Genomic DNA, 235,226 nt, shown 5'->3' with positions numbered 1-235,226 from the left:
CTGAAATTTGTGTTGAAAAGAGTTAAAAAAGTTGAACTGTAATACTGAAATATTTTTTTTGTCATAAGTGGGATTTGCCAAAAAATGGCATAAAAAGCTTAATATCTCAAAAAGTATGAAAGGTATGAGCACCAAAAGATATAGCTGGCATTAGCATAGGGAGCAGAACAGATTAAAGTTTAAATGGTGGAAATCGGCTGAAAACTGAGCGAGTAGTTAACCAGCAAAGGTCAGAGCAACTAGAATAAGGTAGAATAAAGTTTAAAGAGAAACTGGATCTCTTGAGGCATTCACACAATAAACAGAGGAGACAGTTTTTTGGTTGTATGAGTCTCAAACATACTGGTGCTAGTCCGAGTACATATACTGGGTAAGTGACCTAGAAACTTACTGGAAGGTGACTCTAACGCATGATAGTCGGAGCAACATGTGAAACCACAGCCCCTAAATCAGGGGTAGGCAACTCCAGGCCTCGAGTGCCGGTGTCCTGCAGGTTTTAGATCGCACCCTGGGTTAACACACCTGAATCAAATGATTAGTTCATTACCAGGCCTCTGGAGAACTTCAAGAAATGCTGAGGAGTCATTTAGCCCATTAAATCAGCTGTGATGGATCATGGACACATCTAAAACCTCCAGGACACCGGCACTCGAGGCCTGGAGTTGCCTACCCCTGCCCTAAATGTTTGTTTACACTGTCTTCTTGAAATATCTACTTGTGTAATTGTGTCTTAAATTATCTGTATCTTTAAAACAGATAAACCTATGCTTTTATATGAACTTTTCAGACGACTACAAAGGACGATAACTAAAAGGTGTTTCTCGTAGTTCTGTCAGTCTGTAGTCTGTGATAAATGTCTTATAAAAATAATTTATGTGCCACAGCTGTGGCTGTCAAAAATTATCTTAAATAAATACAATGAACTTTGCAAATTCTTCTTTAAGCTGACTGTCCAGAGATAAGCTATCAAACCTGTGATAGATCAATATGCCAGATCTGCAAGTTTTTTTTAACTGAAGGAAAAAAGTGTGTGACTGAGGAGTTTTGCAAAACACCCCAAAAACACATTTTCAAGAAAATGATAAAAGGAATCTTGAGTCTATGTAAACCTGTTTAGAGCAGATGGTTTACTTTATTTTTACAAACATATAAACTTCATAGAAAAAGTAAGGAAACTTATATTTGGGCAATCAGTTCTTTGCTGTCGCACTTCTTCTTGGCAATAAAACTTGTGCTATTGGAAAGTGTTAGGTCCACAGGCCCCGTTGGTTTAGAGACTTATTCCCGTTAACGAAGCAAGATGAACAGCTCAACCGGTTTTTCACATGCTAGCAAAGGAAGGATCTCAGAGCAGCCCTTCTGTCCTCGGTGTCAGACCACTTCGAAGAACAATCACCCCACAGCAGCCTTTTATTTCTGTGACGCACAGTTTACACAAACACCCATTATAAAAAAAAACCCCTATGGTTATAAAAGATTAGGCACTGTGTGTGTGTGTGTGTGTGTGTTTGTGTGACCTCCTGTTCACTAAAAGGGTCATGAAAGCAGGAAATTTACTAAACAAGAAAACAGAACCTTCACCTGGGATGTGCCTTTAATAAAACACTACAGCCTCCCCCACCTTTCAACAGGCTGGGGAGGGGGTCAGAAACAAAGGAATGTCTTTGATCATACAGTTTGAACTAAGACTTACAGATTTAAGTACAAGAATGGCAACATTTAACAATTTGACTCTAACAGAAAGTCTGTTTATTTTCCCTTAAATGGGGCCATGTTTGTAAGGAAAATGTATTCATGCGTTGAGCAGCAGAGGTGAGTATGTGGATTATGCCCATAAAAAATTACCAGATCTTCTTTGCCAGTGCTAAACAGCTTATTCTGCTATTGACTCTTGTTTTTAGCTCCAGGTACCCCAGGTGCTTACAATCCAGTGCCTGATTGGTGCTTACTTAGTATCTCCTGTGAGCATGGACCCTGGTGCAGCGATCATATGCTCCAAGCATGCTACATTTAACTGATGTGGATAGAGCCCGTGCCATAGGGCAACTTCAAACTTGGCATCACAAGAAGACAGTTTCTGCTCACTGACTGCATTTAGAAACCATAAGTGGTCTGCTACAGATTTGCAGTCAAAGTTTGCAGGATGATTTTGCCAATGGTGCTCTGTCCAGACAGTCCATCAGGCCCATAAGCACCGACGTCAGCGACAGGTGCACTAAGCATGAGCGTGAGGAGAAATTTTAGCAATGAATACAGATTCTGCCTTTAGCAGCTGGATTGTAGTGTCAAAGTGTGGATAAGACACAGAAAAGCTCTGAGCACAGATCCATCGAGGCTGGGGTCTATCACACCAGGCAAGACCCCAGGTGCAGGCTGTGTAAAGATTAGGGTTGCCAACTCCCTGAAAAATAAATAAGGGACACCTCGTGGCCAGGGCCGGGCAACCCAGTTGTCTTCACCCTTCCCAGTGTGGTAGCTCTTTTTTTTTGTGTGTGAAGTTATTTTTTAACCATTTGATTTAAGCAGATGCATATTCTTTGTGATATGACCATATGGGAAACAAATGATCATTTAGCCATTTATTTTTAGCTCAAAATGACAACATTAACACAGTAAAACAGGTCTCTTTCTTAAACAGAAGCCTGTCATGCTTAACTTTTGAGAATATAAGTAAATCTTTCTTTAAAAGAACTCTGTCCTGCTTAACTTAAAATTATATAAATTAATAGAAAACAATAGAACGAAAAATATTCTTGTAACAGTGCACATATAGTGCATTTAGTACAATTGGCTTCAGTTGAGGTATTATTTCAGCTTTTCTAATGCTAATCAGCTGCTCCTGTTTGTAAACCCACTTGTTCCCATGATTACGCATCATAACTCATCATCATTATTAATCTATGTATTACTTTTATGTATTAGTGATCTATTTGTTGTAATCATCTATCCTTGCAGTTGTTTATTACACAAAATAAATTATATTATCACACTTCTGGCCACATAGCGCTGATATTCACTGCACATGCCCATATTAACCTTAACCAGAGGGTTTAAAAAAAACAAACCAATGTTTACATACCATATCTGCTTCTGCCGTGGCCTGGTGGACAAAAAATTGGTTAAGGGTTCCCCGAGCTTTCACGCCCCTCATGTTCTTCATGTGCCCACCATTAGAAGCATGCCTATGGAAAAAGTGCGCCGGCACACAGTGCAGTGCGCTTTATAGGTGTTATCGTGCATTTTCCCAGCCAGGTGTTTTCCTTTTCCCATTCCTCCCTGTACTTTTGCAGCCTTTTTTTTCTTTCTCTGAGCGAACAAACATTGCTGGTCTAATGCTTACACTGTGCGATTTTTGGCCCATTTTGAGCCGATTTTTGAGTCGTGCGACCGATTTGGTGATCGGCCCGATTTTGGCCTTCATCGTGCATCGTGTAGTATACGTGGGGTAACGAGAAGCGATTAACACCTCACGACCAGCTCCCGATCATCAATCGCTCGTGACGTGTCACCGCAGCCGCTCACACTGCTCACGTGCAAACACGTAAACGTCGGTGAAAAAGACGGAGCAGCACGGCAGTGCAGCGTGTGATCTGGACACAAGCGATGGAGGCACAACTTGTAGAACTTTGGAAAGCTCATCCGAGCCTTTTCGATGTGGCGTCACAAAATTATCACGACCACAACAACCGTGAAAATAGTTGGATTTACATTGCTGCTTAATCACAGCTGCCTGATCAATGTTTTTCATTAGCAATTTAGCAAAGTTGATGGTGGTGGCGTGTCTGTGTGAGTGAAAGACAGAGAGGGAGAGCGAGCGACAGATTTTCTGTTATAACCTTTGTAATGAACCGCTGATCTGTACCAGAAGTCATCCTTGCGGGGGTTGTCGGAACTGTATGCGCAGTCGCACTAAGGACAGATGTGCTCAGAGGCATGCCCCGTAACGTGTATGGAGCAGTCTGTCGCAGCAGGAATAAGTTGTACAAAGTCCATGTAAGTTACGATAATACTTTGATAAGTATGATAAGTGTGTTTCTAATGTAAGGTATGTTGCTGCGTTTGTATTGTGAGCTATCCGAAAACCTTTTTGTTCTGTACTTACGTTACTTACATCCATGTAATATTTTTTAGCTAGACATGTGTGTCATGCAAGCTAGCAGCACCCCATGAGAAACGGGCCGAAGTGTTTAAGTGTTTACCGGAGTTTTGCACCCTTGGCAAGCGGACTGAGGTATGTGATGAGAGGTGATCTGTTGTTATATTTTATTTAACCGAACTGTGTAACCCCTTGATGCTGTTTGAAGTAACCCCTTTTGTTTTATTTAATATGTGACTGCATATCTCAGAATTATTGGTTTGAACTTGCCTGAATTAACTTAAGCTCATTGTTGTTATTGCTCATTGTTATAGTTCAAAAGTACTGTACGGGTATCAATTTTTTCTTATTTTATAGTTTTCACGGTGCTCAATGTCCAGAGAATGAGCCGTGTGTGGTGAGGAAATAAATGGCTGCACCTGTTAGAGACTCTTCTGTCGTTCTTGATGCCAAGGGCTGCTACAACCTTCATTTTATGGAGGCACAGTGTGAGCACTCAGGTCGCATCAGAGTATAGTGTGAGACCCTGCATCGTGACCTACCAACTTCTAACCCCTGTGAGTCAATCGTGCAGTTTGAGCAGGAGCTGAATAACGTGACTGAAAAAAATCGCACAGTGTTTGCCCAGCTTTAGGTGTACTGTCGTCCGAGACTTGCACCGCAGTGTCAGCGTTTGTTTCCCTGTTGGCCATGCTTGTTGTTGTGGTCATCTGTTGTCTTCCGGTATTTTCTCCGTAAGCGACCTTTCCTCAACCAATGAGATGAGCGGTAATCTGAATTGTCATACTCGAATTGTCATAAGTGTGCTGTCAGCTCATTGGTCACAAAGCAGGAGAGGGGCTGGGAATTATGTTTTCAAACAAAGCGTTAATTCCATAAACATTTATAGACTACTTTTGATTCTCACTGTATTACGGGACAAAGTGCGTCCCTTATTAGCTCAATACGGGACGTGTACTTTTGTTTCTAAATACGGGACGATTCCGTTTTTTAAGGGACGGTTGGCAACCCTAGTAAAGATGCCCCTGAGAAAATCCAGCACGTAAAGGTTGGGTGAAAGATGCTAGCAGGCAGGAAACTCCACAACCAAGTGGCCGGCATAATATACAAGAACATCTGTGCTGAGTATGGCCTGGAAGTCGTAGGGTGGTCGATAATGACCGAGCAAAGGTCCTGTGAGACTTCCAGATACAGATGGACAAAACAGTGGTGGCTAGCCAACCGGACATAGAGAAGCAGAAAAAGACTTCCGTAGTGATAGACGTAGCGATACCGAATGACAGCAACATCAGGAAGAAGGAACACCAGAAGCTTGAGAAGTACCAAGGGCTCAGAGAAGAGCTCAAGAAGATATGGAGGGTGAAGGTAACAGTGGTAATCGGAGCACTAGGTGCAGTGACTCCCAAGCTAGGAGAGTGGCTCCAGGAAATCCTGGGACAACATCCGATTTTATTAGAGATTTTATTAGAGAGAGTTTGTATAATTTATATGTTTATTTATATAATCTACACACATACACGCACACACACACACACACACACACGAAAATATTCCGTTTTTTTCATTTGAGATTCTTGAGTTTCGACCTTTTAAAATGCATAAATCGATCGTGGCTCAAGAGTTGGGAGTTCGCCTTGTAATCGGAAGGTTGCCGGTTCGAGCCCCGGCTCGGACAGTCTCGGTCATTTTGTCCTTGGGCAAGGCACTTCACCTACCCCCTACTGGTGGTGGTCAGAAGGGCCGATGGCGCGATATGGCAGCCTCGCTTCTGTCAGTCTGCCCCAGGGCAGCTGTGGCTACAACTGTAGCTGCCTCCACCAGTGTGTGAATGGGTGGATGGGTGTGTAAAGCGCTTTGGGGTCCCTAGGGGGGACTAGTAAAAGCGCTATACAAATACAGGCCATTTACCATGATTCTACCTTCCAGTGATTTAAAGAATTTGAGCTGTTAATATTCACTCAGATGTGTTCTAGTTCTAAATTTTCTTTTACCATTAGACAGTTTTTCTTATGTACGTTTTCAAGCTGTTCAGCTGGTTTCAAAGTTCTTCTGTGTGAATTTCAGTTCTGTGCTTTGGCTGTCAGGTGAATGTTTCGCTGTATTTCAGCCCATTTACAGTTTTTGCCCGTTGCTTGAACACTATAAACCCATGCTTAGACTAAAGTACCACGACTTGAAGCTTTTGTTACCATACCTCAAACACATGTACCCATACCTTAAACAAAAGCGCTGCTTTGCACCCTAGTTGCAATTATGCAACACACATGGTCCTGCATACTACACTCTATTTCATACATAAGACACTTCGTTCATAAAATGAAATTTCAGGGTGCCATTTGGAAAACACATGTATCCAAAATACAAAACACATCGGGTAATTGCGACCACTCAATACACACCTGAAGGCACTTACTTGCAAAACTGAACACCAATTAGCCAACTACAAAAAGCCCTCAGTTTAGCCAATTCAAGAACTTTGCAAGCATGGATGGAGGGAGAGCAAGAGGAAGAGGAGGAGGCAGCGGTGGCGGCGGTGGAGGTCGAAGAGGCCATGCACGGACCCATATTTCTGATGATATAAGAGCAACTTTGGTGGACCATGTCATCAACCATGGCCTGACTATGAGGGAAGCTGGGCAGAGAGTCCACCCACATCTAAGCCGCTTCACAGTGGCATCTGTAATAAGAACATTCAGACTAGAAAGCAGGTCTGTCTTCACCTCTCTACCTTCTACTCTACTCAGATGGTTTTCATAGCACTGTTCTACAGTATATCACATCACCATATCAAGTGTACAGGGTATTGCAGGGTGCTAATGCTCCTTTTGCAGCCAAAGTGGTAGTTTCTGTGAAACATACCATGATTACTTATATTGAAGTACAGTGTTGTACAGTGGATGATACAGTATATACAGTAAAGTACTGTAAGAAAAATAAGCAAAGCGATTGTGGACCTAGTGAGGGCAGACAATGCCATCCGTCTCCACCAGCTACAAAAGCAAATACTTGCAGACAGGCAAGTGTTCAACAACCTAAACCATGTGAGCATCACCACCATCAGACGCATCTTGGGACAACACAGCATCACCATGAAGCAGCTCTACAGAGTCCCATTTGAGAGGAACAGTGACACGGTCAAAGGACTTCGAGCTGAATATGTACGGGTACGTGTAACTGTCCTTTGCATGGACAATACAGTATTGGTGAAATCCAGTAGCAGCTGAATATGTACCATATCAGTACCACATGGATCCATCCTGAGAGCTACACAGGTACCTGTGTGATGGGTGAGGGTCCTGTATGTGTAGCACTGTAGTGCAGTAATATGTGCTCTTTGTTTTACAGAGAATCTTGGCCATGGATGGAGCTGCACAGCCTCATGAATTCATTTCCATTGATGAAGCTGGATTCGACCTGTGCGAAACAAGACGACGGGGTCGTAATGTAATTGGCCAAAGGGCAATTGTGCACGTCCCAGGGCAGCGCGGGGGAAATATCACATTGTGTGCCGCCATAAGCCTTCGAGGGCTTCTGCATCATCATGCAAAACTAGGTCCATACAATAGCCAACATATACTCACATTTCTAGATGCTCTCCATGATATAGTTGTACAGAACAGAGCAGATCAGCCCAGGTTTGTGGTGATATGGGATCATGTCAGTTTCCATCGGCTGCTCTGCTCTAGGCCTGGTTCTCCAACCACAACCAACTTGAAGTGGTATACTTGCCCCCTTACTCACCATTTTTAAACCCTATAGAGGATTTTTTTTAGGCTTGGCGATGGCGTGTATATGACCGCCAACCACATGCCCGCATGCCTCTTCTGCAGGCAATGGAACAGGCCTGCGGCGACATTCAGGTGACAGCAATCCATGGATGGTTTCGACATGCAAGAGGATATTTTCCCCGGTGCCCAGCGGGAGAAGACACTGCTTGCGATGTCGATGAGGTCCTGTGGCCAGACCCCAACAGACGGCGGGATCCATGAGCCCACGTATGCACAATTGTCATGATTTTTTGTGTGTACAGTATAGTGTTTTTTCTATTACTGTGTTATGTTTTTTTTGCTTGATCTGAATTCATGGTGCTGCAATGTACAATATTGAGTAGGCCTATTTGCTTTTTTGGTTGTTTGTGTCTCCTGAAAATATGCCTTCTGAATAAACAATGACAATCAAAGACTGCAGTGTTTTATATAAAGTAGACTAGTGTGTTCCCCCTGATCTGATCTGCATATGATGCAAGTATGTGTCATTTTGTCAACAGAGTTACATTTTGACTGAGGAATGTTAGGTTTTGACAGCAGAGTTTCAGTTTGGCACAGATGTGAATGGTATATTTTGTTGTGTCATGTTTACTTGTGTTTAGAGTTTTGGCACAATGAGCGAACTTTTGCAAAATGTGTTCAAGCAACGGGCAAAAACTGTAACATGTTTTTCACCAAAGATTTCAGCAATTATAAAAATTCAACTCAAACTATTCAGCTATTAGCATTCACACTGCATTTTCTACAGGAAATACATTTTATATACCAGTTTCAGTTCAAATTGCATTAAAAATAATAAATAATTGTATTAAATAATTATGAAAAATAATACCATCAATATGTTACTGCACTACACTTAGTGGACTTGTGGAAGTATTTTGAGAACCATAAGAGATTCTTACAAATGTTTGAAAGAAAAAAATCTTTAACATAGCTGGAGACTCGTGTAGAAATATGAATGAGTTTATGAAGTTTCTGTCATGGTGTGCTGTGACAGGCAGGTAGCAGGACCCAAACACAGGACTCTTATGTGGAATGAAACTTGAATCAGCAGCTTTTATTGCTGGAAACTCAGGTGGACTCAAGAAACTAAAAACTAAGAAACAAGAACTAGGAAAACGAATCAGGAACTATGAACAAGAATTAAGTAAAGAACACGAAGGAGAAAAAACACCCAGCCCACTGAAAACTAAAGAAACCCCCAAAAACATGAACAACAATCATCAAGGAACATATTTACATATTTGCAGTTACTGCAACACCAATACTGGGCCACAGCTTCAGTGTCAGTCGGTGTCTTTTTGTCTGCAACAGCAGCAGAACAGACTTCTCAGTCTTTTGAAGAAGCCCTTTTTCTTCTTCTTGATGTGACGGTCTTTGGACTTCATGCTGGCTTCAGGTTCAGGAAAAGGTTCCTCTTGGGGAACATCAGGAACTGGCCCAATTTCTGAACAAGATCCTTTGATCTTATGATCTTCGCCTTCAACGCAGGATTTGGCCTCGGCATAGGGTTCCTCACAGGGAACGTCGGGCTCTGGAACACTTTCTGACAGAGCTCCTTCGATCGTAAGGTCTTGAGTACTCAGACTGGATGCCCTTTCAGAAAGAAGTTCCTCACAGGGAACGTCAGGCTCTGGAACACTTTCTGACAGAGCTCCGTCGATCGTAAGGTCTTGAGTACTCAGACTGGATGCCCTTTCAGAAAGAAGTTCCTCACAGGGAACGTCGGGCTCTGGCACACTTTCTGACAGAGCTCCTTCGGCTGGTGGAACATTTGCCATTGAAAGGCCGTCAGAGGAGCGCTCTCCATTTGTGCTCTTCACATCAGGACTTGAAGGGGGCTCAAAGATTTCACATATCCGGATCCTTGCTACGTCAGCAATGGTCTTCAGCAACACTGGCGCAAAGTTTGCAACTTTGATAGACAGAATTTCTTCAGGAAATTTCTGTCTAATCTCCGTCAGGATGCTGTCGACCATATCGTCTCGGATGGAGCGGGTGAAGGTGGCCTGTGCTTCCATCACCGTGAGACTCTTGGAGACACGATCTAAAGTGGCCTTGGTGACACTTGTGGAGAGGATACTTAGACTCTGGGAGGCCATGTTTAGGAGGGGACGAGGAGGAAGCTCCCAGAAGCCCTGGAGAACGCGGGGAACTACCTCGATCACGACCTCCTGCGCGGTGAGCAGTTTGCTGTTATGCTGTTCCTGCTGCTTCTCTTTCAGGATTTCAACGTAATCCTTCACCACGCTGAGGAGTTTAGGTGCTCTGTAGAAAAACATGATAAGAGTTATCTGTTAAACATATTCAAAGCATCATTTAAATATTGAAACACTGTAGCTGGACTGTTAACCCTGTAACCGCCTTTGTATCATACATGAGTTTCTGAGACCTCGATCTCATCAACATGATCAATACTTGCTATAATTTCTAAATGTTGTGGACAAAACTCTTTTTTTAGTCTAAAATTAACATTGTCGTTAACAAAAAGTTGCCAAAAACACCCAGTGTATCAAATGTGATACAAAAAATAAATACATAATAAAAGTAAATCATACACAACATGACATAGCAAAGAACTAATTTGTGGCTTTTGTTTAAAGGGTTAATAAACATCTCAGCTCCAAAGAATCTGAATTTTCTGGCTGTTTTTTGATGGGTTGGGTCTTACAGGGTTAATAACTGTATATTACATGTGACTCACTGAAATTTAGGAGGTACGGCCTCTGGGAACTGAAGAAGCATCCTGGCTTCAAATTCAACATCCCTCATTTTATTGCTGACGTTCACCGCCCACACCTGAAACAGAAAACACATTTACAGTGTGCTTATGTTTAAAGGTTATGTGCACATAATGAAAAAAAAAGTCTTGTGGGTTTTCTCGTCTTACCAGCCTTAGAAGAGGTTTGGCTTCCTCTTCATCAAAATCCTCTAATTCAAACTCCCACAGCCTTCAAAAGAAAGCAAAGCAGAGGTTTTCTCTCAGCATTTACACGTCATCACAAACAGACTTTCAGGTGTGACAGTAACTCACTGCTCTCTGAGTGTCTCCCTGCTCTTCTCCACCAAAAGATCTCTCAGATCTTCAGCAGTGAGGTTCGGTGGAATTAGATCTTCCTGCTGAAGTCTGAGAAACTCCGTCATAATCGCAATCTAAAAGTAAAGGAGACATTTAATCACCACCACTCTCAGGTCCTCAGAAATGACCTGATATTTTCTGTCAGCTTTGGTTTGCATGAATCTGGGTCTAACCTGAGTCCTGTAGCCCGGAAGATGCCAGCAGATCTTTACAGCAGTTTCATAAATCGGTGTGTTGAACAACACCTGTCAAAGAAATAGCAATTTAGTCATTGTTACTTAAAATGATTCTCAGTTTGTCAACTTTTAAAACGACATCAAATTCTTCAAATTATTGAAATGCAGTAAAAGCAAAAACTTCACATACCCTGATAGGTTTATAGATTCCTTGACTTGATTCCATTTCGACGTTTTCAAATCACAGTCGGGAAGAAAAACTTTAACTGCTCTCCAACGATGGCGTACGGGGGGATCTGGACCTGAAAATGCTCTCAGCTCGGTGGTCTCGCACAGATGAGCTCTTTTGACAGTCTGATGTTTATTTATGAATGCAGAATTTCTTGAGCAGTCACCATGGAAACCTGATGCAGCTTCATGTTGTTAAATTAAAAGTAAACACTGTGTATTTTCACTACATTCCACTAAACTTATCATATAAGTAAATAAAGTGTGGGTTAGGTCCCTCCTGTGAAAAGAGCCACACAAACCGATGGATCAGAAAAGACAAAGTCAGCCTACAGCATGCCTTTTCATATTATGTGCCTGCTTATCTCCATTTCTTTACAGTAGATGGGAACTTTTGCAGTAAAGCAATGGCTTACAAAACAGTGGACTGTGGACTAATGCAGACATCTGAAGCCTGACAGCAGCTGGTATATACACAGCTTTGGATAAACTGGCCCTTTAAACAGCCCAGAGGAAGAAGAGACCTCTGCGTTATCAGTGGAGCCTAAAGCACAATAATAATAATACTATTAATATTATTTTTATAGCAATAATACCCCAAATAATTAAGTCATTAATTACACATTCGTCATGCTTCACAGGAGGTCAGGAGTGACCGATGAACGTGATGCTACATTAGAGTCTGTCCTATGAGTTCAGCAGGAGGAGGTGAACCCACAGCTGGGACCAGTTCTCTAGTGGGTTCAGTATCATACTTGTGTTCATCCTGGTCTGAACCTGGTCAGAAGAACTGACTTCACTTTTGAAAATTCAATACTTATAAAAGGTAACCCCAAACAGTCTACAACGGCTGTTTTCTGTCCACCAAAGCAAATTTGATTGAAGAGGTTTTTGTACCTTCACTTCTCCAAAAAGCAAATAAAGAGAATAAACAAAGATTTACTGAACGACTGTCAGAATTACCAGAGCTAACGTAGATCGCTTTATGCTCTTGAATCAGGAGGGATAAGAAAAGTGACTGCACTGACTGCAATCTGCCGTCTACTGACATCTAATGGAGAGATTTATACACGTGATAACTTTAATGGTACTTGAAAATAGGCCAGGATCTGCACTGCTTCAGCCTGAGCCTGTTCAGTCAGCACAGTCTGTGTAATATGAGAATAATAATAAATATGACTTTTCCTTCCTCTTCCATAAAAAAGGATGCTGCTCCATACTTACCTTTTTAGAGACTTTTATGTTGTTTGGCAGGATAATGGCATCACACTGAAGTTTAGGTGTTCAAAATACACAATGACTGATTTTCATGTCAACAACTAAGTAAATATTCTGATGAAGAGCCACTAAAGGAAGTTTTTGGAGTAACTCTCAGCAGCAATGTGGACATGAAATAGTTGGTAGACGTGTCATTAACCCTATGAGAAAAGGGTTCACTCAAAACTACTTGTTGTTCAACTGTGAAAAATTGGCAGAAATTTTAAAAACGCACGAAAGAACAGCCAGCAGATACACACAATTAGAAATATGGGCACATATGGAAACACAAATGCACAGAGACACACAGGATGTCAGTCAACCACTCTGAATATTCAATTTGAATCTTCCTGGTTTTATGGATTCCCCTCGAACGAATGGCCATAATTTCCTAACCGTAGGGGCTAGAGCGGTCATTCTTAGACCGTTCTGTTCAGAGGAGATGGGGGAATCTTCAAATGTTGATAGTTCATAATTAAAATATGAATTATTAAAGATATATGGCTTATAATGCACCATAACTGAGTAGAGGTGAACTGCCTTGACTTGCCCTCAAACAACGGTTTGTAAGTCTAAATCTATTTGGAGCATCGATATCATTCTTTCACTGTCAGATACAGCAGGCTTTGGTGAACAGTTAAGGAAATATTTTCAGGTCTCAGGCACATTTCATACATTGTGCTCTGCAGACAGGCACACGGACCTTTCAGGTCTACAAAAAGTTTCAAATGAAAAGCTCACAGGTGTGTTTTTATCAACTCATTATTGCACAATCACAGTGATTCATTAAAAACGTCTGCAGAAGTTGCAAACTTGTGATTCATGTCCTAAGTTATGATACACTGCTCTCCCCTACATAAGCTGCTTTTATAGATTAAAAGTATCAGCAATACTGGCCATACATTTACTTGGTATCACATCTACACCACAATCTGCAGTACTGCACATCACTAAGATCACAGTGGACAGATTCTGTCTCTCAGCTATGCTGGGAACGTCTGTGTTTCCCGGGATCAGCTGTTGCAGATTGTTGGTGCATGGAGGGCTGGGGCCTCTTCTGTCCCCCCCTAACGGAGACCACGTAGGTAGTCGGAGGCTGTAAGACAGCGGCTCTCTGGAGAAATCTGATATCTCAGGAGGATGACAGGATTCAACCAGAGAAGCTGCTTCATTATAAAGTCTGTGGTTTATAACTGAAATCTATGATACACATAAACACCCATCCATGCACTTAAGTAGTGAGTGAGTATTCACTCCAGTGATGACCTGTGAGAAAGAAACTGCACACACAGCGATCGGGCGTTATCAGTGACCATAAGATTATTATTGCCAAGCAAGGACCTGCAGCTCGAGCAGGCTGAAGAAATCCTTTAATGCTGATCCAGGCTTCACAGCTCGTGGATTTGGATTTTATTTTTGCAAGTGTAGAAATGAGAAATCTAAGAAACAAAACAGCAGAAGTCATGTATGAAACACAACACAGTTAACATGTGAAGCACTTAAAAGAAAACACAAATAAAACACTTCCAGTGAGGTGTGGCGATTTAAACATTGCCTGTACTGCTCAGCAGTTGTAATGGCATCAAGAATATCTGCACATAGTTCATAATTACAATTAGAATTAACATTTCTTTCACTAAACTCAATGATCATCCTCAAAGTCACTCATTATAGAGCGACATCACTATTTTAACACAGATGCTCTGATGTAGTAGGTCCAAATACAGGATGGTGGGTCACCAACCCTCCTGCTCCAACATGGTAGGAAAATTATACGGTAGAAAATGTTTATATTTATAACAATGTGAAATTTCTGCTTTAAATACTTTTATATATGTTTTTAAAATGGTCCCTCCACCCACTTTGTCCTTTTTCAGACACTGAAATCGGAGGAAATGTTCCAAAAATGTGCTGACTTCAAAGTGAATGATGCCGATCTTTGTTTCCATAGCACAGATTTGTCTGAGACATCATCGAGTTTCAGCCTGTGCCTCTAAGGAGCATCCAGTGTCCTGTTCATTGTCCATTTCTATCATAATGCACACACTGTGGTTAAATACTGAATAACAATGTTCTTCCAACTTACGTTTTTCCCACAGAGTTCAGAGGTGGACTCAATACTATTAATAACAGACAATCATAGGGTCCTGCTGCTGTCCACACTGTTATAGTTCTTACAAAAATACAGGCTGAAATATATCGATAGGAGCAGCTAAGAGAAGAAGAAATGTGCTGAAATTGTCAGAAAGGAGATTTATTTGTTTCCACTTTACATGTGTGTGAGCAGCACAGCAAACACAGTGAAGCCAGTTAACCTCAAAGTCCACCAGTCACAGTGGACACAGAACAAAGCATCGACTTTCATTACATTCTGTTTGGGTGACCATCAAACTTTGTTGTGATTTAACATTTACTTCAGCCTCCTTTAAATTCGATTCATGTGACATCAGGACAACATTCCAGGGAAAAGCGATCGAGCGGCGTTCCCCCAGTGTTTTATCCCACATCTCGTACTCAATGTTTCTTTCAGCCCAGAAAAGTTCATGTGATCATCGAAGATTTAAGCGTGAGCATCAAAATAAAAAAGCGCCAGATTTCAACCAGCTCCTAAGAATTTCAGGGACCTGTACAACCGTAACAATTTTCAGTAAGAATCTTTCATGGTTTCATCAAATATGCTAAAGTCAGTCCAACATAAACTGGCCAGTTCTGAGGAACCTCTGTGATTTCATATGGAATGGCTCGGGCTCGAGTATCACATCCAAGGTTGTGTCAGATAAGGAAGAGAAGTGGAATACAGCAGGACACTTGCAGCCTGGTGATACAGGAGCAATAAAAACTGGACACAGTGCTATTAATGATCACCAGCAGTTATCAAACTGAAACTAGACACCTGGATGTTTCTTTCACAACACATAACAACATTTTAAACTGCTACAGTTTCAGTTATGCACGGTGAGGTTTGTCGCACACCTAGATCACACACCCTTATACAAACAGGAAGAGTCGTGCTCAGCTCCACCTTCTCTGAGGCTACCCTGTAAATGTCACACGTGCCTCACAAGGAAAGATCTCAGCTGCCACACTGAGAGTCGTGAAGGCAAACGTCCAGTCTGGCCTCCAGTGGCTAGTGCAGGTTGGGATACTTCACGCAGAATCTGTCAAAGGCATCATATATGGCCTGTCTGGAAATGAAACAGGTAACGTTAACATAGCAAAGCTGTCCATGACAAACAAATCATATACATAAAAATGATGAAATGTGTGAAATACTGTGAGGGTGGCCCAACTCTAACATCAGATTAACCAGACAACAGCCACAGTTTAACGAATATTCTCAGAGACGATAAACCGTCCACAGCCAGAGTTATCTGTCTATATGTACCACGCCTGAACCAGGAAGTGCAGCTGTGACACTTCCACAAACAACTTTGGCTCCTCTGAACAATTTCTAGATTTTTCTTTGAATTTGACGTCATATTTGGTACAGTGGAGATATCATTCAGGTATTGACATCTAGTCTGAATTCATATTCATAATGAAGGACACTCTGGTCCATAACGCTCATTGTATTGTTACTAATTTCAACTTTCTGCTATAAAACAGCAACGTTTCAAAACTAGAGCTTGTAGAATAGAGCAGATAAATATGGATTGTGTGTTGCCAGCGAAGTATTCTCAGATTTAGCATGTTTTTGTGTAAGTATAGTTTAATTAGGCATAAATGAGAAACTTAAAAAACACCTTTTTGATCATTTTCAACACTATAACTTTACCTGAATATATTCTGTTTAAATAGGTATGCACTGATGTGTCCTCCTCTCAGATATCTGACTTCACAGCCTGGCCAGATCTCCTGCAGACTCAGGACTCCTGTTCGGGGCACATATGCATCCTCTTTGGCCTGGACGACAACGATGAGACTGGTATCTACAGGAACTGCAGCAGAGAGGGAAACACAGGGACATCTACAGTCACAACATTCTTTCACTTTTGTGCAAAACACATGCAAATCTTATCTGCCAGAAGAGGGTGGTAGACACAGCAGGAACAGTGAGCTGTTAAACATTACTGAAGATCAGCTGGGTCCTCTGCAGTCTGATTAAAGGCCAGGTGGAGGATGACCTGTGCCTCCTCTCACCTCACACCTTCTTGTATAAGCCAGGACGAAGGTCATCCTATTTCCCTCATAGTGTTCTAGCTTCACAATGATAATCCTGGAGAATGATTACAATCCCTGTGTTGTTCATTAGCAGCAGAATTGATCTTCTATGCCTTTTGATGGTGGTCCTCTTCAGTATCAAACATTCAATAAATCCTTTGAACACAATATTAAAAGTAAAAATAATCACGCTGGAGATTGTGTACTGTTCAAGTAACAGAGACAAAAGAGCTCGTAAGGAACTGTCTACATATGGCCCAAGGAACGAGGACACAGGTGGGACAAGTCTCTATTTTAGCAATGAGCAGAAAACTGACACTTCATGTGTAAAATCAGATTAAACAAAGGCTCTACAGGTCCGAAAAAGACGGTGCTGAGTTTCTCTAATCTGAGGTGAACATCGTTTTTCATGAGCTTGTTGCGAGTCTCTTAATTCTTTCCACACTTGGCTGATATTCCTTCTATACGGTTTCAATTTTACAAGCCAACGGCTTCGTGGTGTCATTGTCCATCTTTCTGTTTTGGCGTCAGTAGTCTCACTCATTGTGCCATGCTCCAGTATCCACACTTTAATGGCAACCAACAAACCAGTATGACCATCACGACTTTGTCAGCAGCGCGACCTTCAATTCATCAAACGTCAGCAGCCAACGCTTTTATCACAGCATCAGCTCTTTAGTATCACCGCCAACAACCAAGCATCACACGCCAACTCTAACGACACCACCTGCAACCTTATTGGTCAAAACCATTTCTGACGGCTGTGATGTGCTGCTGACAACAACCACATACATTTGTGTTATATACTGGCATGTGTAGAATTGAGCTACTTGTGTATATATTTTGTAACTTTGTAATATGTTGTATTATCCAGTTACTGTTCTTCATGTCTGGGAGCAACTCTGACCACAGGGATTAATTAAGTGTTGTGATTCTTTGCTTGTTCTTCTTTAAGCAGAGGTGTAATCATTCACTGCAGCACTCACCAGAGAAGTTGGCCATGTGTGTGCACTCATCCATCACTCCCTTCATGAAACTTATAGATTCTTTGTGTAAAGATGGACGACAACATTCGGCAGGATCCGTCCTTCTCCCGTGTGTGTTATATCCACCAAGAGCTCTAAGGAGACAGAAAAAATGACCATGTAAAAACGGTTTTATGTCCCTTAATAATGAAACATTCTCACTGGGGATAAGACTTGCTTATTCTTATTCCATTATCGATATCACTTTCACAACTTCATTGCATCCTTCGGTCAAATGTTTGTGGCTGTGGAACCTGCCTGCAGAAGCTTGGCACATAGTGCACTGTATACTATAATGCACTGTATATGTAGCCAAGTGAACTAATACTATGCATGGAAAGGGACTGAAGAGCGGGTTGGCGTGAGTAGTTACAGTGTCCTAACAGATTTCAAAGTTGTTAAGTTTATACTGTTATTCACTTTGCATAACTCTGTATGTTTCTGTTTGATTCAGAGGGGAGATCACTTGCTGTGTGATTCCTGCGTGTGTACTTGTCCTAGCACAGTAGCTGTGTGGAGAAACCGAAGTGAGTTCATGATGTTCTCCCATAGAAATGTATGTTTAAAAGAGAGTTTACAGTGCACTTTATTGCCAGTTGACCTGCGAAGTTGTGGGATGTAAACAATGTGTTTATTTGTTTTGTTTTCTCTTTTTTGTTGTATTTGTTTCTTGACAGGTCACTACTGTTGTCTATACTGTTTGAATTTAACATGTACATATGATAGTTACTGTTGTCTCAGACCCTGAAAGGCAGTTTGAGGCTGAGCCAGTGGAATAGTTAAATTTTGCCGTTTCACTCAAAACTACAGAATTAAAACTGTGCTCCTCCGAGTACAGTCGGAGAATAAAAAAGCCCACAAAAGAGTATTTCCTGTGTCCTGTCTCATGCCCCATGACCAGGCCACATAGTTTGGTGTCAGAAGTGGGATTCTCAGGTTAGTTTTGAGTTTCAGTATAGAGAGACACAGTGAGTGGGGCTTTATAGACAACATTAGTGGCTGAGAAGATCCCAGTCCTTCCCAGAGGGTGGCAATCGCAGTGTGGACGTCCTGAGGTGGTTCTGTGCAGTGGCAGTTGGTACAACAGGAGCCTGCTTCAGCCATTGGACGAGGAGGGCACCTGACACAGATTTTGGACTGTTGAATCCCATCTACAAGTGACTGTGGGAATCTGCTGCACTAAAGACTCAGAGACATTGCAGTATGTCGCAAGAGGACGAGGGGGAAGGTCCTTCAGGGGCCGGAGCTATCCCCACTGAAGACAGTCAAGCTGCCTCGTTGTTTGACAGTGCAGGTAACCCGTTGGTGCAGCTACAAACAAAGATTAACGAACTGAGTAGGAAACATGATGCTGTTATGTCTAGTATTGCTAACATGGGTAATGTTCCAACCAGATCTGTTGTCTGCATTCCAAGAGAAAAGGTGATTGTACCTTTTAGTGGGGAACCAGCAAAAGATGCTTACACTGTTGATGAATTCATAGAAGAGGTGGAAAGAGCAATAAGAACTAGGGGTCTGCGTGGAGAGGATCAAACCGACTTTATCCTCTCACAGCTGAAAGGGTCTGCCCTAGAGGAAGTTAAGTTACGTATGGCAGGCCAGGTGAAGCAACCGAGTGATCTCTTTTCATATTTGAGGGAGGCATTTAGAGAGAAGCGCACCACACCACAGCTCTTGCATGCTTTCTATGCACGCCGCCAACTAGATGGGGAAGACCTGCGAGATTATTCACATGCACTCTCTCAGTTGCTCAATGCTGCAATACAGCAGTCCCCTAATGTAGTACCCAACACACAGCTGGCACTTCGGGATCAATTCATTGAAGGTGTGCATGCCCCAAATCTTCGGCGTGAACTACGTAGGCTCACTAGGGACAAGCCTGAGTGTAGTCTCTTTGATGTTAGAGAGGAGGCAATCATGTGGACTATGGAAGATCGTCCACGCAGCACTAATGTAGCAAGACATAGAAATATAGTGAGTGACAGGCCAGATGAAAGCTGTGAAAAGACAACCTCCACCAGTAATGTACAGACAGACTTTACCATGGCTCTGCAAGAGATGGTTAAAATAATCACACAACAGGGTAAAGCCATAGGGGAGTTAACTAATGCAGTGAGGGAGCTCACAACACAGACTGCCAGTTCTGAAGACAGTAGAGGTGTTAAAGCTAAGCCCAAGCCTAAGTACACTAGAGAGGGTCAGCCTATTTGTCTCCAGTGTGAAGGGGTGGGACATATGGCCAGACACTGTAATGCACCCCGACAACCTACGAGCCAGTCTGCAACCATGCCCAGTTCACCGCTAACGGGAAACGGGAACCCTCCATTGCTATGAGCCGGGCAATGCGAGGCAAGTCAGAAGGCTCAAAGGAAGCTCTAACCAAGGAACATTTTCAAGAACATGCTGTTGGTCAGTACCCTGAAGTAGATATCCAGATAGGTGGTGTATCCCTTAGATGTCTGCTTGACACAGGAAGTAATGTAAGCACTTTGACAGAAAGCTTTTTCAGAAATCATCTCCAGGGAGAAGATGAAGATATGCACTGTACTGCCAAGTGGCTTAAAATCACAGCAGCCAACCAGTTGCCGCTGCCCTATTTAGGCTATGTAGAGTTAGATGTACAGGTCATGGGGCTCACTATACCTGAATGTGGTTTTCTTATAATCAAAGATGATAAAGCAGAAAGAGACAATCCCAAATGGTTGGATTCGTCACCCCATGGCATTATAGGGATGAACATTGTAAAACGATGTAGACAGTTAGTACTCTCAGAGTTTGACACCACTCTAGGGGGAGAGCTGGAGTCCAGCTGGAGGAAGGCCTGCCACTGCATACAAGCTGCTGAGCTTGTGGAAAAGGTGTCTACTGCCCGTGTGGCAAGCAAACACAAAGTGCGGGTGCCTGCCTCATCCCTGACCACTGTCTATGCAAGGGGCCATGGCAAGCAGTTTGGTAGCGCATTGGTTGAACCAGGGAATGTTCAGCTCCCAGGTGGCTTATTGGTGATCCCAACTCTAGTGTCAACTAACAGCCTGGTATTCCCAGTACAGGTGATGAACATCTCACAAGAGGATGTCTGGCTTCCACCTAAGGCTAGACTAGGCATTATTAGTCCTGGCCGCTGCATTGAGGGTGACCCATGCGAGGTGAAATTTGAGCGCATATCTGCCAACCATGAGGAGGTGACTCTTAACCAAAAGGACTGTCAGGGGGCCAACAGCTGCGTGCAGGACTTATTGGGAAGATTACACATAGGTGGCACACCAGGACAACAGGTCGAGGTCAGAACTCTTTTGAAAAGGTATGCGGATGTTTTTGCACTTCATGATGAGGATTTGGGGTACACTGATCGTGTGAAGCATGAAATTCCTGTTGTAGATGAAGCCCCTGTTTCTCAGCCATACAGGCGCATTCCACCAAATCAGTACAAAGAGGTCAGGGAGCACATTTCTGAACTGTTGAGAAAGGGGGTGATTCAGGAGAGTTCGAGTTCCTATGCTTCACCAGTTGTTCTGGTACGCAAGTCAGATGGGAGTCTTAGACTGTGTGTAGACTACCGCAGACTAAATGCAAAGACCAGGCGTGATGCGTTTCCACTCCCTCGCATTGAGGAGAGCCTGGATGCCTTGAGTGGTGCAGAGTTCTTCTCAACCATAGATCTTGCCAGTGGCTACCATCAGGTAGCGGTACATGAGAAAGGCAGAGACAAAACCGCATTTACCACACCATTTGGCCTGTATGAATACTTAAGGATGCCTTTTGGGTTATGTAATGCCCCCGCGACGTTTCAATGTCTTATGCAGGCCACAATGAGTGATTTGGTCTTTCAGATTGTGTTGATCTACTTGGATGATCTGCTTGTGTTTTCATCAACATTCCAGGATCACATTGTGAGACTGGAGACTGTTTTGAAAAGACGGAGGGATACGGGGCTGAAGGTTAAGGTTGAAAAGTGCCATTTCCTCCAGCCCCAGGTCAAGTTTCTCGGTCATGAAGTGTCGGCTCAGGGAATAAGCACAGATCCTGACAAGATAAGCGCTGTGGCAAAATGGCCCATCCCTAGTACTGTGAAAGAGCTATGGTCCTTTTTAGGATTTTGCAGCTACTATAGGAGATTCATTGAGGGCTTTTCCCAAACTGCGGGGCCACTCCATGATGTAGTGAACGTCTGTGTTAAGGAGATAAGCCCTGTCAGGGCTAAACAGCTTTTTGCTTCAGCCTGGACACCGCAATGCTTACAAGCTTTTGAGTTGCTTAAGGAAAAGTTGACTAGTGCCCCTGTTCTAGGCTATGCTGACTTCAGTCTCCCTTTCACACTGGAAACGGATGCTAGCAGTCTTGGATTAGGCGCTGTTCTGTCCCAGAAGCAGGGGGGAAGGAATAAAGTCATAGCTTATGCTAGTAGGAGGCTCAGAGGGGCTGAGAAGAATGATCAAAACTTTAGCAGAATGAAGCTCGAACTCCTAGCATTAAAGTGGGCAGTCACAGAAAAATTTAGGAGTTATCTGCTGGGGTCCAAGTTCACAATCATAACGGATAACAATCCCCTGTGTCACCTGCCCACTGCTAATTTAGGAGCCATTCAACAGAGGTGGGTAGCTCAGCTGTCTGTGTTTGACTTCGATGTTAAGTATCGCCCTGGCCGCTGCAACACTGCCGCTGATGCCCTCTCTCGGCAACCAACAGTTGACACGGAAGAACCTGACAGTGAGGATGCAGAATATGATGGCTCTATAGCCATATGTAATGTGCTGAGGGCAGGTACAAGCCTAGGCTCAGATCTTGTCATGGCTGGAGTTGAGGCTTGTAGGATCAGACTGCTGCAGGCCTCCGAACAAGATGAGGAAGCAGTCAGTGAGGCTGTGCTGGGCAACACCCCAACGATGCCTGGTTATTCCAATGCAGAACTCTATCGCTTCCAAGTGTCAGACCCAACAATTGGTGTCTTGAGAGAGTTTTGGAGCAGACAGAAGAGACCTACCTACAGAGAGAGAGGGGGTCTGTCTAAACCGGTACGTTCTCTACTGAAGCAGTGGCCTCGGATCAGAGAAAAGGATGGACTGCTATACCGTGTGATTGAGGATGCTCACCTTGGACAGTGCCATCAGCTGCTACTACCTGCCTGCCTTAAAGAAAAAGTGCTCAGGAGTGTGCATGATCACATGGGACACCAGGGAATCGAACGCACACTGGGATTGTTGAAACAAAGATGTTTCTGGGGGGGCATGTTTGAAGATGTTGAGCACTGGGTGAAGAAATGTCAGAGGTGTGTGTTAACAAAGATGCCTCAACCCAAAGTTCAGGCACCCCACGCTCCATTTTTGGCTACCCGCCCACTTGAAGTTGTTGCTGTTGATTATACCACCCTTGAGCGGGCTACAGATGGTCGTGAAAACGTTCTTGTAATGACTGACGTGTTCACCAAGTTCAGTCAGGCATTTGCCACACGAGATCAAAAAGCAGATACCACAGCTAAGATTATCCTGAAAGAGTGGTTCATGAAATATGGGGTACCAGAGCGCATGCACTCAGACCAGGGCAGGAATTTTGAAAGCGCAGTGATTGCTGAGCTATGCAAACTGTATGGAGTGAAGAAAACTTGTACAACACTCCACCACCCTCAGGGTAACCCACATTGTGAGAGGTTCAACAGGACTTTGCACAACCTCTTGCGTACGCTTCCCCCTGAGAAGAAGCGGCGCTGGCCTGAGCATCTGTCAGAGCTGGTGTATGCTTACAATGTCACGCCGCACTCGACGACAGGGTATTCTCCCCATTACCTGCTGTTTGGGGTCCACCCACATCTACCCGTTGATGCATTGTTGGGCCGGGAGGAAGTGAAGGATGACAAACTGGACTGGTTAGCAGTGCACCAGCAGCGTCTCCAGGATGCACATGCCAGAGCCAGAGAATTTGCTGAACGGAAGGCTGCAGAGAGAGTGGTTCAGCAGCAAGGAAAGGTGTTCTGTCCACCTGTTGACATCGGACAGTTTGTGTATCTCCGTTACCGACCACCAGGAAGGAATAAAATTCAAGATGCCTGGGCAGCCCCTGTGTATTAAGTGGTTGATATCCAAGGGACAACATACACAGTAGTGCCACTGGAAGGAGGGCTGGTGAAAAGAGTCCACAGATCTAACTTGAGGCCATGCGTGGGGTCTATACCTGCACCCAAGCCAAGGCTACGTGACCAGGAAGTCAGTTCTGCAGATGAGGACCAAGTGTCTGATACGGAGGTTGAGCATCCAGAGTTTGCCTTGATGGAGGAGGTCCAGTACCCCATGGAGCTGCCAGTGGCTCAGGGACCTGGGAACTTGGTTCCGACGGTCGACGAGCCTGGAGACCAATTGGAGAATGGAACTGAAAATGTGGGTGAGGATCTACTAGGGCAGGAGAGCAGTGACAACCCTGATGACCTCGAGGTGGAGCCAGCAGCTTACCTTCCACCTGGACCAGGAAGCATTGGATTCTCCAGCGAAGAACCGGTGGCGAAACCTGTTCCAGCTCCTAGGAAAGGAAAAAGAGAGAAAGCGGAGGCAGGTCCACCCACACCTGCTACACGCAGGAGTAGGAGAGAAACTGCAGGGGTCCACACAAACCCATTTAATCTACCTAGGTCAGCATGCAATGCAGTGTCCTTCAGTCCAGATGTACTCTCCCAGGTGTTAGCCGGTATGGTTCTCTACACCACCAAACTCAGGGGAATGGTGAATGAGCAGGGGGTCACCGAGGACGTTGACTCATAGCAGGGGAGAATGTAGCCAAGTGAACTAATGCTACGCATGGAAAGGGACTGAAGAGTGGGTTGGCGTGAGTAGTTACAGTGTCCTAACAGATTTCAAAGTTGTTAAGTTTATACTGTTATTCACTTTGCATAACTCTGTATGTTTCTGTTTGATTCAGAGGGGAGATCACTTGCTGTGTGATTCCTGCGTGTGTACTTGTCCTAGCACAGTAGCTGTGTGGAGAAACCGAAGTGAGTTCATGATGTTCTCCCATAGAAATGTATGTTTAAAAGAGAGTTTACAGTGCACTTTATTGCCAGTTGACCTGCGAAGTTGTGGGATGTAAACAATGTGTTTATTTGTTTTGTTTTCTCTTTTTTGTTGTATTTGTTTCTTGACAGGTCACTACTGTTGTCTATACTGTTTGAATTTAACATGTACATATGATAGTTACTGTTGTCTCAGACCCTGAAAGGCAGTTTGAGGCTGAGCCAGTGGAATAGTTAAATTTTGCCGTTTCACTCAAAACTACAGAATTAAAACTGTGCTCCTCCGAGTACAGTCGGAGAATAAAAAAGCCCACAAAAGAGTATTTCCTGTGTCCTGTCTCATTCCCCATGACCGGGCCACATATACTATAATGCACTGTATACTATAGTGCACTGTATACTATAATGCACTGTATACTATAGTGCACTGTATACTATAGTGCACTGTATACTATAATGCACTGTATACTATAGTGCACTGCATACTATAGTGTACTGTATACTATAGTGCACTGTATACTATAGTGCACTGCATACTATAGTGCACTGTATACTATAGTGCACTGCATACTATAGTGTACTGTATACTATAGTGCACTGCATACTATTAAGTTAATGCATTTCACATTTCTGCCCCTTTTTCACATTTTCCTAGCAAAACAGGAAAATGGAAATGGCTCAAGACTTTTGCACAATACTGGACGTCCATGTTTGTTGATACTGTAACCATAAAGGTTTATACTGATGGAAAATTGCATATTACTGTGCACTGTTTGAAACATGCAACAGATGCTCAACCAGATGTTCGACAGCATCGTTCTTTCAAATCAGTAGCAAGTCTTAAAACACCTGTACTCTTACAATGCAGCATTAATGTGTGATTACACACGAGTTTCCTGGTCCCACAAACACACACCTGTCATTGTTTACCAATCTCTGTGTAGAAATGTGAGTAAAAGCCTGAAAAAAGTACAAATTGTTCGGCTGCAGTTCAGTTCATATAAACATTACTGAGGAAAACAATATGCAAAGCCACGCCCACCTGTGCGGGACAGAGGCAATGCTAAGGTACCACACTCAGTTTGGAGTCAAAGACAGCTTCTTCTCCTGTTTAACAAATCAATTCAAAGTCCTTGCAAAGCAGTGAAAAATATGTCATCTTTTTTTTGTGATTCACGGTCCGTCTCACTTTCTTAGCCAAGAATCAGGCCAGCGAGCTGCCCAGCATATATGCTGGCTGCCCCCTCTGTCAGCGTGGAGCCTCCTGTGACTGAACTGGATCATTAAAGTCATTTAAAAAAGAAAAAGAAGCAACGTCGACTAATAACTGGACAAAATGCAAATGTTATAAAAATTCCAACATATCAGCAGGTTTAGTGATCGAACACTCACGTTGGCAGAGTTTCGAAGCTTGCTCCAACACTGTTCCCCAGCGACAACAGATGCTCTGCTCCGTCTGTGGCCCCACCACAGTCACTTCCTCCGTCCACTCTGGTGCACTGGCTCACTGACAGTTTGTGGTCTTTAGACAGCTCGTGGAAATGCTCATCCACATTCGTTACAAGTTTGGGACCCATCTTAAAGGAATCAGCCTACCAGAAGTGGACGCGCAGCAAAAGATGTAGTGTAGTCATGTATGTGTTACACGTATGACACAAGACCAAACACCAAAAACACAACAAGCACACAGCTTCACACTTAACTTCTTATTTTAGTAAACAAAGAAAAATTCAATCTTTGCAAAAAACATTTTACCAGCGTATTAGTGTGTGCAGAGGGAGTGATGAAAGGAAGACACGGATACTTTTTCCAGTCAGTTGTACTCGTACAGTTGTGAAAGTAATCTGAGTAATATTCTGTACTCCTGTGAAACTGCAGGAACACTTACCCCACAGTACTCCAGCAGCTTGATGATCTCCTCTTCATACCTTGAATTAATTGCATATTGCTTCTCCAGCTGTGTCCAGTTCACTGCTTTACTCAGCACACCCTACACACACACGCACACACACGCACACACGCACACACGCACACACACACACGCACACACGCACACACACACGCACACACACACACACACACACACACACACGCACACACACACACACACACACACAGTTACTTTAGCCTTCCCCACTGCTCTGCCACCAACTTACCGTAAGGTTGACAGCTGCAACTATTCTGGTGCACGCAGCACATGCTGTACATGTCACAATGCTTTCACATTTATAAGATAACCGCAAAACACTGATTAAATAAATACAAGATGCAGTTGCGTTCATAGAAAAATAATCAACATCACCAGAACTCTTACCATCAATAACACACACTGCAGTAATTAATATACTTACAGGTATCCGCCTCTCGCCCTATGACAGCTGGGATAGGATCCAGCGCCCCCCGCGACCCTGAAAAGGATAAGCGGAAGCGAATGGATGGATGGATGGGTATCCGTACACACACTGGCAGTCCTGGACTTTCCTCACCACGATCGCAGCCTATATCTGCCATTTCCCACTTCAGTGTGCAGCGCTCTTATTCCAGCCATGGGGTGCCCAGCCCCAGCATTCCCAGGCTTGCACTCTTAATGACTGAAGGAGTGGAGCCGTCACGGCGCACGCACTCAGAGCACGACTCATGACCAAAACATATAATATCCAGTAAGTAAGATCAGCAGAGTCTATATATTTACTGGATATATCATCAAGGGCAATAAAAAGTACTGTGTGATATTTTGGTGGGTATTTATTTATTTCTGGGGTTTTTATGTAATTAAAACATAAATACCACCCTCATGGGTATACAGTAAGCTTGAAGATCAGATGACAGCAAGTTACTCTTTTAGTCTGACACAGTACTTCTTTCTTATCTTTTGCTTAGTTTGTCATTCAAATGATAAAGCGTTTCTGATCTAGATGGTAAGCATAATAAACATCAAATAAAAGTCATATATTTAAAGTCTATCATCAACTGTTTACGTGCTACAGTTCATCCTGGCTATTGTATAATATTATTTATTCAATTTTTAAAACATGTATGAGCCTGAAGGTTTTCCTTTAGCTCTAGCTCATGTGAGAAAGAAACTTTTCACAGAACTCTGTGTTGTCCTATGAAAAACTAAGTACAAAACCTGACTCGATACTTTGTCGAACAAAACAAACCACAAAATTCACATTGATGTAATTAACAAAGACAAGCGTCAGTAACAAGATAAAAGAAACACTGACTAATGATCAAATTTGCTAATAAAACAATGCTGACAACCTACTGACCACCTTTCATGTGTACTTTCAGTTATCTCCTAAAAGTAGGAAAAGTTGATTTCAATCAATAAGAGACCCTCTGACTGAACTGTGCTTTATTTTAGGTCCCCTTCAGATATGCGTTCACAAAGGATAACATGCTAAATGAAATATAATTCTCCAAATGATGCTATAATTGACTCTTGCACACAGGATGTGGGGAAGAAAAGTATTTAAACTTCAGTTTCACATGGTTATTGCTACAAGATTGTAAAATATGATTTTGTGAGTTTGAAAACACATAACATTGTGTGCTAAAATCCTTCAATTCAGAGCCTGGAGACATGCTTACAGCTGAGTTTTACTAAAGACATTGCCCATATTAGGAAAGAGACATGTGTTTGGCTTCACTGATTATGTAATTTTCTGGCCCTCTTTCAATGTGACAAATCAAATACAGTCCACTCCCGGAGCTGCAGACATTTCACAACTCAGAAACCACAACTGAAAATTTTTTTGCTTCATTCATTTAATTAAGCACTTTGTATAAAATATGATCCACTTTCTTTGACTTCCATTACCTGCAGTATGTTATTATATGTAAACAAGGAAAGCTTTCCCCTCATAGACATAGAAGTACTCCTGATCATTTTATCACAGCTGTGGTAATGTAAGCCACAGCTGTGGGCCAAACAACATGCTAACATGTGAAAAGGAGAATCCACGTCTTCATATATAGAGTACACGATGGTTCTAGTGTTCACAAACACAACATTTGTTGAGCTCTGTTCATGGCTGAGACAGTTTATCAAGTAAATATCTGCTTATGCTTCTTTATTTAACCCCTTAGGGGTGTTGTGTATTACAAGCCAACATCTGCAAGTACTGGAACTGCTCGTTTTGTGCGTTAACACCAGGAGTGTGACGCGCACATGCATTTTCAGTTGTGGATTTTCCCCAAAATGTAAATACATTTAAGCAAAATTTGTGTGCAAAGAATGATTGAAAGCATCAGCAGTGATGCTAGAAAGCCTAAAACAGTTTAGGTTTTGTATGAACCTCCATATAAATGACCACATAAACGCAGAGTGTAGAAGTAGTAACTATAAATGACACTGTTCTTTATGAGATTGTGAGAAAATATTTAATGGCATTTTTATTTTATTTTTCTTTCTGGGGATAAAGCCAAACTATTGCACTGGTTCAGCAGTTTGAATCCAGTGTCCACATGAGAAGCTACTGGATAATCAAGGATTGCCTGTCCCTCATGGTTGAGCAGCATCCCGACTCTCTCATATCTTTTGCAGCTCTCTTTTTTTAGCCTATTATTTTCTGCACCCTCTCAGATGTGACTACAGGGAAGCTCTCTGTCCATATCTCTTCCTGCCGTACTGCCCTCTGATGACTTCTTTGCCCTTCTCTCAATCTTTTCTATCCTTTCTTCACATCTTTCAAACCTATATCACTTTTTCACACCTCCTGATATAAAACTCCAGTGTTGTTCTCGTTCTACATAAATCTCAGCTTTTTTCACCTCCTCTGCTATAGTCCATCCTTTCTCCCTTTTACCAGGATAAGAATCTGATTCTTAATACTTTGATTTAATTTGGGATGAATTGTTCTCCCAAGCGCTGCCAAAAGCCAGGTTTTACTGATAAATCTTTGTTTGATGGGGGGGACTTTAAATGTTTTCTTCTCTCTGCTCCTTTTCATTTTATAATGACTTTATTTATTTTATCCTGCAGTCAAGTCAGGCGTACATGCCGTTTGTGAGGCAAAGCAGAGGGAAAGTCGGGATTATAAATGCACAAGGGGCTGATTAGACAATGAGACACAGGAGAGCGCAAAAGTAAACACGAAAGCCAAACTAAACCAAACCAAACAAACCAAACTTTTTCCACCACTTGGTGAGTAGTTGGCATCCTACATGCAAACTGCAGGTGACCATGGCAATCTGATTGCAGCCAAAGCAATCACAATCAGTGTTGGTCAAGTTACTTGAAAAAGGTAATCAGTAACTAATTACTGATTATTTCCCCCCAAAGTAATCCAGTTACTTTACTGATTACTTATTTTCAAAAGTAATTAGTTACTTAGTTACTTTAAAAAAAACGTGATTTACAACCTGAATAGGTAATAAAGCAATAGATCTTTCAGCCCAATTCTACTTTTTCTGCATAATCCAGCATATAAAATGTAATCAAATGAAAAAGTCTCTTTTTAAAACTAGTTTTATTAGTTTTAATCTTTTAACTTTATGCATCAAGCAAAAATTAAATTATATGCAACATTCTCTGACTGGAAGAAATTTGTTTAAACCTATTTTCTGCACATTCCGGCACATAAAATAAAAATTGTTTTTTGTGTTTACACTCAGTCTTTCAAATAAATGCATGTAAAACACAGCAGAAAATAAATAAAATCAAACACTCAGCGGTCCTGTTGCTCTATTTTCCCCTGCTTAACAGGAGTGGGGCAGGCGGAGGTTTGCCCTGGTGCAGGTGTGCCGCATGTCAGTGGAAGAATCTTGGAGTTTCTCTGTGAATTTCGCATTCCCGTGGCAGCGTACTCGGTGCTTGCTTGGGAGTTTAGGCGTTTTTCCGCTGTAAAAAGAAGTTTTCTTCCCACGCAGTGTACAGCAGATGCTAATGTTTTTGTCACTTTTTACGGAATCAAACTCAAAGTAAGGTCAGTACTTCCACGCTCTAAACGCTGCACGGTCATACTCTCTCCCGCACTCGTTATATTATCCATTTTTGATCTGCTCACAGCTGTTGCCACAAACGCCGCACTCGCTTACGTCATTGTAATGAGACACTCGCGCAAACGAAATCACGGCGGATTAGTACCACAGTACTGAAGCGTGCTTACGGGACAGTAACAGTAATCTAATTACCTTTTTTGCAATAGTAATCCCTTACTTTACTCGTTACTTGAAAAAAGTAATCAGCCTATGCGGTGTTGCCCATCTCTGGTCCACATACAGAAAGTATCATAGAAAGATTTAAGGTATCGTGCCACATTTGACCTCTGACCTCTTGTTCATGGTTAATAAATTAAGAGTCAAACTGAAAGACAAATTTGAAACTTTGTTACTTACTACTGTTGTTTGGAATAGATAGGAATATAGGGAATTATATATTTTTATTTAAAGACAGCGTTGTCAAGAGAAAGAGAATGACCTGCCTAGTTAATAGGAAATTTACTTTACTATAATATATAATAAGCTCAAGTTATTCATGTACTTTATTATTAAACATTTAAACAATGAAATGAATGTTACACATGTAGTATATCTGCATATCTGTATAAATGAAAAAGAATGTCAAGTATAGTAAAGTGGATTTCATCAGGACAAAATAAAAGCCCTTGCTCTTGTTTTTATTTCAATACAAATTTCTTTAAGGAAAAACAAAGGAAATAAATAAATACAAAACATCACACTGTTGCCCTTTAATTATTTTTAAAAACCTGACATCTGTGCAGACCACAACTAGACAGATAAGCACATTGGATTCAGATTTGATTTAAACTAACATCAGTCAGTCTCTAGAAGTCTAAAAAGTCTGTTTCTACCATTAAACATCCAATATACTCAACTTCCTAGAAAGTTTTGACTTCACGTGTGAAAATAGGAACGATTTTTGTGGTGTTTTGTACCACGACAGGAGCTCAGATATTACCCTGCATAGCATTCAGCCCATGTTTAAACAAAATGTGGGATTTTCTGCTATTTGTAGCTCTGCTCTAAAAGTAGTACGTACCTGGGCCCGCCTACTATCCTTGAAAACGTAAAATGAAGGGCTAGAATCCAAAGTGTATGACATCTCAGGAAAAAAAAAGCACCGAAATAAAGCACCGAAATGTGCGCTGCTTTTCGGTCTCATTACTACCGTTTATGCCATAATGGCACCGGATACCGGTACCCATCCCTATTGGCGTGTTGAATGAGTTATTGCCTTCCTTGTGTAATGTTTACAAGTTTAAATTTTTTTTGGACTTTGTGAAACTCCCTCCCCTCTGTGGTGAGAAATAACTTTGCTATTACAGAGCTAAATTATTCAACAGGTTAATACCTTCGCAGCAAGGTCACCTGCGGCATGAGAAATCCATTTTCATGTTATTTAATGTACCTCGGTACAATGACAGTCCTGTAATGAAGTGCCTAATTTAAAATGTAACATCACCTATTGGTGAAACGAGCTTAGATTATAAGACTCACATGTTTTCATTTCTAGTCTTTAAAACCTGTCTCTACCCATCTAGTATTAATTCCTTCTGGGATACAAGTTAAGTATGTATATTTTGCACACACACAAACACACATTACCCATTTCTTGTTTTTATACCTAAGATGAATTATTGTTGAATGAAGACATTTTTCAAACACATGTAAAATGTGGCCAATTGTGTTTATTGGGTAAACGAAAAGGTAGAAGGGGGAAAAAGAGGGAAAAAGAGGGATAGAAAGAAGGAAAGAGAGCGAGGAGAGAAAACCCCAACAATCCCCTCTGAGCAAGCACCAGGCGACAGTGGATAGGAAAAACTCCTTTTAAAGTGAAAGAAACCTAAAGGAGAAACCTATGGCAGAACCAGGTTCAGGAGGGGGCAGTCAACTGCCGGGACTGGTCGGGGGGTGAGCGTGAAAAAAGAAAAAGGAGGGAGGGGAAGGGGGAAAATTAAGATGGAATAGAGGTGGAGGAAGACGAGGTTAGATCAGGTGGAAGTGTTTTTTCTTCTTTTCTTCTTCTGTTGTTCTTGCTTTTGTGCCTGGATTTCAGTGTTTTTGTACCTCGTTTCATTATACAATTCTTGGAGTTCTTGATTTTTCCTCTGAAGAATAAGTTTTTCTTCTTCCTGTTGTATTTTCTGTTGGTCTTTTTCTTGAAGCAGCTCTTTATTTCCGTGCACTTTTTTATCAAGCCTGATTTGGAGCAATCTGTGTTTTTCCTCCATCTCGTCAAGCTTGGAGTCCATTTCTTTCTGTTTCATTTCCATTTGCTTCTTGTTGTGAAGCAACTGTTGATTTTTGTGGAGAGTTTTGTCATGCTTCACCTGTAGCGCTTTGTATTTTTCCTCCATGGCTTGGAGTTTGCTCTGCAGGTCTCTCTGCTCGGCCTGTTGTTTCTTGTCTTGGAGGAACTCTTTATTTCTTTCCAGAGCTTCATCAAGTATTACTTGCAAGCCTTCGTTGTGTTTCTCGATGTTCCTTAGCTTGCAATCCATTTCTTCCTGATGTATTTTCTGTTGGTCTTTCTCGTGAAGCAGCTCTTTATTTTTGAGCATTGTTTCCTCAAGAGTTATTTGGAGCATTTTGTATTTTTCCTCCAAGACTTCAAACTTGCAGTCCGTTTCTTTCTCGAGCTTTTCTTGTTGCTCTCACTCTTGAATGAACTCTTTATTTCTCTGTACTTTTTTATCAAGCCTGATTTGGAGCAATCTGTGTTTTTCCTCCATCTCTTCAAGCTTGGAGTCCATTTCTTTCTGTTTCATTTCCATTTGCTTCTTGTCGTGAAGCAACTGTTGATTTTTGTGGAAAGTTTTGTCATGCTTCACCTGCAGAACTTTGTTTTTTTCCTCCATGGCTTGGAGTTTGCTCTGCAGGTCTCTCTGCTCGGCCTGTTGTTTCTTGTCTTGGAGGAACTCTTCATTTCTTTCCAGAGCTTCATCAAGCATTGCTTGCAAGCCTTCCTTTTGTTTCTCGATGTTCCTCAGCTTGCAATCCATTTCTTCCTGATGTATTTTCTGTTCGTCTTTCTCGTAAAGCATCTCTTTATTTTTGAGCAGTGTTTCCTCAAGAGTTATTTGGAGTATTTTCAGTTTTTCCTCCAAGACTTCAAGCTTGGAGTCCATTTCTTTCTCAAGCATTTCTTGTTGCTCTCTCTCTTGAATGAACTCTTTATTTCTCTGCACTGTTTTATCAAGCCTGATTTGGAGCAATCTGTGTTTTTCCTCCATCTCTTCAAGCTCGGAGTCCATTTCTTTTTGTTTCATTTCCATTTGCTTCTTGTCTTGAAGCAACTGTTGATTTTTGTGCAGAGTTTTATTATACTTTACCTGCAGTGCTTTGTTTTTTTCCTCCATGCCTTGGAGTTTGCTCTGCAAGTCTCTCTGCTCGGCCTGTTGTTTCTCTTCTTGGTGGATTTCTTTAAGTTTTTCCAGAGCTTCGTCAAGCTTTTCTTGGAGCTCCTGATTCTTCTTGACCATGTTTTCCTGTTTTATGCTCTCTTTTTTCTCCTTTTGGAGCAGATCTTTAATTTTTTCCAGAGCTTCATCAAGCTTTTCTTGGAGCTCCTGATTCTTCTTATCTTGGAGAGCCCATTGTTTCTCCTCAATAATACCTTCTTTTTCTTGAAGTTGGTAGGATAATTTTTCTAATTCAGCTCTCTTTCTCTCATTTTCTTCCGTCAGGATCTTAATCTTCTCTCTGTTCATGAGATTTTCATTCTCCATTTCTTCCAATCGCTTTTCCTCTAATTCTACTTGTTCGTCCCAAGGAAGAGAGCTGACATAAGGGTCTAGGGACTCATACCATGGAATAGAGCTGGGGTCAACTTCTTGTCTTTCTTGATTTTTCTGAGACATGTTGGAGTCTGTATACCGTGAGTACGAAAAGGATCCAAATGTTTCAAAATGCTTTACTGGTGAACGTTCGAATGCTGCTAACATAAGTGCTGCAAATAACGGACTAAAAGTTGTACATCCTCACCCCTACTTAAGGATTCATGAGGATCAAAGTGAGTAATGAAAGTAAGTAAAAGTACAATTTTATTTATATAGCACCTTTCACGACAAATTAATTTTGTTTGAGTTGTTTTGCTAACTCGTTGAAGTGTTACTGGGTATCATAACCAGACAGTTTGCGCATACAGTGAATGAAAGCCTTGGGTGGACTGAATCAGGCTAAAACCAGAAAACCAGAAAGAGAAATGTTGATCACTTAAACACTTAGCTTAATTAAAAAAAAACCTTAACGATGTCATTAAATTGAAAGACATTAAAGAAATGTAAAAAAACTAACAAACTCTACAGCTTTTATAACAGTGGGAAAGTAGCAGCTTCCTGTCCCGTCACCTCATGCATAAATCTGCCTTGCTAATTCAAACTAATGAGGATCACAAGGACTCGAGTAAACATGTAAAAAAGGTCATCTGACCTTCACGCCTGGCTGACTGCAATGTGTGGAAGCTTTGTGGCCACTGTGGTGCTTGGTGAAGTTGTGTAGCCCTTTGGGGTTAAACTTTTTCATCACAATGAGACTTTTCTATTTTCTCAATTGTTGAGAAAGTTCTCAGTGAAAAGTAGGAAGTTGCTGGCAGAATGTAGTTTTGGTTACACATATGTGTATCGCTCATAGGTTGTTTCATCATCTTATTATTGTTCTTTGTCTTCAGGTTGCTCAGACTTTCTACATCACTGTCAAGCCTGTGGACGACTCCCTGCCTCTTCTTCAGGTCCCTGGCATGAGGGTGCAGGAGGGTGGGGGAAAGACCATCACTGAGTTTGAGCTGAAAGCCACCGATGCAGACACAGAGGTAACACACTGGCTACATACGTTTTCTGCAAATCTTTCACAGCTTTAATTACAGTATATGCGTGACATTATGACAAGAATCAGGTGTCACCTTCTTTGGCGGGAACTACAACAGAGATGCTTTGAGCACTTCAGAAGGTCTTAAAACAAAACTTTTCAAATGTTTAACTGAGGTCAAAATACAGCATTCAAGGGCTGATTTCTTCAACATGCACGCTCATACTTCTCCTTTAATTAAGGCTAAACTAAAGCAAATGTTGCTCTCCATCCTCTGCTGCATATATTGTAGAGTTAATAATATGTATGAAGTACTTTAAATTAGCTTATTTGCCTTTTTCCTTCTTTAAGCATCTGATTCTCTTTATGAGCTGCACAATACAAACAGATCATATCTTTGAAGCTTGGTATGATTTGTGAACTAATTGGCATCATGTTTGGAATCATCCCAAAGCACTACAGTTACCAGTTTAGAAAAGAGCTGGAGCTCTGAATGTTTATTTTGAGATCATTACCTAAGCTGGCTAAACTAAGCAGCCGGTTTAAAGGATAATCCAACACTGTTAATCCCATAAATCTGTATTATTCTGTATTCTCAGTAAAAACTTGAAGATTTATTTTCTACTGCCTTATTGTAGAATTTTACAGAATAACACCCAAAAGTGATGTTAAGGTTCGCCACTATAGATATTTTGAAGCTGATTCCTGAATTTGAGTTCTCACTATTTTGCTGGTTTGTTGGTTGTGGAGAACAAACACTGCTTCTTTATGTAGCTTCATCCTAGGGAGACATTGCAGGCAATATCACTGCAATGTGATACGATGGCACCTGCTGTGCAGTTTTATTACAGTGGGATGATTGAAATGGCAGAGTGAGGCCGTGTCTGCGAGAGTGTGCGTGCTCTTTTGTGAATTTGTGGGTGTATTCATGTGCTTCTGTCTTTGTGAGGACATGTTTGGAAGGACAGGATATTTCTGTAGCATGGAAGGAGCAGCTTTATGTTTGCAGCTCACCACAGGTTGAGCAAAAGAGTGGGTGAAGTTTTGCCTTTTCTCATCCTCCTGTAAGCTTTGATATTTTTTGCTTTTCCTGCTTCAAATATTCATAAAAAAATTTGGATAATTTTCCTTTTTGTGTCATAGTGAATACTAAAAAAACATATACTACATGTTCATTTTAAAAACACATCAATTGGCTGATGGTGTATGATATTAAAAGGAAATGAAGGCTACTTTTTGATAAGATCAGCATTTGCTGCATACCTTATCAGGTTAGTGTGGGATCACTGCAGTTATAGTTGGGATACACTGTGTACAACTGCAATTAGTGCCAATTTATGTTTCCAAATCAAACCCTTATGACTCCTTAAAATGAAGTCATGGCTTTCTGACTCCCTTCAAGTTCAATCTTTTTTCTATTCTGAAATAGTTTCATTTGAAGGACTTTTTAATACCTGAAGATCAGCTATGCCTCAGAGCTGTTGGGACTCACAAATTGGAAACTGCTGCTCCTGGGCTTTCCTTCTAAACTCCCTCAGTGGATGACATAAACCACAAAGACTTCTCTATCAGTGTATAGAGAGCCACCCGTTTCCTTCACTGCATCCAGTTTAGTGTTGCATCGGTGCCCTCTTCTGTTCATCCTGCATCCTTCGTGCTGCTGCAGATAAAACTCTGTGCCTGTTGGAAGGTAGAGGAGGGGAAAACAAAAGACTCCTTTACATTTTGCCTTCACAGTGAGAACGAGGGCCAAAAGCTTGACCTCACATTCTTCGCCCTGATCATTTCTCCTGAATGACTCCATGTATCTGCTGTATTTTCTGTTGCGCATGTTTACTCAGCTAATTTTCAGTTTAAATCAGCAGTTCTCTCATTATGAGCCTGCTTATGTTCATCTCAAGGTTGCAGATGAGGATCAGTGTCTGCCTGCTGTTGTAAAATGTTGGTCCTCCAGGCTGCAGAGAGCAAGTGTAAACAGCCACTTTGATGTGTCGCATGCTTAATTTGAAGCTTGTAAACATCATTTTCTTAATGATAATACATTTCCAATAACTGAAATAAACCTTAGCCTGAGCGCGAGAGATGGAGTCAATATGAATAAATAAAACAGATGAGATTTCTAGTTCAAACTGTAAACATCATCCCGACTGTGAGCATTTGCTCCCATATTCTGCCAAATGCTTGTACTCAAACTAAAAATATGTTTGAGATATTACTATTCTGGATATTAATGCATAATCTCTGTGGTGTTTATGCTGAGCTTCCTGAAGGTCATTTGGCCAATTTTGAAGCAGTGGGGCTCTCATCTAAGTGTTTCCTTTTCTACAACCTTCTGTGGAAGGTGTAAATGAGCGGAAACCCAGAGCCAATAATAACTTTCATATTTGATATTTTCCAAGAAATTCATTATTCGCAAAAGATTTTTACTATTAAGATTCAGTCTTTTTTGGGTGTCTCCCTCCTCACAGTAAAATTGTGTGCAAGCATAAAAATCAGCACTAATTGTCTTTAAAGACCATCGTGTGAATTAGGTTCTCCTGCTGATTTAAAAACCTGCTGCAGTGCTTTGTAACATTTTTTGGCATATTTAAAACATTATTTTTAACCCATTTTGAACCTGTGTGGTTATTTTTGACTGACTCCTATCAGACCTGGAAACCATGGACAACTTCAAGTTCAGTAAACCAAATGTGGTCAGTGACAATGTCTTCCACATCCAGTGGTCCCTCATAAGCTTTGAGCACAAAAGGTCTGCACCATTTCCAAAGCACCACGACTGCAGTTTCCATGGTGGACGTAAAAAGCGCACGTGACGCTGTGACGTAGGCTAGAATCTTAGACCACTGAAGCACTTAATCTACCATCATATTTTATTGATCTACATGGCCTGACTGGAGGAAATATTATTTTGGTTAAATATTGACTATTTATGAGGCTGAAAATACTTTTAAGTTTGCCCATCATTACTGAACATGAGGTCTCCAGTTGGTGCAGTTCAGCTGTTTTCAGTTAAGTTTACAAAGAATGAACAAACCTCACTGTGTTTATGTTGAACAATTTTTGTACAACATTTTTTGATACCTACAGCTCCTAAATGGTCTGAGCCACAGTTTAATGTTGGCACTGCTAAAAGTAAACTTTCTACCCATTTCAATGGCAAAAATAAATATACTTTTCAAAAGTCTTAACACACTGTATGTGGTGTTTTGTGATCCACTGCTTCTTCCTAGTGATACTACGTACAATGATTAGTGATTTATAACACTGCTGCATCAACCCCAAAATGATGTGTTTGCATTTATAGAGGTTTGAAACAATATAAATAGATTAAAACAGACAGATAAAAAGTGACACATAAAACAAACATTGTTAATTTCTAATTTAGTTTCATTCATTTCATCATTAACTTGCACTCGCACTACTACACTGCCATTTTACGTTCAGCCCATTAGGTGGCACAGTGCACTTGTGGCAGGATAGTGCTAACATGTAAGCAAGATAAAAGACTGGCATCCTTGCTGGTATCCAGTAAGGGAAGCAACACATTCATAAGAGAATTCTGAGTAAAACCAAAGTTAGTTATAGTAACTAGTTACTACAAGTAACGAGAAAGGAACGAGTAACCTTTGATAGAAATAACTACTAATGTAACTAAGTTACTAATTTAAAGTAACTTACCCAACACTGTGCACATGTATTTTTATTTTCTTTTGTGCACTTGTCTCAAAATTTCAACAAATGTAAGCAAACTTTGTGTGGAAACAGTGATTGAAAGCCTCAGCTGTGATGCAAGAAACTCAATAACAGTTAAAGGTTTGCACACACCTTCTTTTAAAATCACTACATTAGTGAAGAGATAAAGAGAGAAGCACCCCCAAAATGAATCAAAGCACCCCCAAAGATTTCTTACTTTTTTTGACAATAATTGCTGTTTGTGTGACACACTACTAAAAATATAAAAAGCATACAGTACTTGGTTGAGACGTAACATTTTAATGACAAAAGTTTGGTCCCCCCCCCCCCCAAAAAAAAAAAACAAAAAAAAAAACTTTCCAGCTCTCTAGCACCCTTGCTGCCAGACCGATGGTGGCTGAGACGCAGCGGAGCGGAGGTGTAAGTGTCTGGCTTAAAACAAGACATATTAGCTGCATTTAACCTTCAGTTACTCTTTATATAGTTAGGTAGGCGTCAGGCCATGTTTCTTTTTAGCTGAAAAACATTACACCCAGATAATCTGCAGTCTCGAAAACCTTTCCGTCGATGTTTGCTACCCTACAATCCGTCCTGCTCTGTAGTAAAATCAGCGACATTTGACCGTAATTTTTCATCTAATTGAATCTATTTGTGTATGATTGTCAGTCCAAAGAGGGTAATATGAGGAGAAAGTACAAGGTCAGGAAGAACCAGGTAAGAAAACAGACAAGGAATAGTGACAGGCAAAACAGAAACTGTTAAACTGACAAAGAGAAAAAACCTGATTTTACTCATACAGTCTGGAAATTGTGTCCTCCCTATATTAAAGCTGCTACACAGAATCTGCAAAACAAACTGGGTTGAAACATTTTTGACCCTCTTTAACAACATTCCAACATAACATTATCATTGATTGCGGAGATTAAAATTAATGATATATTATGTGGTTCAGCCACAACTTTACTAAAACCTCAGCCAGTAATAGGTAGGCCAACTTTTGGACCGTCCAGTTGTCTGTATGACTGCCGCAGTACGTACATCACATTTGCACACTATCAGAAAGTGCCAAACAGCCCTGGTGGAGTGAGGAGCTGTAAAGAGAAGCAGAGTGCTCTGTTTATATTCTAAAAATGTTTTAAGCTAGCTTGTTTCAAAGATTCTGTACTGCAGCTTTAAATGTTTTCCAAAAGCACACATACACTTAACTTGTCAGTGTTTCTCAAACTTTTTACAGTGTGTACCACCTGAGAAAAATGTCAAGCTCTCCCAAGGACCACTATGAATGTATGAAACTCATAAATCTTACAACACAAAATTAGTATTATTAAATTAGTAAAATTAGTATCTGCAGTAAAGATTTTTTTTTTCATACATTATATACATTCTACCACAGGCAAAGTTGCCTCCATCTTTATAGTTTTTTATTAATATTTTGTAATAATTTATTCTGTTTTGGGAGTGTTTTTTTATGTATCTGTATTATACTGTTTACTTTTTACTCACTATTGGTGTCATTCATTGTCATGTTTTGTGACGAGGACCCAGGCACAGAGAGACTTGATGAATTTAAGAATCTTATGATTTAATAAAGAAATTTGCAGACTTGCAGAGAGATGGTAAAATTTTGATGACCGATAACAGAGACGAAGACAACAGATGACAAGGACAGGAAGGAACAGGTGTTTAAATGCACCAAGGAGACAGTCATAGAGAACTTGGGACAACTGGAGACATTTAAGGATGCAGGGACTGAAAGAGACAGGGAAGAAGTCTCATCGTGACGTGTAAAGTTTATCTTGCTTGGCTGGGCAGCTCTCTGGGTGCTCAGCACCCCCAAAGCTCTGATCCTAGAATTGCCGCTGTTCTCAGGTCATCTTATTATGGCAACAGACTCTGTGAATGGTTATTTAACAAAGTTAAAATAATAATAATAAAAAAACACACACACTCTGACTGAACTCTTACCTGTGTATTTCAGTGGCATAAATTGCAAGCCAGCATTTTAATTCTGATATCACCAAGCAGTTCACAAAAATGTGAAGTTAACTGCTTAACACCGGCTGCTGATTTAGAAATCAGCAGCAGGTACACACATTAACTGGAAATAGTGACAGAGGCAATGTGCCTAGTATAGTATGAAAGAGGGGGTTGATGGATGTGCTGACACCGATTTGAAGAGTAGGTGCACTTTCTAAATATGTCTATATTAACATTCTTACTGTTACTTTTTATGACTTCATTTAAATGCCCGAATAAGCGCTGTTAAAAATGTGTTCCATTCATATGTTCCTTATCAAGGCTGTGGGGGGGCTGGAGCCTATCCCAGCTGTCATAGGGCAAGAGGCAGGATCGCCAGTCTATCGCAGGGCTAACACAGAGACAGACAACCATTTGCACTTACATTCACACCGATGGGCAATTTAGAATCATTAGTTAACGTAACCCCACTAATTGCATGTCTCAGGTTTGTGGGAGGAAGCCGGAGTACCCAGAGAGAACCCACAGAAACACGGGGATAACATGCAAACGCAGATGGTGGAATCGAACTCAGGACTGTGAGGCGACAGTGCAGTGCGTGCCATATCAGGATGATGAGATCATAGTGGCTTTACTGTTACATAAAGGTTGAAGGTTCTGTGACACTAATCTGCTCCAGAGCAGGTTAGGGACATAGCTCAAATTATCATGATTTACCCCAGTCAGAAGTGAACGAACTTTGTTGTACAGAAAATCCAGGGTTTCTGAATTTGAGAGGTTCTCTGGTCTGCAGATGCTTACATCTTTTGGAACATTAAAATCTTTAAAGATACCAGTTGACTTTGAAAAAAAAAAAAAAAATCCAAAACCATCTTTAAGACTGTCCTCTCCTGGGTTCCTGTGTACAGTGAGTGTATACTATAAGGAAAGATGCAAAGCAATACATGCTTGCTCTTTGTGGTAAAATCCAGGAATATCATGTTTTTCTATACCACCAAATCGCAATAACTGTTGCGTCATTGTAAGGTAAAGACCCTACAGTAAGACAAAACCCCACATCGCTCCGAGTGTCCCCGTAAGGACACGTTGTCATGTTGCAGTATTACTGTCTGCTGTATCACTACGGTTGCTGTTACTCTATTTGATACCAGAAAAAATGCATTAAAAAAAGATCAAGGTGTTTGTCATTTCATACATTATTCTTTATTTAACACATGTACAGTATAAACAGTGCCAATATACACACGTGGCAGATGGGTTCAATCAGACTCTCAGGTGGTCTCGATTCCCACATTCCCACACCAAATATTATTCCTCACTAAAAACCAGTCAAATAGAGTACAAAACAGGAACTCCAGCAGCTTGCAGTCATTAACTGTGGGCCAACGCCAGAGACTTCTGCAGCTCCTCCAGGTGATTGGAAGCTTGTGTGATCATCATACGGATTGCATCCTGAATTGACCAGACAGACACATTAAATAACACAGTTTGAACATTTAGTCCAAGAGGGGAAAAACTCAGATGCTGCTCACTGTTTATTTTCTTTTACCTATATCTAACTTTTGATCTGATGACACAATGACTTTTAGTGGACCTGGTAAAACAAAAGTGAAAAAAACAACAACTGTGTACCTCATGTGTGACATTCTTGTTCCTATGGAATTCCTCTCTGGCCCAGTCTCTCAAGAACTTCCTATCTGCCTCATCTGGCACCCGTCGTATGGTCCTCAGCATGTTTCTGTAGATCCCCAACACATTCTGCCTGTGTAAAAACTTAGCCAAACGTATGCTATTAGGGCACACAGTTTAATATATGCGGTTGTGCTAGGACCAAATCTGGTTTAATGCTTTTAGTGCCACTGTTAATAATGTTAGAAACTTATTTAAAAACACGCAGTATTGCTCTGATAATATGCACAGATTCCTTAGAGACTCTTCTAACCTAAGTATGAAACAACATACTTAAAAACAACATCCCTGCACTAAGTAACCACAGAATTTTTAAATTGTTGTTCTGCGACACATAGAAAGAAGAGGACATTTGTAATTTTCTATTGAGTAAATATTTTCATTTCTACATTGTTTTTACAGAACTCCTAAATACTATTTAAACTAAGAAGACTATATAATCTCAACATTTGGTATAATTTAGATAGATGACTTTGTGCTCTTATTTTATTGGTCAGCTCTTTCTCACAAAAATATCTTACCATCTACTCGTTTCATTTGTTTTGACAATGTCTGTATTCCTTAATGGTCTGTCCAGTGTCTGATACTGTGTGTGTTTATTCCAAAGTTCGATAACTTTTTCTTCAAGAAGGAAAAACTAAACAAAACACTAAGAACTGGGGTTATTTTTGTACGACTCTTCAGAAAAGGCCACTGATGCCACAGTATGCTATCCCAGCAAAGATTTGGACCTTTAATGACTGTCGTTTTTTCACGATGTCTTGCAGCGCATGAAAAACAGTTTCAAAATAAAAGGTGAAAAGGTTTCTAAACAGAAGGCATAAATGTCGACTTTCGTTTTTGCCGGGGTACCTGAACACTTTGGGCCAGAACATGACGTTCTTTTTCACCATGTTTGCTAGGAGGTGACGGGCGTACATTGGGACTAGCTAGTAGTAGGGTACAGAGAACTAATAAAGCTAGCCTGTTAGCTACTCAACTTTTTTAGATTTTACACCGAACACTGCTGTAGATGTTTCATATCATATATATATATATATATATATATATATATTTACCTGCTTTAAAGAAAGCGCAGCAGACGGCAACCGTGAAACGGTCATATTTACTCGGCACTTTCACAGGCGGATGTTGAGATGACGCTAATAGCGCCTCACTGTTTCTCGCCCCCTGGTGGAGCGGAGGACATAACAAGAACCAGTACCGACAGAAAGTGCTAAGTTTTATTTTTGTGGCATTTGATGGTGACCCTTTATTTCGGAGTTGCAAACAAATTAATACACACACACACAATCGATTTACTATGTTTATCATTACCCCCACTTGCCCCACAGAGAGAGGAAAAAAACTGAAAAATATGTTGAAATATATAATAATTACACATACTACTAGTCATCAATTTCATGTTCTTCCAAAAGCACATTCCAGTTTGTTTGTTTTTAACTGAATAATGGTTGAACAGGTCCATCCACAGTTTTAATAAATGGAAATACAAAATGTCATCAGATTATCGCCCCCTTCTGTGTCGATACACTTCCTGGCAACATATTACTTTACTATCATTATACATAATTTGTGTGCTTTATATTTTAAGATTAATTTTAAGATTAACTGTTTAACACATTAACTGTTCTTGAATTTAAGATTTCACGATTTTTGACTACAAAAATAGTGTTAGTGTGTGGGCTGTAAATCCTGCTTAATTATTTCAATTGTTCTTTTCTGAAGTTTACATAAAGTTTACATAAAGGTTGAAGTATGCATTTCCCCAGACTTCTAAACAGTACTTAAGAAAGGCAAAAAGTAATGCAAAATATGGTGTGCAGCTTGTTTGTACTCTCTGCTCATATTGCCTTCATATTAAATAATTTTTTCTTTTTAAAGAACTTATTTTAATATTGCACTCAACAACAAGCAAAGCTCCCTAAAAGAAAAATGTAACTTCAAGGGCCAAATTGCATTGTACTTCTTCACATTAATATAGTAGGGGTGACGTGGGCCGTGATAGCAATCTTAACCTCCTAAGACCCGAACTCTTCCACGGAATGCATTTTTAATTTCTCTTTGATATTTGGGCATATTGGGAATGTAAAAACAAAGAATTACCAGATTTATAAATCTGGGTACTCCGGCTTCCAGATTAATTTTTTTTTACCTGATTTTTGTTTCTAAGAAAAATGAGAGCCACATATGAGGATATTCGTTTAAAATTTCGATAGAAATGTAGCAGTATAATGTCCTCGTAAGTGGATATCAGGCCCTTGTAGAGCAAAATTGAGTATTTTGGTCTAAATAACCCAAAATGTGATGTCCACATATTTGGACACCAGGTCCTAGGAGGTTAGAACAACATATTTGGGGATTTTTCTTTTTTGAAGAACTGCTCCACATATAAAATCAACAGTCTTCCATCATCTTTGATTTGTGGAATTCTCCCATAGCTCAGGATTCTTCGACTGCTGCATCTCTGTTAAAACGAGGTTCAAGGTTTGGGTGGCTCTCTTCTCTGTGGCTTTTAAAACAAGTGAGTCACAGACAGTGGGATTTTGTTCATCTCATGATTTAATAGACAGATGCAATTAACTCGTTAAATATGTATACATGTATGTCCACATTAAAGAACACACATTTCAGTACACATCATGAACATGTTTCCACAGACAGTCAGCTGTGTCACACTACAAAGGGAAGATGAACACAGCTGAAGTGTTTCTAAAGCACAAAGATGGGTTCTCCCAGAGGCCTTTATAAAAAGCGGACTCTGCAGCTGCTGTGCTTCACAGTACATGACTGAAACAAACTAGTAAAAATCCTGATCTGTCACCTGCTACTTGAGGTGTGACATGAGATGCAGTGCTGTTCTTTCCAAGGCACGTGTTTGAGTTCCTTCAATATCAGCTACAGCATGCTACTGTTCAGTTTAGACTTGAAAAAGGCTTCTATTATACAAAGCCCAGTCCTGCTGTTGTGCTCAGGGTGAAGATAATTCTTTGATCTTCATAACACTGACTAAACATTCAAACAAATGTAAAACAGGGCTATCATACAGGGGCAGAGGTATTTACTGATGCTTAACTACGGTATTTCACGCACATGGAAATCACATTTGTTTCTGTTATTTAATTTCAGACGTGCAAGTTAAAGCAATCCTTTGTTACATTACAAAAGACACCAAATTCCCCTGATGCAGACAAAACAGCAACACTTGCTATCCAACTCGACTAGAACCTACAGTAATAATAAGAAAATAAAGGCACATTTACAGCTCAGTCTCTGATCTCTGACAGGCTAGCAGCAGACTGGCATTTTGCGGTGGCTGCTGCCCATTTCCCTCTTTCCTGTAAAAAGATGGCTCCTCATCAGCCTACTGCTCAGCCACAGTAACAAGTTCAAACCACTGCCTGAGTGCGTCGCTGAGCGTTGCTGGCAAGGCGTTGATGTCTCGCAGGATCACGTAGAAGGGAAAGGGAAACTCATCCATGTAGGAGTGGATCTCTGGCAGCTCTCCTGGCCCTTTGAAGATGGGCACCTTGATGTCTAGAATGGAATCCTGCAGCACAGTATCGAGGTTTAGTTACGATTTGAGACTTAAACTTTGGAAAATACCCAACAATCACATTCTGGTCTCGTACCCGGGAGTTCGGATTGTCCAGCACCATGAAGATGATGAAGATACCAGCGCTGCGTGCTGCACGCACAGCGGCCATTACCCGCTCCTTTCCCTCCAGGAAGAGCCCCCGACCATCAGACACGATCACAAGCAGCTGGGCTGTCTCTATGGAGGGATATCACAGATCAGTTTAAGACTGGACATCTGGTGAGTATGAATGAGCCGCAGGCTCCTCTTTTGTTCATGACTATGACAAATTCCACCTCTTTGTCTAAAGAGAACAAACAGCATCTGTCTATCAGACGTTCTTCTTCATTGACACAAATTCCACCTGAGACTCATTCAGAGAAGCTGAACCATCCTATGTAGAAGTTACAGTTTTCTCTGGGTACCACTGGTTAATATAATATAATGATGATCAAAATTTCAGCTTTAAAAGGGGGGGGGGGAAAGGGTAATTGTTGGTCACGTGTAATCAGAGGCTCCACATGAAAACCTCAAGAATGTTTATTTAAAAAAAATGCTGCTCATGTAGGACTACAGTGAGTATTTTATGACAGCTGCACACTCATGGCCTCCACAGAGGCCACAGTCCTGCACGTAATAGTCCTTTAAGCCCACAACAGAGCATCTCAATACTGAACTAAGTGGCTAAACTACTTCCTATTGCTTTTCTAATTGGTTGAATCTCAGAGAACCTAAATGTGAACTGGATCACACCTACTCAGCAGGACAGTAGAACTTTTGTTTTCAAGCACTCGTACACAGTAACTGCAGCTGGCTGTTAGGTGCATTAGGCATGGATATTGATAATAAAAAATGAACAAAACTATAAAACATTTGGTTGTATACATACTTGTACAATATAAACACTTCACGTGTCACATTCATGTGACAATCCCATGACTGTTAGGGTTCATTATATATTCTAATCTGCATACTGCCTGCAACCTTTTTGTTTTCTCAGGTGTTTGATCTAGTGTGAGGTCCAGTAAGCTGAGGAGCAGAATGAGGAGTCACCTGAGTTCATAGATCCTGGAATCTGCTGCCGTGCTGCCAGAAACATTTTAACTGAGGTCTCCAAAAACTGTAAATGACAGACAGAGAGAATGAATGCAGCAGCACAGCAACATGTTCACCACATGTCATCATGTTTAAGCAGAAGCTACAGTATGAGCACATTCAGAGCTGCGCTCAGGGGCGTGCCAATGATCACGCACACATTATAATAGCTCACTGAAGGCAAGTCGCTGACTTTGTACCAGTCAACAGTAATGTAATGCAAACATAATATTTATATGCCTGTAAATAAATATTACATTTCTATCATCCCAGCTGTATATGACTGTAATTCAGAGCCATGTTACTTTGTGATTCTTGTTCTAGAGCAGCACCACACCCATGGGAAGAGCTGCTGCTCTGAGATTATGTCGCTCCGAATGAAATCGTTAGCCTTTGCTAAAGAAGTTTCCTCTGACATTTACACCAAAATGCAGGCAAGCAGAAAAAAAACCCTCAAATACTTCTACTCACTCTAATATACAGAGAAGTTTCCACAGTACAATCAGTTCTGTCCTATCTATTTTATATTCTTGCTCTTAAAGAAACTCCTTTTGAGTTTGCCTCATAAACCGCTGGACTGGACTGACATTTAGATTTGAGTGCTTTAGAGGTACAAGGGCAGACTGACTACTTAAAGTGTGTTAGGCTACAAGACTTCACAACCATTTCCAATTTAGAATAACAAATTAACCTAACATGCATGTCTTTGGACTTAGGAGAAAACACACTTTTCCTGGTGACCCTGAACCTTTCCTCAGTTATGCTGCTGGGGTCTTCTTCACTCTCCATGTGTTTATACAGCACTTTGCATTTGTTCATTCGTTATTATTCATCTCTGGCTCTCCTCCACAGCGTGTCGGTCACAGCAGACTTCTCTCTGAGCCTGGTTGTGCCAGAGATTTCTTCCTGTTAAAAGGGAGATTTTCCTTCCCACTGTTGCCAAAGTGCTTGTTCATACGGGTCATATGATTGTTCGGTTTTTTTCTGTATGTATGAGTGTAGGGTCCACCTTACAATATAAAGTGACTTGAGGTGACTGTTGTTGTGATTTGGTGTTATATAAATAAAACAGAATTTAACTGAACTGAACTCTGTACCATTCTATTTATTGTTAGATGAACTGGCTCTCTGTAGCTTACTGTTATCATATTGCATTACTGTGTCTTACTTTCCTCATAAGCATTGAAAAGATTTTTAAAGTATAATTATTTGTTCTTTTGTGTGATGATTCAGATAGCTGGAGGAGGATTCCCACCTGTGCTATTCTGGTCTTCTTCTGCTGGAACTGACAGAGCCTGAGAATCCGAGCCCCAGACTCATCATTAAACTGATGCTGGAAGGGATGCAGCAGCTGCACCTGCTCCCCAAAGCTGCATACAAGAGCAAAAGTTCATTTATTTTAATGATGACATCACAACTGTACAGTACATGAAGCCATATTCACGCTGGTTCGTTTTTTTGGTTTTAGATCATATCACACAGCTATTAAAATTAAATCACAACATACAGAAAGATGAAGCTCTTACCTACAGACAGACACCTGGCCTACCTCCAGCAGAGTGAGGGCATTGATAATCACTGCCAGGGATTCAAATGCCAGCTGTGCATGGACGCAGACACACAAACACACATGCAATTTTTAATTAATGCAAACTTTAGATAAGATATGGGAAGCAAAAGTTGGGCATTATAGGGAAACGACACATGAAAAACCATCAGTTAATAATAAGCACCAAATACACCGTTACTATTACTGATCGTTTCTGATCGGCATCTGATTGTAACTGGAGCCTCGAACCTGTTTAGAGTGGTTGTCCACCATGCTGGAGGAGTCGTCCACAGCCAGGCAGATCTGGTACTCTCTCTTGCTGGGCTTCGTCCGCCTTAGCCAGATCTTGTCTTTGCGAAACTGACTGGCGATATAAGGGATCACCTTCCTCATGTTCAGACGCTTTCCTGTTCGGTAATCACCCCTGAGGACAAGCACATATAAAGACACAAAGATACAGTTGATACACACACAGCATCAGCTCACATTAACAGTGGGCCAGTTTCACCACAGCAGAGAGAATCAAGATTTCCTGTGTGCTTTACTGACTTTAGTTTGGCGGCCTGTGTGGGCTCCAAGATGAGACGGAGCTGCTCGCACAGCTGCTGAGAGAGAGCCGAGGTCAGAGTTTGGTACTGATGCCACATGGAAGCCGCTACAGTCTCCTGAAACACAGTGACAGTTGCAGTTAATCACAGGAAAGAACCACATGTTTTTCCTGTAAGCCATCACTCTGAGCTGCTTTTCTTATATAAACACAAATGGGACACATTTAACTATTCCACCGTCTCCTGAGTGAAGCTTTGTGTTTTAGAAAATACATCAAATATATTCCCAACTTTCACATGAGCCGATAATCCTCGATATGTTCACAAGGACAGCATTTTTATTCAGATTTCCTTTATTTAAACATATTTGAATCTGCAGTGTGTTTGTGTCAGCATTCTTCAACAAATGCAACAAAAACGTATAAAAGACAAAACTTCTCAAGTCTCTTCTTCAGTTAACTGAAGAATAGCAGTGCAAATCACACTTTCCTACGTGACAGCCACAGTTGAACATGTTTGGTTGAGTCTCCCGGGTCACCCTCACCTCCTCCTGGGTCCCCGGGGCCAGTTTGTGCCAGGCCTCCAGCTGCAGCTCCATCTCCCTCCTTGTTTCTTCTGGGTCTCTCTTCTGTGCTTTCTCCTGGCACATAAGCGCACACACAGACATACAGAGTTATCTTCACGTGTGTAACATTAAACTGATATGAACTGATGTGGAACTGGAGGCTTTGTGACTTTTTTAAATGTAATTAACTCTTTATGGCAGTCAGTGTACGAAAATCACAAGTGTAATGTGGCCTACACTTATTTACATCACTGTAAATAATCTCTTTGTCCACATTACTCAGTTATATGTAACAATAATCAATAATTAACAGTAATTTCAAATATGTTCACTTCTACAACACTTGACAGCAACTCCTTAGACAGAGCGTACTGTCTACCTGCGCAGAGTCCAGAAGCAGCTCAGGAACAACATGAATTGTAGAGTCTGTGCTTCTGCTTGCTCGCTCTTCTTCTTCGGCTTGTTTTTCTTTCCACCTCTCGTCCTCCTGCTCCTCTCCCTGCCTCTGCACCTCCATCTCTCCAGGGTCTACACCTGCACACCAGCAACACTAGTCAAGAGATGCTTCACATCTGAGAAGTTTAAAAGTTGTTGAAATGAAAAAAACGAGCAGCAGAAGAAGAGAATTTGACACCTGTCTGGGAAGCCTTTGAGGAGTCCAGCTGTTCAGGCTTCAGCTCCTGGACCTCAGCCGCTTGCAGATCAACCTCCTGGTCCTCTGTCTCCATGGACAAATCCTCTTCTTTGTCATCTTCATCCTGCCCCCGAGGCCCTGCTGTGCTCTCCTGCTCTGCACTGGCCACATCTAGGTGCAGTCACACCAACAAACAACAGTTATGTACTTGCTTTGAAAAGCTTAGTTTAAACTCCAGCCAAACCATCACAGACTCAGCTTCCAGGTGATCACCTACCATATGTCTGAGTGTCATAGTTTGGGTCTCCGTGCTTAATGTGCTCGTAGAGGTCTGACACCTGCTGGGTGTCGCTCTGCCTGTTGTTCTCGAGGCTCTCTTTGCTTCTTTCGACTGTGCGCAGGCGCTTGTTGACTGGCTTGTTGTAGTCGCCTATAGAGCGTTCAGTATCTGCTTGACCAGGTTTCCTCTTCAAGCTCTGGAAAGGAAAAAAAAAAAAAACTTAATTAAGAGGAATAAAGGGACACCGAACAGCAGCGGTGAGGCAGAGAATTTTGCCACACCTGAGTCTGACTCTGAGTTTGTCTGTGTGAAGCCATTGTTGCTGTCAGCTTTGACTGGTGGCCCTCAGACTGGCTGGCGTCAGCTGCTCCACTGCCATGCTCCTGTAAAACCATAATAGCATAAATATAGATACAAAAATCATGGCAGACATATTTTATACATGTGTACAAAAACCAAACCCAGCTAAAGTTTGGTGTGGAGGGCTTCACCGCTCTGTGAAAGTAACCAAGCAATTTTTTTGGATGCCATCATCTACTGTAAATCGCTGTACAAAACAGTGACACTTTTTCATCTATACACCTTCAGGACAATTTCTGAAACCATTAGCAGTTAATAATGTTTTTCACAAGTGCAAGTAAAACTCTACATCTAGGATCTATATTCTATATCTAGAAAGAGAAATTTGGATCTCTTCAGCGCAGCCATGGAGAGGGAGAAGCTTTCAAAATGCCCTTACCCACAACCCCACCAGGTGCCAGGAACGGGCTTTGCAGCGGCAGCAGCTACTGTGAGGTCAGGCAGTGTGTGTGAGCCCAAAATACAGACAAGGACCAGGTCCACAGTCTGCCAGGCAAGTTGAGGTAGAAAACCCAAGGCCTTTGCAGGGACTGTTGCAAAGAACGAGCCATCACACACCAGGGAAGGAAAAAAGAAGTGTTCAACCTAGCACGCCTCCAGTATTCCCTGTCAGCTCTCTCTCCTACCTCATAGTTCAGAGGCTCCTGAGGTTCCCAGGTCATCAGGCCTCTCTCAGTCCCCTCTCCTCTAGACTGGAGAGACGAGACTCTCCAAGTACTATCAAGAATCCCCAGACACTGCATTGTGTTTTGGGGTAACAAAAGAAAAACTTGTGCTCCACACAGAACGTATTATAAAATACAATACGTCAGCATTTGTGTGGCTCTCAAGCTGCACTGTGGCACACAAGAAGGCCCTTCAAGGGTGGACAACTTCTTTGTGTAACAGCTTCTCTGTCACACAAACAACCAATCAGAAAGAGGGGAGTCTCACCAGTGCTTTCACCCCTCCCACTTTCTCATTCAGAACAAAGACAGATCGTCACACTCTGTCCTATTCTGTACTCTTTGTGTATTGAAGGAAAAAAGTACACATTCAGAACTGTCACACACAAAGCGCTCTGTCATTTAACTCACAATTCACATAGGCTAGGCATCAGGATATTCAGTCACATATGCGGCCATCAAATATGCTCCTGATCACGGGAGACTCCGCTGTGAATCACTTCATAATCAGTCAGAGTCACTTCGAGCCCACACAATGTACAGAGTATCTGGAGCACAGTATAGATTTGAATGTTACCTCTTTGGCCTCGTCTCTCTCCGAGGCTTCTCCTGCCAGCTCCACAGCGGTGTCGCTCTGAATGTTGTCCTCTCCTGTCTGACCGTCGGTGTCGTGCCATTTCCTCTCAGCGCACTCGGGCAGCTCCTCATCTTCACCACCACCTTCCTCCTCCTCCTATATACGCATTAAAAAAAAAAAAGTCACATCAGTCAATACCGTTGCTCACGCCATGCATTGGTGTACTTATTTTTGAACATGCACACCTTTGGTTCATGCCCTTTTTCATTTGATGAAGTCTTAGTGTCCTCGTCTCTTCCTGACTCCCGCTCCCTTTCTTCATCCTTCTCTTCTTCATCTTTATCAGCCGAATCATCCTTTTCTGCTTCCTCTCCTCCCTCATTCTCCTCTGCAGTTTCAGGCTCCCCATTGTTTTCTTCTCCGTTTTGGTCCTTGTCCAGCTCCTCTGCTCCTTGCTCGTTTTCTCCTCCATCTTTCTCACCATCCTCCTCCTCATCCTGATCTGCTTCCATCCCTCTGTCATCGATGTTAAATGGATTTTCCTCTGAAAAAGGAAAAAAATTGAATCATTCATTTTCAGCAATTTGTGACTTTTATATCTGTGAAAAGCTCTTTACAAATACACTTACTACACTTACTTGCTTACAATGACCCAGTCTAAAGCCAAAATTGAGTATCACATAAGACATCACTGATAATAATGCATGCGTGTTTCTCGACTGTGTTAGTAAAGCTATAATTTAAGCAGCAGGCTTCACCTTCACCCTCATCTCCATCATCATTATCATCTCCATCCTTGTCACCCTGGTCCAGATCGAGTTCCTCAGGCAGATCCATGGCCTCGGGCTCAGGTCTCTTGTCTTGTTGACCGTGGTAGGGGTCTACTTCATTTTCATCAAACTCTCTCTGGGACAAATAACAGAAACAGAGCATGACACACTTGTCCATCCATGCAAATACTGTTCTTCGCTCACACCGACATTTGCAGTTCAAAGCTCTAACGACTGTTTGTTGTCTATTACCGATTTTACTTTTGACACGTATTAAAATGGAAATCATGGGAGTTAGGTGAGAAGAAAAACCTCATCTCCTTGTTCATTGATCATGTCTTTCTCCTCTTCGTCCATCTGTTGGTCTTTATCCTGGTTCTTGTGATCTTTTTTGGGGTCTGCTGCATCCAGGTTGTCATCTTTGGCAACCAACTCAGACTCACCCTGAAAAAAAAAACATATGACCATTCATGATGTTACACAGAGAAAACTTTAGTTAAATCTTTCTGGTGGCTGCTTTATATAAATGAAGGTTTAAGATTGTATGCAAACTGCTCTGTCATATGTACTTTTTAAATTGTGTTAATGTTGTGGAGATACCTGATCCATGCCCTGACCAGACTCCTCCTCCTTGTCACTTCCTTCCTCCTCCTCCTCCTCCTCCTCATCATCTCCCCACATTTTTTCATCCAGTGTATCTGTCTGGCCTTCACCCAGGTCACCCATTTTTTTGTCCAGTTCTTCGTCGTCCTCTTTATCTGATTCCTCGTCGTCACCTTCAAATCAAGCAAAGAAATGCAGAGAAAAAATTCAATCATGGTTACCAATTATCTTGTATAGAACCAGCTTGGGATTCCTCTGCTATCCAGCTTAACTGACCTGGTTCTTTCTCATCAGCGTCGCACATCTGGCCATCAAAGTCCTCTGACATCTCAACGGCATTGTCTTCTGACTTAATATCCTCTTTCTCATGCTGTTCAGTCTTTTCTTCCCCGTCCTTGAAGGTGTCCTCCAGCTAAAGGAAGCAAAGGGCAGGAAGACTTGAGTCAAAGTAAACAGTCATACAGTTCACACTACTTAGATGCCAGTATTTTCATCACCTGATCTTCATTCTCGATCTTGTCGCTGACATCTTTCGTGCCCTTTCCCTCTCCTATACCACCACCTTCATAATCGTGAAACTGTTCTGCTCCTTCTCCATCTCCAGCCATAAGCTCCTGAGGCAGGCAGAAACCCTGAAGGGGACACCACATCAACTGCTTAGTTAAAATTACACTGATGGCATTATTATTTCTTAAATAGGACCATGTGAGTACCTTCTGAGCGAGTTCAGTGAAGATGCTGGCCAGTACAGACAGAAGTTTGCCTGTGCTTCTATGTGCTCCCAGTGACACAGCCAGGTAGTAGCATACAAGGTCAGAGTAAATTCCTAGTAGAGGCTCCAGACGAACCAGCATCCTGCACGCCCTGTTTACCTCCTAAAAGTCAGCAGAAACATGTTAAGGTGAAGAGATTCTGAAGATAAAAAAGCCCTTTCATTGCACCTAAACAGATTTGAGTGCACTCAGACTTCCATTCACAGGTTAATATTTAATTCATTTAACCTATAATGAACTTGTACTTTGAAAGCACATCTCTGAACAGTTCCAGATGTTCTTGGTACCTGGAAGTGTGGCGGCTGAGAGGAGTCCCTTTGTGTCTTTAGGTGGCACAGAAGCCTCTCCAGCCCAGTACTAACATCTCCCACACGCAGAGCCTCCACCTCAGCCTCCAGTTCCTCCTCCAGCAGGCGAGTCAGGTGACCAGGCTTTAGCAGGTCCTCCAGAGGCTCCTCCTTGTCCTCTTTGGCACCCTCTGAGATAATACATAAACGGAAGAGGTAACCATCATTGCATTATGAACACTGTATATACACTTGAACTGGCTGGAAACAGCCATATGCCAATGGCATGGTTGTAAGACCTACTAAGGATTTTATTCTCAGGATAAATTAAAAACACTTAGAATAACTGCCCCATCCACCACTGCTCTCTCCTCCCTTATCTCCACCTCACTCTCTTGAACACAAGTCGGGGCTCTAATATTGAAAAATGTGCATAAACATGTTTATATTATTCCAGCAAGTGTCCATTAAAATACATTTAAAAACAAATATAAACAAATTTGAATTCATTCTCACATTGCTCGACTATTATATCACACGAGGCCAAGATTAATGACATCTACAGTAAGTATCCAGTTAGGTACCCCATTACTTTTACCATTACTCAAGCATTAAACTAATATAATGCTTTCTGACTACCAATCCAACATTTTAACAGGTCCTAGGTTACCACTGCTGGTTTGAATGCAACCTTCTGACCTCTCTTGGTGTCTCCATGCTGCTCCCTTTGTTGTACTCTCTCCCGTTTCTTCACGAGTGTCTGGACAGAACACAACAATGTGTTGATGTTTGCTTCAAGCTCAGCAGAGAACTCCGTACAGAAGGTTTGCTGGTGATCTGTAAGGGAAATAAAATAAAACATGAACTGCTGACCTATCTGAAACACTGTTAGTTATTCGTGCAGCTGCTCAGTGCTTTGACCTGTGTCATCGTGTCCCAGGGAGAGCACATGAATCCTCCACGTGGTGAATTCTGTGACGGTGGCCTCCACCTGTCCTCTCACATACTGGAGACTCTGGATTACAGCTGGTTGGTTGTCTGGAGTGCCGACACACACATCTGAGGTGAAGACCTGCTCCACAATGGGCATCTGAGCCCCTATAGCTCCCAGACGGTTGAAGGCCGAACAGCATTCGGTAAAGTAGTTCCTGTGGGAAACAGCAGTGCTGTTGCAACTGTTTTGTATTTGTTGCTGTAATGTTAGACTTGAAAAACGCCAGACAATAATGTCTTACCATGTATGAAGAACACCATCAGAGATTGGCTGTGCTGCACAGTCCAGCTCCACCTTCAGGCTCTGCGTCTGCTCCAGCATTGTAGTGACACGCTGATGTAGTTGGCACCATGCAGCGTCACCCCTCCTCATCAAGCAGCCAGGGGGTTGTCGCTGCGCTGCCAGTGGGGATGGACACCTCAGGGTGTGCTGCTTGCAGCTGCTCACCTCCTCCTTCTGAAGGTCTTCGGGGCAGCAGTGCAGCAACCAGGCCAGCTGCTGCAAAAGGGTATTACACTGGGCTGCGAGCGCTTGGCCCCTCTTCATCCAGTCCCGGAGAGAGGCTTGGGGTGGGAGGGTGCAGCCTGGCTCCTCAATCTGGCTTTGTAGGTGGGCCTTGACGCCCTGGACATTGTCAGTTAGCCTCCTGGGTGAAGTGATAACAATTAGGTTAGATGCTGCAAAGTTTCCATGGCAACATCTTATTTTTTTTAGTTTGATATAAAACATAAATCTAAAAAGAAATAGTAATGATATTCTGACTGAATAGCCTGTGATGCACCTGTGCCACAGCAGCCTTTACTTCAAAAAGCAAACCTACACTTTGACATATAATGTTATACTAGCGTACTGACCTGAGATGGACCCATTGTTCAATGAGTTTGGCCAGCCGTCGCCTCTGTTTGAGGAGCAGCTTGAAGAGGTGAGAGGAGAAACCTCTGCATCGCTCTACATTCCCCAGACCCAGCTCCTACAGCAAACATTGACACACATGCATCACAATGAAGATAACACATGCTAAACTTTAAGTTCCTCATTGTGATGCTTGATTTTCATCTAGTTCATAGGTACAAGTGTAAGTTGTGCATGTCGCACCTTAGCAGCGTGCTGCAAGGCAGTCTGCAGGGCAGTGTTCCTGGCCCAAGACTGATAGAAGTACTTCTGACAGCCATCCCATGCTGTCAGCAACTCAGCAAACAACCTACAATAGGAAAAAAGAGAAAACAGTGTCTCACTGCAAAACCAGAACATGTCCACACAATTACAGGCGACGCCGTAGTTGGCCTTTGAAGCTCTTTCAATCTCTTCATTGTGCAGTATGTCACTGGCCATCTGTTCTGTAAAGCAATAGCTAGCTACATGTGTTGCTTGTTTGATAGAATCCATCCACACACTTCACGATTACATCTGTTCTTGAGTGTAATTCGTTTAATGTTGAGGTAACTACTGAAATATTAAAATCTACATTAATATTGTGGCTTACTCAATGTGGCTTACTTCTGTGTTTGTTTTAAGAACTTCAAAATAAAAGCACTGTTGCATGACAGAAAGATTAACCCTCATGCAGCGCACGAGGCACTGATTCAGAACAAGGCCTCTGTAAATAAGTTCTAATTACATGCTCTCTGCATTCTCCTGAGTCTTGACAGCTGAGAGAGCGGTCGTCATCTCCAGCGGCTGCATGTACAGAGCCTTCTCTGCATATGCTGTCCTGTTCCATATTAGGCCTTTGCGGTACGACAGACCTTAAAAGCCAATCATACAGAAAAAAAATTAATTCTATTTATAAAAAAAAAAAAAAGTATAGAAGTTAATTGAAAATGTAAGTCAGTGTGGGGAACCGACCTATTTCTGTGAGCATCTTGAACAGGTCAGACAATGCCCTCTGTTTCTGCTGTAGGATGTGCTTTATCTCAGCTTTCTGCTTGTCTTTATCTGCTGATGTGTTTATTGTGAGGCTCTGCAGGTCCCGCAAGTTGCTGATGACCTCGCCTGAAAGAAAAAATATTTATAAAGATTTTTTTTTTTTTTTTTTACATTTACAGTATATATAAATAAAGGTTCACACACACAGTGCATTTGGCTGGATTTGAGCAGACAGTATTGTCTGAACACCTCAGCATTTGTTTGGCTTCTTCTGTCACATCATCAATAAACACTAGTGTTCCAGTGCCACTGGCAGCCATGCACGTCCAAGCCATCACACTGTCTCTGCCGTGTTTTACAGATGATGTGGTGTGCTTTGGATCATGAGCTGCTCCATGCCTTCTCCATACAGTTTTCTTGCCATCATTCTAGTAGAGGTTAATCTTGGTTTCATCTGTCCAATCAATGTTTTTTAGACGTTTTTAAAAAAAATTTTTTTAACAAAGTTCATTCTAGCCTTTCTGTTCTAATGGTGGTGCGTGCGGTGCAGAAGCCTGACCTTCCATGATGGTTCCTGACTGCTCCTCTTCTGCTACCTGAGGTATCTTTTATCCTCACTAATTTCAAGCTAATTTTTTCCCCACTTTGTCATTATGAGGTATTGTGTACAGAATTTTTGAGATCAATAATGAATTTAATCCATTTTGGAATAAGTGTGTAACAAAACAAAAATATGGAGCATGTGAAGCACTCAGGCATTTACAAGAATATTCAGGTGTATGTTAACACAATGTCATATTTTTCCCAGAAAACAACATCCTAAGATCCCGAGGTCAATGTGGTGACTGTAACTCAGAACGCAGAGCTAATGTACTAATCGGAAGGTTGGGGGTTGCCAGACAAGGGAAGGACAATGAAATGAAGACACTATTAGAGTATAAACGTGCCTACAAAAACCCCCAAAACAAAACAAACAATAATAATAAAAAAAACAAAAAAAAAACACAACAAGAAGGGAATCGTATAAGTTGCTTGGAAGAAATAATATGTAAGCACGGCTCATCTCTGCAAAGTTGCCAAACCATGTTTGGTGAAAACTAAACGTATCCGAGCCATGCAACATAACAGTGACTCCAAGCACAGCACCAATCTACAGAATAATGATTGAAGGTTAGTGGTTGTTGGTTTAGTTAAAATCCAGACTTCAATCCTTAAGACAGCTGTGCATAAATAAACCCACCAACCTTGATGAACTGCACCAAAATTCCTCCACAACATTTTGAGAGAATAGTAGTCCTACTGAAAACGGCTACTCGTCAAGGTTCTTGCTGCACACTTATTCCAAAATGGATTAAATTCATTATTGATCTCAAAAATTCTGTACACAATACCTCACAATTTATCCAATTAGATGTACTTTTTTGTAGTTTTTCAAAGGACTTCATAGAGTGCTTACATGACTGCAGTTGTAGCCTGCAGTAGTAGGCTTCAGTAATCTATACTCCAATGTCAGGACAGTCACAGGACGGTGTCGAGTCCAACAACATAACTGAATTATTTCAACTGTGATTTTAACTGTCCAGCAGTAGCTTTCTCACCAGTGAAGCAGTCCAAGTCTTCAGCCAGCTCAGGGACAGGGTTTTTCTTCAGCAGCTGGATGCACATCTTCTTCATCTTCCTGGACAGTACAGGCAGAGATATTTGTAGAGAAGAAGCTTTGAACCCTTCTTCTTCTTCTCCATCAGTCTAAAATATAAAAACATAGTTCAGTGATTAAAAAAATGTTGAAAGAGAAAATTAAAGACACTGTGTGTTCTGTGAGATCTGTACCTGTAGAATCCTGCACTTTAAAGGCAGGGTGCTCTTTAGCAACTGGTGAACTCGGTGGATGGGCATTTCCTGTGGGTTAGCGTCCACACTGTCCAAGCTCGCGCCGCTTCCCTGCTCCACCAGAGCAGGAATACTCGGACCATTCAAAGCCTCTTCAAACTGCTTGATAAACTTGAAGAGTGTACTGAAAATCATAAGGTGATTACCATTAAAGCAGTCATTTATATATTGTTACACTTGGCTGAGGCTCAACTATCTTGACTTGCTACAGGTCAAGATCATTGTGGTCAACTAAAACTAAAAGTAAAATCTGGTGCAACAAACATTTTAGTCAACCAAATAAAAAAGGCCCCACTAACATTTGCACTTAAAAAAAAAAACTTAATAAACTGTAATAAAAATATGTATCAAATGTGTTTAGTTTTATTAATCTAGATAACACTGCTTAACAGCCAGATGAGGCGACTCTTGTTCATACTGATTTAGGATGTCCACACGAATCAATTCACATTGTTGTGTCTACTGGAATACTGAACCTTCCAACTTCTTGGAAGCTATTATTTAAACAGTAAAAATGAAACTGAAACTAGACACGTGAACCTGGAAGCTAACTGTGAAACAAATGCCGGCCACATACCGATGGGTCTTCTCCACTGACTGTTTGATGGACCAAAAATTGACATCATTCCATTTGCAGATCTTGACAAAGTCCTAAGAATACAAATTCATATGTAAGACAATGACAGAAAACTTTGCAGTGAAGTTCAGAGATTCAGAGGCAAGTTTGAATAAGTGTTAAGAGTTTGATAAGATTTATAAGGATATACCTTGAGGTCCTTTTCAATGGTCTGCCTGTGTTGAGTAATTTTGGTTTGAATGCCTTGAGAAAACTGATTGTAGTATTTGTACAGGTTCCAGAGAAGACTGGACAAAGGCTCTGTAAAAGCAAGCAGTTCTGTGTCAGAATAAACTCAAGTACATGTTAAATGACACCTGAGATAAAAACAAAGTCCACGGTGATGTGAAATGTGTGATTTCAAAATTTCAGCAAAAGGCCGTTTCAGTGCTGGTCCAGTAAGCAGGTCTGAATGTGTAGTGTACAGGAAACAGCAGTGATAGCTGACCTTGCCCGGACTGCGGGGGGACCAGCAGGAGGTGGCAGTGGAATGTGAGCAACATGTTCAGACGAGTGTGGAACTCCCCCAGGGTGGAGCCCTCCAGAAAGGCCTGAAGGGTGGAGGACACTGAAGACAGGGAAAGGTGTTCTACCCCTTCAGCTGGAGAGGAAGACAATAATAAATATCTCTTGACATCCTTTATTTCCTTGTGCTTTAAATTTGAAAGTTTGAAGTTAAATGCACCAGTATTTTCTGCAGTTTGCATCTCACAGAAATACAGACAGAGAAGCAGAGATAGATCCTCGCTTCCCTTCAGCTGATAAAATTTACACCTTTAATCTGATATTCACCCCCCCCCCCCAGAAGATTTATTTTATTTTATTATATTAATTTTTAATTAATTAACACCTTTAATAAGACCACCACACTGAGTCAGCACACACGGATTTGTTAGCTCGTACCTGTACAAGTCTCCGTCCTCTGTTCCTCTAGGTATCGCTCCAGCAGCTGGTAGACAGAGAACCAGTGTTTGGTGGACTTCTCTGTGTGACGCTTCATTGCATTGTCAAGACTGCGCGACCAACAACTACAACACAAAAACTAGAGTTAAAAAGCTCCTTATCGCAGTGCTTAATTTATGAGCTAGTTAGTGATTGGTTTATATCCAAAAAGTAACAAGTGAATGGATTTATTCATCTTTGTCTTACCTGAGCTCCAGCTTGCGCCACTGAATAATGAGCTGTGTGACGGGTTCCAGTTCCTTCCGCAGAGACACTGAACGGCTGGCGTTATTCTCCCAGTCCTAATGAGGGGAGCAAGGAAAATCAAAGAAAACAGAAATAGATGAGCCCTGTACAATAAGCTCATTTGGATGACCCAATGTCTGCTATTGATGGGCCTCGTTTACTAAAGTACGTAGCAAAATTATTGCTATATGTTTACAAAAAAAAAAAAGAAAAGAAAAAAAGGAGTGACTGTGTAAAGTTACAAATGAAATGTGCCGACAGACAGAGGGGTAAAAATGAAAGGTCATCAGACCATAAGAAAAATAATTTTAAAAAAATGGTGGGTGACAAAGAGCAGTTATAATAAGAAATTCACTGCAATATCAAAAATACTGGTGGCTGCCAGCGCTACCTCTCAGCCTCCTATATATATATATATATACACGTGTGGTATCAATTTCAAACTCCTACGTTGCCTCATTCTCGAGTTGTTGTCCACACTGCCTGCCCACCCGGCTGAGTGACAACAATAACCCGTCAAAGTCTCATCTTTTAATGACTCATGAAATGTGATGCACAAACATATTTCGACAAACAGACTCAGTAACAGACTCATGCATGAGTTTACGCAGAGATTTGTGCATGAGGCACACTGTCACTCATTTCTTTTACAGAAAATCAACACTTCTTGCTACTGAGGGTGCGTGATTCAGGAGATCTCTTCCTGACAGAAGTCACCTGTGCTTTGCTGAGCAGGATCTCGAGGCCGTTCAGAAACTTAGCCACCGGGCTGGCCAGATTGAAAGCCTTGATTCTCTCCATCACCACATTCAGCTGAAAACACCACATACACATACAGGAATATATGTCAGAAAAACAGAACAAAGTGTAACTGTTGGGATTCTTTACACTGTCCCTGTGAAAGCTGAATTAATGAATATGTATTTATTTGAATCACAATTATGCAAAAATGCTGTATCGAAACCACTTATGGCAAACTTACCTGTTCGAGGGCAGGGTGTCCAGGCCAGTCCTCTAGTCTCTGCTTCACTGCCACACTCAACTGTTCCAACACAGGGAGACAGAGAGAGGCCTCGCTCATGTTAGGGTGCTGGTAGAAGTCATAGGGTCCGTCAGGGGTGATGGCCAGACCCTCGCCACCACCAGAGCCCTGCACAGTGTTCTGGAGGATGGCAGAGAGCAGCAGTTCACTGCCTGTCAGCTGCTGGTCCAGGTCAGAGTCTGAAGGGGGAAACAGAGGTTTATACAAGTACACTGGAACTTTGTTACAAGAAAAGGATGCATACAGGCAAAGTTACTAACCAATGAGGTGATAGAAGTGTGACATCACTGGAGAAGCAATCTGATAAGACGAAAGCAGGGCTTTGATGTGTTCTTTACTGTGATTGGCTGGTGCTGTGCTCTTGTACCAAAGCGATTGAGCATATCCCAGACACAGGCGCTGATGAACCTGGATCACTGTATTCAGGGTAGCGGGAGAGAACGCCTTCATCTCAAAAGACTCTTCGTGGGTTTTGTCTTCGAGCCCTTCTAGACTTGTGCCAGCTGCTCCTTCTAAACTTGGCTCAGACACAATGTCTGCAAAGTCCTGGATTCAATATCGACAGAAATTGAGCTTCAAGTGGATATTTATGCTTTCCACATGCAAACAGCTTTTATTTCATTTGGCCTTAAAATATAAAAATGATCGTACTAGATCGTCGCCATATGATCCAATATGAGATATGATGGTTAACGTTAGGATCGGATAATCAGAGAATTGATGGGTCATTATTTGCTGTACAACAGCTGTACTGCAGTACCTTGTTGAACTGAGGAAACTGTCGTCTGAAGTCTCGCTCCTCCTGTTCATCCTCAGTCAGTCCTGAGCCGTGCAGTCGGCTACGGCTGCGGTAAAGACTGGCCTCCATTTCTTCATGCTCTTTCCTTCGCCTCTCTCGCTCATCCCACTCATTCACCAAAGCCTGTAAAGAATAACAATAGAAGGAGCAAAGGAAGAGCAGATTTTGCAGGATTTAACAGTTTGGAACAGAAAACTATTTATATTTATTTAAAGTCATTAGGATGACATCTCTCCCAGTGAAAAGTCTTAAAATCCTGACCTGACAGATGTGTCTGAAGATGCTGCGTGCCTCGTGGCTGAACTCTCCCGTTGACAAGGTGTGACACTGGACATAAAGCAGAGCACTGAGTAGCAGAGTGCAGGACTGAGGCATCACACATGCAGTGTCCTGCTGGGGCTGAAGTTTCACCAGGCTGCGCAGAGTGTCCATACAAATCCTGGAACACAGAAAGTCTGCCCGGACCAGGTACGATGGCAGGCTCGGGGACAGGAATGGGAAAGCCAGAAGGCAAGACACCAGCCTTGGCAAACCAGGTACAGGATTTAGCAAGGCGGCCACCTGGGAGGCTACCAGCCTCATACCGTACCGGAGCTGAAGGATACCCGTCCTCACTGGCCCAACAACATCAGGATAAAGGGGATAGTCCTCCAGCAACCTCTGGCAGAAACGCTGCTGGGAGTTCTGCCAAACAGCCTCCTCCTTCAGGACGGCCTGGACTGCTGACTTGGATTTTGAAGACGAGGAGCCCTCCAGGGTATTGAGCAGCTGGGACAGCAGGTCCTGTATGGCTGATGTCTGGCCAATGCTGCACAGGTAGTGCTGGAGCTCCTGGTACAACTGACCATACTGAGGCTCATGAGGACGACAAGCCTGCTTCCTGGAAAGCTCAGCTATCTGCTCCTTCACCTGCTGCATGCGGATCCATAGATACCTAGTAAAGCAAACATCAGGCAGTATAACCTAAAGCTCATTGCATTGCTTCTCAAAGACCTTTTATGATGGTATTAATGACTCTTTCAAAATGACAGCCTTTGTTTGCTTTTAAAAGTTAATCTTCTTAACAGCGGCTGGTTGTCGTTTCATCCAAACGCACAGTAAACATTTGGCTCAAGTGTCCTTAAATTTGCTTAACTACAACTTAAAATTTGAGAACCCCACAGAATTACGAGTATTTCTAAATGCGTCACTGCCGCTAAAAAAAACTGAATCAAATTAATGCACAATGACAAATTATATCAACTCCATTCCCACAGTAAAATCTTCAGAGAGGAATGGGAGTAGTTCTGATTTTCCCTGTGACTTTGATGCAACCGTGACATGCTGAGAGATCAGCATCCAACTCTTACCTGATTCGAGGATGCTGGAAGCCATCGGTTGTGCTGCTCTCCTCCAGTTCTGCTCCAGTCATCAGCTGAGACCACAGGCTCCGCCCTTTCCATTCTTCCTGAAGCAGAGCCAACTGCGACAGACAAAAACAGAGTACTTTTGAGTGTTTTATTGTAGTACTCTTCATCCACCACATTCCATCCTCTAAAAAAAACCCTCATCAGAAAATAACATGTTTGAACATGATCTTATAGTGAACTTGGTGTTTATTGTTCAAACCAGAAGACCTCATGTTTTCTTCTAAAGCAGTCTGAAAAGAAAAGGTTACCTTTTTAAAGAAAAGTACTTACAATGAACACTACTGTTACATTCACATGAATGCAATGGTTGTGTGCATTTATACTGACTCAGTTACAAACACTTTACACCTTTGTCAGGAGAGTACTACAGCTACAGACCTCCTGCTGAGTATAGTTGAGTTTGTAGGCTCTCTTTACAGCTGGGTCAAAGATGGTCTGTGGTGTCCACACTTTGATCTGCAGCAAGCCCATGTTGACCCAGAACACTCCAGAGCGAGCCAGTGAATTGGAGTCTTGGACTTTGCTCTGGACATATTGCTGCAAGCAGGTAAGGCAGGCTTCCACCAGGCCATCAGGGAGTAGTTTAGGAGGCAGGAAGTCTCTAAAGACCGTCTGGATCTCCTGGGCAGCAATAAGAGGGTCAGGGTCTTCCACCAGGCTCTCACAGCTCTCCATGTAGCCTTCCTGCAAGGTGGGAGGCAGCACGTCAGCCATGCTTTGAAGTTGCCGACGCAGGACTGCACCTTGGAGCCTAAAGTCAGTACCCCTGAGGAGAGATAATGCAACTGTCATCAGCAAAGCCCAAAATAAAAATTGCTGGTTAAGGACATTTAATGTTCCATTATACCTGAAATCAGCCAGCGCACGGATGCTCATGTTGTCCCAGAGCACAGCAGAAAGATCCTGCAGCTGCTGAATCCTCCCTTTCCAATCCCCAAGTCTGACATTGGAGAGGGAGAGGAAAGCCTCTCCTGAAGGTTCCCATGAACCACCCGTCTTACTACAGCTGAGCACTTCCAGTACGCAATGGGACCGCACTGCTTTGCTCAGCAGAGCTGGACCCTGGAAACCATATTGCATAAATGTATTAAACAAGCAGAAAACCAGCAGTGTTTGTGGAACAGTGAGTTTGGAGATATTAATAGCCGTTACCATGTTATCTGTTCCTTGGTGCTGCTTTGGATCCGTCTGGGTCTCAGGATTTAGAGGGTCCCATTTAAGCCAGTGTTCTGGGTTTGAGGTTATGCTGCAGGTCCACAGGGAGGATAGAGCCTCCGACAGAAGCTCACACCATACAAACGGCAGCTCCTCAGCTGGCTGGAAGATAACACATATTTCAGCTTTCACATATTTCAGCTTTAAATGGGGATTTTTGTTTGAAAGGCTAACTTCTGGACATGAAATGTCCCGTGTGAGAAATGTGAGTAAAACTGTTCTCAGCAATTGGTTCTTAATGTTTCAACCAGATATAAGTTGAACAGTTGTGATGTAACAAACTCTTTTAGCTGAATATCAACATTTTATATGTGGTCAAACAATAACTACTGACCCGGTCACTACTGAGCAGGAACCACAGTGGCTGCAGCTGTCTGACATTCATCGGGGTGGACTGGAGGCAGTAACGAAGATGTCTGGAGAGGTCGCGACGTATGCAGTCCTCGGCCTCCTGGTCACTGCAGGTCAACATGAGGAGTTCAGTATACAGTCCATCAACAACATCCAGAACAGGTGCTTTTCTATTTTTGATTACACGACAAAGATGAGCCTTACCTAGGAGAAAGAGCTAGATGCAGCAAGTCTGTGCTAAGTCGTAGCTGATTTAGGACGGCAAGTTCCTCCATCAGGGGCCAGAGCTGGGCCCTGCGGCTGAGCTGCTGCAACTCCTCTACGGACAAAGGGACTCCGTCTGTGGACTCGTCATGCTCCGACATGGAACAGACTTCCAAGAGCCCTCTGGAGGTCATGCAACACTCCTGCTGCTCCACACTCGACACCAACCTCTCCATCACCCCTTATGGGATGACATATGGGAAGCATGCCATCATGTAATATTTCACATTCATGCTCCTGAATGTTTTAATACCAAATGGTATTTCTAAAAGATTTATATTGTATTTAGTTGAGAATCTTGAAGCAACTCTCTAGATTCCAGAAAACATGTTCAACAAAATCTGACTCTAAAAATAAAGTTCAAGATCAACTCCGAGATGGCAACTGAACTTTCCTGTTTCAGCACAGATGATCAAAGTAAATTCAGTAAGCCGAGCACGTGAGTTAAGCACACAGAAACAAAGCCATCATCAACGGAGCTCCAGAAACATGGAGGCTGTACAGATTGTATTCTGATTCTGATGATATATCTGTGATGTAATCACAGTCACTGTTTTTATATATTGAAAGTATATAAGAATCTTATTCTGAGTCCCATAAATATCCAACAATCACATTTTATGGCAAAAGCTTTTCTGCAACTCAAGCTCACCTGACTTTTGAGGGTCCAATTGGTTGTTTGCTAAGAGAACGAGGCCCCAGGCTTCCAGGAGACTTTCTTTGATATCCAGTCCGAGTCCAGCACCCTGAAGTCGAACCAGCTCTTGCTTCGAATGAGTCATGTTGTTGTCCAGTTTTAGATCACTCACATCCAGGGCTTTACTCAGGAGCCTGAGCTGAGATGCACACTTAACTACTGACTCCAGCTGAAAAGACAGATGGATATAGTTTCATCTCATAAATATAAGAATATAAAAGAGTGAGTGACAGATGGTACTTAAACTGGCTTTTATATTACTTTATTATTAGACCTAGCTGATGAATTATATCCAGACCTTAAAAGGAAGAGTTTTCCCCAGGGTTTTCTGAATGCCCTTCAGAGCTGTAGCTACAGACACTGGGGTGGACAGAACAGTCTGGATGGCTGTTGAGGTGGCCTGCAGCTCCTGGTGACCTCTATTTTTAGAACAGCAATTTCAGAAGAAAGTACTTCAGACTAAATAAAAATACATATACAAATACAAAATACTTGTATAAATGATACAAGTATTTGCAAGAAAGGGATTTACTCAAACGTGACATCAGCGTCTCCCAGGAGAAGCTGTGGCAGTCGGAGGATGAGGTGTTTCTGGACCCACTGCCAGTGCAGAGACAGCACAGAGATGCCCTGAGAGTCGGGCGTCAGTGTGCTGCACACATCCCAGAATCGATCAAGCCACTGTAGCAGCTGCAGAATCTAAACGCACAATGAAAGTGTTGCAGTTGGAGACCATTCTTGTCAAATTTTAAGGTTGTATTCAAATAAAAGAAGAAAGACAAAAGAGTAGATTAAAGAGTCAGATAGCGTTCTAACCTCAAACATAATGTGGTCTGAGATGTAAGGTTGTCCGGTCTGAACAGCCTGCAGGATGAAGTAGCCCCACAACTCAAAGAAGGTTTGCAGGTGCATCAGCACAGGGTGTGGCAGGTGACCAATATCCACAGTCCCTGTGAGAAGGATTTGGGTATTTGTTAACTTTTAGAAGCACTAAATTATATTCTAATATAAAAACCCAAGTGCATACCTTTACTGAAGGCCGTGGCTATTTGCAGTACAGAATTTGGACCAGACAGGTTGACAGCGCAAGTGCATACAACAGACCTCTCTTCTCTGTCCATCATCAGAACGATCCTAACACACAAACCACTCATTAGCAGTCCATTTGTTAACACAGCAGATCTGCATAACTTTATATAAGACTTGGAATTAAGAGAATGGCTCCTTATTATTTCAAGAGTGGAAAGGCTAGATAACAATTAGTCCCACCTGTTGGCAACTGCGTTTAGTGCCTCTAGGAACTCCGTGTATCTTTCTTCATCCTCAAAGTTGCACTTGTTGGCCAAAATGTCCAAGTATTGCTTATTCCACCGCATATCCACCAAAATCCTGTATTCATCTGGCAACACAACATTTGTTTAGATGTTATCATTTACTGACAGATACATTCAGTTTTCTTGAAGTTTTCCTAAAGTCATCTAGTAGCAGAAACAGGCAGTAAATTAAAAAACAAAAAACAAACAAACAAAAAAAAAACTTTTATTAAGACTTCAATATTCTAGTGTGCGAATAGATTTCACTTTTCTTTCAGAACAAGAAAACTGTTTACCTGTGCTGTGGGGCTGGAGTAATTCTGCTAGTGACTTGCCCTTAGCAGCAAGCTTGCTACCAAACACAGCCTTTAAAGCCCTGTTTCCTGCTTCCACCTGGACCAGTGCGGCATCTGCAAGAGTAAACCATCACATTATCAGGGGATCTGGAGTACTGAATAGCCCTGCCATCGATTTGCAAAACAATTTAATTTGACTTTTTGACATTAACTTTGTTTCGAAGAATAAAGCACCTTTGCTGTAGTCTAAATGTTTGGGTTATTGTGTGTAGTGTAGTTTGTTTGCACTGTAACAAACCAGGAGCATATTTGTGGCTCTTTCCCAAGTGTGACAGCCAGCTGCTGCGCATGATCCAGTCTCCGTGAGAGGCTCTCTCTGTGAGCAGTCTCACTGCCGTGGGGATCAGCCTCAGAGCATTTCCATCCTCCAGACCCCCCACTGCTTCAGAGAACACCAGGCCTTCATGGACACCGCTGTTCTGCAATACCCTCTGTAGGTCGCTCAGACTCAGAGGCTGGCTCCTGCAGAAATAAAACTTATGTAATCACTTCTTTAATGAGAAAATGTATGATTTAGCTGGCGTGACTAACTGATTTACCGTTTGCCTTGGAGGCTGAGTGTGTTCAGACAAAATAAGAGGACCTGACCATCTCTGATAACAGTAGAGAAGCAGGAATCCTCTGTAGAGAGGAGGGCAGAGGGGAAGCTGTCAGGCCAGACTCCAGCACACAGCAACCCACAGCCCCATTCTTCTGTGTCCAGGATGCTCAAGTGCTGCTCAATCACCTGCTGGGCTTTCTAGGAAGAAAATGTACTCATGTTTATTCATCCTTTATGAAGGCTGACCATTTCAAATATTTCAGGTTATCCAGAGTTTCCCCTGATTTTCAGTGGCCTATCAGAGGCTATCAGGGTTGTTGAAGGGTGGTGGTGTCCACCCTTGACTGCATTTAGCTGGATCTGAGCAGACAGTATGTCTCTGAACACCTCAGAATTCATCAGGCTACTTTTGTTCTGTGCCACATCACCAATAAACACTAATCTCCCAGTGTTGCTGGCAGCCATGCATGCCCAAGTCATCAAACTGGCTCTGCCGTGTTTTACAGATGATGTGATATGGGCTGTTCTACCTTCTCCATACTTTTTTCTTTCCATCATTCTGGTAGAGGTTAATCTTGGTTTCATCTGTCCAATGAATGTTTTTCCAGAACTATGCCACCTTTTTTTTTTTTAAAGCAAAAGTCCAATCTAGTGGCCAATCAAGTGGCTTGTACCTTGCAGTGAGCCCTCTGTATTTACTTTCATGCATGTCATTTCATGTCTTCTTTTATGGTAGACTTGGATATTGATACGTCTACCTCCTGGAGAGTGTTTGTTCACTTGCTTGGTTGTTGTTACCTGTTGAGAAGGGGTTTCTCTTCACCATGGAAATGATTCTGCGATCATCCACCACTGTTGTCTCCCATGGAGTTCACCAGTGCTTTCTTTCTCAGGATGTACCAAACCGCAGATTTTGCCACTCCTAATATTGTAGCAATTTTGCATTTTTCTTTTCTCAGCTTAAGGATGGTTTGTTTCACCTGCATGGAGAGCTTCTTTGACCTTATCTATCTATCTATCTATCTATAGAAAAGGTAGATAGATATTGATTCCTATACAATATGGAGAGATCGATAGAGAGATATATCTTGAAAAAAAAACATAAAAAAAAATACCTTCTGGTTGGCAGAATTGTGCTGACAGAAAGAGTAGGCCTCCCCACAGGCATGCTGCAGGGCGCTGGGCAAATCCACACCTCTCTGTAGCTGGCAGCTCAGCAGAGTGGCAGCATGAAGAAGAGAAGCCACTGATGAGGCTGGGGAGTCTAACAGGCAGAGGCCAAATGCTTTGATAACTGCTACAGACAAACCGAGGGCTTATTTATTTATTCTTATGCTGTTAGCACTTACCCCAGATAGCAGATTTAACGGCCTTATGTATTTCAATCAGCAGATCACACACACAGTCCCCAGTCACCCCAGCAGTGTGAAGCAAAGTCTTTAGGTCTAGTGTGTCCCAGCACACAGCTTCGTGTTCCCCTGGAATGTAAATCTCCACCCCTCTGTTCCTCATAGCTCTGGAGAGCTCCCCGTGCACAGGATCCATGGTCAGGAACAACCTGGGAAGAAAAACAAACAAACAAAAAAACAAAACACACATATAAGAACTGTTGATGAATGGTAAATGGCCTGTATTTGTATAGCGCTTTTACTAGTCCCCCCTAAGGACCCCAAAGCGCTTTACACACACAGTCATCCACCCATTCACACACTGGTGGAGGCAAGCTACAGTTGTAGCCACAGCTGCCCTGGAGCAGACTGACATTAGTGAATGCAACAAACCAGTGAAAGTTGTACTTTTTTATACTACCTGAAGTTAGGGTGTGGGGTGATTTTGGGAGTGCTCCCATCTATGACACCACGTTCGTTGATGACGAGTGATCCACCAGGCTCCAGCAGAGCATTGAGGCGATCCAGCACTGAGGCACTAATTACATAAATGCACAATCAGTGCAGTTGGTTATAGTGTTCGTGTCACGGCTGACTTTTATACAACTACAGTTCTTGCTTCACATTTCACAAGTAAAAAATGTTTAAGATGAGGGAGAACACAGTTACACATAAGCTAACATTTCTCACTTGCAGAAGTTGACGTTGTCCATAAGCAACCAGTCGCCAGACTGAAGGGCCTGGACGAGCATACCATCCAACCACTCAAAACCTCCGTTTGTCCAGCCGTCCTCCAGCTGAGCCAGACGCTCCTTCAGCAGCGTAAAGTCCATCTGAAGCTTGGACATGTCTGAGGACAATACATGTAATGTTACAATATTTTACATACTTGACCAGCAAAAAAACAACAACCAAAAAACAAAACAAAACAAGACACTTGAAACTGTTCCCTTTATATTTTGTCTGTACTCAATAATTGGTTGTTACCAGTGAACACTTTGAGCTTGGTGTTGAGTTTCTGCAGCAGGAGGATGATAACCTCCAGCTTGTTCAGTGCCTCAGAGTTGATTGTTCCTCCAGTTCTTTGCAGTCCTTCCTGCTTCAGCCAATGGCAGAACAGGCCCCATGTCTGCAGCAAGAACTCTGTGTCCTGGATGCCACCATCAAGTGACATCAATCCACGCCTTATTACCATGGCAACTATGTAATCTACACTCTCCAGAACTTGCTGCCACGGGCGCATGATATCCACCTGCAATGAGGAAAAAAGGGAAAGACCGCAGGTTGACGTGGTCTGCTATTTTCAGGTTATAAACAAAGACCTGAGTTCTCAGTGTCACCTGCTCAAAGCCTCCCAGTAGCTCTGTGGTGTCCATGGCACTGTTCATGGCCATGATTCTGAGGCGATGTCCAGTCAGTAGAGAGAGCAGTCTCACCAGGCTGGTCTTTCCACTTGCTGTGGGGCCGACCAGTATGGTCATCCAGCCCATCTCCACACACTTCATCAGGGACTCCAGAGGCCTTAAGCACTGATGTGTGATGGACAGCGGTGTGTCTGGAGCCACATTGGCTCCACCACTGCGATGCAGCACAGAGTAGCCCACCTGCAACAGCAAATGATTGGAGGGTAATTTGCAAACTATGATTTGAAATGAAATAAAACAATAAAACAAGTTTTATGGTTTTGACAAATCAACAAACCTGTAGGTTGAATGGAGTGATGTGGAACTCTCTGGGGCCGCAGTAAGGCTCAAAGTCCTCCACAAACACCTTCCTGAACACAGACAGCACCTATACGGCACAGGAGGAGGTTCAGTATTGCCACTGGTCATGAACTAAAGTATAACTGACTCCCAGTACCCAATAACTGAGGTGTGCACAACTCAGTTCAGCCACCAGCAGCACAGTTTCCAACATGCTTCTGATAAGAGGTTTTTGCAGTGAAAGTCCTGCCATATTGGAGAACAGTCCTAGCCCCTCCTGACATGAATATCACCAAGCCAGCCAACTTGGTTTTAAGCTTCTGATAAAATCACAGTGGAGGTATTCCAATAGCGATTTAATGTTCTTTTCTCTCCTTATAGGAAGTCAAACTGTTGTAGTCCGTAGGATATCGAGATATTTCAATAAGAGGAAATTCAAACTTGTAGTGGGCTAAACACAAACCCTTGTAGAACACCACATTTAACAGATTGAAAAGTCCAAAGTTACAGTTTCAGTACACTTGGCTTATGACAATGGAGTTTGCATGTCTTCAGACGAGGAAGCAATGTTTTGCGATTCTAAATTGACTACAGATCTGATAAGGAAAGTGCACTTAAACTGTATGTCAAACTGTCATTCACATACTTAGCCGGCTATGAAAAAGCTGGTAAAACAGTTTACCTGAGCTTTATCAGACTCTGTTCTCATTCTGTCAGCATACACCAATGCCACATGCTGGCCTGGGTTAAAAAATCCAGGTGCTTGGTCAGCCTGCATAAGTTGACACCAACGGAACAAGTCACGCAGGTTGAACTCCCAGGGACTTCCTTTCTGACCCCAATGTCTGTCTTTACACACTTCCTGGACAAGCTGTGGAGAGAACACATTAAAAAAATGCATTAAAATAAAAAAGTACCCTTCATGCTTTTCTTTATATTTTGTTACATACAGTGCACATACATTAATGCTTTTGTGCATTAAAAATAGCCAAAGTTTAAATAATGAGGTTAAATGATGAATGGTAAATGAACTGGAATCACCCAATGTGAATTGGGTGCACTATCCATGGACTGTCAGTGTGTAAATGTTGATGACAAGACCCAGCAACAGCACACTCTTTAAAGAGTTTACTTGGTTGTTAAAAGGGATCAACTCATGTAGGAGTGAGCAGTTTAGCCACTGCCAAGTTGACGTAAGCATCTGGTGAAGACCCATACTTTGGACAATGCCTCTATCTGGCAATAGAGCTCACTGCTGGCAGACGGGCACCCCCTGAAGTGGAGCGGACAGTGAACACGTTACCTTTGTGGGACCATAAAACCAGCTTTACATGCTTTCCAACCTGGCGCTATGATGCAGAGTAAGCAACTGAAAAACGCGACCCACACTAGCACCTGGTGACCAAGGTGTAAAATAGGATTTTCAGTCCATCACGGATGGCGTTTTCTCTGGTCTGGTGATGCATTATACCTAACACTCTGTCATGTCAGAGATCCATGTCATATAACTCTAACATAACAGGAGGCTTGTTTATGTTACTTGATATTTCACAGAGACAAAAATGGTTTTGGAGTTTGAAATTCTCAAAACTGGACGACAACATCCAATTCAGAAAAGAATTCAGCAGATCAGTTTGTCTAGGTTTTCATGGCGGTATGCTTTAGATAATTCTGTTGAAATGTAAACCTCCACACAAGCCTGGAACCCTGAGCACTCAGTAAAGCGGACTGGATGGAGGGAACGTATTGATGTGGTGACACTTACTGCAGGGTGTCCTCTAAAAAGAAAGCGTGCAGGAAATTACTGCCAGACAGTGCAATCCTGGTTTCAGCAGAACAGGTCAGGTTCATTTGAGCAAACTTTCATTAGGTCATCATGTCTTTTAGCAAGCAATTAGCCCACTTTTCCCTTAAAGCCTGAAGAAATGCACTGATGGATTTTGGCATAGACAAAATATAAGCATGGATCCATGCTAGCTTATCAATGGCACCCTGCTGGTGGCAGGGTAACAGCATGGAGATGTTTTTTGACCTACGCTTTGGGTGCTTTAGTACCAACTGACCATTGTTCACATGCCAAGCCTACCTGACTGTTGTTGATGAACGAGACAATGGTCTCTGTCCACAGTGGACACATATTCTAAGGGTTGCTTCTAGCCAAGTAACACATCAAGTTGCAAAGCTCAAATCACTACAAACTAATTGTTTGACCATGAGAACGAGTTTGCTGTGCTCAAATAGGCTACACTGTCAATCCAATACAGCGTCTTTGGGATGTGGTGGAACGGCAGATTCGCTTCATGGATGTGCAACCGACAAATAACAACCAACTGTGTGATGCTATTATACCAATATGGACCGGAAACTCTAAGGAATGTTTCCAGCGCCTTTTTAAATCTATGCCACACAAAAATGAATCTAGTTTTGAGGCAAAGTGAGTCCAACCATGTTCTAGCATCAATGAAGTAAGTAGATATAATAAATGTGCGGAAAACCTAACAGAAACCAACAAAATAAAGGAAAAGAGAAAAGCATACCCTGTTACTGAATTCGACCATTTTGATAACAATTTCCTTGTCGATACTGGGAAAAATCAAGTCTCCTATGAACTCCATGTCCTTGCTGGTGAGCTGGTCCACAAAAACCTGGGAAGACAGGGCCAGATAAGAGTTCATGAAAAACAGCAACCAGAATATGAATGATGGAGTAGCTCATCTGGCTGATCCATCATAGTTCAGAGGTCATTTTAAGGTTACTTTGTAGAATTGGAGTGTTTTACAAAAACTGCCTACATTATTTTTGCACAACTACACAACTTTTCTGAACAGGCACAGATGTCACCACTGTAGTTTTCACATGTTTATGGTGTGATAAGCAATCACAGTGACTGAAATTATTCACAAATAAAAAATAGCTGAAACCTGACACACCAAGTCTTCTTTTATCCCCTGCAACAAGCACATTATAAAAATCTTACTCTTAATTTTTAAGTGGATCTGGTCAACTAAATAACTGTCTATTAAGACTATTCTACCGCCTATAAAAGCTTTTCTATGAAAATAAAAAAATAAATAAAAAAACAAAAACCCTTAATCAGGTCTTACCTGAGTGAATCTGTTGAGGAAGGATTTGGGCAGCCCCTTACGCCCGCCACCTTGAGTGAAAGGGTTCTGGCATCCAAAGATCTTCGTCTTGTCATGCTGTACCTGAAAGCTCATGGCCAGTTCTGGAATGTAGATCTCTGCTCGGTGATCAAAGCAGGCATTCAGGCCTTCCAGCACTGACTGAGAGGCCAAGTTCAACTATGATGGAAAAACACCAATAATACAGCTGATCAGTCTAATCAGATTGTTTGGAGTTTGAAAAACGTTAGAGCAAAACTATAAAATCAGTGTACAAAACTGCAAGAGTGTCAGAAGAGTGATCCCTACCTCGTCCAGTACCACCCAGTGCCCTGCCTTCAAAGCAGCCAAAAGGGGGCCATCGCGCCATGCAAACTCTCCTCCCTTCCCACCCTCCACTGGGAGATCTGTCCCAAATAAATCGGTGACATCCTGCAGAGAGTGTATGTCATCATTACCAGAGGCTTTAGAGTCGAGTTCAGAGCACAGTGCTGAGCATGTCAATTTACCGTTTGCTCCGACAGGTTGATTCTGACCAGATGGTTTCCAGAAGCTTTTGCTAGTGCAGCCACCAGGCTGGTTTTTCCCACGCCAGGTGAGCCCTCGAGTAGCACAGGCCTCTGCAGCTTCAGTGCCCGCAGAATCCTCTGAGCATTCACTGCAGTGGTGCCTGCTGCAATGGCGTAGTTTGACAGGTTACGGCTCTCGGTGTGAGCCCCTGGAAACAAAGGCATTATAAGACATTACGCAAACATCAGTGAACTCATCACAAGCACTTAAACAGTTGTATGTGTGTTATCATGGAAGACAGGTCCACTGTACACTATCGGTCAAAAAGTTATTCTAGTTATTTATTACAATTCAAGTCATTCAAGTCAAATGAATAGCTTGAAATGGTACAAAGGTAAGTGGTGAACTAACTGCCAGAGGTTAAATAAAGAGGTAAGGATACCCAAAAGTGTAAAATGATGTACATTTCAGAATGATACAAAAATGGAAGACAGTCAGTCCATCATAACACTTATAAATGTAGGTGTTTCCTACAGAGAAACTGCAAACAAAGTCAAGGTGTCAGTGAGTACAGTTTCCTTCACCATTAAAAGGCACTCAAAAACAAACTCTGACAGGAAGAGGTTTGACAGACCCAAAGACATAACTGAATCAGAGGACAAGTTTCTGGGAGTTAACAGCTTGCATTGTCCAAGCTATGCCAGAACTGCCTCAGGAAAAAGAACAAGATGGTAAGCTTGAAAACATGGAGTGACCAGCACAGTCTCCAGACTTAAACCCCATGGAGATGGTTTGAGATGAACTGGACAGAAGAGTGAAAGCAAAGAAACCTACAAGTGCTACACATTTATGGGAACTTCTGCAACAGATATGGGAAGAACTTCTACTGGTTTTTATTGTAGAAAGAATGCTTTCAGCTGTTATATCTGCCAAAAGTGGTTACTTTGATGAGTCAAAAGTTTAGAATACATTTTGGTCTATAAATTGATTCCTCCAATCGCTTATTTGTACTATTCTTTCATTTCAGAGTGCAGTGAGACATCAAAGCGGCATCATTTTCAATAAAAAAAACTGGAAAAATGGGGTGTTCTAAAACTTTTGACCGGTAGTATACATGAGCATGTGTAGTTTCATGTAAAGAAAGTCTTTGTAGAAGTGGTGCAGAACAGGATCCACATCTCGGAATAAAGCAGCTGTTCTAGAGCGGGCAACTAGCCCTCTATGGGTGGACATAGAGCTACTGCATCACGCTGTACTGAACTTTATTGCACTACAAACTCAGCTTGAATTAGATGACACACTTTTCCCAACACTGTTAATGATTAATAAAATTAAAAAATGGTGTGGATATGTCCAGGCTATTCTAGCCCGGTGATTCCTTAATAGTACATTAAGGATTCACTAAATGTATACCTAATGCGATGTAGAAGGGATCAATGCCAAAGAAATCTTCTCCCCACTGAGGCTCCCGTGGCAAATTGCTGTCATACACTCTCAGGGCATCCATTACATCCTGGTCCAGCTTGGTCATCTTGCTTAGTCTCTGCTGCAGGAAGCTCAAGCACAGACGACGAGCAAGGAGGACACCGTCTGCACAGGAGGCTGTGGTCCCTGCAAAGAAGCCAGAATAGATCTACCAACAATTTCTTTCAGTGCCAAACTTTCAGTGGAATTTAAACATAAGCCGTCAGCTCACCTGAGCCAATGCCATCGATATAAACGAGGCAAGCAGCGTGGATGAAGGCAGTAACAGTGTCCAGACGCAGGTCCCACTCGGCTTCATCTTCGTCTTCAATAGCTCCCATGGTCATGAAGCTATCTTCATCCCGCTCGCACATAGCATTGAGGAAGTTGACCCATGAAAGAATGTCTCTAACACTCAGGATGCAGCGGCGGCCAAAGTCTTGCTGTGTGAGCCACTCGATGAAGTCCAGCATTAGCTCTGCAACATCCCCACCTGTGTTCAATTAAAAAGTTATATTCACATTGAAATCAATCATTTTAATTATCACCTTGTTTAACATAACCTCTAATGAGAACTCAGTGGCAACAGCACACTATGGAAATTCCACATCTGCTACACAACTCGATATTCACTCTGGTTTTTAGCTCTTCTTTAGTCTCAAACTTCTGAGAAACGGGTATCTCTTTAAATGCTAAATAGTCTCCCATGTTCTAGACTCGAGGCTCTAACTACACCTGTTATACTGCTCAACAAAGTGTGTATTACAGCTGTCTTTTTTTAAATGGTGCTACTGCTGGTAACAATGTGGAATTGTGGGAACAAACCAGAAGAATAAAACTGAAGTTATTAAAAAATAAATAAAAGGAAACTAAAAAACATCATACATGGTTCATAACATAAAAGTCAAACGCTTTTTAAACTATGCACTTGGTCATTTTAAACCCGGCGAACTGTAAATGGGTTACCATCAAGAGAGAGGCCTGAGCGCAAGTTGTGTTGGATGATCTTAACCAGGTCACTGCGATTGTTGGTCTGAGGGCACCAGATCTCTGTGAAACGATTTCGTAAGGCTGGAGAGAGCTGTGAAGAAACATACATGCACAAGTATAATCAGATAACACCAATGTAAAGTTCCATCTCACACCTTCAGCACATAAATAAGTCCATTATCATGACTTTGTGTTTCACCAGCCACTCTAGGTATAATATGTGCAATGTACAATAAAAGGCAAAGTTTAATGTGTGTGACAGATCTGTACAACAGGTCTAATTTCTGCAATATTCAGATATTTTGTGCAGTGTAATGCTGCATAAAATATGTGTGGTAGGTTTAAAATGTTAAATGCGTGTTTTCTGGGGCTGTGACTTGCAACAGTTCACGTGGTTTGTTTGTGTCTTCTTTGTTTTTGTTCTATTATAAATGTGGAAGCAGCTATTTTGTGCAGCATCAAAGTCTAACAAAAACTTCCCTATAGGAAAAACAGTAGCTTGTACCATTTTGCATCATTTCATCACCTCTTTCTTGCCAAAGTCTCCTCCAGGGTTCATGGTGGCGACCAGACGGAAATTTGCAGCTGCTTTTATCAGCTCCACGTCACCACGATCTCCGCTGCCCTTCTCTGCCAATACAAGGGACTTCTCCGTCTCCAGAACACTGGTAGCAAACAAACACACTATCAAAGGTCAAAGCTTGTGCAGTGTTTTTAAAATTAAATGTTGGCAAGTTTACGCTCAGAGGAACTTTTCACATTCCAAAAAGTCAATTCTGTTCATTTCCTTACCTGGATGACTGAGCGTGCATCAAGACATAACTTTTCTTATGTACCAAACAAGTGAACGCTACAACTACAAGCAATCGAGTGCAAATACAACTTAAGGTTGTATGTTAACAATGTTAACTTAAGACTCTTTGACCAACAGGACTCAGAAAGCTTGGGTCAACAACTCTCTTTCGGTTTCTGTTCCACCTCCACTGGCTCCCCCCAGGGCTGTGTGCTCTCCCCCTGCTCTTCATCCTCTACAGCGATGACTGCAGATCCACACAGCCCAACTGTCACCTGGTGAAATATGCTGACGACACAGTTCTCCTGTCACTGCTGTCAGGCCCCTCACAACACCACGGGCCCACTCTTCAGGAGTTTGTAGAGTGGTGTGACAGCTCCAAACTTAAACTGAACGTGAGCAAAACCAAAGAGATGGTGGTGACCTTCTCCAGTAGGCAGAGGGATCTGGCTGCTTCAGTCACCACCACCATCCACGGGAAACCAGTGGAGGTAGTTGAGGAGTACAAATACCTGGGAACCATCTTTGACAACCTCCTGAAATTCTCTGCTAACACAGAGGAGATTCTCAGGAGGTGCCACCAACGGCTATACCTCCTTAGGAAACTCAACTCCTTTGGAGTCAGCACACCCATCATGATGACTTTTTACTATGCCTTCCTGGAAAGCATCATGGCCTTCTCCATCACCTGCTGGTTCCCCTCCCTCAGCCTTCAGAACAGGAACAGACTGCAGCACACTGCATCAGTGTGCTCTAAAATCATTGGCCTGCCTGTCAGAACGCTGGCACAGGTTTTCAGCCAACAGGCCCTTAGACAGGCAGCCAAAATCATCAACGACCCCTCTCATATTCTTCACCCCGCATTTCAATGGCTCCCCTCTGGGCGACGCCTCCACTGCATTTCCTGCAGGACTGAGAGGAGGAGAGCCACCTTTGTCCCCAAAGCCACTCTGCTTTCTAACTCCAGCCGATAAGATCATTTCCCACACCAGAAACATAAACTACACTCTTCTTATACTACCAACACTTTATTCACCTTTCAGTCACTTTAATTTCAAAACTGTGTAATTTTAAAACTGTGTATATACTGTATATTCTGTGTGTATTTATCTCACTCTTATTGCCTGCTTATGCCCTGTCCTTATCTTCAACGTCATGCTGCTCTGTTGTATCTTAATTGCCTCTTGGGGATAATTAAAGTCTTTCTGATTCTGATTAAGGTATAATATTAATGCTATTTGTGAAAATACCCAAGATCCCAACATATCACTATTCTATCAGTATAATAAAGACATATTTATTCTGTTATGATCTTGCTAACTCTAATTTTCACAAAGCATTTTGGGCCACTTGATAAGGTTTTTTGTTTAATTGTTTAAGTTAATGTGTTAAGTACAAACAGCCTCCTATATAGCAACTTTTCAGTGGCAGAAAAAAAAAATACTGATAACTAGGTAAACTTCAATTTGCAGCATGTATAACATTCAGAACAAAATACTGCAAAATACTACTGTACAGTTTTTCTGTTTTCTAAAGCATCTAAACAGTTTTCTTCTTTTATTTTACTTTCTTAAGCTGCAGGGTTGTTGACCCTCAAGATAAGCGTAGATATGGAACATGTATATTTTGTGTGGGTACCTGTTGAGTCTCTCTAGGACAGAGTCGTCTGCCAATGAGATTTCATCCATGAGGAAGACACTTCCCTCCTTCATGGCTTGTACCAAGGGCCCATCATGCCACTCAAACAGTCTGCCGTCCTCCCCGTCATTCTACAGACATGCACAAATATTTAGTTTAGTTTAGAAGTTTGTGCTTCTACACTACTAACCAGGATTTTCTTTATAATGTATCAACATCAACACAAGTCCAATTTAATAATAAGAATTTACAGAAATGCATCACAGATGTATAATAATATATATAGAAATATGTAGTTAACTTTCTAAGTTAACTAACTAACCCGCCCACCCCACCCCAGTTGACATGATGGGGGCAAGAATCTTTCCACTTTTTGAATGAGATGAACAACTTTCAGTACTGTGGAGAACATATTTTCCTCCACATTTTGAATATCACTAGCGGCCCCAGTGAGGACTTATCACTACCTGATGTGTATGTCTGACAGGCCGGAGTCCTCCCAGGAAATCAGATGTCTCCATGTGGAGGTGACAGTTGACTGAAAAGAACTTCTGTCCAGCCAAAGCAGCAAACAGCTGACAGATGGTGGTCTTTCCACATCTGGTGAAGGAGCAGGAGCACATACAAAACACATGACATTAGACATTTATGTATAAAAAAAAACGTATATGCACAGTAAACATGAAGACATGACTCTCACAAATCTGTACATTATGGGGTTGCTATAGCTCAGGAGTTAGAGCTGATCAATCAAGATCCTGAACCCCCAAGATGCTCCCCAATGTGTTCAGTGGATGAATGTGTGTGAATGTAAGATAGAAAGCACTGAAGTGTAGGAACAGAGACTGACTGGAGTTGCACTTTCAGACTGACTCAATTTACTTGGAGTTCAAAAACTACCTGGTATGTCGGTATATCATCTAATGGAAAGCATACGTGAGAACCCTAAAACCGGTTCTAGTGGCTCAGCATGGGGAAAAGAATCACAAGTTATTTCCATCCTCTACACTATGAGTACACTGTTTATCTTTCTTTATATTATAGACTATAAAGTTTGTATGAAGGTTGAATTCAGTGAATTAATCAAAGCATCGTCATCTCTGCTACACCTGATGTATATCAAATTATGACCATGGGCCCCACAGCCACACACTAGTCTGTACTTTGAATCCATCACAGTAGAGTCTTTTAAATAACACGATTAGTCTACCTTTGGTTGTTATACACCACACTTCGCAATATGAAAATAGGATCATCTTTCGTGTATTAGGCCCATAGGGATGTGAAATAACAAGTCCCCTCAAATTTGTTCAAGCGAATATAACAAGTCTGTTTTGAAAATTTGAGTAGAAAGTTCAGATATTTATTTAACCTCCTGAGAGTTTAGTATTTTGGTCTAGATAACCCAAAATGTGATGTCCACATATGTGGACGCCAGGTCCTAGGAAGTTAAAAATATAGAGTGTAAAAGTAAAAGGTTGTCAGAAAAAAAAAAATACTCTAGTACAGATACCTAAAAATTATACTCAATTAGAGTTAAAGTATTTCATTACTTCCCAGATATTAAGAATAATATCTTAATATTACCCTGTGTTTCCTACAAGCAGGACAGACTCGCCAAATCGCAGCGCTCGCCCGAGGAGCACAGCCAGTCTCCTCATGTCCTGTGTCCACACCACATGTCGGAACTCCTCTGGGACTCCAGCAATGCTGTCGATGAAGGGACCTGTTGAGATCATCAAACAACACAACACTGTGTTGATCACGAGCTTAGTTAAAACGACTTTTTTGTATTCTAATATAATAAGCACAGTACAACAGTAGTCGCCTCAAGGCAGCGGTTGCTGTGATTTGGCGCTACCCATGTACTCCACCCATGTACAGAATACTGGTTACAGGCTTTCAACATCATACTTAACTCTGTTCACTGTATCTGAATTCTAAATGTCAGTGCATGAAGCAGATGCTGCAGATTTTAAGCAAGTGTATATTACAGTGACACCTGCCATTGTTTTTACAAACAGATAAAATCAGCAATGTTAAGTATTCCATGTCAACTAAAATGTTAACAGTTAACATTGAAACCTGAGAGAAAGTGCATGCAACTTGAGTGCTGCTATCATTAAAGTAATGTAAGCAGACTAAACACTCATTAAATACTAGTGCAAAGTAAGGAAAGTATCATCATTGTGGATGAAAATGTCATGAAATACGTTTGACTCACTGAACTGGCTGGCAACCTGTTTCTGAGAGAACAGATATTCCGGGTTCACCGTTCGTTTGAAGTGCTTCTCCAGGATGGACAGGATGATGACCTCTTCTTCAGGTTTTCTCACACGTCCTGCCAGAAGCATATACCCTGTCGGGGAGGGAAAATTTCAATTTAGGGTCTCTGTGTGGAAGTGATTTAACGGGTTGTTTAATGAGCCTCACCATCATCTGCTAAATGCTGCAGCCAGTCCCGAGAGGCCTCTGCCTGTTCCTCCAGCCTGTAGCGGTCCGCCCAACGGAAAAGATCTCTAAGGGTGATGAAGCCCTGTTTGCCTGCAAACACTGAGGATCCTTTGCGCAAGGACTGTAGAACAATTAGTCAGGATCAACGAGAACAGGCAAGTAATAGAAAGATACGAGTAGATGCGAGAGACAGTGCAACACTTACCTGAAGGTCTTGCATGACTTTCACTAGCTTGGTGCAGTAAGATGGGGGAAGGCTGCACCTCTGATGAAGGATGATCTCCAGCTCTGCACTGGGAAGCTCATCAAAGTGTAGCTCCACAAAGCGATTCCTAAAAGCCCTGGAGAGCACCTAGATAGTGTTGCATAGAATTAATATATATATATATATATATAATGAATACACACGTTCTGCCAACTTTTTTGTGTGTGTGTGTGTGTGTTTTTTTTCCATAAAAAGGCCTGTCCGTACCTTTATGATCATGTAAAATCTTCATGATTTCTATCCAAATAATATTTCACTTCACAGCTACTTTATCCATCTTCCTAAGCTAAAGGAATGCTATACCTTTCTACCACCGTAGAGACCAGGGGGATTCTGGGTAGCAAACAGCATGAACCTGGGGTGAGCACTGATGACTTCCTGAGTTTCAGCCACAAAGAGTTCTCTGTTGTCGTCCAACAATCTGTTGAGGGCCTCCAGAACATCAGTGGGGGCCAGGTTCAGCTCATCTAGGATGATCCAGTAGCCTTTCCTCATAGCATCAATAAGAACGCCTTAATCAAAGACAAATAAAATTAGCCATGTGGACTGGGGCTGAGCTACTTCACATTAGCAGTTAAGGTAATTAACTGTGATTCTCATTTATTAGCAATTTTTATTCTCTGACAGTTTCCCAAATGGTTTGGATGCTTTGTGAAATAGAAAGTCTTGATTTTTATTTACATTATTCAGCTTTTTCAGAGGAGGTCTTGAGGGAAGATCTATAGTAAGCCTCTGGATACAGTCCAACCTCACACGTGTTGCACAAATTTACAGTCTTTTGTTACCTCGTTTCAGTTTTTTCCCTTTTACATGTTGCTTCCATCAGATTCAAAATGACAAAGTATATAAATGTCTCAATTTCAACATCTGTTACCTTTCTTCCATTTTACAATAAATATAGTTTTAAATTATGAAACTATAAGTGTTGTTTGTTTTTCGTTCACACTTCATTTTATTAAGCCTTACTTAAAAAACTGGGTATTTACATACAGAGAAAATCTTTCAAGTTTTCAATGCATTGATTTGTTTCTCTTTTGCAAGTCACATGGCTGCTTCACTCTTCATTGCTGTGGGTTACTCTTTACAGGACAACATAATGCAGCTTCTTTTTTTTTTTTTGCACAAAACACTGCCATTGGGACAGGAAACAGAATCGATAGGCGTTTATCTTTCCTAGTCTTACTGACCATTACAAGTCGCATTTATCTATACAGTGCTTTATTCTGCTCACTTTAAGCTCCTTCTGTCCCATAGTCTCAGCCAATTAAGAATCCCCATTTAAACCTACATGCATGTGTTTGGACTGCACGAGGAAGCTTGAGTAACTAGACAAAAACCATGCAGGCACGGGGAGAATGAAAAAGCTGATTCCCTAGAGAAAAGCCCCAGGAGTCATGTAACACTATTTTAAATGCTCATACCCTCTTTAAACACCAGCTTGCCCCGGTCATCTGATGAGTAACAGCCAATGTACTCCTGGACATCGGTGTGCTCATGGTTGTTGATTCTCACACACTGGTTCCCGGTGGCAGCAGCGAGCCACCTGATCAAACTGGTCTTCCCCACAGATGTCTCTCCCTGGATCAGCACTGGGTGAGTCCTGTAAAGCCAAAGCAACATTCGTGACGTTATTTCCTGACTGTATGAAATTAACCTTAAGAGCAGCTAAGTGGTGAAGGATATCTGAGTTATAAACAAAACCAAACAAAATGCTTTGAACCTTTTCTGTTTGTGACAACAGAATACATTGAAGAAGATGGAGTCAGACTCAGGAACTTTGTGCTGTGAGGCAACACTACCAACTACTGGCCGCCTCCTGTTGCACACATATTGTTCACATTTAAAGCCTGTAACAAACTGGTATGATTTTCAACTCAAAAATCTTTATAGTTGTGATATGCACTGGCCCCAAAATTCTAAAAGTAAGAAGTGATGTCCTCACCATTCACATTTAAGTCTGGCATGTTAATGTTGCGTAGGAGCAGAAAGGAATAGACAAATGTATCCCTTTGGAGAAACACAGGAAAGCTGATGGCTGAATCACAGCTCTTTCTTTCCACTGTTATAAAAAACATCAAAGCCTCCTGTTTGGTAGGCCACTGACTGCAGGGCAATTCAGTCCAACCACAGATTTGTCCTGATGCACTCTGGTGCATCCTTTACTGAAGGGCCTGAATTAGCTCTGTCAACATGAATATCTAGAGATTTATAGATGAAACCATTGATTCAGGGGGGAACAGTGTACAAGGGGTCAGATTGGGTGATAGCTCACCCTGCAGACACCACTCTGGCAAGGTCGCGAAGGTTCAGCTTGACTGAGGGAGTGAGAATGTAGCTGGGGTCGAGACCTGGTTCCATCTCCCCCTGGGAAACCCAATAGCCTTCCATTTCAACACAGGGTCGGCCTGAGGGTGCCGGGATGGACTGTAGGAAACACAGCACACAAAGAAAGGTTGCATATAATAATATATTATACCTCCGTATCACTTTGCCCTAAACTGGTAAATGGTAGCACTTTTCTACTCTGAGCACTCAAAGTGTTTTATACAACTTGCCTCATTCAGCCATTCACACAAGCACTTTTTGCTATGAGCCTAATCTATCTAACATTCACACGTTCATATCTTGCCCAAAGATATTTGGCATGCATGTCTTGTATCAGGGATCAAACCACAAAGCTTCTACTTAGTAGATGGCCTGCTCTACCTCATGAGCTACAACAAGTCACTGTTCAGAACTTTAAAATCCATTTTAGCTCATGCTGAAAAATGAAACATTTTTCACATTGAAAGCTTATTAGAAAAGAGAAAGAGCACATATGAAGTGTGTTGAAAGTGATAACGTCTTTGGTTTGTGGTATCTTCATCTAAGATTGTGTGTGTATGCATAAAACACTTTTTGGGGTTTTCTCATTATTTTTTTAAAGCACCTCTGATGAGATCTTACTTGTTTCAGACACTTTATGTTTCCCATCAGGATGTGCTGACACACCAGTTTCTGGACCACAGGGTGGGAGTTTCTGTCCAGCTGAGTGAGGAAGCTCAGGCAGAACCCCTGCACACAAGACGTAGTTGAAGAACAGGTATAACAAGTACAAAAACATCAAACCTTCAAATACTAAAATAATAATAATGATGATTAGAAACACAGGGCATTAAACAAAACCGACCATTCTCAATATGACTACTTATAAATAAGAGATCTGGTTCCCACCTCATAAAGTGAGCGCTGCACGTTGTTACAGGGGTTTAGCGCCACATACTTCAGGGCCCTGCACAGAGTCCGCAGACTGTAGTGGGGTCTGTGGCCCCTCCCATCCACCAGACGTGAGCTTGCTTCCTTTCGTACTGTCAGGTAAAAGCTGCAAAGAAATACATTTGACAAATAAGCCATTCAGAAGGTAGTGTAAACCTACAGCTCACACACACTTACATATATATCCTATCCTAAAGCTAAAAGTGTCAGAAGGACCGAGGGTGAAAAAACAACAATAAAATGTAACAGCAAGCTTGTAACGCAAGCATCTATGGCACAATTTGATTATGATGAAAGTAACTAACCCAAAATGAGTAAGGATGTTTGTTTGATGACTGCACCAAAAACACAAAAGGCAAACACGCTCTTGAAACTACACTCTACCTATTCGAGTCTACAAAGCATCAACAAAGAAGGTATATTGTTGGATGGTGTACAAAAGAAATACACTCGTTCAGCAACGTCTTTAAAAAACGATCTTTTAAAAGTTCAAGCATTTATAAAAGCAAACCTTATAATGCCACTGATGACACTTCGATGTGGATTTAAGCACTTGAGGTAATCTGAAATCAGGATCCTCAGGTCAGCTTCATTCTCCAGCTCCTCCACATACAGCTCAGTAAACCTAAGCGATACATACATACAGAGCTTTAGAAGTGAAGCATTGTTCCCATTTTGGAATTAATTCTCGTATAATAAAGGAAGGAATATAGAACATTTGATCAAAAACATACACATGCTTACTTAGATTTAAAAATATTTGTATAGAAATATACATATAATATATAAAAACAAATACTTTTCGATCAGTCGAGCATTATGCCTGTGGCATAAAGCTTCTTGCGTAGTCTGCAGCGCTGCATAGTCTCACCTGTTTCTGAGGCCCAGAGGCAGGTTCCTCTTCCCAACATCAGTAGCTGGGTTCATACAGGCAAAAAGCCGGAAGTCTGGGTGGCGTACTAGGGGCTCTACTCAAAAAAAACAAACAAAAAATTACAGAGTTCTAGCTTTGGAAGTATTTAATGAAGGCTTTCAAAAGGGGGCAAGGTAATGGCAGTCCTCACCGGTGTCTCCACGATCCAGCAGTACTAGAGATCTGGTGTTGCCCTCAAGAAGTCCACTCAGACACTCGAGGGTCTCTGCTGCTGCCAAGTTGATCTCATCCAGCAGGATCCAGTGGCCCTTCTTCACTGCCTGAGCTAATGTTCCCTATAAAGCAAAACACACAGGTAAGGGTTACCACGCTCGGATCCAGGAACATATGTGGGGTTATTTTTTTAAGTCTTTACCTCCACAAAGGCAAAGACCATGGCTGTCTCACAGGCCCTAATCTGCTGCTGGGTCTGATTAAGTTTTGAAGCCAGTGCCTCCCACTGCTCCTGCAACAAAGCAGCTGCACGGACACAAACACGCACACACAGGAAAACGTCAGTGTTTTACTCTAACACAGCCGGTGTAACCATGTAGTAATTCTGAAGCACTACCATCTGATTTCTCTTGCAGCTCCTTAGTGAGAGCAGACTTGCAGACGTGGTCCATGAGTTTAAGCAGATCCTGCCAACGCTTGCCTCTGAAGCAGGTTTGCACGTGTCCGAGGAAGGTCAGGTTCTGCTTTCTCGAGTATGTCTGGGAGAACAGGTCCTCAAAGGCCTCACGCAGAGGGAGCAGGATCTGCTTTATGTCCACTGGCTTGTACCTGTTATTTAAAAGAAAAAAAAAGAAAAAAGTTTAAGCTAAGAAGAAATCATCAAAAGAAATTACTGGGACGTTTTGGGGTTTTTTACTACTTAATAGAGTTTGGCACCAAAGTGTTACCAAAAGAATGACTTAAAACCAGTGGAAAAGATTTATTTTTTTATTTTCACAATTTGGGTTTTGTTCTTTGCTACAACTAAAAGATTGATATATCCATTCGTATTGAGAATATGACACTGATTTAAGCTCTAGTCCATCCAGTTTTTTCCTTGATAACCTGCAATAACCCATAGTGACATTCCACTTCAAGAAGCCAAACCTGAGAGAGGTCAAGCAGGTTGTCAAGGCAAGTAGAAGTACCTCAGCACCAGGTCCAAGTGGAGTCTCCTACATTGTCTACATCAAGTGCCCCAGACTCCATCAAGGTTAGCTGGAGGATAGGAAAAGTTGCACAGCAGTGGAAATATGAAGAAGATGTCACTGAACAATTTGGAATCGCCTCACTCCTCGACTTTGAGGGGAAGACATTCTTTAGCTTTGTTGCCAGATACATAGAATCCCTTTTAAGCAATCCATATATCGACACTGCTTCAGCGCTCCATGGGTATTAGATCATCGATCAGACAGGAAATGTCATTTAGCTTATCCAGGAGGGAAATGCTGACCTTGCAGTTCTGCGATTTGACCTTGCCAATGCTCATGGGACAGTCTCACACAAACTGGTGGAAAGCACACTCATTCAACACATATTCAAGACAAGATCAGAAACCAAATTTTGGACTATTACAGCTGCTTCAGTTACAGTAAAGACAGCTGGACCAGTAACATCTGCTTTCTATGTGCTAGATTAGGGAATAATCATTGGGTGTACCCTCTCAGAGATTTTGTTTATTTTGACCATGAATATGCTTGGCCCCACTTTGGGCCCCCAATGAGGGCTTTCATGGACAATCTGACAGTGATCACAATATTGACTCCTGGGATAAAATAGATCCATCAAGGTCTCAAACACCTGATCAACTGGGTATAGATGGACTTTATGACAACCAGGTTCTGATCTCTAGTTGTGCAGAAGGGCAACATATGTACTAGGAGAAGTCCAAATTCAATCAATACCTGGGAAGCCAATTAAGAGGCAAGGCCTGGATGTATAAGCATGGCATCCCGCCGTAACTCCACTTTCCACTGGTGGTTTACCATGTCCCACCATTGTGGTGGGGGCCTTTGAGAAGATTATCAAGATCCTGCACAGGTGGGTTGGGTTTTTTCCTGCAGTCTAACACTGCAAGTAGCCTTTCGAAGGAATTCATGGATATTCAGGCAAGTGCTGTTGCTGTAGAGAGAGTGTCTTTGGCTAGCATAGAGGTGAGGAAAAGCTGGATGTGGAGGGCTCAGGAGGGTGCTGATCAGGTGGAAAAGTGGCTGTGACACAGCCAGCTGGTGGGGACAGTTGCAGTAGGATGGGCAGGACCTGGCAGCACCCCAAGAACTCAACATGTCAGTTAGCCCAGAAAGAAATCCAAGCATGGGGGGAGAAGGATGCAGGATGGTTGGGATGAAAAGCAAGGAATATGGAATAGATGGGCGCAGACAATAGACCAGAACATCTTGTGTTCAGGACTATTGGAAGGTCAATTCAAATCAAGGTTGAGTGAGTGAACGATGCCCTCCCAAACCTAACCAACCTTTCCTCCTGGGGCCCGGCAGAGAACTGAAAATTATTAGCACATGTGTTAAGCTGTTAGCTCTGGGAGAAGGGTGTTATTAGTGGCACCCTGACTAGGTGCTGAGAGTTATTACAGAAGATATCAGCAGATCTCTCAACAGGTTACACTAGGCAACAAAGCACTATTGTTTTTGTCAAGGCTAGAGAAAAAAGAAACAGGATACAAGAGGACTTCTGACAACAGCTCAGGCCTGGCAGTTGGAAGGCTAACCTAGGGAGACAGCTCAAACTCCCTGACACAGTAGTTGTGACAACCAGGCCTGACATATCATCGAGGCAGGTGGTCCTGCTGGAACTGACTGTACCCTTAGAAGAATGCATTGGAGAGGTATTTGAGAGGAAGAGGGCCAAGTATGAGGAGCTACTCCATTGATGTCAGCTGTCAAGGTTTTGCTAGCCAGTCTATTTACTAGGTCGTCAAGTTACTTGAGATCAGAGGACTGCACAGCAAGAGAGCCATCTTACCTGAGAGGCTATCAAGATATGTGTGAAAAGGCAGGACCCATGGACAACACAATTTATTTAGACACAAGCTGGGGACTAACCACGCTAGCTAGGTCATCAGGGTGAGGATGTACAAACAGTCCTGAAAGACCCAGTGACAACCCATTATATCATTGATGATGTATCTAGGACACACTGTAGGGTGTGCATTAATAGACTTTGAGATGCCTCTACAACTCCAGTCAAGAGCCGGTTACTCTTCATCATACATAATGCAAAGACACTATCAGTAGTCTTCATGGATCAGTAGAAGAACTACTGGAGGGACTTAATCAGATGACTGTTGTTGTGAATTGCAGCTATTTACAGTGCTATGATAAAACATTTGTCCACTTCGTGACTTTTTTTAGCATATTTGTAATACTTGGATGTTTCATAGCTTCAAAAAAATGTAATATTAGAGAACGATAACCTGAGTAAATACAAATATTGCATTCTTAAATTACGATTTCATTTACGAAAGGGAAATGAGCTATCCAAGCAATAACAATAATAATAATAATAACAATAATAATAATAATAATAATAATAATAATAATGGATTGCATTTATATAGCGCGTTTCTAGGCACCCAAAGCGCTTTACAATTCCATTATTCATTCACTCACTGGTGGAGGCAGCTACAGTTGTAGCCACAGCTGCCCTGGGGCAGACTGACAGAAGCGAGGCTGCCATATCGCGCCATCGGCCCCTCTGGCCAACAACAGTAGGCGGTAGGGTAAAGTGTCTTGCCCAAGGACACAATGACCAGGACAGAGAGAGCAGGGGGATCGAACCGGCAACCTTCCAGCCATAGATGAGCTTCCCAACCCCCTGAGCCACGGTCGCTCCCACAATGTGAATGACTCATTGCCAGTTGTCACGAACACTTGACTGCTGTTCTTATCTATATAGTTTTAGTGACAGAGTATTATTTTTATGCAATTAATGCACATTTGCTGTGTGACTCACCCTCCAAGCAGATCTGCGGTATCACTCTGCTGGTTCATGTTCACAACCCGCAGCCTGTGTCCTGGATTGAACAAACAGGAAATATTTCAAATAGGATGAACCATTCACAGAGCTTTATGGAGATAATTGGAGTTTAAAGACATAGTGACAGGGGGAGGGAGGGTTCAAACCACCAGTGAGCCACAGCCAAGTTTTATCTTTGCGCAAACCTGAGCTCACCTGTGATTCTAGCTAGTTGTTGTACAGTAGAGGTCTTTCCAGTTCCAGTCTCCCCCACCAGAAGAACCGGCTCTCCCTTGGCCACACACACTGCCAGTTGTTCAAGTAGCACGGCAGATGGTCGTGTAGCAGCAAATGTGTGGTTCTCCCTGTTTAAAACAACACATTAACAGTTAATATTTGCACATTGCAGAAAAACAACAAAAACACTTTTTGTGTCAACACTGAATTTAATGTTCACCCACATAAACACGTGGATGCAAAAATATTACACTTTTGCATTCGGCCCTTATATAACTGTTGCAAGAGCCTGGTTTGCATTGCCGTCTTGGGTGTCTACTTTTCGCAGAGGATGTGGTTGTGCTGGTTTCAAGGTGGTGGCCTCCAGCTTGAGTGTGAAGTGGCAGAAATGTGAATTAGCACTTCCAAGTCTGAGGCCGTGATCCTCAGCCAGAAAAGGGTGCAGCACCCACTCTGGATGAGGGATGAATTAAACTCCCCTCCACTTGATGCAGAGGAGTTTAAGTATCTCTGGGTCTTATTTACGAGTGAGGGGAGCGGGAGATTGACAGATGGATTGATGCAGCGGTTGCAGTGATGTGGACCCTGTACCGGTCCATCATGGTGAAAAGAGAGGTGAGTTTAAAAAAAAAAAAAAAAAAAAAAAATCAAAATCAAAAATCAAAGCTCTCAATTTACCGGTCGATCTATGTTCCTGCCTTCACCTATGATCTTAAGCTCTGGGTAGCAACCAAAACACCGTGGTACAAGCGGTGGAAATTTTGAGTTTTGAGGGTGAGAAGCTCAGCCATCTGGGAGGGGCTCAGAGTAGAGCTACTACTCCTCCACATCGAAAGGAGCCAGGTGAGGTGGTTCAGGCATCTGACAAGGATGGCTCCTGGGTGCCTTCTAGGTGAGGTGTTCTAGACATGTCCCCCCGGACCAGTCTCAAGATACCCTGGAGAGATTACAGTCACTTTTCCATTTGTACCTACTCTGGTCGCTCACCACGGTTTTCCCTTAGGTGGTAGCTTTTTTAGTACGTATCCCACTGGGGCCCCGAGCAATCTCGGATGATCACATCAGTGGATTAGCTAGTCACTTGATGAATCATGAAAGCATCTCCTTCATGAAAATCAAAACCTTTTGAAACCTGGCAACAGGGAAATCGCCGTGGTCCCCAAGTTTCACAGAAAGCCACAGACCGAGCAGGTATAACATCACCTGGAAGTCCACCTATGTCATGGCGTTCAAGTCGCAGACTAATTACATCACGGGACACTTGACCATGTTGCTATAACCACCCCACACACATTAGGTGGTATTTGATCGTAATGGAAAACGAGTCAAAGTCGCATCCAGCCAATCTGAGTAGGAACTAATGAATAACAAGCATTTTTTTCCTTTGATAAATAAAATCATCATTTACATACAGCATCTTGCTGTTTTTAGAAGTCATCTACATCTAATATTAAAGTCAGTTTAATGACCTGAAACATGACAAAAATAAATCAGAAAAGGTAAATACTTTGTCACAGCACTTTATATCGTGGAAACATAGAAAGGAGTTGCCAGAGTAGGATATCCCACTTACACACTCAGCTGAACTGCTTCAGTCTGTTTCCGAATCAGAGTCACTCTGCCCACTGAGGCCTCCAGCTCAGTTAGCAAGATGCCAGGCTGATACATCTGACAGAAGTGCTGGGCCTGGAAAAAAGCAGATGCCACAAATTAAAAACCAAGATTACAGTTAAATTGGATTTCAGTGGCATCAGAATGGTCCTCTATCCAAATCCGAAACATATGCTTCAAACTGCTTTTATTTACCATAAAACTGTTCACTCAAATACCTTCTCTCTGGAGATGTTCAGTTTGCTTCCAATGATCTCAGCCATTCGCAGCCTACTTTCGGGATGAGACAGCATAGCTGTGAAGCAGTCGAGAGCCTGAGGGAGACAAAGACCAGAAAATGACTCAATTCACAGAGTAGCGCTTTATAAAAAATGTGGTTAATCACAGCCAATTCATTATTAAACAAGGTGGTGCAATCCTTTTCCACACAGGGCCACACGGGTTTCTTTCTTTTCTTTTTTTTCCCTTAATGATAAAACACCCTCATTTAGAAATGTACTTGCCTTATCTTTTTCTAATATCAAAATTTGTTTCGTGATCTAAAACATCTCAGTGTGACAAACATATAAAAAAAGAAAAAAAAAAGAAAGAGGAAATTAGGAAGGGGGCAAATACGTTTTCACACCACTGTATGTCGCATGTAGTTAGCGATCTAGTTAACTGTGTTCCTATGATTTTAGCCAAGTAGTTAGAGAAACAACTAACTACATAGCTATGGAACAGGGACAATTTTGTCCTGCCAAAGTAGGAAGATCACCAGTACTCTTGTTCATCTCATCTGTCCCTTTCATGCCGAAACTATCCAAAATGTCTATTGCGAACAACATCCTACGATTCAGTTACTACACAGTAAATGATATATTCTCATTTTCATAGTCACTGCATAAAAAAAAAAAAAAAAAGTGTTTCAAGGCTGGCTCTGGAATACGTGGATCATCAGTCTTGGAGGTTACAACCGTGTATTGGTTTCTATGGTAATATCGTCTGGCATGTGTATGAATGAAACATCCATATGTGATCATTTTCATAAATCGAATTCACTGACCTCTAGGAAGACATGTTGTGCTGTAGCTGATGAGGTGCAGTCAAAGTTGACGCTGATTCGCTCACACCATTTCAGCAGGTCCCTGTAGAGTGATAATGGAGAAGTATCCAGAACATATTTTTTAGACTTCTTATCTTTCTAGCCTGATTTCGGTTGTCACTACAGACACAGGATCACAAATTTTCACCCATCTACCAAACTAAAAGAACGTGGAAAGAACACAGAAATTTCAATCAGCACTTTAGTGAGTCTGCTTTTACTTAAATGCACTGATGTGACCTGATGAATCTGTGATTCCAGTTTCCTGCTCTAAGGACATTTTAATCAGTAAACTATGGATCGCAGCAAAGAGTTTATTGAAAACCAGTTCATCACATGAAGACTGAACTGCAGATTGGATGGAGGGGATAATGTGATAGATTTAAGACCATAAATTCCATGGTCATGGTTCTGCGTATGCCCCAAATGACTGCGATGACAATACAGCTTTTGTGCATTATAGGCCAGATGTTCAAGAAACAACGTATATTAAAACCCAATGATCCTATATGCAGTGATTGATCTTTAATGATTTAAAACAACAACTGGGTGGCACAGGTTTTCATTTATTTTGGATTTTCTCTGATCTACACACGGTCAAAAGTATAACATACTGGGTCAGAAGTATAACCCACTAACATTTAGTTAAATGTCACCTTCAACAGACACTGGGGGGCTTTGGTAAGTCCACTGCAGAACCTTAATGTTAGCCTGCTTTGTCTGTTCCAGAATCAGTTTTGATGCGCTGCAATCATTGAAACATCTAGTTTTTTGTTTCAGCTGTCGGGTTGGGGTGAGTTGGCTTGTGTACCTTTAAGTATGTTAAACAACCGGTGTACTTTAATTAATAATAGATGGTATTAAAACTGGCAGCCTTAGTCACCAGTGGATAAAATTCAGTGGAATTTGATGTTTTCAGTGCCACAGGTCAATTTGCTGTGTTGATTAGAATTTAAATGTTAGACAAAGGAAAAAGGAGAAGAGAGAGCAGCGAGCTGGGGCTCACCTCAGTGAAAGCGCCCTCAGCTGTGTGCTTTTGTCGTCAGAGTTGTGCTGCTGGCTGTTGTCAGGCATTGGAGGGCTGTTTGTGTCCAGCTCAGAGTGTCTCTCCCCAGTCAGCTGGCAGAAGATTTCCAGGAGATGGTCTGACACCACAGACAGCCTCGGATATCTACTAATGAGCACCTACATACACGAGGGATAGGATCAGCTTGAAAAAGATACTACAGAACTTACAGCAGGAATGCACGATGGAGAAAAAAAAAAGATTTAGGATTTTTATACTGCAAAAAAACAGATTAAAACCCTGTAGCAAAAACATCATTTTTGACTTGCTGACCAGAAATCTTAAGTTTGTCCCTAACTGCAGCAGAAAAGATCATCTCAAAGTTTCTAAATATCCAAATCGATGAAAATATACAGGCTTTGACTCCTATGACTTCCATGTGTCCGAATATCATGCAACTTCATAAGTAAAAGGAAAAAAACGATGCTTGCTGCTGCCCGATTTAACTTGCTTGAATTCCTCCTTGGTAAGGTGCTAAATGTGTTTTTAATTAAACATTTTTAAAGACATCCCTCTATCCAATCAAAAAAAGTTGTGTGCGTCTTCTAGACACAGCAAGTCCTTTTAAGAACAAGTACGGTTTCATGAGCGTGAAGGAGATACCAAGGGATGGACCATTATACAAGGAGAGGAGGAGTTCCGTTACTGGTTAAATAAAACACTAATTGTAACACTAAAGCTAATGTCTTGTTTTAGAATACAGGCACATATTTTTGCAAAAAAAGGGAATCTACTGTTGAAACCACAGTGAAGATAAACATGAAAACCCTCCCAATCACCTTCTTCAGCTCTTCTCGTGTCATGTTGCCCATTTGCAGCTTCGTCCAGTACTTGTCCAACAGCACTGCATGGGAGTTCTGGGGTCTGTGCCAGCTTCCACCACTACAATACATCCTACAGTCCACAAAACACAAGTTACTTGCTACTAAAATCTGACAGGCCAGTGTTCATTGAAACATGCATTACTCTTTAGTACATCTCAATTGTACATACAGTTTGAAATGATTAACCGTACATAGGATTACACATCCCAGCGTCACAAAGCACATGTGACAGGTTCAGTAGTCATATCAGAATTTCATATCCTTTAACAAATCGCTGTAGTCTGACCTTCTGGTTGCAAAAAATTGGAATCCAGGCGCAACATCAATGCAGTCCTCTCGTCCCGGAATCATCAGCTTTTTATTCTCCATCAAAGGGAGGAGCGCAGATATCTGAGAGAGAGGGGAAAAAAAGAACTTTTTAGGGCTCGTTTTTTTCCTTGCCAGTGACAACTCAGTGGTGTAACGGTTAGCAGTGTCATCTTGACAGCAACAACTTGATGGCTCAAACCCCCGACTGGAGAATTTCTATGTAGAGTTTGCATGTTTTCCTGCGTGGCTTTTCTCTGAGTACTCTAGCTTCCTCCCATAATCCAAAGACATGCACGTTAGGTTAATAGGTGATCCTCAACTGCCCATGGATGCTGGGCCAGAATGAAACACACTACCAATGTAAAATGGGACTTGTAATCTTGAGAACTTTGTTTGGATGCTTTATAAATACCAGTCCATGGTTTTCAATTTATTCACATTTAAAAAGGTAGGGTATTTACTCACCACATCCAGAGGAGCATGGTCAATGTCCTCCAAGAGGATCCACTGGCCTGAAGACACAGCTTGTGTTAGTGTTCCAGGCTGCCATATAAACTTCCCTGGTATATCAGTGCAACGGTACATTCCCAGGAGCACCTGTGATATAAAACAAGGACATTTTGAAATGTTCAGCCTTCAGACTAAATGAGTTATTAGAAAACTCAAAAAGTTTGTGAAACTAGAAGAAACACCTTCAATTCAATTTTATTTATACAGTGCCAAATCACAACAACAAGGTGCTTCAACAAAATATCATCAAAAAAAACAAAACAAAACACAACATCAACAAAATATTGTGAATATTACATCAACAGTGGCCAGGACGTTCTGATTTGAGTACATATGGGTGCAAACCTGCAAATCCTACAATTCTGACAGTTTGTAAAATGTTTGTTTTATATATGAAATGTCAAATATAATGCTTCATCACTTCCTATAGAACCATAAGAAACAACATGTTTTTTCCTTTTATGTCTCTCACCTTGCTGTCAGTTTGATCCCCAAGCTGCACCTTGAGGATCTCCGTAGTTTTGGCATGTCCGGTGACAGCAGCCATAAACTCTACCAAAGCAGTTTTACCGCATCCAATAGGACCCTCGAGCAGTACAGGTTTCTGAGAGGCCACGGCCAATGCCAGTCGTCTCAGATTGCGGCAGGTTGAGTCAACCAACACCAGATCCTTTTGATTAATCTACAAGTAGAAACCAATATTAGGGAAAAAAAAAAAAAAAAAGCAGAGACAGATATATCGCAAAGATTACCTACCTGTTCAGGCTGCCTAGGAACTATCCTGGGTAGCACAACACCACAGACTGCCACTACATTCTGCGACAAGTCCTCTGATACCACCTGGCCTCTAGTAAACTTGTTGGCCTTCTCTTGGCACCACGTCACATAGCCCTGATTGGCTAAAACCAGGGCCTTCTCAAACTCCAGCTGCTGAGTTTCTTCCAAACCCCTAAAGAAGCATCAATGGTAAAGGCATGTAGCGCCACAATATCAGATTTACAATTCATGACTGTTGTTGATAAAATAAGTTCAGACATGTGCATAAATATGTGGAAAAAATAAATAAATAACAGCAGTAACACTATAAGGCTGTGTCCTATATTTTTGTTTATTGTGAAATGTATTTATATAATACAAGTATATGTGTTTGTGTGTATGTAACAGTAGCATCCCATTACAATAACACATTTAGATTGCGAATGCGAATGGCTGGGTCAAGTTTCAACACCAAACACACGGTACATACTTCATTTTCATGTGTAGGATCTCATCACTCGTCAGCACCTTCCTCAGGAAGATGGTTTTCTGGTTATCAGTCATATGAGAGACCAATGCTAAACAGTGGGCGGTGTACCTGTTAGAGTGACAAGTGACATTAACTGTAATTTGCAGGTCAAGTACAAAACAAAGAATAAATGTTGAATGTTAAATATAATAGCATTGGCTATAAATTACTGGTTAATATTTTGAGCAGTTAAACCAGAAAGTGATTCGAATATCAACACTAATGTGCTGATAGCATACTTTTGGCTTTGTCTAACAGCATTTTGTGATTAAATCTTCAAGTAAATATAATCCTACGTTAATTGCTATGACAAAATATGCAATTAAATTATAGATACTAACCAATTTGTGATGATTACAAAGGGCTTCTATCCAAATATAATATCTTTGGTAAACGCTAACATGTAGAAGGTAACATTCTTTCTCTCGTTTTGCATCTTTTGTCCGTCCAGTAATGCTTTCATTTGGAATATTGGCTCAGGATTTTGGATTGAGAGTGGAATGACTTATATCTTATATCAAGACAGGCTCCATGCTTTAGCATTATGCACTCAAATCAATTTAATACATCTGAAGTCAACTTTTTGAACTTAACACTAGCTGTGACTAAATATGTGCAAGTATTGCAACTAGTTGATTTTGTTTATTATGATTTATTAATGACTTTACGTTGTAGCAAAAGCTTTTGAAACAACTAAGCCAGATGGAGTAGCCAGCTAAAGAGTGCTCTTCTCCACCAACCTGAGCGTGCAGCCGAGTCAGTCCTGACAGGAGAAGGCTCCACCTTTATTTCCTTAAAAAAAGCTTCTCGTTTTTGTTTTTTTCCAGGACGCTTTTCCCCATATTGAAAATCCAATATCTATATCTAGTGATGTCTAGGTCTAAACATGACGCAGGCACATACCATCGCACCATGACATCACTGGTGAGCAGAAGGGACATGCAGGGGCTCCAGTCCCAGAGCATTCGGAACTTGGCACAATCACTCTGGAGGAAACGCAAAGTGGCACCCATTAGGTCACGCAGCTTCATCCTTCTGGGGCCATACTGCACAGCTGATGACTCTTCACTGGTGAAGAAGAGCCTTTGAAACACCGGAGGGGCATTGTCGAAGTACCTTGCACCAAACCTTGAGGAGAGGTGCTGAGAATTAGTCAGGATACACTGTTTACTTTACTGTGTAAGAGTGTCACAACACAAATGAAGATCAAGAGTCTCTAGGTCTGCACTGGGTTAATGAGCACAGGATTTAATAAGACAAACGTCAGCACCAGTAGTTTTCTCAGAACACTTACGTTTGTGCGTCAGGACTGATGCTGAGAAGCTTGCTGAGGGCCACACACAGGCGCTCATGGAGGTCGTGGTTGATGCTGCCTCCAGCTTTCACCCTCTCAGCATTGCGCTCCAACAGGTCCAGTGTCAGAGGACGCAAGTGCCGTGCAATCAGTAGAGTATAATCCTTTTCTAGCAGCAGCTGAGCCAAACAATCCAGAATACACTGCCTGTCCTGCTGACTCCATATCTGAGGAGACATCACGTGGGCCACACGTTTTACTATCAACCCAAAATAATTAAATCCTGTGGGTTACCGAGCCTGAACGTAATCTACAGGGTCGTGATCGCTAACACGTAAAGGAAAGGTTAACGATGCAGAGTCTCAATGTGAACATAAACACATTATTTCCATCATAATATGCTCAGGAAATAACAAATCTTACCTGCTTTGCTAGGTACTGGCTCAGCTGGCTGTGACTTTTGTCAACATGTCTCGCTATGGTGCCTAGTGATGACAGACTCAGTACTAAATTCTCCATCTTCTCAAATGTCTTTTCGTGGAGGGCTACAGCAAACACCAGCCTCTGGGATGTGTTGGCGATAATGTTTCCCTGCTACTGAAGAAAACTGAGAGGTTCATCACTCGCGTGTATATCTCAATACACAAACACGTTCTCTGGCGTTAAAATGCCATCCACATGTGAGTGAAGCCAGACTCCTTCCGGGTCAACTTCGTTACCTCCCCCTCCCACACTGCTTCCGTTTTCTGTCCTTACGTCGCGTGGTGATGACACGACCCTGGCCTGGCTGTCCATTTTTCCGGGAGTGAAGCAACAATTTGGGCTTAAGTGGAGCGTTAATTCTGTCTTTAACGCATTTCATTTTCTTTCTGACTCGGCGGCAGGAGAATGTTAGTTGCTCGCGAAGGCAGTGAGCGACAGTGTCGCAAATCTACCTAAGTGTTGAAGAATATTTTTGCAAGCGGAGAGGAGGAGTGCGCAGGCTGCAGTGACAGACCGCGGGAAAATGGTACTTCCTGTGCAAAGAAGTCTTGGCGCGGCATTACAGCTGTAAACAACAGGAGGGCACAACAATACGCAAGTAAGTTAGTAAGACGACTAAATCACAGCCACGTTACTCTAATGTTCTGCAGGCTAATTTTAAGTCACTTCTTTTGCTGACCAACTTTCTTGTTTCCTCCGGGTTAGTTAAGCAGACAGTCCTGAGTCGCTTTATTTGTTTGAAGTAATGTCCAGAAATGTAAAAAACAAAATAAATAAGCAGTCCATCAGTTAGCTTTAAGAGGTAAAATGTGTCGTGAAATGTCTGACAAGATAAAAACGTTGTGAAAGGAGATGTTTGTTTGCCATCCTTGTCTTTTGTGTTTGTGTTAGTTTAATTCGGGTCAAAGGTAACAAGGCTAGGAACAAAAGAGTCAAAAAGACAGTGTTATATTTATTCAACGAAATTAACTCGGACCCACAGTTTGATCGTTTGTTTTAACCTGGAAGGTTATGAGATTATCATTCTGCTTTGCTTTGTTCTTTGGTGTCTTTGAGCAGTAGGACGGACTCTAGCTAGCGCAACATGTTACCGCCATTAGTCCACATTTGTCCAATACATCAACCGTCTGTCAACCGACATTATCTTTGGAATTGTGTATACCATTAGGTGTATGTCACAGTCGATCTCTGGCAAAATTCAACTGTGTATCTATTTATTTATCTAGTTGTCTATCGATCTTTAATTGGCGACTTGTTTTTTGCCCAGCACTTCACCCATTTCTGATGTGGATCTGCATATATGTTATTATTCATAAAAGTAGTTTTATAAGAAATATTTGAACAATGAAAAAGTGTTGTTAAAAATAATCATCTTACCAAAATAAACAGTATTGCTCTCCTGCAAATGTTGATTGAGTAAAAGGGCCTATTACTATTACTGGACCTTTTTGCCCAAAGTAACAGTAATTTATGGAAACTTGTGGAGCAGACTTTTAAGATTTTCTTAAAGCAACTTTTGCATCAATCTTTTGTTTTGGCTTGGACAATAACAACCATCAATTTCCCTTTGGCTTTGACATCAGGTAGTCCTTAAGAAACTGTGCCACAGGGATCTTTGACAGGATGGAGAACGTTGACACCAGCCATGCATCTGGTCGTAAGTATACATTGCTACTTAAGAACTTGGAATTACTCATCAAAAATTGAATGAAAACGAATTAAATCCCACATTTGTAGATACTCTATTAAAATTGATTAAGACTGATTTTTGTTGGTCATTAACAGACCTTAGAAGCTGAATGTCCTATCTTCCATAACCTTAAATTATTGTTTGGGCCTCCATACACTGTCAGTGCTCGGCATTAAAAACATTAGTTGAAAGTTCAGGTTGTAAACATGCATGCTTTTAGTTATTAATTTCATGCTTTTATTCTTCTTTGGACTGGTGTTTGGTTGGCTGCAGTCAATAGACTTACATTAGTTTATGTTAGCTAACTAATACCAGACCCAATAACTCAGAAGAAAACAACACTAAGACTAAAACTCAGTTTAAGGCGGTCACTTTTGTGCTGCTTCTGGCTGCAACAGTGTGTTTATGTCAAAACAAAGGATATACTGTCATGTTTCACTGTCTATCTCTTAAGCATTCAGTGGTTCTTTGTTGTTTTTTTTTAGCTGCACTGAAACGGGAAAATCCACCCGTTAGCTGTAATTTTAGGGTTTGTTAAGCACTTTATACATGAGGAACTATGTGGAGGAGAGCCTACTTGAGTCACCAGACCAACAAGGAGTCTGACATGTCAGTTTTTTTCTCAACAGGTTGGCTGTAAAGAGCCACCCAACCATGTGAGTCTATTGACCACAACCAACCAACCCGGTGATGTCAAATTCTGTACTGGCACAAGCTGGCGCTAAACATCTTCTAAAAACGTAGAACTCTTAGCACTTATTTCTTAAATCCAGCTTCACAGACAGAGCTACATCTATGCCAGTTTTTAAGAGGAGGCCTCCGTGATGTAAATTAGCCTTTATACATGAAGTGTTTCATGTTCACTTTAATATGACTTCCATTGCATGCTTGCAATACTGCAGCTTGCCTTTTAAGTGGAAGCACCAAATGTGACAACAATACTCAGACTTTAGAGTGTTTCAAAGTTTGTGGAAGTCTTAAATGGACAAGCTTCATCATTACTTGCCAGACTGCTACAATTTTACATACCAGCCAGTCACACAAAAACCAGATGCTCTTGGTGGTTTTAAAATGTAAAGTAAAACAAAATGATTATTTGAGTTAAGTTCTTGTACTTCATTTGTCTCATTAGTTGGACACGTAATTCTACTACTTTCTCACGGCTCTTAATCTGTTTCAGTTTGAAAGTTTATAATTTAAATAAAACCAGTCTGCTTATTATCCACTGTTTTATTTATGTATGTACATAAAAACATTCCTTAGAAAACATAATTTACATGAATGTAAGATTTTCGGACGCTACCATAATCATGACTTAAGACTTATGTGTAGAAGCTCTCTAACTACTGATGTATACTGATATATATGTATAATATCTACAGTCTTGGTATCTGAAGTAAGCGAGGAGTCTGTGGATATATACGATGGTCTGGACATCGGTTTTAACAGAAGTGCAGGTAAAAGCCCTTTCTGAAATGGTTTCACTTTGATCGGATGCATATTACCACTACTCTTGCTGTCGTAGTCTGAGCACTTTTTTTCTTTTTTACAGAGGAGCCACCTTTTGTTGGTTCTCAGTTGAAAGAGTCAATGGATTTGTATGAAGAAATTGTGACAGAGGAACAGCAGAACAGAGAGTCATCATACGCTGAGGTAAGCAATTGCTCATTTGGGAATTATTTATTTTTTAACATGGGAATTTTTTGTACTGATAATTAGCTGTGAGGCACTGATAAGCTGTTTTTGTTTTTTGGGGAGTGAGCTTGACTCTGCTGCTGTGTTTCAGTCTTTATTAGAGATGGCACAATACCACTTTTTAATGTCCAATACGGATATAAATTTGGATATTTGCCAATACCGATATGAATCTGATACAGTTTTTTATAATCAATAAAACTGTTTTTTAAATGTCTTGCTGCATTTTGTATAAGTTTATGCTCAAGTTTTAAAAAAACAAAACACTAAAGCTATTCTATTATACTTGTATGCAAAAAATACACTTCACCCAAAATATTTAGCAGTTCAGCAATACTGATCTTTTTATTTAAACTTTTAGCCGAACTTTAAATCTAAATATTCAAGTAATATTCAAAAAGTATTTTAAAATGCAGGTTTATGCAGAAAAGAAGTGCAATATCAGCACAAAATAATGTTTATATTCAACAACTTAAAAAAAACCCTCCAATTTTATACTTAAAGCTTAACATAAATGGACATCCAGAGTGGAAAGCAGTGCAAATAAATGCAAACACGATTTCATGATACTCATCTTTTATTAAGATCAGGGCTGGACTGGGACTAGAGACCGGCCCACCAGGTATTATAGAAAAAGCCATAAAGCCTTTGAATGAAAACAAACACTGTTGTGAGAGTGATGTACACTGTCTTGTTGGTATATATGTATTATTTCTATACATTGCACATAAGATAACCACTTTGGTTGTAAGATTCAGATAATTATTTATTGAAAGCTAGACATTTTAAACGAGAATAAGAAAGAAAAGTATTACTTTGTGTCCCCCTTTCCCTGTTAATGCCCTACCTGGCCCCCTGGCAAAACTTTGCTAGACCCGCCCCTGCACAGTTACCAGCTGTCAGCTCAATAGAAAAGGATCCTGGTGTTATTTGTCTCTCAGAAACAGTTCATAACTTCCCTTCAACTCATTCATGTCACCTAAAAGGTAAACCTGTTTCTCCATCACCTGTTCAGCTCTGATGATTCAGTAATGACATCTCCTGGTTTCATCTTCGTGTTTCACTCTCATGCTAAGGTCATGAGCTGGATTATGCCATGTCGCAAGTTTTTTGAGGTGCTTTTGTGATATTTAATAGATTGAATTACATTTTTTATTTCTCCCCGATATCTGAACCAGTAATTTAGGTCAGGATCGGACCAATACTGGTACTGTATATCGGATCGGTCCATCTCTAGTCTTTATATTATCATGATGTTCTACAAAGTGTAGAAACCTTGTTATTGGTAGGTGAATATGGGTTAGTCTATGAAATTAGAACCACACTGCTAAAAATAAGTCCTTTGTCAGTTACAATAAATATTAAATTAGTACTCTAGATCTGATTATTTCTGTATAAATCAAGCAAATTCCAAAAAGAATCAGTGAAGTGAACTGATGGACTGCTTAATGATTGAGTCGATTACAAGCAGATAAGCTGAGACGCTTCATATTTCAGCAAAGGTGACCCTTGCTCAATATTTGGGATCATGATTGCCATTTTTGTGTAAGCAGAGAATAACACTTGGATATCACAGGACGTTGAAAGTTTGCCAGAAATCATCATGCCAGCTGTTTCATAGGCCTTTTGTTTTTGTGTCTCTGCAGCTGAAGTCTGGGTTCAGGACAGCCCAAAACCATATTAAAGAGTTGCGCAGGAGACTGGAGCAGTTGGAATTACAGGTGTGGGTTTTTGGTTTTTTTTTGTTTTTTTTTTTGGGGGGGGGGGGTTAAATAGCGAGTAGGTTGTTTCATGAGAATATATTTTACTTGGCCAGCTTTCATTTATCATTTTGGAAAAAATCTTCTGAAGAATTGGATTAGCCTCAATCACCTTTGTAGAAAACAAAGCAAATGTGTGTGTTGTATGTATGTTTTCACCCAAACCAAAAAAAACATCTGTTCCATGATGTTTTTTTTTTATTGGAGGAGCCAGTAGTGTCTGTGTAGGTTCTCAGTCCTACAGGTCCTCCAGGTCATGGTAATCTAAGGAGCTTGGAAAGAAAGGGACTGAATTTCTTTACCTTTCATCTGAGAACTTTCTGCAGATGAGAGATGAAATGTCTGTCTTCAAGAAACTTAGGACAAAGTTACCATAAACACTACTATCTTCACTAAGACAGTTTTGTTTTAAGAAAGACTGTGTTTTCTGTAGGTGGAATGGGTCTACATTATTGAACTGCATGGTTTGGTTATACGAATTCATTTTACCACTAACATTTTGTGTGCCTTCTGTTTGAATATAGAATACAGGTTTGAGAAAGGAGAACTACTCTCTCAAAAAAAACATCTCTACACTTTTACAAACGGCTAGAAAGGAGGTGATACGAAAAGACGCAGAGATTCAGAGGCTGAGTCAGAGGTACGTTGGTTCTTTTTCGTTCTTCTCCGTTAGGTTACACTGAATACTGGTTAATGTTATGCATAAGGGCAATATCATAAGACACCTAGCAAGGTGTGACATCAATTATTGGCTATACTGAAACAGCAATGTTTTAATTGTTGGGTTTTGCAGGTCTGAGAGAGGGCAGTATCATCATTATCCATCTTCCATACAAAATGTGCGGGATCCAAATCTCTCTAGTCACAGCTCCACCAGTAGGCTGGTTTCTCCACCATCCCGTCCGCCTCCTTCTCCACCACTACCGCCATCCAGTAAATTCCCACCTCCCAGCGTAGACCAGCCTCCAAGAGATGCACGTCAGTCCATGAGGAAAGAAAGTCATAGTTTGCCCAGAGCATCAAAAGCATCTTGTCATAGCCATTCAAAACGAGACAGTGAAATAACTGACAAACAGACGGAGTCAGATAAACACAAATCCAGTCACAGAGAGCACAGACATCCCAGTCAACAGTCTGAATCAATACATAGGAGACATAGAAGTGTTTCAGATGCTAACAATGACAGATTTCACAGAGCAGACAAAGACTTGGTACAAAGGTGTGATTCAAAGTCATATCAAAGAAAAAGCTACTCGCACGATGGGCACCGCAGATCAGATGAGGTTAAATCCTCACCCACGATTTTGGAAACTACAGCTTCGGATGACAAAAAAGATGGCATGAGACACGATAAAGCTAAAACGGCTGCATCGGGCCCTAAACACAGTGCATCTCACAGCTCAAAAGAGAGCTACAGCCGAGAGCTTGAAAAAATCAAGACTACTTGCAGCTCTTCCAGAAGTTACAACTCAAAGGACTGGAAAAAGTCTTCTGTAGATCAACATGTTATACGATACAGAGATTCCTCCAAAGAGAGGGAAGGGGCTAGACTGAGAGATCATCAATGGAAAGGGGAAAGGCAATATAAAGATGAAGTAAGAAAAAATCATATCAATGACAGTCAGTCCCACACAAGCAGAAAATGTGAGAAGCTGAGAACCAAAGAATCAAGTAAAAGTGACAAGGACAGATGCGCAAAGACTAACACGGTCTTTAAAACATCACCTGAAGAAACCAATATAAGCAAGAAAAACTCTGAGGAAACTAGTCCAAACAGGAAACTGTGCTTTATGGAAACATTGAATTTAACCCTTTCACCAATTAAGAAGCCAGTATTACCTTTTGGTGGGAGCCTGAAAGATCCTGTACCAGTGGGCAAGGATGTTGAAAATGGATCAGAGGAAGAGAATTTGCAGCCTAACATGGAAGACATGTGTGTCATTGATGACATAGAAAACATTGAATTAGAAGGAGAGTTGAGAGATATTACAGAGCAGTCTCTGAAGAACCACAAAGTTTTGAGTTGTGAGAGGACACTTGAGGCATCAGATGTGGAAGGTATTCAGGAAAAAGACACAGTCTGTAATAAAACTGCCGTAGCTGACAATTCAGTCCAAACTACCTCAACTAACAGCCAACCCTTGGATATTACAGCAAAGCAAGTGAGTGCACACCTTGCAGCAAAATCACCAGAGAATAGTTATGCAAAAGCACCAGACATGTCAAAAAATAATGAAGAAAATATGAAGCTAGTCTCAGACAGTAAGGCAGCTGAATGTGGAATGGCGGGGGCCAGAGACCCCATAAATCCAGTTGACAAGCCAGGAAGGATTTCTAAACAGATTCCAAGCTATGACCTACAAAAGGCTTACTGCGAAAATACTGCTGATTCATGTGCTGAGATTACTGTGGAGTCCACTGTGGAGCATCTTGAAGCTGCAGTACAGCAGAATGCCTCTTTGGAATCACGTGCAGAAGATGCCGATTCATCACAGCCAAAGAAAACAGATATGACTGACGAAACTAATCCTGTGTGTCAGACTGCCCCGGCTATCAAGTCTCAGGTCTGTCAGCAAGGTTCTCCTGCTTCTTCTACTCCAATTCATCTGAAAGGGAATTGTGAAAAGCAAGACTGTCGTAAAGATGCAGATACAGTGTCCAGCACAATCAGCCTGGAGTCCCTTCCACAAGAAGGATTGAGTTTGAAAGAGGCTATTTACGTTTTAACACAGACAAATGAAGACACCGGAGACAGTAGCGCTAGCGCAATTGAGCCGAGCTCTTCGACTAACTGTATCGGAGTGTCCAAAGTTAGCAGCACAACAGAGGAGAAGACCCTACTAAAAATTTACAGTGACATGACCACCACACCCAGCAAGAGCTTCAGCCCTAGAAATGGACAGGAAAACCATTTGAAGCCTTCAAGCTCCGTGCTATTACTACATGATGAGGACTCTATGATGCGCACACTGAATAATCTGAAGAGAATCCCAGATGCCATCAGTCCTTTGAGGAGTCCAGTACGGGTAATCAAGAGATGTCTTCTCCATGTGCATAGCAAGCCTGGTCATGTAAAGAGCCTTCAAAAAGGTAGTTATCCTCCTTTCAAGTCTAGTAATCTATATTTCAAAACTGGCAAGTTTTCCATTGAATGCTTTCCATCTTGCCAAGGATACTGCTTACAAGCTTTACTATAAGCCTTCTCTTTACTAACTGCTAATTTCATCTCATTTCTCATCTCACTGTGTCTTTTATGTGCCTGTCCTCTGTCACAGCTGCATCAGCACCATGTATTTTAAGAAATTGAACACCTCATTTCACCTTTATAAAATACATGTCTGGACTTTACCTTAATTAGCATTACCTGTTACGTTACAGTAGTGCTTTTGGCATCCACAGTGGATCTTTGTTACTGTTCTGAGTTGGGTTTAAAATTAGCTCTGGAAAAAAATACAAAAATGTACCATCTTATACATTTGTTTGACTCTTCTATCTGACTGTTATCTATTTCTTTCCTGTGCAGATTTTTCCAGTACAGCTGTTGATGCCAACTCGGAGAAGTTGGATGTAAATAAGGAGAACAAATATCCAGGTTCTCCTGCAAAGCGAGACGTGGTAAATTCGGTGGATAAAGTGTCTGACTTGAATTCAAGTCGTTCAGACACAGATCTGGAGGAAGGAGAAATTTTAAGTGAAAGTGATGAGACGGCGGCAAGTTCACCCACTACTGCAACAAAGAGGGCAAAACTAGCACAGCCAGTCAGAAATAAGTCAAGTCCTAACTCTGTTTTAAAGAAGAAGCTTGCAGAGAGACGGGCTGCTTCTGAAGAAAGTCGTGAAATTTCAGGCGTAACGACACAAAGTCCAAAAAGTCGTTTTAAAACAGTTTGTCCCGCAGCAAGTAAAGCTTCTTTTTGTACCATCGAAGAAATAATGGAGACATTTAAGTTAGTTCGTGCCGAGATCCGGAAAAAGTACATGAAGCTTCACAAAACTTTTCCCAGGAAGAGTTTCTATGGAATGATGGATAATTTCCAAAGGTCTTTTTTAGAGTTTGTGGATGGTGCTCATTTTGGTAAGATATGTGATCAACCAGGGGAGCTCAAGTCCAGACTGAAGAAACTCATTGAATCTGTGTTTGGCAAAGTGTCAAATAATGGCATTGTGAAACGAATATTTGAACAACAAGCAGTGGATCTGAAGCAAAAGCTGTGGGACTTTGTAAATGTCCAAGTTGACTACTTGTTTGTGGACATTCACACAACGCTGAAGAGCTTTTGCAAAGCCTCAAGACCTCTGCCAGAGGACAGTCACGGTGAAAATGTATCTCAACAGCCTCCCATGAGAAAGGCATCATATGAGTCGAACCAAGCACAGCCGGCTTCCACCAGCCTGAATCAGGCCAAATCCTGTGCTGTGGTGCCTTACAAAAAGGGCCTTGGAAGCAGAGGCAAGGACATCAGAATCACACACGGGTCTGAGTCGCATCCACTGAACTCCCCAAATACACAAGCAGAGTTCCTTCTTCCTAAAAATCCACCTGCAACTCCTGAAAAAAATAATATACCTTCTTTGGTGGTCACTCAGAATGGCTCTTTGCTTGACAGAACTGACTTTGAGCTACTCACTGAGCAACAAGCTTCCAGTTTAACATTCAATCTGGTCAGAGACTCTCAAATGGGTGAAATTTTCAAGTGTCTTCTGCAAGGTTCTGACTTGTTAGAAAGCAGTGGTATCGCTGGAGAAAACACTGCCTGGTCCCTCAGTACTCCAAGGAAAGATGGAGAAAGAAACATAAGCATCATCACACCATCAAAATTTGATTATCCATCTAAGCTGATTTCCCCAGCTAAATTTGATACCCCTTCTAAACTTTTTGCCACCTGGTCTAGTATTTCACCTCGCAAAATATCCTCCCCTTGCTCAAAAGATCAGACCACACTGAACCCGGCTTTACTTGATGAAAATTGTCTGTTAGAAGTTCCATCGCAAAATCGAGCACTGTTGCAGGCCAACTTGGCCTCACAGAAGTCTTATTCACTTCTAGCTGAAGATTTGGCCGTGTCTCTCACCATTCCATCACCTCTGAAATCTGACAGTCACCTCAGCTTCCTACAGCCATCCACCTCAAGTATGCATGTCACGTCCACGCCAGAGAACGTCATCAGCGCCCACATATGCGAGGATGCTCTGCTGGACGAGGAGGACGCCACAGAGCACGACATACACCTGGCTCTTGACACTGATAATTCCAGCTGTGGCTCTAGCAGCAGTTTGGCCTCAGAAACACCTGCCACATCTTTTGTGTTTAAGCCCGACATGGCGATGCAGGCGCTAGTGATGGAAAAGTCCAACGATCATTTCATTGTGAAGATTCGGCAGGCGAATCCAGAAGCAGATAGAACTCTAACTGCTAATGAGAGCTTAAGTGAAACACTAACAGAGGAGCAGCACATAGAAGATAACACTGCAGCTCAGGATAGTGAAGCTGGTGTTGCAGAAAAGTTTGAGAAAGCTGTCTCTTTGGCGGGCAGTTTCTCTAACGTTGCTGAAAGCTCTGTTTTGTGTCCAGCTGGTACTGAATCCAGTGTCTGTCTCACTGAAGGTAAAGACTTAACACTATTAAACAATCAGCCAGATGATATGCTAACTCAACACACTTTTTCCAAAGAGACCCTGAAAAATCCGTCTGACGGTTCTCCTTCAGATAAGAGTTTGAACAACGTTTCTGAAAACACAGTTGTTAATGGGAGTGGTAGCAAGACACATTTCAGGGAAGAAAACATAAGCCCTTCAAAAACTGTCTCAAACAAGTCTCAGAATAAACTCATTCCCTCTAAATGTGCTGTGTCAAATAACTGTCAAACTACTGAAAGCTCTTATACAAATCAGAGGAGCCAAAAATTGTCTTCACACGTGTCAGACTCGAAGAACAATGATGTGGACATATCTGAGTCAGAGAGAAGCCTCGTGATAGCAGAGGACACGAGCAGTTCACCCGACAAAGGCAGAAAACGAAAGAAGCACCAGGACAAATCAAAAGCGAAGAGGTTGAGGAAGGAAAAAAAGAGTCCAGAAGTCGTGCTTCCTTCCAAGGAAGCAGATGAAGATTCCAAATCATCTATGGGCTGTCTGTCTCCCAGCAGTCTGTCTGCCAAGAATGTCATCAGGAAGAAGGGCGAGGTGGTGATGGCCTGGACTAGGTCAGTAGTGAAGTGCATCGTGTTCTCTCTTTCCAAGGAGTGTCTGAATAGAAGAATGAATACTAGTTACATATACTCAGTATTGGTTTCACAATATTTCAGCAGAAAATGTCAAATAGAAGTTGACCTGTAATGGACCTGTTGGCCTCCTCGCAGATTAACACTCAACATTGCAACTCATAGACACTGCATATCTGTAATCCCTGGCCATACTGGTCTAACGTCATCTTTCTAACAAAGCTGATATAGATTAATATGGCTCGCTGGTTGTTAAGCTGTGGAAGCCAAACTAAATGTTAGACAAAATAAAGCCACACTGAAATGGTGTCAGCTGGTTTGAAGTCAACTCCATCTAAACATTAAATAAGTTAGCTCTAACACTTGCAGCCTATTGATGAAACATTTTTTCTCTCTCCTTGAATGAGCACGTCAACGAACCAGCTGAGGTTACAGCTCTAGTATATGTGCTGTTCAAGTGGCTGTCAGTTTGGCTTTTACTGCTGTACACTGTATAAACATAGGAAGCCCTTTGAGTGCTAAGATTCAAAGGGCTCTGTATGAGTGCTGGTCCATTCACTACAAGAGCTTTGTTAAATATGTCTGTATTTTGGGGGGAGTTGAAACTAATTTTGCACACTGTCCCCCATGTTTAGAAGTTCAAAATTAATTGATGAAACTAACAATATAATAATCAAAGTAATTTTAATACACAGATAAGGCTCCTTGGGATCAATAACTATCTGAGGGCTAGAACCTGTGGACATTAATAAATATTACATTTTTGGGTTGTTTAACTCATTGTGGTGGCAAATTTGCAGAAATCTGAATGTATTGTGTCTGTGTACCTTGTATAAGTGTTTAGATTTACTAGTTGCCAAAATTCAGCCTTGTTATCAAAGAAGAGATTTTGATCTGGTAGTTTTTGCTCATCAAATCAGAACAGTCTCACTGAATGTATTTGTAATGTTTCATTCTACATTATAGGGCTGCCACTAATGATTATTTGTATTGTTACTGTGTAAGAAGTTTAGCTAATTAAATAGACTACTCAGTATCTTTCATCTCCTTCATCAGAGATGAAGATCGAGCTATTCTCATGGACATGAAGACAAAAGGCGCTTCACGCGAGACTTTCTCTGCTTTGTCAGAGAAACTTAACAAGCCTTCAGGCCAGGTAGATAAATCTTGTTTCTTTCTTTCTTTTTCTTTACTTTTTTTTTTTTTTTAGTGTAAGCATCCAGTAACTGTTAACTGTTTGTTTCCCCCAGATTGCTCACAGATTTTATCAGCTCATGAAGCTTTTTAAGAAGATGGACACCTGATGCCTCTGAATATTTGTGTGTATGGTTCTTATTTTGGAGCATATTCATACATGTGCCAGTAATTAAGGTGATATGGTGACTTGATCACCACACAGAGTGCTGTATCTGTCAAAATCTGGAGCTTGGTTTGAGTCAAAGTCTGGGAATTCATAACTGTCTCTAAGGATATTGTGTTACAGATGCAGAACTGTACCTGCTCATGCTGTTGAGAAAGGAATTCAAAACGTTTGAGGTTTTTAGCAAGCCACACAGGATCATCACAGAAGGACGTGATGTGGGCCACAGGATTCCACCTTTTTTACCTTCCTATCTCGACTTTTGCAGACATTGCAGATCTCAAAAAAGTTAACGAGTCATGATATTAGTTCCCACGTCCGTAAATTAGTTTTTCTCCAAGCATTTGGGGGAAACTACCCTCGTAATGGGAAGATTTCAGGTTCCAAAACAAGTATGCTCACTATATTTTACATATTGAGTCAAATTCTTAGTTTAGAGGTTAACACATGACCTGCCATTAAACCTTGATCTACAGGGCTCATAGTTTTAGTCTTTTGACTTGGAGTCAGTGTTAAATTTTGTGTTAAATGTTGGATCCTGTTTTAATAGATGTGTTTGTGTGTGGGAAGGGAGTGCTTCATACATTTGTTTACATGTTCACTCCAAGTAAAGGACATTACATCAGTACATTCATTTCTTAATTTGTGAGTGCGTGTGTGTGTGTGAGAGAATGACTGAATGAACCCTCGTATCTGTGAGCTGCAGTGACAAGTTTGCTTGTTACTAACGAAAACTATGTAATGACATATTGTAAATAATTCTTTACTGAAAATAAAAGTTTTATTTATTTAATGGACTGGTGCCACACTTTTCTACATACAAGCTGGATTCATCCAATCAAATACAGTCGTTCAAGTGCTTTTTTTCCTATTACTATGTGCTTTTTAAATCTGATGGGTGCAATGATCCAACTGTGGGTTCAGCATCTTGGTTACAGACTGAAATGAAGGAGGGTTCATTCCTCATTTCATTAAAACTCCTGAACCACATGCCCCTCTAAATGAATCTATAAAATCAGATATACAAAGATGGAACACTATTCCATTTCTGGACCTACACTCCAGGATTGAATCAATCAGATTAAATATTCTTCCACGACTGCTGTATTTGTTTCAGTCTCTACCGATTGCCATACCACAAAAACAGTTTGCGGCATGGGATAGAACATTGTCAAAATATATCTGGAATGGGAAAAAAGCTAGAGTTAAATATAAAACGCTCCAATTAAAGAAAGAAAAGGGAGGTCGTGGGCTTCCCTGTCTACGAGAATATTATTGTGCAGCTCAGTTAAGACCACTGATTTGTCTCTGTTGTCCAGACTACACCGCCGGATGGAAAGATGTTGAAGGAACAATAGTAAAAGAAATACCAGTTTCAGCTTTAATATCGGACATAAAATTGCAGAATAAAATACATATGGCAGATAAACCTATACTACAAATAATGATATCTGCTTGGAAAGAAGTAATAAAAATTGGTGGTTTGGAAAATGCCTCTAAGGTTTTAAGATGGTGTGCATATGATTCAGATTTTACCCCAAATCAATATGATAATAGATTCAAAAACTGGATTTCAAAAGGTATAACTAATTATTATTCATTTGTCTATAAGGGTGCATTTCAAAGCTTTGAATTTTTAAGGAGTAAATATGACTTGGGATCAGATGATTTTTTTAGATATCTACAGATCAGAAATTATTTTAATCAAAACTTAAAAGTGAACCTAAACGAATTACAATTTGTAGAAACATTCTTATTATTAACCAAATCTGAAGTGCAAAGTAAAATTATTTCTAAATTATATAACAGCATCCGGCGGTGTAAAAACGACAGCACTCTGTATATTAAAGCGAAGTGGGAAAAGGAGGGTAATTTGACAATTACAGAGAAGTGTTGGGATCACGCATGCAAGATACAGTGGGCTACCACTGGGTCTAATGTTTGGCGTGAATTTTGCTGGAAAAGCATTATGAGATTTTTCATTACCCCTGCTCAACAAAGATATCGAGGAATTGGTGATAAATGTTGGAGATGTGGGGGAGACAACTTTTGAGACCATATTTTTGTGCAATGCACCAACGGATAAACTGAATTTCAATGACAGAAGACTCCTGTATATCCTTCTGGCCGCAAGTAAAAAGCCTCTTACGAGAAGATGGCTTAAGCCTGAACCACCAACGATAGAAGACTGGATACATTCTGTACAAGAGATCTATACGATGGAAAAAGTGTCATTTTCTCTTAAACTTCAGAGGGATACCTTCTACGGAATATGGTCTAAATGGACAGACTATGTTAAGCATATGAGGTGTGATTTTGTATATGATGTTACAACCCTGAGTACTACGTAAACCTTCCTGCCCTGCTGCCTCCTAACCCTAGTTTTTTTTTGTTTTGTTTTGTTTTGTTTTGTTTGTTTTGTTTTTTTTTGTTTTTTGTTTTTTGTTTTTTTTCTCTTCTTTTTTTTTGTTTTCTTTATTTTTCAATTATAAGTTAAAATGTGACAGCAAAGAAAGTGTAAAAAGGTAAACTACTGTTATGTTCAACAGCTGTCCCAATAAAAGAGATAATAATAAAAAAAAAACAACTCCTGAACCACAACAAGCCACATTTAACTTGCTAATTTTTGAAGGCATATAAAATCAACAATATGGAGTTTGTCATTACGTGCAGGGGTTACGATGGGTCAAAACTATGCAGTAATCATCTCATTTGTTTTCTTGAATGATTAATATGTTTTTCAGTGATGTCACCAAAGGTTTATCCAAATGATACTCTGTTCTGCTTCCAGGTGATACTGCAGAGAAAACAATGTCACCCCATGTTTTGCCATCACGCTGCACATTTTCAATTGTTTTATAAAAGAGAAAATGGTGATACATGTATTTCAAAACATCATGTGTGGACAAACCATAAAGAACTAGCTGGATATTTTGTGTAGAAGTCACAGTACAGCATCTTTCTTACTGAGTCATTTACTTTGCTTCTCTGCTACACCAGCATTTATTGTTCACCAACCTGCCAAATCTCATTTTAAGCTCTGGTTCTCTTTCAGACCTCACTATGGGGGTGCCTTCTGGTGCACTCAATCATTGAAGCTCCACTTCCACCACATTGGTCTAAGACCGATCAATCATTTCAAGGACACAGGGTCCCCTGACCCCCTTTATAATAGAGTGTTCACATGTTTAGCTGATTTGATTGCATGTGCTTGTAGCAGAAAGAAAGTGGAGAAAAATATCCAGGTTCTGATATGCAGCCTATTTAGTTTAGATTTCATCATCAACTGTAACAAGAGTGCGCTGTCTCTCACTCACAGAATAGAATATTTGGGTAATAAACTTTTGGTTTTTCTGTCACAAAATTGGAGAAATTTCACTAGTACTTTGCTCTGTTTCCCAAGGTAAACAGTCACATTTAGAGCTTGTTTGCACTTGAGTGGGCTGTTGGCCTCAGTAATCACTATCATCCTAGAGACTGTTGAGGATGCTGCATTTTGAGCACTGGGTGTCCTCTCTGCTTTTGGACGTGGGATACCCCGTTTGGTGAGAAATGTGTGTTTTTCCCCAAATGTGTGATGGCTCCCCATCGCTGCAGACACAAAAAAATGTTCATCACCATTGTACCCTTATGTTAGGTGACTTTGGGGAAAACTGAATGCAGATGTCATGGTGCATGCTTAATCAACCAGGTTGATTCTGTTCATCTGGGGGTAGCGTTTTCAGTGGAAGAAACGTTTGAGTCGTGAGAGTAAAATAGACCTGTAATAGCTAACTGATCCTGAGACTGTCTCATCTGTTAGCAGCTGGTTCATTTGTGCTGCCAGACAAACTTTTTTTTGCATTTCCCCAGTAAAATATGATGTTTCTAAAGGAATTTGACAGGCTCAACTCAAGACATCAATTTTGTTCTATTGGGGAGAATTTATGAGAAAAACAAAAAGCAAAGTTTTAAAATGTAATCATAAAATATTTAATAATTCATTGATTTTGACACACTGAACTCCAAAATATTTAATTACCATTTCTGTATCAGGTAAGACTCAAATGAAACTACATTTACACATTCAACGTTTTAATGTCACTGGTTGCACAGGCCTATGGAATAATATGAACTCTCAACAACAGCAACCTCTCAGTATTGATGAGCTCCACTTCAGTAGTGTACGGGTAAAGTAATGCAATACATTACTTAATTACTCGCAAGAGAAAGTAATTTGTGTTACTGCTACTTACTTTCTCGTTACTCCTAAAATGGCGCACTCTCCCATAATTACCAGTTAACAATATAAACGTTGGGCACATACCAACACAAATCCCTATCCTTCTGAATACAAACAAAGACTCTTCTGGATTCTAGTCTAGATTTGCGTTAACATGTTATCTATGCAGATGATAGTTCTGTTAGCACTATGTTATTTCTGTTCTGTCCACTTTACCACTGCAATCTTGTCCTTTTGAGTAATAAAAATAAAATTCCACATCGCATCACAGTGGTGTGAAAAAGTGTTTTCGCCTTTCCTCATTTCCTATTTTTTTGTATGTTTGCCACGCGTAAATGTTTCAGATCATCAAACAAATCTAAATGTTAGACAAAGATAATACAACACAAAAATGCAGCTTCTAAATGAGAGTGTTTATTATGAAACCCGCAGAGCCCTGTGTGAAAAGGTGTGATAGTGTAACTGATAGTGTGCTAGCTAAGGAGCTAGCACACTATACAAACAGTATACAAACAGTAAGAACAAAGATGAAAGATTATTGAAGACATGCATGCTGGCACATTTCATTCACTGCATAAAACCCGAAACAATCAAAAACCTAGAGTTCAAGATTTAGAAAAAGGTTGCATGAAGATTAGAAGTAATGAGTCTGAAAACATTGTCCAGAGCTGTGTATTGGCATCTGAGTTGATGCTATTTCTAGTTTAGTGTCCTGACAAAAGTGGCAGGATGAACCTAACCTCAGGGCATTACAAGGTCATGTTACTGATGGATCAATAGCTTCAAACCGACCTACTTTCCAGCTTTAAAATAGTATCAGTCAGACTGCACAGTAGGGTGTTGTCTGTCTCCAAGGGATTAAAATATCACACTTACACCACACTCGAATCTACAATTTGATTAATGGCCTTATGCCAAAACACACAGGGACGAGGACTCTAGAAAATATGTAAGTAAAGTACATTTTGCTGCATGATTTAAATTTGTAGAAAGACCTGCAAACTACAAAGTTTTCTTTTGTTCACAGCTAATATTAATATGACAGAAGATGGGGGACTGGAATCTATTAGGGAGTATTTTAGAAGAGGTCCACATTCATTCCACCATCGTTGGGAAGATATGGCTCACAATCCTCTTCATTTTCCGGATGCTTGTGCTCGGCGTCGCAGCTGAGGATGTCTGGGATGATGAACAGAGCGAGTTTGTTTGTAACACAGAGCAACCTGGCTGCAAGACTGTCTGTTACGACCAAGCTTTTCCCATCTCTCTCATCCGCTACTGGGTCCTGCAAATTATCTTTGTATCCTCACCCTCTCTGGTCTACATGGGTCACGCCTTGTATCGTTTGAGGACCCTTGAGAAGGAGAGACACAGGAAGAAAGTGTGTCTGAAAGCTGAGCTGGAAGGTACAGATCCCGTCCTGGAGGACCATAAAAGAATTGAGAAAGAGCTCAGGAAATTAGATGAACAGAAGAAAGTAAGGAAAGCTCCTCTCAGGGGCTCTTTGCTGCGTACATATGTTTTCCATATTTTGACCAGATCTGTAGTGGAGGTGGGTTTCATTATAGGACAGTTTGCTCTGTATGGGATTGGACTGTCTGCACTCTACAAATGTGAAAGGATGCCTTGCCCTAACAGCGTTGATTGTTTTGTGTCACGACCGACAGAGAAGAACATTTTCATGGTTTTCATGCTGGTTATTGCCGGAGTTTCTTTATTCCTCAATCTCCTAGAGATTTCCCATTTGGGGGTGAAGAAGATTAAACAAATCTTGTATGGATATAAATATGGGGATGATGAGAGTATGTGCAGGTCAAAGAAGAACTCCATGGTGCAGCAGATCTGTGTGCTCTCAAATTCCTCACCACAGAGATTAATCCAGCTCACGCAGATGACCTGCTCTGCTGTGCCTGAAACTCATGGGGAGAGTCAGCCTTTGAATTTGGCCTTAGTGGCCCCTCAGAATATCGAAGGTCACAACATCTCCTGCCGCCCCAGCCAAGCTGAAATCCAAGGTCTGCACCAGCTGGGTGTCATGGAACGACGTTACACTCTGGAAAATCGCAAACCGTCATGCAGCAGCGATGATTCAAATGGACCCCATGGTTCTGGTTCACACTATGTGGGGCCTCGACCTACGCTGACGGCCGGCCACATGGAAATCCCAGCAGCCCTGAGAAACCCACAGAGGAAGCAGAGCAGAGTGAGTGTATGTAAGGAGCTCAGCGATATGAGTGATTCTCCGGAGAGTGAACACTATCCCACAGCCAGAAAATGCAGTTTTATGTCCAGAGGACTGTCGGAGGGCAAGCTGGCCAGTCCGTCTGACAGTGGAGACTGTCAGAGTGGAACGGACAATGCATCCCAGCATCTTAGCGAGGGGGAGAGTCCAGTGGTGTCTCCACCACCTCCAGCTGGAGGGAGGAGGATGTCCATGGTAAGCTAATGTCTCTTTTTGGCTATTAATAAAGGCGTATAGTCTCATATGTGTGATTTAACGTGTACTTGTTTGTTGAAAGATTTGGTTATAGCTACACTGTTTGTTTGTTGTCTGATCAAGTCAAGCTACCTTAAATTCCCTCCAACTCCACTTTTTTTGTCAATTCAAGTGTAATTAGTCCGAATGATGTTGTAAGATGGAGTTATGACCAGAGAAAAAATTTACTATAGATTGTAATGAGAAGTTCCCGAAGTACACAGCGTTGCAAGTCAAGCGGCGTTTTCCATTGCTTTTATTAGAGCAGCCTTCCAGCTACCTTTGTTGCTTCACACCACACACACCCGTCAGGTCACGGCAACCCAGGAAGGCTGTGTGGGTCAGCCTGACACCACACCCCGAACCCATCGCTCCACCCCTCTCCTGCAGCTGAGCCACAAACCACACCCAGTCGCATAGATATATTTTAATTTCATTCTGTCAAAAAGTGAACATAAATATTGAAAATCAAATGTAGCTACATCTACAGTGTAAAGCTCAGCTGATCAAATGATCTCAGTGCCAGTCCAGTTCATACCCTTCTACATATCCAGTTGGAAAATCTCATTAGCTGGCCCACAACTACTTTACATTTCCTGCTGCTTAATAATCAACATCATTCTCAGTTCCTCCCTTCCTTGGTGATATCTGTTGTCAGTGATAGCAATCAACTTTACGTGAATAAACTCAGTTGAAAACCCTTTTTATTTCATCAATTCCAGTGATCATTATGAATTGAGTAACATAAAATAAAATAAATAAGTAACCTGTCAGTTTCAACCACAACAAAGGTCAAGCTTGTTTACAGACATTTTCTCACTATCATATATTTTTCTAATACTGTTCAAGACAAGATAGTCTTGAGATATTAGCAGAAAGTCAAACATTACTATTTACTATATACTACTTGAGGTTAGAAAACAAAACATAAACGTGTCATCATGACTATGACAAGAATAATAACTATACATTGTACCTATTTTTTTTCCCTTTTCAGAGCATGATTCTGGAGCTGTCTTCAATCATGAAAAAGTAAACTATAAAGTACAGTTCTGGGACCAAACGAGTGCCAATGGGAGTTCTAAATTAGCCAAAGGAGCCTGATTTCAAACCAAGTCTCATCCTGTTTCTCTGCAGCAACATTATATGTTCACAGTGTGCTTATACAGTATGTTTTCTGCATGAATAATTTAGTTATTTTCCATTTAGTTATTTTCCACATCCAAGAGACACTTAATTTGCTTTATGTAATGTGTGATTGCTATTCCTATCAACTGTTTGATTATAAGTTTACACCAGATAAAAGAAGTATTGAAAACGTCACAGTTTTCTAAGTAAATCTATTTCAAAAGGTTTGTTGACATCACCAGATGTCGGTAATTACCCATCCAATCCACTCATGTGAGAAATCAAATCATAGATGTCCAGAAATTAAGCTATGTGTGAAAATGAAAAATGGCATTGGGAGAAAGTACTGAATGCATGAAGAAAGCAAAAAGGCATGGAGAGTCATGGCACCAGCTGAAAGCAATCCTGCCACTTCAGTTCCAACTAATGGCCTAAAAAAAGGTGTCTCATTACCAAGATGTCACAAGCATCTCATGATGGGTAACTGATGATACTGATGACAATGGTTACAGAAGAAATTACTAAAGAAACTACTAAACTACTGAAGGTTCCAGTGAGCACTGTTGGGGGCATAGTTTGAAAGAGGAAAGAACAAATGTCACCACAAACCGGCCGCTACCAAGTGCTTCCCTCAAGATTTCAGACAGAAGGTGAATGTAGCTCAGGTGGGGCTGTAGCTCAGGCGGTAAACCAAGTCATCTGAACTTAATTAAATTCAGTTTTATTTATACAGCGCCAAATCACAACAGTTGCCTCAAGGCGCTTTATATTGTAAGGTAGATCCTACAATAGTACATACAGAGAAAAACCCATCAATCATGTGACCTCCTATGAGCAAGCACTTTGGCGACAGTGGGAAGGAAAAACTCCTTTTTAACAGGAAGAAACCCTCGGCAGAACCAGGCTCAGGGAGGGGCGTCCATCTGCTGTGTAATCTGCTAATCGGATGGTTAGTGGTTTGATCCCTCCAGTTTGCATGCCAAATATCCTTGGGAAAAATGCAAGATACTAACCCCAAGTTGTTCTCTGATGCATCGGAGCATGAATGCGTGTGCATGTTAGACAAAAAGAGCATAGATAAAAGTGCTGGTGTGAATGCGTGAATTAAGCAAGTTGTGTAAAGCCCTTTGAGTTCTCAGATAGTATAGAAAAAGCGCTATATAAGAACCAATCCATTTACCAGAAGAATGAAAAGAATGATCAAAAAAGTTGTCCAAGGACTACTTGAAACAGCAGGTATCATTATTTCAAACGGTCTGGTTTAGGATTTGAAGACTGTGTGGACAAATGGACCAGAATCACACCTGAGCAATACATGCAACTAGTTGCTCCATACAGGAGGCATTTTGAAGCTGTCATCACCACCAACAGCTTTTGTAAGAGGTATTAAATTCATTTCAGTCGCGTGTTCAATACATTTTCACAGCATCATTTCTCATTATTACCACTAATTTATCAACATGTGGTCTGAGTTCTTTGCATGTGTGGAATTGATGGGTTGTTACTGCCATCTAGTAGGAATTTCATATCAATAGTACCTTTAGAGATACAATTACTTAGAAAATTAATGACATATTCAGTACTTATTTTATCTGCTCTGTCTATAAATTGGGAGCTACTTTGTGGGTAGTTTTGGAGAATTTGGAGAATTCAGGCATGAATTCAAATGCTATTTGTGTCAAAGCACGTATTTATCAAATCAGTTTAAAAGTCTTCGAAGATATTTGTTAGAATAAACAGGAAATACTAGGGAAATCTGAAACTGCAAAAAAGAGAAAGAATTCTTGAAATTGGTATTTATGGCTTATTATTAGTATTATATAAATGTGTACAAAGCAAAAGTGAAGCTAAAATATTGCCTGTCACTGTTGAAGATATAGTATCATGTGGTACCACTACCATCTGCGAGGCAAAAATATATTCTTTGAACTTTGTGTTGTTTAGGTTCCCATATCTCCTTGTGAATGCATACCACACATTTTAAAAAATGTTATAATAAACTACTAGTTGTCTAGTTAGCTAGCTGGCTACATATCATTTTTTGAATCCATGGAATGTGTATTTTGATTATTGTTTTTACATACTCTTCTATACACCTCCCATAGTGGAGGGGCCTAATAATTGAATCTGATTAATAATAATCAGATACCCTGCTGGGATGGCAAAAGGAGGAGATAGAAACAACTGACATCAAGAGAAGGAAGCTCCTTACTATGGAGGGTTTCACTCCTATACTAGTATCCTGAGACTGTACTGTAAGAGGAAGGAAGGAGGCTTACAGTACAGTAGTGAGTGTCAGAACGACTATCCAGGATGAAACAAGAAAGATCCTTGTGACACTAATCATGGCAGTACTGGATGTATAAAGATGCTTCTGCGACAATCAAGCATATTACAGCTGAGTGCAAGTGCAATGCTAGCAGGCAGGGCATACATGGAGCACCATAAAAAGCTGTCTATCATAGTATACAGGAACATCTGTGCCTGGAAGTCCCAAGGTCAAAATAAGATACGCTCTCTAGGGTGGTTGAGAATGATGAAGCTAAGATCCTGTGGGACCTCCAGATACAGACAGACAAACTGGTGATGGCTAACCAACTGGACATAGTAGTGGTGGACAAGCAGAGGGATATGGGCACAGTGACAGATGTAGCTATAACAAGTGATAGCAACATTAGAACAAAGTAACACAAGACATTAGCGAAATACAAAGGCCCGAGAAAAGTGCTAAATAAGGTGTGGAAGTCGAAAGCAACAATAGTCCCCATGGTAGTAATTGCAGTCAGGGCTTTAAGCCCCAAACTGGGTGAGCAGCTACAGCAGATCCCACAAATGATATCTGAGATCTCTGTCCAGAAGAATGCAGTCCTGGGAACAGAAAGGATACTGCACAATAGAGGACCTGAGCTTGAAGGATGAAGACTGCCTACAGGACGAGTGGGGAATTTACACACACACACACACACACACACAGACACACACACACTCAGGCACTGTTTAGCTAAAACTGAATTTAAAGTTCAGTTACAGTCGCCACAGCATGCAGATTTACCTTTTTATTTTTTTCGATCAGTGCTCAAATCTGCTGGTGTTAAAGTAGCATATGAAAATGTTAGCAGTAGATGTATGCATACTATCAGCTAAAGTAATTTAAATGTGTTTTTTAAGTGAAAAGGTTTAAACACAAAGATTGTTGAGTGGAATAATTAAAGGTAAGGAGACATTTACCTCAAATGTTGACCAAAAACAGACAAAAACAACGCACAACACATGATATGCATGTTTCTTTATTTCTTAAAGAGAAATGGTGTCTAGACAAAAAAAAAAAAATCATTTATATAACACTAGCAATAGAAATGAATGAAAATGGGGTTCTCACAATACCGTATTTACAATGGTTATTAAGTCATTTAATTAATTAGGGTCATGTAGCATTTAAAATTAGGTAAGAACTCTTAGTAGAGAATAAGCAAATGACAGTAATTTCAAATTGACAATATTAACACAAAACAGTCATTTAGAAAAATGAGAGAAAAAACAACACCTACAAGCTTAAGAGCTATTACATTAAAAATGATGCACCTACTAATACAATAATCCATATAATCTGTGTAAAAAGCATGTAGAAAAAACACCTGATGCAGTTTGCTGATACAGTCATTGACCAGTTATGAGAGGTATGAAGGATTTCACAGGTAGATAAGTGTGAGAAAGTCCGCACTGGTGACTAAGGGATGGGGGCTCAGGCCCTTGCATACACTCGCTTCACTTAAATGTGAACTATGGCCTCTGCAAGTTCTAAGGCAAATATTGGAGGTGCACTTGTATCCATGTAATGCTGACCCATCCCAATAGTTGGATTAAAGACAAGGTGAGGAAACTCATTCTGTCTCTTCCACAACACCAAGAATCGGTTCAACTGAACCGAGCAAGTTTTACATGGCAAAAATTGATCAAATGTGACATGACACCTATTTGTAAACATATTCTATATTTATACTCTACTCAGTGATCTCAACCTGTGCACTTGACCAGGAAACCAGAATTTTTTTTCATTTTTTTTTCAAGAAAGTTGAACAATCTGTGAGAAAGGCATGTTTTTGTTCGTATTCTTCAATAGAACAACCTTTGGAGTTAAAAAGCCAGTGTTTGTTTCAGAGAAGCAATGACAACAAACCCCCAAAACAAAACAAATCCAAAATTAAAAAACAACCAAAAAGAGCTACAACAACAGCAAAATTGTGCACATAATTAAAAACTGATGTAATGGCCATAAACACATTGTTTGACTGTAAAAAATATACAGGAAAAGTTCATTTAGCAAAATATCAGATTCATAATTCATTTTACTTGTGTTCAATCACTTTAAAGCTGCACTAATTCATATTTTTTGTGAACACGCAGAGAATGATCGACTGTGCATCTGCCTTTGTTCTGCATAGTTTAATTCATTGTGTGCTATTAGCCACGGAGGGCTGAAATAGACCGTTGGCCACTAGCTGGACAATGGAGCATCAAAGAGAGTGGCTATGTGTGTGTGTAAGTGTGTGTGAGTTTTTAAATTGTGGAGGTGGCGGGTCAGAGTGGTGTGGGTTTCAATTAGCACTGAAGGTTAAATGATATCAAAACCGCTTGAAGGAAATTTTAGTTTGATGCACAAACAGCGCGGGTAAAAACAAACAAAGAAAAAAAAAGTCTGCTTCAGTACAATGCAGAGAGCAGGTGTAAATGCTTGGCACCCTGAGATATTAAAGGGATGGTTCACCCAAATAACAATAAAACATTTCCCAATTCTACAGATAGCTTTGGTTTGACATGTCAGTGTTTGAGAGTTTACCATCGCATTATTATCATGCAATGAATGACTGAAATTTTGTTTCCATTATAGTTGAGTGCAGGGAAAAGCACATGCACTAAAATCTGGACAAAATTAAACCAAAACCATCTGTGTGGGTTGATACCACTAGAGGCAAGACAGCATTTTTTTTGTTGTTGTGGCATTTTAAACAGCAGTGTTAGCGATAGCAATGGTACAAACTGTGCTGCGATAACGTTAAATAAAGATGTTTAAATTATCTCACCATTTTTGCTGAGGATGCCCATAATTTGGACCATGCACAGGGAGTGTTGTGTCATCGTTCATTTTCCCTCTATGGGAATGTCAAGTTAAATTAATAACACAGAGAAATTCTGTGATAATATTGGAATTAATCGTCTCCTATGAGACAGCTGTTTGAATTCATTGTGTGCAAACAGCAATATAAAGAGGTTTCCTCAGTTTCTAAACAAATCAAAAGAATTAGAAAAAGAGTTGCATAATGTTTGTAGAAAATGTCAAAATGTCGATTATTTCGCTTTAGTTCTCTTGTTTGAATGTGACAGAATGCTAACATGGGAAAATACTGCTCTGCTTTAGTAAATATGTGCATGCAAATAAAAGAACAAATTAGAAATAAACAGTTCAACAAACAAGAAACAAGCTCAGTTGTAGAGGAGTCACTATTGCTCCACACTCATTCTGTGCCAATACGTGTACGTGTATGTGATCATATGTGTGCATGTGTGGGTCTTTGTACAAAACAGGGACGATTGAACAATTTTAAAACAGGTTTTTAAACTACAGTTACACTTTCTCTGTCTGGCTGTGAAACAGAAATTATCTTACAAACAAGGTCATCATTCAAACTACATCTAGGATTTACATCAGTAAAGGTCATGGGGAGAAAATGTCATGCAAACTTTAAAGCCCCAATCCTCGAAACATTTGGATAGAAAACAATAAAAAAAACTCAAAATCAGCAAAAAGGCTAATGTGGCTATTTGCTATTCTTGGTATATTAACATCCCCCAAATGTCATGCTAAAATTCTGTTCACTAAAGTAAATTAAAGTGACATTAGAAATTATTTTTGCGATTAAATTAATTGTGATTAAAACTTGATTGTACAACCAAAACAGGGCGAAGACAGCATTGAAATTATTAGCAGGTAGCTAACGTAGACAGTGTTTACAATTTTGCAACTACTGAAAACAAACTTTTTGCTTTTGAAAAATTACATATTTAGAGCGATAAACATTTCATACTACTCAGGGTCTGTTTGTTTGTAACGGAGGGTCAACATTACCTTAAAAGATGTTGAGAATGGCCCGAACTTTAACAACCAATATTTTGTTTTAAACCTCTATTTGTCCTGCATGTGTAATTAGATGACTATTTCCGTCACCTCTAAAATTAAAAAAAAAAAAAAGGTTATGAAAATGAATAAATCACTTTAGTTGTACAAATCTAAATGACATGTTTTAGTCAATTCAATTATTAATATTATTTACTTTTCTTGATGTCAAATTATATATTATTACAGTTTACTCTTCCCCTTTCTGTGTTTTTATTTTATGTTGATAACTGGAATATCTATCCATTCTCTCAACTGGTTAGCCCATTCATTGTTGCAGCAGGGCTGGAGTCCATTTTAGCTGTCAGAGGGTGAGGGGTGATGTACACCCTGAAAAGGTCACCAGTCTTTAAGGGCTTTCACAGTTCATGCCCACAGTTTAACTGAGGAGGAATCTAGAATACCTCAAGAAAACATACGGAGCCACGGGGAGAACAATTGAAACAAATCGTTAGAAACATGTCGAAGGCTTCCTGATTTTCTAGTGTTTTACATATTTGTCACACTTGTTTCAGATCATCAAAAAAATTTAATATTAGATAAAGATAACCTGAGTAAGCTCAGATAACCTGAGTAAGCTAAATGATGATTTCATTGATAGAGATAGAAAGTTATCCAAAATAATTGCCCCTCTTTTTAAATCATGAATTAAAAGTGATTAACCACATTTTTTGAAAAGCTGAATTCAGTTTCATTAAACACACTCAGGCCTGATTACTGACAGACCTGTCTGACAGTCTTTTAGCTGGCTAAAAGACTGTCAAGAACTAAAGAAAATGCTGAAAAACAAAGTAACTGACGTCTGTCAGTTGTAACTACGGTGAAAGCCATCATACACAAATAGAGAAAACATGGAACAGTAATTAACTGGAGTGACCGGCCTACCAGTATGACTCCAAGAGCAGATCTGTGACCTCCCAGCACTCATCCAGGAGGTAACAGAAGAACCCAGAACAACATTAAACATGTCCATCACATGTTCATGATTCAATAAGAAGAAAGAGACTGCACAAAAAATCTCATCTTGTGTTATCTTTGTCTAATATTTAAATTTGTTTGATGATCTGAAACGTGTAATTGTGACAAACATATAAAAAAAGGAAATCAGGAAGAGGGCACCACTGTATAACCTGATAAAATACATTTCATATACCTTTTACAGCACTATCAAAAGCTACTGGCCCACTTAAATAGGTTCAAATGATCATATAAAATGGACACTAATATTTATTTAATTTTTGATAACCTAATGAGGAAATGTTTATGGATGGCAAATTAGCTATAGATTCTTAAAACCTGGAACATATTTTTATTAAGTAAAATTATAATCTATTTCTTTAGCATCTTGTATTACATGTTATTTGAAAACAAACAAACAACAGAAACACGTTTTATTAATAAAAATGTAAAGCTTTAAAGTAAAGTTTTAAAATGACTTAATTTACTTCTTACATAACTATTTCATTTTCACACATGCATGGAGGAAATTAGGTTTCTAGTATGACAAAGCCAGCTGAGTGGCTTTCAGCTAGCCTGGAAGCAGTAAAATAGGGAAATACTGTTTAGACAACAGAGAATTCTAACTAACTAAGCTTGTGTGTCTCTATAATGTTACTGATTGTACATTTGCGTGAAAGGTCGCTGGCCGGAGACACGGATCCTCTTTGAGGTTGTGTGCGGCGCTACCTGCTATGGTGACCCCTTGTGACAACAGAGCAGCTTTTCAACTATGCTAATAAATGAGTTTAACATTAAATTTAGCTTTTAAGGGATTTCATTTTCAAAGTACCGTATTAGATACTCATCTGTTTTAACATAAGCATAGCTTTTTTATAGGAAACATTTGAAAGAAACTACAGTAAAAACAAGAACTTCAGCCCTGTTAGGCTAATAGGGAGTGCCAATTTGGATTGGAGCTTTAAAGTGCAATGAACATTTTCATTCAACCTTTGCACTGGAGTGTGGAGCTCTGCTACTTCTGCCTCTAGCAAGGGTTGACATATTTCAGATTCTTTTTATATAGAAATGTGAAAATGCATTTTTATAGCAGAATGTTCCAGAGAGAATGCACAAAGCAAAAAAAAAAAAAAAAGCTAAACCAACTAACTAGGTTTATAGCTATTAGGTAGCATGCATGCACATTACAAAGTAGGGTGTTTAAAACAAATGCACAAGTAGGTTAAACACTTTACTATCTTATATGATTGCTACTCAATCATCTGAACAACACACACACTGCTTTCACGTCAAAGGAACTGAATTAGCTTATTCAATTTCTAAAGAAATAAAAATGTAAGATGAAATATTAGCTTCCTTCGGCATATTTTCATATTCTTCATAGATATTTTTTGCCAATTTAAGTGCTCCAGTCTCTGACTTTTAAGCAGTCTGAAGTAAAGACCCTCACTTGGGGCGTAAGGGGGCCAGGAAAAAAGTGCGTGATTTATGTTTGTATGCTTTTTCATTTTTTCATTAGTCAATTATTATCGTAATCAACATAAATTAAAAAAAAAAAAAATCGGAGAGGCTTTTTGCTGTCTCCTATCATCAAATGACAACATTGTGTATAAACAAATAGGATATATTAAAGTTCTTGGAACAAATATGTTTCCTTAAAAAACGAAAAGAAAACACAAGGATTTTTTTTTCACATTTAAAGAGGTGTCGAAGATTTAGAAGAGCCAGCCTGAGCCACGCTCTCGAAAACACATCTTCAATTATACATGCAAGGGGCTCAAAATGTGTGTGTCGATGTGTGCGTGCCTGTGTGTACTGTGTCTAAATGTGTATCGAGCTGATCTCCTGAGTATAAGAACGCTCCCCTCGTTCGTTAGGCAGGACAGGAAACAGCAAAGCAACAATTTTTCCCTTGTTATAACCCCGGTGAAAAAGAAACATCTAGGCGTCTAGCTGTACAAAATCACTGTTACAGTCATCATGCTATATACACTTCTGCCAAACAAGCACTTGAAAGTCACCAGTACAACATCCAAATACAATGGTATTGCTGATGAGTGGGAAATAAAAATAGCCATTTAACTGCCTGCAAAAGCCTTTTTTTTCTCCTTTCAATTCCACGTGGAAGGCATAGGAGGAATGTTTTCGGTTACAATCTGTACAAATTTCTTCTGTACAGCAATACAAATGAGAGACGTTTGAAGACATTTTTGCATATGAACATTTTACAGTTTGCAACTTCCGTGTGTACAGAAGCCGTTTTCTCATTTTTCATGAATTAGGTTGAACATTCAGAGGATTTTTTTTCTTCCTGAGTTTGAATTGCTGTGACCAAAAGTGTCACTCAGATATAGTGAAAGAAGAAACAGACAGAGAGAGAGATGCAGAGTGAGACAGAAAGAGGTAGAAGAGATTGAGAGAGACAGAGTGGCAAGGAGAGAAGAGGAAAAGACAAAGGCAGGAACTGACATACTGCTGGTATGCAGAGAGACAAAGCGAGCTGCAGTTTAGGTCCAATGAGGTTTGACTTTGAGTTGTGATGTGTGACACATGAATAACAAAGTCTCCACTGTAGAGGTTGCTGCCGGGGCAAGTATAGCACCATCGTAAGGGTTTGGTGAGAAGTTCCACTCTGTCACGGTAATAGGAGAATTCCTGGAGAACAGTATTGCTGCTGTTAAGACAACTTTAGTGTCGACCGTCAAAAAAGATATAAATACAAACAAAGCTTGTTTTTCACTGAACACTGGCAGATGCTGACTGTCTCAACAACCCTGAGAGAGGGTTTGTCAGAAGAGCAAAATTAAATAATGAAAAAGAAAACAAAACAGAGAACGACCACTACTGAGTACAGTCCTTCCTCGGCTGCTCGTCAGTTGTACATTTGTCAGTCATTTCCTGGCAAAAATCCACCGTTACCGTCTGGTTGGATTTTTCCACCGGTGGCCCTGACTTTGTATACAAGCTGGTGGCGTCTTGGCCGTTTGTATCTTTGTCTGCCCTGTTTCTGACAGCCACGTCAGGGTCGCTCTCCGAGGGCCCGGGTGAACCGTGAAAGGTTGGTTCTGGTGTGGCTGAGCCCGAGTGGGTGGTAAGGTCAATGCTGGTGGTGGTGTTGGTGCTGAGGGAGGCCTTGGGCTCGTGGGCAGTGTTGTTGCTGGCAGTGGAGATGGCGGGGCGCAGCATGGGACAGTAGTGGTGTAACGACTGGACCTGCTCGGGGCTGAGCTGAACATCCCTGCACACCTCCTGTGACAGGCAGGAGAAGTTCTCCCACAACTCACCCATACATGCCTTTAGCTGGTTCCTCTCAGTCAGCAACTTCTCCTTCTCACACACCTACACAGAGACACACATACATAGGTTATGACTCATTTCAAGATGCAATCGATAAGTCTGTGCACAAGAGTACAGCACTACAAAAAAGCTTTCCACTCATTGCCTGTTGAACTTTCAATTCATTCTCATGCTTTTTACAAACTACTTTTTTCTCTTCTGTGCATTTTTGCCCAGCACTCCTCTTAGGATTTCTGTTTCAGTAAGGCAAATAGATGACAATCTCAGTCAAAGTCAGTCACTTAAACCTACAACTACAGCAATGAAAGACTGTGTCTTAAGTCAACCCCAACTCACCATGGCTTTTGGGCTGCTCCAGTCAGGCTTGGGAATGTTAACACTGATTTAACGCAGATTAGTGTACTAACACAGAATGAGTGAAGAACAAATACACACTCTGAGACAGGATGTTTCTAATTTTAGAGATATTGCCAAAATAGAAGAAAGCAGTCCTACATATTTGTTTAATATGCACACTGACGGACATATCCATATGGTCCCCTCAAAGTCTTCTTTTTGTGTTTCTTTATTTTGATCCTCAAACAAATCCAAGATTCCTCACGGTGTTCCTGGAGGCCAAGGTACTGCCATCCAGAGTAAGCCTGGTTAGATATTTAGGCACAATAACCTCAGTTTTATCTGAATTTAGATGCAGGAAATTAAAGGTCATTATGTGTGTTATCTGGCTTTGTTGATAGATACTCTGCACAGCAGAGAAAATGTATGCTATGCCTTCTAATGATAGAGTTTAAGAGAAGCATTAACGGAAGTCTATCATTAATTTTAGTGTGTAAAGATAACACTCTATTTCTATGAAAAAAATATAAGTCTGTTAGATAAGTATGATTTAAAACATTGCAGTCTGGTACCTTTAATACCAGCATGCTCTAATCACTCTAATAGGATATTATGGTCAATAGTATTGAAGGCTGCACTGAGGTGTAGCAGGACAAGCACAGAGATGAGTCCAATGTCAGGAGATAGATATCCTATCTGTTTGTGTGCGGCTACATTACATGATTTTGAACACAAGAAATGGTATTATGTGTTGTAATAGATGAACACAGAACCATAATTCATCTGTGATTTTGCTGATAGTTAATTATACTTCATTCCGTAATACTGATCTGGGGAGTCTGTAGGATGGCAGTGAGCGACACCAAAGAGCCACTGATCCAAAAGAATGTCTGACCTAAATGTATGATTTAATAAAAGAAATTGTACTGAGTACATTGTGAACAGCAAACACGGAGTTTTGAAGAGAACCATGTATTTGAATCAAAAGAGAATATGTAAAAATCAATGTAAGAATTAGCTAATGAAATCTAAGTAAGATTGCATAAACTGCATGAAACATGAACTATATTGATATGTGACTGAATGCTCATATGTAATGGAATCTTTAAATTTGAGAATAACATAGAAAAGATAAAAATATGATAAAGTGGTTTTCATGAAGTAACCTTTGCCCTAGTTAAAAGTGGGTGAAAGGTTGGAGATGGAGAAGATGATAAGGTGTGGCTGGACATCAGGTCCATATGTAAACAGCGTGATTGGATGTCCAGAGAGGAGGAAAGAGAAAGGGAGACAAATGGACAAAAAAGTATAGAAGAGGGTGCCTAGGAACATCTTTTTTCGGGGAGTGGGGTGGTGGGGGGGTTGTCTAGTTAGTAAGTCAACACAACAAACATTGTCGTTGGAAGTGACACCCAGAAGGATGGCTTCTGTAGAAGAGGGATCCCTTGCAGAAGAACAGGATCAGCTCAGTTTAAGCATCAGAATAAATAAACAGAAAGAAGACGGGGGACCACCGCAATCTGACTGCACAGAGAGAGTGCAGCAGGGTTAGGGCTCCAGTGAACAGTCATTGGAGAGCAATGGTTTGAAAGTGCTGAGGAGAATAAAATGTTACTGATTATAATGAAATGGTTATGACTAAGGTGAGTCCGTGTCCAAAGAAGAGAGCAGCTTCTCACTGGGTGACAGTTAATGACAGTGTGTTAGAACAATCAATCCACTCACCAGCTTTCTGATCTCGCACTCCAAGTTGAGGATGCAGTCGAGCTTCCTCTTGCGACAACGCTGTGCTGCGATGCGGTTCTTACTCCGCCGCCTGATGTCATGAATAAACTCAAGTTGCTCTGAAGTCAGTTTGTGCATTTTCACCAGCATTTGGAAGTCATTCCTTGGAAGATTTGTGATTTGATCTACAGGAAAAGGAAGCTTGACCTGGCAAAATAAGGAAAATAAAAACACTGCGTAAAGGATAAGCATTTTTTCAGCTTTAAGACCAAAGACTTTCCTACTGTTGTATGGAGTCTGATATGTACCAAATTAATTATTTAACATTAGTTCTACATTCAGTTTTATTTTAAACTAGTATAAACTGACTGAATACTTTATGACTTTAATTAACTCATTTTAAACAAATAACCAAAATAGAAGAAAAGGCACAAAAAAGCTACTTTCAGCTGCTTCATTGCGACAGATGTTTGATTTGAGAGTTTTTACACCGGATGCCATTACTGATAAAACTCCAAAGGGGATTTATCTCGCTGGCTGGAATCAAATCAGCAACCTTTGCTTGCTAAGCAAACATGTTAATGACTACACAATTAAACAAATAACTAAGATTAAAGACTAAAATGAATGGATATGGGCAATGTTAATTTGAAACAAATGAATTGTGAAAGAATATTATGCAGCCAACCTAATGAGTGCCATCTACTACAGAGACATTATATATAAACAACATAAAAAGTGTTACAGAAACATGCAACACTGTGGTAAAAAGGAGAAGAAATGAATGCTCTAGCAAATCGCTGGCTGTCTGAGTGGTGTCCAAAAAGCGATGTGGGCTTTATATATAATTGTGAAACTTTCTGGAGGAAACCTGGTCTTGTTAGGAGAGACGGCATTCGTCTATCACTTTGGATGGAGCAGCTCTTATTTCTAGAAATCTGGCCAAATTTATTAAACCCCCAAAACGTGACTATCCAGAGTTGGGACCAGGAAGCAGAGTTGCAGTCTTACACGCCTCTCTGCAGCTTCTCTCCTCCTGTTATCCCCCCAAACCCCATCCCCTTAAAGACTGTGTCAGCTCCCAAACAGACAAAAAACAAACAAACAAAACAACAACAACAAATGGTTTAAAGATTAAAAAAAATCACAAAGAAAGAACAATACAGTATCCACATCTGCACCACAGAGTAAAACAGTGAAATGTTGCTTATTAAACATTAGGTCTCTCTCTTCCAAGTCTCTGTTAGTACATGACTTAACAATTGATCAACAAATCAATTTATTCTGCCTTACAGAAACCTGGTCACAGCAGGGTGATTATTAGAATTAGAATCAACACCCCCGAGTCATACCAACTATCAGAAACCTCGAAGCACAGGTCGAGGGGTGGCAGCAATTTTCCACACCAGCTAATTAATAAACCAAAGACCAAAACAGACTTTTAATTCACTGGAAAGCCTGATGCTTAGCTTTGTCCACCCCAGCTGGAAAACTCAAAAACCAGTCCTATTTGTGATCATCTATCGTCCACCTGAGCATTATTATTAGGATATACTAAAAACTCCTTGAAAAGCCTTCAGTTAATCCAAAAGGCCGCAGTAAGAGTACTGACAGGGACTAGAAAGAGAGAGGATATTTCTCCTGTATCGGCTTCCCTTCACTGGCTCCCTGTTAAATCCAGAATTGACTTCAAAACCCTGCTCCTCACATACAAGGTCTTAAATAATCAGGCCCCATCTTATCTTAATGACCTGATAGTACCACATCACCCCATTAGAGCACTTCGCTCTCGCACTGCAGGCTTACATGTTGTTCATAGAGTATTTAAAAGTAGAATGGGAGGGAGAGTCTTCAGTTTTCAGGCCGCTCTTCTATGAATCCAGCTTCCAGTTTGGATTCGGGAGACAGACACTATCTCTACTTTTAAGATTAGGTTTAAAACTTTTTGCTTCCTTTTTGCTAAAGAATATAGTTCTCACTCACTATGTGTTAACAGACCTCTGAATCACTGAGTCATACTTGTTATTAATCTCTGGCTCTCTTCCACAGTCTTTAATCCTGTCTTCCTTCTCTCACCCCAACTGTTCGCAGCAGATGGCCGCCCCTCCCTGAGCCTGGTTCTGCTGGAGGTTTCTTCCTGTTAAAAGGGAGTTTTTCCTTCCTGCTGTTGCCAAAGTGCTCACTCATAGGGGGTCATATGATTGTTGGATTTTTCTCTGTATGTATTATTGTAGGGTCTTACAATAACATTTTATTTCTAGTTAATTATATCAAACTGCTGTTTGTTTCTAAGGTGATGGCTTAGAAATATGACTTAAAGCTCTGAAACTTTAAAATGGATCCATTGAAACATTTAACGTTGATGTGTCCTGGCCTATTAATGTAGCTGTGGAAATTGCTTGCTTGCTTGTCCCAGATCAAAGTGTTCTTGCTGTCTTCTGGGTTTGAGGAACCGCAGCTTCGGCAGTGTAAAAGGGACTTTCCAACAGATTTTCTGTTTCCTTAATCACCTAATTAGTACATCCACATTTCCCTGACAATGTTAAAGAGATCTCAGATGGGATCCAACTAGAGCAACTTGATGTTTCTATCACTTGGTATAGTTAGATCTGTCACTGGTCCTCTGCTTGTCTACTATCACTATGTCCAGTTAGTTAGCCATCAGCAGTGTTTCCTTCTCTTAGCTTGGTCATTCAAGACCAGACCAATGCTTCAGTTAAAAAGACAGTTTAAACTACAAATTGGATCTGCACAAAACCCAGAGAGGACAACCAGTGACCAGTGAAATACCTACAATCCCAGAGTGACCCCTAGAACAAATTGCAAGCAAAGAAAGCGGCATGCCAATGATGCCAGAGGTTTCAGTACAACAAAGTCAACCAAATCTTTGACAAAACTACATGCTGGAGCGCATATCTGGGTACAGGAGCTCCCGCAATGCTCGTCTACCTGGACCCGGTCACATCAAGCCCTAACAAGATATGTAATACAAGTAAATAAGTCCTTGATCTATAAATCACTGAAAGCAACACATACACATATACATGTTCAAAAAAGGGGGCAAAAAAAATGAAATCAGTTGTATTTGCATGTTATGTTTTCTTGTGATATACTAAGATCAGTATATGTGCTATGGTGGATCTTACTGTAGCTTGATGTGATAATATAAGGCTGGGTAAACAAAAATGTGTAGGAATAATAAAAGCTGGACCTGGATTTACTGGATAGACTAGAAGTCATGATACAGTTCTGACGCCAGTCACTGGGACCCAAACCACCCTAAGGCTCCAAACCAGTGTCTGTCTGTGCCTATTTCCTGGAATATAAAACCAAAGAATAGCAAAAAAAGCCAAGACTCTACAAAATGGGAGAAGAAAGTTTGTGGATCAAGAGTACCTGACCAAATCTCATGAAAAGAAAGACTCATACCAGCATAAAAATAAAAAAAACACTTAAAGAAAACGGACTCCGTTCCCAGATGCTAGGGCTCAGAGTGTTTTTTCATTTACATTGGCACACCGGAGCCAATGGAGGAAAAAATGAAAAAGAGGGGAGTACCTTCAGATTGTCTAGGCGTTAAGAGCAACGTGTAAACTACAACTACAGGGAAACTGAGATATCACTCCTGGGAAACAGCAGATTTGACATCACGCCAGTGCTGATAGAGCCACATCAAGTAGAAGTTACGGGGATTTCAAAGAAACAAAGACACTAAGTGAGTGTTCCCTGTGTCTAACTGACACACCAATCAAGAAGGTTCGAAGATTGTAATGTAATGTCAAAGAACATGATCACAAAGAAAGAACGAGAATAGCCAACATTTTCTGCTGTACTTCCCATGGTTTCATAGACCACATGGATGGAACCAACAGTTGTTTTTAATATACACTGTTCTGATTGTTATTGTGAGAGACAAAAGTCAGTGGTTGTTAGACTAGATGATGAGAATGATTAACCTTTCTCATCATCTAGTCTTTTAAACCTTTTTATGTGGTGATGACATTTTTTCCCACTATTACTAAACTTAATAAAACTACCAAATGTATTAGTTCTAATGTACTATTTGGATAGAAGTCTACTCAGATCTATGTGGATCCTACATGGAAGTAAATATACATAATACTCAAAATTGTCACCATCAAAAAAAGGGAGCTGTAAATATAAAGGCAACAATAACAAATCCTTAAATTCAAATACTTGAAGAATTTGTCATCATTTATGAATACAGTTATACTGACCTAACAGTTGACATTAAAGGGACTGAACAATAATGCTACCAACAAACATGCATAACCACTGTAAAAAAATACTAGACACTGTCAGTGCTACTCCTCAGCCTCCTATTAGCCATATCTATGGTATTAATTTCAGAATTCTATGTCACCTTGTTCTCAAGTTATCACACTCACAAGGTTTTCGGAAAACTTACCCTGACCTTGAGGTGAAGATCACTGAGATTTGAACGTGTCCAGGAGTTTTAGTAAATGCAACTATGGTATCAATTTGAAGTTGAGTTATTACAATCATAAGATTTTCAAAAAACTTGACCTCTGACCTTTGACTCTTATTTATTTAGTTTTGAACTTGTGTAAGATTTTTTTGTAGATGCACCTATAATAGATGATGTTACGTTGTTCTCAGGTCATTGCATTCACAGAATTAGGTGCCCACGCTGTCCGCCCAGCAGGGTGACAACAATAACTCATTAGCCTTTTATGGCTGTGAGGTAAAAATGAATACATTGCCTACACTAATATTTCTTTTTTTAATCATGATTAGCTAATAAACCGTTTATCAGCAATAATTAAAGGAGAAATGACAATTGCGTCCTTTCTGTTATTGTAGGGTCTTTACCTTGAATATTAAGCATCTTGAGGCGACTGCTGTTTTCAACATTCATTTGGGGAGCGCAAGAATCAAGGATTAAATTTCAGGCATTACGACTACATACGGATAAAGGGGGGATGTCTGTGCTTTGCATGGAGGATTAGCACAGAGAAGCACAGCTGTGCATTTTGACTCACTGGTGTAACCCTAATTGTGAAGCATTTAGATCAAAGATAAATAAATATACCTTTCCAGTCTTTATTGGGACTGGAAATAAAAGCTTCCAAGAACTTATCTATCTCCACTGCAACATCTTCAGGCATCTAGTAGAAAGAATCCAATAACTTAAAAGCTGAAAGAAAAGCATGATAATTCCACTGGGTGGCATTTGACACAGTTTACCAGTAAAAATGGATAGATGAGTATTTCTTCACCTAAATGTATAGTATTACATAGTTTACGGTTAACATGGAACACCTGACTGTTTCCTCAGGAGACTTAAGACTGCAAGTAAGTGAAAGTACTTGGATATCATACCAGTCTGGGACAGAATACTTAAAAAACTAACTTCCGCTTGTTTGTTCATTATGAATACTATCACCATCTTGTTCTACTTAGGGGCTGGCAATGAGTTTCTGGATAAGAATATTGCCTTTCCCTCTTGAGAGACTTGTCTTTTGATATGACTTATGAGAACCCTCTGAATATCAAAAACAAACAAACAAAAAACGAATGAACAATAAATAAATAAACCAAAGGTGGACACAAATGAACCGTAAACCTTCTGTATAGTTATTTGACTGATGTGATTGACGTTTACTTTCTCTTTGAAAAAGTTTATAAAAATAAAGTAAAAAAACAATACAAAAATGCGGAAGAATGCCTTTAATGTTTACTTATGTTAGAACTACAAAATAATATATATCGTGTAGTTCCTAAATTTGCACTGTTTATTTTCTTTAATGATTAAAAAAAAAACAGTTTCAAAATTTTAAAATTGAACGTAATTTAAACCCCACAACAGTTAACAATAAAATCTTTATTAACATCTTAAAACTTGGTTTTTGTTACACATCGCGAGATTAATGAAGGATTACATTTTAATTTACTAGTAATTTTGAAATTAATCTACCAGGTAAACGATTCTCTCTCTGGGTTTGCTTGCTGTCGGCCAGTTTCTAAATCTGACCACAAGATGGCAAAAAAGCCCCACTCCACACGCCTGAGAATAAGCGACTTGGTGAGATTTCAGCTCTCTGTGCCTCATATTTAACACACAGCACATCCTCAGCAGATGGGGCAAAGGTGATCCAAGAAAAGAGTCCCCCTCCATCTGTCCCCTAGTACCTGGAAGTGTGCCAGTTTGACAGATTGAGAGGGGCAGTGACTTGTCAACCTGATCTAAATCAGTATCAGGTGAACTGTGGGTGCATGAGTATCTGCACTACTTAGCAGCAGTCCTCTTATGCTGCTGAACAAAAGAATTAATGTGCTAAATAGATCTTTAAATAGGCCAGGAGAATCAAATCCAGAAAGCCACCAGAAGCTTGGTCCCTGATATGACAAGAAATCAAGGTTGTATCTGTTTATTCTCTTTCTCTCAGTCTGGAGAGCAACAATAAGGCAGCCTCTCTCTCTTAGGTGATGGCAGACCTTACAATAAGCATATCACAGGCAGATCCACCCCAGTGGTATCTGTCTGCACCAGAGAGCTGTAGCTTTAGGCAGTGAGGGAAAGAGAAGAGGCATAACAAAGAGCCAGAGGAAGACAGCCAGAGAGCTTGGCAGGGATGAGAGGAGTTGCAGCTCTCCCTTTCTCCTCTCCCCTTCCCTTTCTCTCTCTGTGGCTTCCTCAGTGGAGCACAGGAAGAACAAAGTCAAACAAAGGAGGAAGAGACTAGAGAGAGATGCAGCTCCATGCTTCTACTATACTTGGCCGATGGAGCTCGGCAGATGCTCCCTTGAGACCTTTGGACACTTAGATGACTACAGACAGAGGTACGGCAGAGGCTGCTCACCTCTGTTTCTCCACCAGATTGTGTACAGCGGTGGCTGAGGCATCACCTGGTGCAAGTGCTGCACTCAGGGGGATAAAGCACTGTGCCTACCCATGACAGAATCAAAATTACTTCTCACTGAAGAGCAAATTTAGATCTCAGTCTGTCTCTAGGAGAGGAAAAAGGTTTGAGTTTCCTCATTAGAGGTACAGCCCTCTGAGCTGCCAGGGACCCTCATCTCGACTCGACATCTGCATGCAGACACATGAATAAATAATAACGCAAGCTTTCAAGGCCACACTCAGCTCTGTGTGCTCCTCCAGGGCACGACAACTCCAGCCTCAAAGAAAAAACAGGCAGACCTATGAAACATCAGGAGCAGCCAGGTTCACACAAAGCCAAGGGCAAGATGACTCCTCGTCTGTGATTAGAAGGATTATGTACCATAATGTGGAACGGACTGATATTTATATGTGGCACACAAGCTATTTAAACTACAAGCCTAATTTAACGATTTAGTGAATTTTTCTATGTTCTTTGTATGTAGAATCAATAATTAACCCGACATTCATGTCTTTGGACCGTGTGCTGATTACTCTAAGATCTTTGGCCAAAACAGGCGAAGAAGAACAAGAGGGAAGGGGATGCCATGACCTTGTAATACTTTCTTTCTCGACTACTCACTAGTACACAGGGGATGGATAAATATAACCACTCCACCGCACTAACGAGTTCAGCAGCACAGCCGGGATGACAGAGTACGCTTCAGCCATGGTCATAAATTCACAGCCAACTGCTCTGGATTTACATTTCTTTGCAGCTCTCCTCCCCACCCTTAGTCTACTTCTCTGGGTCATTATGCTGGAAATGGGGTACAGAGTGAAAAGTAGGGCTCATCTGTTATCAGCAGCGGTGCGGTGCCAGGCATGGGCGATGTGTGCTGTTAAACAATAATTGATGTTCCAGTCTCAAATTCAGGATACAAATATTACTTATGTGATGCTTTCGACTAGAGAAGAGACAAGTTCTCTCACAAATTTGGAGCGTCTGCACACCATGCACTAAAATTTGTCTCACTGCTTATACTGTTGTCTTCAGTGCAGCATCACCCTCTCTGTCTGCTTCTCTGAATATGAACAATCCAGAACATGAAAACAGCAAGATGAACATGACTCAATGTCTTTTTAATGATGTGAAATGAGGCAGATAAAAAAAATTAATAAAATAACAATGAGCAGGTGGGTACTCATGTCAGCCTAACAATACTGCCATACAATTGCTGTTGTTTTTTTGTTTTGTTTTTTCCATTTGCTGCAGATCAGTATCAGTCTCATGCCAGTGCCTTCAGTGTAAAGCAGGATGTGGTAATTTACTTTTTTAATGTTGCAATGTTGAAGCGCTTCATTTGAATAAACACCTCCAACATCTTAGAGAGTTAACCAGCTCCGTGCCAATGACAGAATGATAGAAGAAGACAATTGCTGCCTGGCCTGTAATATTAAACTGCATTTCCTTTTGTCTCCACTAACTACAGATGTTGCCAATTAAGCTATTTGATTCAATTCGATGCAATTTCATTCATATAGTGCCAAATTACAACTGCCACCTCGAGGTTCTTTATATTTTCGGGTAAAGACCAAACAATATCAGTGGGAAAATCCCAACATTCAGGTGACCTCCTACGATGAAGCAATTGGCCACAGTAGGAAGAAAAAAATCCCTTTTAACAGGTGAACGTGAAACATTACACACGCTAAAATGCAATCAGTAGGTAAAATTAGAATTCTTCATTGGTGTGAGTTGTTTATTTTTACAGAAATCTCTTTGGCTGTAGTGATCTGGACTGAAATAATAATATCTGTATTAAATACATGGGCACGACTGGGGCTCAGGAGGAAGAGCAATTTGTCGGATTTTATCGAGAGCTCAGTGGTTTGGTCCCTGCTTTGTTCAGTTACACTTTGCAGGTCAAAATGTGAATGGGCAAGATACTATATAACAAAAAAATGTCCCCAACGTGTGTGTGTGTGTGTGTGTGTGTGTAGGAAGTTTAAAAAAATGCATAAGATATAGGATAAAGTTGATTTGATTTCTTTAGTTTCAGCAACACGCAGGTACCATGAGGAGACCTGCTAGCCAAGTTTGAGTGGGACACCTCGATGGATGATCCACAGTGGGACAGTTCACTGTGGTCTGCGTTCCACCTGCAGAATCCACCACAACCCTCACTTTACTCCCACACAAATGTATTTGCTCTGGAAGTTTCTTTAAAAGCTAAAGCAATTTCCTAAAATTGTCTCTAGTTGACACCTCTGGCATAAGTCCGTGTAATATTTGCCTCTCATGTAATCCAAATTAAAATTGGATTTTATACTGGAATAATTCTGCATGCGTTTAATTAATCCCATCTCACATGCTTATAAATTAGATTGTAGAGTAGACTTTCCCATGCATGCCATTAGTCAGCATTTAATGAAGATCATGATAATGTTGAGACATTCACTGGTAACTGTTCTGCCCCACTCTGAGCGCTCTGCAGTGCCACTGCAAATTAAAAACAATATCAGACATTTAACTGTCAAAATAATGAGTTGCAGAGGAAACAGATATAAAGAAATGGGTTGGTAAATAAGAAAAGTGTGTCAAACTTCATCACAGAAAATCCAAAAACAAACCTTGTAGTACTTGACACTATTACTGGGAATGTGGGTACAAAACATCACAACACTGGTTTGCCAGTGGCTAAAAAGTCAACATTGCAAGAATTCTGCAGATTACCATTGGATGCTAAATGTCTCTGTGCTTCCAGGACCTATGCAAAGCCTCAAAGACGAGAGTCACTGGAGTCATTTCTGTGTCCCAGACAGCCCTGTGGTTTTAGATGTATTGCCCCTATGAAGCATGGACTGGAAAGCAATAAACAAACATCCTCCCAGTTGAAACAAGGCTCTTCCATTTTTGCCTACGTAGATGTTCTTACCATCATATTTCTGATTCCATTACAACATTAAACTATAATTCCAAAGAGTACTTTATTTCCAGTTGATGCTAATGTACTGCCTACAATTGCCTGGAGATGCTAAGGTAACAAAGGCACCAGTTACAAAAATTTAATGTGGCATCTTATTCATGTACTGGTATCACTATTGCATGCGCCTAAAAAACAGCTCCAAAGCTAACATTATGAATGGCAAATCTTTATTTAGACCACAGCCACATCATATCTAGACTAGAGTAAAGTTTCTTTGGCATTTTGCAAGAGGAGCGGAACTGATATTAAGGTCTGTGCATTTCCTGTCCTATTTTATGTGTTGCCTGACAGGAAAAAAAAATATCAATGTGCTGATTATCAGGACTACTTCCTTATTCCTCCCACTAGCTCTGAGATCAATATTTGCACTGCTGTGGCCAGACTATACGCGAGAATGAGCTTTACGCCCACACCACAGCCAGAGCTGGAGGTCTGACAGCTACAAGGAGACAAACTGGGGTACTAATGCTGCTTGCGCCAGATGCATGATACATGCTCAGCTTAGATAGTGCTGCTAGTGGAGATTTGCCTGCACTGTCATAAGCAAGTAGGACTGTGGCAACCAACACAGCATTAGCTATAGATTTGAGTGATCGAAATTCTCAGGTCTCTTTATTAACTCAACTAGTAACTAGTCGCGTGGTTCTGGCACGCATACTGCAAAAGAGCTCAAATCAAGACCACTAATGCGATCGCTGCCAATAAATGCAACAATCAGTGACACAATTTCATTTATTAAATATGCTACGAATCTGGCTATGTTCTCCCTGTGTTTGTATGGCTTTTCTCCAGATCCTGGAAAAAGTGAGTGGTCCTGTGAGAGGCTGGCAACACTGTCAGGGGTGTACCCCGCCTCTCGCCCTGTGGCAGCTGGGACAATTTTGTCATAGATGTTTAAGATCGAGCTCACTTTAAACAGTTTGCATTCTGTTTAGTCTACAGAAATGCATTATATCTCTTAAACGATATGCTTGCTGTTATATGTGGACATCAGCTCAGAAACACAAGCCTACATCTTGATTTCAAAAGTATTTAAAAATACATTAAAAAATTATCTTGATCATTTATTTCAAACATCACAGTTGAAATAAATGGATTGTGCCCTGTGTGATGTGGTTATTACACAGGACACATTATTAATGAAAAAAAAGGCAGTGTAGTAGCGAAACTGCTGGTTAAACTTTGTATGTTTGGTCAACCAAGATATTTTTCAGAGACATGCATCTTATACTTTTGCAATTTTTAATTGATGTTGATTTTTTTTTCGATTTCACTAGATAATAACTGCTTGCTTTGGTTACTCTGATGGTGACAGAGCGCCACTGGTGTGTGGCTAGTTGTGCAGTGCGACTTAAACAACGCCGTACGCTTTATGTTCCAATTTACCAATTGGAATTGAAATGTAATTTTTAGGCTGTTCTTCTGGTTTTATAGCTCAGTGCTATAAATTAATCCCATGTTACAGTGGCATATTTAGCAGGCCCTTCAAAGGCCCATAAATCTGATGGTAGAGGCTGGTATGCATCGTGCAGTGAATGTGATAACTACTCATAACTGCCAAGCTGCTTTATCTCGCAGCTCTGTTTGTGCAGCAGAACAAAATTCTTTCCACAGTAAAGCACAATCCTGTCATGTAGCTCCAAACCTTGCAACGCACTATCTCGCTCTGTGAAATGAATCACCATGGCAACACTCCACTATCTCTCTCTCTCTCTTTTTGCTCTCAAGTTCAACAAAACCAATTCTGCCTACACTTCAAGCAAATATCAGAGAATGTCATATCATAAGACATGTGCTCTTTTGGAGCCTCCTGGAGCCAAAAGGTCATAAGTTCAAACACTGGAGCAAAAAGACTGTACAATCCAGCTGTCTGGGGAGTGTGTCACAGCTTATTTGAGATATATACAATTTAGTGCTATTAACAGCTACTAATCAAAGGTAAAAAATAAATAAATACAATACAATACAACAAAATATTTAGAAAGAGACACTTTGGAGATGCAATGTTTTCACTTAACACAGACAGACAATCATTTGCACTCAAATTCACACCTAACAGCAATTTGGAATTACCAATTAACCTAACTCGTAACATGCATGGCTTTGGACTGTACCCAGAGCCACGCTAACACGAGGAGAACATGGAAAAGGCCCTGATCACACAGTGGATCTAAGATTAAAAGCGAAGATGGAAATTTTGCTTGTAAAAAACAGCATTTTTAGGCCATAAAGTTTTTCTCTGAGAACTGATTTTATTATCTTTCTCTCAGATGGGAAATCTCCTCCATGTTATTACACCAAGACTGGACTTTTTCTGAGAATTAAAGAGTCTATCAATGATCTTTACCTGGTAAACAACAGTTGTCTACATTTAGGAGTCTGGTAGACTGAGGGAGGAGGATGTGAAGGGATGGGGTGGGGTGATTAGAGGATTTGCTGTTATGCTTGTCAGCACTGTTGAGCTGTGTTATGGCTCCATCATGAATGTCACACCTACTCACTTCCAACTCACTGCAACCCCAGACAATTAAAAATTTACTGACACAGGACATTGTAAAGTAGTGGTTGAAATTACTTTGCAATATGCAAAGCTTGGTAGTAGTGTGGCCAAAGGGGGCCAGGTGAGGGTCTCTCACTAAACCTTTACTGTCCCCTATCGTTATCATATCAGTACCATATCATATAAGTGGGTAAAATTACAGATGATTTTGTCCTTACGTAAATGAAACTATAACAAAATAACAATTCAGTTATAGCCTTTGGGGATGCACAATAGCAACTGGCTCAAGGCCCCTTATAGGTAAAGACATTGATACAGAGAAATCCCTAACAATGGGAAGACCTCCCTGAGAGCAAGCACTTTTAAATTTAATCTGGATTAAACAGGGAGCAAATGCAGAGAGTATGGGAGAAATAAGCTCTCTCTTTCAAGTCCCTGTCAGTACCCTCACTCTAGCATTTTGGATCAACTGAAGGCTTTTCAGGCACTTTTAGAAGCTCTTGTGCTTGTTAATAGCAGATGCAAAACAAAATATCTTTAGTTTTGAATATGGACTCCCTCACATCTGCCTCAGTGTTAGCACCACTGGTGGTTACTCACTAGACATTGGACGTCGGCTAGATGTGCGGACTTGTCTATATATTGGTTCTGTTGGACTATGACCAATTCTGGACATCTGTACAACATCCAAACCAGGTCCACAATTTGGACGTCCAACCATGGCCCAACTTTGACGTCAGTATGACGTTAACCATTTGAACTTTAGACCAGGCCAGTTATTTGGACGTCATCTGGACATCCATGATAGATGCAGGGAATTTACATGATTAGTAAATATAATATTTTTTAATTCACAAATATTAACAATGTTGTTATCAACATGATACATATGAATATGGATTATTTATAAACAAACACAATTTATTATGTGTTAGCCTGCTAAATTATTCAGTAACCATGTTTCTTTGTTGTTGTTATTTTACATTTTCCTGTTTGTCTTTAACTGGTTTATTTTAATTAATAGTCCAGTATGAACTGGACTATCTGCTCAACAGTCTTTGTTGATACACACATTTTTCAAGCTGCCTGTGAGAAGCTGAGGAGATTTCTATTTGAAACCCACTGTGGAACTGCTCACTTTTGTTTTTAGCTCAGGTGCCTGCCGTATCTTGGAGATGTCCGCTGATCACACCTTTACACATAACTGTTTCTTTACAGAAAACATGCCCTCCACCCTCTGGAAACATGGGACTACAGAGCCTATAGAAGCAGTACAAAAATGACGTCTAGAATGAGTCTGTTTGACTTTGAAAAGACGTCCACAGCCACACTTTAGCCTGTACACAGAGGTCGTACAGACGACAACACTAGACCTTCAAGAGATGTTGAACGAAAAAAAGACCTTGCCTGGTGTTACAAAACAACCTCTTCAGTGGACTAAAATTGGACGTCCAAAAATGACTTATAAAAGATGTCACTCCAATGACAGCTCTAAATGTTAGACTCATGACACACATCTCTGAAAATGCATAAAATGCATCTATAATATCAAAGCACGTCTAGGTCAGAGACCGAATGATTAACTAAAGGCGGCAGCTTTATTGCTGGAGAACGTTCGAACATAAAATACAAGAAAACTAAACTAGGAACTCAAAACAAGAAGCTCAAACTAGAAAACTGGGAAACAGAGAACCAGAAGCACGGAGGAAAAACACAGCATGGTGAAGGTACAATGCAACAAAGGGCAAGGGAAAACACAGGGCTTAAATATACAAGGGAGTAAAGAGGGAATGGGAAACAGAAGGGAAACACAGCTGAGACTAATCAGACATAACGAGACAAGGGGAAGCAAAACTAGATACACTGACATAGGGCACAGAATTTCAAAGTAAAATAGGAAACACAAGACAAGGACAAAGATGCAGACTAGACACTGAGACAGAGACACGACTGACTGGGAAGACAGAAGGAACATGGAGACAAGAGTGACAAGACGAGGAACACGAGAAAGGCAAAGGAACAGAAATATAACACAAGCAGAACCAAAATCCGTGAATAACAATAATCAAAGAATACAACTAAAACACACAAAACACTGGGTCACAGACCCAGTACCGTGACAGTTTGTGCTGCTGTAAATCTTGCTTGTAACATTCCTTTTACTACACAATGATTTAATGACCGCTAATGGAGAGCAGGTAAATGCAATATAATTAGTGTTGGTGGACTTGAGTATAATAGCTACACTCTGTGTTAGATGTGAAAAACAATGTTTTATACTCACCTCTGATCCTTGCTCCTGCACGTGGCAGGACTCGCTGTCTCCCTCTGAAAAGGAGCCCGACTCATCACTAGAGTTGGTGCCATAGGACTGCTCACATTTGATCTTGGGCCTCACCTGGTTAAAAACAACCTCCCCTCCTACACTTTGCTCCTGCTGGTCCACATTGAGACAGCGAGCCACATTAGAGCATGGTGAAGAAGAGAACTCAAACTGGGGCAGGCTGCAGGGAGACCCTCCGCTGCCATCCTCTGCGTAGGAGTATGAGGAGCAGGAGCTGGAAGTTCTGGTGCGAGTCTCACAAGGCGGTGAGCGCGGGCATACTTTGATTGGCACTGGGCAGCTGGTATTGGGCCTAGGGCGGCACAGGACTTGGGGCTCAGAAGAAGTGGTGCTGGGACAATAGGACCGGGAGGTGGGTAGGGAATGGCTAGCTCCAGCCCACAGCCCCTTTGTCATGTGCTCAGAGAGCTCAATCTCCAAAGAGTTCCCAACAGGGTAGGAATGCGCTGGGTTTCCCAGGCGATTGCAGGCCCCTGAGGAAAATATGACACTGCGGCGGTCGATTTCAACTTCCTGTTTGCAAACCCCATCGCAGGAAGTTGATTTGTGGGACAAACTAGCAGGAAAACCATCCACCTCTTTTGGGGATGCAACAGATAGAGCCACCTCCCCAGTGAAAGGGCCTAAGTCTTTTTTATGATCTCCCTGAGAGTTTCCTTTGTCCTGGGGGCAGATAAGTCTGTTGGCGAATAGCTGCTGTGACGTGTTGGGCAGACTGGAGATGTCAACTCCTTTCTTGAAGAAGGCTCGCAGGCAGGAAGGGGACTTGGGTCTCTTGGTTCTTTCTACAGATATAGGGTTATCCATCTCCATGGCTGTTATGACATCCGTATCCCTGGCGTCCTGCTCATCCCCTGACAGGCACAAAGGAATGGCCTCTTCCTCTGCCTGTGGTTCCACTTTGATCTGTGCCAAAGGCAGTGTGCCCTGATTTGCCACTGCCCCACTAATGGTGGTCTCCTTTAATGTGCTTGGAAAACCTGAGGTACTGGTATGTGAGGAGGAGTCATTATTGTGCTTGTTGCAAGCCCACTGGTATTTCCGGTACTTGGGGCATCGCGGCAGATCCGATGCTCCATGGCGATCGAAATCTGGCCGGCTATCTGTGAAGTTACCAGGCATAGCCATCGTTAGCCGATCGTTGTCGGGGTCTCGACACGAAGTAAGGGCATCTGCACAATGTCGGGCCATGGGGGAGGTGGGCCTTTCTGCTTCTGATTGCATGTTCTCATCCTCCAAGTTATTTGCTTCTCCTGCCACCTTGTGGCAAAGCAGCAAGCCGTCCTCCTCGCTGCGCAGCTGAGCTTCCAGGAAGCGAAAGCATGAGTCCTCGAGGTTGTGCATGCGCAGGAATTCAGCACAGCGGATGACCTCCTGAATGTTTTCTCTGCTGAGTAACAGCTTAGCAGTGTAGGCAAACTGCAACAATGGGGCGAATCCTCTGGCAGTGACCTGCAAAAAACAGGGAAATTGCCAGCATTACTATCAGCGCAGCTATTGTTCAGAGCACTTGGAGTGTGGTGAGACAAACTGACAGCTCCAATGACATACAAAAACACTGCAAAGTACTGGTTAATCTTTTTATTGGGCCAGCACTGAGCATTCTATACAGCAGTAAAAGAAGATCTGGTGCTATACTGGACGTAAGTACGTTGTGTCCATCTTTGTATTCATAATACCAATCTGTGGGACATTCCAGCATCAACACGTCTGCTCCACAGTCATACAGAGTTGGCTTTGCCTACAGTCCTGCTACTGCTGTATTTGCAAAATTCTTATTTGCAGTGAGATGTATAAACACATGCAGTGGTTTATGTTTAGTTACCTATTTTTACCCTTGACATGAGAACTATAAAATAAAGAGATAGCTGTACTTCAAAGCTATATGATAGTAATTCTTAAAATAATTAGCAATGATCTTCACAAACTGAACAGTAGATCATAGCGAAAGTTTCAATATTGATAATAAATTAATACTTTTTGGATAATAATACATAAAAACACTTTTCCTTTCACATTTTGTATGATTTCCGCCTATTCCCATTGTCACTATGTGGCATTGGCTAATAGAGGGAAGCTTTCCATTCCATGTTTGTATACTTTATGGAGATCAGCATTAGATTCACACTAGGTTGTGTTCAGCTCTTTACTCTGGCTCTACCAACCAATTCCTGCAGGTTTATCCCAGGTTAGGTTAGGTACATACAGGTTAGGTTACTTCACTGGTGACAAACACAGTGAAGGGAATGAGATAGAAGCTACTTTTGAGTGTCCATTAATGTAAAGTCTTTCTTAAAGGATTTAGCAGATGCTTGTAGATGAAAAGCATGAGTAACACAATATGGGTTTAATAAGCCCAGTGTTTAGTTGTTTAGCTGTCTTTGCTGGGGGAAGCAAGAAGCTGAATTACCCATGGTATTCGGTGTGCTAGAATAGCAGTAGCTTCCAAAGGTCCTGCAGTCACTGTCAGACACCCCAGAGAGCAGCAGCAACAATCTGTTTTTTATAAGGACTGTTGGGGAAACTGCTTTGACTACCAGTGCCTTAACACTTCACACTGGACTGGTTTTTATATGCCACTTTTCTACTCTTCCTAGCATTCAAAGGGCTTTATACAAGACGCCTCATTCACGCCTTTAACACAAGAACCTTTTTTTTTTTTTTTTAGCTTAAATGCTTTCTAATATTCACACACATTCACACTCCGATGGAAGCATCAGAGAGCAACTTGGAGTCAGTATCCAGCATCTAAGGATATTTATTAGTAGAGTGGAGCAGCCAAGGTTTGAACCACCAACCCTCTGGATTTTGGCTTATCCAGGTAACTTCACCCTGGGTTTTCTGCACTACAAATGTGGTTCACTTCTTACAAGGGTAGATCCCCATGGATTTTTATTCTTTGTTTTCTTTTTTTCTTCTGTTGGTGGCGAACAAATTTATAATAATTTTATTGTTCGCTATGATCCAAAAAAATGACTACTGTACTTGCTGACCTCACATCAAATTTGTACAAATTTGGAACTTTATATTTAGTCTTTACTCTCAAACCCTAAAACAGCACATAGTCTGCAAATGAATGAAGAAGAAAATAAAAACTAAAACTGTCAGGAGCCCGTCATGTTCAGAATTTGGATTTAAAATCAGCTGAAAGAACCAAATTTTCTATGATTCTTTAAAAAAAATAACAGTATAAAAATACGTTGTTGCACTTTACCAAAACCACAAAGTACACTAAATGTGGTATATTAATGCTGTGTTCTACTTAATTCTACTTACCTCTTTCATACTCCTGGCAACAACAATACAGCAATACCTAACCCTCCTAATCAGTCACATTCATTTCACTTTGATGTGCGACAAACCGAGGTGATTTCCATGTCTCTTTTATCAGGCTGTGGGACAGTAAGCTTCAGTGTTTCAGTGGACCCACTTTACATTTTCAGAGCACTTTACATCACCTAAGAACCTAAAGCAACTAAAGCTGTTCATAAAAAGTAGTTCAAACAACTGTAAGAATATCAAATTGACAATGTACTTGTAATGTAAACTAGATAGATAGATAATATAATACAATAAATATAATATACCAGCAAATAATGCCACTCAATTGAGTGTATTTCAGACTAAAAGAAAAAAGACACATAAAACAAAAATATTTAACTTTAGTTGTTCATTATGTCCATTACTCAGTTAGCTACTCTGCAGAAAGAAGTCCAAGTAGGAGCAGTGTAGTATGTACATGTACATATATCTTGAGCTCATTTGTTGTATGGAATGAAGAAGATACAAACTGCCATGTATCGGGGGTTTTATCAGTCCAACAAGTATGAGCTAGCAGAACAAATGTCAGAGAGAGTCTTACTCTTGCTTTGGATTATTTCTTGTTATACTACAGACCAACATATTTACAATTTAAGAACTTCCTAGAGTTTTCTAGAATTTTCCACTGCTCACATCCACATAGTTTAAATTAAAATTAGTGATTTCTTTGGCACACATCAGTGATAAATCAGTAACTATTTTAGGTTTCAGGTTCTTAACCAAGGACACTTTAGCATATAGACTGGAAAAGGTAAGTCTACCTCATGAATTACAGCACAAGTATGTATTTTTTTTATTAGTGGGCTATACAAACTTGTAATCAAATGTAATCAAACCTGTAGAAAATATAGAAACCATACTAAATAAAAAAATCTAATGTTTTGCTGGACTTAGTATTGTATGTTTGATTCTTTTCTGTGCTTATTGCTTAGATGGTCAAGTTGGTGTATTCCCTCCGTGTTTTCAATTTTGTTTATTTAGTTTCAGTGTGTTTATTTTATTTACTCAGTGTTCCTGACTTTTCCTTCTACATCATTCCTCTATGCTAAGATTAGTTTTGTGTCTGAGTTCTCCTGTTTCATTATTGCTTCTTGCTTCCTGTTGTATTTTGGTGCCATTTGTCATTTTTGCATTGTGTTTATGGTAAATGTATGGGTTCTTATACTCATACTTCTCTACTCTACTTGAGACCACATTAATCAGACCACATGCCTAATTAATCCATTCATACCAATTTATACAAGCGCTTTTTTCTACACCTGTTTGCTTTCTATCTACATTTATACTCTGATAAAACCTTTGGGGAGCAACTCGGGGTTCAGTACCTTGCCCAAGTATACTTTAGCATGCAGACTGGAGCAGCCAGATACTGCACTGTTTGTTACTGGTTTGCGATTGATGACTAAATTTTAGATTTAAAAAAAGATTGTAATTAAATGAAATACAGTGTAAAATGTTTATTTCATCACTAAATATATTAATGTAGTGTATGTTTTCAATTAAAGTTTATTACAGGTTTCCAAAAGATAATCCTTATTTGGGATTTTATGGAAGTTAAATTTTGACTATTATAACAATAACATTTCATCTTTCATGGATCACTCTTCCTTAATTAAAACAAGTCTCTCTTACGACTAAATGACTTCACACTGTAAAGCTCAACATTCTTCTCCAGAATTTTCAGCTGCCTTTTCACGACTAGAAATATATCCCAGTTGTGTTTCTGACTCAGCCTGTGTGACACTATTATATAGAGTTCCAATGTTAATGTCAATATTATATGAATAGAATTTATGCAAGTTTGACTTGCATAATTAGTTTAACTGAGTTTCTCTGTTGCTGTGACATGATTACAAATAGTCTTGTTTATGATCGATAGATATAAGTGTTTAGAATATGAATACCCATTACTTAGGTTACACCAATAATTTATTTTTAAAGTTTTTTGTTTTTTAATGTGCACATTATCACAGTTTTCTGCAGAAAAAAAACACTGCCCCAATGGTAAAAATTAGGACCAATCATTTAACTTGGCGGCTCTGCAGTGCTTAAAGATACATGACCAGCTGTCACAAAGTCAGTATAGTAACACATTAAAGCAGCACCTGGAGTATTTTCCATCCACCTGAGGAAGCCTGTACTGAGAACAAGCGCAAGTACAATCAAAAGAAAGATACATATACAAAAGATGTGTGAATTCTATAATATTTTAGTTTATCTGGTGACTTCTAAGACAGGTAATGAATGATGGTTTATCCTTTTTTAAAAAAAAGGTGTCTGCTTATCAAAACTTCAGCACAATCCCAGAGTTGTCACAGAACTTTCAAGGGTCCTCAACACTGGATTAATGTAAACAGTTGGTGTAGATGTAGTAATAGTTTTAATAGTTTTAAGAAACAAGAACACATTAGTCAGGATATACCCTTAGTTTAAGAATATATCCTGTACCTGCAGGGTACAATGCAACTGCGTCTGGAAGCTATCCCTGTGTATCCAGTCTCCAGATGCCTCTGCTGCAATGCGCCTTAAAGTGGGTTCCTGCTCAACAGACTTCTGAGCACAATCACTGACATCAGTCATTGTTAAAAGCAAACTGCTGATGCTGTATCTGTGATGGTGAGTGTGCCTCTGCTAGAGTAAGTGTGAGTGCGTTCAACTGTGACAGATTGGGGTGGAGGGAGGGGCTTTGACTAGACTATCTGCTAATAAGCACAGCACAACTAATAAACAACATAATTCTGTATTTATCCAATAATGAACTCCAATAATGACAGACTGTGTGTCTTTTACACTGCTACCGTTCTTGTTGCATCTTAAATCATCTTGATGACAGTATGTTAATTTCTGCATTATAAGGCTACTTTACAGATTTATTATCATAAAGTCACAATTCTGTAGGATAAGAACTTATCTGCCATTGCAGTGAGATAATTACACTTGTAAAAACTTCAAGGCAACAAAAACAAACCATGAACCCTACTCAAACCTCAAAAAGTAAAATAAAGTGCTGTATAGATGTATTGTTAAAATGCTGGTGTACCTCCACTTTTGTGCTTGCTGTCTGCTCTGGATGTGGCAGGATTGATTTCACTTTTGGCCAAATAAAAGGCCAGTTTTTTGTTGGAACAATCTGCCTCTTGTGTCCTGCACCTTTACACTCTGCACATCTGCTGTGATAGTGGCAGCCTAAGTGAGGCTGAGTGGCCGGCCTGCTGCATTAACAGCAAAGTTGCTGGAGGAAAAGTGCTGAGTGAACTAGGAATCTATTTTCAGCTAGTATCAGCAGCTGCTGCCTGCAGGAGCACATCTTTATGTGTGCCCTGCACCATATGTGATTACTCCACTGTTACAACCAGCACAGCCAACTAATGAAGGAATGTGTAAAAGGAGCAACAAAGGATGGAAGGAGGGAGGGAATAGATACTGAAGGTATATAGAACTAGCACAGAAGAAATGAGATAAAGAGAGACTGTTACTATTGGTAACTAGCTGTTAAAGGGAGAACAGTAGGGGAGGGAAGAGAGCTTCCTTCTCACTGGTGCTGCTAGCAGCTGAAAGTCATGGTAAGTGTACAACTTAACACAAAGAAACAAATTAATCAGTGCAACAGACTGGGCCCATTTTAGGGTAACAGCCCTGCTTTGCATCAGAAGTGGATAGATCATACATTACAGGGCAGAAAATTACAAGCAGTGACAAATCATACACACACGGACAATTCACATGGCACCTTTAGGAAACCTGCCAAATATCCTTTCATAAACAAACAATAGTACACCGGCTCTCTCTCCTTCTGCCCACACCCTGCACTTGCTCTTACTTTCCTATAATTTATGCAAATGTCCTCCAGTGAATTCCTGCATGTCATGCATGTTAATGAGGACATGGCATAGCATCACAATGAGTGTTTCCCCTGCAAAAGAGAAAAACACTCCATCTCTATTGGTGACAGTAGCTTTTGAAGGAACCTGGCATTATTCTCTGTGTGCTCAAACAAACAGTAAGAAGCCCTAATGGAAATGAAACAGGCCCTTTACTGTACGCTGAGATGGCATAAGATAAGTCTGAGAAGTGGGAAATTGAGATGGAGATGGAGCACAAAGCTGCAGCATAAACGAATACAATAAAACTATGCTTGTACCTTGCTTTTAGTTTCACTACCCCTTGTCACATTATGAGATTTAGTTGAGCTGTGTCTTGTTTTCCCACTTCCCCTGATAGTCTGCTCAGAGATACTGAGTACAGCATCTCTGTAATGCTGAGACAACTGGTAGCATAAGGAAAGTGTCATCCTCAGTGGCAACAGAAGCTCAGACGTTCCTGGTGCTGAGCTGTGGGGAAGTATACCTCCCCTGACACTGGATTAAATCAGATAGTGTATGTCTAATCTGCTGCCAGTACAGCTTACAGTACAGGCCAGACACTGGGAGGACATGACCTCACCTCCACTGTTTAAGACACAGCAAGATTGTGATTATAGTGTTGTTTTCTAAAAAAATGTAGAAAACCGAAATAAAATGCTAGGAACATGACATTCAGCAAATGTTGTTTATTCACCATGCTTCTATAGAATATTTGCTTAGCCCAAACTGATGGAATGCCTGGTTATGGAGGTTAAAAACAAAGACCATAAACATGGGGATTATACTCCTCTACTCTCCCTGGCACACTCAAAACAGCATCTTAGGAATGATACGTCTTTGCTATATCATTTCTAGTCCTGGCAGAGAAATTGCCCAAAGTGCCAGTGTAGCTTTAGTCCCTTTGCGCGTGTTGCGGTGCAGTTAGGCAGTATTTTCCTGAACAATAGGTGTCGTCACTCTTTGCTACCACTAGCACTTTGTCCCGTACTGCCTGGCAAAGGACAAAGGACAAAGCTGTTGGCATATTGACTACTTCTGCCAGTTGTGCACCTCTTGATTTTTGTAACTTGACACATTGTCCTGCTGCTATCGTAGCTGGGTTGAATACATGAGTTCATGTTGATTTTTACCAGCATTTTAATGATATGTCAATACCAATTGCGATCGTGGCTCAAGAGTTGGCAGTTCATCTTGTAATCAGAAGGTTGCCGGTTTGAGCCCCGGCTCGGACAGTCTCGGTCGTTGTGTCCTTGGGCAAGACACTTCACCCGTTGCCTACTGGTGGTGGTCAGAGGGCAGCCAGTGTCCGGCAGCCTCGCCTCTGTCAGTGTGCCCCAGGTGGCTACAATGTGGCTACAATGTAGCTTGCCATCACCAGTGTGTGAATGTGTGTGTGAATGGGTGGATGACTGAATGTGTAAAGCGCTTTGGGGTCCTTCGAGACTAGTAAAGCGCTATACAAATACAGGCCATTTTACCATTTACCAAAGCTCAGAGATTCACAGATTATACAGAGTGAGATGTTGCAGCAGTTTGAAAAGATGAACATTTGTGAATGGTGACACCTCTTGTTGAGGGCAATACTGCAGTGGCTACCTGTGGCACAATGGCGAGCTTAGATTGATTTGACTGGGTGTTGATGCCTCTGGTGGCATTTGAATACAACGGGGCCCAAATAGAGGCTCCCTGCTGTATCGAGGGGGTTGGGTGAGCACTACGCCCACTGAAGCTCATTCCCGTAAAGCCGCCTCTTCATCTCCTAATCCCCATCTTTAAGGAAGGCAGGGGTCTGTCTCTGGGCTCTTACTACCACCATCTGTCTAACAAGCTATATATGTGATTGTTCAGCGCCGGTGCTTGGTATGGGGCCAGACTGTGTGAGGCACCTTCAGATGCATTTTGCAGATGGAGTCCTTGATCAAGCTGAGTTGGTGGATGGAGTACCTCAAGACATTTTGCCTTGTAAGTGATTTAAAAAAAAAACAAACTGTAGGCAACAACAACTACTTGGTAAAGCTTGGAAAAAGATGACTGAAGAGCTATTTGTAGCCTTATTCATAACAGTGGAACATAATGCTTTTCTGTTCCAAAAGTCACACAACACTGATTTCACAAAACATCTGTCTTTGCTTTCATACCAAGACAGTCAGTTATTCGCATTGCTGCAAGAAGTTGCTTTTAAGGACCAGGTGTACAAGTGTCATCTTAGAGGTGGGAAAATACTGTAACAACAAAACATTAATGTAATTTTCTAGCTGATCATATACTGGGGCATAATTATAATGCCATCTTGCCATAGGCTACAGTAGAGGATGAAATATTCTATGAATTTTGATGCATCCAAAACTCTCTCAGCCACAGACAGAGTCAAATTTAAACTACGCAAATTTATAATTTCTACATTTATAAGCAAACAGACGCTGCTAATTCATTTCATTCATGGCTCAAAAATGACAGAACCAGTAATGTACTTGGTATACTGCTTGTTTTGTTTTTACTCTCCCCTTACTTTTACCTTGACTTGCTGGTTAGGTTTAAGTATTGAAAATGAAAATGTAATGATGTACTGCACATTATTTTTATTTTAAATTTCAAGTGGCATAATGTGATTTTAGCCAGTGATTCTTTGGGAGTTTGCATGTGCTGTACAGGTACTCCGGCTTCCTCCCACAGTCCAAAGGTAGCCGGGATAGGCTCCATTGCCCTGTTTTCTAGTGTTCTATAGGTGGAAATGTGCAATTGAATAATACCTATTTCCCCCCCAGAATTATAATACTGCATTAATCCCAGAGGAAATGATTCTACCATTCTAGCAGAGGATGGTTTCCATCAATCGACCTCTGGGTTATGGGCCCACCATGCTTCTGCTTTTTTATCCCTATGATGAACTAGAGTCACCCGTGCAAGCCCACAGTCACATTATTTATAGATGAGAGACCTGGCTACTCCACCTATCATTGGCGGTGGACTTCTATAGCTGAAGGAACACCCGACTGCATACACCTGAGTGTCAGTTAAGTGTTGAACACATGCAGCTAAGCTAAAGGCTGCTGCTTACAGCTGACACAGACAGTGAGGGTTGAGCTAGCAACTCCAGCAACAGAGAAAATGAGGCATTTAAACTAGAGGCAGAGGTGCCTCAGCAGATTTCAGTCACTGAAAGTAAAACAACAGTAATGTAACATCAAAAAACCCCTGATGTTACATTACTGGAACATCATGGCTGCAGTGTTAGAGAGATATACTAAAGAAGAACCACAGAAAGCTGTTAAAATTAAAAAAAAAATAGATGAAAAGACTAAAAAATAAACCTGACAAGTGACATTTTGATTTTTTATTGTATACCATTCTACATTACAAATGTGTGTCTTATATCAAAAATACTATAAATACACAAGTTCACAAGTTGACAAATAAAAGAAAAATCTGAAACCCTACAGCGAGGGGATCACCTTTATTCTATAACATTGTCTGATGTTTATATCCTTATTCATAGATTCTCCAGAACAAATTAATGTTCATATATATAAGATTATTCATATTCATGTGTTGTCCTGCCATGTTGATTAAATGTGAATAATATACGATGCGTTATCAAATGAAATAAAAAGGAGCGAATTCCCAGTGAGACTCACTCTTTGTGGCACATTTAAGACTGCATTTGAAAGATATTACTTTCTACACTCTGTGTCACACCTGAAACACAAAGCAGCTGGTACATCATTCAAGCATGCAATCACTTAATTACAGGGATGCTGATTTGAACACACGTGAGCTGTTCTCTGCAGTCTTTCTTTGAGTTAAGCAGATAAAAAAACACAGCTCATTTTTCTTTTTCAGTAAGTGGAGGAACAAAGTCATTTGGCAGGCATTACTTTATTAATGCACGCTAGCACCAGTGAGGAGCTGCAGCACAAGTGGGATGTGCCCCAGTTTTTACAGCACCGCATGTCTACAGGAATATGAATGTGTGACACCAATACATCAGCGAGGTGCTTTTATCATGTGTTTGGCTGAAGAGCTCTGAAGTAGCTCTGTTTAAAGTGACAGTGTGAGATCTGAGGTGAGGAAGAGTGAGAAGTGTTGCTGAACCTGATGAGCACAGAACCCAAGGTGGCACTGATCTCACCTCAAAGTGCTACATGCCTCTAGCATCAGTGCCAGCAGCAGCTGCCAGGTGATAATTGGCAATATCAGCACTTTGTACACCTTTCCCTGAATCTTTATCCTATAGCAGGGGTGATTCTAGGTTCAAACGTTTATGGGGGCTCTGCTCCCAATCATAATGTCATGCATGCAGTGCCTTGTAATTAATATTAATGTCATAGGCTGTTTGCAGATGTCATCAACATGACAATGGTACCTTCAAAACCAAACCTATTTAGCTGGATGACCTATTGTAGTGTCTACAGGGATGGGTATCGAAACCCGGTTCTTGTTGAGAACCGGTTCCCACTGTTTCAATTCCTTGGAATTGTTTGCCATTTTTGCAAACAATTCCCTCATCGATTCCAGTCGCCCCGAATGACGTCACCACGTTGCAGAGCGTCATTTACCTGGCAGGAAACATAGCGGCTCAAACGCTCAAAAGTTTGATTATACTTTACGAGAACGGATGACAACAGGGCAACTTGCAATACTTGCAAAGTAGATATTTCAATTAAGGGAGGAAACACTATAAATATGCAAAAGCATTTGCTCACAAAACACGTGATGACCTTTTTAATTCCGCTCCGGACTCGTGAATCTCAGCAGTAACGTTTGCACGTCCCATCCCGTTATTGTGGCAGGTAAATAATCAACTAACAGCGCATATTATGTTAGCGCGATCTGCCTTATTACAAAACCTGCTATTACTGTGCATTTAGGTGACCATGATGAGAGAGACAGACAGAGTCTGGCTGGCTCAGATGCTGGCAGTTCTCGCTGCAGTCTACCGGTAGCGTCTCCTTTCAGGCCAGGATAGACGAATGTCACCGAGCAGTGACTAAGTTTTTGGTCAAAGGCTTGCACCCATTTGCCACAGCAGATGCCCCCGATCGTCGGTAAGTGAATGTGTTTAATTGTAGGCAGGGACATTACTGGATATTCTTGTGTAATTGCTACAGAATAATTTATGTTATACTTTGTTATTGCTACAGAAGAATATTTATTTTATTGTTTTACATTTACAATTTGTTTTCCCGGGGACCCCATGACACCCCATTGAAGAGCCGTAGGCTGTGGATCTCTTAAGGTCTCACTGTTGGGTTTGTAAGGCCATGTTACTCCTAAATTTCTATCTTGTTCAAAGAGAAGATATAAAACAAAGTTCTAAGCTATTCGACCTTAGTGTTCTCCTTTTTTAAAAAGAATCGATAAGAGAATCGATAAAGAATCGAATCGTTAAACAGAATCGAAAATGGAATCGGAATCGTGAAAATCTCATCAATACCCATCCTTAAGTGTCTAATAATAATAATTCAGAGTGAATAAGCAGAAATTTAAATCTAATCCAGCCTTTCGAGGGTGCAGCCTTTAGTTATCAAATGCGAGGCAAAGACGCAGTCTTTAAAGAGGTTAATTAACTATTTGCGGCAAACCTGACAAGATGAGAAACATGCACAACACGCTTTTGAATTCATGCAAACTCAGACTCAGCACAGAGCATCGTGTACCCTAATTTCACAAGTGAAGAATAGATTTGTAGTCCATCACAGCAATGTAGTGGCAGCCATGTTTGCAGTCAATCCTGTAAAATGCTCCTATTCATATAAATGTGTTTTCTTCAGAATGGCCAGTGGCATTTTTTAAGTGTGCTACTGGAAAACACACAAAGCATCTGTGAAATACATAAAAAACAACTTTGTGAAAAATAACTTTTGTTTTTCCACCCGACTTCACTATTTCGTGTATAATCTGTCCTTTCTTCTCCATCCTCATCACTCAACTAGAAACTAGAAAAGATCAAAAATATAATCTTACAATAATTATTATAAGCGCAAGCGGGGATTGCACAATCGTTGTGGGTAAAACAGAAGCGAAAGCTTTATCATTTCTGGTGATTTTGACTACGTGTCCACTCTCGCCTGTTTCTTTTGCTCTCTCCGTTTTTTGTGCCGTCACCCAAAAGTTAAATGTTACAGTGAATAAAAGACATTAACTGATCCATATCAATTTATAGCTGAATGCAGGCTGCTGCTGGACATAGGTAACATCATTTTGACTTGCTGTCACCTGGATCTGGAGCTGTACTGTAAACAAATGCTGAAGCCCAATTTGATCAGAAAAGGAAGAGAATTTTTTTAACAAACTAAAATAATAATGTGCATCAGTTCCTTGGCTGGAAAATAGCGATGTCCTAGCAGAAGGTTACAATTAGCTAATAATCTCTAGTGATTTAAGCTAAACGAATGTTTAATAATGTTTTTGACGTTATTTTGAGAACAAATAAAAATACGCAGTAATATCTATGTTGCCTATGTTCTACAGCAACAGAATACAGTAAAAAAACAAGCAAAACAAACAAATTACCTGAAGAGAAAATCAGTACATGTGGCCGAGAAGTAATAAATTATTAAAACGGAAGCAGATGGATTTCAGGTGAAATTCTGGGATATTTGATAGTACCACTGTGGAACCCGAAGGGCTGGCCAAGCCCCTAGAGAGAGGGACCAAGATGAATCCAAATCAAGTGACTACTTCTGATTTTATCTCAAAACATAAAAGAAACCTTCCCCAGACCTCTGCTCTGTCCTAATAACTTCCTTCTTTAAATGGCATAAAACAATGCTTTGTTTTTTCCTGTATTTAAACCCAGATGCAACATCTTAAAGAGTAATATCAATTTTTCCTGGAACTGCACTAGGGATCTCCATATTCCTTACTTTGCTATTTGTCCACATGTGCAGCTTCTTTACATGTTTCTGTCATGGAGTCAGGTTCGAAGTATTTTCATTGTGTTTCCTAGTGTTTTCCTTTTACCCTGTGTCTCTTGTGAATCTCTCTCTGTGGTCTAATACTGTTGGCCTATGTGCAACTTCTTCCTGTTTTATTTTTGGAGTGACTTTCTTTGTGCATGACCATTTGTTTTGCTTCCTTTAGTAATTATCTGCATCGATACAGTCGTGTCCTTTTTTTTACTTTCCAGGTTTCCATGGGAATATTTCTTCAGTCCTTTTTTTCTTTTTGCTTTCCTAAAGTTTTTTGCTTTTGTTCAGTAAACTTTCTTGTTGTGTTTACATTTGTGTCCTTGATAAATCTTGAAACAGTATGATTAGCTAGCTGTTGTAGCGTGGCTGTGCTAGACGTGCGATAGCAAATGTTGCATTGTGATAATCAAATACTTCAAACATATACTTTGTGTTGCAATTGAAATGACCTGAATTTAGACGTTAAGGTCACAGACCTCAAGTGTCTCAAAGTTTCCTGACCCTAATAAGTTGCATTTTTCTTGAGCACAACAGCTGAGCCAAGCCACAAAGATGAGATTAGCTCATCTGATCTTGATGCAAGCCCGCATCAGCTGATTCCTCAATAGGTAACAACTCTCACAAAGTATGTGCTACTTAAGCGCACATTTGCACATCTGCAAGCCACTTTGCAAGCCACGTCCACACCAATTCCATATGTCATACTGAGTCTTACTTTGGGGTGGCTGTGGCTCAGAAGGTAGAGAAGGTCATCAACTATTCAGAAGGCAGGTGGTTCAATTCCTAGGTGCTCCAGTCTGCATGCCAAAGTGTCCTTGGGCAATTGCTCCTGATGCATTCATCGGAGTGACAGAAAGTATTTAGATGCTTTCCATGTATATATGTGGAAGGGTGGGGAGGTCCTGGGACAGATTCGTGTTCACAAAAAAAAATGATATATAATGTATTACATAGCTGCTGTGACATATTGCAATATGTTTTAAACACGTAGATAACCTGCCCCCACCCTAGGGTCCTGTTTGAATTTATTTAGCGTAATTATTTAGCTTTCAGCTTCCTCCTCATGGTCTGAGGGCACTCCAAAGCAGCTCTAAGTGATCTAGATAAGCATAATTATCCACTATATACACACTACAACATTATCAAGATCAAAGAATGGTTTACTGAACGAAAATAGAATCACACCTGGCCATAAATGACCCCCTCCCTCTATGAAACACAGTGGTATTCCTAATGAGCCATCCCCCATGTTGTATATTTTGTTCCTTGTTTGGATCTATTGTGCAGGTATAAGCCATATTTGAATTATAACCATAGAAAATCATCACAGTATTACTCATGTAAGATTTTGTCTTTTACAGCTTTATTGACAGAGACAGTGAAGAGATGACAGGAAAGCAGAGGGAGAGAGAGAGATGGGACTTGAACCCAGGCCAGCTGCTCAACGCACTGAGCTAAACCAGTAACCTTCCTTGTTGATTTTTACGTGATAAAAACACATGAGTTGTTAAGAGCTGTGTGTTTTAGCTTGAGGTGGGAGTAGATAGAAGGCATAGTCAAAGATTGTCTGCAAGTGTGCAAAAGCTATTGCTATTGTTTTTGTATTTGCACCAGCAAGGAGTTTTTATTGTTGCATTGTCTAAAACGCAGCACCCTTTGCACCCTTGCAACCAAAACCTGTCAGGGGAAACAATACGATAGATACACTTACCTCTTCAGGAAGGCTAACAACCAAGCCATTCTCTGCCTGGCCCACCAACGCCTGGAGGAAATACTCGCTGCACGCAGCCAGCACAGCCCGATGTCCTCGGAATTCCTTGCCTTCCACCAGGACAGTCACATCACACAGGATATCCTGCTTCCGCTGGTCGTTGAGGCAGAGGAGGATATTGGTACAATGAACTGTTGACTCATACACATACATGGGGGCTTCAGACTTCTCATCCACGGACATTCCGCTCACGCCCTGGAAATAGAAGCAAAATAGAGGGGGGGTCAGCTTACAGCCAAGCCCGGCAGGCACATACCGCAGGGCTGACATCAGCCCCAGTGGTCTGCTGTAGCCAGCCTCATGACTGACTGCTGTTTCACGTGCTCACTCCTAGTTCAACATTTAAAAGCCAGTGATTGTTGTTGTGCATGTTTCAATACAAAATATGCATATACACCTGAAATTCACAGGTATTCCCTACATTTCTGCTTGTCATGTCACATTAAAATCATATCCAGTCAATAACCAGGAAACAAAACCACACTGTACACTTTGATGCATTTACTTTTGAGGTCTATGAGTGTTTGAAATTACCCTTCCTGTGGACATCCACATGCATACCTATTTTTTATGAAGACACTGACTTACATTACACTGCACAACTAAGTGTACATTTTTCAGGTGGACTCCATGAAAACGGGAAAAAAGTAGAATAACAGACATTCATCTAATATTTGTAAGACCAAACTGAGTAGCTCCTATGGCAAATGGGAGCAGTTTTATTATCAGCTTTTAAAGATTATTTAACACAATGACCTGGCACCAAAATACCACTTTTCTAGTTTAACTGACTGCACGCTTTTGACTACAAGGCACATTCACGCAGTGCTTTATTCTATACAGTAACCGGGGGAGGAAAACCAACACAGTCACAGCCAAGAGCTCCACACAGAAAAGCCTTGCTGTCCAAGAGGTTTGAACCCCAAACCTTTTCGCTTGTGAGAGTGTACTGCTAATGATCAGGTCAAGTCGACCCAGTAAAAAAAGTTGGTTAACTCATTATTGGGGCAGGTCTGTTGTCCCCCAGTCCAGTGATCTTATTTACCACTACTGGTGGTGCTCCTGTTAAAAAACCTTAATTTATACGCCTTGGAGAGAAAAAATAAATTAAAACATTAGCAGAATATTGTTCTTAATTAGTATAAAATGCTATAACAAACAAATCAGTGAACCTTAACACAGTTCAAATAAAAATCCTGGTTCTTTCCCAGTGCTTTCAGTCTTCATTGCTCAGACTGGGTAGATAAGTCCTGACTTCATGCAAGGATACACAGTAAGACAGGATTGACTGTCTGACCCTTACAGTTTTAGTTGCCTTTAATCAAACTACCACTAATGTATTCACACAAAGATAACCTGGAGGCAAAGTGGACAGGACAGTCATCCACTGAGCCTGGTTGGTAATCCACGCTTGGATTTACGGGAATAGTTATAAGGGAAGACAGTTACTAGGAAAGCTCTATAGGAGAGCTAGACAGAATCAGAGTCTTCCACAGTGGGTCTTTTGGCCTATCCTATCGCAGTTACATTCTTAGGTGTGTAAAAGTAAATAGCATCAAATGGGCATGGCATTTGAGGTTTTGTGCCTGACTGTCATGGCAGTAAGTCCGACTAATTTCCTATTCAGACCACAAGAAGTTGAACTCTGGGAACATGCACACGCAGCACGTGCCCCTGTGGAAACGTTTTCATGTCAAACGTTCCATTCTGGTCACTCGCCCCAGTGACGACAGACCTAGAGGTATCTTCCTTCACACACACACACAAAAGCGGGAAAGGGGAAAAGCTATCAGACAAATGTCTAAAAAATTTGATTACAGAGAGAAATGCCTTTATGCCTCTATGTGGAACTGTACTAATTAAAGAGTAATGCATGGTGCTGGACGCTGTATACACTGAGATGCTTTTGACTGACAGATAATGTGCCACAGGGCTGTTTTTACAGAAAAGGGTACTTGGTGGACTTTTTGCTTCTTTTTTAAAACATATACGTATAAAATATGGGAAAACACACAAACTCCTACTGTTAAAATGGCCAAATAATCACGTAAACACAGAAGGAAACTCTAAGTGCCTTACAGTTTTACATATGAAGACATTTTCTGGCAGAGAAAAAGCGCTAGTGGAGAAAATGAGGAAACACAACTAGCATCCTGTAACATTAAAAATCTGCTGATGAGCACCTTCACAATGATTTTGTCTTCAATCACAAATCAGTTTTCTGAGCCTGTTGGATCTTCCCATTCTTTGGGTTATCTCACGGAAAGTGGGAAAGGTGTGGGCAGGTGTGGGCAGGTGTAGCTAATTTTACTAGACCTAGCAGGAAAGCACTTTTATGACTTACTCATAAAATACCAAATAACCTATAAACCGACAAAAACTCTAATTGACTTACAGTTTTTTGAATGAAAACGCTCTCTGGAAGAGGAATTCCACAAACAACTCCTTCTAACCTTATTTATTTTCTCCATTAACATTCTCAAAGCAGCCATCATATCTATCGCTTGCTCTTTCTTGGCCTGAAACCAATAAAGGTAAATGGTAAATGGACTGGTTCTAATGTAGCACGCTTCTACTCTGGTAGAGCACTCAAAGCACTTTACTTTACTAACATGCCTCATTCACCCATTCATAGAAGAGACCTACTCTACCTCCTGAGCTACAGCGATGCCTATGCCTATATCATCACCTCACTTCATAACTCTTTCCCACAGCTTCATGGTATGGCTCATGAATGTATTGTTTTGTAGTTACTACAACTCTCCATATCACCCTGGATCTTGTAAACTGGTACGAGTACACAGTACCATTTCTAAAACATCCTCTCACTCTCCAAGAGTGTGCTATACAATCTGTTCCAAACCCCCCGCTCACTTCCGTCTTCTCCATACCTCTGCAGATATGTAGTTGGGACTACAATCTTCATCCTCTTCTTTCTCCAACTAGCCAACAATAAATTGGCCAGTTGAATTTGACAACATAAATAAAGACATAAATAAAAGGGAGGAAGTATTGCAATTATACAAATGAGTTAGCAACTGCATGACCCGTTTTTGACCTCTGGTTTATGAAGAAACTGATTTTGCTTTAAACCATGTTTGAAAATGAGAAATCACAGCCTGGGGTTCTGGTCTTTTGTGCAAGACATCTGAGGACAAAATACTTGTCAATCACCTATTCTATACTTTTTTAAAGTCTATTAGAAGTATCTGATACAAACAAATGCATACTGAGCATACACCACAAATAAGGGAAGTGAAAACTGTGAGCTGCCTTTGCAAGAAATCGTTGCATTAAGGTTGTTTGTGGCCTTTGTTGTGACTGAGTTGTAATAATGATTTGACTGTGGTGGTCAAAGCACACAGTAAAGTGTGACAGCTGTTCTTGTTGTTGAAGTATGTCAGGCTAGTCTGGTCCAAATGATATATAGTTATGATACTTTCACTAAACACTTCTCAGTTAGTTTTGCAGGATCATGATCTGTCTTCCAAGAATAATGTTTTCAGATGTAGCTGCAAGGTTCAAGGCCATGTGAACGTGATGTTTGCACCCTAGAATTCAATTCACTTGCAGTCGGAGGAAAATGCAATGATAACACAACACAATGATGCAGCATAACACACACGTGTCTGCACACACACACACACACACACACACACACACACACACACACACACACACACACACACACACACACACACACACACACACACACACCACAAAATAGCAGTTTGTGGCAGAAGTTTGATTAGATGCACAGATGGATGTAAAAGATTTCTTCCCTTCTACTTAGCTTAAATGTGTCAGTCACATCTATTTTATAATATTACTGGTATTACTGCATTCTTCTCTAACATTAGCAAATTATTATTCTGTTTATATACTACTAGCCAAAAGGTTTTTAAGGCCTGTTTAAGGCTTCCTGCATCATTCTTTCCTCCGTCACACACATCAATTGTAATCTGTTCAGTAGGTCTCATGATTGTTATGGAGAAACACAGCTAAGTTGAGTAACTTTTAGCCCCTAAAGAGAAAAATCACATTTGCATAGAAAATCAGTGAAGTGAAAAGGGAAAAACAGCAGAATGTGTGAGTCAGCTTCAGCTTGATTGTATCACATGACAGGTTTTGGTTTGGGGGATTTAAGAAGGTGGGATTGTAATGTGTGACAGTGTGCTATAATGTGCTCTATAAAGTGTTCCCCTTTCTCTCAGTGTCTCAGCAGACTAACTAATATGCAGTGTGGGTGGAAGGAAGGAGACGGACTAAGTTATGATTAGACTGAGCCCTAGTGGCAGATGCATGTTTTTTCCAATAATAAAAAACATACTGTTCCAGAGAACACTATGATATCAGTGCACTCCAGCATTTCATGTGAAACTAGCCTCTTTAGCTGAGTCTCAAACCATGAAGGAGATGGGGAAATATTATCCATTAAGCCCTAGTTTTAAAACATTCAATTCAGTCCTATTTCAATTACATTATATATATCATTATATAATGCCAGTTCATAACAACACAACAGTCAACTAGGTGACTTTGTATTGTAAGATCTCTATTTTAGCAGGACGGCAGCTCCAGAGAAAGCAGAATCAGGATCAGGGAGGGGCAGTAATCTGCTACAACTGGTTAGGAGTAAGGGAAAAGAGGAGAGAGCAGAGAGAGATGGGACAAAAGGCAAACTATAGGAGGAAGAGCCAGTTTATTAATTGCTCATGATTGTTATATACCACTACTATATTTAGACAGAGAGTGAAAAGAGGTAAGTGAAGAAGAAATGCTCTGCATCGTGAGAAGCCTTAGCCTATTGAGGCATAACTAGTGCATGGTTCAGGATCACTAGTTATCACTAGTTATACAAGGGAATCAAGCGTCTCTGATTTGTTGCCTTCTTTCTATCTAAAACCGCACACGTTCTCACAGGCCCCATCTTATCTTAATTAAATACCTCATTCTACCACATCACCCAAATTCAGTCATTTGCGCTCAGACTGCTTGTTTACTTGTAGTTCTTAGTAGTTCTTAGGGTTCTTAGGGAGACTGAGCTTTGAGTTTTGAGGCCCTTCTTCTGTGCAACCAGCTCCCAGTTTAAATTTGGGAAATAGACACCCTGTCTACTTTCAACATTAGGCTTTAAAGTAGACAGGGTGCCCTAACCATAAGCTCTATGTGCTTTATCCTTTTTTGATAAAGCACATAGTTAAGGTTAAGTTCCTTAACTCACTATGTGTTTATACACCAGTCTGCATTTAATCACTAGTTATTATTAAAGCTCTCCTCCACAGTTTATCCCGTCTTCTCCCATCAACCCCAAACGGTTGCAGCAGATGCAACCTCCCTAAACTTGGCTCTGCTGGTGGTTACTTCCCATTAAAAGGCAGTTTTTCTTTCCCACTGTCACCAAGTGCTAGCTAAAATGGGATTGTTGAGGTTTCCTCTGTATGATTGTAGAGTCTTTATCTTCCCAAAAAAGGCTTAAGACTATTGTGACTGTGTAAAGGTGACTGTTGTTGTGATGTGGTGTTATATAAATAAAACTATAATGAATTGAATTGGATTAAAAACATGTCAAATTCAGTCAGTAATGGTGCCAAAACTGTACAAGGAAGGCATGGGCAATTTTTATAGTATTAAAACTTTCTGGAATTTACCTTTAAAGTTATCATAACAATTGTCAAGAACATGGAATCAGCCCCACAGGCATGTTCATAAACACCTGCTACAAGTCTGAAAGGAGGCATAGTAGAAAGGCTTTCCCTACAACTTAGTGTAGGAAAATCATGTCTAATAGCCATTGAGTTGTTGTTTTCTTTCTTTTTATAAAAAATTGTGACAAAGGATGTAAACAACATGACTGTGTCTGAATCCATGTGAGTCTGCACACTGTGGCGTCTTGTAATAAATAAGATTAGTCTCAACTGCTGCTGCTACAGTCTAACAGCATTATCTACTGAGGCAGTACACTCAGAGGGAAACTAACATGAAAGCTGTATCATTGTACACAATTAGTGGGGAGCACTCGAGACAGATGACTGTAATTACACTGAGGATAAACACAGTTTTAATTGGAATTATCAAATTAGGCAAAGCGACGGATGCCCCTGGAACTGTTCAAGGTGGCAAATGTCAGCAAGAAGTGTGATGATGATGTTGAGGTAAGTAGAAGCTTCTAATCCAGAGTATGACTATGTCATTAGATAGTCATACTGAGTAAAGTACAAATTAAAATTGCATTCGGTTCCTCTGGAACTCGCAACACTCATCCACATATAATGTCGTTGAATACAACATGCTGATTATTATTGTTATTATTTTAAGAAAGGCTTCACTTCCTTAAATGAAACAGTTTACTTCTCTTTACCCTCAGAGCAATAGAGTTTCACTGTCTTAGAAGAGCACATCCATCTATCTGATTTTTAAATACTTCAATTTCTATCTATATCATACAACACAACACAGTAACACAACACAACACACAGTAATTGAAGTAAAGGGCAGGGAGGCTGTACACACATTATATTTCAAACGTGATCTATCTGACTGAAACTGTAGATGTTTAAAGTTTCCAACCTTTTGTCCTGTTTTGTCCTATTATCATCATTGGAAAATTTTATATAAGATTTTATATAGCTTTTAGAATTTGTTTTAGTTTTGGTGTCACATTAATGGAGTGCCAACCAGGTGCAGTTAGAGTGGATCTAGGATAACACTACAAGCTAGGTTTGGGTCTCAGTTTCAGGCCAAGGCAGATGGCTAGTCTCTTTCAAGCTCCAAAGTGGCCAACCTGCGCACCACTTGATTGACTACAACAAAGCCTATGACTCAACACCTCACACATGGATCCTGAAATACTTAGAACTATACAAGCTCAACAGAACCCTAAGAGCCTTCATTGGGAATTCAATGGGGATAAGGAGAACAACCGTAGAGGCCAACTTCAAGCCAGTTGCACAAGTTACCATCGAGTGCAGGATTTATCAAGGAGTGCTCTTTTCCTACTGAACCCCCTTTGCCAGATCATTAGCATGACTGGCTATGGATACTACCTCCTCTACATGGATGACATCGAGCCAGGAGTGAACAATACATCAATTTTGCTGATCATTCAATGCTGAATGGGAAGAACAACACCTATGCCCTGCCAGACATCAGATACCTTGCTGGGATAATAGGGAGGTAAAAGCCACTGACATCAAGACAAGAAAGTTCCTCACCTGGTGGGTTTCATCTCAAGTCGAAGACCCTTAGACTACAAAGCATGCCAAGGGCTGGTGAGTATCAGAACCACTACCCAGAATGAAACATAAAAGATCAATGAATACATCAGGAAGATGGCCACAACCAATCATGTGCTTAGTGAATACCTCAGGCAGCACAAACCGGATGATGAATAGAAGCAAGAAGAGGAACCATCATAGAAGGACAGGCCCCTGCATGGCATGTATGACCAGAAGATAGATGAAGTGGCTGATATTGAAAAATCGTACCAGTGACTGGACAAAGCTGGACTGAGGCTGCTACTGAGACAATCTAGCACATAACAACAGGGTGCAAGATGGTAGCAGGCAGGGCATACATGGAACTCTATAACCAAGCGGCTGACATAGTAGGTCCCAAGGTCCAAATCGGATATGACCCAAAAGATGGTGTTTATATGTATTAAAAAAAAATCGAGCCACAATCTCGCTGTTCACAACCCACAGAAATGCTGAGATTTTCCTCCACTTTAAATCTTTTTATGAAAGCAAAGGGGCTTAATTAGGATCTCACTACAACAAAGTATGTTGCAGGTCTGCCCTGCGATGTCCAGGGTGTACCTGCGATGAAAGTAAATAAGTGGTCATGGATGAATAGATGAAAAAGTATGCATGATGAGGTTAGAGAGAGCAATTGATCATCTAAAATAAAAGACTCCGCATCTGACCAACTGGACTTCTGTGTGGAAGTGCCTGAAATAAACATTTAAAGTGAGTAATAAGAATAATATAAGAAGAAGTGCACCAGAAAGTAAACTCCGTGCTCTTTCATACAAATTCCAAATCTCTGGGATTGAACGATTAGGTAAAGACTATAGTTCCAATATGAGCCACATGAGGCCAACTTAGTTTGGCCTTAACAGATAGCTTCCCCCTATGTGACATCACAATGTGCTTGTCCATCCAAAAACTCTGACTTGAAGGCTGCAATTTGTGTAGTAGTTAAAACACATATTCAACATGCTCCCTTGATCACAATGATCTGTGTTACTATTATGTTCTAACTTCAGTAGGGCTAATCTATGAATTGATAAAACTCTCTGACCTCTATGGCTCATAAGCCTGTTGCATAACCCGTTGAATGCCATTAAATTCCAGAAATAGTTCAAGAAAAAATACAAATTTATAATTACTCATTCCGTCTTTGAGCTGTTAGTGTCACAGACAAAACATGCTATCTTATGTACTCACAGTAGTGTCTAAACATTTTTAATTGCACTCTCAGTATTCAGCCAACACTGTTAAATCACAAGGTTGATAGCTTTGCAAGCAAACTGCAACACAGGAAGGAACTGAGCATTTAAATGCAAATCCAATTTTTCTTCACACCTTCAAGAAAGACGGATGATTTTAAACAGAACATCCTCTGCATTTTTCATTTGAACACCAACATAAAATCATCCCAGAAGTGAATTCCTTCCATTAAGACTATGAATTGAGATTCTTGCCAAACAGTTTTTTTGGGGGGCTTTCCACTCTTACCACAGAAAGTTCACAAACATCCATGCCTGAGGCTTTTCATTCTCCATGGTACTGATAAACCGAACGGCTTTTTATAAGGTCACTAGGCTGCTGATATCGATCCTGAGATAATATATGCAAGACATCCATGTCTGAGACATTCTGCTGATACATACAAATACTGAGGTATGTGGATGCGTAATCAGAAAGAAAGACACTTTGCCCTGCTTCCTCACACCTCAGATGTTTCAAAAAGTTGTTTGTGAAATGAATTGATACAACCAAGACAAAAACTGTGGTATTTTGCAAAAATAATAATAATGTGTAATTGTGTAACTCTATTAGCAGTGTCCTCCTGAAATGTGCCAACAACATTGAGATTAAAATCCTCATCTCTGCCCTAAATGCTCTCTGGTCGCTATGGTAACGTGTAAATATTTATTTCAAATAAGACACACAACTACAACACGGGAAAAGACCCAGGGAAACTGAGTTAACGATAAAACCCCCGAAAACCATACATTTCACACCCGATCATCAACTCTTGCGCCGTGGCACCAAACGACTCAGTCAGTAGCCCGGGGGTTGGGGACTGCTGAACTAGACTACATCTGCTCTGGATCTGATTTCATTTTCTGGGCTGAGGATGAACCTACTTTGTATCCTTCTATTAGATGTCCTCAACAGCTCTTCATCCCAACCCAAGCTCTGTGTCCTCTTGAAGTGTGCTTGCTGTTGAAACTGATTATAGACTACAGACCATAAACCTTCATCAGTCTGCAAACAGCCTCACTAACACCATGACTCTTATCTCTCAGTTTTGGAAAGGTCCTGGCAGTGACCTTAGCCACATCACTGAAAAAAATAGACCTTTAAAAGGCCAATAATGTGGAGCCCGAGCTGAATGGAAATCATCAAAGACAATGAGAAGAATCTGATAAGAAGGTCAGCATCTAAATAGAAAGTGCACTGACATCGAGAAAATATTATGAGTGAAAGCTTGAAACATTTGTCTGCTGCATAAAGGCATCTAAACTGATGGTTAACAGTGTTAGCCACATGTTTTCTAACCATATTCTAGACTTGTCTTCAAATACTCTGTGACATTTTGGTTTTATATCACATAAGAATCAAGAAGCTATTTATAGTTGTATTCCACTACAATTGGTCTCGAAAAATCTGCTGAACAAAGTCGTGTAAAGCAACAGAGAATATTATCCAGAGTTATGGCTGCATTTCACCAAAATACAGCAACTTTAACTGAACCAAACACTTGCATAAGAGTTTACTTACTTCTTCTGTCATCTTTTCATTCAACACAAAGACAGAAAAACAGATAATATTCATAACAATAAAGTGGTGCCAGTTGGCATTACCTCAGAAAGGCATCAGCATACATCCAGTCATCTTGTTATTCCACTCTTTGCTCTGACAACTTTGTCAAGTCTCTCACTGTGTGTTACCAACAGAATCTGAGCCTATCAATGTTTGTGGGAGGTGAGTATGACTGAGCAAGTGAGCTATGTGTAAGTGTGTGTGCGTGTGACAGTTGTGTATGTGTTTGTGTGATGGCATGCTAGAATATTTTTGGACTCTGCCTGCTTAAATGCAGCTTGCATGAATCATGACTTCCCACATAGTAGGTCAGTGAGTGGGGTGAGTCATATTGCTGTCTTATATGGTAACACACTGCACATGTGATAGCAGCGCTGGGGTTATCTATAGACTCAGCTTACTGCCTCAAATGTCTGAAGCAGAGCTGCTGCGTCTCAAACCTAATCCCAAGTCTAATCTTTTCTTTTATTGTCAACATTTCAGAATTCTAGTTTTGAGCAATTGCCAAGTATTTTGGTGTGACTCTGACCCACTTTGGTTTCCAGAGGCACAGCTTTATCCTTAAATCTGACGACTGCACAACAAGCACAACAGTTGCCACAGAGCATATACTGTATATGCACTAAATCTAGAAAGAATATTGCGTCTTATGACGATGACAAGGTACACCTGCGCACCCAAAAAATCTGCTCATCTTAACCTCTTCCTGTGTAATTGAGAAAAACAACAAGGGAACAAGTTTGCAGACTGCTTGCAAGTAACTGATGATGGAATAAAACACCCAAAAAGTGCAGAAAAGAAAAGCAGCCTGTGAGAGATTGGATTAGAGCATGTGCAGAGCTTTCCAACATACATTTTGAGAAGGAACAGATGCACTAATTATGCCAGTGATTGTCAGGAAAAGTGATTGCCCAGAACCAGCCTGTGTTCTGTATTACTAAATAAGCCCAGAAGAACAGGTAGAGGGAACAGAAGTGGACGGGCTACATGATACAATAAATTCTATGCGTGCACAAAGAGAAAAAATTCAACTGTCAGGTTCACAAAGACTCATGCGCAAAACCCTCATGGAAATAAAAGCAAGTGGAAAGTCTCCCCACAGGAAAGAGTTGACACAGATGCTTCGCCCACGTCAAAACCTTCAAAAGCCATGGCTGGATGCATGTGGATGTGTATGTGGGCGTGTGTACATGTGTGAGTGGGCTAGAGGGCACAAGCATGCTGAGATAGCAGAGAAAAAGCATTTTTTCACACATTGCTCTCGCATGTGTGACATCTCGAGCTTTAAGAATACACATAAGCAGTGTTGGGACTAACGCGTTATTAAGTAACGCGTTACAGTAACTACGTTATTATTGTGGTAACGAGCACGGTAACTAGTTATTATGCCAAAACCGGGAACGCGTTACTCGTTACTGGGATTTAGATAGGCTCGTTATTCGTTACTTCGTGTGGTGGCTATCGCGGAGCTTCCACAGATTCAATAACATTAGCAAGTGGTGGAAGCCAGCAGGTGGATGAACGAAAAGGGAGGCAAGAGGAGAGACCCGAAGCGGCCGCTGGTCCGAGAGTGTCAGGTGAACTGAACTTCAGGTAAGAAGTTATGACCTGCAGTCTATCTGGGTCAGATATAAACCAAGTTTAGTTGGAGTTTATTTTCGTTATGCTGACTTTTTCGTATTGCGTGCTAGCTAGCATGACGGAGTTTCTATACAGCTGGGTGGGTGCTATGATGTTACTGATGTTGAACTTTATTTTGTTCATAAGGTTAATTATTAGAGTTGCCAACCGTCCCGTAAAAAACGGAATCGTCTCGTATTCAGAGAAAATGTTACGCGTTTCGTAGTGAGGTGAAAAGGAACAGTTTGTCCCGGACTTCAGCTACAATGAAAAAGACACAAAGCTGGAGTTATTCTGTGTCTTTGCTGCACAGCTGCCTCTTCTTCTCTCATCCTCTCACCCTCCCTCTCCTGTTTCTACTTCAATCATGAAACTGATCAATGATCAGCTGATTGGCTTTTCTCTCTCGTTTATTTATCGCCCACTTTGCGCCAGAAAGAGGAAACCAGCGGATGTCGCGCTAAACAACAGCAGCACTTTTAAGCTTGATCAGCTGTTGTTAGAATGTATTTAATATTAATTTCTAGTATCAGCTGATGTTTGCTGGAGCCACAGCTGTAAAGCTGCTGGTCATGATGTCGGTTTGGATATGTGGTGAGAGGGAAACATGAAGATGAAACCAGGAGATGTCCTTACTGAATCATCAGAGCTGTGATGGAGAAACAGGTTTACCTTTTAGGTGACATGAATGAGTTGAAGGGAAGTTATGAACTGTTTCTGAGAGACAAATAACACCAGGATCCTTTTCTAAGTAGCTGACAGCTGGTAACTGTGCAGGGGCGGATCTAGCAAAGTGTTGCCAGGGGTCCATGTAGGGCATTAACAGGGAGAGGGGGGCACAAGGAAATACTTTCTTATTCTCGTTTAAAATGTCTCACTTTTAAAAAAATAATTATCTGAGTCTTACAACAAACAATTGATAGATTGATACATATATACCATCAGAACAGTGTACATCACTGTCACAACAGTGTTTATTTTCATTCAAAGGCTTTATGATTTTTCCTATAATGGTGGGCCGGTCTGTAGTCAAAATGCCCGGGACGATTTTTTTGTACCAGTCCAGCTCTGTACGCAGCTCATCTGCAGTCTGGTGTTCCCTACATCTTCCTATTCAGAAGGCAGAATTTCTGAGTTCCTAGTACAATCGAAAGCACCACGACTGCAGTTTTTGTGTTGGATGTAAAAAGCAGGCTAGGATAGAATCAGGTGTGGGATTTCTCTCGTGGAAATGTGCACACTATTTTTTCCTTTCTATAGGTGGCACAGTGCACTTGTGGCAAGTAAGAAAGCTAGAAGACTGGCAATCTTGCTGGGTATCCAGTTACAGAAGCAACACATTAACAAGAGAATTCTGAGTAAAACCAAAGTTACTTTCCCTAGTAACTAGTTACTCTGAAAGTAATGAGTAACTTGAAGTAACTGAGTTACTTTTGATAGAAGTAACTAGTAATGTAACTAAGTTACTAATTTAAAGTAACTTACCCAACACTGCACATAAGTGATGTTTTTATAAATGTTAAGCACGGGAAAAAATGTGCAAAACTATAGTGGTACAATGCAAATATCCAGCTGAGATCTGAGGGGTGAAGAAATGAATGACACCATGTTAATCATGTGACTGATCACTAATATCCTGCTCAGTGAGCACAAAGAAATGTCCGACATTGCTAAAAAGGAGCTGGACACCATATTCTTCCTTGATTATCTACTTTGTGTCATCATCTTGCTTTTGCAATTTCTGAGTACTCAGAAAAGACCACAGGTAAGCGTGGGAGTAGTCCCCACTCAACTGTTGATCATCCATTCACTCAGTTCATTCGTTTCACAATGCATTTTGCAGGTTTTGTATTCATCCAAATTCTTGTCCAGAGCATTAATTAAACGCATTATAATTCCGACTTCTTTCAGTCCAGTCCATTTAGGGTCTTGCAGAAATAAATTGCTGTGTTTCAAAAGCAATCTTTAAAGCAGGTAATAAAAATGAAGGCCATCCTTTAGCATCTCTGCTCTGATGTCCAGCAGCTCCATAAGACAATTCTGCTTATTCCAGTGATCTGATCTTGTGTCACCAGTTTTATGCCAACAGAAATATGATGCACATAACTGTAGTGATGTAACTGAGGTGTTAAGACTAACTGGTCTGAATTGTCCACATTAGGAGGCTGCAGAGATTTTGGACTTGTGCACATCAATCAGGAAGCCCTCAATTTTGAGTTTTGTAATAACTGTTTGTCTTTTTCAAAATTGTCAGAAGTCAAAACCCAAATTGAAAGTAAAGTAAAGTAAAGTTCATTGTACAGCAAGACTTATATAAACAATAAAAGGTCCAACACAGCTAGCCTCCATATGTTTGGAAAAAGTCATATTTGTGTCACATGAAGACATTACACCCCAGACTGTCTTCTAACCATTTTCCATAATTCAAAGTGACATTTCAGACAGAACAATAGTCTGGAGATTCTTATTATCTTCTGCTTACTTCTTCGCCTTTGACACACCTACTTTTATGTTATTGGGGTGATCCCTACAAATCTGCTGAACAACCACTGCTGTCAGTTTTCTCTCCCTGCAGTTAAGTCAGTGTGGGGGGGGGGCTGCATAACATTCACACACCCACCCGGCGATTGGCCATACCAGGTTAGATGACCTCTGCAGTTTAGTGTGGGAGAGCTAATTTGGGAGGTGATGTTATCCTGAAAACATATGCGCACAAACACACGTGTGCACATGCGCCTTCATGTGCACAAGCGCCTTCATGTGCACACACACAAATAAAATTACCACAATACCGCTTACACGCAGCTTCTCTGTTGTTAGAGGAGATTCCTTTTTTCTCAGTATGTCTACACAAGAGGTTCATTTTGACTTGGACAGCAAACCACCACTCTTGGTTAGTAAACTAGCTACTTTTTCTAATACTTGTGGTGATAAATAGGTTCACGGACGCACGTCTGAAAGTTGACTTATTTGATTTTCCTTAGTGGGCTGTGTGCATACCGATATATTGCGTTTCCTTTACCTTTGCGTTTCCATCTCTGATGTTGATTTTAGATTTTTTTAATCACACGAGTCATGAAAAATGGAATTGCAATTCATTTTCTTGCACAAAAGGAAATGGTACCTTTTGGATAGATCCTGGATTCACTAAACTACTTGATTAAGTTTAGGATGCGATCATTGTTTAGCATAGCAACTCCCCCATATTCTTGGTGCTCTGAAAGGAGCTGCAGTGGGAAAACAAGAACTTAAAGGCAAAGATTTATTACAAATGTATTTGTGAGTAGTATAAAAACTAGAAGAAAAAAAACCATTTTCCTTAAAATTTATAAAATAATGCTTTGTTGTATGGAAATGTACTTTTTAGGAGACGGGGCTCCAAAATAATACACTGGATCTTTTCAGTGTTATATGAAAATGAAAAAAACTGGATACTTGGCTGTGATAAAAATACGTGTAAAATACCTCTGTGGGAAAATCTTGACGCACTCACTAGTGCTTTTCCTTTTTGTTTTCACTTTTAAATGTTAACACGACTCCGTCTGAGTAATCATCATGTGCTGATAGTAGTCTGTCAGAAAACATACTGTGATATTGATGCCACTGCACTGAGTGCAAATGCATTGTAATATATTATAGTATCAATCAGACTGTAGCGCTCACAGCCACTATAGTGCTGCGAAAGTATACTTTTCTCAGTCTCCATATGCAGCATGTATCTGTGGTTTCTGTAACCGCTGATCATATTTCACAGCAATCAGTGATGCTTGGCTGTCTCAAACATATGCAAGATATTGCAGGTTTCACACAAAGCAATCATTAGTCAGCTGATTTGAACGAGTTAAGCTAAGGCATCTCTAAACATGACTGAAAAGTGATGCTGTTGCAGAATGACTCAAAATCTAGCACTGTACTACTTTAGCCTGTGCATACCAAGTAAAAACTAGTAGATACCACTAACAATACAGTATATCTATCTATCTATCTATCTATATATATATATATATATATATATATATATATATATATGCATTTAGGCAAGTGCAGAGGTGTAACATAGTTCAGCCAGAACTGTCAAAATACGCCAACTCAAGTCCCAATTCCCTCACATCTAATGCTATGGCACAGACTGAAAGGTTATGGTTTGAAGTGTGCGCAGATGTGACACAGAGTGCGGTTTAGTGGCTTTTGGGCAGCAGTATCGATGACTCATACTGAGAAGAGAAAGCAGTGCTTATTGATTAGACCCCTTTGCACAACCAAGCACCACAAGTCACAGTGGAAATAGTCACAGGCTGGAGGAACTGTATCTCCAGCCTACTGTGCGTGTGTGTGATGTTTGAGGTGCTATTTGGTTTTCATCATTTGGTTATGAAATGAAAAAGGGAGATATTGGCAACACTGAGTTATAGATATATCTCTAAATCATGGAAATAAACATAGCCCGTGTTTGTGCAGTTGTGCCTGTGATGTTGTCTGTTTGATAGAGACATTTGCACATTTCAGATCGTTCGTAACAAACAGGAGGTAAAGCAGTGGCCTCAGTCATACACCCGTTCCAGAGCAATTAGTGTGTTGGTACCAAACCTGTGATTTATCTGCACAGAGGTGGTCCAGCTGTGTCATGGCGCCATTAGAGCAATCTGTTCAAGCACACTGTAGCAATCTGACTGCTAATATTTGCTGTGCACTTTCACATTATGTTAGTACACAGTGTGGGTATAGAAAACTGACTGCTACTGTGCACTTTTTCATACAATGCATAGCATTCAATAAAAAGAGCCTCTTTAATAAGACATTGAAAAAATGTCGACGTAATCACAATCTATTATCTGAAACAATCTATACAAATAATTATGAATTAATTATGAATTAATGAACCACACAAATTATTAGAAAGTAACAGACTACTGTGTGATTTCAGCTGACACAGTTTTTGTTTCTAATTTTGTTTATATGAAATGACATATTGAAAGCTTTGTTTGAGCCCTTACAAAGACAGATGTGTGTCAAGTCATTGAATTTTCCACAGGTGGACAACAAGTTGTTGTAATATCTGACAGATGAACAAAGGAAACAGGAAGCGTCTGACCTCAGTTTCAAGTTTCATGGCAAAGGTTGCGAATACTTAAATACATGTCATATTTTCTAGTTTTTAAAAAACTAAATTTGCAAGGATTTCACTTTGTCATTATGGGGTATTGTGTAGAATTTTTTAATCCATTTTGGGATAAGGATGTAAAATGACAAAACCTGGAACAAGTGATGTGTGAGTTTTGGGATGCACTTTATGTGGCCTTATAGAAGCAGCAGCAGGCTAGATAACTTAGTTATAGTCTTTGCTCTGCAAAGATCTGTTTTAATCTCTATAACTATGGATTTCTGTTTCATTAAACAGGGCTTTGTAACAAGTTCAAGGAGAAGAATCACTGGCTGCAAAAGCAGGCAGGTATATCGCTTGGGCAGCACTTGAGTTCACTACAACAGTGTACGCTCTGTCCACAGCACAGGGGCTGATGGCATATATGTTGCACAATAAGTGTGATTGATTTTTCCATCATGGCTTGAAATTACTAATCCAATAATTTGTTGAAAGAACCACATCCAGAGGAAACTGCAGAGCTGTGTGTTTTCACACATTGATCATCTTCTGCTGTAATTTATATATATATATATATATATATATATATATATATATATATATATATATATATGATGCACTTTTGTTCTCCAGTATAACATAATGCACCCATACAGCCCCAATGACTCTGCAGCTTGTGAGGGTAAATAAGCCAGTGCTATGTCATTTGTTAGTGTTAGTTTTATAGCTGAGAGCAGCAAGGCTGACTGATGAATATCATGTCAAGCTTTGAGTTCACATCTCCACCTGTCAACACATCCCTATAAAAACAAACACAAAACCATATAATAAAAGAAATATCTCCTGATACGAGAAAACACTTACTTTTCTGGCTGTAAATATTCCTTTCACTTTGATATTAATATAATTAATGTATATATAATATTAATGCCATACTATATAGCATTTTGCATTGTTGGAATGGTGACTATAGTGTTTCTAAACTACACTGAAAAAATGGGAATTGGCAGGCTTTTGAATTTGCACAAATGAATTTAGTTAATGCTACACAAGCCTTTCATGTTTCTCTTATTTACATGATTAAATAAAGTACCATTTACTTGATTATAAACAATACTGAGACTACTCATTTTTCTTGCATTGATTTAAAGTGACTAAATTAGAATACTAAAACCATTGTAATCATGTTTGACCACAACCGGAAATGATGCAATATATTCAAAGACAACAACTGAATATGATTGGATAATAAGACCTAGAGTCTTATCCAATAAGACAACAACATAATTTAAGGAGAGCAAATTGACCGCCAGATTCTGGAAGACTGTTTAGCCACATGCAAACTTTGGCACTGAGTCAGGCATACTGAGAAGGTAAGTAATTTAAATACATTTGTTTTAGTTGGGTACGTTTTCACAGAATTGTTGTAGTGCATGCTATATGAAAAGTAATCTGTAATGCATCTGCATGTTGTTTTTACAGTGCTAGCTAAAGTTGGTATTAGCTTTGTGGCTAAAGCTGAAAAATAGTAAGAAATTGCAGCTGTTGTCGGTCAGATATGGAATTTATGCATGTGACAGAGAGCACTGACGTTTTTGATGGCTTAGCAAGTTAAAACATCACTGAGAGAGCAATAGTGTTTGTGTTACTCGTGCTAGTTATGGCTACAGTGGCTAATTAGTCCGGCTGTAACGTCAGAGTTTAAGAAGCTGGGAGCCCCACAGCGCCATACCTTAATTCTTGCTGCTGACACGCACTCAAGTTATAATAAGGATCCTGCCACCTTAGACGTGGGTTTAAGAACCTGTGCTTATAAATGCCAAATAATTTTTCCATTTAGTCATTGTTTTAGGTGAAGTGTCACTTACTTGACTATTCTATTGGTCAAGCCCAAATAATACAGCAGATATCTACAAGGAGATACGTTTGTTCAACAGAGTATGTCTTATTAAGTGATGTATTGTGAATTTTCTAACATCGTCCTAACAAAAATTAGGACCCTTCCCCACCCCCCACCCCCTTTTTTTTTTCTACTTTGTGTAGAACATATGTGAGCTGCTTCTCAAAACATTATGTATAAATGAGAGAAAGATTGGTACTTTAAAGAAACCATTGATGCTCTTCTGGACTGGAATACATTTTTTCAATTAAAATTAATGTTTTTTGTGATGGTGGAATTTTTAACTTTATGATTACAGAAGTCAAAACATCAGATGATGATAGCTTACCATCTAAACTCCCCATCTCTTGGCAAGTCTGAATTAGAGGTCTCAGCTGTATCGGCCTTTCTAGTGGATTTACTTAAAGAGGAGATAGCTTAAGTCATTAGGTACATATTCCCTGACATTCTAGAGGTCAACCTTGCACAGTGTGTGACATTAAAGGGCATAACTTATAGAAAGGGAATGGTACTCGCCCAAAGGGCAGCAGGTGGATTGCCAGAATACTGAAAAACCATATCTGCATTGTACCACAGCATATTCTACATTGTCAGAGAGCTTAGTGGCTGGTACAGAGAGCACGACAGAGCTTTTGAGCTCAGCCCAGTATCCACAAGAATATTCACTCTCATTTCACTCTGTGAACTCCTTGATACTTATCCATTGGTTGACTATGAGATTGGATCAGTCCACACTGTGACTTTTAAAAGGCATATAGAAATAAAAGGTGTTCATATAAGTGTAATAGGTTCAGTTGCATGTATGTCATTAGATAAATTCTTCTTTTTTTTATGTCTGATCTTTATAACTTTGACTATTGGGTATGGATAGCTTTATGAAAACTAAACTGAAATGATTCCTTCTGAATATGTAATTCTTTTTTGCCTACAGAGTCCTATGGTCCTAAAGACTGTTTTGGCTGACGGAACCTGTCGAAGGCTCACTCTCTAATGGAGCGCCTGAATCAACTGAGGATCTCATCGTTGAGGTCAAGAGACAGTGTTGTCTTCAGGGCAGACTTCAGTTTATGGATTCCTTGTTTGGGAATGGGTTTCTTAACCTTACCTCAGTTTCAGAAGTAGCAGACAAAGGGACTCTTAAAGCTATTGACATGCCAAAGCCCACCACATGGACATAAAAAAAGAGTAACAGAGTTGGTGAAACTCAAGATGGAAAAGGACTTTTTCATACAGAAGACATGAAGATGTTCGTGATGCACCAATGGTGGAGGCTTTCATGGCAAGATGGCCTGCTCTATTTGATGTCCATGAGGTAAGGTTTGCCTCATACACGGAGTTCTTGCGGTATTAGCCTAAAATGGTTAAGGCACAGTTGTTATTTGACAGCCCATTTCTTCAGCATGAGTGATTGCAGCCTTCTTCCAGGTATTAAACCTTTGAAGCTCATTCCTCTGTGCTCATGTTTTCAGATCAACGCTGACTTTAAGAGAATTGCCACCATCCCCCCTCAGACAAAGTTCCTGGCTCAGCTGGCTCTCCACTTGGACAACCTGGTGAAGTTGGTCAACACAAGAGGAGAGCTTGGACTAATACTGAAAAGAATTGTGGCATAAATGGATAATGTAAGTGATAAAGCCTCAACATTCACTTAACATGATCCTCTTTGGATGAAACTTTATAATTGTGGAAGATTTCAAATGTTTTCCCATGATAAATTCTCTCATATTGTATTTTTACATCTGCTTGTTTTTTTAACCTTCACTTTGTCAACTTATTATTAATTGCCAGGAAACCTATTATTAATTTGTGTGCCTTTAGTTTAAAAACATTCATGTAAAGTACACTATTAAAACTTAAATGAAGGACAAGGGCTGAATGAAGATGCTAATTACATACATTACATTTCAGTGTGAAGATGTTGATGCTGAGTGTGTATCTACATGGGTGAAGACCCTGGCATGCTTATCCGGGAGTATGTGGTATGTACTTGTCTTTTTTTTTTCGGACTTTCCACAGTGTCATATTACTTACTTGGCATGAAATGATTAACATGGCTTCTTTTTTACAGGGCATGGAAGAACGTGCCATCAGTGAGACTGTTGAAGACACCACTGTTTGAATTTATCTTCTTAAAGAGCAAGCTTCAGCAGATGAACAAGAGTTGTCCTTGCAGGCATCAGGGTGGCGAAGAATTTGGATAATGTAGCATTTGCTGTGATAATGCTATTTGGACTCATGTATGCATTAAACCTTGCCTACCCTGCTGACCTTCGCTACAACTTTGACGTTTTCCAGAAGGCTTTCATGGAACTGGATGGAGCTAAACTCTCTAAAGTTCTTGCTTTCAAAAACCATCTGTTTCATTGAGAAGTCAAAGACTACACTTCTGCAATTCTTTGCAGTTTTTCATTTTGTGTTCAGTAACGTTATACTGCTTATGTTTTTATTGCTTTCCCCTCATGTGACTGCAATGCAGGATAATTTTTCCTTTTGGTATCATGTTGTAAGAAATTTTTACTGATGATTTTTAGCAATATCTTCCAAGTCAACCTTAATGTCCTGCTTACATGTTTAAAATGAAGATTAAAATTCATGTAGGTGTTTGGTATTACTTATGTAACAATGTCATTTAAGGCTTAACTTAGTTGAAATCTTGTACAGGTAAATACTTGTACAGAAGCTGAAACTGTTGTCAAATAATACACAAGTTATATTTGTGTAAATCTGTTTATTCATAAAAGTGTGCTTTTTTTCAGGTAGTCTTAATTTAGTTTACATTTTCAATTGTGTAATTAATACAAATGTTATATGTAAGAGATGACAGGATCATCTATAAGCACTTTCTTTTATTTGCTGCTAAGGTCAGTTTTTTGTGAAATATTTGCAAATATATTCTCAAACTAACTTTTTCTTTTAGTTATTTCTGCAGGCAATCTTTAAAAATGTGTTAACAAGTTTATATGGATGTGATTTTGGACTTGTTCATGGCAGAATTGCTGCTTTCACTACTGTTACAGTTTAATAAAGGTGAATTGTTCAGTAGCACTCAGTCTTTGCCTTTTTTGTCAATAATGATCAGTTAATATTTCAATTGAAAAAATTAAGTAGGATTTAAAGCCATAATTTGTGTTGCAGAAACATAATTGCAATGTGTTTACATTACATAATATCATTGCGTACCACTGGCAAATACAAATAAGTTGGTGTTAAAAATTAAAATATATTGACATTATGCAATACATTGATATTATGATAACAGATTAATATTAGTACATCAAACATGATTTTTTTAAGTAATCTGATGTAAATAAAATACTTTGATTTGACAAGCATTAATGACTTGAGGGAAAGTGGAAAATTAAGTCAGTCATACTTATTCATATTATGTGGGACCGATGTACACAATAAAATCAAGTAAATTGAAAGAACTTTTTTTTTCAGTGTAATGACCAATGGCTCTAAAATAGGTAGCCAGCTAAAGTTAGCTTCAATTAACTTTAACAATCATTTCAATTTCAATTCAATTCAGTTTTATTTATGCAGCGCCAAATCACAACAACAGTCGCCTCGAAGTGCTTTATATTGTAAAGTAGACCCTACGATAATACATACAGAGAAAAACCCAACAATTATATGACCCCCTATGAGCAAGCACTTTGGTGACAGTGGGAAGGAAAAACTCCCTTTTAATAGGAAGAAACCTCCGGCAGAACCAGGCTCAGGGAGGGGCGGCCATCTGCTGGGAGATTTGTCGTCCTTATTAACTATTCTAGCTAAAAATACATAGAACTGCATTGCTTTGTATGCTTTCAACCAGTGTATGAGGTGCTATTTTCCAAAATATATAAGGTTTGTAAAACATCACCAAAGAGCTCTGGTAGGAATTCTGGTGTTTGTGGTGCTTAAAGTATTGCAGTGTGCGCTGCCACAAATGATAGTGAGGATGATTTCAAGTGTGTTCACATATTTTTGTTGTCTTCTTTTAAGAGATAAGGGCTTAAACATATTCAGTTCAATGTAGTGTCCAGTACTGGAGGAGTTGTTTCCCCCTTTAGAATGTGCAGCTTTTAAGCTAACATCCTATAGTATTATGAAACACACAAAGCTAGCTAGCTGGCATTTGTGGCTTCTGTGCAGATGTGCTGTGGCTGATTTGTGCAATATTCTGTTATATTGGTGCTTTTTCAGTCTGAGACAGTTCTGGGTTAAATGATTCATGATTTAAATTCAAATTAAATGACACACATTACACATTAAGTCCACCAGCTTTACACTTAAATCTCTTAAGACTATTCTGTTTCTCAGTAGTCACTCAGAAATACTGAAACGTACTGTCCTCCATCTTAAAGGTCACCTTCTGCTGCCACTCCCACTCAGCCTCAAGTCAAGTGCAGAGCAAACACTACACTGATTGATGGAGTAGGAAAGCTTTCCTCCCAGATCAGCCCCGTTGAACCTCTGGGGAAGAAAATGCAGACGCAAGCTGCTGCTATTTGTGGATGAGAGACAGCGCTGGCTAAAATGACATGTTGGACCACAGTCTGCGGGAGGAGGTTAGCTTTTCTAGTGGCACACAGTTCTTGGAAGGCATGATTGATGCACATCTCTGCTCGACCGTCTTAATCGTTTTAGCCTGTCTGTGGCTGTGTAGCCATAGTGTCCATGTAGCCACAGTGTCCATGGCCTGTGAGAAGGCCACTCTTAAGCTCCAAATGGGGCTAAATGGCCCTTCTTTATTCTGCTGCTGTTTCCTGACTGAGGTCAGCCTCTCTCCACACCGCAAATTACTCCCTAAAAAGCTGGCAGACAGGGCTGTGCAGAAATTGCCATTTATTTGTTTATAGGTTGAGCTGTGCACTAAGACCCCTATAGTAAAGGCTATTTTTAGCTGCCTAATCCTTCAATAGATTTATAATCACTCAGGCTTGGCCAAACAGCAAAAATAAACACAAATATGTAGACTGGGTTTGTAACTGACCTGTCATCGTTTTTGCACTGCTGCTTTTATTCAAGAAAAAGACCCTTTGCATCATATAGACCTACTTATGAACTGCCAGATGTCAGCCTTATTGTGGAATCCGAGATAATTTCTGGGATGTAAACCATGATTCTGAACAATAAGTAACTGGGAAGAGTAGCAGTGTTTGTAATGGAGAGTGCAGACTGTATAAGGTTTACAACAGTTTCATTTTCTCTCATTTTAAATGTATTTGTGATAGATGAAGGCAGTCGAAACCATCCAGTAAAGAACTTAAATACTACTGACTACTGATGCCTTGAGGCACAATGATTGAAATGTAAACTAGTGATGTCATCAGTCAACTCTTAAAGGGAACCCCGACTACTACTAAGTTACTCTAAATATGTTACAAATGATCTCCACTACATGCTTGAGAATAACTACAATTTTTTTTGTTATTCATTAAATCTTTGTTGTTTAAAACTATTTTGGAGCCGTGGGAGTGGCCATGTTTTTTCGCACACAATGCATTCTGGGACGATGACGTGTATTGGTTGTCGGCAGTATAGGTGCTTTCGTTCAGATAACCGGTTTTGTTTTTTATAGTGTAGCAACCGTATTAATTAACTTGCCTATTAGTGACCTGGTTACGACTTGGTAGACCAGCACTATCCGGTCTTTGAGTCTGACGTTATTAGCCATGTCTGGGCCCAAACTCCGCTGCAAAAGTCAAATGATCACTGCAGCATTACTGAGAGTTGAAAAACTGTCTAAATGTGTTCATTTGTAATAAAATGATTAGTGTGCCTGCTCTGCCAGGTGTAACAATTAAGTTTAACATCCAGGCATCCATGAAAATGGAATTTATGACATTTAACTGAGTTAGACGTTAGCAGGGAGTTACCTCACTTGCTTCCATCTAAATATGTTCTAACTGAGAGATTTATTAAACAAATTAAAACGTACAGCTCTGCTATCACTTCCAACATAAATGACGACAGGAAAGTAAACAGCAGCGACGTTTGTAGGGTTACTGAAGTTGGGCTAGCTGGTATATAATGATGTGCTACGTGATCGCTAGTGCGACATGCTATGTTAGCATAACATAAACAGTAAAGCTGGAGGACGAACGCTAACGAACGGAGGACTTTTTCCACTCGATAAAAGTTAAGCGTCCCCACGTTAGGGGCAAATGCAATCGCATGGCAGGATGCTGTAAACGGACCAAACGTCAGTCAGGAGACCCACCGAGATAATCCATCCACAATACAAGGTTAGTCATTAATATACTGCTGCATGGGCTGGGCTGTAGTTACATCATAAGGGTTTAAAAACTGAGCTTTAAAATGATTAGCGGTAATAAAAACCACAAGAAGCCGACAGTGATCACTGACTGTTTTTAGGGGCTTGTTGAGATTAAATCGAACAAGATACAAAGCATTAAAACATGTTAAAAACACAACAGTCTTATTAAATGCAGAACACTTTGGGCCCAGAATCAGGATTCATCATGTTATCACTTAAAGACTGGATACCGGTCATGGAGGCTAACAAGGGCTGCCCAAAGAACATCTGGATTATGACATACGGCTTCAAAAAGTTTTGGTGCTTCACAACAAACCTTCTCAGTCGCCGTTGCCATTGGCAAGCACTAGCCGCATAGACACCAGTAATTTTCCCTGACTCTCTCGTACTCGTGTGACGGAATGTTTGGTCGGTTTTATATAAAATGTGCTTAAAAGGAAAACATTTGGCGTATTTTAATACCACATATGTGTTATTGAAAGCACAGTACATATTTTAGCGCAAACATGTCTTAATAGCCGGTGTTCCCTTTAACCTTTTTCAGCCTAGGAGTCCCTACACCAATCCAGACCAAAAAGTACTTTAATGCATCTGCAGGCCACTACCAAAACAGACATCTACACTAATGATCTACCCTTTTTTGGATGGATGAGCAGGTCAGAAGAAAGAAGGCAGCTCAAGTTTCACTGGAACTCGAAAGAGGTCATTCATTGGTTTGTGCAGCACACTTTACGGCAAGGTGCCACTTGAAAATTACAAAACCAAACTGTTTGTTGAAGAGATTCTGCACTCAGTCGGTGATTCCAACTCTTCCAGTGTCTGATGGCGTCATTAATTTGCTTGTGCAACTTGTAGAAATGTCTCCCCTGCTTTGCACAAACTATATGAAACATATTTTCTCCTCTGTAATTGTAACTATTTACCTATGATCAGATATAGACTGTACAAACTTTTATTAGCATCCAGTTTTACCCCTAATTAGTCAGTGTCATCATTCACTGTCAGGAACATTAATCTGCTGGGTATGGTCTGAAAGGACTAGGGCTGCCACGATTAGTCGACTAGTCACGATTACGACTAATTTAATAGTCGACGCGTCGTTTGAAGCTTTGTAAGATCCCAAAAGACGCAGAAATAAGTAGTAGGATTTAAGAGTGTAATAACAGACTGAAACAGAAGATGGCAGCACTGCATGAAGAAGGATGCCAGCTGCCGTTAAACCCCTAAGAAGAAGAAGTAGCTGCGTCCCAGAATTCATAGCGCGGCCCAGCGCAGCCCTGCTCAGTTTCCAACAATGGCGGCAGCTATTTAGTGTTAATATTACTCTTATTATTCTTTCTGGGTCACAAAATAAACGTTTAACATATTTTCAGGCGAGAATGTAGCTGTGTAAACCTCAAATATCTGCTCAGTTTATCAAGACACCACATATTTTCGGAGACGTCTGTTACCCACCAGCTCGATAGCTAGCCGGGGTTCAAGGCTCACTAGAGCCCGTGAGAACACCGGACTCCTGGCAAATCGTTTTCAAACCCACCGCCGTCTTTCGCTACTCAGATTAAACATGATATATAAGTCACTTAGATAACTTAAAAATGTTATTGTTTTTCTTTTTTTAGTATTTTATTTGTTCCTGAGTAAATCGGTTTGGCTGAGATTAAAGTTATAGTTTTTACACAGCTGAATAAACATCAAGCAGACAGCTGATTATCAGAAGTGTGAGATGCTCGAGAATATACTCCGGTGTCCCGTTATATTTTAGATAGCAAGGAGCAGACAGCTGAGTTTATCAAACTCCACTGAAACAATCTGCAAATTTCATTAAAATTTAATAAACTATCATCTTGTCTTTATTTATAGTTAGCACATACCCTAAACACTTCAAGCTGTAAGCTAATGATAGTTATATAAGAGCAGATTCATGCTGGTGCAATAAGCTGTACATTTTACGTTCAATGGATGCATGATCTGACTAGTCGACTATCAAAATAATCGTTTGTGGCAGCCCTAGAAAGGACATAACCATTTAAAATTTCCTTACAATGAAATTCCAAAGATACGAATGTTGTACGGTTGTTTTTCAAGGATGAATGTGTGAGCAAAGTTTACTGCTCACATAGTTTAGCAGTTCCTCACTTGCCTTTTGAGGAACTTTTCACACCCCTCCAGACTATACCTGTCAGAGTAACAGCCCAGCTCAGAGTCTATTCAACAGACCTCCACTGACTTCAGGTTATTTGAGGGAAGTGCTAATGTGACCTCAACAATAGTTGGAACATTCCATCTTAAATCATCAAATATTTAGAACATGCTCTGCTTGAAAATCTCAGATTTGTCAAAAAATGTTATATTATATAAGTTAAATTATTTATAAGTTTTGACACATGAAATTGTAGCTTCATATATAAAATACTAAAAAAAAAAAATGCTACTTCCACCCACTTTGAGAGCATTTCTGTGCAGACTGAAATCCAAGGCAATGTTTAAACATGAATATCTAAAAAATATTAATCACACAAGCCTGAAATATTCCCTGGCCTTTCTTACCATAAAAATGAATTAAGATCTGTAATATGGGAGATTACAGAAAAGACACGTATTTGAGCACACACCAACAAAAAACTTCACATTGCTAAAAACCATTAATGACAATTTCTGATTGGTATATATTTATAAGTCACGATGCTATAAAAATTCAACATGAACATGAATACTTTATAACATGAAAATTCTTAGTCACAAAAATGAAGAAAATTCCAGTTACCTTTCATCCTGGAATAAATATGATAACTTGTGCCTGATTCCTGCTTACCTACCTATAGCAGTCACTGCATTATGTTTATACTTGGCTCAGGGAATTCCTTAGTGTGCGTGTGTGTGTATGTATGTATGTATGTATACACAATACATATTCTATTGTATTTTTAAGTTTTGCTATAATTATGTTTACGTGTGAAAACATTTACATTTTAATGCTTTAAAGTATATTTTAACTGGAATGTTAACCTGAATTATCAGACACTCCAGGGCAGTGTGTCTTGAAAAGGCTGATAGATTAGGTCTTGAAAAAAAACATATGAACATTTTTAACTCATATTTTCTCAATTATAGTTGGAGTGAAGTCTGAAAACTCTAGAATTTTCTTCTACTTGATAGGGCAATCCACTGATAATGTCTTTTTTGCTCAGTCTAGGATGACAGTTAAAACATGTTTTATTAACTGTTGTTAGCAAGAATTCCAAGTTAAAAGGTATTCTATATGCTGTATCTCATTCAAGAATTGTCATTGGTTGTAGAGTGACTTTTCTGACTGGTTGGTCGGTTGAATGATTGATTGTAATCTGCAACCCACATGGGTACAGAGCCCATGTGGGTTGCAGGGGATCAAATACTTGTTTCAGTCAATGACGTGTGAGTCAATTTATAACTTTTATGCAATGTTTTTTCTCCTGTACTTTTGGTCAATATTTTGTCTTTGTATTTTAAAATAAAACTATCATAAAAATGACAGAATGTCCATTTCTGTTTCTGTTTCCTTGAGCAAACTCCCCTTCCCTCACTCTATAACTTTAATACATTTTACATCTGATTATTCTGAAGTCTTTCACATCCTTTGTGTGAAGTCACAACAAACACTTTACTGCGAGGTGGTAGGGCTGGGAGGTAGGGGAGGGCCTTAAAGTTGTCTCATAAAACTCACAAAGCACCAGGGTTGCCATATGACATATATCACCTCCCATTCTAACACACAGAGAAACACACATTCACACTGCTCTGAAGGAGGTGGAAGCTGTGGCAGTGGAAGATTCGTTCGTTTGGACTTTATTTCACTTCCCCATTCCCACACAAATAGCACAGTGCAGTTTGAAGACATTTCTACACCCATGCAAGACATCCCTACTGCACTGCAGGAGCAGCCAGTGCAATCAAATCTCTAGGTTTGCATGAAAGAGATAAAATTAACAAATCAATTAAACTCAGTCACTGGAAAAAAAAGCCTTCCAGGTCATTCTTGTACTGTACTTACACAAGTGTAGTCAAATGTTTGTCCATTTCCAATGCAAATCAGCTGGGTTCAACAACTTTGGGAAATAAATGTACATTTCCTAAAATAAAATTGGTTTATCGCAAATAAGGAACACACATGCAGTTCAAAAGAGAAGGTCATAACAAAAAAAATATGATAGAGCTGATTTTTATCATAATGTTGCAAATCACTTTTTGTTTCTTTTCATTTTACATGGCATTGAACAATTTACTATCATAAACGCCTAATTGGGTGTTTATGATAGTAAATTAACACTAGGTGCTAATGTTTAACGCCTAATTAGGTGTTAAACATTAAACATTAGCACTAACAAATATTTATTTGGATATGTCCAAATCGTGGTGTTTACAGTATCAATACTACAATACATAAATTGACATATTAACTCATGAAGCCAATTTACTGTATTTGGAGACTATATCAAATATTTAATATTGTATAAATGACTTTATAAATGTACCTGAGGTGATTTCCAGCCATGTGAATGGCTTTACACCCGTTTTCTTTAGGTGACAGACAGCTGACATGTTCCCTCAGTCATACATAGATTTAAATGCATTTGCTGTATTTAAATATAAAGTGCTCTATGTTTGTTCTTACAGCAAGGGGATTAGGTACATTCAGAAATATATCTTGGGGAGAATGAAGTTGCTGAAACGATGCATTCCTCAGCCACTTAGGTTATTCTGTAAACTAACCAGATTTTATATCCTCTATTACATGTCTTGTGAAATTCTGCGGATCAGAATGTTGAAAAGAGTGCACACAAATAGCGGAACACACACGCACGCACACACACACGCACGCACGCACGCACGCACATACACACGCACATACACACGCACAAAGAATGCTCTAGTGTCTGAAACGTTTTTTTCACCCTGTGCCTCTGAGTCACAATATGAAGGAGGAAGCCAGGAATGAGTCAGAAAATGTTCCACAATCTTAATAGTACATCTCAGAACTGCATGAATGATTGTTAGGGACTGTTTGTCTCTAGATACAATAAATAACTCCAGTGACGAGACAAAAACTTGCAATCTGTTGACTGGTCATTTTCATTCTTCACTAATGAATGTTGCATAATGCAACAAAAGACAAATACAAATTAGACATGTTGTACAGTGGGATAGAAAAATGGAGAGTTTACAACCATCTATAGTTCATTTGAGCAAATCTGCAGATACAAAGAAGATGCATTGTCTGATGCTAATCCTAAATCACTCTCTTGTGAAAAATCTGCAAAATATATATGGCCCTGTGCGCAACCGCTCTTTGAAATTCTACTCTATGCCATAAATTAATTGGCTTTGCAGATGAAAGAAATGTGCATTGTTAAGTGCTAAGTGTTGAATTGAGAGGCTTAGCAGAGCAGCCCCACTTCAAAGCTCCACCGAGTACATTCGGTATCCTCACTCCGCTGAGAGGGGCGAGGCATGCTTTGAGGGGGGATGGAAGCAGGCTTTGACTCATGTCTGTCTGTCCTACTGACACGTCACTTGAGAATTCCTTTTGTGTTTGATTAGATTTTAAAATCACTTACACCTTTGCTATTTTAACTGAATTGCAGTGCAAAATTCAGAGCATAGGAGCTATTGTTCGTCTCTATACTTAAAGATTAGCTTTACCAGATATATTTTTTATATTCTCTATATGTGGTAGAAACTTTGCTTTATAAATGAGTTTAAAATGTATTTTGTTTGTTTTGTTAATTTTGTTAAAGAGCATTGTTGGGGGCAACACAAAGTAGCGCATTACTGTAGTGACATTACACTTTTAAGTATCACAGTAATGTGATTGGTAATTACATTATGGTTACAATTATGTCCTTACTTACGTTACAAAGGTAAAAGCTGTCTACAGCTAAGCTTTGCACTCGCTTTCAGTTCATGTACAAGAGGACGAAAATGGTGGTGTGGTACAGGAGCGGAGATAAGGACATGACTTTTTTGCACAAATGGACAAGAGCACAACGGTAAACTGGAAACTGCATCGAGGACAGAAACAACCAGATTATACTGCTACCAGAATTTAGGCTCTTTGCAATCATCTGCATAGACAGCATGCTAACAGAAAGCTAGCCAAGAACCCAGAGTGATTTTAAAGCTGAGTTCATGCCAACAGCCAGACCCTGATCTTCAACAGGTAACAAAAGCAGCGATGAGAAGTCAGGCTTGTAGCCTCTGTTTCTACCGGTAGGATCACTATGGCAACTGCCTTGATGTTTAATCTTTTCTTATTGTTGTCAGTTTTGTGTTCATGCATAAAAACAAAAACAAAGATCGTATGTGAGTCCTCATTAAGATAGGGATTTGTGTTGGCGTGTGGGACTGTAGCCTCAGGTTTATATTTTTACCTGGTAATTATGTGACAATGTGCTTCAGCTCATCTTATATTGCAAGGAGAACGTAATGTAATGTAATGCGTAATGAACTGCCAAGGAACTGTCTCTGGTGGGTAATTAAGTAATGCATTACTTTTAAGAAAGCAATGAGTATTGTTTAATACACTACTTCTTGAGTAATGATAACAACAATGTTAAAGAATATAAAACATTAAAAAGTTATAAGAATGAGAAGCAATGCTAGCAACTTGTGGCTGTAATTGAATGAAATGCTAACGTTAACATGCTAACATGTTTGTTATTGGCAGTGTTAAAATACTAACAATAATATAAAGCTTGAACTCTCAAGTTGTTACATGTATTTGCTTGAATGGGACCCTTAGCTTTACATTTTAACAAGGTACACCTAGAGGAATTTTTTTTATAGTTGGTGTCTCATTTGCTGACTGGCATATTTTGCTATTATTATTCTAGCACCAATTAATTATGTTTTGTTTCCAAAGATGTAAGAACTTTGATCAAACTATTCTGTTTGCTGCCAAAACACTGGCCCATTAGCAGATGAGACATCCTAAATTATTATAATGCAGATAATTTGCAAAACAGTGTCAAACAGAGGTCTTTCACAGACACAGGGATCAACAAATTGAGCACTGATACTCAGAGTATTAGTTCAAAGTGAGTGAATTTATCTACAGTATCTATGTTGGGGACATGGCTGATGAAAACTTAGATGTCAAAGGGTTAACAGGGTATCAGCTCCACCCTTCATCTAATCCCATCCATCACCAATAACCACAATCCATCAAATCTTCCTCTAGATATTTTACCAAAAATCCAAAGGCTGAACCTTATGATAGAGTTTCAGGGGAAAGAAGTAAATTACTCGTATGGGATGCTCAACAATGCACACTGGCATGCAGCTGAAGGGACCTATCAATGAGTTTCTTTCTCCCCAGGGAGCTACTGTTTACTCAGCACAGGCTGGGCTGGAGAGCAGCACAATAGGTCTCTGAACCAAGTATTGATGTCATACTACTCATCTCAACATTATCCCTGCTATTGATTAGTCTGATCTCAGCCTGGAGTGCTGGGAAGCAACAAAACACACAGTTCTTTCTCTTCTTTTTTTCCATTGACATCCCACTGACTCCCACATAATCTGCAAAAAACAAAAAATGCTGTAACCCAGCCTCCCTTCTCACACCCCACATTGATCAGTACCACACTGATAGAGCTGAGATTCTAAAGTGTGCAATCACAAAGAGTAAGTAAAAGCTTTTCATCCCTCTTAGCTGAATTGGTTTTGCTGCAAAGCAATCATTAAGGAGACACAACTTGCAGCTCAGAAAGCAGTTGCTCTCAGTCTGCATCATGGATTTTAGAGTAAACCCCTTGATAACAATATTGACATGTTACTGCTTCTGTCAGATTTGATGTTGACTTGAGAAATATAAGTTTGTGCAAAACATTCTAACGGCTTGCAAATTACTCACAGAGAACAGTGAGTTGCCAGAAGATTTACAGTAAGTGGAAAATGTGATTCACCCACTGTGATGCTTCAACCCCTAAAAAAAAATTAGTGGAAATGTAGGCTGCGCCTACTACCAATCATTGTTTCCACACAGGAAAATGTACAGGGGTTTAACCTATTTAAAAAAAATCAGTCTGTATCACATGCCTGACTGCAGGATATCTGTCTGTGCTGAGGAGGGATGTGGGTAGAATGATGCTTTCATCTAACTCTATGGTATTTGGTGAAAGGATATATTGATAGACAACAAGGTTTTCTGCAAATTGTCCTTCTAGTGGCAATTTCTGGATTTTATTTTAACCAGAAAGCGGAGAACAAAATGTCATGTTTTAATAGAGGGAATGTTATTTCATGAGAGATGTTTTGTAGTGTAACATAAAGTCAAATCAAGAGCCATGTTCATTTGATTGTGGAGCTTAGATTCTAGAACCTGTGACATGGGAACACTATTCCCCAGCTCCTCCACTCAGCTGGCTCTCTGCCTGGACTCTGTCATTCACTCAAAGACAATCTAGGGCGGTGGTGTCAAACTGCAGTCCTCGAGGGCCAGCATCCTGAAACTTTTACAACATGTGTCCCTGCTGCAACACACCTGACTGCATGCTGAGGTGGCAACCCTAACCCTACTCGAGTCAATTTAAAGAAATGCAAGTGTTTGGAAAAGTACTTGTTCATTCACTCATGAGCTGCTGTATCATGAATCAAATGGCTGAATTGCCACCTCAGCATGCGGATGATCTGATATCCTCGTGTCGGTGTTGTTCCCACATCAACATAATAAATGTTGTTCCAGGTGACCAATCACATTGTTGTGACGTCCCCCTTTTTTGCCTTTGACAAATACCGCCTTACAAAAATCGACTTCACTTGCGAGAAGAGAAGCCGCTTCTGTCCGCCAATCCAGGAACTTGAATTCTTTGCATTTCAGGATACTTTCCTTTCATAAACGGTAAGCATTATACATATTGTCCTTACAGAGGCGGTTTCTCTTCTCGCAAGTGAAGTAGGCGTTTGTTTTTTTCGAGGTCGCGGATGACGTCAGGAGAAGGTGATTGGTCACTTGCAATGTTGAACCTGGAACAACATTATTTATGATGACGAGGGAACAACACCGACACGAGGATATCAGATCGTCCCCAGCATGCAGCCACGTTCTACTGAGTCTTGCTAATGACCTACTAATTGTATTCAGGTGTGTTGCAGCAGGAACACATGGAAAAGGACTGGAGGTTTGAATGCACTCATCATGGACCTTCAATGAGAATTCACAATGAGTTTCTTCATGATGTAAGAACTAACAGGAGCCATCTCTGAGCTCCAGCCCTAAACTTTGCTACTGTGACGTTGGCTTGTTTGGAGAATTCCCCAAGCAGTTTTCTCTTCCAGATCAAGTTTCCATTTAAACTGCACTTTTTGAGCAATTTTAATTTTGAAACGTCAGAATGTGTTGTCTCGTGTCCTTAAATACCATATACACCTGGCTCACTATTTACATCCCTGAAGGTCTGCAGTCTAGTAGGGGTGCCTGCGTAAGAACCAGTCTTTCATGATTTTATCGCTCAAGAATTCGTTTTTCTGGGCACAGAATCAACATCAGACACGTCATCACAATCCTTTTTGGTTTTAGAGGAAGGGAGGGTAGGAAAGGGCTCACAGAGCAGTTCAACTGACAAACCTACTTGGGAGAAGGGGCTTGGTACAAGAGGCCTCTGAAAGTGGGGTTGGGGTTTAAATACTGGTCTACAAGGTTTGATGGAAACAGATGTCAAACAGGAACTCGTGTGTTTAACGTCTCCTCTGCAACAAGCTTCCTGATCTGCCTCGACAGGCGCCGGCCTGCAAACTGCTGCCTCATACTTCACCTCGGACCGTCTGTGACCTACTTTCTGCTGGGATGTGGAAAGTCAAAACAAAAAAGTAAGAGAAACAAAAGGCTCACTTGCTTGCAGGATGATTTGGACTGATCATTTTAGGTAGCGTCTTTTCTAGCTCCTCTGTGCCACAGAGTAAAATCACAGCGTTTAATAATGATTTAGGGGAAACGCGTAGTACTGAGTAGCCACAAAAATCAGCACAATATCATAAGCAGAAGAAAAACCTGGTGTACAGTAATACAACATCACATCTTGGAATAAGTTATAGAAGTAAAAAGTTTTTCTGCCTTACAATATTCAGCATACTTTGTTTGTAATCCAAGCTAGTGTTAGATAATGAACTAGCTTGCTAAATTTGATATAATGCAAAATCAACTGCTCTGCTAAAGTCTCAGCAAACAGCTTGATTGAAATCTAGATATTCCCTCAGCTCATGACATTTATCTGAGAATTAGGGAGAAGGTCCTATGGGTAAACTTTGATAGCATTTGTGTGGATAGTGTATTCCATGTGTGCATATCTTTCCCATCAGCTCAGCTCCACAAGCTTTTTCTGACTGATAACAGCTGGACAAGCTTAAAGCCCATTTCTCTGGGGTGGTAAACATCTGGGCTCAGACACACCTGGGCCCGGTGAGGCCAGAGGCCAATCTACTGATCTATCTGTCTATCAAATCTGAATACTTTTTGTTTTTCAGAATTCCTCGTACTCTTCTACTTCCAAACAGACAGAAAAAGCACACTATGGAAAAAAATGAAGATGATGTTGTGAAAAATGACACAGCAGATTTCCTAGCATGGATTGCTTCAGAAATTAACCTCCTGACATAACTCCCAGAAATATTTCTGTGTTTTCATGTTAGAACAGCAATGTTAGCATTAATAATGAAAGCTAGTAATGTCACTTTTTCCCATGACCAGACACTCAGCTAATATATTATATTTTCAAGTTGAGATGTCCAAACCAACATAATCTTCTCAAGTGGACAACATTTGTGGGAGAACTTCTAAAGCCACTTACTGTTTTAATACTAACTTCAAAAAATCCCAAACATTTGTTTTATACAGCAGGTGGAAGATTTGCTGGTCAGTTACGAGTCTCTGAGATAGTATGGGTCCCTCACTTATTGCATATGCATTATGTATTCAATCAGCATTTTTCCTTTGTTCTAATATAACTCCTAATGTTTGAGTGCCCCCAAGTTTCACACCAGCAAAGTTCACTTTACATTGCTGTTAACTTTGATTATCTTTATAGACCATCTTTACTGTGCCTTTTACATCTTATGTAAACAGTTAAAAAGAGAAATTTGTTTTGTGCCCACTATCGTACTTGTTTTTTTTTTTAATTGAATGAATTACTAAAGTTGTGTGGGCCTGTGTATCTCTCTCTCTGTGTGTGTTATAGTTATGTTTTTTATTCTGTTTTTAAACATGCTCTTTTGTTCAGCAATTTGTGACTGTACGTCTGAAAAGCACCGAAAAGTGAAAAGCGCTATATAAATAAACTGACTTAAAAGGGGATTTTATCTGTCAGTAGGAATAATAAACAGGAATTCCTGCAGGAATTTACATTTTACAAGAAGATCCTGTCTGTAATACTGTTAATTATTGTTCTCTCACTAGATCAGTGGTCAACAATAAATCATAACATCTCCTCCTATGATGTGATGCTCTCTGTCTAAAGACAAGGATTACTTCATTTTATTAAAAAAAAACCAAATACTCATATATACATATATGGACTTTTAGCCAAAAAGTCTATCGTGCACATGAACCTGTTTAAAAACACTTGGAGGAAGGGGTGAGGTCAGATTCACTGAAAGCTAAATAATATTTTTCATGGCGCTCAAGTGCGAGTGTTACTTCCTGTACCCTGGCTGTAGTCCACGCACTACTGCTTGACTCACACTCCTGCTGACATTATTTTTATTACTCATCATGGGATTGTGACCTGAACTTCTGCAGCCTGAGGGAGAGCAACAGGGTGACAGGGGTCAGGTGAGGGCATGATTAGGCTGCTTGAAGCACCTCCAAATAGGACTCCCAGTGAGGAGCCAAAAGCATTTATCATTAAGGGGCGTGTTGTTGTTGGGGGGTGGGTAAATCAGGAGCATTAGGTTAACAAACAAAACAGAAGAAAGTAGGAGGGAGAGGTGGGACAGACTGGCCAGGGTGGAAGTGGCTGACTCAGGCAGGGTTCACCGAGTTCAGCTAGTAAATAAGTGACTGACTCTTCCAACTGCATTCCAAGGCTCCACCTCACCCTCCTTCCCAGCGTCTTCTCGGGGGGATTCCTGGGGTTTCTGGGGCTGCTCTGTATGTCAACATTTCCAGACCCTGCTGCCAGCAGTGAAAGGGGGTGGGGCAGCTGCTGCGTAGCTCATTCACTTTTTGTGTGTTTACAGATGAAGAAGCGAAGGTACACAACTCTTGTCCCCTAACAGAAGCATTTTAACGGTCCCAGTCATACGAGGTTGTTCTCTCAGAAAGCTCTTGTAGTGCTGCTGCTGACTGGCTTTTGAGCTTATATTTGATTGTGTACCACAGCTCTGGTAGGTAGACGTGGCTGTCAGTTGTGATTAGAAGTTTACGTACACTCATCATGGACATGAATGTTATGGTGATTTGAGGCTTTTAATGATTTCTTTGAACTGTTAAAAAAATATAAAATGAAAAAAATCAATTCAAATCTGTCCTCCCGATTCTTGCTGCCATTAAAGATGTACGCTCTACAATCATTCCATCCTGGAGAAAGAACAGTTCAAAGAAATGAGTAAAACCAATAAATACATGTCAGGGTGTACGTAAACTTCTGACTACAAGTGTACAGATTAATATGCCCCCGAAGCAATTCAGATTCTGACTATGGAAGCATCTGCCTCAGCTTTTACTCATCATCTCATCCAGATGAGTTAAAGTTGTTTTCCCATTCAAGTAAGACACAAATCTGCACTCCTTTAAAAAAACAAACTATAAACAGAAAAAGCAGTATCATGGTCAGTGATCCCAAATGACAGGATACAATTATGCTAAACCATTTGGAGAAACCTATGCTACCAATAAAATACTAAATGGGAATGAGTTTGAAGAAAAAGAAGGAGATACTGCATTGTGAATGAGCCTCAGTTTCCTAATGAATGAGTCTCAGCATAACTGTTCCATGTGAACTCACTTGTTTGGTTTTTCTGCCACATAACTAAAAGAACAGTATATGGTTCGGGTTGTTTACATACACTCATCATGGGCATGAATGTCAGGATCATTTGGGGGCTTTGACCCTGGTTGGATTTGAGAAAATCCAAAATAAATTCAAACTTGTGCACCCAATTCTTGCTGTTTAAAGTAATATGTGTTGTATGGTTATTCCGCCCTGAAAAAAAAAACCCCAGTTAAAAGAAATCACAAAACAAAAAGCCCAGGATTACCATGACATTCATGTCCATGAGGACTGTATCTAAACTGTAGCTCCATGGTGCAAATCGTTTGTCTGAACACAGCTGAAATTGAAGCTGGTAAGGTTTGAACGAGTCAACAAAATGACTCATTGTAATTAAGTTTTTCCTATATTAAAATAGAAAATTCAGGGGCACTGGAACCTTACCATTATCACGTCTGTTTATCTGAGATTTCCAGCCTGAGCATCTTAGTTATTGTTTTGGTATCTCTGTGTGGAGAAGGTCTAAAGGTTGAATATTCTTGAGTTCAAGGGCTGAAATCCTGAGAAAACTGCCTGAAGTAAACTAGCTCAGAGACAATAACAAGAGGCTGAAGGTGAGAAGAGTTGGGCCTTTGCATCTAGTAATATATTCCAAGGAGATCTGTAAAGTGCTCTGCTGCCAGTTGCCCCACATAATGGTTTCCATGGTGATAGGTCCTCAGAGCCAGGCCTGCAGTACAGAAATGAACTGACAGAACAATGACCCCAACTTTCACCACGTTACAGAATATTTTTCAGAGGGCTCGTTTTCCATTCTGTGTCAGAAGGTAAGTAAACTTTACTTTACAGAAAATAAATTCTGCTTTTTTTCCATCTCTGTTGTTCCCATTATTTCCATGGTCAAAGCACAAACACATGCTAAAGCTTCCAGAGCCATCCTCTCAGCCTATAGTCTTGACAACACAGTTGGAATTTGGGATTTGTATGCATCAATAGTTTAGAAGAAAACAACATTCTTTCCCCAACTCTGAAGAACCATTTCCCTTCAGAGAGTCAATTTCCATTTTAGATAACTGGGAATTTTACAATGTTGATTTGAAGCAGTGCCTTATCTTCCCTATAGCGCAATATAAACTTATTATGAACAAATTTCATCAGTGAACCTTGATAAAGATATTTGTTCACATAGCTGAGCAATCTACAGCAGAAAGAGGAAAAAGCAAATGAAATAATCACACTGAAGAGAAAAGCTCCATAGCTGGTCGTCTATCAGCATGAACATGCGCTGATGTTGGGGTTAGGGTCATGCCTTCTTTGTTTAAATTTTCTATGAACAGAATTGACAGCGTGGGTTGACATCACAGGCACAGGGGTGCACTATAAAATACGAAAAACTTTTTTCGTATTTTCGTAAATTTTTAAAGTTCTCTACTGTTCTCTGCTGCACTTGTTACTGTGACGTACCGTAAATTTTGGGACTAAACCATTCTAGAGACATGAGTGGGTACATACCTAACTATGTAATCATCTACCACATACCATTATAATATTCAAATTTAAATAAGTGTTTATGCAGTTTATTAGGTATAAATGTACTACACCTTCTTAAATGTTAGGTTTTGCTATTAAAAAACAACAACTAATTATTCAGCTATGAAATTAATCATTAATTGCAGCTTATGCCTCAGAGTCATATTAATGATTCAAAAATTATTGACAGCCCACCAAGTTTCTAAATGCTCCACTTGTAACTTGCTCGGGTTTTCAAAGGCAAAAAAAACCCCAACAAAAAAAACACACAAAAAACACCATATGACAACTTAAGGAGAAGACAGTCAGTAATCGAATTTAAATAAAAATCTTGCTCAGGACTCCTTAAAGCTGCACTGTGAATTTGCTCATTAACTCTCCTCTTGAGTGACCTTTGTTGCTCAAGGTGGGCTGGAATGAATTGCAGCCTTGTTTCTGACATCCTTCCAAAGACAGACTGTGCTGATTTATATCCAGTGAGAGCAATGCAGATTTTTATTAACCCACCGAATGTCCTCTAAACACTTTAAATCCACATCAGATAATACCTACTAAGTAAAAAGCCAGGGCCTCTTCCTGTTAAGGTAATAGTGCACAGGAAGGAAGTTAATCTATAAATGTACTGTCCCAGCTACCAAACATTAAGTCAACCTGATAGAAGCATCCAGTGACAATTCAACTTCAAAATTACCTTAGATGCAATATTGCTGCATAATAGGTACGCCTGTTTTTTTGACGTGTTTAAAACACCGGAGCAACAGTAGCACCTCTGCAAGCTCTGAGACACAGTGCTGCTTTAAATTCTTATCTCCGATACCCCTTTTTTTTAAAGCTGAGGCTGTTAGGAAATGGGAATCCCATTTGTGTTGTAGGTTTCTGATCAAAAACCAAAGAATCAAACTTTAGGAACTAGCTGCTAATGCTTTGCTAGAACACTGTTACTCAGACCACATGCTCTGAGGTACAGAGCACCCAAGAACGTGGTGCTTCAGTTTTGGTGACTGTTCCTTTGCATGAATTGTAGAAAAGGAAATAATTTTTTTGATCTCCTGCTGAACAAGAAATTAACACAGCGAAACAGAAGATCTCGGCTCTCGGCTCGACCTCTAAACTGAGGATGATTGATAGTCATGTTATAATTCGTACCAAGCTTCTTGTAGTCGATTGCAGTCTATAATATTGTGCATGATGTCCTTTGAGAGCTGTGATTGATTGATTGATTGTAATCTGTGCGTCCATGGCTAAATTGTGGGAATGGAATTCTAGCTCTATATTATTTCACTTCATGACATGCAAATTAATGTATACCTTTTATGTAATGTGCTTTTTTTCTGGATTTCTGTTTTCATATTCTGTCTCTCCTCTTTAACATAAAAATGAAAGAGTGCTTATTTCTGTGTAAGTGAGCAAAAAAAGGGGATCAATGATTATTTCCCCCACTGTATATGTGCGCATTGGAACAGTACAGTTTTTTAATCCAGCTCACTACCCTGTCAAAATATGGTAACTTCTAGCTCCAACAGACCAACATGGTGTTTCCAAAAACATAACACTATGGTTTCACTATGCAGGTTCCAGAAACAAATGGGTGACATGGATGTGTTTATCTTTTATATAAACCCTATATACTTTTTTCATGCAAAAAATGATCAGGAAAATTGACAAAGGGAAATGATAAGCAATTTGAACTATACGCACAATCAGTAATGACATTAGCACCAAATCCAGACCTTCCTGTAGTGCAGTGAACACAATGACATCTGATACAGGGGCTATTCTAGCTGTGCGAAGACAGCATGAGAAGAACAAGTGCAAAGAGCATTCGGCACATGGTAAAAGCAATCCAGTCTGATCATGCAGATTAAAAGGTCAAATTCTGCCTCAAACTTGCCTCTTTTCACTGTGTTTTTGTTGCCAGTGGTGGGTTTGCCTACTAAAATGTCCCGTCTTGTCCAAAGTGTGACAGTGGTCCTGGGATAAGCTGGCAGACTCAACACCCTTCCCCCCGCTGGCAGGGCCAGCTGTGTATTAAAATAAATCTGTGCACTTGTCCCACCCCAACACACTCGCTAGACATTACCTTATACAAAGCTAGCTCCAGCATATTCTGCTGTCTGGTGGCCTGTGATCAGATTTTAGCTTCTCCTGCTGCCCCTGGCTTCAACTCTCCAAAGCCCCCCTCCATGTTCAGCCCCACCTCTTGTGTGTTTCTGTGTACACGATCTCACATGACTCAACAAAAGCCCAGTCTTGGAGCAGTGCTGTCCAGAGCATTTTTCCTAAGAGGGGAGGAGAAGACTTAGTTTGTGGAAGAGACCTGGAGTGCTGCCCTCAACTTGTCAGGCCTGATGGATTTTGGCTAAAAATAAAAGAAAGAAAGGGGCCCTCGAAATGAATGAACTCAGTAGTGCAGCACTGTTAACCAAGAAGCCACATCATGCAACATCTCCAGGTCCGTGGTGCTTAAAAAACAAGGAAGGTTTGCATGGTGGCGAGAGCGCTGGATTTCACAAACAAAACAAACACAACAGCCCAAGAAGCATAGCTAATACAAGATGAACCAAGTCAGTGGGAATTCCTGAGCTCCCCTCTGTTACCCCATCCCACGCACATTCCCCTGCTACATTCTTAACAGCAGAAAAATCAGAGCAAAAAAGGAGAAGATAGAAGGATCATAACTGAAACCAAAGCAGGCAAGCCTGCAGGCTTTTAACTCAGGGAGAAGCCCTGATCACTTACTACTACTACTTTTTTTTTATCAACCCTTTAACAACATTTTTCAGTTTTTATTTGTCTCAGTGCTTTCCCTGTACAGCAATGCAATGTCACCATTTACAGAACAGCTATTCACAAATGCTGCCAGTGTGCTGTAGACTGTTTTTTATCAAGAGAAAACATTTAAAAATAGAGTATTAAGAGTTGGATACAACAAGGAGTTCCTGTTTGCTCTGTAGTGGGTTTACAATTAACAACCATCATTATATTAGATCTGACAAGCCTTAATTAGAGGACAAACAAGCAGATAATCTCAGTTCTGACTGGATTTCTTAGCTAATTATATGCCAATCTTTAACCTTCCTTCCTGCTCCTTCTTGAAAGAGTAGTTATAAAACAGCTAAATGATCTGCAAATGGTTTATTTCAAGAGTTTTAGTCAGGATTCAGAATTTATCACCATTCAGAAACAGCACTAGAGAAGGTTACAGATGATTTTCTTAGGGCCTCTGACAGTGAACCCTATGAGAGATGATATTTCTCCCATATTAGCTTCTCTTCATTGGCTCTCTGTTAAATTCAGAGCTGAATTTAAAGTTTGGATAAATCTTTTCTTAAAGACCTCATAGTCCCATATCATGCCAATAGAGCATTATGCTCTCCGACTGCTGGTTCTTAGGGTATTTAGAAGTAGAGACAGAGCCTTCAGCTTTCTGGCCCCTTTTCTGTGGAACCAGCTCCCAGTTTGGTTATGGGAGAGATAGACACCCTCTCTACTTTTAAGATTAAGATTAAAACTTTCTTTTTTGATAAGGCTTGTCTGGTAGGACTGAATTAGGTGACCCTGACCCCTCGGTGAGTTACCAATACAATAGGCCTAGACTGCCACCAATAATGCACTCAGCATTGCACATGAGTGAGTTGGTAACTTTTGAAGCATTTATAAATGAATTAAACTGACACATTATATGGGTTGCTCTTCAGTATTTCTTCTATTTGCTATATGTATGGCCGTGTGTAAAGCTTGTACAAGGACTGTATTGTGTTCCAGACAGACATCTGGATCCTATCAAAGACCACAAATGCAGATGCAGTGAAAGCAGTAAGTACCAACATAGGCAGATCAGGCTAATGAGTTAGTGACAGAACATTTTCAACCCGTGCAACAGATCACATCTCTCCCTCACACACACACAAACAGAGGTTCTACCTTACCTAGCCTGCCATGCTATCCCTCCCAACTCAACAAAGGAACAAAATGGCAAGAAGGGATACATGATACAGCAGGGTTAAAAATAGCCTGCTGACGGAAATAGAGCTGTATTTCATGACCCCTGCATAGTACTCTTGGTTTACACTTTGGCTACGTTCACACTGCAGGTCTTAATGCTCAATTCCGATTTTTTGATCAAATCCGATTTTTTTGTCTGCTCGTTCACACTACAAATAAAATGTGACAGCAAACGCGCCCTACTGTGAACGCTCATGCGGAAAAGAAAACATCACACACAACGCGCTCTGTTTAGACCCAGACCAAACAGTATTGTTTGACTGATGGCCCTTAATATAAAGACTTGTTTCGGACTTTACGTTTCCCAATTTTGCTTTAAGTTATAAAGTTATTTTGTAATTTATATATGGCCTAATAATGATCTTTATTGCTGTTTTAGAGAGGAGCGGTGCTTCAAAGGATAGTTGCAGATTTCTGTCAGAATCTGCAGATTATACAGTACAAATAAAACGTTCACGTTTCTCCAACGTTGTCTTCCCAACAGTTTCACTGGATGGCCAGGAAGCGTTCTCGGGCGCTTCTCCGGCGGATTTAATTTGCGGATTTGATGCGCTTTCACCTGCAGTGTGAACGTAGCCTTTGAGTAACTGTAGTGAAGTGTCCTAAGATTTTTTTGAAACGGTTTTGCTGTTCTTATTGTTTTTTGCACCACTAGCAGAATCAAACGTTCTCACACAGGTCAAAGCCAAGAATGCTCTGTTTTGAGGATTCAGAGCCTTATGGTATGTGAAGAATAAATGATCTGCCTGAGAAAACTGAGAACTCTACTTTCTGTTTTGAATTCCACTGCACAGCCATACTACTAAAAAAAAAAAACAATTACATCTTCACAGAAATATCCATGAGCAAAGCAGCAAATTTTCCCAGCTGTGCTTTGATACACATCACTAAAGCTTAGTAAGAAAAGGAGGGAATTCAGGAGAAAGAATGCCCAAATATCAATTGTTTTCTTGTACAATGTTACCAGTCATCTTAATTCAGAATATCTGAATGTGGTCTTTGCTCCAGGTCAGGGTATGGATGAAAAATGGTCCATGAAGAGGGAGATTAAACAGGGTTTTGCTTTTGATTCAAAAGTTGCACTACTGTTTTCTTTATAATAGTTTTTGCACAGAAAAAGTTGCCTTTTGTTAATTTCACCATTTAAATAGGCACCATTTCTTTGTAACTGCTAAAGAGCAGCATGTATTCATACAAACTTGATTGATTCAAAGACATTCCAGGGGTATAATGGGAACAATTTCTCCCACTTGGTGTCATAAGTGCATGCTACATGCCTCAGAGTGTTAGGAACAATAGCCTCTTTCACTCATAGTGCCAGGCTGGGGATGGGGAGGTGCATCACTGGAAGCAGACAGGGCTGTACAGTTGAGTGCAGATACTTCAGAGGGGCCTCACACAAACCCAGGCAGCAAGTTGTGGCACTTAAAGCCCAGACATGGGTCATGTGTGAATTACATGCTGGGATTACTACTGCTTTCTAAAACACATGCATGACAAAACTTTGTATCTGGATTAGAACTGGCTATGACAGCTAAAATATCAATTGTTATGACATGTTTTCCCATATTAAGGATGAACTGCATTTTAGATGTAGTGCATGGATTTTCCAAATAGTGTTGGAAGGGTCTCTGGTTGGGGTAAGGCGGTCAGGTTTAGGGTTAGGGTTGGAAACGTGTTGCTGCAGTTGAGAAAAAAGCACCATCCCAATTTTACATTAGGTTAAAACCCTGTGGAACAGCACTGTTGTATCCTTGAAGCTGTTTCAGCTGTAGCTCATTTTATGACACTTGACCTTTGCAAAGATTGTGCAGTTCAGTTTGTATTAGTCTTCCTCCTTTTTGCGTGCTAGACATTTGGACCTACAGGGAAAATGTTGGCACACATTTAGGACTTTGGAACAAATCCAGCTGAAAGGAGCGCCTTTAGTTTTAATGTAGCGTAGTAGTAAATGCACAACTGCGCCTTGGACTGCTGTGACAAGTCAAAATGCCTGCTGTGAAACATCTGCTGAGTCAGAAGTGCATTGTGGAGGGGTAAGGAAGCTAATCTAATTGTGTTAGATCCAGATGTGACCTCGGCACTGTTTGTTACAGAGTAGCGTAAGGTTCAAAAGTATATATGGTACTTTTACAGTTGAGAATTGCTTTATAGTGCACGTCTCATTCAGCTAGTTACATAAAGTGCGTTTATCCATGCCTAAGTGCTTTCTAATATTCACATAGAAACTCAAACTCTTATGGATGGATCTCGCAAGAGACTCGGGGTTCAGTATCTGACCCAAGAATATGATCGATCCACCGACCTTCCAATTGGTATATATCAGGCTACCATGGGGAAAACACACTAACAAAACCACAATATACAGCCATCTTTTAAAAATCACTAACGATAACTTAAGCTGTCTGAAATAAAGTCACACACACACACAACAAAAGAAAAGAAAAAATCCTAAGAAAATATGTTTTTCATGTCTGTCAGTTATCTTTACTTTCTCTTTTCTGAATGCTAAGACTTCAGCCATTAGAGTACAGAATGACATTAGTAGAGGGTTAGGGTATAGCACTTTTCTATTCTTTTGAACCACTCAGTTTTTACTAGTACTTTGCGTACCTCACACCCATGGCCAGTTTAGAATTACTGAATGACATGCATATCTTTGAACTGCAACCCAAGCTGGAGTTTGAACAAGGTTCAAACCTGGCGTGGCTTGTGTTTTTCTGCAAAGGACAGCACTAACTACTGCATCATATCTTGCAGGTAATAATGCCTCAGTGGCTGGAATTTGTAAAAAAAAAGATTTATCCAGCATTGCCTCATTCACCCAGTCATACAGAGTGATGGCTGTGAACTACCACCCAATTTGGCGGTATGCCGATATAGGACGTAGTTTGGGGTTAGGTATGTTGCGCTATAGAAACATAAGGAAGCAGTACTAGGGATACAGAGTACACTTATTTTAGCTAGATTTTCATCGTCAAATGATTTACAGCAGGAGGTCCAGGCCAGGGAAGCATGTCACTGCTGCCAAAAGTAAAAGTATTCTCAGGGTGTGAAACAGATGCCAGAGCTCCACGTGGTCTGGGCTGAGCCCTCTGACAGTCTGTACTATTACTATAGCAGCTTTAACGCCACCATTTACACTAATCAATGACACTCAAAGAACACCTTTGCATTTGCTTGAAGATTGTGAAGAAAAACTGGCATAATTGTTCCGTCTTTATGTTCATACGCAAAGCACGTGAGAGCTGCAACATGTCACTTCAGAGTTACCGTTTCCCTTCTAACAAGCATGTATTGAGAGGGAAATTGGACATAAATCAAATTTGCGAGAACAAGGTTAAAGTAGAGGTTTCTTTGACTTATTTTATAACCGGAGTGATCATAACGATCGTTGAAAGACCGACTCCAGCACAGGAGAAAAAGTTGGATTAATTATCACTGAATATTAAATCTTCTACAGCTGCTACTCTACCACCTGCAAAGGAAGTCAGAGAAGGAAGCTGCATTTCCTTTGCAATAGTTTGTTATAAATGGAAATATGAACATTGTAAAGAATTTATTAGTTTTGAACCGTGTGGTTTTCTTGTTTGAGAACGTCAAGGCAGTCCGTAAGGCTTTCTGAATGGTCTGATTTAAAGCAAGGTTTTCGGTTTTTGAGTCCAAAAACTCTGTGTTCAAGGGCTAGACGTATGTTTTTGTTGTGTTTCTTTTTGCTTTTGAGACTCTAAATGATCTATTGAATATAAAAAAGGTAGGAAGTAAACATAAACAACTACAAAACAGCTGCGCCTGAAGTTTTGTTTTTGTGTTTATCACTATGACAAATGTTTGCCTCGGCTTCAGCAGCTTAACCACAACAGGAAAAAACAGCCTTCCTGCCAGCAGAAAATCATGTTTTGACATATAAAAACAAAAGGTGAGCGTGTATGTTAACAGTTCTACTTACAAAATTGTCCTTCATCTTCTTTGGCTGATTAGTGATCATTTATCCACGAGCAGCAGACGGACACATCTACATCACTATCAGTTAGAAAGATGCGAGGTCAGAGAGATGATTGGCAGGTTGGTGGAGCGTGGGGAGGGCGTCCCTGCAGCATGAAGACAGACCCTCCTATCATCCACAATTACTCATTTTTTCTTTCTACGCAAACATGTGCACCATTGTCACGTCAGACACACTTCAGATACAAAGATTACAGAAACAGAGACTATTCACAAAATGTTGGACACAATGGCACATTTACAAGAAAGCTTTTTTTAGAATGTTGCAAAAAAACCTGTTTTAATACGAGAAAATTCAAGAGAAGTCAAGAAATCTGTTAATTAAGCACAAGTTTAGTTTTTCAGGATTTATAATAATAAACAATATTTATTGCAAAAATCAAAGTAAAAGAAAGCGTACTCTTACAAATTAAACCACAAACAGGAAAACCTTTAGGTGATGAACAAATGAACTTTTGATTTTTCCTTTCATTACTATTTGGGCAAAGCGCTTAACCCTATAATCCCCTTTGTATCATATTTGATACATGAATTTCTGAGACCTCTATCTCATCAGCGTGATAAATACTTGCCATAATTCTAAAATGTTATGGACAAAACTCTTTTTTTTGTCTAAAATTAACATTGTTGTTAACAAAAAGTTGCCAAAAACTTCCAATGTATCAAAAGCAATACAAAAAATATATAATAAATATATAACAAAAATATATCATACACAACATGATATAGCAAAAATTTTCTGGATTTTGTCATAAGGGTTAATAAACATCTCAGTTCCCCAAAATCAGAATTTTCTGGCTATTTTTTGATGGGTTGGGTCTCACAGGGCAAAGTACACAAACAAATCATATATTTCTATTTTTTTCTGCCTGACTGATGTAAAACCTCGGTTACGTAAACTACATGAAATCCCTATTTTACTAATGCTGAGAAAATAATAGCAGCTCACAGATTTTCTTTTAAAAAGTAAGCAGTTTCCTCAAATATTTAATTATTAATTAACGTGTATGGATTTTCAGCCTTTGGTTTGGCTATTTAATAATCACTCCAGGTTTTATGTTTGTTCTGCTCTTGCTGTGCTTTCATTTGTGCCAGGAAAAAAAACATCTTTATGAAGAGTCTTTCAGCTCTTCATCATGCTGCGCAAATTCAGTAAAATTGCAAAATTTCACCCCTTTTGCCAACAGGTAGATAATAATCTGCATGACAAATACTGCAAAAATTGGTTCACCCCCATTTCCACAATACATGTTTTACAATGTTTAAAATTATTATTATTATATGATTCAGAATTTTCTGTTTTGCTTCACATCATTAAAAACAGTACATGTTTGTTTTTATACTGCAGTGGTTTTATGTCACCAGCACAGCATTTTAATATTGCATCCTTCATTATTTCATTATTTTATCTGGTTTTACTATTAAATATTTAATATTATATAATTTCATTTAACAAACACTAATTCCTATTGATTTTTAATTTTAATAAAATAATACAACTGTACTGATAGTAAAACTACTCATTAGCTGCAATCACATATAATAGTTCTGAGATCTTCGAATAACGTGCCAAATCGAGCAAACCCTGGCAAACTGATGGGAAGAAGAGGATTTCTGACTCTTTGATAATGTCACATTACAAACTAACCAGAGTCACATTGCTGCCATCACACAGCTGCTAAAACCCACTGGCTGTGTTAAATGGTAATGTCCTGGCTGTAAGAGTTAAAGGCACCGTGCCTGTGAAATTTTTCTCTTTCACTTTCACATCAATTGAGAAAACTTTTTTTCTTAGCATGGCCAAGTGTGTTTGTCACATAAATATGATAATGATTGTGCACAGAGCAGAGAACGAGAGATTAGCCAGTTTGTTACTATAATCCATCTAAATTGCTAACTGCTGTACAGCCTTTCATTCAGCTGCTCTCACTATCCCACAGTTACTCTGTCCTCTACTTTTGTTTCTCAGACATCTTCTCTGCTTTTCATGGGAAAATCTATGTAACTTTAAAAACTTGCAGCACTGTCTCCATTAGGGCTCCCCTGAGTTTTGCCTCTCACTTAACCTCGGAAAAGCTGGAAAGAAACATCTGCAGAACTGAAAAGCCGCCAGGATCTATACGTCGTTTAATTTATATTATTGTTCTCTAGTCATTGCGTAAAATAATGATATTCAATAAAGACAAGGTGACCAGGATTAGTCAGGAGAAGACATAGGAGCACCAAAGAAAATATGTCAATATTAAATTGGACGAAAAATTTAAGTAACACAAGAACACGCAGCATTTCACATAAATGTGTGCAACTAGAAGATGGCACAAAGTCTTGACCAACTCAATTAAAAAAGTTTTTAAAAATCATCATTTACAGTAATTTAATACAAATGGAAAGAGAACAGCATATACTGTTGATATGCTCAACAAATTAATGCTAAAAATATATAAATTAAAAACTAAAAAATTAAAAAATCCTTATTAACTAACTCATACTGAACTCGTATTTTCACGTGTCAGGAGTAAAAAGGAACAGTCATTTGATTCATATTGCTATATACATCGATATTAACTGTAAAAGGAATTACAGTGAATTTTTTTTTTTTACACCAAAAAGCCCTAGGCACGTAGACACTCACACACATATCGCACACAATCAAGCTGGTATGGTTGCTTCAAAACTGCATGACTGCAAGAAACCAGTCAAGACAAATTTATGTGACGTCTGACCATTGAAATGAACTCTTTCTAGTAACAGAGGAACATATTCTTATTAAGAATAATATCCATTTTTTTAATCTGTGGGGAAGCATTTAATGGCAGGTATGTGTGTTGTGTTGTGTTGACATGCTGATGAACTGATGAAGACGATGTTGTGTTGTGACTCAACAGTGGAACAGCTCTGGCTGGCTGACCTTTTGCCATCTGTCCTTAATGACAGAGTCTGGCTGGTGGACTGCAGGCAGGAGCATGTGACTGCTGCAGGTATACGGCCGGTGCCTGCTTACTCACTGTAGACCATGGGGAGACACAAGTGGACAACCACTGAACTGACTGTGAACTCAAATCATACCCACTTCTGGTTTCCCTTGCTGGTTTACAATTAATTTGGGTCATTGAGGCTGAGGCTTGGAGAACAGACTAACCAGAGCTTATACTCGTGTGGAAATTTTTTTATTTGCCATTGTTTAACTTTTCTGGATGTCGCATAGACATTTTTTAGACTATATATATTTTTTTAACTTTTCAACAACGAGGAACGGCAGACTATCAGATGTCGACATCCGCTTACGTTGAGGTCATTTCCTCTAGTTACCCTGGATTATATTGTGTCACAAGTAGGGAGTGATAATGATTTTTTGCATTGGTTTTTTTAAAATTACGAAATCAGAACAGTTAGTAAACAAAAGAAATTTTAGCATGTTTTCTTATTTTCTCAGACTCCACCAGGTTTGCTTTGCATGATTCAAAGTTGTAAATCATCCTTTATCTTACACTGGGCTTTGGTGCAGCCCTGCAGTTCATCCCCAGTCTAAAACAAATAATTTTACCACCTCTGATGTTAATGTAATTAACCTTTCAAGCCAAAGAAATTTGGGTTGAAACGTTCTTCATACTAGCTTGTAGAGACTCATAAAGAGAAAGTCAGAACAGCAGGTGGGTGGGGCTGCTGCGCCGGAGATGATTCATTTTTGGGATGTCGGTGCTCTATGACATCACACGTGTTAAAAACTTGGTAAAGAATATTGAAAACTGAGTTTTTGACTTATTTACCATATTTTTAAACGTTGGCCCTTTTAAGATGAACAATCAGTATTATAACAGAATGTATATGACAATACACTAGGAAAGGAACAAGAAGTTTATTATCCAGTTTAACCTAAATCAAACCTAACCTTACTAACATCATAAGTTTATATGTGTTGTAGCCTGGCTGCCCTGTGAAATGAACACATCTCTAAAATGAACCCATAACAAAAACATTTAATCTTTCTGGTTATCGGAAAAAGGTAAAAATCAACACATTTCGACTTGTAAAGCTACGAGTAACTTAAAGCTGTCAGACAAATACTATATTGTAAAAAAAAAAAGAGAGAGAGAGTGAGAGAAATATTAGTCTGCATAATACATAAAAATGAAAAGCTACCTACATCTTCTACTTGTTGTTGTTATTACTGTAATTTCTAGCTCTCTTCCATGGTGTGTTTTTTGTCCTGTCTTCCTTCCCTTGACCCCAAACGGCTGCGGCAGATGGCTACCCTTTCCTGAACCTGGTTCTGTTCTGAGGGAATTTCCTGTTAAATGGGAATTCTTCCTTCTCACTCTCGCCAAGCACTTGCTCATAGGGGGTCATCTGATTGTTGGTGCGTCTCTGTATTACTGTAGGGTCTTTACAATATAAAGTGCCTTGAGGTGACTGTTGTTGGATTTTGTGCTATAAATATAAATAAATAAACTGGAGTAAAAGAACTCAATTACTTTATTATTAGTGGAAGCAGCGTCCACAGGGTGAAAATCACGTTTTCAGTTTCATCGTGTCAATTTTCAGGTTTCTCTCGCTGTATAACTTCATCTTTCCCTTTTTTCGCCTCCCTTTTATGATTAGAAAAAAGTCAGCCATGACTGCCTGCTGTTAACTGGGAAAAAAAAGCCAAGAGCAGCAAATTGTGCTGATCTTGTTGTAACCTCATGGTTTTTACAGTGCTGCGCAGGGGCTTGATGCAGGAAGTGGGCACATTACTGCACTTCCACGCCCACAGCAGCCCCATTCCCTCCCTCCATTACACCAACCCCCCTCCTAACCACCTGTGCTGGTCTCACAGGATGAACCCCCCCCCTCACCCCTAAAGCCTTCTTTCCTCCGCAACACAAACTCCTTTACAGCTGCACGTCTTTGCCAAACCACATACTGAATGTGCTCTGTTGTTTTACACTCCACTGCTTCAACAACATCAATGAAGATTTGGTTTACTGTAAACTGTCTCCAAGTGCAAGCGAGCATTCGTTAAAAGATTGGGCTCCTCCCAAACTCATCTTCTTCTAGAATTTTCTATACAGACGTCTGCTTCAAAGATACCCATGTTCATCAACAATATTTTTTGTACAAAAGAAATTCAGTGTACGGGAATTACCCATCATATTGGGATCATAATTTCAGGAAAGATATTTTTTGCTATATATCTTTTGATATGTCAGTATTCTATTCTGTGAGTAGCTGAATAAAATAATTTTGGCAATTTGGATTATCCAATTAACCTATCCCCACAAGCGGCATGTCTTTGGACGGTGGGAGGAAGCCAGAGTACCTGGAGGGAACCCACGCAAACACGGGGAGAACATGCAAACTCCACACAGAAAGACCCCAGCCTGATGGTGGAACTGAACGCAGGACCTTCTTGCTGTGCGGCAACAGTGCTAACCACCGTGCCACCGTGCTGCCACCTCTTAAATTTACATTTTGATATAATTCAGTTCACTTTTATTCATACAGGACCAAATCACAAAAACAGTTGCCTTGAGTCGCTTTATATTGTAAGGTCAAGACCACTATAATAAAGTATTAGACTAATACACACAGAATCCTTAAACTATACATAATCATTTAACCATATATCCATTATATTGGCAGAAATCTTCAATGATATTTTCTGTGTTGTTACATCGTTGCATTTAGGTGAAATGACAGTTATTTTATATTGTGCTTTGTGCCAAATTAATATTATTGTTGTTCTTTTTCATGAAGATATATATTAATTATTGAACTGAATTGAACTATATTGCCAACACGGGAATCATTTACATGCTTGAATACAGCCTAAGGTCCTATTGGTTGGTTTATCATCTAACAAATGCCTGTTAGATATGTTTTAATAACATATTAATATTGCAGTCCTGAGTATTTATCAGGAACTAGTTTAATGTTACACCAATAACTGGGCAGAAGGAAGAAAGCAGTGTTGCAGCAGCACTGGCGAGCTTTTCAATGTGTAACCTGTGATGTCAGCGTGTGGAATAAAAGGGTGCTACACAGAACTAAATGACCTCAGGCTTCAGAGAAAAACAGCACACAGCAGCGTTCTTCTTCTAACGCGGGAGCACGAATAACCAGCCAAAACCAACACGTCTCATTGAGACATCCTTATATTTCTAACCACAAATGTTTGTGGTCAACAGCCAATATCAAATTCAGGAGTGTAGAAGAACCTTTATAGCTGGAAAAAGAATGAGTTAACTCTCATTGTGCAGACTGATTCTTTTCTACTATACATAAAAGCAAAGCAAGGTAATTTTACTGGATTGATAAAATAAGTATAATTAATTATAATTAATTAGTTTTTTTCTGTTAGCCCCTATGTTAACTGTTTAGCAGTTCAGCTCAATATCTTAAGTTGGTGGAATATTTACTGATGATAAATTTCATAGTTTCAGGATTAATTAAGTGAGCCTTTGTAAGATTTAAAGCTTTCCTTTCCCTGATATATTTATAATGAAGCTCCCATTTGATGTGTTTTCATTGTGTGAATCATTAATATCTGTTGAACAAGTATATTTTTATGAATTTACAAGATATAATAATTAGTAAGAAATGTTAAGAAAAGTTTATTTGGTTGATTCTGTACTTATAGAGCCATTCTGGATCTTTACTCCACATCGTAAATAAATTATGGACCTTTTGTGGTTTGAAAACGTAATTTTAAAGCTTATTGCCAAATCGAAAAACAAAATCTGTATGCTAATAAACATCAGGGGAACAAAACAGAAATATAGGCTGGGACAGCGAAAGTGTAATCATCAGATCTGCCATGAAGAACATCCTGATGAGTCAAAAGAAAACAGCAAAGACAACGTATATATATACTGAATATATACACTTCACATGTGACTCAGCAGCTCCAGAGAACAACCAGAAGACTACTTCTGTGCTTCAGTGTTCCCCGGGAGGACTACGAGGGGGCCTAACCCCAGAGAAATTCTCTGTCTACGCTGCCTCATTTTCACCACAAAGTGCTCTAATGTGATATGGTATGCATAGCATTTCTATGGTGGCAGCAGGGGGATGGGCTCTGGGGACCACACAGACAACAGTGCTTACTAAGAATAACCCAAGCAATGCTGAGAAAATCCAGCATTCTTATATGGAGGAGCTGTCCAAGCTGGACACATCGATATAGGCTCTGTTATCGTCACCGTGGTGAATATCCAGACGCTGCAAAAGCACTGGATGAGGCTCTCTAGCCGCCATTTTGCCAGTTGGCCCAGGGGAAGAAACACTGTAGCGCACATGTCATTCACATTTAGTGATGCTTGGAAAAAATAAAACAAAGACCACACACAAGTCAGTGGAATTGAAAAACAGCGTGCAAAAGCTTCATCAAAGAGCTTGTTTAAATGTGGAGGCGTGTGTTTCACATGTGCGTAAATGAGAATGCGTCAACTGTAACACATAGCTATTTTTATCAAACTATAGGCGCACTCGTAAGTGAAGTCTCTACATGAGAGCAACAAAATGAGACTTCTTTTCCACAAGAAAATGAAAAAAGGAATATTATTTAATAAAATCTACAAAGAAAATTTGAGAATTGCAATTAAATATAAAAGGAAAAAGCTGAAAGAAACCTGCAACTAAAATGTCTGTTTCCTCCCCCCCCCCCCCCAGAATTTGCTACACATCCTTGTGGTTTTGAATGGTTTTATGAAACTATTTGATATTTGAAACAACTGCTAAATTATTTTAGGAATCAAGATGTGAATGAAGCTAAGTTTATGTAAGTGTTACGTCCCTCTGCAACCCGTATTCTCTTAAGGTTGCCTGGGCTTCACTGCTAATTAACCACATTTGGTAAGGTGTGGATAAAGGCAAGACTGAGGGTCACTCTACAGAGACACACACCAGTTTTGTCTTTTTGGGGTACCAGTTGTTTTAGCAAAGTTATGATGTCATTTAGAATAAAACTACACTTCTTGAAACTCTAATGTCAGTTTCTTGTTGCTTCTGAGCTGAATCGTAATGTAAATGGGCGTCATTGAGAGCTCAGAAGGTGAAGTCCTCCACTCAGGGAAGAGGTCATCAAATAGGTGGGTCATTTACATGTCTCCATCGTTTCTAACAGGCACACAAAGGCACAAACACAAACCAAAACAATCAGAAATTTGACTGTGGTGGTTTGGTTTTGCTAGCTTCTTGGCAAGAGTCAAACACACACAGACAGGCCCTGACTCTGCAGCCGCAGACTGATGGCAGCTGGGGCTGGGTGTATAATGCAATCTGATTTCACACAAGCGATGAGAACACCAGTGCACATCGCTGCTGAGAAAAGTGGGAAAAGAGAAGAAGAATGAGCAGCCATGACATGACACGGGGAAAGAAGGGATCACAACAGGGAGAAAAGGAGAAGGAAAACAATAGCTTTTGCTGTAATGTACAGAATCTGAGATTTCTCCAAGCAGTGCTACTCTAGCTATGCCATCACTGGCAGATGCCCAATCACCTGCCTTTGAGAGTGCAATAGCAACATTTTTTTTTTCCTAGCCAAGGCAGTGACTTGGGATATTCAACTGAGCCGATCAGGGGTACTCAGATACCCTTAGTGATGCAAAGAAGCCTTTAAAGATGCGAAGAGAGGAGAGATGGGACCTGCTGCATACACTATCTGCTTTTTTCTTCACATAAATCAGAAATAATAGACCTTAAAAGGCTGCTGATAATGTGAATTTGATCACTTCATGTTGTCCTACTCCAGCTGAAATTTCATGAATCAATAACCCACCAGTACTTGGTTCATTTGGAACACAAGCACCTTCTCCAGTCATTTATTTCCAGTCATTTTTTAATTAGCTGAATAGCAGGATGATTACATGTGGCTCAGCAGAAACAATGAGGAGCTAGCCCTGGATGTTTTAGACTGTTTTAGTCTTCAGGATCCCTTCATGGTCACATGACAGGAACTTGTTGTTATTCGGAATTTTAGCTGTCGAAGACAATCCTGAGGGACTCGAGCAGATCCCCAGAACAGCATTGTTCACAGTGAGATGTTCTGATATAATACCAGTGAGATGGTCCTATGTATTTTTAAACAGATTTCAGAAGGGCCTTCTTCATTCTTCATTTGGATGCACATAGAGATAAAAAAAAATAGAAAGTATTTAAATGTCCAAAATAAATCTGGAAGCTTTAAGCAAAGCACAAAAATTCGAAAATCTAGCCATTTGGGGGTTATGGCAAACTAATTCAACTATTCAATTAAACATTTACAATGGTTTAACATCATGATACCGATGTCCTTCTGTTTGCTTTGTATTTGTTTTTGTTATTATTTATTTCCTATTTCCTATTTAGTGCCATGGAAAGGAAGGGATATTAATATAAAAATAAACTATTTACCCTTTGACATCTGAATATTCCTAATCCTAACCCCAAAGCGCCTGCCATTGTAGTGAGCTGACTGTCCATAGGTAATATGCAGAGCTTTTACTAACCCACATCTATACACTGTACTGTAGTTGTGCACTGTCAGTAGTGGGAAATACCTGGAACACAACTTTTCAGTCAGTCAGAAATCTACCTACATGTCATGTAGCATTATCAACACGAGGCTGTATGCTGTTGACTTTTTAAAGAGGCTGTACACAAGTGTGTCTCCTTTTTTGGGCTCAAACACAGAATTAGGTTTAGGTTTAGGTATCATCAGTGATGTCATTGTCCTCACAATGTTCTTTCAGCTCTTAATCACACTCTCTGAACAATTAAGAAGTACTGCATTGTGATGACATTAGCCCCCATCTAACCACAATTTATTCTGCAGACTCTTTTCAGTCCTTTTGGATTGAATACAATAAAACAAGTAACAATTGATCATAAATTACATCTCATCGCATTACAGAAAACATATTACTGAACATATGACTAGTTTGTACTTTTTGTTCCTATTACAGATGTATTATTTCATATATTAGCAACCCTGAATAAACAGAAGAAGATGGATGGATTTTATATATTACTTGCACATTAAAATAGGTAGAAACAACGCTTGCGGTTACAAGCTACAGCCTGTGCACTGGTTTGACTTTCAAGCTGCAGGTTCTTGGGGTAATTAAGGAGGCAGAAGAGAGAGGGAAATTCAAAACGTGATGCAATAACTGTGCAACAATTCAATATTCCTGTTTTACTGTTGTCTGTGGGAATTACAGTGTGACAAGACAATTCAAATTTTGCGTATTGATGCTGCCAAAATTAGAAGAGAGTTTAATAAAGAAACAAACAAGATATGGTAGTTTTTCATTGCAGTCATTATTGTTGGGTTTTGTAAGGTTGCAGATAATTGATAAGCATTATTGTAATCTTCCAGGTCTATTGTGACTGTACTACTGCTCTGATCTGTTACGGACACCTAGTGTAAGTATATTTGTATATATTGCAAATAAATTGATGCTTATGCAGTGCAACTTATTAGCTGTGGTAAAACTCGTCTGGGCAGTTACTATGAATCATTACTTAAATGTAAGTTGTTTTTGGGACATAAAAACTACAAATATAGAATCACAAGCTGAATATATAATAATAATAATAATAATAATAATAATAATAATAATATTGGCTTTAAAACACTGCCCCATCATAAGGTTTTAAAAAGCTATTTCACCATCTCTGTTGTTGTGAAATTTTCCTCTAGATTTCATTCAAGGATCTTGAATTCTTTGGTTCTTATAAAGTCTGTAGTGTTTTCTGAATGCAGAGTCACTGGTTTACACATATCATTCCACATGGTAAGAACACGACACTAAACGCTGGTCAGAGAACAGACCAGCTGGAACTGAAAATCTTCTTGCTGTTAATGATTGTTGAGTGATGTAATAAAGAGATTTCTCACTGGTGATCTATTAAACTGATCGTGCTTACAATAAAATGTGACACGCAATTATGAAAGTATTATTTTTATGCGATTCGCGTGTCTTGTTTATACTAATGAGCAAAGAAACCAAAGCTTGACGTAAGCTGACAAGTCACTGTGAGGTTTACAGTATGGACTCCACCCCCTCCCCTCCTCACAGTACACAGAGGACTGCCATGCCTGGGAAAAGAAAGGCAGGGGGCTACTGTAGAGAACAAAGGGTTCCGTGCGTAAAACTGCGCATGAGTGCCACTGCCGTGCACGCGTCGCCAAAGCGGCGCGTTGTCTGTGAAAATGTGAGTTCACGTCAGCTGCCTTTACACCACCAGCGAGATCCTATTAGCTCCTATTACCCATGCACCTGCTCTCGCCACAGCTTAAACCCATCCCTGTGGCGGCTGCGTGGAGTCAAGGCGTTTCGGGTGTTTCAAAGGAATGCGCGACGCATCATGACAAAGGTTCTTGATCATGATGATGGAGGATCCATCCATGATGCTGCGATCGTTCCGCCGTTTGCTTTGCATCAGCACTATCAGACAAAGAGGATGGTATGCTTCCTCGAAATGCTGCATCACCGCATTTATAGCAGCATCACTCCGCTCCCTTATGATTCCAGGCCCCTCCGCTGCCGAGGCAAACACATGGCCATCAAACAATAGTCATGACGAAACAAACACTATTAAGAAAAAGCCCTGCCTGCCTGCACACTCTGCACACACGCGTCTCTTTAACGACAGAGGGAAACAATGCAAACGCGAGTGCCTGCAGCCCCCGATATGAAGCCAACTAATCTTACTGTAAACACAAACGAAGCACATTCTCATAAATCTTTTAAAGGTCGTAATGCATGGCAGCACGTGAGACTACACTGTTTATATATATATTATCCACGATCACAATTTTTTTTAAAAGAGTCACCTTAAAAATGCCCCTTTTTATCGACTGAGGTGCATCTCAGCACATTACTGACTCAAGATTGACTAAGACGCGATTGCAGCATCTCCTCATATGACAATGCAGCTCCGCGCACAAGGGTGCAGTTTGATTTAAAAATGCCTATTTTATATTCTCGAATATGATGGCAGACTAAGAAATATATATATAATAATGAAATATGGGTTTAACGTCAAACGAGGGATTGACTGTTATAATGTGGATTAATGATAAGGTGTGCTTATTTCAGTTCAGTTTATTTTATTTATATAGCGCCAAATCACAACGCCCAATGGGCTTTATATTTTAAGGTAAAGACCCTACAGTAATACAATGATTTCACACAGAGTGAAATAAACTGGAATAGCGTTAGTAACAGTTCTAATGAGCTCCACATGAACTAGATGCACACGTATTGAACGAGGAAGATGTTTAATGACTCTGCATGTGGCAGCTCATCCTGACGGATCACCACCGACTACTTTACCATATTGGATAAAAAAAACAAAAACAAAAAAACAACAGTACAGAGGAGCACACACAGAGAGCGGTGACTCAAAGCATAACAGGATGCGGTACAGAGTTGTGTTTCACTCCTGAACCCGCGTTCACACCCCATCACATTACAGGCTTCAATATTCGTACCACGCGCCAGGCTTTCAAGATTCATGCGTGCGGTTCAGCTTTTCCCCCCTATAAAGTCGATTTTTTTATGCATCTCAGCAGGGGGCTCTGTTGGTAGTAGCCCACTACCACTGCGTCACTTATGCAAGTTTGCGTCTCGGTTATGAGAGCATCAACAATAGACCTAGATTGAAAGCTAACAAAAAGAACAGCTAGAGAGCGAGAAAAGGAGAGAGAGAGAGCGAGAGAGAGAGAGAGCGGTCAGAGAGGAAAAAGACGTGCACGCCAGCTCACCTTTTCCGTCCTATTCTGCTAGTACTCCAGCCCTTTTGTCCGTTTCCCACAAGTTCTTTCACATGATGACTCGGTTTGCCGTTTCCTCAAACCCTCCTGATTGCAGATGGATGACTTCTCTCGCTGCCGCAACTCGGTTCTTTGTCACTTACAAGAATGTTTATTTAAAACACACACACAGACAGACACACACGCTACAGTGTCTGTGATTTTACGATTTGTTGTGTACGTGTGCGCGCGCGCGTGTGTGCGTGTTGATCCTGCACGGCGTGCCGCTCCTTCTCTGCTGTTTGTTACACTCGACTGGAACGCCTACTCTCAGTCGCTACATTGTTGACATTCGCCCGCTGACGTCACTCATCCTCTCATTCACAACATCGTTAGTGCGACGCGGCGTTGCGTTGAAGCCGGCGGGAAGCGGGTGCGTAGTCCTTCGAAAGTGCGCAACGGAGCTTGGAGAATCGCACTATTCTGACTTTCTAGCTCAAATCCCTCCCCCTCGGCTTTCTGGACTCCCTCCCTCCCTCCCTTGCACACCATGCTTTCTCCTGGTCCTCCCTCCCCCCTCTCGTGAATGCAGCGGGAAAATTACGATTAATGATGACACAAGGCATTTTTTTCGCATGTGAGAACAATTAAAGGGGATGTTTAGCTGACTTATTTTCCGATCACATTAAAAGCCTGATAAGGGAACACTGAAACCTATCTATCTTCTTTTCAAGTGTGGGAACTATTTTCTTTAATGTTTTTATTATTCACACGCTCCTCTACCATTTCTATTTATTAATGTGTTTTACTGAACTCATTACCTGACACACATTTGCAAAAAGAATAATTAATAGTTTCAGCTCACAACTTCCACGTAATTAACAACACAAACGTCAGTGTATCAGCATGAAAATATACTTAAAAGTACCCAAAGTAAAAATAATCATTAGGCAGATTCAGCCTTTTCAGAATCACATTTTTATCTATTATTTATAAATTATTTATTTATTTATTTATTTACTTATAGCTATAATGTTGTTAAATTACTTATACATGGGATAACTTTTAATTAATTTAGAATTTATCTGTACAGTGCCAAACAACAACAACAACAGTTGGCAAAGACATTTATCTCTTATAACTTATATTAAGAAGACTGATATTTTTAAATGTGGATAATAATAAGTAAGAATAATCTTAGAAAATAAATGTTGTGTAACACAAAGCTCACTGGCCACTTCATTAGATACTTGTTCTACTGTTTGTTAAAGTAAATATCTAATCAGCCAATCACATGGCAGCCACTGAATGTATTTAGATGTGTAGATATGATCAAGATGACCTGTTGAGGTTAAAATTGACCATTAGAATGGACGGGAATGGTGATTTAAGTGACGCTAAAGGTGATATGGTTGAAGGAGCCTACTCTTAGTATTTCAGAAAGTGCTGATCTGCTGTGAATTTCCTGCGCAACTATTGAACAGTGTGAAGAAATAGCAGATATTCAATGAGAAAGCAGTTCTTTGAGCAAAAATGCCACTTTTAATGTCAGACATCAGAGGAGAATTGTCAGACAACTCAAATAACCACTTGTTATGCAGAAGAGTATCTCTGAACACACACAACAGTAAACGTTGAAGCAGATGGGCTACGGCAGCAGAAGACTACACCAGGTGCCACACATGCCAGCTGAGAACAAAAAGTGAGGCAACAGTTTATAAGGACTCGCTAAAATTGGTTAACAGAAGATTGGAAAAAAATGCTGCCTGCCATGACGAGTCTTAAATTGTACTGCAATATTCAGCGCTGGTGATGGTCTTTTGGCATGGCATGGTTGATATTTTTTGGCTATTTCCATTGCCTTTAGTACCCAGTAAGCATTGTTTAAATGCCACAGCATATCCGAGTGTTCGTTCCGACCATAGCCATCCATTTATGACCACAGTCAGAACAAACAGACATAATTTGGGATGTAATGGAACAGGACATTCACATCTTAAAAGTGTCGCCAACAAATCTGCAGCAACTGTGCAATGTTATCATATCACAGAAATACAGTAAAATAGCACTTCAATAAAACTTGTGGGTGGGTCTCTACTAAATAACTTAGCTACTAAATAAATAAATAAACAAATAGATATAAGCATCTAATTGATATTGTGCAAATGAAGTTCAACTATGCCAAGCTTTCTTTGCATTAGCTGGCTTGAAAAAACCTAAAACTCCAGTTGGAGATAACAGGTATCACAGCAATTAAGAGAAAGTTATTAACTTTCCATCCTACTCAAAGGAGGTTTGACTCAGCATGTGAAGCAGGGCATCTACTAGTTGTAAAGTTATTGGTTTGATCCCTGACTAACCCAAAGTGTCCTTAGGCAAGATAATGAACCCCGAGTTGCTCCTGATGCTCCTGGAGTTTGAATCTGCGAGAGAAAACACATTGACATAGAAAAAATTGGGTGAATGAAAAGCACTTTGAATGCTAGAGTAGAAAAGCAGTATATGCGGACCAGTCCATTAACCATTTATTCTTCTTCACACAAAATGACCCTTATTAGTGCAGCCTTCTCAAATCAGAGACATTATCAGATAGCGATGAGAAAATGGTGATTGGAAATCTCTAAAGAACATACAACAGTAAAAAGCAGTGATGTTACAAATAAGACAAAAGATTAATGCTGCAGAAAATTGTTGCTTTTAGAATTGATCAAACATAGTGGTAAAAAGACATCTTAATTCCAGTTAATTATTTTATAGTTGAGTTTACTCTCAGTGCTACTGTTTGTTTCGAACATGTGGCTCTGAAACTTCATCGTGTGGCTCATATTTTAAATATAGTTAGTTTCCTGGTAACACATTAGCATTAAAAAAAAGATTGTACAATTGGACGGACAGAAGACAAAAGAATGTCTCTATTTTCTCCTCAAACAGCTGACAGTATTATTTCATATGTTCTTTAAAAACAATTCAGATGTAACCATTCAAGTTGCTCTTTTGTTGAACTGCAGTCAACTGTCAGTTGGGCCACAACTTATTACAAAAATTCGACCAACTCCTCACATCTGACACAGAGGAGGTCTTAGGAACCAAAAAGCGTCAGGCTGTGGGGCTGTTGCCAGTTTGCCTTCATGGTGATGAATATGAGTGCTCATATTTCTCTTTAAAGAATATATTCTAATATTGTAATGTGCACACTCAAACCTGGAGACTGTAATTAGTGCAAAAACCACTTCGTTTTTTCTCGCGAACAGAAATGCAAATGAATGGTGCTTTATGAGCTGAGCGAAGTTGTGAAAGGGGAGTAAGCTGAAGAACTCTGCTCAGCTTAAATACCTGGAAGGCACTCGCACCCTTTTTGGACAAGTAAACACTCACTGGAGATGTTTTAATTTCTAACGGGAGAAATGTCCCCTGGGGAATTTGCATATAATTATGAATTATCATTGTAAAACATACAGCCCCTTCTTTGTGGCAGAATTTACTTGGATATTGGATACTGGATATTCCACTGAGTGGCATTCAGAGAATAGCATTGAACCAACAATCTGAAATTGTGCTGTTCCTGACATCAAAATAAAAAAGCCAGCAGTTTTTAAGGTGTTCAGATAAAAGGCAGGGAGATATTATACTTTTATACAGTATGAATAGGGAGGTGGTGATAATAATTCATGACTGTGAGTTCATTTTATTAATTTTCTTCTAGTATAACTCATAAACACAAATTTGTAAATAAGTAAGCCCTGATCATGAACACTGAACATGCAATTAACATGTAGAGAATAATGAAACACTGTCAGAGATGAAACATGGACTGTCTTAATTAAAGGATATGTCAAGAAATCATCCTTCTGATGATCAAAGCTGCAATGCCTAGATAAGAAGTACATATTTTTCGGGCTTTCGAACTAAATAAAGAAAAAAAATCATAAAATTAACATAAAATGTCAAATAAATAATCAAATAAACAAAAACCCCACATACTAAAAGCCACTACATCTACCTTGTTAGGTTTGGAGGAAAATCACGTTTTAGCATGCATTACTCATAATTCAAACTTCAAATGTGGAAGAGGAAAATGAGGGCACCCATAAATAAGGAGCTAAATGACAACTAAAAAGCAAAGAAGTCTGTCAAAGGGTGATTTTGGGAGTCTAAAGACATTGTTTGACAATGCAGCAGCTAATCCCCCAGATTAGTAAAGATATTCATATTCATATGAATCTTTGCAGAAACCTTCAGGACATATGAGGATTTTTAGCTCCTATATGCAAAGCCGTGGGCCTTCAAAGCCGGGCCGGGGGCCTTCAGGAGGTGGGAGCAGCCCTGTGTCTAAAGGGTGTTGGGAGATGAGCGTCACATCTTTGTCTCAGTGTGCATTTTTGACAGTCATCCATATGCTCATTCTCCCAATGCATACAGAGAATTTAATTATAGAGTATTAATTATAGAGTACACACTCACTCACTCACACACACACACACACACACACACACACACACACACACACACACACACACACACACACACACACACACACAGACTGCCATTTCTGCACCCAATGACCCGATCTGTTCAGGACAGGCAGATGACTGCAATGGGCTGAGTGAGGGAATTGGAGGAAACCGTGGCAGATTAACGCAGGAGTGGTAGTGGAAATGTTTACAATGTACTAGCCTTCCCACACAGAGCCTACACAGGAATAATCTAGGAAGTCTACGTGTTAGACCTAATAAAAACAGCATGCCATTTTTTCATGACAGAAAAAAGAAGGTCCATGCAGTGATGTGTAGTGAGGGGATGCTAGTGGAACCTTTGGTGGAACCCTCAGGCCTGATCCGTATTCCTAAAACACAAGAATACGGATCAGGCCTGAAGGTAACACGAGCCTGACGGGTCGGTCTGTGGAAGCCCCTGTTATGAATGGTGGTTAGCTGGGTCTTTGGGTCCCTCTCAGACTTGCAGCTATTGATGTAATCAAAGGCATTTGGCTTCAAGGCATGCTTGCTGGCTGACAACAGCACTGCATTTACGTCCTTGTGCCTCTGTCTGGACTTGCCCCACTCCTTATCCAGCAAATTCATGGAAGTTCTTTTTGGCTGGCGGTCGTATTTGGGTGACCGCAAAAGTCTGATGAATCACTCAGAAATGAGTCACCCCAGCTCTCGAAGTAATGACTCTTTGACCGACATGTCTTTCGTTCTGAGCAGAGGCTTTTTTATGTGCTTTTGGATTTGCTTTGAACACTTTTCTTATGAGTCATTGCTTTGAGTGCATGCAGGACTGTACATGTACCTGTTTTGCTCATAGTGTAAATTTACTGAACTGCACTAGATAAAAACCCTCGACTATATAGCTGGTATTGGATGAAACACTTTGTTGAACAAAAACACGGAGATTTTCCAAACTGTCTTGTGTTCTCATTTAACAGTATGGTCATCATGGGTGTTTTCTGCAAACAGGCCCTTGAAGAACCTGACTACTGATGTCATTTATGTGTGTTTATATGCATAACTAGAACACTTCTGTTATACAGCTTGTACCTCCTTCAAATCCAAATCTTTCTGAAACAGCAGATTTTTTTCTGGCCTTGCCACGTTAAATGTGCATATAGACTTAGCACAAGCGTGCGAGTTCTGCAAAAATTATGTTTTAAGGGTAATTTTTCTTTTCTTTTCATTGTAACATGAATTCAAATTCTTTTCCCAAAATGTATCTTAAATATGTAAATCATAACTGACCTCAGTGGTGTGAATACATTATTTAAAGCTGCTTTATTGGTCAGTTAAAGCGTAGCGATAAGGACAGTTTTGCAAACAGCCATCATCAAAGAAATGATGCTTTATGCAGATCAAGTATGTATTACCTGCCTCTAAGACTTTATATATGGAATTATTGTTTATATCACTAAAACCCCTTTGCAGACTTTATGATGCTGACTTAAATGATGCTGACTTAAATACTCCTGAAGGAAATCTGTTGGCAAATTCTGTAGCACAAGAGATGAAGCATATGCCTAAGTTCAGTAAGGAAGACCTGTAATCACCAATCCGCCTGCTTTACTGGATGTTTAGTCTATTCTTTACATCCATGCTTCTTGACTGCCTTCCCTATCATTTTGTCTTTCAGTCTCTTATATCTGCAACCTGCTTCTTCCCCAACTCCATTGAGTCAAAATAAATTAATTGAATTTTGTTTCTTAGAAAATTATGTCCAGTTCTTCCAAATGACCTCTCCTCATTAAAAGGCAGTTATCTGATATATGCCCTACCAACAAATCATGTTGTTGCAAGTTAGCATCTTAACTTTGAGTTGTAGGTGGCACTGGTGTCAATAGACTTTCTAGACTCTGTTTCAAAAGAGCATGAAAGAAGAGCACATCAGAGGTCAACAAAGGCCTTGACTTAAATTTACTTGCCTCTGTCGATGGAATCCTATATCTACACCTTAGGGATCATTTTTGACATACTTAGACACTGAACTTTTAAAAAACACATTTAGATCTTCAATAACACACAAAAGGCACAATATAGCACATAATGCAGCTGACGCACTGAGATACAGTTTGCAGGTCTCTCAGTTTCTCCCAAATTAAAAGGTAAAAATCTGAGCCACCACCAATGACAGGTTGTCAGTGTGTGTTTGTCCACTGTCTATGAGTGTGCATTGCATGCATGCATGCATGTGGGCGGAGAGCTGGAGAGTTCACATGGGTGGGAAGCCAGTTTCTTGCCACATAAACACAACAATTATAGTTTCCCACCATCAAAAATGGGCTTACAAACTAGAAGTACAACAGTCTGTAGCACAGCTTTGTTTGCTGGCTGCTTTTCTAATGGTTTGGCAAAATAAGAACTTATAATATAAATAATAATAATAATAAATAATAATAATAATAATAAAATTGCACAAGATCATGTCACAAATTCAAGTTACAAGTTTTCAGATGTTTTTCATGTGAAGTGCGTTGGCAGCCTGCACCCTTGTTCACAGCACGCCTGTTAAATATGTCTTCTACATCCTGCAAAAACCACAGAGTTTTGTATCACAACCAGCAAAAAGTAACAATATATTATCTTAAAATCATATTGCCAATTTCTATTTCTGTCACATATTTGCAGTATTAATCAACATTGCGTGCTAATCAGTATCATTAATCGTGTATTAGCAAGGTGGAAATCACATCCTTCAGGTAAAAATATAGTGGGATTTAAGTTCCGTCGGGCTTTTGATAATGCTCCCTAAATTTGATCTCATATACATTAATTTCTCATCTGCTGCGTCAACAAACATTGTACTGTGGCCACAACATTAAAAATAAAACTCAGTGGAATGGAGTCAACAGTGTTCAAAGGAACATATAAATGTCTTCTGGACTTGTCAAGAAATCTAGGAGTAAAGCAATACATATATTCTAACTGGCCACATTATTAGATACACCCAGGTTGTTGAGTGGTTCTAAATTGAATCTAATCAAAAAACAACTTGGGAGCAAACCAGTGCAGGTATGTAGACATGGACAATTTGAACGCTACTTGGTTGTGCCAGATTGGCTGGTCTGCATGTTTCAGAAACTGCTCATCGGCTGGATTTTCCTACACAACCATCTCTAGGGTTTACAGACAAAGGTATGAAAAAGAGAAAAGCTCAGCGAACCTGAAAGGAGATGGGCTACAGCAATAAAAGACCACCCTGGGAACCATTCTGGGTACTACTAGAACTGGACAATAGAAGACTGCAACCTAGTACTAGCAAGGTATACCTACTAAATTGGCTAGTGAGTGCAGCTGCCAGGCTTTTATGAACATAAACACCTTAGAATATCCATCAAGATTAAAAGTAAAAACCTTAACAATACTTTGTGTGTTAGTTGTGGAGTAAATAAAAAATCCAGGGGCGAATAAATACGATATGACCTTGTCAGAGTTGTGTGCATGTCTGTGTGTTTTAAATAAAAGTCTTCTGGCATGTTTTTGTTTTTACTATGGGAAATATGCTTGTAAGTGTTGTGGGGAATTTGTCTTCGTATTTCACTAATACCAAATGGCAAAAATAGTCCCCAAAACATACATAGCGTCACTTGAGCTGAATTTTAGTGACCTTGAATCCTCCCTTAGCTATTCTGCAATAGGCTTAGGCTGCTGGGGGCTTCACATAATGCAGTGAGCACTTCTCCTTCTCTTATAAACTCGAGGGTTTATACACCTCTGTGCATTTAGTAATGTGTTATTATTAATCTCTGGCTCTCTTCCACAGTGTGTCTTTTGTCCCATCTTCCTTCCCTCACCCCAACCAGTTGTGGCAGATGGCTGCCCCTCCCTAAGCCTGGTTCTGCCAAAGGTTCCTTCCTGTTAAAAGGGAGTTTTTCCTTCCCACTGTCGCCAAATGCTTGGTCATAGGGGGTCGTCTGATTGTTGGAATTTTCTCTGTACAATATAATGAGCCTTGCGGCAACTGTTGTTATAATTTCGAATTTGAATTCAACTTGAATTTAATCTTTCAAATAGACAATCAGACTTTATAATCTGGAGAGTAGTCAGTCGCTGGGGTCCCATGACCTTAAGTTTCATGTTCATTTTATTTTTGTGTTATAAGCACTGCTTATGATTCTGGATGACGATTTGCTCTTCTGGGTCATAAACAGAGGTGGTTGATATCCTAGGTGAGCCTCTAGGAGATCTAAAGAGATCATTCAGTTGTGTGTATACTCAGCTAAAGCCAGGTTTATGTGGACTAGTTTAGCTGGACCACACACTGTAGTGCAGACTCCAGGTCGTGGTAAGTCTCTCAGTTTGGCTGTTTGATAGTGGAAACCAGAAGACAGACTTACCTTGTCTCAAAGGAGCAAAACTCCTTCCAAACTTGAGAGGTGAACTGCTCAGAGACAAAGTCAGAAACAAAGAAAAATAGTACGCTGTACAGCTGAAAGACATGGTTAATGAGGAGCTGGGAAGCTTGGGAAGTGCATTTAAATGTACAGCTTTGGAGAAACAATCGACTACAGTCAGATTGGTTGTGTTGCAGACAGTTAATTTCCTGTGACAATACTTAATAGTTGGGTCTCATCTGCATAGCAGTAAAAATGTATGCTATGCCTTTTAATGATGCCTAAAGCCTAAAGGAAGAATGCATAATGTAAATAGAAGAACAACTTTAATACGGACAGCATGCTCTCATCACTGTAATAAAATGTAATAAAATATTATAGTCAGTGGTATTGAACGTTGCAATGTGGTGTAGCAACATAAGCACAGAGATCATTCACAGCATTCACTAAAGCTGTTTGTGTACTGTGATTAGCTTTAAAACCTGACTGAAACTCTTCAAATAAATCATTCCTCCGCACATGATCAGTTACCTGTTTTTTTTTTTCTCCACAGGTGATGTTTAGGAGAAAAGAGAGTGGACTTTTTGACCAGACTCTATTACACAATTCCAGAGACTGAGAACTGGTATCTATTTTAAAGAATTCTACTCATTTTTACTGATATAGAGTTGTTGATACCAACAGTTTCCTTAAGGTTCTAAACTCCAACAACCAGACAACCCTCTATGACCAAGCACTTGGTGACAATGAGAAGAAAAAACTCACTTTTAACACGAGGTTTCTCATGAAAAACCAAGCTCAGGGAGGGTCGTATGGGCAGGAAGATAAGTAACTACAGGAGGACAAAGTTGATGAACCATATTATGAAGCTATAGGAAACAGCTGCTGAAGTTAAACAGAGAAAAGAGTGATGCTCATTGAGCGTCAGTAGAGCAGGTCATCTACTGATCGGAAGGTTCGTAGTTCAATCACTGGCTCCCCCTACGCTGCATGCCAAATATCTTTGGGCAAGATGTTAACCTTATCTGACTGGAGTATGAATGTGTGTGAATGTTACTCAGTAAGCACTTAAAATCATAGAAGAAAGTGCTTGTGTCAGTGGGTGAATGTGGTATGATGTATTAAGTGCTTTGAGTACTCGGGGAGAGTAGAAAAGATCTGTATATTAGAATCAGTCTGTAGAGAAAGCCAGAAGGGGTTGCACTGGGGTGGGATTATATTAGGGATCGGCTCTGACTCCCTTTTTTTGTGATGGTGATAGATGACAAAAGTATTGGAAATTATGTATCGGAATTTCAGGAGCAGGACCACGCCTCCAAACACGCTCCTTCTGGTTGTCCCAGTTCTGCAAGCTGTTCATTCTCGTTTACGTGCCCCACCCTCCCTCCGTCACCCTACTATACTGCTGAGTGACTGTCTTCTGCTCTTCAAATACATTTCATTGCAATGTTGACCCTGTGTTAACTTGCATATGACAAATAAAACTGAAACTGAACTGGGGAGCAGGTGGAAGAGTCTGGAGAGGTGGAGGTATGTCCTGGAGAGTAGGAAGGAAAGTCACTAGAACCAAGACAGAATATCTGTGTGTGCATGACAGGGAGACAGGTGGAAATATGAACATGCAAATAGCAGAGATAGAGAGTTTAAATACATGGTGTCAACCATCCAAAGCAACGGACACGTACAAGACAAGTAAAGAAGTGAGGGGAGGCAGGGTGGAGTAGCAGGAGATAAGTG

General features: G+C 40.3%; 7 protein-coding genes and 1 long non-coding RNA gene across 11 annotated transcripts; 3 read left to right on the top strand and 5 right to left on the bottom strand.

Annotated features, from left to right (window-relative positions):
• Positions 1 to 8,982: 8,982 nt before the first annotated feature.
• On the bottom strand, positions 8,983 to 11,471 carry LOC146372389 (uncharacterized). Its single transcript, XM_084953523.1, has 6 exons — positions 11,309 to 11,471; positions 11,116 to 11,187; positions 10,898 to 11,016; positions 10,754 to 10,814; positions 10,568 to 10,662; positions 8,983 to 10,131 (listed from the first exon to the last, which is right to left on the bottom strand). The coding sequence occupies exons 1-6, from the start codon at positions 11,342 to 11,344 to the stop codon at positions 9,150 to 9,152; spliced, it is 1,365 nt and encodes a 454-aa protein (XP_084809649.1). The 5' UTR covers positions 11,345 to 11,471; the 3' UTR covers positions 8,983 to 9,149.
• Positions 11,472 to 14,841: 3,370 nt separating this feature from the next.
• Positions 14,842 to 34,610, bottom strand: LOC146372388 (uncharacterized). Its single transcript, XM_084954387.1, has 7 exons — positions 33,666 to 34,610; positions 32,796 to 33,290; positions 26,672 to 26,773; positions 26,176 to 26,375; positions 17,751 to 17,884; positions 16,379 to 16,541; positions 14,842 to 15,788 (listed from the first exon to the last, which is right to left on the bottom strand). The coding sequence occupies exons 1-7, from the start codon at positions 34,608 to 34,610 to the stop codon at positions 15,731 to 15,733; spliced, it is 2,097 nt and encodes a 698-aa protein (XP_084810513.1). The 3' UTR covers positions 14,842 to 15,730.
• Positions 34,611 to 42,406: 7,796 nt separating this feature from the next.
• lyrm2 (LYR motif containing 2) lies at positions 42,407 to 44,072 on the bottom strand. Its single transcript, XM_084954328.1, has 3 exons — positions 43,974 to 44,072; positions 42,859 to 42,999; positions 42,407 to 42,678 (listed from the first exon to the last, which is right to left on the bottom strand). Exons 1-3 carry the CDS (start codon positions 44,016 to 44,018, stop codon positions 42,598 to 42,600), a joined length of 267 nt encoding a protein of 88 aa, XP_084810454.1. The 5' UTR covers positions 44,019 to 44,072; the 3' UTR covers positions 42,407 to 42,597.
• Positions 44,073 to 45,444: 1,372 nt separating this feature from the next.
• On the bottom strand, positions 45,445 to 101,096 carry mdn1 (midasin AAA ATPase 1). 2 transcript variants are annotated; one of them, XM_084952295.1, is made up of 102 exons: positions 100,844 to 101,096; positions 100,421 to 100,647; positions 100,030 to 100,254; positions 99,088 to 99,195; positions 98,598 to 98,790; positions 98,314 to 98,523; positions 97,797 to 97,928; positions 97,309 to 97,412; positions 96,978 to 97,092; positions 96,139 to 96,317; positions 95,094 to 95,175; positions 94,267 to 94,362; positions 94,011 to 94,123; positions 92,417 to 92,565; positions 92,198 to 92,258; positions 88,806 to 89,017; positions 88,611 to 88,714; positions 88,386 to 88,530; positions 88,193 to 88,289; positions 87,833 to 87,946; positions 87,280 to 87,427; positions 87,013 to 87,120; positions 86,339 to 86,490; positions 85,488 to 85,666; positions 84,370 to 84,578; positions 84,007 to 84,153; positions 83,781 to 83,922; positions 83,572 to 83,706; positions 82,935 to 83,073; positions 81,815 to 81,947; positions 81,348 to 81,478; positions 79,443 to 79,581; positions 78,893 to 79,007; positions 78,159 to 78,419; positions 77,876 to 78,073; positions 76,462 to 76,670; positions 76,262 to 76,384; positions 75,935 to 76,132; positions 75,368 to 75,475; positions 73,513 to 73,701; positions 72,829 to 72,918; positions 72,468 to 72,731; positions 72,115 to 72,379; positions 71,818 to 71,977; positions 71,549 to 71,665; positions 71,089 to 71,297; positions 70,855 to 71,003; positions 69,738 to 69,937; positions 69,437 to 69,660; positions 69,139 to 69,252; positions 68,799 to 68,928; positions 68,557 to 68,663; positions 68,346 to 68,479; positions 68,062 to 68,228; positions 67,828 to 67,948; positions 67,485 to 67,698; positions 66,773 to 67,013; positions 66,552 to 66,675; positions 66,155 to 66,319; positions 65,850 to 66,064; positions 65,381 to 65,768; positions 64,943 to 65,055; positions 63,855 to 64,527; positions 63,555 to 63,716; positions 63,055 to 63,340; positions 62,735 to 62,973; positions 62,470 to 62,565; positions 61,714 to 61,808; positions 61,468 to 61,592; positions 61,013 to 61,165; positions 60,716 to 60,825; positions 60,526 to 60,599; positions 59,889 to 60,072; positions 59,657 to 59,804; positions 58,038 to 58,184; positions 57,811 to 57,937; positions 57,288 to 57,393; positions 57,047 to 57,162; positions 56,434 to 56,838; positions 56,120 to 56,346; positions 55,898 to 56,035; positions 55,199 to 55,389; positions 54,852 to 55,013; positions 54,636 to 54,770; positions 54,415 to 54,550; positions 54,136 to 54,311; positions 53,848 to 53,979; positions 53,524 to 53,671; positions 53,011 to 53,309; positions 52,766 to 52,921; positions 51,445 to 51,546; positions 51,161 to 51,359; positions 50,884 to 51,054; positions 50,629 to 50,783; positions 50,229 to 50,324; positions 49,686 to 49,801; positions 49,386 to 49,560; positions 49,114 to 49,187; positions 48,843 to 48,957; positions 47,546 to 47,612; positions 46,548 to 46,690; positions 45,445 to 46,465 (listed from the first exon to the last, which is right to left on the bottom strand). In XM_084952295.1, exons 1-102 carry the CDS (start codon positions 100,937 to 100,939, stop codon positions 46,280 to 46,282), a joined length of 16,581 nt encoding a protein of 5,526 aa, XP_084808421.1. In that variant the 5' UTR covers positions 100,940 to 101,096; the 3' UTR covers positions 45,445 to 46,279. The 2 variants fall into 2 exon arrangements, with proteins under 2 accessions (XP_084808421.1, XP_084808422.1); XM_084952296.1 differs by having other exon boundaries at positions 68,068 to 68,228.
• A 95-nt stretch (positions 101,097 to 101,191) lies between these two features.
• casp8ap2 (caspase 8 associated protein 2) lies at positions 101,192 to 114,422 on the top strand. The gene is made up of 10 exons (XM_084952297.1): positions 101,192 to 101,501; positions 102,487 to 102,560; positions 103,976 to 104,050; positions 104,146 to 104,246; positions 105,935 to 106,009; positions 106,573 to 106,688; positions 106,842 to 109,138; positions 109,572 to 112,251; positions 113,326 to 113,425; positions 113,520 to 114,422. The coding sequence occupies exons 2-10, from the start codon at positions 102,527 to 102,529 to the stop codon at positions 113,571 to 113,573; spliced, it is 5,532 nt and encodes a 1,843-aa protein (XP_084808423.1). The 5' UTR covers positions 101,192 to 101,501; positions 102,487 to 102,526; the 3' UTR covers positions 113,574 to 114,422.
• A 4,212-nt stretch (positions 114,423 to 118,634) lies between these two features.
• On the top strand, positions 118,635 to 123,529 carry gja10b (gap junction protein alpha 10 b). The gene is made up of 3 exons (XM_084953432.1): positions 118,635 to 118,800; positions 118,879 to 120,288; positions 121,325 to 123,529. Exons 2-3 carry the CDS (start codon positions 118,900 to 118,902, stop codon positions 121,361 to 121,363), a joined length of 1,428 nt encoding a protein of 475 aa, XP_084809558.1. The 5' UTR covers positions 118,635 to 118,800; positions 118,879 to 118,899; the 3' UTR covers positions 121,364 to 123,529.
• Positions 123,530 to 124,726: 1,197 nt separating this feature from the next.
• Positions 124,727 to 225,050, bottom strand: bach2b (BACH transcriptional regulator 2b). Of its 3 annotated transcripts, XM_084953428.1 has the most exons (6): positions 224,678 to 225,050; positions 211,889 to 212,030; positions 164,448 to 164,702; positions 148,582 to 150,093; positions 133,943 to 134,149; positions 124,727 to 131,923 (listed from the first exon to the last, which is right to left on the bottom strand). In XM_084953428.1, exons 2-6 carry the CDS (start codon positions 211,925 to 211,927, stop codon positions 131,426 to 131,428), a joined length of 2,511 nt encoding a protein of 836 aa, XP_084809554.1. In that variant the 5' UTR covers positions 211,928 to 212,030; positions 224,678 to 225,050; the 3' UTR covers positions 124,727 to 131,425. The 3 variants fall into 3 exon arrangements, with proteins under 3 accessions (XP_084809554.1, XP_084809555.1, XP_084809556.1); XM_084953429.1 differs by lacking the exon at positions 211,889 to 212,030; XM_084953430.1 differs by lacking the exons at positions 211,889 to 212,030; positions 224,678 to 225,050 and adding an exon at positions 174,601 to 180,108.
• On the top strand, positions 184,654 to 185,689 carry LOC146372383 (uncharacterized). The gene is made up of 3 exons (XR_014802747.1): positions 184,654 to 184,802; positions 185,089 to 185,159; positions 185,249 to 185,689. It is a non-coding gene; the product is annotated as an uncharacterized LOC146372383 (long non-coding RNA).
• Positions 225,051 to 235,226: the final 10,176 nt, after the last annotated feature.

This window comes from Perissodus microlepis, chromosome 15 (assembly GCF_051167445.1).
Source record: "Perissodus microlepis isolate ML-2025 ecotype Zambia chromosome 15, ASM5116744v1, whole genome shotgun sequence".
In the NCBI taxonomy this organism is placed as follows: domain Eukaryota; kingdom Metazoa; phylum Chordata; class Actinopteri; order Cichliformes; family Cichlidae; genus Perissodus; species Perissodus microlepis.
Note: the sequence above shows the minus strand (reverse complement) of the source record. Positions and strands in the feature narration are given on the sequence as shown.

Coding starts and splice junctions, on each gene's coding strand:
- lyrm2 (XM_084954328.1), bottom strand. CDS start 44,018: ATGACCGTTTCACGGTTGCCGTCTGCTGCGCTTTCTTTAAAGCAG. Junction 43,000..43,973: donor CTGCGCTTTCTTTAAAGCAG/GTAAATATATAT, acceptor CGTTTGGCTAAG/TTTTTACACAGGCAGAATGT. Junction 42,679..42,858: donor ACAAGAATGTCACACATGAG/GTACACAGTTGT, acceptor TGGTCAATTCAG/GATGCAATCCGTATGATGAT.
- mdn1 (XM_084952295.1), bottom strand. CDS start 100,939: ATGGAGAATTTAGTACTGAGTCTGTCATCACTAGGCACCATAGCGAGA. Junction 71,004..71,088: donor CGTTAAATCTGCTATCTGGG/GTAAGTGCTAAC, acceptor TCTGCCTGTTAG/ACTCCCCAGCCTCATCAGTG. Junction 66,676..66,772: donor CATCTAGCTCTTTCTCCTAG/GTAAGGCTCATC, acceptor GTTGACCTGCAG/TGACCAGGAGGCCGAGGACT.
- bach2b (XM_084953428.1), bottom strand. CDS start 211,927: ATGATCACTAATCAGCCAAAGAAGATGAAGGACAATTTT. Junction 134,150..148,581: donor TGCAGGAGCAAGGATCAGAG/GTGAGTATAAAA, acceptor TTATTTTGCCAG/GTCAAGCTTCCTTTTCCTGT. Junction 131,924..133,942: donor AGTGCGAGATCAGAAAGCTG/GTGAGTGGATTG, acceptor GTCTCTGTGTAG/GTGTGTGAGAAGGAGAAGTT.
- gja10b (XM_084953432.1), top strand. CDS start 118,900: ATGGGGGACTGGAATCTATTAGGGAGTATTTTAGAAGAGGTCCACATT. Junction 120,289..121,324: donor GAGGGAGGAGGATGTCCATG/GTAAGCTAATGT, acceptor TTCCCTTTTCAG/AGCATGATTCTGGAGCTGTC.
- LOC146372388 (XM_084954387.1), bottom strand. CDS start 34,610: ATGTCTCAGAAAAATCAAGAAAGACAAGAAGTTGACCCCAGCTCTATT. Junction 26,376..26,671: donor AGCTGCTGGAGTACTGTGGG/GTAAGTGTTCCT, acceptor CACTTCTGGTAG/GCTGATTCCTTTAAGATGGG. Junction 16,542..17,750: donor ACACATGGCCAACTTCTCTG/GTGAGTGCTGCA, acceptor TCTCTGCTGCAG/TTCCTGTAGATACCAGTCTC.
- casp8ap2 (XM_084952297.1), top strand. CDS start 102,527: ATGGAGAACGTTGACACCAGCCATGCATCTGGTC. Junction 104,051..104,145: donor CGGTTTTAACAGAAGTGCAG/GTAAAAGCCCTT, acceptor TCTTTTTTACAG/AGGAGCCACCTTTTGTTGGT. Junction 113,426..113,519: donor TTAACAAGCCTTCAGGCCAG/GTAGATAAATCT, acceptor TGTTTCCCCCAG/ATTGCTCACAGATTTTATCA.
- LOC146372389 (XM_084953523.1), bottom strand. CDS start 11,344: ATGGAATCAAGTCAAGGAATCTATAAACCTATCAGG. Junction 11,017..11,115: donor TTCCGGGCTACAGGACTCAG/GTTAGACCCAGA, acceptor CTTTACTTTTAG/ATTGCGATTATGACGGAGTT. Junction 10,815..10,897: donor AGGGAGACACTCAGAGAGCA/GTGAGTTACTGT, acceptor TTTCTTTTGAAG/GCTGTGGGAGTTTGAATTAG.